Consider the following 288358-nt stretch of genomic DNA (forward strand, 5'->3'; position numbering starts at 1 on the left):
CTACCCCATGGCTTGTTTTAATTTTGCTCTTTTACTGTACTAATTTTGAAATATTTCCATAGTTGTAGGAAGAACTCATTTATTTACGAGAATTTGAAAGGTCTATCAATTATGGATATGGAATATCTCTCATGTGACATGTGATGCTACCTTTACATTATGCTCTTATGACATTTTCAAAAATTTACTTGTGAATCTAGACGGTTGTCTACATTCCTTGGTAAAGCAATAACATGCTAGGGGATATAGGCATTACTTGTCTACCCATTTGAAATGATGATATTCTAATACCTCATTTTTCTTGGATGGTGACAGGTAAGTAGACCCTGACCTCGGAGCCTAGACTACCTGGCAGATTCGACATCTTTGTACTAATTCTCTGCTTAAATTTTGCAAACTCAATATAAATAAAAATTATTTTGCTAATCCTCATATTTTCCTTTTACAAATAGTTTTGGATTGTAATATTGTCAAAGGTTAATTCAATTTAGTTTTATTTATTTATTTATTTTCCAAACCAATGCTTTTTATAATTATCCAAATGATTGAATTAATTGTATGGTTCATTTATTGATGGGATTATTAAATCTACACACACACAAACACACAGACACACACACAGGGCCAACACTCTACTTGTGGCCATAATGTGTGAGTAGCAAATTTGATATATACAAAATTTTCCCTACGAAACCAGAATCTAGACACACTATGGCACGAAGATGCTTGGTACAATCTAGATGGGTGGCTCATGCTTCCCCATGTAGAGTACTTAAGATATTTCTATTGCAGCACATAGCACCAAAACTCTCATGCCCAAAGTTATCCCTTTATCCGACAAATACAAGGGATGTCTCATAGACCTAATTTATAAACGATTCATGTTGTCTTAAATTACTACCTTGGGCACAAAATAAAAATGTAAATACAAAACCCATCCCATGTTCTTATAATGTGCATCATCTGAATCCTCAATTAGTATCTTGAAACTACTTCAATTCTCATATGTGTTCCATCACCTATACTCAAAACACACGTATTAGTAACAATTGATTGAACAAATTACCGAGTCAATCAATCCCAACATAGCTTACAATAATCAAACATAGTATCAATAATACTTAGCCACATTAGTATTAAGATGGAATCATTCACAATGCCAATAGCATGGCAAAGCACAAGCTTAGTTAGGCATTCCAAATAACCACACAAAGGATCCTCTAGAACCCCTATATCATCTGGTGTGATTCCATGGAGTATTTTGCCAAAGTCTCCCACTATGGGCCTCATATCATGCAACATTGTAAAAATAAGTGATGAAGAAGCATATTAAGGGGGGCTAGTCAATGGTCATTTTGGAGTAGAGGTTGCTACATAGAAATTACTATAGGTTGTCCTATTGGGAACCACATAACTTAAGGATACAAATTAGTACTACAACATTATTTTAAAAAATAAATCTCACCTATGCAACCACATGATGCAATAGCCAAGTTAGCCCTAGAAAGCATTTTAATGACATGGATTGAACTTTATGGGGCTTTTCAAACAATTGTCTGGACCCACCAAAAGTAAATACATGATTGTAACCATCACTTATGCTTCCAAGGGGATCAAGGCCAAATCCTTGAGAGACAAATCAACTTGGAGCATAGTAGGATTTGTATTTGAAAATGTTACATGTTGCTTTGAATTCTCCATCAAAATTGTGAGAAATAACACAGGCACACATTTCATAAATAAGGGCTTTTGGCATATTGAATCGAGACTTTATGATTCTAGAAAAACATTAATGAGTTATCCATTATCCAATGACAAGTTGAGGCCACAATTAAGATGTTCAAGTCGATTCTCACAAAGATAGTACTGACCATTGAATGAATTGAGACATTATAATATGCCCTAAAGAAAGAATAAGAAGAAAAAAGGAAATTCCACAAGGAGCAATGTCTATGTAACCATAGATTAATGTCACGGTAAAGGTTCCTCTTGCTCATTATTAGAGATTCATGTTCACCGATTGTATCGAGGTTGTCCTTTTTAATTATTATCCTATTGTGAGTTTCTTGATAAATAAGAAAAATGATAACTAGAGTATGGATATTTTAATTTTTCATATTTATATTATATTATATTATTACATCATGAAGCGCTTGAGTATTATCACCTATGTATATATTTTTATATTTTAATCTTCTTATCAATGTTGATAATCATTATGTCATCTGGTTGGCATGAAAGAACTATCTATACACTACTTAAGTTTGTCATTTAGGATGATACCTTTTAACAAATATTATTCAAAGATTAGGTATTGACATATTTGACATTGTGCATGGCATAACAATAAATCTTTCCTCAAGCTATTATAATATTTCTACACTTTTGATAACTTCATTTTACATCATGGATTCAGGATCTGCAAGAGCATGGTGAATTTGAAATTTTCCAATGTAAGCACATCTCATCTATTGTGTTTGTTTGTGCATTTGTGAGCCTTAATGCTTCTTGTAAAGTCTATTGTAACATTATAAGCTGAGAATTAAGGGTGAATCATCAACAACCCATAGCACATGCATATTATTCTATGCATCATCGACCACATAGTCTTTTAAAGACTGATGCAACCCCTTGCAAATGAAAATGATCTCCCCTAATCATTGCTTAGATGCTCATACATGTTTGGTACCCTTTGACTTTGTTCACATTGTGCATACTTTGTAATTGATTCAAAGACAAAACAATTATGTAGATAGTATGTACATCATTTCCATTTTCATATACCAATGCATCAACTGTTGGATTATAATTTCTCGTAACTCCTCAAATGTTAAATTAGTTTCTATCATAGATTTTATCATGTCGAATAAGTAGTGTCCTAGTGCATATGAGAAATTTGTGATACGATCTAGACGATTAAAAGACAAAACTTAATAAATTATGTGTTCCATTGTTGCTTTACCTTTTTTTTCATGGACCACATTAGGGGAATTTGGACTCAAAAAGGGCCCCTTGGATTAGGCCTTTAAGATTTGTGATTATCAAACTAGCCAATGGGAAGGCTTGGGCATTAAAAGAATGGAGGATTTCATATTGGCCTCTCATTGGTGGAGAGACCTCCCTTGGTCCCCACTAGGCTCCCACTTGCCTCCCTCTTGCCCCCACCACCTCTTGGGGCATTTACTCCCCCCCTAGACTTTTGGGCTGGTCCCCCAACCCTCCTCTCTCTATTGGTGGGCCCAAACATTTGTGAGTCTTTTTCCTTGCAAAAATTTTTGAAATTTTCCAAAAGTGTCCCCACTCTCCCAAACACCTCCCAGAAAACCCCCCAAACTATCCCCATTGACTCATGATCTTCCTCTCAGCCTCTACCTCCTCTTAACCTCCTCATAGCCTCCTCCTGCTCCTCTCAACCTTCTCTCAACCTCTTCCTCCCTCAACTTCCTCTCAACCTCTTCCTCCTTCCAACCTCTGAGGAGCCTCCTCCTTCCTCCTCTTAGCCTCCTCCTCTCAACCTCTTCCTCCTTCTAGCCTCTCTCTCTTTGCTTGCTCCCATTCCTTATACAATGGTGAAGCACTCTCCTTCCCCTAGACCAAAGCTATCAATTGAATCTTGTATGAGTCGCATTTTGAAGGATGGCAATGATGTTTGGATTCCTCAAGAGTTTAGGCTAATGTCCTGGGTGACAATGCAACCATGTTCAATAGGTCCATTCAAGGTTTCAAGGAAGGACAGAGCAAAGAAAGAGAAGCATTGGAGGGTCGCATTGTTGGGTTTTCGAATACAAAGAAAGGACTCAAGGTCAAGGTCCAGCACGGTTTAATCGCTCAAATTATATGTCTCTTTTACATGGTATTTTTTGCATTATGGTACTTCATATGTCCATTCTATGCAAATGTATGTGTGTTGAGAAAGGTTGTTGTGGAGAAAGTAGGGAGAGTAAGACATGGGGGGGGGACAAGAGAGAGAGAGTAGGGGGAGTAAGACACGGGGGGGGGGGAGAGAGACAAAGTAGGAGGAGTAAGATATGGGGGAGAGAGATATATAGATAAAGAGAGAGAGAGAGAGAGAGAGAGAGAGAGAGAGAGAGAGAGAGAGAGAGAGAGAGAGAGAGAGAGAGAGTGTGTGTGTGTAAGCAGAATGGAAGAGGGTGAGAGAGAGAGCAAGAGCCAAAAGAGAGCCACACAAGTTTTGGTGGGTGCAGAGCACCGTAATATTCAATGTCATCCATATATATATGTGTTTGAGTCTTGCACATAACTATAGTTAAGGCACAGTGGCCTTTAACCCCCACAACCTCCCACTCAAAGGCCAATGTGCCTTTGAGGGAGAACGACCAGTGGACCTACTATCCAATGCCCATCAATACATGACAATACTCGAACGCTGACTAGGTAGACTATTTGTCATCATATCTACAAGGTTATCATTTGTATGAACCTTGACAAGCTCTATGCGCTTATCCTCAAGTACCTCCCTGATGATATGGTACCTGACCTCAATGTGTTTGGCCTTTGCATGAAAAACCAGATTCCATGCTAGCTAAATAGCACTCATGGGATCACTCTGTAATGTCGGTACACCTGTATGAATCCCCAAATCTCCCACTAGCTGATCAAGCCATATAGCCTCCTTGCAACCCTCTGTGGCTGCTACAACATACTCGGCCTCTGTGGTAGACAAACCAGCACACTTCTATGCATGAGACATCCACGACACTGCACCACTTGCAAAGGTGAACACAACAACCAGAAATGGATCTCCAGCTATCCACATGCCCTACATAGTCTGAGTATGTGTACCCACATCTCTCCTCTGCCAAAGTAGATGCACATCTCCTTGGTACCATTCATGTACCTCATGATGAACTTAACTGCCTCCAAATGTCTCTTTCCTAGATTAGCCATATATCCGCTAACAACTCCCACTGCAAATGCAATGTCCGACCTAGTAGCTATCACATCATACATAAGACTTCCAACCACTGATGCATAAGGAACCTTGGCCATCATGGCTCTCTCTTCATCTAATTTGGGACTATCTTCTTGAATCAGTTTCACATATGGAGGCAATGGAGTACTTATTGTCTTCCCCCCCTCCATATTGAAATGGCAACACTTATGTAACATACTCCTTCTGTGAAGCCAAAGGAGTTTCCTACTCTGGATTTGCATGATGCGCATACCAAGAATATGACCTAAAAGTCCCAAATCCTTCATGTCAAAAGGCCTCATGCAACTTGGCCTTTAATGCATTCAGCTCATAAGTGTTCTTGCTAGCCAATAGCATATCATCCACATAAAGTGCCATGAGTATTAGGCTATTATCCTTAGCCCTTTTAGAGGCAGTGATCAATCTCACTTTTTTTGAAACCCTGGGACCAAATGAATGTATCAAACTTTTGATACCATTCTCTAGGTGCTTGCTTAAGACCATAGAGACTCTTTTTCACCTTGCAAACCAAATGCTCTTTGCCCTTTTCTTCAAATCCTTTTGGATATACCATATAAATTTCCTCATGCAAATCCCCATGCAAGAAAGTTGTCTTGACATTCATCTGCATAAGCTCCATATCCTCTACTGCCACAAGTCCAAGTACACATCTAAGTGTGGTCATCTTCATAACTGAATGCGTTTTTTGCCCAGGTGTTGGAACTCAAGTTTGGAGCAACCATTTGTAGATCTGTCAGTTCCAGTGGACTCAGGAGGTCCTAAAACTTCTATGTTGCTCATCATTCGCACTCCGGTGGAGTTTACAAACAGCTCTGTTTCCAAAAACGTTTTTCAGTCCGTGTGTTGGACCCAGTGACTGAGACCATGGTTTCCAAAACCGTCTGTCCCATTGCGTTCCGGACGCCCAGAAACCCCTACCTGTCAGTTCTTGCGCAATTTGATGGAGGATTTTCAGAGTTATAGATCTCTGTGTATTCGATTTCGTCTCTCTGTTATGCATTTTTCATTCTAAGGTTTTGAAACCTTAGATTTATGCCACATGGCAGTGGATAAGTGTTGACTCCCATTTCTCACTCATCGGTTGGGATTTTGGAGTTCTGGTAGAAAAAAGATATTTGCAAATTTTCTTGCTGAGTCCGATTATGCAATGGCGCCCATGTTTTGAGGCATCTCAAGTTCTATTTTCAGTAGCGGTCATTACCGTGGGACTATGATTTCTTGAGCATACCTTATGCAAATCACTCTGGTTGCAGTTTGAGCAGTGTGCGCTCATTCATGGTATGCATTGGGTTGCAGTGGATGATTTATAGGCCATTTGGATGCATTACGGTCCTTATTGGATGCGTTGATAGGCCCAAATTGCCTTGTGGGATGCTATTTTTTATGGACGCTTTGCACATGGATGCTATTTTATGTTGAGGGACAGCTTTGACACATTGCAGGTGATGCACTGATAGTGCTATGCTCTCTTGGATGAGATATTATTGATGCATATGCTAGTGGACAGTGATTATGCTTGAGTCATTTGGCACTTATTGGCATTTTCTTTTGGGCCAGATTTGCTCATATGGACACATAGTATATGCACATGAGTCAGATGCATCTTTTGATGCTTTGAGCTTTGAGTTTTGGTGATATTTCACTCTATTGTGGCATACACATTTGGGTGCACCTAGTATTTGGTGTGATTCTCTCTTGCAGGCACTAGCATTTGGGATTTTGTTTCATTTGCATCATGGCATCCTCTTCCATGTCTGAAAAGGAGTTTTTCAGCATTAAAAAGTTTGATGGGATAAACTTTTCTTTGTGGAAAGAACAAATAAGGGATGTGCTTATTCAAAAGAAGCAGATTAAACCCTTGGCAAGGATTGAAGCTAAGCCTACAAATATGTCTGAGGATGATTGGAATGAGTTGGATGCATTAGCAAAGTCTACTATTAGACTTCATCTTGCAGAGTCAGTTTATTTCACAGTAGTAAATGAGCATACTACAGAAGATTTGTGGAAGAAACTATGTGCCACTTATGAGAAGGAAACTGCCTCTAATAAAGTTTACCTCATGAAGAGGTTGTTTGAGCTACAAATGAAGGAAGGGGTCTCCATTGCTTCTCACTTGAATGAATTCAATATTATTTTCAGCCAGCTTCAGGCTCAGAAGATGAATTTTGATGCAGAGACTAAGGCAATATTTCTCTTATGTTCATTGCCATCCTCATGGGATACCTTCCGTACAGCTGTCAGTAACTCTGCACCTAGTGGAGTACTGAAATTTGATGATGTTTTGGCTAGCTTGTTGGCCGAGGAGATTAGATGGAAGTCTATGGATGGCAACAAGCAGGGTGCAGCCTTAAATGTGCAAAGGGGCAGATCATAGTTCAGGGGGAAGTCCCAAGAAAGAGAAAAGTCTCGTAGCAAATCCAGGGCACGGAACATTGAGTGTTACCATTGTGGCAAGATGGGCCATATGAAAAAGGATTGCTACAAGCTGAAAAGAGAGCAAAAGGATAAGAAAAAGAATGCAAATTGGGGTGCAAATCAAAAGGAAGAGAGTCCAAGGGGGGACAAAGGAAAAGTGAAGATCGAGGAGATCAATGCAGTCACACATGATAGTGACAATGACGTTCTCTTCATGTCTAGTTTATCTGCAGAGTTGCTTACCACTTCAGATGATGCATATTCCCAGGATTGGATTTTGGATTCTGGTGCTTCATTCCATGTTACTCCCCATAGGGAATGGTTCTCCACTTATGATAGTGGAAAGACAGGTTGTGTGCATCTTGGAAATGACTATGCATGTGACATAGTGGGAGCAGGTGACATAAAGTTTAGTTTTGCAAATGGTTCTGCATGTGTTTTAAAACATGTGAGACATGTGCCTAAGCTGACCAAGAGTCTTATTTCAGTGGGTCAACTAGATGATGCTGGTTTTCACACCACTTTTGGCTTTCAGAGTTGGAAAATTCAGAAGGGCTCTATGCTTTTGGCCAGGGGTGCCAAGTGTGGGACTTTGTATCCCTTACATGTATCAGGGGTATTTAATCATGTTGTTGCAATAACCGAGCAGCCAAGCACTTCTTTGTGGCATTGCAGGTTGGGGCACATGAGCCAGAATGGAATGAAACTCTTATGCCATTTGGGTTATGTACCGCATTTGAGTTTCTCTGATTTTGAATTTTATGAGCACTGTCTCTATGGGAAGCATACTAAATCAGCCCATAAAAGAAGGGGAAAGAAAGAGTTTGAAAAGCTTGATTTGGTGCATTCAAATGTATGTGGTCCCATGCCTACACGGTCATTAGGCGGGGCTGAATACTATGTGACATTCATTGATGATGCAACTAGGAAAGTGTGTGCTTATGCTATAGCTCGGAAGAGTGATGTATTCCAGGTATTTCAGAAATGGCTAGCCTTGGTTGAGAATCAGTCAGGTAGAATGCTTAAATGCCTACGGACTGACAATGGTGGAGAGTATCTCTCTCATGACTTTCAGCATTTCTGTGATACACGTGGGATTAAGAGGGAGCTCACATCCCCTCGTACTCCAGAGAAAAATTCAGTTGCAGAAAAGATGAACCGTAACATTCAAGAAAGGTTGCAATGCATGCTTTCCAATGCAAGTCTCTCTGGTGGTTTTTGGGCTGAGGCAATGAAGACTGCAGTGCATGTGATCAATAGATCACCTAGTAAGAGTTTGGATGGTGGTATTCCTGAAGAGGCATGGAGTGGCAAGAAGCCCTCTTACTCTCATTTGCGTATATTTGGGTGTGAGGCATATGCACATGTGCCAAAAGAGCTTCAAAAGAAGCTAGATCCTAAGTCTAGGAAATGCATCTTTCTGGGTTATGGTGAAAGTGGAGAGATGGGCTATCATCTGTGGGATCCAGAAGCAAAGAAGATCATATGCAGCCATGATGTGGTCTTCAATGAGAAGAAGATGCATAAGGCACCCATGAGGGATGTGGAAATGAGGAGAATCAATTTCCAGGATGTGAATCCACTTGCATATGTTGATAGACAGCAAGCTATCCATGCACCAAATATGCAAGAAATGGTACCACCAAGTACTCCCACAGGTATACAATCAAGGGTAGATGATGGATCATCTATTGGTGGAAATGATGAACCAAATGTGGCTGATATGCAGGTGGGACATCAAGCTGAAATGCCCTTGAGAAGATCTTCTAGAGTGTCTAGACCGCCTGATAAGTTTATTCCAGGGGTAGACTATGTGATGCTTACTGATTGCGGGGAGCCTTCTTGCTACAGAGAGGCTATGATGCATGAGGATCAACACAAGTGGGAGTATGCTATGCAATTAGAGATGAGTTCACTTATGAAGAATAAGACTTGGGACTTGGTTTCTTTGCCACATGGAAAGAAAGCATTGCCATGTAAATGGGTCTACAAAATGAAGGTCACAGGTGATGATGTGCCTAGGTACAAGGCCCGTTTGGTTGCTAAAGGGTTCAAGCAAGAGAAGGGTGTGGACTTTGATGAGATTCTTGCATGGGGATTTGCATGAGGAAATTTACATGGTGCAGTCGGAAAGCTTTGAAGAAAAGGGCAAAGAGCATTTAGTTTGCAAGCTGAAGAAGAGTCTCTATGGTCTTAAGCAAATGCCTAGAGAATGGTATCAGAAGTTTGATGCTTTCATTTGGGTCCAGGGTTTTAGAAGGAGTGAAATTGATCACTGCCTCTACACTAAAAGGGCTAAGGATAATAGCCTGATAATCTTGGCACTATATGTGGATGATATGCTATTGGCTAGCAAGAATACTTATGAGCTAGATGCATTAAAGGCCAAGTTGCATGAGGCCTTTGATATGAAGGATTTGGGACTTGCAGGTCATATTCTTGGTATGCGCATCACACGTGATCAGAGTAGGAAACTCCTTTGGCTTTCACAAAAAGAGTATATTACAAAAGTATTATAGCGTTTCAATATGGAGGGGGGGAAGGCAGTGAGTACTCCATTGCCTCCATATGTGAAACTGAGTCATACAGATAGTTCCAAATCAGATGAGGAAAGGGCCATGATGGCCAAGGTTCCTTATGCATCAGCGGTTGGGAGTCTTATGTATGCTATGATAGCTACTAGACCAGACATTGCATTTGCAGTGGGAGCTGTTAGCCGGTATGTAGCTAATCTAGGAAAGAGGCATTGGGAGGCAATTAAGTGCATCATGAGGTACATGAAGGGTACCAAGGAGATGTGCATCTGCTTTGGTAAAGGAGACATGCGTGTACTTGGGTACACAGATTCAGACTATGCAAGGCATGTGGATAGTAGGAGATCCACTTCTGGTTATGTGTTCACCTTTGCAGGTGGTGCAGTGTCGTGGATGTCTCGTGCACAAAAGTGCGTTGCTTTGTCTACCACAGAGGCTGAGTATGTTGCAATCACAGAGGGTTGTAAGGAGGCTATATGGCTTGATCGGCTAGTGGGAGATTTGGGGATTCATACAGGTGTACCGACATTGCATAGTGATTCCATGAGTGCTATTCGGCTAGCACGAAATCCGGTCTTTCATGCAAAGAACAAACACATTGAGGTCAGGTACCATTTCATCAGGGAGGTACTTGAGGACAAGCGCATAGAGCTTGTCAAGGTTCATACAGATGATAACCCTATAGATATGTTGACGAAGAGTCTACCTAGTCAGCGGTTTGAGTATTGTCGTGTATTGATGGGCATTGGATAGTATGCTCATTGGTTGTTCTCCCTTAAAGGCACATTGTCCTTTAAGTGGGAGGTTGTGGGGGTTAAAGGTCACTGTGCCTTTACCCCGGTTATGTACAATACTCAAACACATATATAAATGAATGAAAAAGAAGATTAGGGTGGTTCTGCACCCACCAAAACTTGTGTGGCTCTCTGTTTCTCTCTCTTCCTCTTCCATTCTTGCTTCCGTTGAGAGCACTCTCAATAGATAGAGTAGAATGGGTCAATCTCTTTTCAGAGTGTCGCAAAGCTGATCCAAGTTGCATAGAATTTGTAAAACCTTGAGTCCATAAAATTATAGAAAAATATCAAAGAATGTGGAGATGCATCTCCAAATGGGGCCTGTAGTAGGAACCTAATTGTATCCTTACCCTTATCAAATTGTATAATCATGCTAGACATGGAGGACACACCTACAACTCCATTCATACAGGAAGTACATACTCTTCTTGTAGCAGAGCAAGAACCAAATGTTGAAGGAAATCTAAATGTGATTGCCAAAGACAACCTCGGAGTGGTCCACAAAAACTCTAGAAAAAGGGAAGCACACTGCAAAGGTAGACACATTGTTTGGCATAGATCTAGCTATGGTTCAAGAAGTAGTTGGTACATCCTCCAAGGGATAGCCCGCCATGGCAGAAGGGGAAGAAGAGGAAGAAGCAGAGGAGGGTATGAAGGAAGAGGTTTCATTGCAAACCCTTCCGTATGTTTTGATTGAATACAAAGAATATTTATTTTCAATTGATATTCAGTATGTGAAGAAGCTAAGGGAGGATGAAGCATTAGGGGCACTCTCCAATTGGGAGAGTAGTATTGACCTGGGCTTTCCAAAGGAGGGGCTTGATAGGTGCACGAATTTGGCGACCGTGTGGACGATTATATATATAGTTTATTCATTATATGAAAGGAAAAAACAATAATATTTTTTTATAATGAAGAACATATTTCAATTATCAATGTAGGAATTATGCTTTTAAGAGATCATTTAAGCTATATGGTACCTTTTGTACAATTTGGATATGCAAGATAGTCATTTTTTAGTTAAAAATTAGAAATCAAGATTTGACTACAAATCAACAATCCATGTGATGCTAATTGAAGAAAACAGAGGGAGAAAAAATGGCTATTAAGAACATCATATTTTCAGTGAACAATGCTCACTATCTAGGGAACTATGAAACAAGAACCAGCAAGTATGGTGGGTGACTATACATCTAGCAAATCCTTGCTCTGTTAATACATAAAAGACACCTGTAGGCAAAGCCTTATAGAAACGTCCCTACCTCTTAATGCTTATTTGAGATCTTGATGTCCTATGCTCTTGTATAGCACACAAGGTGTAGATAATGTCTTGCAAAATGGTAATGAGGGTGGTTTCTAGGGGGACCTAGTGGCCCCCCATATCAATCTAATGTCTCTAATATACTGTTCAAAATAGGACGCTATCAAGGAGGACTTGCATCCAGTACCTTGATCCAGAAGACCCTTTGTCTTGGATCCTATAAGTAGGTGTAATCATGTGGTACATTAGCCATAAGTACATAAGTCATGGGTTAAGTGGGAAACCAGAGGGCTCAGCAATGCTTGCATCAATGGGATCTTAGAGGGTCAGGGTCTAGGGATTATCCTAAGCCTAGGCAATAATATGGAGTGCAATGTTAAGGCCAAAAGGGGAAAAGGGGTACTAAGGTCGATTATGGACACATGGCACTCAAGTAGGCTCCAAGTGACAAGTACTGGTGGGAATAGGTGGGAGGATTCCAAAATAGGAGCTCAAAGTGGAAGGAGGTAAAAAACTAGGATCTCACGTAAAGAATGAGGGAGGAGGTTACATCATGGACCAAATTCGTGGTTAGGTGCTAAAAGCATAGAAGCCCTCCATACTATGGTAGACGTCTCATTGGTATCAGAGCTAAGGAGAATGATTATCTTGAGGTGAAGAATAGTAGCGATGAAAGCATTGCAACTACATATTTTGGCATGATAGTGGTTGATAAAGGAGAGTCACCACCAATAGCAAACCCCAGATACAAATAGACAAGATAGAATATTGATCCACAAGACATGCAGCTATTGTTCTTTGGATCCAACAATTCAAAGAAATATTAATGCTAGTAAAAGTGGATTCTATAAGTTCGGGCAGGTTTTATTTCCCCGTGCCAATGTCGATGCTACCTATAAAGACATGCAACTATTGTTCTTTGGATCTAGCACTTCAAAGCAATCTTGATGCTAGTTCAAAAGTGGATTCTATAAGTTTGGGTAGGTTTCATTTCACCATGCTGATGCTATCTATAAATCATACCTTGTCAAAGAATACAACTTGCTACAGTACAACTTGCATAGCGACTTGCAAATAGGGTATTTGAAGCACCAGAAGAAAGATGTGCACCACCAATAGTCTAGAATTGTTGGAAGATTTTTGGGTTCTCTTTGATAAACTGTACCACTAGGCATGTCTTACATCTCCTCTATGGAGCACATCAGCTTCCAACATGAATAATATTTCTATCGTTACCTCAGACCAGAGAAAGTTGGTTGGTAATTCATAGAAAGGGACATAATCAGAGATTTCAAGACAATTGAGTACATGACTACCCCTTCATCATGCAACTACTAGCTATAGATAAGAGCATATTCTAGGAGAGTAGAGAATTAAAAAGAACAAAGAAGGGAATGCAGCATCTCACACAATCATCATTGGTGACTTTCATCAACTTGCACAAGGAGAAGAGACTCTACATCATTCTAAGGTTAAAAGACCTTAGGGAAAAAACCACCTCATCATTTCTTCAAAACCCCTCTCCAATCCATAGATCTTAAAGCCTCTTCTTTTTCCCCACTTGCCAAGGGTATCCTATTTCTCTCCAAGGCACCCCAAATCATTTTAGCCTCACCTATTTCAAGAAAAAGATCAAGTATTGAAATCGAGGGAATCCGGTGATGCATTTAAGTTGCAAAACGAAGAGCACGATCAAAAGAAAAAGTCGTGAAGAGATCGAATCGAATTCCAAATCCAATTCCAAGACCTCAAATAAATTTTAGGAAAGTGGGCATGACATTCTCTTTCTGTTATAAAGCTTTTTGCTTTATAATCCAAAAAATTCTAATTTTTAAAATGACAACTTAGGAAAATAGATGAAATGATTAGGGAGAGCAAGGAAAGGGCTAGAAAAGGAAATGTGATAGTAGAAGAGGAAACTCATGAGGATACTATGGAAATGGAGGATATTGATTATGGTGACTATGGAATTTCATATTTGGAAATCATTAAACTTGAAACTCGAATGAAAAATATAGAAACACAGTTATGGACTATTAATGGTACATTAAAATCTCTAACGGAAGCCATATCAGTAACTCCCATGGCTCACCGACTCCTCTTAGTCAAGCTAAGAGGTCTACCTCTCAAACCTCTAACATTGTTAAGGACTTGAATCTACCGATTTCCAATGGGGAAGAGAAAGGACGCAGCAAGGATGTGATAAATATGCTCTTGCAAAAATGGCAAGGCTCCCATCGACTCAGGAATACCCCTCCTGAAAATCAAGTCATGGAAGTGAGTCTTTCCCTTGGAAATAAGGCTTATAAATGGTGGATGAGCCTCAGGGAAAATTATAGAATCCGTAGGTATTGTCCTAAATTCAAGCAAGGTTTATGAAATGAGTTTTTACCTAAAAATGAGCCTGAAAGAGCTTAAGACAATTCTAGTACGGGTAAGAACACTTTAGTTTAGTACATAGAGAGCTATAGGGTGCCATTCCTTAAGTTGAATGGAATCAAGAAGTTCCAAAAGATAAGGGATTTTGTGAGAGGTTTGAAGAAACCTACAAGGCTTAAGTGAGAAGAAATTCTCCCAAGACCTTTAAAGAAGCAATTAAATATGCCCAAATATATGATGACACTACGAGGAAATCCAAAGCTGTACCTTTAGAGCAAACTGGTTTTGTTCCTAAGCTCAACAAATTTTCCACTCTAAAAAGAAAAGGGAACTTCAAGAAGGAGGTTTCTCAGGCACCGGTCCAAAAAACCTCAAACACAAAGATATCCTTTTTTGAAGAAAGAGGATTATGAAAAGGCCAAGCAAGAAAATCTTTACTTCAAATGTTTGGGCAAAGATCATGCTACTTGGAACTACCCTAGAAACAAATTGGTTGGAGCTAAAGCCCCACCTTAGAAAGGGCCAAATCCAACCTAGTAACTCAAAGCCAAGAGCTTGATTTTATGCACATGGCCACACAACACTAATCCTTTGCACATTGAAGTCTACAGAAAGCTATAGTATTCCTAGATGATATCCTCATCTATAGTAAAACAAGGAAAAAGCATTTGGAACATTTGAGGAAAGTGTTCCAATTGCTTAGACATAACCCTCCTTTTTTGTAAAAGAATCCAAATATGAAGTCTTTACAAAGGAAGTGAAGTACTTAGGACATGTTATATCCCAAGAAGGGATTCATATGGATCCCAAAAAGATAAGGACCATATTGGAATAGCAACATCCTACAAACCTACAAGAATTATAGCCATTCTTAGGCTTGTCTGGGTTTTATAAGAGATTCATCCAAGACTATGCTAAGATTATTGTTTCAATGAGATGGGGGCACGAATGTATCTTCATATGGGAACCTAGAATAGTTTTTAGAAGTTAAAAAAGTGGTTATAGCATTTGCTCCTGTCTTAAAGGTAGTAAATCCTAATGAACCATTTGTGTTTGAAATGGATACCAGTGACTTTGATGTTGGGGTAGTACTTTTACAAAAGATTTGATAAGTGGATTTTGAAAGTAAAATGTTAGACATGCCCAAAGGAATTACTTGGCATATGAAAAAGAACTGTATGATATAGTCTATGCTTTGAAAAAATGGAGGCACTAATTGTATGGTGCCAAATTTGAGATCATTTTTTATCAAGAAAACATTAAACCAATCAGAGCTTAAAGGTAGAAAAGCTAAGTGGGCTGAAATAATGCAGCAGTTTGAAATCCAATTGACATATCAGAAGGGGAAGTTCAATGTGGTAGCAGACTCCCTAAGCCAAATGGCAATTTTAAATGAATTGAGTTTTACATAATTCCAAAAGGATTTCCTAGAGTCCTTAAAAAGGGAAATGTGAGTTTGATCCTCACTTTTCTAAAATATGGAAAGCAATTATGATGAAGGATACAACTAATCAAGGAGCTTTCATTGAAGAGTCACATGGAAATGGTGACACACCACAGGTTGGTGATAAAGGACTCAAATGGAAAAAATATACTATTGAGGATGGCCACCTACTCTACAAGGGTAGAGTATGTGTCCCGGATAACAATGGCATTAGGCAACAAATTCTTTTCGAATGTCATGATAGTTCGAGTGCTGGACACACAGGAATTCAGAGCATGTATGCGCTTTTGAAGAGGCAATCATTTTGGCATGGAATAGATAAAGATGTCCAAGATTATGTATTGAATTGCCAAAAATGCTAGGTCAAGAAGGCTAAACGCCTTAAGGTAGGAGGTCTCGGACACAGAGGCAGCATGATTCTATGTGGGTAATTGTGGATTAGTTGACCAAGAAGGCTCACTTTATTCCAACCAATGAAGAGGTTAAAACTCCAGAACTAGCTAGGCTATTTGTAGAGCATATTTATAAAATTGTATGGGCTACCAGCTGGTATTGTTAGTGATCAGGATAGCAAATTTAACAGCCATTTTTGGAGAGTTGTATTTATGAGGTTGGAAACTTCTTTGAATATGAGCACCGTGGATCATCCATAGAGTGATGGTCAGACTGAAAGGTTCAATCAGGTCATTATTGAGGATATGCTTCGAGCATATGTAAGTTAGTGGCAAACTAATTGGGAACAATATTTGGCCATATTAAAATTTGCATATAACAATGCCAAACATTCAGCTATAGGTTTTAGTCCATTCATGATGATGTAAGGATTTCAACCTAGAGCCCCAGTTGCAGTGGGACTCAAAAAAGAGAAGGTTCACGTGGCCAAAGACTTTCTTCAGGATATGAATCAAATGCTTAAATTAGCTAAAGATAGCATCAGAAGGGCGAGCAAGAAGCTATGTAACCCCCCACCATAGAAGGTTGGAGTTTGAAGAAAACGAGAAAGTCTTTCTTATGGTATGTGAATCTTCAGAATCCCTAAAGACAGGTAAATGTCCAAATTTCTCCTAAGTATTGTGGACCATTCATAATACTTAAGAGAATTGGAGAACTTGCTTACAAATTAGCCTTACTAGAATGTAGAGTACATCTAGTTTTACATGTGAGTAGACTAAAAAGAAAGTTAGGAGATGATGACAATCTCATTGGAAATGAAGTCCTAGTTGAACTCATTGAATCTGGTGCAAAGGGTAAGCAATCTCTAGAGGATGTTTCCTAATTTTGTTTTCGAGGACGTAAACCATTCTTAAGGGGAAGGGAATGTTACGTCAGCCATAATTACGTAAGTCATGGCTTAGGCAAGAAACCAAGAGGGATCGATAGTGCTTGCATCAATGGGAGCTTAGAGGGTCATGGTCGAGGGATAATCCTAGGCCTAGGCAATAATATGGAGTACAATGTTAAGCCCAAAAGGGACAAAGAGCTACTAAGGTGCACATGACACTCAAGTAGGCTCCAAGTGTCAAGTACTAGGCTAGGTGCGAGGATTCTAAAATAGGAGCTCAAATTGGAAGGAGGTCAAGAATAAGGATCTCACGTAAAGAATGAGGGAGGACACGAGCTCATGGGTGGAATACGTGGCTGGTGGTAAAAGCACAGAAGCCCCTTGTGGTAGACATCTCATTATGTCAATGGAGAAGGCATAACACCCCTCCATTATCCAAGATTCCATGGCCCAGAAGAAGGTTCATTGCATTCTCTTCATCCTATGGGGGGCCCCTTGCCAAATCCTCTATGCTGCGCAGCCACTCCATAGATGGTGTGGGATCATGTCGAGATCATTGTCTGAGCATCGATGGAACCTCCCATCAATGGACATTTTCTCTAGCCATGGGCCAATGGGTACACCCCTATGGGCAACCATTCAAAAGAAATAAGTAATCTTCCTTGGCCGGTGGTGGCTCGCCCAAAAATGCGAGCAAAATTTGGAGATGACCTTCTACACATGCTATTGCTAAATCTTGCCACTTGTTCTTCTTATTTAGAATGACCATCAAGACTTGGAGTTGTCTATATTGACAGTAAATTTTCCATCGAATTCCTCACTTCTGTCTACAACCTTTATGAAAGGGCTTGACCTATAGTACAAGGGCCTATACTGTAGTATGTATTTTATGTATGTACTTTGTGCCAAGCAGCCTCCCTAAAGATACAATTTAGAAGGTCTCAATGGATCAAAGAGGTGTGCATGGCCTCCACTTGGATGATGGCAATAAAGCCGCTATCACAAATCCATAGAGATGGTGTCCTTCTTGCCTCTCTATGTGGCATTGTTGCAAATTTCCAACTTTATGTGAGTCTATCAATGTCGAGTTATCTCTCGATGTGGTGGGGGATGTGGTCTTTGTGTTCTTTGTGTGGATGGGTGCCAATGGTGACTCCTTGTGTTTGGTGGTCACCTGTGAGTGAAGTGCGATAGATTGAACCTCGATTGTACGTGCTTTGGTCCATGTCTACTTTGCTCTCAATCTCTGTAATCCTTGCTCCATCTCTCGTCATCTCCTCCTACTACTAATCCACTTTGCCCTCATTTCATCCACGTCTTCCTCCTCCCCTCCTTGTGCCTGGGTTTTGATCCATACTCAAAGAACCCTATGACATGCATTTGTATTTGACCATCCCTATCTCAAGTGTCATCATCTCCTCCTATAGTCTGACATGCCTCAATAGGGTGTCTCTATGCTCCGTAGCTCTATAAGAGGTATAGGACACACAACTAATCAGGGATTGAATCACCTAGGAAATGATCCCAAACCATGCCCCTCCTTAAAAGATTAGTGATATATCCCCATCTCATAGTATATCAAGCATCTATACATAGAGTGTTCCTCGATCTCCACCCTATGCGGATAGTCTACATATCCTATGCTCTCTAGGTATGCATGCCACCCTATGTGCATAGTCTACATATCCTCTGCTCTCTAGGTATGCATGTTTCCTTCCCTACCTCAACTCCCACCTAATGGGATGATACATGCAACTACACCCAATGGCAATCCTCAATGCATGTCAAACACCTTTATCCTCCAAGTATCTAGTCTGGGCAATCACACAATCTTTTGAAATTATTAGAAAGTAATCATGATAAATTTGGAGCTTGGTGGAGAATTCTTGATTTGTCCCTAGTCTGTGTCGTATGGAGCTAGAGTAGATCCAACTTTATGATACCATTGATCTTATCTTATGCTATCCCTCGTGGAGGGGGAGCCTCAAAACTCTACTGAAAAGGTGAGAGTCGATGTATCCTAATACCTTGTCTAGAACCATCGTGATACAGGTGCATACCAAGCCATACTAATGCTAGTCTGATAGACGACTCTTGAAGCCAATCACGATAGTCTCTAGATACACATAACTGATACCCAATACAAATATGCTCATTCGTAGCCTATGCAAAATGACTCGTACATTCCATGTTATAAATAGGGTGGACATGGTCGGCATGGGCAAAGTGAACTCGAGTGTGGATGGTGGTAGGGGGATCTAGACCTACGTCCAAGTGTGACAACAACGAAAAGAGAAAATGACAGGTATGAGGTGTATACGAAGGCTAAAGACCCCATCAAGTAGTCCACCATACTCGTTCCCCCTCCATGTGTAAAACAAGTAAGGTCCCTAATAACAGCCACCTCTAGAGACCATTATATATGATCAAACAATGTACCATCCCAAACTCTAAATTGCCACCATCTAACTACCTCACTATGCCAAGCTCTATTGGGTCCATATCTACTCTGATATGGTTTGATTCAAACTTGAGTAAACCCTCCATGTGCACATTGATTTCCCCTAGATGCCTTTGCCATGTGGCTACATCCAAATGTCAATGCCATGTGGCCACAGTCGAATGTCGATGCCATCTGAGGGAAGTAGCATATCGCACTAAATGTCGATGCCATGTGGCTACATCCAAATGAACTTGCATTGATGTGCCATGCATGCTTCCCCCTCCACCCCATTAATATGATGGATCACAATGTGATCGAAAGAGAGCTACCACTCCACCAGATCCTTGTACTTCATTGTATCACCTTAGCACCCTCCTAAAAGTAAAGTCTCATGTGTAGTCAATCACAACGAGTAGCCCTCTCTCTAGGCTCTTTTATCTCTTTGTGTAGAACATGAGATCTCTACCAATAAATGTCTCTAATTGGCCACCTAGGTCTCGACAGTAAAGTGTCATTGTTGTAGTTCCATAGGTAGCCTATGAGCACTTCTGTCCCATAGGCCTGGCTTGTAATGTGGTGAGTCTATACATATTCATAATTATCACTAATGATAATTAGGAATATTCCTAATGACCACTATTCCATCTCTTGAGGTAGCTCCTTTTCCCTCCTTCCTTGCTGCCATCACACAAACCATCCCTTCCGTCCTATATTCCTACTGTAACAATGTGAGATCATCATCGAGATAGGTTTTAGTTCCCTTAAAAAGCAACTCACTTCCCCATCCAAACCAATCTTATCACCATTGGCTTTTGTATGCATCAACCTTATCCAATCTCCAAGAAGCCTCAGAGGTCACGTCCACCCCCATAGTGCTTTAACATCCTCCATATCTTCCCTTCTTTGATTTGATGGAAAATCTATACGTGTCTATCAACCATTCCCTTTACCATTTCTACCATACTTCATGAGCTTCTCATTTTATGTTTTAATTCCTTCATTTCCTTGTACGTGTTTCAGGCATCTCCGAAAGACTCTTTTATCTTTATGTCCTATATTTCTCCCTCACGTTGATCATCTCCTTCCCCTATGCTTCCTTTTCTTCCTCCCTTTTGTGCTTTTTCCAATCTTCTTGCATTCTCCCTCCTTAACTCAACATTGTCAACATGACCTTTTTCTCCAATAAATGCCACATTCAAGGCTTCCAAGCTTTCAAGTTTTCCAACTAAAGCAAAACAAAGTTTTTGGAAGTGCATCAAAACATCATTGGTGGCCTTGCTTGGAATGGATTGCTCTATTTTACTCTCCTTTTATGACCCAATAGGCTTTATGGGACAAGATCCTTTTGTGACCCAATAGGCTTTATGGATCCCATGCATAAACTCTACACTACCCATCTAGGAAAGTGAATGTGTTGAATCTTAGTCTAGCCTTTCCATCTGTTGTCAACATTTCTAATATCCACGTTTATATGTCCAAAGATCCAAATCACATCTGATATGCCATACCTATAGCTCATCTTCCATCAATAAGTACAACCTTAAATATCGTTTATGGTAATTTTGTATTTCTAGCTCATGAGATCCTTAAAACATGAAAAGTTGTTTATGCATTTTATGCCATTTTAAGAATATATTTTTTCTTGAGACAACCATGAGATCCTTTAAAAATGAAGAGTTGTTCAAGCATTTTATGCCATCTTAAGAATACATTTTTTCTCGAGACACAACCGTAGTGTTAAATTCTTGCCAATACAAGATCCCTAAAGATTATTTATAGCCCCTATGCAGTGAGCTTATGGAGAACCATATTCTTTCCAATTAAGTTACTATATGGAATTTGTGGGGTTTTTTTTTTTGGCGAGTTTTTCATTTTTTTAAGAGCTTTTTTTGAGTTGTGAATGGAAAAGACATGAAAGGGAATATTAAAAACATACACCTTTGTGAGCTTAAGGGTTTTCTTGCTATCTTTATTTGAGCCTCAAAGTAAGAATTTTGTGCATGGATCACCAATTATGGATCACGTTCATGTCACCATGAACTTGTGTGATGGAGCCCCTAGACTCAACTAGGGATTGTGTTGGCATAGCCCTTGGCCAAGCTCTAGGAATTCTTTTTTAAATCTTTGTTGAAGATAATCTTCCCCTTCACATGAAGCTAATAAGGATGCCCTTTAAGTATCGTTGATTATGCTCTTGTTGAAATTATTCATCATTAATCACCACTAAGTATACATGTCCAAACTATTGATATACAATGATGGTTGGCAAAACATTATGTCCATGTGTAGCATGATAAGTTCAAGCTCTTATGAAACAAAGAATTTTCAACAAAAACTTTTTAAATATGTAAAACTTAGACACTATAACATAATAAATGAATTTGTTCATATTAAACCAATCGTTTTGACTACAAACATGACCATGTTTGGAGTCATATTGACCAAGTTATGGCCAAAATAAGACTGGCTGTCCGAGCCCCCCAAGCACCTCAACCACGTGCTTGGGGGGCTTGGACAGCCAGTCTTATTTTGGCCATAACTTGGTCAATATGACTCCAAACATGGTCATGTTTGTAGTCAAAACAATCGGTGTGATATGAGTAAAGCCATTTCTTGAGTTAGAGTGCCAAAATTCAATATAATTAAAAAAAATTATCTAACTTCTCTATTGAACACTTACAATTGGCAACTTTTAACTAGAAGTAGGAGGCCTTATTGGCATAAAGGCTAGCTTCTTGTTCATAGAGACCTCAAAGAATATCATTATAATTGTCTTTTGAAATTATTTAGAGAGCCCAAAGAGCTAGGTGGAGCTAGGACACCTGGTTAGCATAAAATCTTTCATAGAGCTTAAGAGACCCAAATAATATCTTCATGATTTTCTTGTGACATGGTTTGAGGATTACATATATTGTCATCAACACTGGTGATTAAAGAGACACGAAAGGTCTTCAAGATTAGGATCTATTACATTATTGGTGTGTGTGCCTTGGTTATAGTGCTTGCATGGAATGCAAGTTTGGAATGCTTGCCTTCAAATACGTGATGCTTTTTATGCATGACACAAAAGATGCTTTTAAGGCATGCTGCTAATTAGGCATTGCATTGGTTTGAAGATTTGAAGGTTTTTTTAAAAATGCAATCTTGAAATGATTACCTTCAAATAAAAAATGTATCCTTCCAATCATTGCATTGCTTTGAAGATATACATGCTCCCAATCAGTCAAATGCTCCCAATCACTACATTACTTCAAAGATTAATGCATGTTTAGAATACTCTTAATATGCAACCACACAATAATCTGTCATTTGCAACCCTTATCTTCTTTTCTTGAGCTCTCACACTCCTCTAAATCCATGTCCTAGAACCTTGACAAGTAATCTTCTTTCTGAAGTGATCACGATCAAGGGTTATGTTATAAGTGTTGCTCAACATATGTGAGTCTTATATCATGTGAAGTCCCCCAAGACTTGTGTTATATAATGTTATAAAAAATGACCAAAAAAATCGTCCCCCGAGCTCAGCCCAAAAAAAGCTCGCAAAAAATAAGCACCAGAATTTGTGAAATTGAACTTCCTTCTCATGACATTTTTATGCATTGATTCAAGCAATTTCCAGTATTTAGACGCAAGCTTTCCGATGTTTGTTTAGAATTGTTGCCTTTATTAGCAATTGAATTCCAGGCCCATAATTTATAAGAGAAGAATCTTTAGCAATATTCTATTGAAATTAAAGTCTCATTCCTTTTTTAGCTCTTATAATAGTGCATCTGCTTCCATCTTTAAAAGATTGCAGAAAACAATAACTGCATTCAAGAGTTTTCAAAAAATTACACACATAATACAACATATCAGAGCAGAATAAACACAAATACAATTTGGGCTCCCTTAACCCCTTACCAATCCTTCAAGCTAAGCTCGGTCAAGGTGATTTTAAACAGGCTGAGAAATTTGATTAGCCTTGGTTCTACCCAATGTTACTGTTTAAGCCTTGCTAGCTAGATGCACTAGTTTTAATATTATGTAGAAAAAACGCCTCAAAGAGCAGCATGAAATGTTAATGGCATGCATGCAAAGAGTCAGGCTTGCAGGAGACCCCTGTTATCATTTCTGTCTGATAAAAATGATGCATCTGAAAAGGCTGAACGGAACAGTGCTCGTTTAAGATAAGGTTTACTAATTGAGTTTGAAATCAGGCATTATTACACTTGATTATTGTAAACGCAAGGCATAGAACCTTCAACGCTGCAGGATTTCCACATCTCTTGATATTTATTTCGCTGTGCTCATGGTCCTAGAGATCATTCAAACTTTACTAAGAATGATGCTGCCATGACAAGGTATAATTACTGTTTGTACTATGAAAATAAAGCCAGACTTGCAGAGTCAATGTCCAAATAAGCATTTGCAAAGGACAAAAGTCCTCCAGGCAAAGATTCGCCAACCCAATGCCAAACAGAAACACAAGAATACTTAGCTGATGACTGCTACGGTTGAGTGATGATAGAGCCAAAAAATCAAATAAAGCAAAAATGCAATTAATTGAATACATTCCAGAGTTTATCGATCTTTTTAGCAGCCTTGCTAGACAGGGACATTGAGGAATTCTTCTTTGTGCAGACTATGCTCCCTCAATGGAGAAAAAATCTTGTGCTATATCCAGAAGGTGGGAAGGAAAACGATTTTGCAGCATGAATGCAGTCGAGAGGCTTACATTGCAATTAGCCTCTGCAGAATCTGTGCGAGTTGTGTTTGTAAGTTGATCAAGTGTAACTCCAAGTGGCATTCGCTTGTTTGAAAGTAGACCCGTACTAGGGTTGAAAACTTTAGAAGATTCAGAGCCAGAAGAAGAGCTTGATCCTTTACCTTTCCTCACTTCACACGGGCCATTTTCTAGACTAGCAGATATTAGAGTTCCCCTCGCATGATTTTTGCTAGGAGTGGATCTTCCCCCTGAGAATTCTTTAGCAGCATTTTCCCCCTCAGTCATAGCAGCAGTTTTGGAAGATCGAAGTCGCCTGCTTGGAGAAGGGATACAATCAGCAATAACTGACTTCCCAGCACTGGATCGCATGGCCACCTGTTGCCGATTACTGAAGTTTACCTCATTTTCTGAACTTATAGAATCTCCATTTGCTCGGATTCCTTCATCCTTTGCATGTTGGATATCATCATCTTGCACCTGCATTTCTTCCTCTGACTCTTCCAAAATAGCATCCATCTGAGATCCCTGGTTAGCAACAGCACTTGTCTGGAAATCTGCTTGAAAATCCTCTGAACAAGTTTTATCCTTTTGACTAATTGCTTCATTTCTCGAAAACTTCAACAAAGACAGTAGCATCTCCATGCTTAGTTCTTCTCGAATCACATCACGATTTTGTTCGCTCCCATAGCACACAGCCAATAAGGTCCCAACCAATACTGGTGTCAACAGTGGATCACTAAAGAAAGCAAAAGGAAGGTCACAAATCTGCAGGGAAAATAGCAGATAAAATTAACAATTGAAATATGTTTAACTGCACATAAATAACAAGCCACGATTAGATTGTTTGGGTTTAGCCAAATATATTAATGAAAACATTCATGTACATGCACACATGCGCGCACACTATAATATATGTGTGTGTGTGTGTGTGTGTGTGTGAATTTGTCTTGAAAATCATTATTATCCAAGCAGTATAAAGGTATTTAATGTCCATGGTTTCCAGGGATAACTGAAATTTATCTGACATGATCATCGTCATCACTACAGCATCTCAGTACAACAAAATTTTGACAGTGAAGACAACTCTCCAGTGGTCACAAACGAAGCCTAAAAACCTGTGATGCAAGACTTAACGTGAAGGAGGGTGCATGGAGCATCACCTTATGCAAAATGGTTGGACTTTTGCCCCACCGAAGAACTGCTTGGTTGCCTGGATGCAGTAATGCAAAATATCCTAGCAGTAACAGCGTTTCAAGTAGCAAAGAGGCAACCTATGCATCAAAATGTTTTTAAAGAAGTCAAAAGCCGAGTAGAAGAGGTCATTCGATTCTTTTATTCAAAATCAGATCAAGCTTGTAAAGATCATGCCTATACAAGCTTCAAAGAAAGAGGTTAATATACTGTCAAAATGAAAAGTCATGGTGTGGAGAACATACCTGATCTGCTGGGTTGCTCCATTTGCACGTACAGTGCGAAAGAAGGAAACTCACAAGATGAAAAAACTCCATTTGTAGATCTGGCATTGCCTGTTCAAAAGTAATACTATCAGCAACAAAATGAATCTCAGATCAGAATTGAATAATAAAGCATCATACATGCAAAGATTTTGGCTCTTTATTGATTTAAAGCAGAAGAGGGATGTAACCTTTCCAGATATGTCTCCCTGGTTATAACATGGCATAATGGTTGTTAAACAAGAGGTAAGCAGACCTTGCCCATGGGAAACGATAAAATTTATGACCAGTAGTCTCTCTCTACTTCTCGTATAATTATTCAAGTATGCCTCCAAAGCATGCCATGTATTTATTCCCTTCTGAAGCCAAAATAAAGGGGAGAAACTCCAGAGCATGGAAGTGCAGAGCCTGGCTGTGCTGAGGGGGGTTGCAGAGTCAAAGAATAGCTTGACGACCTCAGCTATAAAGAACCCCATGGAGGGAGTGTTCCTATGTCAGACCAAACCAATGCATTGGTACAGGTATTACCTGCCCCCAACCAGGTCAGCTGATCTGGTTCACTACATATATATATATATATATATATATATTGTTCTCTTCCCATTGGGTCCTCGTTACTGAGTGTTTCTTTTGCCGATATGATAGAAAGCCATACAGAATCATTTTCGGTGAAGTTACCCCTCTTTCTTGCAAATTTTCTGCATCTGAGCCCTCCGTTCAGTGTTTGGCAAGCAAGACAAATAAGCTTCCAAGATAATGAACCTCTAGTACTGCACTCTCAGGATAGTGGCTGCCATCTCTGCAAAGTCTCTCCATTTATTGTATCTTGCTATATTTTGATGTTCCAAGAATTAGATAGGACAACATAGGTATCTCTTTTAAAACAGCTAAATCTATGTGAGGCATTGAGGTGCATCAACAAATTCCAAACCACCTTCTTTCTTCTCTTTTATGCAAACTTCCCCTTCTAGCTTTTGGATTCTTCTTTGCTCTTCATCTCCTCCCTATATTACAGTGGGCTTCCATATGCTCCCAAAACGAGTGATTTTAATATTTCTTGGTATTCCAGTGGCATTTGAAGTTACAATGAAGGATAGATGCGAGTGTGTTAATAAAATCAAGAGAGGTGGTCAGGCCTGCAATCCTCTCTGGCCTGGAGAAAATTTGTGGTGGATCCCTTTTAATACCCCTCAATAATCCACTTTATCTTTTGCTGGAATCCCTCCAAATGGGATCAAGTAAATTGATCAGCATGTTAAGATCTTTTGTCTGATGTGAAGGGAGAAAGTGTTTCTCATTAAAAGGCGTCACCTTTTTGTGTCATCAGCAAACTGCCAGTTCACATCCCTATCTCTTAGTTGGATGCCCCTTACTCCTTCCTTTTTCAGCCTTATCTTGGATAAGACATCCAAGATACGTATCTCTCTCTCTCTCTCTCTCTCTCTCTCTCTAAGATATGTATCTTCCAGTTTCAACTAGGACACGGAGGAGTTGACCCACCAGAGGCCTAGGAGACCTTGTTGATGGAGGTACACAGCATCCGTGAGCATGAGATGGAGCTGACACGCTTCGCACAGGAGCATGTCCGGAGCAGGCTCGTGCCATTCGGGACCAGGCTGATCTCATTCTCAGGCAGGATATCTTGCAGATCCGGTAGGAGGTCACCGCCATACGCACAGTCTTAGGGAGCACTCTAGTTGTTGAGGCACAGATTGCGAGCATGCAATCTATAATTGAGGAGACTACCCTCGTGGAGTAGCAGCAAAAAGCTAGTAAGACTCAACATCAGAGTACGTGGGATCCCATGCACTGAGGCTACACCGATGACAAATGCGACGACCTTCATGACCACTACTTTGGGTGTAGCTGAGCACATGATCGAGAGGGCATCGCGGGTGGGGTGAGAGCCCATCTGAGAGCAGCCCCTAATCATACCATTCCATGACGCTCAGGCACAACTTTCGGCTTTACGACAAAATCAGTCCTACGAGATCAACCAGCGATCTCCAAGACCCCTATAGGTTGAGGAGAGACGCTCCCTATTGCAGCAACGGGATCAAGCCAGCAAGGATGGGAAGTGGGCAGTAGTACGAGATGGACGACTTCTTACAGGCCCTCGTCGGGCATCAGTCCCCCCTCCCACTTAGGGAGGCGGGGTCTATGAAGACTCAGATCTCTGAGACCCTATCCTGCACCATTTGGAACTGTAATGGTACCTTATGGTCAGAACCAGGGAACTTCTCGGAATCCTATACAGATCACGACATAGTCTTTTACACAGAGACACATCAGAGTCTAGAGCACCCACTACCATTAGTTAGCGGGTACACATGGGAGTCTGCTTACAGAGATGAGACTAGGGACACAGAGGGAGTACGAGAGTTAGAGGAGTAGCAATTCTTTACATATCCACCCTTTTGGGGACCATTTCAGTAGAGCAGAGAGATGCACATTCCAGGTTTCTTTGGATCCGGATCCGACACATGGACAGCCGGGATCTGTTTGTTGCAGTATGCTACTTCCCTCCCGAGACCTCCCACTTTGCTAGAGATATTCAAGATGAGGCTGAGACATCTCCATTTGAAGCTCTTTATCAATCCATTGTTGACTTCTTGAGCCACGGAGAAGTTCTCCTAGTTAGGGATTTCAACACGAGGACAAGCGCCCGTCAGATACCACTCCTCGACTTCAGGGATGATTCCATACTACTGCCATACATTGACCTTGAGGGAGCAAGTATGCTACGGGTTTCGGTTGATAGACGAGGTCCGGTCACATCTTATGGACATGCCCTATTGGACCTCGAGAGGATGCATAATCTCATTATTTATAATGGTCTTGATAGATGGCCCGCTTCAGGTGGTCTGACATGCTTTCCACATGGGGGAGGCTCTAGCGTTGTTGATTACATCATAGGACCCCCTGCCTTCACATCTCGCATCACTGCTTTTACTATAGCACCTCTTCCTCTAGGGGCCAATCACACCTAATTATTCTTTAGCATTTTCACTCCCCGTCGCACAGCGCCTTCCACCCCACTAATTTCTTACTTCACCTATCATGACATACGCTTCGACCTGACCACTCACCTATTTACTCAGGCCGTCTGTGCATACTGATCACTTATATTGACTTCATAACCCTATTAGAGGACCGCATTGCCTTGATCACCTGCTCACTACACGAGGCTATCCTTTACGCTTTCCCTCACACCACTCACTCCACCCGCCCACCACCACCTGGGACCGTACCATGTAATAGTTGGTATGATGATGAGTGTAAGGCTTTACGCTGTCAGCTTAGATTCGAAACCAAAAACAATCTTCCGAGCAGAGACGTTACATGAGTATCGTCGTCTGGTACGTAGAAAAAAACTAGATTTTATTCACCGGAACGACGAGAAACTACTGAACATTTTGTTTAGTAACAACTCTAAGGACTTTTGGCAGAGATTTCTAGAGTGACGGTCCCCCTCACCACTCACTGACACTCAGGTCTGGTATAACTATGCACACACACTATATGACATCCCAAATCAGCGAGTCCTTGACCTCTCACATATGCCACGCCCCACATCATGCACCCTCTTCACTAAGAGAGGAGTGAAGGATGCCGTAATGAAACTTCATAATGACCGAGCAAAGATGGGGCTATGCACTGAGTTCATTGCATATGGGATTAACCTCCTAGCCCCGATCTTAGCAAAGCTCTTTAAAGAAGCTGTTTGTTTGGGATTTCCATGCACCTGGACCATTAACACTATTTCACCCATCCACAAGGCAGGGGATCCCATGAGCCCAAAGAAATACACAACCATTATGATTGGACATGTCATGTCCAAGATTTATGCATCAGTGCTTGTCAGTCAATTTGCAAAGTGTCAAGGACTTAGAGCAGCACGATAGGCTGGATTCAAGTATGATCATAAAACCATGGATCGCATTCTCACGCTCAGGTGTATCATCGAGGAGGCGAGGGCACAAAAGCAGAGGGTTTACTGTTGCTATGTGGACTTCCGCAAAGCATTTGGTACGGTTCCGAGAGCCCGCCTCCTCCGACGCCTACAGGATTTGGGTTATGACCAAGAGATCATTTGGGCTATCATGGCACTTTACGAGAGAGTCTCAAGTAGAGTCCAGGCAAAGTCTGGGTGGACATACGAGATCATGAGCATTATTGGGGTCAAAGAAGGGTGTCCTTAATCACCTGCCCTGTTTGGCCTCTACATTGACAAGCTCGAGACAGTGATGCAAACACAAGGGAAGAATGGATGCTCTCTTACTGACACGTTGATCCGGACATTGTTGTATGCAGATGACGTGGCACTTTTGCCTTCTTCAGCGCAGAGGGGCTCCAGAGACACCTTGGCGCACTACAATTTTGTTTTGAGTCTCATGATTTGAAGGTCAACCTTGGTAAAACCAAGGTTATGATCTTCAATACATCTCGAGCCGTCATGCACCCCAGGAGCAGTTCATGTTTTGATGAGTCACCTGTTGAGATATTTTCATCATACACATATCTTGGTGTTGAAGTAGTCAGGCACCGCGACGAGAGGATACTTCGATCACGAAGACAGGAGCAGACATCTTCCTTGGCAGATCCCTCTCAGAGCTCTATCACGGAGGTCTTCCTGCTAGATCACATGCCCCATGAGACGAGGCCTCGACATGATCGTGACCCAGAGCTAGTGACTCGACAGCTCAGACAGAGGGTTGACGTGCAAATTGCACTTAGGGATATCCCCTCTCTATTCAGAGTCAGAGCCCCCGGCCAACAGGGGTTACTGTAGCCCTTGTTAGGTAGAGAACTATAACCAAGAGACCAATTTGAGAATGTGCTCCGACTTGAGTAGCCAATTATTATATATGCTCAACACATTAAACATGGGGGGGTAGTCCACACCCATCATTAATCGAAAAAATCATTCAAGGGGGGTTATCCACACCCTTAATAAAGGAAAATCGTTCCACACCCTTAATAAGTGAAACTAATTTGCATGAATTAATTTATTATTAAGGGGAGATATGAATAATTTAAATAAATCAAATGATTGATTTGAATTAATAAAGCTCCAAGGGGGTACATGGAGGGGGGAAATCAATTAGAAAATAAGGGAGCCTTCTAATAAATTTTAAATTGAAGGAAGAAGGAAGAGAATAAGGAACTAAGTAAAGTTATTTAATATATATATATATATATATATAGAGAGAGAGAGAGAGAGAGAGAGAGAGAGAGAGAGAGAGAAAATTGAGTGTAAAAAATGGGAAAAATAAACAAATGAAGGAAAATGAAAGAAACAAGAATGCAGCACCCTTATGGGGATGCGATCTTCCGAGGACAGATTGGAGGAGTTTTGAGCGGCTACACGTGATGATGGGGATGATACGATGTAAGCCCTCAGTCCCCCACGAGATAGTGCGGGCAGAGTTCGCCATGACACCTCTCTAGGTTGATGCCATCTTTCAGACAATGACTTTCATCCAAAGAGTCTGGGACTTACCTCACTCGAGACTTCCGAGGCTGGCCCTGGAGTCATCCAAACGACTAGCAAAGAGCAGGGCTGACACATGGTATGCACGCATATCTGCATGGCTTGCCAGGCATGATATTCAAATGGATAGGCTTCTATCACCAAATTGGTACTTCTCCCAAGACATAAAGAGGAATCTTTAATTAGATTGACTACATTCAAAGAAGATTTTGGCTAACCAGAATAAGCTTTGTTTTACTTTTGCTTTGCATTGGTAAAAGAGAACCGTGGGAACACCCACAAGGGACTAGGATTAGTCCAAGAACCAAAAACGCATGCATTTCACTAACCTCTAATGGGTTAAAGTGTTGCAACTTGTTTGTGCAATGTGTAGGATCTAAGAGAGTGCAAAAAGGAACCAAGAGTGGGGAGAAAAGTACAAAAAGTAAGTCCCACAAGGCCTTAAAGCATGGACAAGGGGGCGCCTCTTTAAAAAGAGGGCCATGAGATTAAAAAAGGCGCCAAAAGCACCAAATTTAAAAAGAAAGCCTAAAAAGCTTCGCTTTTATGTAAAAGTAGCTTTCAGAAAGCAGGCCCTAGCTTTTGGCTAGGCCTAATCTATAAAAGAAAGGCCCTAGGCCCCCCAAATGCATTGAAAAGTTGTACTCAGCTTCATGCTCTTCTCAGAGCCAGTTGTACAAAGTCTTTTCTATTGCAATAAAGACCTTCGGGGGTCCAACCCTTATTAATGGGACCTAGTGCCGTGTTCTCTCTCTTCTTCCCTCTAGTCACTCTCTCTCTTCATGGCGATTCATGTACCAACTTCAACGTTCAATTATGATTGCTGATTGGAGTTTCCAGATAGTATTAGAAATCGTTTTTGAAGTGCTAAGACTCAAATTTGCTGTGAATTGAATATTGAAGCTATGTCCTAGCTCCGGAACGGTTACAGTGGTATCAGAGCATAGGTTCTTTCTAGAGAGTGACGATCCAAGGTCACGAGACAAGGAGGCAATCCTAAGAAGAGATTGTTGTTGTGATCAGTGCTTATCCAGGCTGTCATTAAGGAGAAGAAGTGTCAAGATGCTCAGCTTATGAAAGAGAAAGTCTAGCGATTCAGAGCATCTCCAAGCACACCTTCTCATATGGGTGCTTAAGTTTCAGTAACTATCCAGGCAAAGTGACGATCTCAGCTTTACTTTCGCCAAGAGGAATCGTAGTAGGCATCAAGCCTTGCTAATCCAAGAAGAGGACCATCACTGCATATTGTGCTGATTGGCGTGGAGTGTGATTCAAGAGTAAGAAAGCTTTCGGCTGTTCAAGATCCCATGGTAAACCAACATAGCGTATGACTCATCTCATTACAAGTATGCTTCAATTTCCCCATCAGCCATAAACCAAGAAGTTGGGACAGCTAGACCAGATTTTCCATTGAGATCAAGACTCAGGTCGCATGATTGGATGGGCGTAACTAGGTCTCGCATCAAATGAAGTCCATAGGCTAAATTAAGCAAGGACCGCATGCAACGAGCTATCTACCTATTCCGTATACTACCCCATATTTGCGTCGACGATATCCAAAGCATGGCTTTATCAACTTCTATGTTAATGACGATCCCAAGCGCAAGTGACTTTTGGAAACCTGTTGCGAGAGAGAGAGAGAGTTTCAACAGATGCTTCAAGTGCTTGGAGAGCTAGTGTTCAAAGATCAAGCGCTCAAAATGTCTAGCATATACCCCAAGATTGGGCGCATAGCTTCCAGCATAGATATCCAACATATGCTCGCCGAATTCACCCAAAGACAGCCCTGGATGTGGCGAAACCCTCTGTGGGAAATTTGACATGTTCAAGATTTGGGAGAGCGGTGAAGTATTCTCAGCAAGTTTTCACTCCAGTTTCCAATTTGATCGCAAATCAACTCCTTTGATTAGATCGCTACAAATATTGGTAAGGAGACTAGCGATTCAACAAAAGAGGTAATTCAATCAACGAGAGATAGCTTCAAGTCACCACCACCTCTTAGTTGAAGCTTGTCCTTGGACAAAGTGGCTTCAGAGATGTTATGGGACATCTAAAGATAAGTATTTCTTTCATGTTTGTTAAGCTTTCCTTATTTTGATTTAAAGATCTAACCCTTGTATCTTGTCACAAGGAAAGAAGTGTGTTGTTTCCTTGATTGCTTCATGAATCAAAAGCCAAGGACACAAGAATGCTTATACATACATATGTGGTCCTAAAGTATTCCTTGATGGGACAAGCTAGTTATTCCGAGTTATAATTCAGTTTTGGAGGATTCCAAGTTATTGTACACGAGTGATATAGTCTCTATTATGGAACCAGTTTTTTGTGACCTAAGTGGTCATTATTTCTTTGGTCTCATCAAACTTTTGTATACATGGTACCATGACAAAAGAATCTCAAAGTTATTATATCCAGTTTATCTGGTTTGAGCAGCTTATACCAAAGAGGAGAAGTGTCAGAGACTACTTGTATATCTTTTAGTATGTTCAAAGTTGGTAAGTTGATAGTCATGCGCCTGATTTTATGACCTTCAATTAGGGAATTGAGTTCTGATAAATAGTCATGATAATCAGTTATGTTCTTATGGGGGATGAGATGATCAAGCATCAGATCCTTTGTGGTGGAATTCCATGTGGTCATTATTGACCAAGTATTTCAGTTCCAAGTTATATTATCTCAGTTCCAGAGGGGTTTCAGTTATGAAATTCAGTTTTGTTGTTTTCTTGTGGAGCATGGCATGCTCAAGTACCAGCTCTCTATATAACAGTAATGATTTTTATCATTCCACAATTCCCTTATTGGGAATTGTGTATAAAATAAACAGAAGTTCTTATGAGGCGCATGATATATTCAAGAACCAGTTTTTTAATGATGACAGGATTCTATTTGGTCACTATTGGCCTAGTATTTTCTTTCGGATTCTATTATCCAATAGTTTCTATTGGGATTTGTTTTATACAAGAACTCTTATGGTTTCTCATGGATTATTATGGCCAAAGCGACAGAGTTTTACAGTTCATCTGTCAGTTATATGTTCTTTGCGAACCCTCCGCGTTTACATCTGACCAGCACAGTAAGTGCTTGGTAGGAAGAAGACCTTAAGAATTGGGCGCTGGGAGCAGTTGTGCAGTGAATGGAATCTATTTCAGAATAATTCTTTCCCAAATCAATCCCAAGAAGAGGTTCACACTACTTGGGAACAGTAACAATATATCTGCAAATCACTCCATGAGAGAAGACTCGAGGGGTCCCTCAAGAAAAGAAGACAAAGAAAGGCTCCGGAAAATATATAAGGCTAAGCATCTCTTTCATGTTGACAAAGTTTGACTTATGAAGATCTAACCTTGTATGGCAATGCAGGGAGAATAGTGGATAGTTTTCTTGAATTTGTTTCAGGGAAACACTACTCATAAATGAGAAGTCTTTAGAGCCTGATGCGCTCAAGTATTGGTACAAGTGATCATTGGCCAAGTGTTTCTTTCTCTTATTTGGGAATTAAAGCAGCCAAAGAAGTCGAGGGGAATACAGATCCCTTAGAAGAAAAAGCCCGTCTTATTACGAAACTATTGAGGTTAGCTGCAAGGAAGATGATAAGTAGAGTATGGAAAAACTGATGGATTTCAATTATTAGAGTCTTATGACTGTTTTGGAGCACTTTCCTTCCACACCAGCATAAATGGCAAGAGTCAAGGCCTGTGAAAGGCAAGCTGTCACAAGGACGTGAAAAGTGATGTAAAGTATCTTAGTAACTCAACCTACGCTTAACCCAGGGTTAACCATGGTTAAGTGTTGTAATGGTTTGGCCGTGAGGGACTGGCTAGAGGAAGTGCACACTTCCTAGAAGTTCCTAAGGGCAAAGTCTAGGTGCACCACCAGGTCCTCGGGGCAAGGCAAAGGCTTTAAAAGAGGGGTCTAAAAGTTGGGCCCAAGGACAACCAATGTTGTCCTTGGTATGGGGGTTCGGACTTTAATGAAGGGACAAATGGTAAGGAGGAAGACCATTTGTCATGCATGGGTATGCATGCCCTTCCCCCACCTTCCATCTCTCTCCCCTCACTCCCCCAGAGGTGTTAAACGTTTTCAGTTGTTCTTGTGCAGTTTTTGAGCTATTTGAGCTGTTTCAAGCCTGTTTTAAGCCATTTTAAGCCGTTTTAAGCCATTTTGACTGTTCTAAGGCTCAGTACACACTTCTAGGAAGTGCCAGAAGTCATTTTTGAACTTTCTGAAAATTTTCATACAGATTGTACGGACGTCCGTGCGGGCGTGTTCAGCTGCCTCTAGCAGGTGCCCGGGGTTGTCTTTTGCTGTGTTGGACCTTTGTGCACATGTTTCTGGCTGCGTGGTGGCTTTGAGAGCTGCTCTGGAGCTGTTTTGGACCACTGCAGGCTGCAGGAGAAACTTTCCTTGCTGCTTTTGGAACCCTCTCTTGGGAGGACTCAAGCACAAATCCCAAGGCAATCATTTCGGGGCAGATCTGTGAACCATCTTTCCTCTACAGCTCTTTCTTGTTCACCCTCTGCTCTCTACCTTCATTTCTCTCTTTTCCTAATTGCTGGAAGACACTTGCACCCTACGGGGAGCCTAGACAAAGGATAGGTGCGAGGAAGGAGCTCGCCCCTCTGCCACAGACAGCGGAAGTTGGTTCCAGGTTTTGTTTTTCCTTGTTATTTCTTGCTTTGCAGCTTTTTGCAGTGCATGCGTGTTGTTTGTAGTCCTTTCAGGACTCCTACAGGTTCTAGCAAGCACCCAGAGGCAAGGGTGATCTTGTGAAAGGCCTAAGGACAGTCTGGATGCATCTGATATGATAGCCTTGAGCTCATTTTGCCAGTGGTTTGGATGCCTGAATGCCTCTAAGTTGTGTCAGATCAGAAGTGAATGCCTAAGTATGCCTTGCCAGTGGCCATTTATGAAGTTTTGACTGAGTACAGGAGATGATCACTGCCCTTTTGTTTATCGAAGGCCGGTTTCAGTGGTTCTGAGGCCGGTTTCAGTGGTTCTGTGCCTGAGTCCTCCTAAGAGAGGGTGCCAAAAGCAGCAGGGAAAGTTCCTCTTGCAACCTGCACTAGTCCAGAACAGCTCCAGAAGCCACCACACAGCCAGAAACATGTGTACAAAGCTCCAACACAGCAAAAGACAACCCCGGGCACCTGCTGGATGCAGCTGAACACCTCTGTACGAATTTCGTACAGTCGTATGGATGTCTGTGCAGTCCATACGAAAATTTTCATAAAGTTCAAAAATGACTTCTGGCACTTCTTAGAAGTGTGTACTAGCCTTGAAACAGTCAAAACAGGCTTAAAACGGCTTAAAATGGCTTAAAACGGCTTAAAATGGCTTAAAACGGCTGAAAACAGCCTTAAAGCAGCTCAAACAGCTCAAAAACTGCACAAGAACAACTGAAAACGTCTAACACCTCTGGGAGAGTGAGGGGAGAGAGATGGAAGATGGGGGAAGGGCATGCATACACATGCATGACAAATGGCACTACCTCCTTGCCATTTGCCCCTTCATTAAAGTCCTAACCCCCATACCAAGGACAACATTGATTGTCCTTGGGCCCAACTTTTAGACCCCTCTTTTAAAGCCTTTGCCTTGCTCCTAGGACCTAGTGGTGCACCTAGACTTTGCCCTTAGGAACTTCTAGGAAGTGTGCACTTCCTCTAGCCACTCCCTCACGGCCAAACCATTACAACACTTAACCATGGTTAACCCTGGGTTAAGGGTAGGTTGAGTTACGAAGATACTTTACATCACTTTTCACGTCCTCGTGACATACCGTCCTCTTAAAACAGCAAACTACCTAGGTTGCTGCTGCTGAAAAAGTACAAATAGGCAAAAATAGCCCATACTAGAATATACATCATCTGTAAGATACAACCTGCAATGATAATATGGGCTAGGAGAGCTCGAGAGTCCATCCATACATCAATGCATCACGAACACCCATCATGAAGACCTCACGGCAGAAATACTGTCAGCAAGCAACATCTTGGGTGAGACAATCGGTGCCACCAAGCGATCTTCAGATATATGAGCAGTCTCAATCAAGGAAGGGGAGGTGCTACCCTCCTCTTGAGCACCAGGCAATGCTCCAGATCTCTGCTCTGCTGAACCTGTAGGAGCCTGTACCGTAGTTGGCGCAAGCTGAAACGCATCGAGGTAGAGCTGCAAAATCTGAGGTGAGTCTGCCAGGTGACCCTCCTCCATCCACCTCGCATCCAGTGCAGGATAATTCCTGAACTTCACCAGGTAGCGACGGGAAACTCTACAGACTCACAGGATAAGGTAGATGAGGCAGAGGAGCTTGATCCCAATGCACTTTTTCAGCTACGAATGCAAAGTGTAGCGGGAGCCACTTTCGTGTTGGGGCTATTTTGGATACAAAGAATAAAACAATCACAATCACTCACCATGGCAAGACCCACGTTCTGGATGCTAAATTGAAGGGAGAATCCATCCCTGTTGTATCTGCTTCTGCCATCGGCAACGTAATGAAAAAGCATCTTTCAACGTACTTAGTGTTTGCATCTGAAAAGAAGTCAATAGAAGAAGAGTCTCATTTTTCTAAGCTGGAAAAACAGCGGACAGATTTTCTTTTTCAGTTTAGGGACTGTTTTTTTTACTCACTTCCACAGGAGTTGCCCCCTGAAAGGCTAGAAGACCACACGATAGATATATAAAAAAAGGGTCTGAATTTGCCAAGAAAAGAAGGGAGTATGGCTGCCTAGAGCTCTTAAAGAGCAAGAAACGCCAAGAAAAGGAAGGGCCTATGGCTGCCCAGTGCTCTCAAAGAGCAGGAAATGCCAAAGAAAAGTAAGAATCTTCGTGTGGAGTTCAAGTGTTTGATACAGAAAAAGGGGCGTGTGCCTGGCTAGTGCCTTGGAAGACCAGTCAGCCAGAAGGAGCAAAGAATGCCACAAGACCTCAACGATCTAAAGTTACCAAATTCCAAAATCCACTTTAGATGGAAGAGATGGAGGAGATCCTCTAGCAAACAGACTGCATACCGCACAGAGAAGAAAAGCACCCAGAGGTAAGTTTATCTCCAAGTATCTTGCCAAGTACCAGAACTATTAGGCAATTGATGCCAAGACAAGAGGTATCCTCAAGTTTTACAGCTGTATCAAGAATCTTTTCAGTTGAGGAAAACTGATTAGAAGCCGAGGGGATGTCACCAAATTGGTACTTCTCCCAAGACATAAAGAGGAATCTTTAATAAAATTGACTACATTCAAAGAAAGTTGATTTTGGTTAACTAGAATAAGCTTCATTTTACTTTTGCTTTGAATTGGTAAAAGAGAACTATGGGAACGCCCACAAGGGACTAGAATTGGTCCAAGAACTAGGAACACATGCATTTCGCTAACCTCTAATGGGTTAAATGTTGGAACTTATTTGTGCAATGTGTAGGACCTAAGAGAGTGCAAAAAAGAACCAAGAGTGGGGAGAAAAGTATAAAAAGCAAGTCCCACGATGCCTAAAGCATGGACAAGGGGGCGCCTCTTTAAAAGGAGGCCCACAAGATAGAAAAAGGCGCTAAAAGCACCAAATTTGTGAGAGTAGCTTTTAGAAAGCAGGCCCTAGCTTTTTGCTAGGCCTGGTCTATAAAAGAAAGGCCCTAGGCCTCCCAGATGCATTCAAAAGTTGTGCTCAGCTTCATGCTCCTCTCAGAGCCAGTTGTACAAAGTATATTCTATTGCAATAAAGACCTTTGGGAGGTCCAACCCTTATTAATGGGCCCTAGTGCAGTGTTCTCTCTCTTCTTTCCTCCCAGTCACTCTCTCTCTTCATGGCGATTCATGTCTTCAACGTTGAATTATGATTGCTGATTGGAGTTTCCAAATAGTATTAGAAATCATTTTTGAAGTGCTATGTCACCACAATGTAAATATCCTAAGTCAAAGTACAATTGACCATTTATCTGATCATAATTAAAGAGTTTTCATATGTGTTAATTATGGTCAAAGAGTTCTTTTAATTGGTCAAAGCAGTGACTACGGTCAAAGGTACTTGAATCTGATCAAGTAAGCCTGACTTCGGTCGGGGAGACTTGGTTTATTATTAAGAGGGTTAACTGCGGTTAACCAGAGAACGAGTATAGTTTCCAACAACTCAAGCAAGCACTCACTACCACCCCTGTTATGGTTATTGCTAACCCAAACCTTCCATTTGAGGTCATGACCGACGCTTTTGACATCACTACAGAAGCAGTCTTAATGCAAGAAGGCAGAGTTATTGCTTTTGATAGCCATAAACATTCCGATATCCAAACCACAGATACCCGGTTTATGATACGGAGTTTCTTGCCATTGTACATGCTTACCGCTCTTGGAAACATTATCTCATGGGAGCCGACTCGGTGGTAAAGACATACCATCACTCTCTAAAGTATATCTTTACTGAGCCAGTAATGAACGCTCGCCAAGCACGCTGGGTTGAGTTTCTGGCCAACTTTCACATGACCATTTAGTACATTCCAGGACTACGCAATGTAGTTGCAAATGCTCTCAGCAAGTTAACTCTAGCATCAGCTATGGTAATCTCTACATTATCTGTGGATGTTTCGAATTCATTCAAAGGGAAGTATCTCAATGATAAAGACTTCGGCACAGCAATACAAGTTCTTTCGAAAGATCAAACTTCTACTTCCGAACAGAAGCCTATTCTTATACAGATGACCTTCTATATTATCAAGATCGCGTCTGTGTACCACATGACAAGGATGTTCGACGTCTTTTGTTAAAAGAGCATCATGTAGTTCGTTATGCTGCCCATCCAGGCATCAACAAGACTTACAGGTTACTCAGTGCAACATACTACTGGCCTCAGATGAAAAGCGACGTCATCAAAATGGTTACATCTTGCTTATCTTGTCAACAAATGAAAGCAAGCCAATGATTTACAGCAATACTTTCAAAATTTACCATGATATTTTCTACACCAGCTCATTATCTCACCAGGGCTTATTTTGAGTGGGAGGGAATGTCACGATCTGTGACGTATTCCTTTCTCTATACCTTATGGATGGTTTGATGAATGGACTCTTGTGGAAAGGTATGCCCTTTCGACAAGACACTTCCTATGAGGCACAACCCTTCACAAGAGACACATTCTATTGAAGAGACACTACCATTGTAATGTACCCTCTCATCAAGGGTCACACCCTTCACAAGGGGTACACACCTCTTCATGCACATACACTTTGGAGTACACACCTTTTCACGTGTGACTCTTCACTCTCTATATAAGAGAGGCCCAACTGTATGGATGACACACTACAGACACTCAAGCAATACAAATATTTTTTGTTCTATGCTATTTCGGTCTCTTTTATGTTCCTTAGCACATTTCTAAATATAGTAAATCTAGGATTTCTTACATACCTAGGCTGCTGTGACAGCAAGCCATACTTTGTTCCTTGAAGAAGAAGTGGCTGGTTTGCAATCCTCTCATCAGGCTCTTCTGTCACCTCAGGGTCGAGGCCTCGACCCTGAGGTGGACATGCAGACGTAATGTTTATCTTTTTCTCAGCTGTATATAGCTGTACAAAACATCTGTAAATATGCTTGATGGATCATTGTTCAGTGTCTCGTCCAGGGTAAATACTTGAGTTTGCATCTGTTTATGCTCCTCAATCTTCTCGTCAAAGAGCCTTAATTTGGGAGGATATGCAATAGTATCCTTGGAGGCAACATGCATTTCTTTGTGGGGATTTTAATAATGCACCGCTTCAAGGGGATAATACCTTGGGTAATACTCACATGCTGGCATTAGAACGTCAACATTCGTCTCACTTGATCTCTCAGCTTGATCTTATAGATCTTTGGTCGGAGTTGACACCCATGTTTTCAGGATATACCTTTCAGCATAATGCTCACTCTGCATATCGGGCCGAATTGGGCCGTTGATACATGCTAAATGCATAGCCATATGATGCTTATACTTGTCAAATATGGGTGGATTATGCCTTCCCTCATTCTGACCATGCTCTGTTATGGCTAAGGATATCTTTCGTGGGACATCACATGACAGGCTGCCAAATAAAAGACTTCTTATAGTTAACAATAAAGAGTTCTTTAAAAGTTTACATTATAAAAAGCAGACTCAGAATATCTCTCGGGTTTTGACATCTAATGGTTTTTGGACTTCATCTCGGGCACAACATGCTCAAGCATGTGTCGATCCTTTTTGCCGACAGTTTGGGAGTCTCGAGTCCTCTTTGCAAGAGGTTTTGTTGGCAAGGACGACAGTTACTACATTATGTTTCTCCCATTATTGCTCCTGATCGGGCTCTTCAACTTGAGATACCTTTTACAGAAAGGGATCTTCTTGATGCTTTGAAGTCATGTTATAGATGGAAATCCCCGGGCTGGGGTGGTCTTACAATAGAGTTCTTTCTGGCCTACTAGGATTCCCTTAAGCATGTTTTGTTGCATATGACTAATACTGCCTGGCAGAATCAGCAAATGGCACATGCTTGGAAGAAAGGCCTAGTTAAACCGATTCCTATTATAGTCATGCCAGTCTTTTATAAATTGATTGCCAAAGTGGTGGTTGATAGATTAAAAGGTTTCCTGCATGATGGTCTACATCCTACCCAATATGGCTTTGTTCCTCGCAGAGACATCATTGATAATATTGCAAGTGCTTATGTCGGGAGAGAATATGCAAAGTACACCCAGCAGGATGTACTCTTGCTGCACCTTGCGTTGCTAAAGCATTGATACTGTGCAGTGGGATTTCATATGCAATCCTTGGGTTTGGGGCATCAAATGCAATATGTTATCTATTGGTTATACAGTGATAGTAAAGCCGCGTGCATCTTATCGGGAGATATTTCCGATGAATGGACTAAATATAAATTAGTGAGACAAGGATGCCCTCTTAGTGCTTTGCTTTATGCCATAGCTACTCATTCGATGCTCTGCTATATTGATCATCTTGTGGCTATAGATGTCTTGCATGGTGCACACACATGGAAGAAAGCCCATGATTGGGCATAAACACAAAATCTGATCTTTCGCAACTCATGAAGGCTTTATCCTTCTATGGAATAGCTGCTAGTTTGCAGGTGAACTTTCAAAAGTCTAAGCTTCTGCCCTTATATGCTAAGGATTGGCATAGATTATTCTGGCCGGGAAAAATTGTCTTGCCCAATCAGCTTGTTCAACATCTTGGCTATCCTTTGGGATGGAACATCACTCGCCCCCGTCAGCAAACAAATTGGGTGCTTGCAAAGCTTAGGAAGAAATTGGAATATTGGAAATTAGCCACTTGGCCTCTCCATGTTTGGCTTTGCATTGTGCAATCAATTTTGGTGGCTTATATTCAAATTTTCTTGCCTTTGATAATGTTAGATAAAAAAGACATTTCTTCTTTCATCACTATTAGGGAGACTTTCTGCTGCTCAAAACATGGCCATAAGAGTATCAGATTACTCTCTGTGCAGCATCTATGTTCCCCAAAATGCATGGTGGCTTGAGCATATTGAATATTCATATCCATATTAAGGCTCACAAGAGAACAATGATGATGCAGATTTTACAGGGTGATCAGCCTTGGGTTGCTATGATGTCTCATTTACTTTTGGAGTTGACTACTACTACTTTTTGGGCACTGGCATCCCCCTCTATGGGACTTCATTCTAGGTTATATTGATGGCACGGGTAAAAGGCTGTCCTTTTGTTTCTAAAATGCTATTGGCCTCAAAGGAGATTATTTCTCATCTCAAATGTAACGGTCGTGACTCTCTGCAACCCCTTTCTTTGCAGGAGCTTAGGCACTCGTATTTTGTTTCATCTAAGGGCATCACTATTGTTAGTGATGTACTTCATGATGATGGTACTTTATTGCCTTTTTCTTTGGTGGCCAGACAGTATAGCTTGGGCATGCATTATCGACCCCTCTGGCACTCTCTTTCTCAGATGCTTCATTCTTTTTAACCAATGCCCAGGTTGGAGCTTATGTATCGCCTAACTGATTGGTCCTTGCATCACCAGGATTCCTCCTGCCCGGCCCGTTACGCCTGGCTAATACTTCAGTGGCTCGTCTGTACAGGGTTTTGATGCCTCCACCTTGGATATCGCATCATGCAAATCAGCTTTGATCTTTGAATCGCAATGCCAAATGGTGGCACAAAAGATTGCAGCAGCTCTGATCCTGCAAACTACCACTTTGTTGTCAAGTTTTTCTATGGCGAGTGATGCTTGGTGTTACTCCCTTTGACCTTCTCTTGGCCCGTAGACATATTGCTCTTGCTTTATGCCACAGATGTTTGGCTCCCAGGAAATCCTTGCTCCATCTTTTTTTTATGTGTACTATCACTCATGACATCCTATTATTTCTTTAACAGCACCTCCAAGCTCGCTTTCCAACTGCTTCACTTGGCACGCTTTTTTGGATCTTTGGCATTCAATAACAGCGCATGGAGTATGATCTATTTTTCATGTGGGTTCGTTATTGGGCGCTCTGGACTCTATGGAAAGACAGGAACCATGGAGTCTTTCAAGAGCCTACTTCTTCCATGTTCTCCCTTTTCCGTATGTTACGCAGCCAATCCTTTTATGATTGCATATCTGTTCATCAGTTAGATTATATTGTCTACTTGTCCTACAATGAAATTTTTTGATCTTGTATTTGCCGATCTTCACTTTGGAGACAGCCCCTTTGTAATATAAAGACACATGAATTTCACACAAAAAAAAGTGTGTGGTAATAGTAAGTTCTCTCTTTGGAAACTGCTTCTTGTAATATAAACAAATATGGATTTTGGGGTGGGGGGTTGTGGGGGGGTTAAAGAACTATCATTAAGAAGAATGTACATTCGTAGCCATCCGAAAGTGAAACAGCTACTACTCATAAATTAGACGAAGGTGAAAAAGACAGTAATAGCTGCTTTAGTGAAGAGCGGCTAGTATAACAAAACTAAAAGTGGTGGATGAACACTTCTAGCTGGGCGGAAGGAAGGTCTCCCATGAAATGCGCATCCTCAGGGAGTGATGTAGAGAGCAACGGACGAAATAATAAATATCCACAGAGGAGTGTCCGTACATCTGAGAGCTACGAGCATGATATAAAGACCACAGTGCTCAATAACAACACCAACTGAAGAACTGAACATAGTTCGGTGTGGAGACATATCTCCCAGTGCATGTTTATCCTTGGATGCCCATGCAAGGTTACCAGAGTCTTATTTGGCGCATACCCCCACACACACATTTTTTTGTTAAAGAAAGTATGTATTAATAGAAAATGTACATTCAAAGTTGCTCCAAAAAGGAGCAACTTCTACAAACAACTAAAAGCAGTGAAAGAAAGCTTCTAGCTGGGCCGGAGGAAGATCTCCCTAGGCATACGCATCTTGGAGGGATTGATATGCAAGGAGGATCCGAAAAAACTTTAAAGATCCACAAATGAAAACCCATATAGGTGAGAGTTCCAGGGATGATATAACGACCATAAAGCCCGGTAACGACACCATGCAAACAGTAATTGCCACAAACACACACACTTCTTTTTATTTTGGTGAAAGAACCTTTCATTAAGAAGAATGTACATTGATAGTTGTCTCAAAGTGAGACAGCTACTACTCATATGCTAAAAAAGCTGAAAAGAAAACATATCACACACTTTTTTTTTGGGTGAAATCTTTGATTGATTATATTATATGAGTAGCAACCTCAAAATAAGGTGCTACAATTACATCAACTGAAAATTTCAGTATAAGCCAAAAAGACCTCATGATCTATGCAGTGGGTCTGCAAGCAATCAAAGAAAGATTGCTGCAGAGAACGCCTAAAAAAGCCAAACAGAGAGAAAGTAGGATCACCAAAGACTTTACAATTCCTATATGTCCATAAAGTCCATAGTGCCCAGTAGCGAACCCAAACGAAGAAAAGATGAAACTCCGGTCTGGATGGATGAAACCCAAATAGCCAGAAGAACTTCCCAAACGGAACAGATGGGAATCTCGCTCGTAGGCGCTGTCGAAGCAAATCAAAAAACTCACGAGAGCATGAACAATGCCAAAACAAGTGAGGCACAGTCCCTGAAGAAGCAGAAACATCTCTGGCAAAGTGCAAGAGCAATGTGTCGATGAGCTAATAGCTGTCCAGATGGAAACACTCCCAAAAGAACTCGCCAAAATAAAACCTATTACCAAAGCGATACTTTATAGGCCCAAAGTTGCTGTAATCTTTTCCTCCACCACTTGGTTGGGCGATGCATTCGCCAAACAGAATCACCTCTCTCTGAAACCCAAGGTTGAGGTAAAAGGATTTTATACAATGCAGGTACAGTAATCTGAGGTAGCCTCAAAGGACGAGAAAAAGACCCTGGAGAAGTCAAAGTCCAATCTTCCAGCCGGTCCTGGAGTTCTAGAGGAGGAATCGGAACGGTCTGGATGGATGAAACCCAAATAGCCAGAAGAGCTTCCCAAACGGAACAGATGGGATCTTGCTCGCAGGCGCTGTCGAAGCAAATCAAAAAACTCACGAGAGCACGAACTATGCCAAAACAAGTGAGGCACAGTCTCTGAAGAAGCAGAAACATCTCTGGCAAAGTGCAGGAGCAATGTGTCGATGAGCTAATAGCTGTCCAGATGGAAACACTCCCAAAAGAACTCGCCAAAAGAAAACCTATTGCCGAAGCGGTACTTTATAGGCCCAAAGTTGCTGTAATCATTTCCTCCACCACTTGGCTGGGCAATGCATTCGCCAAAGAGAATCACCTCTCTCTGAAACCCAAGGTTGAGGCAAAAGGATTTTATACAATGCAGGTACAGTAATATGAGATAGCCTCAAAGGACGAGAAAAGGACCCTGGAGAAGTCAAAGTCCAATCTTCCAGCCGGTCCTAGAGTTCCAGAGAAGGAATCGGAACAAAAGGCGAAAGCATAGAAGCAATTTGTCACCACAAAGAACGATAATGAGAGCCCAATCCATATGTAGTGGCTGCTAGAGAAAAGGGGAGCACAGTACCAGCATCATCTATAACATCAGCAACCAAGGTGATGCCTTTAAACGAGACAAAGTAGGAACGTCGAGGTTCCTGTAAAGCCAAGGGAGGCTAAAAGACTTTCGACCAGTGAATGCTTTCAGCTCTCAAAGAATTCCCAAGCAAAGATTGCCGTCCATTCCATTCCAGATGAGAAAGAACATGCTTCCAGTCAAGAAGCAAGCGGGAGACAAAAGGACAGCCAAGCAAAGTGCCATCAGTGCAGCCAAAAATCGAGTTGCCAATGACCAAACGCAGAAATACTGATGTGAGTTACCAGAGTCCTAATCATAAGAGCCCAAGGCTGATCACCTTGCACAAATTACAGTAACATTTTCCCCCTGTGGGCAAGAATATGCACGTGAATATCCGTGATGTTCAATCCACCATGCATCTTGGGAGAACAAATGTGATGCATCGAAAGCAGCCTGAGACTTTTTCTGCCATGTTTGGATCGCCAGAAGATTTCCATAAAGATAGACATGAAAGATGTAAGATCTGCCTTAGTGAACATGATCAATGGCAAGTAAAATTGAATATATGCCACAAGGATGGACTACACTATTCGAAGACGAACGTGCAAAGGCCAGGTTACCAGTTTCCAATACTCAAGCTTTTTCTGAAGCTTAGCCAAAACCCAATCAGTTTGTTGTCGGCGAGTGAGTTCCCACCCCAAAGGGTAAGCAAGATGACGAACAAACTGAGTGGGTGGAATGATATCCCCGGGCCATAATAGACTATGCCAGTCTTTGGAATGCAAAGGAAGCAGCTTAGACTTCTGAAAATTAACATGAAGACCAGCTACCAAACCATAAACAGAGAGGGCCTGCATCAAGGCACCAAGATCATGGGGCGTATTCTTCGGGGTAAAGAAAGAATCATCAGCATAAGCTTGAGCAACCATGCTGCGATTAGCATCTAATTCCAAGCCATGAAGTGATCCTGTAGCCACAAGATGATCAATATATTGCAGCATAGGATGAGTAGCAATGGCATACAGTAAAGCACTGAGAGGGCATCCCTGGCGGACCGAACAACGAAGAGTCCACTCATCAGAGGTTTCCCCAGAAAGAATGCAAGCCGCATTGCTATCTCTGTAAAGCCGCTGCATTTTTTGTCCAAACCCCAAAGCTCGCATAGTTTGCGAGATGAAATCCCATCGAACTATGTCAAAGGCTTTTGCAATATCTACCTGCAAGAGTAGAACATCCTGCTACGTGTATTTGGCATATTCAATCCCAATATAAGCATTGGCAATGTTATCTGTGATATGGCGAAGTGGAACAAAGCCATATTAGGAGGGATGCAACCCATCATGCAAATAACCTTTAATCCGATCAACCACCATTTTGGCAATGATCTTGTAAATGACTGGCATGAGCGTGATTGGCCTCCAATCACCAAGTGAATCACATAGCTACTTTTTTGGAATCAGCTTGAGAAGACCCTTTTTCCATGACACAGGCATCTGCTGATTTTGCCATGCTGTATTTACCATTTGCAGCAAGATGAATTTAAGAAGATCCCAGATGACACGTCCCGAAACCCCTGATCTGCAAAATAACCACACACAACATCAGAACTGAGCAGGCTGCTCACCACCCAACCGTGACATCTACGGGATGTGATCCCGAATCAGAAGATGTCCCCTCCGAGCCACGAGCTGAGCTACTGGCACGAACTCCCAATCAGATCCAAACCAGCCTGGTGTCCCATACCACCAGGTGGCGCTGTGAAGCCCTGGATCTGCCACTGGGCCTTGGGCTACGCTAAGATGCAGGCGCACGTCCGCGACACAATCCAAGATCAGACCTAGCACCTGGGAACGAGACTTGCTCCCAACTGCACATCCCAACTGCACACTGAGAACTGAACCCCCTGGGCCTCTTTTATAGACTCGGGCCCCGGCACCAAAAATAGCGAAGACCTATAAATAGTTCGTACCCTTGCCACTCAACCCGAGAATCAAGCCTGCCTAGCTCTAAGCCTCCCCAGGCTAACCTGAGCTAGTTCTGTGTACCTAGTACACGTCAGATACCAATCCGTGCACATGACATACTCCCCCTCCTCTAAGAACTCACTCCTGAGTTCGCTAAGAAATCGGGAAATGTTCTTTGGAGGTTTTGTAATGTCTCCCATGTTGCATCCTCCTCAACACGATCCTTCCACTTAATCTTGTATTCCGTGATAGTACGATTTTGAATCTGTCTTTCACGAAATTCAAGAATAGATTCAGGTTCGTGAGGAATAAAAGTCAAATCTGTAACTTCTATAATCTCATGAGGAGAAACAAGTTGATCATCTGCACCCAATACGTCTTTCAGTCTACTGACATGAAAGACTGGATGTACTTTAACATCAGGAGGCAATTCTAGTCGATATGCAACTGGTCCAATTCTTTTAATGACCTTGAATGGGCCACAGTATCTGGGGGATAATTTCAGAACCAAACCAGTACTTAGGTTCTTGGATTCCTTAGGAATTCTCAAATATACCATCGTTCCTTCAGAGAACTCTCTGGGTGAACGATGTCTATTAGCATAAAATCTGTCCCGATCTTGGGCACTTCTAATAGACTCCTTGGCAAACTGCAACATTTCCTGCATGTCTTGCAAGAAGTTCTTAGCAGCATCATTTTGAATTCCTTTTAATCCAACCATAACTGGTGACTTAGGTTGAAACCCGTACATAAGCATAAAAGGACTATAACCTGTACTAGAATGCTTTGCACTGTTGTAAGCAAATTCAATCATGGGTAGATAATCTTCCCATGAAGACTGTCTCTTAGATACATATGCCCAAAGCATGTCTTCAACCAACTGGTTAACCTTTTTTGTACTGCCATCGGATTGTGCATGATCCGAGGAACTCATACTTAGAGTAGTTTCTAACTTCTCAAATACAAGTGTCCAAAAGTTACTTGTAAACTTTGAGTCCCTGTCACTGACTATGTCAGATGGCAAACCATACAGCTTGAACAAGTGGTCCACAAACTCGTGAGCCAACTGAACAGCTGAAATAGTTGTTCTTGTAGGTAAGAATCTAGCCATTTTTGTCAAACGGTCGACTATGACCCAAATAGAGTCATGACCCTTGCACGTTCGAGGTAAACCAGTAATAAAATCCATGGAAATACTTTCCCATTTATTACCCGGAAGCTGTAATGGCTGAATAAGCCCGCGCTTCTAAGGCGTTCAGCCTTAGTAACCTGACAAACCCGGCAACCTACTACATAGTTCTCTATAAATGCACGCATCTTAGGCCAATAAAAGGTATGCTTCACAAGAGACAGAGTCCTATGTATACCTGGATGTCCCGCACTAGGAGCATCATGACACTCCCAGAGAATCTTGGATTTAAGGTCCAGAACATCAGGCACACAAATCTTTTCATTCCGGAACAGCAAGCCGTTCCTAATCATCCACTGACCTCCTGCCGCCTGTATCCTAGGTGGCACAATCCCTGAGTCCTGGTCAACCATGGAGCTCCCATCCTGGACTCTCTGCCAATAAGAACTGAAATGACTATCAGTTGCGTATAGCCCTCTCAAGGATTGAAATAGGTCTGAGGATATTTCCGTAAATGACAAAGCATTTACAAACTTAACTCGACTTAAGGCATCTGCCACACTATTCAACGAACCCTTACGATAACGTATTTCGAAATCAAAATCTTGCATTAGCTCTGCCCATCTAGCTTTCCTTCCTCTCAATTCTGATCCATCACACACATACTTAATTGACTGGTGATCAGTCAATACAAGGAACTTTGAACCATACAAGTAGTGTCTCCAAACCTTGAGAGCATACACTACAGCATAAAGTTCCTTCTCAAGTGTGGGCCAACGATACTGGGTGTCGTCTAGCTTCTTACTCTCAAAAGCTACAGGTCTGCCCTCTTGGAAGAGAGCTGCCCCAATCGCATAATCGCTCGCATCGGCCTCTAAAACATAAGGCCGGGTAGGATCGGGTAATGCAAGAACGGGTGCTTCCTTGATAGATAACTTCAAGGTTTCAAAATCCTTGTTCATTGCATCATTCCAAGGGATCGGCTGAGTAGACCTGCGTCCACGACCTTTCAATATGTTGGTCAAAGGTGCCGTGATATGTGAATAATCACGCACTGACTTCCGAAGAAATACCGTAAATCCTAGGAAAGAACGAAGTTGTTTCACAGTCTGAGGGATAGGCCATTCTAAAACCTTCTGGATACGATCCAGATCAATGCTAATACCTTCAGAGGAAATCTTGTGTCCTAAGTAAATGATCTCCTTCATAAAGAAGTCACATTTACTCATCTTGGCATAAAGCTTATGCTGTCTTAGAACAAGTAAGACAACCCGGAGGTGTCCTATATGATCCTCAAGCGTTTTACTATATACCAAGATATCATCTAAGAACACAACAACAAATTTGCCCAGAAAATCCCTGAACAAATCGTTCATCATCTGCTGAAAAGTAGCAGGAGCATTGGTCAAACCAAAAGGTAATACGAGGAACTCGTAATGACCATACCTAGTCCGGAATGCGGTCCTATCTATGTGTTTAGCATAGATACGGATTTGGTGATAACCCGTACGCAAATCAATCTTAGTGAAATACTTTGCTCCGGCCAAACGGTCTATCAAATCATCAGAACGAGGTAAAGGATAGCGGTTCTTAATTGTAACTTTATTTAATCGTTTATAATCTATACACATTCTCCAGGAAGAATCTTTCTTCTTTCTTTAGAGGACAGGTGCACCCCAAGGTGATTTACTTGGGCGGATATAGCCCATATTCAGGTAATCCTGAAGCTGGATAGCTAACTCATCCTCCTCTACCTGGCTCATCCTATAAGGTGGTACACTGATAGGTTGAGCCCCTGGGACTAAGTCTATGCGATGATCTACTGCCCGTTCTGGAGGTAAACCTTCCGGCAGTTGAGCTGGGAATACGTCTTTAAAATTATCTAACAACATTCTCAATTCCCGGTGTTCAAACACACTTAATTCATTTTTGTTAATGACCGAAACAACAAATGAAGAAAGTGGAATCAAAACACACTGATAGACATCATAATGAGAATTGTTTAATATATTCCGAAGCTGCATCGAAGATACAATAGGCCCCTGAGAAGGGGGAATCTTATCACACTCAATACAAAATTGGGTGTCCTTGTCTACAAAAGAAAGCGTATGCTCCGTCCATCCGATCTGGATATTGTGGGTTTTAAACCACTCTATCCCGATCAACAAGTCTACATGCTCTAGATGCATAACATAACATGTGAGAGCTCCTGTATAGGCTTGAATCCGGATGGGAAGCGCTTCAACCTTGCGATCCCAAAACTGCTTCCCAACTGGAAGCTGCACCTCGTAGGTGTGGTCGCTAGGTACTGTGGACAGCCCCATCTTCTGCACAAATTTGTAATTAACAAAATTGTGAGAGCTGCCCGGATCAAAGAGAATGTGAACCTGTTGGTCCCTAACTTCTCCATAAACTCGGAAAAGATCATGGGAACCAAACAACGAAGTATTAAAGGTACAATTACAAGAAAGGGGGCAGGTAATGACATTTACTGAAATACCTGTCATCGTGACTTGGTTGGCTCCCTTGGCTGCGGTACGTGGACCCGCCTGGAGCTTCGGTCCTAGCACCAATTTTTGGTTCTTCCGCTTAGGACACTCATTCTTAGTGTGGCCTCGCTCCTCGCAATAAAAACATCGGCCTTCTTTCTTGAGCCTGAGAGTGCGAAGGAAACGGGTCTTACCATTCTTCGCAGGAGTTAAGCTTTTCCTGGAGGCGTTGTCCGTAGACTTCGTCTCCCCAATACCAGTCGCATGCTGAAAGAACTTGCGTTTGTTCTTTCCGCTCGTCTCGGTAACTGTGGTTGCCGGCCATGGTATCATCATATATGCGTGCATATGTCATGGCCTCCTGCAATGTTGTGCACTTGTTATTCTTAATCTGTAACTTATAGGAGTCTGGCAAACCATCCACGAAAAAACCTAACAAGGTTACAGGATCCATTTTAGTGGCCCTGGTTTGCAGATCCCTAAATCTTTGAAGATAAACTTCAAAAGTTAAATTCAATTTTGACATATCGAGGGCCTTGAGCTTGCCGACGATATCGTAGTCATCTTCCTTCTTCAGGAACTCCTTCCTGAAGATGCCCTCAAAATCTGTCCAAGTATCAGGCTTAGGCTGGAGCTCTTTCCACCAAAGCAAGGCTTTACCTGACATAAACCCTGCTGCAAGCTGAATCTTTTTTTCATCTGGATAGGGATGAAATTGGAAGTATACTTGCCAGTTGTGCAACCAAGTGTCAACTACCTCCTTTGTTCTTGATTTTTGGTCACCTGGAAAGGGATCCGGAGTGATATTCGGACCTAGCACGGAAGCCATGGCATCCACATGCGTGAGTGCCTGAACCGTGCTAGCCAGAAGAGTCAGAGTTGCTTGTATCCCTTGGAGTTGCTGTGTCAACCCCGTTTGATTAGCGTTGACCTGCTCGAATTTGCCATCAAGAGCAGTCGTAAACTCACCGAAGGCTTTCTTAGTTATCAGGTCATCATAGAGACCCTGATCATCCTCTCCCACTGGAGTGTAATCTAAGTCCTGCTCTCCCATAGTGAACTCAGGATTTGGAGCATCAGACATGGCTGAAATCTGATTTGATTACGAACGGAGAGAAATAACTGACTGAAATGAAGCACAGAGGAAGATGGAGCAGAAGAAAACCGTCCCGAAAGAAGCTGACGGAAGGAGATGCTGAAATCTGGCAATTCGGAAGACCACGAGTCCTGGAGCCTCCCCGAACCCGCTAACCGGATGCGCAGGCTGCAGTAGAAGCTGTACGGACTGCTGACGTGGCCTGTACGGCTGCTGACGCAGGCCGTACGGTGGCTGCAGGTGATGGCGCAGCTGCTGTTCGGTACAGCAGCAGGTACAGAAACAGGCGGAACAGTCCATACAGGCTGTACGGCTGTCGCTGGAGCTGTACGGACTGGTACGGAAGCTGCGGGAGCTGTACAGAGCTGACGCAGGCAAGGACTGATGCAGGGGAGCTGATCGAAACAGGGCGCAGGCTGTAGGACGAGGCTGGTTGGGCACGAAACTCGAGGTAAGATCTCGAATCTTGGGGCTGCTTGTGGGTAGCCTAGCACCCAGCCCTCACCTATATAGGGTGCAGGGCTGCCTGATTTGGAAGCTGGGCTTCCAAAAAAGGCCAAGCCCCCTCCAGCTTTGGAGGGGTGCTTTTTCGAAAAAAGCACCTGAGCCCCTCCAACTTTGGAGGGGTGCTTTTTTCGGAAAAAGCACCTTTCTGCTGCGCAGGCTGCACGCAGCCCTAGGCGCAGGCTGTTCGCAGCCTGTTGCGCAGGCTGTTCGCAGCCTATTGCGCTGGCTGTGGACAGCCTATTACACAGGCTGTCCCGCCTCTACTGCTTCGCCTACTACGCCCCTTCCTAGGCTCCGCATCCCTTCCTCCCTTGCAGTCTTTCTCCTGCACAACACTCCTTCTTTCCTGCTCTCTTTCTCCTCCCTCTAAACTTCTCTCTGTAGCCTTCAGAAATTTCGATTCTATCTCACTTCTACACGGGAGGTACCATGTACCCTTGGCTAGGGCAAGGATTGCATGTCGAAGGAGGTAGTCCCTGGGAATCTATCTAAAACTTCATGTGCTAGTGGTCACAGCTCCTCTTCTTCTTCCTTTTCCAGATATTTCTTCACCCCTTCTACCCCAGGTAGTCAGCAAAAACGCAGCAGGAAATCTCGAATTTTAGGGCATACCTGGACGAGAAATCCGTCAAAATTCTCGCATCAAAAGTTCCTATACCAACTGACACGTCCCAGCACTCCTGAAACCTCTGATCTGCAAAATAACCACACACAACATCAGAACTGAGCAGGCTGCTCACCACCCAACCGTGACATCTACGGGATGTGATCCCGAATCAGAAGATGTCCCCTCCGAGCCACGAGCTGAGCTACTGGCACGAACTCCCAATCAGATCCAAACCAGCCTGGTGTCCCATACCACCAGGTGGCGCTGTGAAGCCCTGGATCTGCCACTGGGCCTTGGGCTACGCTAAGATGCAGGCGCGCGTCCGCGACACAATCCAGGATCAGACCTAGCACCTGGGAACGAGACTTACTCCCAACTGCACACTGAGAACTGAACCCCCTGGGCCTCTTTTATAGACTCGGGCCCCGGCGCCAAAAATAGCGAAGACCTATAAATAGTTCGTACCCTTGCCACTCAACCCGAGAATCAAGCCTGCCTAGCTCTAAGCCTCCCCAGGCTAACCTGAGCTAGTTCTGTGTACCTAGTACACGTCAGATACCAATCCGTACACATGACACCAGAATGCAAGAAAAAATTCAACAGTGAGACCATCCCATCCTGGAGATTTCCATCTGCCACAGAATCTCAGTGCATCAGACAATTTCCTTTCAGTGAAGGGATGTTCAAGTTCCAAAGCCTGAGCATCAGATAGAATTGGATGAATATGCTGCAAAAGAAGCTGACGTGCAGACACGACCCGAGGAGAAAGAGTATCCACATGCCCAAAATGAGTGGAGAAGTGCTGCACACATAAATCAGCAAGCTCTGAACGAGATGTTGACCAAGAGCCCTTAGGCATCCGGATCCGACAAATATTGGCAGCCTATCTTTTGTAGTGTAAACTCTTAAAAAATTGCTTGGAAGAGCAGCCTTTATCCAAAAATGCCCGTTGTCTCAATCGAGTTTCCCATTTAGCAAGCTTTTTGCGATCATTGGATTGAAGAGAGAATTGAGCCTGACATAAGAGCATGCTTTCCTCTGAAGACAAAGGGCGAAGATGAGCAAGCTCAGTCAAACTCTGACAAGTAAATTTGGCATGTGCTAGGCTTGCATATAGGATTTGCCATAATCTCGAATAAATGCTTGCATCCGAGCAACAAAAGCCTGCCAGGCATAATCCAAACCAATGTGTATCTGACGAGAGAGAGGCTGAATAGCATCAGAGACCAAGGCTTTAATGTCAGCATGCTCCAGATAACTATTATTAATCAGACAAAGCCTTCGGCAAGGCAATCTTTCAGTGGGAAATTCATGTAAGGAAAGCCTCAACCAAAGAGGAGCATGACCCGAATGTGTGAAAGCATGATCAACCCAAATTCGACAAATAAAGGCATCACAATGCTGTGGATCAATCTGATACCATCTATCCAAGCGTGCCCGATAAGAAGATTGAGCATTATGCTGAAAGGTATAGCCCGGAAGCATGGGCTGTAATTCCTTTCAGAGATCAACCAGGCACAACTGAAGCAAAAAATCAGACCATGCCTGTGTTTCAGAAGCCAACATATGAGTGTGGCCTGAGGTGTCATCCCCAGATTGAGGGGCATTATTAAAGTCACCACAAATGAAGGCATGTTGTCGCCATGGATAAGTATGCATGGCAGCCCAGATCAAAGCTCTATCACGAGAAGATTGGGGGGCATAAACCGATGCAAATTCAAAAATTTCCCCTTGAACAAGGCATTGAACAATAATCCATCTACCATGGCGAAAACATATCACACACACACACACACACACAGAGCATACTTTTTGGGCAATGGGCCATTGGTGCCTTTGCCAAACTGTGAGACGCTCTATTTCTTTCTTTATCTTTTATGATTGACTTGGTACGCATAGTGCCCACCTATTTGAGGATGAACCCGTCTCGGAGAAGCAAGCTCCTTAACTACGCCAGCTTTACCAGAGTTTTCTCTCTCCCCCTGTGTGTGCGTGCGCACGCGTGCAACCTTCTGAAATTGAATTAACATGTTGGCTATAACCTTATCCCTAGAGCGCCAACAAGGCCTTGATTGCTTTCTAAAATTCATATCCCAATCCCATAGCAGCCATTATCTACAAGATGAGCCCCTCTCCTTTTTTCCATATGCCTTATCAAAGTTCACCTTCACAAACCATGCCTTCCTAGTTTCTGAGATATACCCCCCTTCTATACTTCTTTAATCCACAAGCGTATTTTGTCCCTCGGTCAACTTGCCAATGGTTTGGCAAACACTTTTAACAAGTCTGTAACTGAGAGGTCTCCAATCTTCATCTCTTCTTTTGCCTCTCCCTTAGGGATTAACTTTATCTTACTCGTGTTATAGGTTAAGGAAACCCACCTAGAGGTTTCTTCCCATAGCAACATCAACTCACCCCCTAGGCTATCGCAGAAGGCAATATAAAACTGCATTGCTAGCCCATCTTTGTGTGTCTTTCCCTTGGCTAACCGCTATCTTCAGTCCCACTTGCTTGAGCTCTTTAACTGTTAAATGTTTTCTAGATGTGGAGACTTCCTAAATGTTCTACACCTCCTTCTGGCTCTCAGTTTGTCACATGAAATGAGTTCCTACTCTCAAAGAAGACTTCTGGTATATCTTAATCACTTGAAGGGTTTCCTTATCTGATATATTGAGACCTCTTCTCTAGGAAAGGAATCCTATCTTGTTGCATCTTGGTGGGTCTATTCCCTTGACCAGCCCACCACTCTCTGGAATATAGTATCTGATTCTAAAGTATATCCCCTTGTTTTAACTCCTCTTTAGTTCTGACATGTGCCACGTCTTGATTTAAAAATATGAGTTCTTGACACAACTCTAATCCATTCATTGCTTAAGATGGTAAAACCTCCCAAAGCAGCATCGCAATCTTAATCTTTGCTTTACGATAAGGAAGGTCAAAGAAGAATTGATCTACTTTCAAAGCAAGATGGTCTACACTCTAGTGGTTTATGGTCTGACAAAGGGAGATAATCGAAGTCCTTTAGTAGGCGTCAACTGTGCATACATGTATTTAGATTGGCTTCCCTATACAACTATCCCCGTTGATGATTGGACCGAGTCTGGGAAAAGTTGGATGACACATCCAAGAGCTTATGCCTCTTCTTAAAGGAATTCCAACCATCAAGCTCTATTCTCTTCTCCTTAGGGCACTGTTTGGACCTTCCAAGTGGCCACTTCTATATTCAACCATAATAGGATCCCCCATTAGAATCAGATTCAGGTTCTTGTCTCTTCTGAATCCCAAAGTAATCTTCTCCCTTGCATCGAATTTTGAGCATAGCTAGACAGTTCAACTTGCAAGCGTTGGATTGTGATTTCAATTCAAAATTCTTGTGTCCGAAGCCAAAGACCTATTAACTCGCTCCTTTCCTGGATCATGATCAATTATATACCATTGTTGTTTGTATCAAACTTCTCGAGTTGTTGACAGAGTTTTACACCCAACAACTTCACTTCCTATAGGGCTGAAGTCATAATATCCAAGGAACTGTCTAACCTACTTCTCATGTTTCAATTCATTTGACGATCCTCACACATCAATGCTAAGGTGGGTCTTCTTCCTCTGCTTCTAAATCAATGTCTGTCTACGAGGGTACGAAAAAAGTTCTTAACAATCCTTTGTCAATGCATTTGCAATCTCAGCATCTTAAATGTTTTGTATGACCCCTTCTTGCATGTTACTCCCTTCAAATGCTCATTGATTCTCAGTCTGCTAGTGATGTCTTGTTGCTAAGTGTGTCCATTGCTATGTCCCTCATTTTGACTTTGCATCGTTATGGCATCTTTTTCATAAGTAGAAGCTATGTCTTTTTGCATTCCAATGCTTTTGTCCAAGGGAGGTTCCTTTACTATTGTACTGAGCCATTTTTAGCAATTGCGTTTGCTTGTGTTGCACCAACTTCTTCATCTCCATGTATATATGCATCAATTTTGTTGGTGTCGCTTTTATTAGGCAAGCTATCTTGGTCTTACCCTCAAAAGCCCTCCTTCCTATTCCGCAAAGAAAACATGAGTTTTGCAGATTTTTAAAAATAGCTTTTGTAGTTTATACTAACTAGGATTTCTTTTTGACCAAATTCTATCTGCTAGGTCTTGAACTAGGCCCATCCTTATAGGAGCTTCGGATTGACCTCTAAGATTGATAAGATTCTCTTGCCTAGTCCTCAGAAAATCTAACCGAGGTTTTTAGATCTTACCCGATTGAGGGTAGAGTCCTAGTGGGAGATCGCAATTCAACCAAAATTGGAGTATTTGTGGGTTTTGGGTTCCCCAAGTATGTGCATTTCCCAAAATCTCAGGCTCATTAACCGCCTCACCATAGTTGCACGAAACGGCCGTTTCGTGGCAAGAAACGGAAACGGCGAAACGAAAACGGCGTTTCTTCGTTTTGTCAAACCTGTTTTTGCCCTAGACCCCCAAAATCGCAATTTCGCCGCCTGGCTCCTTTTTTCGCCGCCTCCCGCCCATTGCACTCCTTCTATGCATCCTTGCTGCTCTCTCCACCTTCTCTAAGCTCTCTCCATCCCTCCATCCTTTGCTCTTAGACTCTCCATCCCGTTTTCCTCGGACCTCCATCCTTCTCTCTCCATCCTCTTCATCCTCTTCATCCTTCTCTGCAGCATGATGCATCTTGATTCCTAGACTATGTTATTTCTTTTTTTATGATAGTAGATACAGTACTTACTACTAAGTATACTTTGGACCTTGGTGCCAGGTGGTAGCTGCTTTTTTTTATATCATCCATGGGTGCTTTTATTTTGAGTCTTGCATGACTCATGAGTCATGATCATGAAATTTGTGGATCATGAATCATGATCATCTATGGAGTCTGGACATTGGATGCTTTCAAGTTTCAAGTTTCAAACTTGTGTGCTAAGTTTAAAGTACTTCAAACTTCTAAATTTCAGATTCTTGTAATGCTAAACTTGTTAGTCATGATACATGTTGATTTCAGATTATTGAAGCATCATTCAAGAATTTAGAATCATAGAGGCATGAATGATGCATTAATGGTTGAAGCTTCAAGTATAGATAATTGTATTATGTATGATTTGCACTCTATTGATAATTATATTATGTATAAAAAATAAATTTTTATACATAAATTGTATCATATTGCCGTTTCTTCCGTTTCCATTTTGGCAGGGGCTGGAAACTCTATTTCTTCCGTTTCCGTTTCGGCTGGTAACTATGCGCCTCACAATTTGATGGCACTCTCTATGGAGGTAGCCCCATCTACCTAAACGACACAGTTTTGCTGAGTCAGTCTATACAATTCCCAACATGGAATGCTGCCAAAAAAAGATTGTATACATGTGCGCAATACTCTCTCTTTTGGTTTGTATATGGAGTTTGAGCTTCATGCATTCACAGTATCAGATGGCACGCTCTACAAACAATTGGAAAGCCTCATCTTTTAATGTTATATGAATCATAACCTTGACTAGGATGCAAGGTTCTTAAGCAAGTTTTTGCACGGGCCAACCTGGAACGCTACCAAAAGATCTCATATATGTGCACACACTCTTACTTTTGGTTTGCATATGCCAGAGATTGTGACTTTGAGCTGCATGGGTCCACAAACTCACATTGTTTGCGAGATGATGTTGACAAATGCTATAATCGCATTGACTCTAATTGTGTATAACATGCACTTCATTGCTTAACAAGAAATAGTTTAGGATCTCTTTCATCTAGTGAAGCTAAATGTAAAGCAACGAATGTAGACACTACGAAATGCAATTGGTTGAGGAGTTTATTGAATTATCTTCACCACTCGCATAAAAGTAGGTCAGCTCCACTCGAGAATGGATCCATTGATGCATCTATTGTCTGTTATGTAGCAAATATTTGTAAAAATGTCATTTGGGTGGATACATCTGTCCATCTTCGAGTAGGCTTAGGGATGAGAAATCGTACAACAATCTCAAGGCTGGTAATGAATGACAATTTTTGTTCGTGCTCCCCTAGTTAGGATGACCTCAACAGGTTGCTATGCACACATGGGATGAATTTGTGAAACCATGGCACATAGGTACTATTATCACAGTTCCATGGGCGCTTCAGCCATATTATTGGGCAGGAATCGAAGGATAGCATTTGTGGGCCTCAGCAATCTAGACTGTAAGATTTGTTGCTCAAAGGCAAAGAATTTTGTTAATCATGTTGATATTGACAACATAAACAGCTTTCAATGCATAATCACATACTAGAAGATGAAAAATTTATCCACTTATAGAACCAAAAACTCACCAATAAGTTTTGAACCAATCCCAAATCCAAACGGGCAAGATTGTTGAGAACCTTCAGAACACATGTTGCCACCTCTTCAAAATTAGATGGAAGTACAGCTGCAGCCTGTATGCAAAACGATCTTTCATTAATTTTAGATGCAAGCTTGGAATCGAAAAAAGTTTTATCCATTCCAAGAAGAATGTACGACCTACAGCGCTGCCAGAATGCAAACCTTTACTCAAACACAAAGAAATGAATGGAATACAAATAGTGTACAAAGATAGTTCTAAAAAGCAGAAGTTCACTGCCAGAAAAGCGAGGAGAGAAGCCTCTCTCTTGAGCTGCTCAAGCTCCTGCCTAGCTCCCCCCCCCCCCAACCTTTTCGTCATTGCTTCTTCCCCAGCCAGCTGCACCTTCTCTCCCTCGTATTCCGCCTCTTCTCCCCTTCACGTCGCCCCGCCTCTGCAGCTATCCCATCTCTAGCCACTTGGCTCATGTTTCCTGCAAGTATGCGCTTGAGCGCCCGGTATGTCCACCTAGGTTTCCTATCTCACGCATGCATTGGAAGCCGTGCACAGGCAGCAACCCCCGTGGCTCCTTTCTTGGTCACAGGTCTGCTTTTTCTGGTCCTTCCCCCTTTGTTCTTTTTCCACCCCTCAGCCTCCTTCCCCCTTGCTAACCGGTGTTCCCTTAGTTTGTTCTTCTGGGATTAAGCTTTCCTTGGGATGACCTCCCTTGGTCTGGCCAAAGGGGCTCTCATGCAGCTCCCTCGAATCCCATAGCTGTTCAGATCCTCTTTTCCCCAAAGACAAGCCGGAGTTGAAGATAGTAGTTGAGTCCCTCTAGGATAGAGCATTGTCGGCCCGTATCGTTGCCCTCATGCCCACGAGAGGCCAGGTTCGTGATTGGGTCAAGGCAAGCCTAGCCCCAGGCAGTGACCTTATCAAGATGTTAGGAACCACAACAGCCAAAGGGTATTCGTAGCAGAAGATTGATAGATAGCCGATGAATTCACACAGAAGTGTTTAACTATGGAATCCAAAACTTCTTTACTTTGTGTACTCAACATACATATGTGCAATGCTCCACAAGAGATATAGAACCAACAAAATATATTTCCGTCCGTAAGGACACAAAAGGAGTCTAGAGTCCCACCAAATTGTATTCCTCTGTCCATACCCCAAAGGGTGTTGTCCTACTACCTCGTGGCACTTCTAGATCCCTAAGGCGTGCTCCTCGTGGAGCTTCTATAGACTTTAGTCACTGTGCCTTGATCCCTGCACCTTGCTTCCCTGACTGTCAGCCTAGGTGTGCAGCCCCTTCCAAGCTATGTTTGCAGCTCTTCAGCCTCCTCTAGACCTCCTAGTTGTAGGCCCTATTGGTGCTGATATACTGCTCCAATCTGCTGGTGATCTGCTGCTCTAGTGGATGCCAAGGGCTCCCCTATACGGCGTTCAACTACCCCTCCGCGGGAGGGATTTCTTCCTGCTCCCCAGCTATAATGGCTGGGTTTTATACCAAACCAGCCACCCCAGTATGAGTAAAATGGGCAACCCAACCAGCTCCCTAAATCAACCCAGGAAGGCCCTGCTGGCTGACCTGGTTGGCTCTCTTTCTGAGGCCTATGCAGGCCCCGCCCGGCCACGTGGCGGGCTGCCAATGGCCCAGGCTCACCTCCAACCTGATCCAGGCCGTTTGCCTGGCCTATTGCCTGCTCCAAACAGGCGCAGATATTCAGCATACATCACTTCTGTTCAGACCTGTTCCAGCCCCTGGATCCTCTGCAAAACTTCTGTACAGTCTGTTGTAGACTCCCGTACCAGATTGCCTCTGCCCCGAGACTTTTCCAGCCATGCCACGAAGCCAGATCTGCTCATAATTAGCCATACAAATCCGTACTGCTTGCCCGGTCATCTGTACTGCTGACATCAGCATCCACACATCATTTCCTGTGCAGAACTGTCCCAGCCAGTCCCGGACTGACACATGGCAAATTCGTACATGATCCCCACCATGGTGGCTCCAAACTGCCAGGTAGGTCTCTGATTGTGCTGCCCACATGGAAGCCCATGTGGCAGCCCCATGTGCATTCTTTTGTTTGCTTGAATGCTCCCCACAAGGCAGCCAAAGTGCTGCCCATGTGGCAGCCATATCATATGTAGCTTCATACCCCCCCCAAATAGAGGCAATCAGCCTTCGTTTGCAGCCTCTACTTCTTGACTTGATACATGACACATAGATTGGCTTTGTGCATGGAGTCTGGACGCAACATTAATATGTTCTCATTTTGGGAGGTCTTGGAGTGGGCGTGATGAAGAGGCTAGGACCTTTTTTTTTTTTAAATCATGGGGTCCAAATACATGACATGAACATTGAAATGGCGATGCTTACAACTAGTATCTGAAGAAAAGACATCAAGACTAGCAATGTGAAGAGAATTAGGTGGAGTCATACTAGACTTAACCAAGTAGATAGTTGCTTGCCCTAAACTAATGGACAAGACCGTCATGTATGTTGATGATTTAATACATACTTGTAATAATTTGGATCTCTTAATCTAAGAGTTGCAGAGGAACTCCCAATACACCATCGAGAAATAGATGCAAGCTTGTTGCACTAACAGCAATATCCTGTAGGTCCGGACAGCATCAGTCTGCACTAGAGAATTGGTTTGAGGCTTCTTAGCAAGAGGCCCCACTGTCTACTTTGTTGAATTGACTTTGCAAGCTGGGCATTGCTGGCTCGATGGTTCTTATGTTCTTACGGTTGTTTTTATTCTTAGCCTTACCAATTTGACCGGCTATCGAAGGTTCTGCATCTTTGTGTGTCATCGCCAAATTTATGTCTTTTGTTTTGAGAGCCGGCTTTATATGCAGAGCCCAAAATTGTAATTGGCTTCCAATGTCTTATCAGCTGAGAAACACTTTCTTTCCAATGTGTAAGACCAGGACCCATCAAGAAAGACTCTAGTGCATGATATGAAAGCTCAGCTGTACTCTCCAAGAGAGTCTACCGGTGAGCCCTTGCTACGAAAGTGCTCATGGTCGGAAGGTCTTTTTTGTTCCTCCCTTTGCGAGGCTGCCAGCTGCTGATGAATGGCAACCTCCGTGTAAGGATATAGTGTCTTCTAGTCCTGGCAATGATAAGAATATTTGAGAAAGATGTCTATGAGTTCTTGGTGTTACCATCATGGTTGTAAGACACGTTAAGACACGACACGTTAGACACGCTTCAGACACGATTTATTTATTTTGTGTCTTGTTGTTCCTTGTGTGGGCTGCACATAAGTGCCTTGTGGTGGATGCAAAGAATCTTGATTGTCAACATCAGGTATATCAGGTTGTACCTTAAAATATGGCTGCCCAATTGGCTGCTCATCCCTCTTAACTTTCACACTCTGTTCCACGGGAGTGGCTGAAGCTTGCAATCTGCCATATAAAACGTCTTCGGGAGGGTGTCAACATATTTCCGCTGACTCATGAAGGTGTTGTCTGAATCTCTCCAGAACTTAATACCAAGAGAATAGTGCATAATCCAAGATCTTTCATGTTGAACTCTACAAATAAGTCTTGTTTCAACTTCTTGATAAAAATATCATCGCTTCCGATCACAATCAGATCATCTACGTACAAAAGTGCAATAATAATGTCTTCTCTATGAATTGTAGTAGAGAGTATGATCTGCATTGGATTTTATGAGCAAAATACTTGTCGATCCTACTGTACCAACTTATGGGTGCTTGCTTTAGGCCATAGAGACTTTTCTTGAGATGGCAAACGTGATTTTCTTTCCCTGGTTCAACATAACCTGTTGGTTGTTGCATGTAGACTTCCTCGTCTAGATAACCTTGAGAAACGCATTCTTGACATCAAGCTGGTACACATTCCTCTGCAAAGACATCTCTGCTGGTCATAGTCTTCCATGTGGCAAGGTTGTAGAGTCAGTATTATTCACTCTCATTGCTATACACGACAAATACACATTTCACCTGCTTATCATCCAGCCGGATTCTAAGTTACTATATGACCAAAGCATATGCCACTGAATCAAAATTCTGAAGTGACCAAAGGAGGTTTCGAGCCGTACCATGGCTGCTAAGGAGTCATATTCACCAATGCCTTTGTGGGGCACCTATTGGGGATCAGCTGAGACTATTTGTGAAAGACTTGTGCTTAAGCATGCTCCACACCATTTCCATGAACGTGCAATTATTTCTTCAGATACCCCATTTTGCTGTGGTGGTGTAGGACAATATCACTGATGAAGCATGCCACACCCTTTGCAAGATTACGTAAACTCAATGCTCTTCCCCATCATTTCCAAATGTTTCATTCTTGCGTCCATTCCCTGCTATAGCAAGAAAGTTATCTGAAACAAGAAACACATCTGGCTTGTCTTTGGTGAGGAACACCCATCTAAACAGTGAAAGAATATGACAAGTAGGATGCACCTCCTATTATTAGATTCACAGGGCCCATTGCGTCACTATGTACCATGCAAGACGAGACTTGGTTGGCACTGAAGTATCCTTCAAAGGAGCCCAATGTAACTTGCCAAGCATCATTCTCAAACACCTGAGATATGATGCTCAATGCAAGGCAAGTCCTTAACCATATCATTTTTCTTCATACTACTTTGTGGTAACTCACATGGCTCTACCTGGCATACCTAAGTGCACTAGCAGAAGTTGCAGACAGTGACAATACACTTACTATGATAGGCTACGCATCAAGCCTATATAATCTCGCATCCTCAAAATCTCTGGCAGCCACTGCACAGACTTCAGAGGGATCATTTGTCATTCCAAAGTCCCACGATCATTTCTTGCTTAGCAATGGCATTCAATGAGCAAATTGTTCTGCAAGTCTGGCACACGTCAAACATATTTTATGTGCTAAACTTAGCGATTTTGAAAGCAGTGGGAATATCCCAATACTGCAATATCATGTGTGGCCTGTTGGCACACAGAATATTCCTTCCCGTCAGGCTGTTATATATGATGAACTCCAGCAAACCACTCTTTCTTGTTGGCTACATGCTTTGAAGCACCATTGTCCAAGTACCACGAGTTTCTCGCAATGTCATGACCAGAAAATGAGGCATACTCTGATTTACAAGTACTTAGCAACAAGGTGTATAGAACCCACGTAGTCCAAACCCCACTTCTCAAAAGGTTATGTTTGTGACCATTTTGTTCAAGGGCATGTGGTCTTGACCAAGTGGAGCTGAAACTCTTTGTCATGCATCACATCTTGTGGAAAACGCACTTGCATCTTTGAACAACATTGGCCATCATAGCCCAGCTTGTAAAGCCTATGTGGCACTAGCATGTGTCCTTTAGCTCCACAATCTGCTTCAGTTGATCTCATCTTGATGCACATTTCTCCTCATGACATCATCTTTGTATTGGGTATAATGCTCCTGCAATAATCTGGTAGGAAGATGCCCTCTATATCAAAAAAATTCCCTCCAACTTGGACTTACTAGGTCTTGACTGCCCTTCTGTTGGAGTGGGAGGTCCATTGTCCCAACTGTAAGCCCGCATATAACGAGTGCAAGGGGAAATGGTGCCTGCATGGATCGGGGGGATTAACAGGTTGCTATGTGAGCATCAGATACGGATGCTACAAGCGCAGATCAGGATGGAGAAGAACATCCACAAGGCAGCCATATGGGCAGCTGCCATGTTGGGCTGCTACACAGTCCGGCAAATAGGGCCGGCAAAGGCCCTAGATTAGGGCAGGCACCTATAGAGGCCTTATATAGGCCAGGTAAAATTGGCAGAAGTCAGCAGACCTGGCTGCTGGTCGGTAGTCTGTGGAGGAGCTGGTCGGCAGGGGCCTGGTCAGCCAGATCTGACCCAATTCAGCCAAATGTGGAGGGGCATCCGGCAGGCCCCCTTTGGGGGCAGCAAGCCCTCAGCCACCACTTGGTGCAGACATACAGCCAGTAGGAGAGCACAACTGTGTGTAGGAGAGAGCAGCCTAAAGAGCTCACCCTAGAGCAAGCTAATGAAGCCTATCAAAGAGGAATGTGGTGATCTAGGATGAGTTCTACAGCAGCAGGAGCAGTGCACAAGGGAGTACGGTACGTGGCTGTACCAGACAGCAACTAGAGGCTTACTGAAGTGCAGGTTTGTACTTAATTCATCTATCTACACATGAGGATTTTCACTGTTCCACTGTGTGGAGTCACTAGCTAGGTATCTAATCAAGAAGGATACTAGGTTTCTGTAACACTTCAATCAAGAAATTTGAGATATCCTTACTGCGAGTAGGTAGGTTACCTAGCTTTAAGTGTAATGCATCATCTACTCCTATGGGAGGTTCAGCGCAAGTATGTAGGATCGAAGGTTTGCTATGTAATGCTATTTTTCCTTCCAATTCACAATCATAAAGTCAAATTCCCTCAAAATCATAATCCATCTTATAACCATACCTCTGTTGCAAGGCTTGTTCATTAAGCTAAAATGACAACCACTAACATCTCTACTTTCAGTGAAGTCATTTGGTGAATTCTTTGCAGTGTCCCCAAATTCAGACGAAGTCAGGGCTCGAGTACCTCGGATGTTAACATCATCTCTACTGAGCTAACATCAAGGGTGTTATCTCTTCCTCCTTGGACTATGCTAAATTGTGTTTTGCCCAATTGTGTACAAGACAGGCACCCTATATGCATGGCCTTCCAAGTAACACAACATAGGATTCTGGTGCTCTTGACATGTCAACAACAGTGTAAGTTGGCATGAGACAGAGTCACTCCCCCAAATCCTTCAAAATTCCAATTATTCTAAAGCATTCCAATTCAATCCAATGATGTGGTTAACACTTAACCATAGTACTAGACATACAATTTCTAGCTGATTTAAACAAATTGTAGATTTCTATATATCAAGATGATTTTCACTATTGCTAGCATTCAATGCAATTAAAAGATCTCCAATCTCCAAAACCATCGTGACCTATTGGGCAAAACTACCCTATGAAACATCAATCTTTACCAAATTGCATATTGTCAAATGTAATATTCTCAAACTATTGAGAATTTCATTAGATCTCCTAACCTAGATATTTTGCCATAAAAGACCAAAGAATATACTCATGTGGCCAAAATACTTGCTACCCTTGCATGGCTTCATTTGAAAATGATGAAAATAAAAATGATTTTCAAGAAACCTTACTGTTTCACCATCAAGTGTAATCTTTCTATGTGCATAAGCCATTATAAACCATTGCTGTGGCTTTGCCACAGGTCCAACCTCCACCCTTATGATAAATATACCCTCACAGGAAACACCCTCATAGATGGTGCCTACTAGCTCTCTAATTGAAGTAGTACTGCCATAACAGAAATTCATTATTATTCTTTTTTCCCTGTCTTTTGCAATTAGATTGATTTTACACAGATCGCAATTGTTTGGTCCACATACCCATGTTCATGGCTAACATTACATCAATAAAGTTAGCCTAGCTAAACAGCTTTTCAAGGAGCCCGACCTCAGTTCAAAGTAGCTATATTTGAAAACTGTTACTTGTACAAAAGAGAGACAAAAGCGAGCCGATCAGATCCGCAATTTCAAGACAAATGGGCTACGCCTCAACTTGTACTTTGAGCACACACTAAAAGTCATGAGCGACATTCCAATTTCACACATTTCTATCCAGAAAATTTTGAGAAGCTGGCAAGAAGGTAATCCACCATACAACGTGGGAAAACAGAAACAAGAGCACCTGATCTGGAGTTGATCGAGGGTTGGTTTGCAATAGAACTGCAGTCAGCAATGACGGAAGACCAACCAATCCAGTTTCAGCAATAGCAGACACCAGAAACCCTATGGACCGACGTATATGAACAGTGCCCTGTTGCACCTGTCCTTTTTCCACAGTGCCTTGTTGAGACAATCCTTTTTCATTTTTAATTTCTGTACTTTTCATTTCAACAGGGATGAAACCTGCAGAATCATGAACCACAATTTCTGTTTGGTCGCTCACCACCGTTTCCACTGTTTTAGAAGTTTCTGTGACAGAAATCCCTAGGTTATTCTCACCCAGGATATTACAAGGAATGTCTGTATTCAGCACGCCACTGGAGATTATTTCACTTTTGTGTTTAGCCTCCATTGCATCAGCCATGAGAATTGCCCCAGAAGCACAGGTTTTTTGTAGAGCTTCACATGTCTTTTCAATAACTTCACTCAACGGATCCTCCATCGTCTCAGGATGAGCAAGCACCTCTGTCTTTTTCTCCCCTCTTATGGTAACAGGTGGCTGAGGTTCCAGCTTACCAGCTTCATTCCTCAGAAATACAGAATCTCCAGCATTATCTTCGACAAAAGCAGTTGTCCTTCCAGGTTCTTGCAACTCAAACTTCATGTTGAGCTGAGCTTCATGAGCTATTCCGACCGACTTCCCTCTGGGACCTGTGAGAGCCTGTAGAAGATTCAAACCTAAAAGTACTGGAGCTGGGAAGGGAGCTCCTTCTATCTGTGGCCTATCAAATAGGGAGAACAAGTCACGCAGATGGTGGATGATTTCACAAGCCACAAGAAGCTCAGCTAAATCATCCTCCATCAAAAGCTGGCGTTCATCACTGCAGGCATGGCCCACAATTAAAGTCACACACTCCAAAAGGCCATCAAGAACTTCTCCAAAAGCATCCAATTTCTCATCACTGGGGATCTTATCTAGAGCACCATTAAGAGAGCTTGAGTGTGCAGCACTGGCCGCATTGGAAGAATCCAGGCTGCTGAAGTTTTCTAAAGCAGTTGATAGCATAGGAATCAAAGGAGGCAAGAGGTTTCTAGCTATAAAATAGCTCCTGTTAGCAGGTAAGGCCAGTAAAACCTTTAGTATACGAAGCAAAGAAAGAGTTAGCTGAGAAGCTTCTGGTTTTGAAGTATGAGAGGCAGGAAGTGCTGTGGCAACAAAATCCAGAAGACCTGCTTGTCGTGCTGCATGAAGCTCTGCTTCCTTTCCATCAAGATACTGCAGAAACCAACAAGCAGAATGATGAGAATATATCCAATCCAAAAATCTCAAGAGATAATACTGAAAAATAGTCCTAGGCTAGTCAAACAATATTGGGTGCACAAGCATGCCAGATTTCTAATGCTCTATCTTGCTTTACCACTTGAACAAAACTCTATACCACAACATTCTTTGAATCTGATGGCTTACAAAGATAAAGCCCAACTAGTGTTCATCCATATGATTTAGTTTCCTTCATGTTTCACTATCAAGTACAAACAAAAATCCCCAAAGGTCTTTTACTTGAGTTCTGTGAAGATTCTCCTCACCCTTCCCTCTGACTTAAATATTAGAGGCTACCAATTTTTAATCCATAAAATCTAAATCCACCCTAATTTGCAATCTAAATCTTAATCATATTTTCAAGGGCTCTTAATCAATAACTTCCTCTAGATCACTTACTCTTTTGTTAAATCGTATATTCTCTCTCTCTCTCTCTCTCTCTCTCTCACAGATGGAAAGAAATGGAAGAGGACAACAAGGAGAGAGGGGTCTAGAAAAGGACATCAAGAGATGCAGGAGAAATCACCCACATGTGGAGGAAACTCCTCAATCTCTGTGGATGTTGTGCACTAGCAAATATGCAATGGCACTTTATTTTTCAAAGACACAAAGGACTATACATGCAAAACCCCTCAAGTGTAATTGACTACATAATCATAAGCCAGGCAGCAAGAAACAAGAAAAAGACTTCTATTAAGTATGAAAAATACCAGCGTGAGCAAGCTCAAAGCGGAAATACATCATGTTGTGCATGAGGAAACCCCCTAAAATAGGGAACAGAAAACTCAAAATGAGCTGGAAAGAAACTAAGGTTGAGGCTGAAAACCCGGGAAGAACCCTGCAATTTCGCCCAACTGGCCATCAATGTGTGAACACTGTCAACCCAAATATTGGCCAGGGTGTGCGAGGGATGGACATGAGATTCATCTAAGGCCTCTGTGCATCTAGCCCTCCAAATATGCCAAGCACTGATGCCAGCCAGTATCTCCCAAGCGGTATCCCCATCAGCATGTATTGGTCTATAGCGGGAGATAGGCACATTTTTAAGAGAGCAAGTCTCAACTAGGTGACATTGAACCAAGAAGCATCCTACCACTCATAGAAGATCTTAGGCCTTGATAGGGAGAGCCAAGCCACTGATCCCCACGTCATGAAGAAACGAGGAGGAGCAAAAGTACTGAGGACCCTGGCAATTCCCATCCAAATGGCTCTCGCATGCCTGTAGTCCCATAGACAATGATGAATCGACTACGAGCACCTAGGACAATTGGGGTCTGCCCCAAATCTAGACCTCCACAGGTTCATTGCAATCCCTCCATGAATGGAAAGCCAAAAAAAAGAGTGATCTTTCTATTTCTTCGGGATCTCCAGAGCCTCATCCAGAAGACCCTCTGCAAATCAGCAGAAACCTGATAGCTCTCCCAATGAAGGGCCCTGGAAGGTCTCCAACCACTACAACTGATCTAGAACTTTTTGGCATTACTGACCGTGTAACCAAAAAAAGAAAGGCTCTTCTCTTGGTTCCCTGCAACAATCCATTCCCACTCTCCTGGGTCCCACTGAAGAAACATTATCAGGACTCCTCCAAAGAGCCACAACCTCCAAGAACCTGAAAGAGAAAGATGAGCGCTCGGATCATGTAGAGCCCTTGCCCTAATCCAAAAAGCCTATGATCCTAACAGGCTGAAAAGGCATGCTCAAAAGAATATCCTTTGAAGAAATAACCAGCCTGCCACCTGCCTGTACATCAAAAACCAAGGCATCCTCACGTGCTCCCAAAAAAGCTATAACTTGGAGAGCAATGCTTGTCCTCGAGAAAGCCCCCATCCACACGGAGCAAACAACAGGCCTATCATCTGTATCCAGCCAGTCATGGGGGAGGGCTGCATCAATCTGAAGTATCCTCCCTCCACATCCTCTAAGGTGATGTCTGAGGGGGGGGATTCCTAACACTTCCCAGAAGTATTACGAAAGGCCTAAGGACACTGGTGCGAGAAGCAAGTAAGACATGCCATGGGTGTCACTGATGGTGCATAGGCGAGTGCTAGTCGATGGTGTCAACAATGTGCGAGAGGTGCAAGTGCAGAAGTGATGTGAGCAAGAAGAAGACTAAAGCAGAACATCATCAAAGCCAACCCTCGACATAAACGGAGCAGAACTCCAACCACATGACACAGGGTCCGTTGTACTAAGTGAAGGGAGAGGAGGGGAGGAGAACACAACGGGAAGAGATCTTAGAGAAGCGAGCAGAGATGGAAAGTAGCATAGTTAATTAGAAGGAATGAATCATATACTCATGAAAGTTACTCCAGATGACTGATACACCAGGAGATGATACACACGAGGTGAGCTCTTGACTCTAGCCTCTTACTCATGCCCTCCACCTCTGCTAGAATGTCCCCCCTTTCCTCCCGTTTCTCCCTCTTCACCTTCTCCTCATCTGCTCCCCTTCATTGGAAATCCCCTTCCCTTCTTCCTATTGGATGTCTTCCTACATCCTTAGCCGTTCCGCCGTTTGTCGGCCACTACGTCCTTGATGGCTTCTGCAACTCTCCAGCTTGTTCTGAGTCAGTGAATCCAGTGCTCCATGTGTACTCCTGTCTATTTCATGTGCTCCTAACACTAGCTGGTTGCGAGGTTGGTGCATCACCTATACCTCTTAATTGCTGGAATGCTTCCTATATGCACCAACAGGTGTACTGCCTGTGCACCTGTGGACTCTCTTAACTGCTACGGTCCAGTGTGCCAGTACTTACTCTGATCAACTTTGACCATGGTCGGTCGAGGTTGAGGTTTGGTACTCTTCTGTCATGTACTACTCCCGTCATATCCAAGCCATGTCTAGGTCTTGTACAAGTCATGTACTGCCAAGTCATGTCCAAGTCATGTACTGTCAAGTCATGTCCAAGTCATGTATTGTCAAGTCATGTACTGTCAAGGCATGTCCAAGTTATGTACTGTCAAGTCATGTCCAAGTCGTGTTGTTCGCTCCAGAGTGACCAAGATGTGAACACATGTGAACACGGTGCGACTAGGTGTGACCAAGGTCTAACAACCTTAGCATGTTCAGGTGGCCATGATGTGACCCAGATGCGACTCTTGGTGGGAGTTCGCAACCGAGACCCAGAGTACAAGAGATCCCCCGCCACTATCATTCACCATCCCGGTGAATGACTGAGGTTTTGTGTGAGAAAACTTTAAGTATAAATTGTTCATAAGAAAGTGACCTTGAGTTTGACATCCCCAAAACTGAAAAAGAAATGGCTCATAGCCTTACAACTCCAAAACTAAAATAAAACTGGCTCATGGCCATACAACTCCAAAAGTGAAATAAAACTAGCTCATGGCCATACAACTCTAAAACTGAAATAAAACTGGCTCATGGCCATACAACTCCAAAACTCAAATAAAACTGGCTCATGGCCATACAACTCCAGAATTTCTTTATTTACATGAGAATTGCAGAATCCAAATGCACGAAGCTCGAAAAAAGAAATGCCGAAGTGAAAGATCTAGGAGCTACTACTTGCTGGATGAAAGTCGCAGAGGGGGAGGGTGTGGTGGGTGTGCGGATGTCTCGGGGTTGGTCTTCGCCTCCTCCTCAACTCTGTCTATGAGGTTCCGGATGTCTTCGTACTTGGATTTATATCAGTGGTACCAAGTCTTGTAATGATCATATTTAGATTTGAGTGCAGAATTTTCAGTTTGCAACCCATGGAAGTCGTCCTGCAACTTGGAATTTGAAACTTGGAGACGGTCCTCCTCCTCGAGAATCTGCTTCATCTGACTCTGCAACACCTCCACCTGTTGATCAACAGTATGCTTGTCCTCTGCCAGTGAGGTATATCTGTCTTGTAGGACTACAAGCTCCCTCGGGATCTCAACCTGCTGGGCTGAATGACTGTCCTCCAAAGCCTTCTTGTTGCCTGCCCACTTTGCCTCCTTCGCTCCAAGACACTGTTGAAGCTCGTCCTACTGAGCTTTCCACTCAGTCTCCCTTGCCTGTAGAGTTGTTCCCCACTCCACTTCTTTCACTTGTAATGTTGTATCCCATTCTTTATGCATGTTTGCTACCTTCTTTTCATGTTCCAAGAGGAGGTGTTGCTTCTATGACATTAGATTGCAAATCTGACCCGTAGTATTGAAGAGGGAGGCACCCATCTGAATGAAGCCGTCATCTATGATGCGCTGAGCCATATGAAGCGATCTTTTGGCCCATGCATGCCTGTCCCAATAGCTCATGCGGTCAGTCATGTCGATCAGTTCGCCATATTCCTCAAAAGCTCCTTTCATTCCTTCCTCCTCTAGGTCCTCGAGAGCTGCCACCGGAGCAAGTGTGTCGATGTCTAGATAACGACTCACAGCTTGGGAAGCTTTCTTGTTGGAAGCGAGTGTCTCTTGCAAGGGAAGTGTGAAAATTTGATCCAGGTCCTCCTCCTCCATGCAAACAGGAGACCGCTTCCGCTTTAGTGCATACAAAAGCCATTCGTGATCCTGGCTTTGTTCCTCTATCTGTGCCTCATGGGTGAAGAGCTCTCCTAAGAAGGATGCGAAGTATATATCTAACATATCAATCTGAGGCAATCAGCTTGAAATGGTAACTTTACCCCCAGCAAAAATAACTTCACCAAGTTGAGTTTCAAGCGGATCCTGTTCAGCAACCTCCACAGTCTGATCAGGTGTCAGTCGCCGAGACAACCGGGGTGGTGTCTTCGCGTCATCAGTGGTTCCCAGAGTAAGATTTAAGTTCAGTAACCTGTGTCGCTCTGATGCCTCTACAGCATTAGATCCCAAGGCAGAAGTCCCTGCTGCCATAACTACTGACGATTCATCCTGCACTGTGGGGGTGATGTGCGTATCTATGCAGCCTATTGACACGAATGTGATGATTGGGACGGGGCTGGTCATGGCTGCGGGGGAGTTAAGTGGTGATGTCATGCCGTGCATGAGACTTGAGGAGGGCAGAGGAGTGACCGGAAGAACATCGGGAAAATTGAATTCTGCCTCGAAGGGAACGGATGGAAAGGCAACTCCCACATAAGAAATGGATGACAAAGCTCCAGAGGCTAGCCCAAGAGGGGATGGCTTAGAAACATGTCCTGCAGATGTGGGTGTAGCAAGAGTGGGAGTGGAGACAGGAGAGGGAGAGGCAACAGAGATGGATGCAACAGAGACTGAAGATGATGGGGCTGAAGTAAGAGCCAGTGAAGCTAATCTCAAGTGGGGAACCATAGGACCGGAAGGTGGATGGTGAGGAGAAGAGGAAGTATGGGAAGGTGGTGGGAGAAGTCCAGGTGTTACAGCCCGCCACTGGTGCAAGAGGTAGGTGAGGTGAGGTCCAAAAGTACGTGTGTGTGTGCCTCTACATGTGCAATTTCGTACAGTGGCCCGAGATGTTGAATAAAATAATGCAAAATCATATTGAGTGATAGTGAAGAGAGCATTCAGAGCAGGACGGATACCTTTCGTGATGTAGTAATGCCAAGGAGCCTAGGAGGTGATAGCTAGAGGGGGAGCTGATGGCAAGGCAGTGGTGAGGTAGAGGGGGAGCTTATGACGAAGTAGTGAGACGTGATGGCAAGGTGGTGGTGAAGAAGAAGGGGAGCTGATGGAGAGGTGGTGGTGAAGTAGAAGGGGAGCTAATGGCGAGGTGGTGGTGAAATAGAAGGGGAGATGATGGAGAAAGGTGCTGGTGAAGTAGAAGGGGAGCTGATGGGAATAGGACGGGTGATCAGGAGAACGGGCAGATGAGGGCAAGGTGGTGCAACAACAGCAACCTCTGCAAGGTGGCGCAACAACTGAGGGCAGCTAAGTGATGATCCAAGCACAGTTTGAGGCTGCCCACGATGTGCAGCAGCTGCCCCAAGAGGAGATGGCAAGGAGGCGTGACTTGCAGCCGGCTGCCTAGGGAGAAGACGAGCAACTGGAAGAGGGGCTGCCGAGATGGAGTTGCGTTCCAAGGCAAGGGCTGCCAGGAGGAGAAGATGCATTCCAAGGCAAGATGGTGGAGCCGGGCTGCCGGGAGAGATGCGTGCAAGCAAGAGGGGCTGCTGAGATGGAGTTGTGATCCAAGGCAAGGGCTGCCAAGAGGAGAAGATGTGTTCCAAGGCAAGATGGTGGAGCGGGGCTGCCGGGAGAGATGCGTGCAAGCAAGAGGCACTGCTATCGCTGATGGAGGGAGCTGCTCCAGGAGAATTCACTGATGTGAGCAAGAAGAAGACTAAAGCAGAACAACATCATAAAAGCCAACCCTCGACTGAAAATTTCTGCGGACACTCAGGGATGCAAGTCAACACAGCCAAAACAGAAGTAATGGTGATTGGGAATCGTAATAAACAAACGGCCTTCAATTTCGAAGGGGATCCTTTGGACACAATCACCACCTACAAATATGTAGGGCTGGAATTTGAAACCAACTAAAGTGGGAATGCATGCATAGAAAGGAGAGTTTTGGGAGGGCTGAAAGCTCTATATGACTTCCAAAATAAATCAAGAATGGCACATCTATGGAACTGTGAGATGAGGAGGTTTCTATATACCATGCTTGTATAAACAATGATCTGCTACAGCTGTCCAGCCTGGGCACCCGCGCCTTCTAGAACTTATTGGAGAAGGATTTTAGCAGTACATAAACACTTTCTCATAAACAATGATCTACGGCTGTCCAGCCTGGGCACCCAGGCTTTCTACAGCTTATTGGAGAAGGATTTTAACATTACATAAACACTTTCTCATAGGAGTACTAGGGTCGAGGCTCAAAGACCCTATCCATCCTACTGGCTGAGATGGGTATGATACCTCTAGAAGGGGAAGCATTATGCCAATGTTTGCTCACACAGTAGGTGAGGTACGTCTCTAAATTCTCCCTCCCCCTTTTGTTTCCCTCTCCTACCCCCTCCCTCCCTTCTTCCTCTCCACTCCCACCCCCCCTTTTCCATTCTCCCCTCCCTCTCCATTCCCCCTCCCTCTCCATTCCCCCTCCCTTCTCCCTAGCTTTTTCTTGCCTCCCTTGTCCATTATACCCGTCCTCTCCATTCCCCCTCCCCTCCCCCTTGTTTGTTCCAACTTATTGCTCACATGATAGGTGAGGGGGTCCTCTAAATTCCCCCCCCCTTTCTCTCTTTTCCTCCATCAACCCCTTGTTCTCTTCTTCCTCTCTGTTCACACCCCTCCCCTCCATTCTCTCCTTCCGCTCCCTCGTTTCCCTCCAACTCACATTTTTCCACCTATTGCACAATAGGTTAGGGGAGCCTCTAAATGCCTGCTTTTTCCTCCCCTAATTCCTCCCTCTCTTCTTTCTCTCCATTCCTCCACCCTCTATGATTCCCACCTCCCCCCCCCCCCTCTTCTCCTTTCCGCACCCATTGTTCGTCCAATAAGAAAGAGAAAAAAAACAAAGGGAGAACAACCAAGGGACCAAAGAAATGAAATATGAATGAACTCGGCATTTCATGTAGGTTCAATAGAATGATTTTTTTAAATCCTCTTTTCACTTGCTTTTCACATATGGAAGGGTATCATAAAGGGTGTGTTAAACTCATGATAAATTTACAAATAGGGGATTTTACAAATGGGGCTTGAGTGCATGTGATTATAGGGTTTATACAAAGTGACCCCCCAAGTGAATGACTTGGTAAAGGCACTATTAACAGATTGGTTAACAATACACCACCGTTGGTTAAGTGATGTGATTTGATGGACAATGGCAAGTCCATAGAGCCACGATTGTGTCTTCGAGCTAGATGGGCCCAAGAGGATGGTCAAAGAATGAGAAGGGACAGTGGTATAAAGAGATTAGGGTTGGCCCTCCCTTCAAAAGATGACTTGTATAAAAGGCCAAATGGTTGACTTTGGTCTTCATTGTTGTTTGCACCAAGTTGAATACGAGCTCCCTCTTCTCTTCCAAAAGAGTGTTTTGGGTGTTCTCTCCACTACCTCGTCCACCTTGATGTCCTGCTGATGTCGATGATGATGATGATGATGATGATGATGAGATTGATATGTAGTCGACCATTGACATGACTACGTACTTAGTACTACCATTTTGCATTTTTGCATTCTCCATTGGTGTGGATGCTTTAGTAGCTCCACCCTCATAGCTCATTTGTACCAAGGTTTTCACAGTCTCATAGACCCATCGGTCTTCCGAAAACTTTAATAAACTCTCTCTCTCTCTCTCTCTCTCTCCCCGACGAGAAAGAAGAGAGTGAATTATGATGGTGTCGGGCCAAGGGGACACAAAGTGGACTGAGAATTGCAGTGTGGAATTGCAATGACACACTCTGGTCTGATCCAGGTGGTTTCTCGGAGACATACACTGACAAAGACATGGTCTTCTATATTGAGACACATAGAGCCCCGAGAGAGGACTAACTAGATATACATGGGAGTCATCTCATAGGAAGGAGACAAGGAGAGACACTGTTGTGCGGGGTTCGGGGGAAGTGGCTATCCTTTTTAGATCACACATGAGACCTCTCATATCAGTGACACGGAGAGAGGAGCATGCGCGATACATTTGGATACGAGTCCAGCTACCAGACACACGACCGATTCTTATAGCAGTGTGTTATTTTCCCCCAGATAATTCCTATGCACGTGAGGTCACCACAGAAGGACACAGCCCGTATGAGTTGATTCAGGATGATATCACTAAATTCTCCAAGTAAGGGGACATCCTCCTTCTTGGTGACTTCAATGCACGCACAGGGAACAGGCAGGTGGGCCTACTGGACTTTGCATCGGATTCCCTCATAGTACCAAAACTGTTAGAATTATTATTATATTCTAGGCAATGGCCAATGTAATGTAATAAGCGGGTTAGGGACACTTTTCCCTCTTAGAGGTTTTTCCCCCTAAGCACAGTCTAATCTCTAACTACAGTTAATGATTAGATAGGGTTTTGTCACTTAGACAAAACCCTCATCTCTTGTTTTGTACTTCACTTCATTCAGTACACTTTTGGGAGTGACCTACGTTCAGCTCACTCTCCATTTTGCTCACTCTTACTCTTGCTCTTGCTTCCGTTTTTCTCACATTTGGTATCAGAGCAGCTCTCCTTCCCGAACCTGCTCTTAGCTCACGCATTTCAGCTCCTGTCCGTACAGCTTCATTGTCAAGCCTGCAGCACATCGTCCATACAACGCTGTGACAATATTTGTCACTGTGGGCAGATTTTCTTTGGCAGATTTTACTTGTGCATTTTGCATCCCATAAAGGGATTTTACTTGGTCAGTTTGCTGTGGTTTTTGACTTTATATGGCAAAAATGGCTCAAAATAACCCCAATGAGGTGTTCGGAGTCCTCACACAGGAGGATAAGTTGGATGGCACCAACTACTCCTTGTGGAGTTTAATGGTTCGCAATATCTTGGTTGGCAGACATCTTTGGGATTATGTGAATGGAGATGAAGCAAGACCAGATACATTGGCCACACCTGTCACTCCTACAGCTGGAGGCAGGGGTAGAGATCAAAATGCAGCACAAGTAGTTGCAGTTGCCGCTCCACGAGCTCCCACAGCAGAGCACAAAAGATGGGATTCTAGAGATGCAAAAGCTCTATCAGTGATTTCTCTCTCTGTCAAGAGGTTCGTTATACCTCACAATCGGTCATGCAAGACATCAAAGGCAGCTTTGGGAGATACTAAAGAGTATGTTTGCAGCAAGAAATGATGCCAGAGTTTCCTTTCTGAAGTGAGAGCTTTCTCATACGCATATGGATGAGGGAGATTCCATGAACTCTCACCTCACAAAGCTTCAGGATTTGAGGGAGCAATTGATGAATATTGATGAAGTCGTTCCGGATTCAGAGATGATCACCATCACTCTAAATTCTCTTCCTGAGTCCTATCTTGGTTTCCACACCTCATTGAATTTGTCATTGAGGGGGGGCAGCAATCCTCTCTCCTTTCACGAGTTGGTAGGACTTCTGTTGCAGGAGGAGCAGACACAAAGAAATATGGCAACTCGGGCTGGTGAGCATGCCATGCTTTCCAAGTTCAAGCCCAACAGCAAAAGCAACATGCCAATCAGCCCGCACATCAGCATAAAGCTGATTCAGGACAGCCCTCTTATAAGGCTAAGGGTGATGCAAATAAGCAGAAAAAGAAGGGCATTTGTCACTATTGCAAGAAGCCACGTCATTATATTGGAGAATGCAAGAAGTGCATAGCTAAAGAGAAGAAAAGGGATTTAGGTATGGCTGTGTCTGATGCATCAGCTCCTCATTCACATGATGGGGGAGATGTTACAGGCAACTTTGTGGAAGAACACTGTGCCTTTCTGTCTTGCACTTCAAATTTTTCAGTGGGTAGTTCAGTTGCTATAGCCACTAATGATGATGACCCTTATGCTTTTTTTACTTGCAGCTATGATCCTTCAAAGAATGCATGCTGCCATGCTGTGACTTGGAGGAGTCAAATGGATTTACTGAATTTCAAGAGGGGAATTCGGAGCACAAGATGGTCGGAGATGTTCGCCAGAGCATAGTTGCATGCAGAACTATCACGAGGTGGATCGGGTACCTCCTCCACAAGTCTGGGTGTTGATGTATGTGTTAGGAGGGTTAGAGATGTGTCAATGTAGTAGGGATCATCGTGTTATAATTACACCTAGGGTTGTCCCAGTGTCAATGAGACACTGAATACATGGTATTTTGACAGTGGTGCTTCAAAGCACATCACTTCTAAGAAGGTGACTTGTGCAAATAATTCTTCTTATTCAGTGTTTGGAGTGGGACATTATTCTCACATCCAGTGATGGCACAGATTTAGGAATTTCAGATGTACTCTATGTGCCAGGCATAAAGAAGAATTTGCTTTCAGTGTCCTCTCTTAATAGAGGAGGATTTCAGGTTGTATTTGATGATGATAAGTGCGCACTCAGAGACAAAGAGAATGACTATGCTTTGATGTTGTCTGGCACTTTATATCGGGGTCCTTTTCTGCTTGATTTATATGAAAAAAGATCCGATCTTGCATTATTAGTGAGCACTCCCACTGCTGCGATGCAGAATGCGGAGTTATGGCATGCCAGGTATGGACACATGAGCTATAGCAGCTTAATGACACTTCAGAGACATGATATGGTTGATGCATTGCCTCCTTTAGAGTCACCTCCTCCTCATGCATGTGAGGGTTGCATCCTTGGCAAGATGCATAGATTTCCTTTCAAGAAGGATGGTGTAGTGAAAGCTACATGCAAATTACAGCTTATTCACAGTGATGTCTGCGGTCCCATGAGGACACCTGCTTTTGCGGGTTATCTTTATTATGTTACATTCATAGATGACTTCACCAACTACACTTGGGTCTATGGTCTTAAGGCAAAATCAGAAGTGTTTATGCATTTCAAGCACTTTGTGGCTATGGTTGAGAATGAGACAGGACTCAAGGTGCACACACTTCGCACAGATCGAGGGGGGGTCATGAGTTTGAGGCATTTTTGAAGGAGAAAGGCATCACGCATCAGCTTACTTTGACCATTCTTTTGGCATTTTCTGGTACCATCAAAGGTAATAAATTTGATGGATGTGCCTCCTTCTTTGAAGTCTTTTCATATTGTTCTGGTCTTCCTCCTTTTGCACCCATGAAAAGAACGCTCTCGGGATGAAGAGGAGGAAGAAGAAGAAGAAGAACTGGAAGAAGATGGGCTAGAGCTGGGAGATCTCCGTCAGTGCTTTCTGCTTCGTCTTCCATGAGGCTTTTGATGCAAAAATACCTTGGAGAAGACATATCCGTTTTCAAAAGGCATCTAATATGCAAAATGAGAACCGGCTCACATGACCTGGAAGTGGAGAAGGGAAGGTGGCCAAGACCGAGGGTCTGAAGAAAAGAAAGAATATACAAAATTTGCGACACGAGAGAGGTGAAAAATGAACAGCGTGTCTTTCTAAGATGCGGGGGTCCCACGCGTTCCGGATGAAGGAACGGGGTTCCCTGGTAACTATGATGCACACATTAGAGAAAGCTATGATGACAGCAGAGCCAGCCTTCAACATCTATTGGAGCAACCACCTACAAAGCTAGGAAGCTATCTAAAAGAGGTTTTAGAACACCAAAACAAAGTACTTGGGTCACACACAAACTAGCCAACAAGTACTAAGTATATAGCAGACTATAGTATTATATTTCACCAGATGTAAAAGATCACTATTTTTTTATAGAATCCCATAGATCTTGAAGGGTCTCAAGAGGACGTTGATACAATCACATCATCTCTCTCTCTCTCTCTCTCTCTCTCTCTCTCTCTCATCACTACAGCAGTAGCAGCGGTTGAGGAGCGTTTGACCTCCCTTCAGACAGAGGTCCAGAGAGCCACAGAGTGGGTGGATGTCGTCCGCCGTCAGCCATCACAGCCTCAGAGATCGATTGTATCAGCTACATTGGCCGAGTCACAGCAGAGGGCCACAAAGGCCCTCAACATTCGCATTCGTGGTATCTTGCCCTCAGCGACAGAGTCCACGATGACATAGGCTGTGACCTTTGTCTCTCAGACACTGGGAGTACAGGATCATGGCAGAGTAGGATCATATAGAGTCGGGAGGGATTGTACTAGAGAGCAGCCCCTCATTATCAGATTCAGAGATGCCCAGGCACGTCTAGTTGCCCTCAGGAGGAGAGGGACACTCAGAGACCACCCACAGATTTCCATGGACGAGGATCTGACTCAGATACAGGTTAAGGAGCGCAAGGCGCTCATGCCTCAGAGAGATGCAGCCCGAGCTCAGGGCAAGTGGGCAGTGATCAGGGATGGCAGACTCATCACAGGCACCTTGAGGCGTGCTCCCACAGTGCTTAGAGATGGCAGACCAGCAGATATAGCCCCACCTCCACCTCCTGCTACGACCGCTTGACGGGACAGGGCCCATGGGACACACCACCCGTCAGATAGTCTACGCATCGTTGTATGGAACTGCAATGGTTCTTTTACAGCACAGCCAGGCAATCTATGGGGGCATTCTTTGGGAGAGATATCATCTTTTTCACGGAGACACACGAGAGTCTAGAGAGACCTTTGCCACAAGTGACAGGGTATACATGGAGATCTGCCTTCAGGCAGCACACTCGGACATTTGGAGTGAGAGGATCTGGAGGAGTGGCCATTTTGTACAGAGTGCATCTCGATCGGATCATCACAGTGGAGAGAGCGGATTCACATGCCCGATTCTTGTGGGTACGCATCCGCCGCAGAGCCCCTCAGCGAGATCTTTTTATTGCAGTTTGCTACTTCCCCCCGGCGCAGTCGATCTATTCTTCCACTGGACCAGGCCAGTCCATATTTGAGGATCTCTCAGTGGACATTGCAGATTTTTCACATCGCGGAGAAGTCATCCTTTTAGGAGACTTCAACGCGAGGACCTCAGACAGACAGGCCCTCACTTATGACTTCATGGAGGATCCGGTCATACTCCCAGCATTTCACAATGATAGCCTCTGTCGGACTTCATCAGACTGCACAGTACAGGCCACAGATCAGGGACGTCAGTTACTGGAGCTCCTCACCTCGCACAGTATGGTCATTTATAACGGCTTGTCCAGGTGGCCACAGTCTTCCATGCCTACATTCTCTTCTGCTTCTGGGTGTGGTACTAGCGTTATCGACTACATCATAGGTCCCCCGACTCTAGTCCCTTCCATCCATAGCCTTACTGTTAGCCCCTTCATGCCCTCTGCCGACCATGCACTCTTCCACACTTTACTTTGACTCATGTCTCCCATGACCCACCCCCCACTCGTTATTATGACCGCCAACCCTATTACGAGGTTCATTTCGACCACCAGTTCGATGATGTATATAGCCAGAACCTCAGCCGCCTACTCCGTCCTCATCTATTAGATGCTCTACCATCCACGCAGGACCGGTGGGAACTTGTACATACTTCACTCGTTTCTGCCGCTCACATGTCGTTCCCTACCACATGTCATTCGTCTAGTCCCCCACCAGTTGGTCTTGTTCCTTGCAACGGTTGGTATGACGAGGAGTGTAAGGAACTCCGCAGGAAACTTCACCTTGAGACCAAGGAGAAGTCTCCCCTCCTTGCCGAAACCAAGAGACTACAAGTGGTTGGTTAGGCGCAAGAAACGCCAATTTCTAGCCCGGAATGAGGAGGAGCTAAGAAGCTTGCTTTTCAGCTGTGACTCCAAGGAATTCTGGAGAAAATTCCTCCGCTCGAAGTCTCAGAGCCCCCTCACGATCCACGTGTCTGGTCTGCATACACTTCAGCTCTATACGATGTTCCAGATCAGCCAGCCATCGATTTATCCCATTCCCCTAGGCCAGCTTCATCTAGTCTCTTCACACCAGAGAGTGTCCGTGCAGCAGTCCACCGATTGAAGAACGAGAGAGCTAAGGATCATGATGGATTGCAAGCGGAGTATGTAATCCATGGGATTGATGCCTTAGATTTTGTTCTTTCCCGTCTCTTCAATGAGTCTGTTTGTACAGGCCTACCACAGTCTTGGTTAGGCAATACTATAGTACCTATCCACAAGTCGGGGGACCCTATGGAGCCGTCGAATTACAGGACCATCATGATTGGCCACGTTATGGCCAAGATCTATGCATCAGTTTTGGAAAGTCGTATAAATGACCATGCCGAGACGACAGGACTCAGAGCCAGAGGGCAGGCTGGATTTCGCAGGGATCATTCGACACTTGACCACATCCTCACACTCAGGGCACTGGTAGAGGAGGCGAAGTCACGAAGGCAACGGCTTTATTGTTGCTTCGTGGACTTCAGGAAGGCATTTGATACAGTTCCGCGATTCAGATTGTTTCAGAGGATTCGCCAGATGGGCTTCAGTGGAGAGATACAGTGGGCTATCATGGCTTTGTATGAGAGGGTCACTGGTCGGGTTCGGACACGTGAGGGGCTCTCAGAGGAGGTATGCACCACGATTGGGGTGAAGCAGGGTTGCCCGCTCTCTCCTACTCTCTTTGGATTATATATTGATGAGCTAGAGATGTTTGTACAGATGACAGGCGGTGTGGGCTCTACTCTCTCAGGATCCTCCATTCCTATCCTCCTGTATGCGAACGATGTGATTCTCATTTCCTCTACTGCTCAGGGCCTCCAGGCACATATTGAGGCACTCCACAGGTTTTGCTAGGACAGGGGGTTGACCGTAAACCTTGGCAAGACCAAGGTTATGGTTTTCAACACCTCTAATCGTATTTACAGCACGGATGAGTTTTGCTTCACTTATGACGGACAGCCCATTGAGCTTGTTAGAGAGTACACTTATTTGGGGGCAGTTTTCAGGGGACCGGTTTTCACCATGACATATGCAGCACGAGATAGGATTAGTAAAGGGTATGCTTCGTTGGCTCATCTTGAGCGTCAGTGTTTTCAGTCCCACTTTCAGCATCCCGATACGAAATCCTTGCTTTTTGATACATTGGTGAGACCAGCTGCGATGTATGCAGCTCCTTTCTGGGCAGGAGACCTCGGCGCTGCAGATTGGAGACGAGTAGAGAGGTTACAGATCATCATGTTCTCTCGGCTCATTAGGGCCAAGTCTACAGTTCCGCACGAGATCATGCTAGCAGAGTTTGGAGCTACTCCCCTTGCATTGGATGCAGCGTTTCAGTCGGTCATGTATTTGCACAGGGTTAGGGAGTTTGGAGACTCAGCAGCAGGCAGAGCTCGGTTGCCATGGTTAGCACTTGCATCTTCTATGGAGTTGGCACGATCTGGGGCCCGATACTGCTAGTACTTCAAACTCACTAGGTGGCTCACATCTCTTGGACTAGACATGGATAGACTGCCTCCCTTCCGATACAGCATAGATGCCCCTCATCTCGAGTTGACTCGCCACGAGCTTAGCCAGGTCACAAGAGCAGACTTGCTGCAGCTTCATACGTATCGCACTTGGATATATCCCACGCAGCTTCCGACGAAGATGGCCACATATCGTGACCACTTTCTTCGGATCTCAGAGGATGGATTTGTCATTCCACCAGGCTATACAGGTATCCACATGTCCCACTCACTGAGGATTGCCCTTGGCCAGCTTAGAGTCTCTTCGCATCAGCTCGAGATAGAGGCTGGTAGGATGCGACGCATGGAGGATGGACGGCGACCAGGCCGAGAGACCAGGATCTGCCCTTGTTGCACCATGGGAGAGGTGGAGTCAGAGGAGCACTTCATTTGCAGATGCCCGCTATATTATGAGCTCAGAGGTAGATTCCACTGTCTCTTCACGGATGGCTTTGGACCTCTCTCACGAGTGATGGACTACGAGGATCAGCATTGCCTAGCTCTTTATGTCAGGGAGGCCACTATGCTTCGACGAGACTACCTCAGAGACCATCAGCACATACCGGGGCGTGATAGAGCCCAGCCTGATAGAGCTCAGGCACACGCTATACCAGAGGACAGAGACCAGGAGGAGCACGAGGAGGTCAGAGCTCACACAGGACACATGCCTCCACCCTGTGGATGTACATATGAGATGGTTTGTAGACGCCGCAGGATCTTGTTACATAGGGGACGTACTCGCCGCTTCATCTCCAGACGATCCAGGATGATGGCAGCTTTTCGGAGGAGACTTACTCATGGAGATCTCGCCCCACCAGCCGCTCACCTCACCTTTGCTCAGATTTGTACTCTCATAGCAGGAGGCAGAGTCGATGGACAAGATTTCCAGTATTATTTTGGTTCTCAGACTCCGTGACACCTGGACTTGTATCTTTGCATTGGCATATTGTACTCATCCCCCCATTTTGCACCCAGGGGCGGTTTCCGTGCATCTAGTTTACTTTGTATTTAGGCTCAGATTTGACATTATGTACTTTCACTTGCATTGTATTGCGTGGCACTTAGATGATATTCGACGATGCCTCTTCTTTGTGGCACGTTGATTTTGTGCTATCTTGTATGCAGAGTTCTTGATGTCCCATGGGCCCATTTTGGCCTTTAGTGGACAATAATACACTTTCTTTCTTTCTTTCTCTCTCTCTCTCTCTCTCTCTCTCTCTCTCTCTCTCTCTCTCTCTCTCACATTTCGCAGTCAGGGCATCCAAATGGATCATCTCCCACCCTTTGAGTATAGCTTAGATGCTCCAAATCACCTGATTCCACAGGATGAGATCAACCGTATCATATGGTTGGCAACTCCACACATCACGGACTTGGGGGAGGACCAAGAGTTCCCCACCAAGATCGTGATTCTACTGCGACCATTTCCTCAGAGTATCGGTGGATGGAGTCATTATCAAACCCCAGTACTTGGAGGATAGACGAGTCTCACATGCCTTGAGGATCGCCATAGGACAGATGCGGGTCTCGTCAGATCAGTTGAAGATTGAGACAGGGAGAGCCACAGGTACACCCAGAAAGCATCGGATCTATAGACTATGCACCCTAGTAGAGATGGACACAAAGAAACACGTCCTGTGTACTTGCCCTCTATACTACCAGATCCGAGGACAATACCATTTGCTTATTCTAGGAGGGACACAGGTTTGGGCTCTCTCTCGACTTATCCATTTCCCAGGTCTGCATCGGTCTCTCTTTGATGGAGATGCAACGACATAGAGAGAACCTTATGTACCGCATTAGAGAGCAGGATGAGACAGTGGCCCTTACGACCAAGGTGAAAGTTTTGGAGAGAGAGAGAGAGAGAGCAAGAGAGTGAGCTTGAGAGCTGAAAGCTTGATAGCTTGGTTGCAATAGAAGAGTGTAAGAAAGCACAACTGAAAGAGTGAGAGAGAAGGTTTTGTCCTAGTGACAAAACCTTAGTAGTCACTAACCATAGTTAGTGAACTAACTGCGGTTAGGGGAAAAAACCTCTTAAAGAGGGAAAAGTGCCCCTAACTAGCTTATTAAAATACATTGGTCACTGCTGAATTATATCTATAATTCTAACACCCCCTTGCAGTGCCAATGTCATGTACAAGGCTGATCAATCACCAAACGGATATAAGTTCAGGGCACTGCGAAATGCCTCAAACTTTTCACGTGGTAGTGCTTTGGTGAAAATATCTGCAACGTTGTCATGTGTGGACACAAAGATCATACTGATCTCTCCTGCATGCAACTTCTCTCTAACGTAGTGATAGTGAACCTCAATGTGCTTCGTGCGAGCAAAAAACACTGGATTCTTTGCCACTGCAATGGCACTCTGACTATCAGTGAGAATTGGAGAAGGACCCTCCAAAGACAGATGAAGATCAGCAAATAGACGTCGCAGCCAGACACATTCAGCTGTTGCTGTGAAAGCTGCCCTGTACTCAGCTTCACATGATGAGGTAGCCACTGTAGATTGTTTCTTGCTCAACCAGGAAATGCAAGATTTACCCAAAAGAAACAATTGCCACTAGTGGACTGCCTAGTGTCATAATCACCAGCCCAATCTGAATCACTGTAGGCATGCATCTGCAAGTCACCCCCCCTGGGAAATAACAAGCCAAAAGACTTCGTGCCCTGCAAATAACGGAAGATGCGCTTAACTGCCTGCCAATGCATAGTTTTTGGGCTGTGCATATACCTGCTCACCTGAGATACTGCAAACTGAATATCAGGTCTAGTGTTGCAGAGATATATGAGGCATCCAACAGCCTGACTGTAAGATGTGGCATCAACTGATTCTCCTGCATCATGCTTTGTGAGTTTCAGCCCCGGCTCCATGGGAGTGGCTATGGGCTTACACTCATGCATGTTAAATCTGTCCAAGAGTTTCTGCACATACTTGGACTGAGACATAACAGTGCCACATCTCTCTTGAGAGAACTGGATCCCCAAATAAAAGTGAAGCAGCCCCAAATCTGACATGTCAAAGGTGGTCTGCAAATCAACTTTGAAATCTGTAATATTATCTTCATTGGACCCTGTGAGCAGTAAGTCATCGACATAAAGAAGGATGACTAAAATTTCTTCCCCATCCATCATGATGTAGAGGGTGCTCTCAGTAGGACTATTGTGCAGCCCCTTGCTGGTCAAAAAGGCATGAATCTTGGCATTCCATGCAGGAGGGACCTGTTTCAGCCCATACAAAGCTTTGTTTAGCTTGCATACTTGAAATGCATTTGCTGTAATTTCAAAGCCTGGAGGTTGTTTGACATAAACCTCTTCCAGCAAGTCTCCATTTAAGAAGGCTGTTTTTATGTCCAACTGATGAACATTCCACCCAAAATGTGCAGTCATTGCAATAACAGATCGGATGGTGGTCATCCGGGATGTAGGAGCAAAAGTCTCCTCATAATCTATGCCCTTTTTCTGAGCATAGCCTTTAGCAACAAGCCTTGCCTTGTATCTATCAATGGAGCATCTGGCTTCCGTTTCACCTTGAAACCCATCGTGTACCAATGGCATGTTTACCTGGTGGCAAGTCTACGACACCCCAAGTCTGATTTTTCTTAATGGACTGCAACTCATCGTGCATGGCATTCATCCAATGCACATTGTCCTTTGCTTCTTCGAATGTTGCAGGCTCCTCTTCATCGAGAAGAGTACCTGCATATGCTGATTCCACTGAATTAGCACCTTCCATGTGCCTTGCTGCACTGCGAGTCCTGCCAGGTAATGGAGCATCAATCTTACTCTCCCTTTGAGTCTGTAACAGCCAGTTTGGGACTGTTTTTGCTGCATGTATGTCTGCAATTTCTTGCTGAACCAACTGTTCCACTGCCTGTGGAGGTGGCAAGACATCTTGTGGCTAAACTGGAGCATCGGGAGGTGGCTGTAAATTCTGATTTGCATCAGAAATATCAGTAGGGGAACCCAAAGCAATGGGTAGTAACCCCTCAAAAACATCCTCTGAAGAAGAAGGCATATGAAATTCAACCTGAGTGTGAGCTGAATTTTCTGCAAATATCATAATCTTGCGTGTAGCAGGATTGTAGAGACGGTACCCCTTGCTTTCTGCACTGTACCCAACAAATATGCACTTAATTGCCTAATCTGACAACTTGTGCCTAAATTCAACTGGCACATGAGCATATGCAAGGCATCCAAAGACTTGGAAATGATCCACTGAAGGCTTTCTCCCATTCCAGACCTTATAGGGAGTTTTTGTTTTCAAAGCCTTAGTTGGGAGCCCGATTTAAAATGTAGTTGGCACACATCAGACCTTCAAGCCAGAATTTGTGGGGCATGTGTTTGGTTTTCAACATACATCTGTCCATCTCCATAAGAGTTGTATTTTTCCTCTCAGCTTTGCCATTTTGCTGAGGGATCAGCCTGACTGTGAGCTGATGCACAATACCCTTGCCTTTCAGAAAAGCACCAAAATCTGCAGACAAGTATTCCCCACCTCGATCTGTGCGCAATGTCTGTATCTTGAGTCTGGTTTTATTTTCAACCATGGCTGAAAAGTGTTTAAACATCCTCAACACTTCTGATTTGCGCTTCAGCCCAAAGACCCAAGTGAAATTGGAGTAATCATCAATAAAAGTAACAAAGTAGAGATGGCCCCATCCTTTTTGAAGGGGAATCTATGCATCTTGCCTAAAATGCACCCTTCACAGGCATGTGGAGGAGGTATCTCAAGAGGTGGCAATGCATCAACCATAGAGTGCTTCTGAAGTGTCATCAAGCTGTTGTAATGCATGTGGCCATATCGAGCATGCCATAATTCTGCATTCTGCATGGCAGCAGTAGGAGTAGAAACTGCAAGAGGGCTGCTCTTTTCTCAAAAAGATCAAGCTGAAAAATCCCACGCAGCAGAGTACCAAATAATCTTAAGGCATAATCATTTTCCCTGTCTCGGACAGCACATTTGTCATCCTCAAAGATGACCTGAAATCTTAAGGCATAATCATTTTCCCTGTCTCGGACAGCACATTTGTCATCCTCAAAGATGACCTGAAATCCAGCCCTATTAAGAGTGGACACTGAAAGAAGATTCTTAGTGATACCAAGCACATATAAGACATCTAAAAGTCTGAAAACTGAGCCATCAATGGCAGTTAAGCTCAACTTCTCCTGTGCCACGTACTGAATATGACGAGTTATTGGCACAAGTGACTTTCTTATCAACGGGAGGTGGATGCAAGGAAGTAAAGAGACACTTCCTAGAAGTGATATGCTTGGATGCACCGCTGTCAAAATACCAAGTATTCAGTGTTTCATTGACACTGAAAGCAGATGCATCCGTATAAAAGTCATAACTTCAAGTCAAAAATGCATATGTATCATCATTACAAGTGGCTGTACTATCCCGAGCATCTGGAGCAGCCAGCCTAGAATCTGAAATGCAAGATAAAAAGGCATAATCCTGTCCAACAAAGTTGGCTGCAGCATCCCCACTGTCAGATGCATGAGGAGCTGAATCTGAAACAGCCATATCGGAGCTGTTTTTGTTCTCTTTTGCAAGCCTTTTCTTGCATTCTGCAATGTGATGACCTGGCTTTTTGCAGTAATGACAAAAACCCTTCTTCTTGGGCTTACTTGCATCATTTATAGCCTTTTTTGAAGGCTGTCCTGACCCACTCGAAGGCTGATTTACTGATGTCTTAGCCTGTCCCTTTGTTTTTGACTTGAACTTTGAGAGCATAGCTTGTTCACCGACACGTGAAGCCAAGTTTTTCCTGGTCTGCTCTTCCTGAAGCAGAAGTCCTATCAACTCATGAAAAGTGAGAGGATTTGCACCCCCCCTCAATGATAAGTTCAGCGAGGTATGAAAGCTGAGATAAGACTCAGGAAGAGAATTCAGAGTGGTGGTAATCATCTCTGAATCAGGAATAATCTCATCTATGTTCAATAATTGCTCTCTGAGATCCTGTAGTTTTGTGAGGTGGACTGACATGGAGTCACCCTCTTCCATATGTGTATTATTTAACCCTCTTTTCAAGAAAGATACCCTTGCATCATTCCGGGCTGCATACATGCTTTCTAAGATATCCCACGCTACCTTCGAGGTCTTACACGATCGGATATGTGGAATGATAAATCTTTTCACTGAAAGAGAGATGCATGACAAAAGCTAAGGCATCCCGTGAATCCCATCTCTTCTGCTTTGGAGTAGTGGCTATAGCTGCACCAACAACTTGTTTTGCAGCTGCACCCTGTGCACGACCTCTTCCACCTCCTTGCTGAGGAGGGGTATTAGGTGCCATACCTGCTGGTCGGATCTCACCCCCATTCACACAATCCCATAAATTGCGAGAAATCAGAATATTGCGTAGCATAAAACTCCAGAGGGAGTAGTTGGTACCATCCAACTTGTCTTCCTGTGAAAGACCACCGAACTGGAAATCATTCTGATTTTGCTGGGCCATATCTGAGAAAGAGATTTTAGCAGATACAAGACTGAATTCCCTTACTGGGAATGAAATGCACAACTCCCAAAAAACACAGCCAAGCACTGGCTGTAAATGCAACTCAGATTTCTGCACTTGCACTGTCAGAAATCTGTCCAAGCATCAAAAACTCTCCAGAATCTGCCAAAAGTGCTGCAAAACACTTCAAGAAAGGCAGTATGAACTGAAATCTCCAAAATTGCTCTCCCAACACAAAAGCCCCAAAATAGGCCCGAAATTGCAACCAGAAAGGGGCAAATTGATCAAAAGCCCCAAATGTTGCAAGAATTGTGCCCTGTCTGCAAAAGCCCCAAATTTCACTGCGAAATTGCAGTGTAATTACAAAATCCCCAAATTTCTTCAAGAAATTGTACTGCAGAATTGAAAGCCCCAAATTTCGAGCTTGAAATTGCAACCAGAAAGGGGCAAAAGCACAGAAAGCCCCAAATTTTGCAATTTCAGTAGAAAGCCCCAAATTTCAGACCAAATTTGCTAAGTTTGCTCCAAGTGCAGCCCCGAATTTCTTCAACAGCTGCAAATTGATTGCAATGTCTGCAACAAACAGGATGCCCCAAATGTGCTCCCAAAAACCAAGCCAAACAATGGCTGTCTGCAAAAATGTGCCTGCCAAAAATCACCTGCAAGTTTCACCTGCAAGGAAGAGCTTGTGCGCAAGTACAACCTGTACGGCCATATACACTTGGAGTAAGAACCATACAGCTGTACGGCCGATGGTGTACGGACACTCAACGCAGCGCAAGTAAGGCTCGTACGGATGCTGGTACGGATAGCGCAGGTAAGACTGGTACGACGCTGGCGCAGGTACAGTACGGGTAGGTACTGCAGGTACAAGCAGTACGACGGGTACGGCGGGTACAAGAAGTACGGCGAACTGATTGCAGGTGTGCTGGTACGTACGGCGATGACGCAACAGGTACAGCAGGGAAATCATACGATCGTCAGCGCAGGTACGTGCGTGCTGGACTTGCTGTACGGTCAGGTGCGAGCAGTATGGCGCTACAGCTAGCGAAATGTGCAGGGTACGATAGGTACGAACGAACTGCCAGCGGAAGGTACGTGCATGTACAAATTCCGTACAGTCGTACGAATTGTACGGACTGTCTTTGGATTGATTCGAGATGTACGGACGGGATGTAGCAGCAGGAGCGTGGGCTAGCGGCAAGAGCTCAACGAGGCTCTGATACCAAATGAAAGTTTTGGGGAGAGAGAGAGAGAGAGAGAGAGAGCAAGAGAGTGAGCTTGATAGCTTGGTTGCAATAGAAGAGTGTAAGAAAGTACAACTGAAAGAGTGAGAGATAAGGTTTTGTCCTAGTGACAAAACCTTAGACTCACTAACCATAGTTAGTGAACTAACTGCGGTTAGGGGGAAAAACCTCTTAAAGAGGGAAAAGTGCCCCTAACTAGCTTATTAAAATACATTGGTCACTGCTGAATTATATCTATAATTCTAACACAAGGTAGATGGATCCCAACGATAGGTTACAGATTTTTACACTTTTCAGTATGCCCCTAGACATAGCAGAGTTAAGGTGGAAGAGAGAGATGACATGAGGGCTAAGTGGGCTAGCGGGATGAGATGGCGATATGGAAAGGCGCAGCCAGAGATGTAGAGACAGACCACGGTGAGAGTGCTCTCAACGGAAGCAAGAACAGAAGAGGGAGAGAGAGCGAGAGAGAGAGACAGAGAGCCACACAAGTTTTGGTGGGTGCAGAACCACCCTAATCTTCTTTTTCATTCATTTATATATGTGTTTGAGTATTGTACATAACTGAGGTTAAGGCACAATGACCTTTAACCCCCACAACCTCCCACTTAAAGGACAATGTGCCTTTAAGGGAGAACAACCAGTGAGCATACTATCCAATGCCCATCAATACACGACAATACTCAAACCGCTGACTAGGTAGACTCTTCGTCAGCATATCTGCAGGGTTATCATCTGTATGAACCTTGACAAGCTCTATGCGCTTGTCCTCAAGTACCTCCCTGATGAAATGATACCTGACCTCAATGTGTTTGGTCTTTGCATGAAAGACCGGATTCCGTGCTAGCTGAATAGCACTCATGGAATCACTATGCAATGTCGGTACACCTGTATGAATCCCCAAATCTCCCACTGGCCGATCAAGCCATATAGCCTCCTTGCAACCCTCTGTGGCTGCAACATACTTAGCCTCTGTGGTAGACAAAGCAATGCACTTCTGTGCACGAGACATCCACGACACTGTACCACCTGCAAAGGTGAACACATAACCAGAAGTGGATCTCCTACTATCCACATGCCCTGCATAGTCTGAATCTGTGTAGCCAAGTACACGCATGTCTCCTTTACCAAAGCAAATGCACATCTCCTTGGTACCCTTCATGTAAATGCATACATAAGACTCCCAACTCCTTGGTACCCTTCATGTGCATTTGCTTTGACCCTGCATACATAAGACTCCCAACTGCTGATGCATAAGGAACCTTGGCCATCATGGCCCTCTCCTCATCTGATTTGGGACTATCTGTATGACTCAGTTTCACATATGGAGGCAATGGAGTACTCACTGCCTTCCCCCCCTCCATATTGAAACGCTGTAATACTTTTGTAACATACTCTTTTTGTGAAAGCCAAAGGAGTTTCCTACTCCGATCACGCATGATGCGCATACCAAGAATATGACCTGCAAGTCCCAAATCCTTCATATCAAAGGCCTCATGCAACTTGGCCTTTAAAGCATCTAGCTCATAAGTATTCTTGCTAGCCAATAGCATATCATCCACATATAGTGCCAGGATTATCAGGCTACTATCCTTAGCCCTTTTAGTGTAGAGGCAGTGATCAATTTCACTCCTTCTAAAACCCTGGGACCGAATGAAAGCATCAAACTTTTGATACCATTCTCTAGGTGCTTGCTTAAGACCATAGAGACTCTTCTTCAGCTTGCAAACTAAATGCTCTTTTCCCTTTTCTTCAAAGCCTTCCGGCTGCACCATGTAAATTTCCTCATGCAAATCCCCATGCAAGAAAGCTGTCTTGACATCCATCTGCATAAGCTCCATATCCTCTGATGCCACTAGTCCAAGCATGCATCTAAGTGTGGTCATCTTCACAACCGGAGAGAATATCTCATCAAAGTCCACACCCTTCTCTTGCTTGAACCCTTTAGCAACCAAACGGGCCTTGTACCTAGGAACATCATCACCTGTGACCTTAATTTTGTAGACCCATTTACATGGCAATGCTTTCTTTCCATGTGGCAAAGAAACCAAGTCCCAAGTCTTATTCTTCATAAGTGAACTCATCTCTGATTGCATAGCATACTCCCACTTGCGTTGATCCTCACGCATCATAGCCTCTCTATAGCAAGAAGGCTCCCCGCAATCAGTAAGCATCACATAGTCTACCCCTGGAACAAACCTATCAGGCGGTCTAGACACTCTAGATGATCTTCTCAAGGGCATTTCAGCTTGCTGTCCCACTTGCATATCAGCCACATTTGGCTCATCATTTCCACCAATAGATGATCCATCATCTACCCTTGATTGTATACCTGTGGGAGTACTTGGTTGTACCATTTCTTGCACATTTGGTGCATGGACAGCTTGCTGCCTATCAACATATGCAGGTGGATTCACATCCTGGAAAGTGATTCTCCTCATTTCCACATCCCTCATGGGTGCCTTATGCATCTTCTTCTCATTGAAGACCACATCATGGCTGCGTATGATCTTCTTTGCTTCTGGATCCCAGAGACGATAGCCCATCTCTCCACTTTCACCATAACCCAGAAAGATGCATTTCCTAGACTTAGGATCTAGCTTCTTTCGAAGCTCTTTTGGCACATGTGCATATGCCTCACACCCAAATATACGCAAATGAGAGTAAGAGGGCTTCTTGCCACTCCATGCCTCTTCAGGAATACCACCATCCAAACTCTTACTAGGTGATCTATTGATCACATGCACTGCAGTCTTCATTGCCTCAGCCCAAAAACCACCAGAAAGACTTGCATTGGAAAGCATGCATTGCAACCTTTCTTGAATGGTACGATTCATCTTTTCTGCAACTGGATTTTGCTCTGGAGTACGAGGGGATGTGAGCTCCCTCTTAATCCCACGTGTATCACAGAAATGCTGAAAGTCATGAGAGAGATACTCTCCACCATTGTCAGTCCGTAGGCATTTAAGCGTTCTAGCTGACTGAGTCTCAACCAAGGCCAGCCATTTCTGAAATACCTGGAACACATCACTCTTCCGAGCTATAGCATAAGCCCACACTTTCCTAGTTGCATCATCAATGAATGTCACATAGTATTCAGCCCCGCCTAATGACCGTGTAGGCATGGGACCACATACATCTAAATGCACCAAATCAAGCATTTCAAACTCTTTCTTTCCCCTTCTTTTATGGGCTGATTTAGTCTGCTTCCCATAGAGACAGTGCTCACAAAATTCAAAATCAGAGAAACTCAAATGCGGTACATAACCCAAACGGCATAAGAGTTTCATTCCATTCTGGCTCATGTGCCCCAACCTGCAATGCCACAAAGAAGTGCTTGCTGCTCGGTTATTGCAACAACATGATCAAATACCCCTGATACATGTAAGGGATACAAAGTCCCACACTTGGCACCCCTGGCCAAAAGCATAGAGCCCTTCTGAATTTTTCAACTCTGAAAGCCAAAAGTGGTGTGAAAACCAGCATCATCTAGCTGACCCACTGAAATAAGACTCTTGGTCAGCTTAGGCACATGTCTCACATGTTTCAAAACAAATGCAGACCCATTTGCAAAAGAAAACTTTATGTCACCTGCTCCCACTATGTCACCTGCATAGTCATTTCCAAGATGCACACAACCTGTCTTTCCACTATCATAAGTGGAGAACCATTCCCTATGGGGAGTAACATGGAATGAAGCACCAGAATCCAAAATCCAATCCTGGGAATATGCATCATCTGAAGTGGTAAGCAACTCTGCAGATAAACTAGACATGAAGAGAACATAATTGTCACTATCACGTGTGACTGCATTGATCTCCTCGATCTTCACTTTTCCTTTGTCCTCCCTTGGACTCTCTTCCTTTTGATTTGCACCCCAATTTGCATTCTTTTTCTTATCCTTTTGCTCTCTTTTCAGCTTGTAGCAATCCTTTTTCATATGGCCCTTCTTGCCACAATGGTAACACTCAATGTTCCATGCCTTGGATTTGCTACGAGACTTCCCTCTTTCTTGGGACTTCCCCCTGAACTGTGATCTGCCCCTTTGCACATTTAAGGCTGCATCCTGCTTGTTGCCATCCATAGACTTCCGTCTAATCTCCTCGGCCAACAAGCTACCCACAACATCATCAAATTTCAGTACTCCACCAGGTGCAGAGTTACTGACAGCTGTACGGAAGGTATCCCATGAGGATGGCAATGAACATAAGAGAAATATTGCCTTAGTCTCCGCATCAAAATTCATTTTCTGAGCCTGAAGCTGGCTGAAAATAATATTGAATTCATTCAAATGAGAAGCAATGGAGACCCCTTCCTTCATCTGCAGCTCAAACAACCTCTTCATGAGGTAAACTTTATTAGAGGCAGTTTCCTTCTCATAAGTGGCACACAGTTTCTTCCACAAATCTTCCGTAGTCTGCTCATTTACTACTGTGAAATGAACTGACTCTGCAAGATGAAGTCTAATAGTAGACTTTGCTAATGCATCCAACTCATTCCAATCATCCTCAGACATATCCACAGGCTTAGCTTCAATACCTGCCAAGGGTTTAATCTGCTTCTTTTGAATAAGCACATCCCTTATTTGTTCTTTCCACAAAGAAAAGTTTGTCCCATCAAACTTTTTAATGCTGAAAAACTCCTTTTTAGGCATGGAAGAGGATGCCATGATGCAAATAAAGCAAAATCCCAAATGCTAGTGCCTGCAAGAGAGAATCACACCAAATACCAGGTGCACCCAAATGTGTATGCCACAATAGAGTGAAATATCACCAAAACTCAAAGCTCAAAGCATCAAAAGATGCATCTGACTCATGTGCATATACTATGCATCCATATGAGCAAATCTGGCCCAAAAGAAAATGCCAATAAGTGCCAAATGACTCAAGCATAAACACTGTCCACTGGCATATGCATTAATAATGTCTCATCCAAGAGAGCATAGCACTATCAGTGCATCACCTGCAATGTTTCAAAGCTGTCCCTCAGCATAAAATAGCATCCATGTGCAAAGCGTCCATAAAAAATAGCATCCCACAAGGCAATTTGGGCCTATCAGCGCATCCAACAAGGACCGCAATGCATCCAAATGGCCTATAAATCATCCATTGCAACCCAATGCATACCACGAATGAGCGCACACTGCTCAAACTGCAACCAGAGTGATCTGCATAAGGTATGCTCAAGAAATCATAGTCCCACGGTAATGAGCGCTACTGAACATAGGACCTGAGATGCTTCAAAACATGGGCGCCATCGCATAATTGGACTCAGCAAGAAAATCTGCAAATATCTCTCTTCTGCCAGAACTCCAAAATCCCAACCGATGAGTGAGAAATGGGAGTCAATACTTATCCACTGCCATGTGGCATAAATCTAAGGTTTCAAAACCTGCAACATAGAAGTTTTAGGACCTCCTGAGTCCACCGGAACTGACAGATCTGCAAATGGTTGCTCCAAGCTTGAGTTCCAACACCCGGGCAAAAAACGCAGGAATTGACACAGTGAGTCAGAAATCCACTGAAATGATCTCAGATTCAAGAATGAAGGTGTTTCCAAGCTCCTGAAGTAATGTGGACACCAAAAGCAAGCAATAGTTGCCTCCACAAGTCAATACGGAGTCTCTGTCATCGAACGGAACAGGGAAAAGCTCAAAAAACGACTTTTTCTTTGAAAGCTCTTAACAGGCTCTCAAAACCACTTCGCAAAGCCAAAGTGACTTTTCCAAAGGTTCCTCCAAGGTCTCTGCACACTCGGATGCAAGTAAAGTCACCCACAAAGCTTCCCACAGAGCTTCTCCTTCCTCCCACAGAGCTGCTGAGCTTCAAGCATTCATGCACGCTCAGCTAGATCACCCGAGCTCTGATACCAGTTGAGAGTGCTCTCAACGGAAGCAAGAACGGAAGAGGGAGAGAGAGCGAGAGAGAGAGACAGAGAGCCACACAAGTTTTGGTGGGTGCAGAACCACCCTAATCTTCTTTTTCATTCATTTATATAGGTGTTTGAGTATTGTACATAACTGAGGTTAAGGCACAGTGACCTTTAACCCCCACACACAGCACGCACGATGGAGGTCCAGCCCATCGCAACTATACTCAGGTAAGATCGCCCGACCACATGGGTGTCACCACCAATATGGCCCGCCAGATACAGAGATCACGCGCCCCACCGCCAAGAGACACAACCCGACAGACACATATACAAGATATCTTTGCGGCTCATACGAAAGTCACCCCAACACCGGGCTATATATTTCGATCTTCTTGAGTCTGAGTACTAGATTCTTGTTATTTTTGTTTTAGCTTAACGCGTAGTACTCTGCAAAGGGCCTTAGCGAGCCCTTTGTTTCAGCCCACAGTGGCTTGTATGGGTTATTTCTTGTGATCCTACTTTGTCTCATGGGCACGCGAGGCCTCCTGAAAACATAAATACATCTCTCTCTCTCTCTCTCTCTCTCTCTCTCTCTCTCTCTCTCTCTCTCTCTCTCTCTCAGCCAGATCTCTTGCAGTTTAGACAAATCTCTTGCCTCAGCCCCCGTTTATCAGCTGCCTAGCTCTCTCCATCTGCTCAGTTCCCGCCCCTGTCCCCACCTATTAGCCGCCTAGTTCTCTCCCCGCCTAGTTCTCTCCCCGTCTAGCTCAGCCCTACAGTAGGTCGCCGTCAAGCAACCAATCGAAGACCAAGTCGCCGCCAACCAACAGAAGACCAGAAAAGGGGAAAACCAGGTCGCACCATCGGTAACTCTAGTTCGAAGTAGTCGCAGCCCAGTTCCAACACCAATTTGCTGTTCGAGTTCATTTCAAGGTATCATCAGCAGTCTCTCTCCTTCCCCTAACCCCAAGCTGGGTTGAAACCCCTAGGATTAGTCTCAGCCTAGGGTACTTTAGATATGGCCAGCCTAGTCTCTCTACAAAATCCCCCTCTACTCCAGAGCGACTCCAATGAGCAGACTTCGATACTCTACAATTGCAGTGAGGACACCCTCTCCATTTGCACAAACACTCTAAATCAAGCCATCCCGGGTGCACATGAACAGATTTTTTACTTACAGCAAGAGGTGAGAGAGTTAAAGATGATATGACAGCTAAGCTTCAGGTTCTTGAAGGAGTAGGCAGTAATAGATGAGGTAATGATGATAGTCACTCACAAGGTTGAAAACCATAAACTCCGACCAAGCTCCTGCGAGCTTCCCCTCCCCCCCTCGCCGTTAGCCCCTACCTCCCCCCTCGCTCCCCCCCCCTCGCCGCGACCACCTCCACCCCTCCCGTCCGCCCTCGACCCCCGTCCCCTCTCCTCCCCCCCCGCCGGCACCCCGCTACCCCTCGCCTCACCTCCGCTCCAGCCGCCCCTCGCTCCATCCCGCCCCCTCGCTCCATCCCGCCCCCTTACCTCCGCTCCATCCCGCCCCCTCGCTCCAACCCGCCCCTCGCCCCCGCTCCAACCCCCCCCTCGCCGCCGCTCCAACCGCCCCCTCCGCTCCATCCCGCCTCGCCTCGCCTCGTCCCCCCCCCCCCCTTCTCTCCAGCCCGCCTCGCCCTCGCCCCGCCTCCGCTCCATTCCGCCCCTCGCTGCTCCCTCGCCATCCACCCCGCTCCAACCCGCCCCCTCGCTGCTCCTTCACCCCCTCGCTTCACCCGCCTCCGCATCATTCCGCTCCCCCCGCCCCCCCGCTTCACCCCTCCACCCCCGCCATTCCAACTTCACCCCCCCCCCCGCCCTCCCGCCCCCTTCCGTACTCCCCGCATCCCGCAGCCTTCGCCCCGCCCTCCGCTTCGACCCCTCCGACCCTTCATTTCGCCTCGCCCGCCTCACCCCCAGGCTCCACCGCCGCTTCATCCCCTTCTTGGGTGGCAGCCTGTTTTTCTTCATCGGAAGCTTGCAGTTAGTCTTGGCGGTATGGCGGCCCCCAGCCCGGATCCGGAGGCCCAGTCGGACCCTCCCTCTCCAGATGCCTACCGCGTTATCCTGACAGAGCAACAATCATCCCGTGTTCAGGAGGTAGCCAGTGACTTTGCTCGTACCTCTGTTTACGGTAGAGTCATTGGACACTCCCCCTCCAGGTCTACCATCAGGGACTGGCTCCAATCCACTCTCTTGCTAGAGGATGGCCATATTGAGGAGGTGGCCCTTATGGGAAGGGGCATCTTCTGGCTCAAACTCTCCAGTGAGAAAGCTGCGAGCAATCTGATTGCCGGTTCCCCCACATCGGTGGATGGGAAGATCATCATGATAGTCCCGTGGTACCGTGGTTTCAGCGCAGCGGATTTCGATACTCGGTTCCGTATACCTCGCCACCCAGTGACACTAGTTTTTCCAGGGCTTGCTACTGAGCTGCGGCCGATTGTCAGGGACTTGGGCTCCCATTTCGGCTGGGTTATGCACGACACCTTTGCCGACGCGGTGACCACGGCAAGAGCTCCCCGAGTCCGTGTGGCTGTGGCGGATCCTGCGACTCTCCCTGCAGTGATCGAGATCGTGACAGGTGCCGGCAGTATCACCCAGAGCATGATAGTCACCGGACAGCCAGGTCAGTGCCTGCGGTGCCATGGCTTTGGGCACTTGGCGGCTGCTTGTCCACGCTTTGCCAGCTCGTCTCGACCCTCCCCGCCCCCGCCCCCTCCGCCCCCACCTCCCCCCCCGGACAGCCACGTCAGGAGGAGCCGAGGCAGTCGGAGCCTGGGCCAGAGGTAGTGGGCGGTTGGACCGAGGTTCGAAGGAAAAGAGGAAAGAATAAGAAGATTTCGGATAAAGGCAAGGAGGCAGAGGTCACCATTCCTGCAGCAGCACTCCAGAGACCTGACAGGCAGATGCCCCAGGGACCTGGGAGAGCTTCTTCTTCGACGGCAGCCCGCCCTCCACAGCCTCAGATCCTCCTCTCTCCCACCCCCCCGCCTTCTCCCCAGTTTCCCCCCCCTTCGCCCGCCCCGCAGTTTCAGCCCCCGCCTCCTTTTCCTCAGTCCCCTCCCCCTCCCCCTCCCCCTCAGCCCCAGTTCCAGATGCATCCCCATCCCCCTCCCCCCCCTGCTCCCCTCGCCCCTCCTACAGAGTTAGCTGCACCGTCGCCTTCCCAGCCGAGTGCAGCCTCCGCTCCACCTCCTCCACCTTCTCCGCCAGTCGCCTCCGTGGAGCCCAAGTCGCCTATCCCGCAGCCTCCTCCCCCTCCCCCCCCGCTTGTAGGACACCCGGAGTCTGTACCACCAGTGGAGCAGGTTTCCCTTCCCGCTAGCCCCTCAGTGGCAGACTCAGCTGGGTCTCAGCTCCAGGAGAGAGAGCTCCCTCGAGACTTTTACAGATCTGGCCCCTGGGACTACCTGGATGTGGCCGACCTTGGGACCTTCCCGGCTTGTCTCGACATTAGTATCTTCATGCTCCGCAAAGGGGCGGATGGGAAGATTGCTGCCTTGGCTCCCAGGGATGGCCCTAGCTTCGCCTTCACGTTCCTCAGCGATGGCACCGAGACCTGGACAGACGACTCGGTGTGGGAGGCTCTCAGAGAGCAGACACACGCCCAGATTTGCTCCTGGATAGGCCCGTCCGGTGGGCAGCTCCTCGAGACTCAGTGGTCCGAGGGCGATGTGCGCTTGCGGTGGCGTTGCGCTGCCAAACGTTTCCGGTTGATCGTGATCCTCAGACCCCCCCTGGCATGGCCTCTTCCCCAGGATGTCAGAGCTTGGTCCCAACAGAAACTCCGAACCTTCTACGGGATGACCACTTCAGAGATCTCGAGCTGGCTCGAGAAAGCATTTGCTCATGGCACTAGAGGCCTCTCGCCATTGCTGAAGGTGTTGAAGAACGGGCAGGACGACCCCGTCTCCCCCTCCAAACCTTCTCACAAGCGGCAGCGCCTCCACTCCGATATGTCTGATTCTTCTTCGACTTCGACTGCGAGCAGACAGTTGTTCGCAGCCCCCCATCCCTCTCCATGAGCCTACACCTCGTATCCTGGAATGTGAACGGGTTTCACTCTTCGAGCACCCGTGGTCCCAGGAAGCTCATTTTGCGTCAGGAACTTCAGCCTGCAGTGATTGGTCGATTGGATGTACTGCTGCTCCAGGAGCACAAGCTTTCTGCGGCTCATGCCCGTAGCTGCGGGAAGGTTCTCCCTGGACGCTCCTACACTTATTGGGAGCCTTCGATCGGCGCACAGGGGAGGAGCGGGGGGGTCTGTACCTCCGTGTGCGAGCAGTTAGCTCAGTTAGTTTTCGGTCACGGCACGTTGATCCCAGGCCGAGCCCTTTGGGTAGGCCTGAATTTGGAGGGATCCAAGATAGGAATCCTCAACATTTATGCTCCCACAGACCTCCGATGCAGAGCCACCTTCTAGAGGACACTTACAGGGATTCTTCCAGACATGGATTCCTGGATTGTTGGAGGAGACTTCAACAACCTGGAGACCTTGGAGGACCAGCAGGGTAGAGATCCGGAGTTCACAGGTATGGCTCAGGCAGAGCAGTCAGCTTGGGACTCTTTCATCTTCGCGACAGGAGGGAGGGACAGTTGGAGAGACCCGTCCTTCCGGCGTTGGCACGGGAGCCTGGACTTCTCTTGGGGCTTCCGCAGGGAAGGAGGCAGACTCCTGGAGCGGCTTGATAGGTTTTATGTCAGTGATTGGGCCATCAGCAGAGGTGGCCAGGCGGGCATTGTTCCAGGGACGACACTCTCCGACCATGCGCCTGTGCTCCTTTCATTAGATTCGGCAGCCCAGACTCTCCCCCCCGATCATGCAGGATTCCCGATTCCATCTTCTCGAGGGTGGACGTCCGTAGCAGCATTTGCAGTCTCTGGGACAGAGACTAGGGGGAGGGCGTGGATCTGGTAGACTCGGTCGCGCAGGCTCTGCAGGAGTCCAGCCAGATCTGCCAGCTCGCAGCCCTACAGGTTCGACAGGATTGGTGGGGCAGAGAGAGAGCTCTTCGGAGGGACCTCGCCTCCATTCAGCGACTTCAGCAGTCCTCCCCGGGCTCGGAGGAGCTTCGGATCCAGGCCCTTCGAGCCAGAGCCCTCTTGGAGGAGACCCTCCAGCGTCGCTCCGAGTTCTCCTATCACGCCTCTCTCCTTCTGGGCCCGGAAGGGTGACCGGATGTGCAGGGAGTTCTTCAGGACACACGGCCAGAGAGCTGCAGGTGATCAGCTACGGAGTCTCAGGACAGCGGATGGTCACATTGTTACGGACCCGGGGGAGGTCCTGGGGTTGGCCACTGACTTCTACAGGACCCTCTTCCAGCAGGAGCCACTTGCCCCTCGTGCTAGTCGTGACCGTGAGGAGGTGTGGAGGCACATTCCATCCCTGGTCCAGCCTAGCATGCAGGCGACGTTGTTGGCGCCGTTCACCTCGGATGAGATGTTGGAGGCCTTGATGGCTATTGATGGGCAGAAATGCCCAGGTGAGGATGGGCTATCCCGAGCTTTCTTCACCTCCTTCTGGGACCAGATCCATCAGCCCCTCCTTGCAGCTCTGCAGGGGATTTTCAGCAGCGGTCAGATGCCAGAGAGCCTTTCCTCGGGACTGATTTGCCTCATCCCGAAGGGAGGAGATAGACAAGAGATCCGCCAGTGGCGTCCGATCACTCTCCTTACCACTGCCTACAAAATCCTCGCCAAGATGATCAGTGCCAGAGTTCGACCTCTACTTCCAGACCTCGTCCATGACACTCAGACAGGCTTTGTCCAGGATCGCAGTATCCTGGATAATGTCTTCACCTTTTCAGAGGCGGCGGAGTGGGCTCAGTACAGCGGTTCACACCTTGCCATTTTACTTCTCAACTTCGAGAAGGCCTACGATCGCGTGGATTGGTCCTTTTTGGAGGGGACTCTGGAGCGGCTAGGTTTCCCGGCAGGTTGGATTCAGGGTATCTCAGCTTTGTACAGGACAGCGTCTAGCAGAGTCATCATTGGAGGCAGGATGGGTGAGCGATTCAGCTTGGAGAGATCAGTACGTCAGGGCTGTCCCTTGGCTCCTTATCTGTTTCTCTTCTTCGCCGAGGCCATGACTTACTACCTTCGGGCGAGGTCCACAGGGCTCAGGGGTGTTCGCCTTCCACTCCGGGAGGACACGGAGCTTCTGGACTCAAAGTACGCAGATGATACAACCCTTTATGTCCAGGACGATGAGAGGATGCTAGAGAGGGTGCGGATGGCCCTGGAGGTTTTCTGCTCGGCCGCTGGTGCGAAAATCAACTGGAACAAATCAGTTGGTTTTCTCACAGACCCGGGGGCGTGTTCTCAGTGGGGGCGATTTCTGGGCTTCAGATGGATTCCACGTGGACAGACAGCTAGATACCTTGGCTTCCAGGTTGGCCTAGACATTACGCCAGCTCAGCAGTTTCTCCCGGTGCTAGATTCCATCCGACGGAAGCTGGCTTTCTGGAGCAATGCTAAGCTGTCCCTTGCAGGTCGTGCTTTAGTAGTTAACCAGGTCCTTCTAGCCACGGCTTGGTATGTGGCTTCCTGTTGGTGCTTCTCGAGATCCAGCGTGGCACAGCTCAGGAGGTTGGTTCGGAACTTTCTTTGGTCTGGGGAGGATGGGCATAGAGATACCAGAGCCAGGGTTGCTTGGCAGACAGTCATTCTTCCGCAGGCTGAGGGTGGTCTGGGGGTCATTGATCCAGAGCTTCAGAGTCAGGCCTTGTTAGGCAAGCTTATCATCCGCGGTTTGACCCCAGGGGGGCAGACGTGGAAGATGCTACTTCAGCAGGGAGTCGGCTCTTGTGTCCCGCGCCGAGGTGGAGAGTGGCTACCGTCCTTCAGGTGGATCTTCACTTCTGCCCCGCTCACTCAACCCCGCTCCCCACTCGTTCGTAGCCTCCTCATGGTTTGGAGGCGGCTCCGTCTCAGTCTCATTCAGTCCCAGCCCAGCTGTCAGGAGGAGATCGATCGCCAGCCGCTCGTCTGGAATGGGCAGGTCAGAGACGCCGAGGGCCTTCAGTTGGGGGAGAGATCACATATCAGGTGGGACGGCTGGATGAGGGGGCCAGCCCGGTCCCTTCGAGTTTGGAGGGATACGTACAGACATCTGGAGATGGCCGATCTTGCAGACGCAGCTGGAGGTGCACGCGGAGTCCAGGCGAGACGCACGGAGATCGACGGTGCGATCCCAGCCGCTTGGTTGGCTCCACCTGAGCCTCAGGTCCTCATGCCTGGAGACACCCACTGGCTGGGACAGTTCACCCCCCGTGGCATCCCACTGGTGGTCGCAGGACGTTTGGATGACTCCTCTATCGCCTTCTTCGCGGTTTCAGGGGATGGACGACTCAGGAGAGAGGATGCGCTCATCGACCCCCTACTCCCGTGGCAGAGGGTTAGGGTCGTAGGCCTTCTGGGGAAGGTCTGGCATACCGACCCTAGTATCGAGCAGGACCAGTTGCAGCTTTGGCGGCTTTGGCTCTGGGAGGGGCGGGCCTTGTCAGAGGTTGAGTGGGACCCAGGAGAGTGGTGGTGGCCAGAGATTATGACAGGACAGGGGCCGACTTCCTTCTTCGCTTACAGCACGACTCTGGGCAGGCGAGTTCTCGGGAGGATGCAGAGCCGCCCCCCCACCCAGCGTCCTAGCTGGTACGCACAGGGTATTTCCAGGTTCTTTTTGCAGGCATTCTGGAAGGCCTTGTGGGAGAGCTGGCGGCCGCGGAAGATCTCATACTTCCTGTGGCTTCTTACCCACAAAGGTCTTCCAGTGGGGAGCTGGTTGAGGCAGATAGGCCAGGACGGTTGCTGTCAGATTTGCCATGCGGATGAGGAGTCACCAAAACACTGCCTGTGGAGCTGCACGCGCGCCCAGGAAGTGTGGAGGTGGACTTTCGGGCTTCTTACTCGTGCAGCACCAGAGCTAGGAGTGATCACTTGGGGCGCGTTCTGTTGGTGCAGCACCGCACCTGGTCTTCATCACTTGTTCGAGGCATGCCAGCAGGACCCGACTTTCCTTATCACACAGGGGACGTGGGGGCCGCTCGAGGGTATCCCACAGCACCTAGCAGAGGCTGATACAGGAGTTCGGGAGAGGCAGCCAGTCTGGGAGATTATCAGCAGCATTACAGGATGGCACATCTGGACCTCGCGCTGCGCGCAGATCCTCGGTGGCACCTCCTTATCGACTGCCCAGATCATGGCGGAGATTTGGAGTGAGATTATTCATACCCTCAGAGGCCAGTGGGACCAGATTCAGGGAGACTCCCGGGCTGGTCAGGAGAAGCGGAGACGCTTCCTCCAGGCTTGGGACACACAGAGCCTCTTCTTCGAGCAGACTACGCAGGGCCTTCGGTGGCACTACTCACCACCCCGATGGCTGTTCATTCACACTCAGCATATCCCTCCGTGAGAGTATGATTTATTATGCTACCTTTTGGGCTGCGTCCGGTTTGTGAACGCAGCCCGTCAGCTATAAGCTGACCTCTTGTATCTTGTTCTCGAAGTAATATAATTAGCACTGTTTTTTCGGCAAATAGATGAGGTAATGAAAGCTTGCAAAGCTTCTCCCCCTACCCCTCAGCTAGTCTCTACAATGAAATATCTCATTCACATTGAAGTACAAACAATTACTGTGAAGGTTGATAGAAAGGCAAATAAAACTGATACCCCAGGAGAGATCAAGGAGCACAAAGCCAAACGTGACAACGCACTGAAGATTAGAGTAGTAGGACTTCTAAAGGCTGGTAAAAAGAGGAGGGCTCTTTCATTAGAATTTTAGCCCATGTCAAAGCAGCCATGCCTAGCATGATGATGATGGAGGAACTAATATCTGACACTCCAAAGGACATGCTATCATTACGCTCAAACCACAAGATTTACAGATCAAGCTTCTTTGCCAATCCTACAAGTTGAAAGGTACTAAAGTATGGATAGCAGAGAAACTCACATGAGCCCAATTGAAGAATAACTTATAAGGCAATAGAACTAGACAAGGTCAAGGCTGCTAGGAATGATGGAAAATGGGCAGTATACCGTGAAGGCATAGCAATCATTAAAGAGTTTAAATCCAAACCAAGACTCTCAAACTGATGTATGGCTGATTATGTTTTGTCAGATTATTATGTAGGAACTCTAAATAAATGGAGTTGCTTTTAAAATCCTTGGGAGCTGCCATGTGCCCTCCATAAGCACATGTACTAGATGGTTCTTGTTGTCCCATAGACCTGTTGGTCTCCCTTGGCCTTTAATAGACTCTCTCTCTCTCTCTCTCTCTCTCTCTCTCTCTCTCTCTCTCGCGCACACATGCATGCGACAATCAATGCAGACGCAGTCATGTGAACAAGCGCAGATGAATGTGTGTGGCTCAATAGTGTGAACAAACTAACAGATTATAAAATGGTCTTTGTACCACTGGCAAAAGAAACAACCTTGATCATTTCACCAATTATAAAGCCTACACCTGAGCTTCCTGCCTTTCTGGCTTGCTGAAGTCTTTGTAGATCTTGCAGCCATCTACCTATTTTGGACCTGGCAGCACCGGCTACAGCTGCAGAACCGATCCCAATACTTTCCATTCCGATTGGAGGCTCAAGGAATTCATACTTTCTAGCCATCAGCCTTTGCCGTATTTTCTTCACTCTCTTCTTCAAAGCTTGGTGCTGCAAAACCGATACACCAGGCCCTACACTAGTGGCGCCTTTGCTTCCAACTGCTTGTTTGGAAGACACTATATCTTTGTCAGCAGAAGTATCACTCTCATTCGTTCCTTGATTGATACCTATTTTAACTTGCCCATCCCTGCTTGAAGGACGGCGAGTTGATGGAGAAGCCTGCTCTCTCGACTCCATGGCAGCCCTCTCACGTATTTGTTCTAAATAAACTTTACGACGAAGCTCACTTTCTCTAAGCTTTTCTGTTAGCTTTTGTGCTTGCAGTTCAGCTTCTTCTTGTTGTGCTTTAGCCCTCACTTCTTTCTTTCGGACTTGCTCCACAGCCCTTGCTTCACGAGCAGCACTTGCTGCTTTGCGTTCTTCCTCTCTTCTTGCTTTTGCTTCTTCCTTTTTCCTCTGTGTCTCCGCAATGCGTTGTAGCCTCTCTGCCTCTAAGAGTTTTCGGCGTTCTAGCACTGCCTCTTCTCGTGCCACATCCTCTTTCTGCTTTGTCTTTATGATCTGCAATCTCTCAGCTCTTCTCAACTCTGAATCTTGCAGCTTCTGTCTAAGCGAAAGCTTTTTATTTTCTTCGTTCAGGGATGTGATGAATCTTACTTCACTGACTTTGCTACTTTCATCACTAGCCCGTCTTGCAATTTCTGCCAAATGAGCTTCATGACGAGACTCCCCTCTTTGCTGGCGGGCATGCATACCTTCCCTTAACTTGTTGCTTCTGACAGCTTGCCATTCACTTACACGATTTAGTTTCTCCGTTGTCCGCTGCAAACGCTGAACACGTTCGTTTTCAAGCTCTCTCCTGATCCTTGTGGCGCGAGCCTGCTTTTCATCCACCTCCTTCTTCATCTCAAGAGGACTCTTCCTTTTTCTTTCAGGTGACATTAACTTATCATGCAGCACTTTGGCCCTTTCTGTACTTTTCTGCCCAGTAGATGGGGACCTTGTAGTTCCATTTGAAGTCTTGATAGGGGAAGAGAGAACATCTTCCCAATTCCTGTTCACCTTCCACGCATCAAAAGAACTCCTGGTCTTAGGCCACTTTCTTTCTCTATCCTTGTCAACGATAGACACACGCTTTTCTGAGCTTTTATTGCTTCTGTCTACATTTGCGGCATCCATTGAACCTCTCCCAGCTTTGAAAGTCAAAGGTGCTGCCTTTTCAGACACCCCTTCACCAACAACCATCCCTTCAGTAGTAGAACCAAGACTTTCAACAGTTTTGGCCATACTACCAGCTTTTTTGTTCAATGGTGCTTTCCAAAATGCAGATCCTGTACCATGCACGTTGAAATTTGATTTACAAACTTCTTTACTCCCTTTCAGAGCCTTAAACTTACTTTTTTCTCCGTCCACTGCAATTGGACAAAACAGGCTGTTGGAGCTCATTATGACATTTTGCTTTCCTTCTATATTTTGAACGGTCCCTGTAGTATTCAGAGTCATATCTGTGGGAGAGAGTATCTCAGAAGAAAAATCCCTGCAGCTTGTTTCCATGTCAAGCAGCCTTACAGCATCCCGTCGTTTAGGTTGGCGAGTTATATTCTTCTTAGCAGTTTCCTGCACTTTCTTGAAAGCCTCTAAAGAAGATGATAGAATTTCTGCACGATGTGGGGAACAAGCCATCCGACGAACCTGCCAAACCACACATTATTCAGGAAAAGGGAGTAAACCAATGCATTTCAGATCCTCTATCTTATTAGGAAAAACTGGAATGACAAAAAACCATGTTGTGATAAAACCACCATAACAACGTAGGTGGTAGCATAATGTATGAAAGAATGGATCACCTCCCAAGCAATAGCATGAGGCCGTCGATGCTCTACTTTTCCGGAGAACACACCTCCCAAGCTTCCAGAAAGAAGAGCCTGAGATGTAGTATGTTTTTTTACCTTCTCAAAACCTTCTACCCTAGACTTCAGCTCAGAGAAATCTAGACCTGCCTCTTTAAGCACAAGAAGGGCCTCTTGTATCTGTTCCATGTCGCATTCCAGCTCAGATAAGAAATAAAGCTCATCTATCGCCCGATTTAAGTTTTCAAATAGGTAACACCAAAGTCGTTGCCGGAATCTTTCTTTGCTTTCACCTGACTTTGTTTCTTCAAATTTTTCCATCAGCATGCTGGCTGCTAAACCAAAATCCATGCATCGATGATTTGCAAACTTCTCCCCCTCTATTTCTGCCTGAGAACCTTGAACAGAACCCTGCACTGCTTGCGGGCATTTGGCCAAATTTGAAGCATCTACTGCAAAAATCTTATGTGTTGCAAACTGCTCAGCTATCTCTGAAGAAGCTGTGGAAACCACGTTGCTGGGTGCCAATGGATGCATGCTTGGAGCAATCGAAACCTTATTACTAGTGGATGCCAATGGATGCGTGCATTTGTCTAGGGTAACTGGCTGCTTTATATCAACTTTGACAGGGCTTCCAACACGATCTTTTGATTGTTGTGTTGTCTCATCTGAACACAAAGGTTGAGTATCACTAATATCCCCAATTCGGTAAGATAGATCCTGAACCATCTCCTCAGGAATTTTTCCCGTAGTACTCTCTTTTCCTTGCACTACTCCAGGTTCCTTTGCAGTCAATTTTAAGGCAAGTGGTGGTGACATCCCTTGCATCATGCCTGGCATCTGGTGAAGCTCACCAAACGGCTGCCTTTTGTCTTCATTTCTCATGCAATTTAATTCTTTTTCTGAGCTCTGCTTTCCACCCTCAAGGAGTATAGTAGAGGCTCCAATACTGGCCAGTGTCCTGCAATGACATTCAGACGATGCTTCCACATCCTTTGTACCCACCGGCTGACTTTTTGTCAGATCTTCATCATCAAGATTCCCCCACTTGAACTTGGGAGCATGTACCAAGCTTGTACTTAACTGGTGTTCCACCACTTCTTGGCCACCCTATGCAAGTCACAAGCATCAAATGACATCAGTACACCCATAAACATGGCTTAAGATGGAAACATCCAAAGAAAACAGCAGAGTGGATAAGGGAGAGGTAGTAAATTTAGTGAAAGAGATTTAAATTTAGAAAACATGAAGTACACCAAAGCCACGATCACACGAGTCAAGTAACTTAAGATATTCCATATTCCCGAACGTTGTCCTTTACTGACACCCCATTCGAAGCTCAGACACTTCTTCCAGTTTTCATTTACAACTACTCAACTCAAGTACACAAAAAAGGAATAATAGAACATCTAGAAGACTCCCATCACAGAAAGCATCCATTTGTCGCAGCCTCAAAGGTCAAATCAGAAAATGGTCCTCATGAGCCTGACCATCTGGCACAGCCATATCATGAGCGCAACCTTACCTGAAAGAGGTTTCAGATAGTTGCTTTTCACTAGCTGATGAGGTTTGCTTTACATGCATATATGGTTTTCAGGTTTTTTGCTCTGGGGAGTTTATTTGGAGCAGTCGTTATGACTAAATTAGCATCTGCTCTGCAGGATCCCCATAATCTCCCCTATAACCTCAGACATAGCCTTCGGGGATGAGACGAGGGATACAGGAGGAGTTCGAGGATCAGGCAAGGTCGCAGTATTGTACAGGTCTTCCCTCGCTGGAGCCATCTCCATTGAGAGGAAGGAGACACACTCCCGATTCATGTGGATCCGGATCCAACGCACAGCCACTTGTGACCTTTTCATAGAAATATGCTACTTCCCGCCAGACACATCCCACTTCGCCAAAGTGGCACGAGAGGAGGGTGAGACATCGCCATATGCACCCTTACATCAGGATATCCCAGACCTTTCAGCCCGCGGGGAAGTTCTCCTTGTTGGGGACTTCAACGCCAGGACGAGCACACGCTAGGCACCACTCCTGGACTTCCAAGACGACTCTATCATGCTACCAGACATGGACCTAGACGGAGCAAGTATGACCAGGATCTCATCGGACCAACACGGGCCTGTTACACCATATGGACATGCACTCCTTGATCTGGGTAGGATGCATGATCTCATCATCTACAACGGGCTTGTGACTTGTGGCCCTCCACAGGTGGTTTTACTTGCTTCCCACACGGGGGGGGGGGGGGGGCACTAGTGTAGTAGATTACATCATGGGATCCCCTACCTTCACCTCATGTATCACCAACTTCACCGTAGCACCACTCCCTCCAGGAGCTGATCACACATACCTATGCTTCACTATCGCCACACCACACACACCACATAGGAAGCACGACACCTACTATGACATACACTTTGATCACAGCCTCTCCCCTGCCTACTCTGGACGCCTAAATAGACTCCTAACCTACATCGATCACATACCACTCATAGAGAACCGTGCTGCCCTGATTAGTCGCACACTCCACGAGGCTGCCCTCCAAATCTTTCCCCACACCACACGGTCCACTAGACCACCACCTCTTGGTCCTGTACCCTACAACAATTGGTACGATGCGGAGTGCTAGGCTTATCGCCGACAACTCCAACTTGATACCAGATGTCACCTCCTGAACACACCAAACATGGTACGCAAGTACCGACGTCTCGTACGTCGGAAGAAGCAGGCATTTCTTCGTCGAAATGAGGAGCAGCTGTTGAAAACATCTTGTACAGCAACAACTCTTAAGGATTTTTGGCAAAGATTCCTTGAGCGTAGGTCTCCATCACCCCTCACCGACATGAGAGTTTGGCACACGTATGCACGTCATCTTTATGATGTCCCACACCAGTCTACTCCAGGTCTCATATACACACCTCGCCCCACCACTTGCACGTTGTTCACCAGAGGGGGAGTCAAGGACGCGACATTGAAACTGCACAATGGCCGAGCTAAGGATCACGAGGGGCTATGCACTGAGTTTATCGCATATGGGATCGACACGTTAGCCCCGATCCTAGCAAAGCTATTCAATGACGCTGTTTGCCTTGGCTTCCCCCGCACTTGGACACTCAACACCATCACCCCCATCCACAAGGCAGGGGATCCCATGGACCCGAGTAACTACAAGACTATCATGATTGGACATGTGATGTACAAGATCTATGCAGCAATATTGGATGCATTGGTCAACCTGTTCGAAGAAATGAGAGGACTCAGAGCAGAGGGTCAGGCCGGTTTCAGGGGAGACCATGGGACTATGGATCACATACTCACACTCAAGAGTGTCATTGAGGAGGCCAGATCACAAAAGGAGAGGGTATATTGCTACTTTGTGGATTTCCATAAAGCCTTTGACACAGTACCCCGAGCTCGTCTCATCACACACCTACACACACTGGGATTTGATCAGGAGATCATCTGGGCAATCATGGCACTTTATGAGAGAGTCTCAGGCCGAGTTCAGACAGGCGCAGGTTGGACAGATGAGATCATGAGTACCATAGGAGTCAAACAGGGTTGTCCCTTATCACCAACCCTGTTTGGCCTCTACATCGATGAGCTTGAGACTTTCATTGGGGCTTCCAGAGGGACCGGTTGCTCACTTGCCGGGATCATCATTACGATTCTTCTTTATGCAGATGACGTGGCACTCTTGTCGTCCACACTCGAAGGGCTCCAGCAACACCTGGATGCACTGCACGCTTTTTGTTTATCCCATGATTTGGAGGTCAACCTTGGCAAGACCAAGCTCATGATCTTTAACACCTCTCAAGCAAACATGCAACGGAAGCAGTTCACTTTCGGTGGGTCACCAGTTGAGATCGTATCCTCATACACTACTTGGGGGTCATCTTCTCCGGCCCGATCTTCACGATGAGACCAGCGATGCAGGCTAAACTGAGTAGGGGATACCCCTCACTGGCTCGACTAGAGAGACACTGCTTCCACTCCCACTTCCAGGACCCTCGGACCAAGGCTCTTCTCTTCGATTCCTTGGTCCGACCAGCCGGTATGTATGGCAATCCTTGTTGGGGACCTGACATGTCAGAGATAGAGTGGACACGGGTGGAGCGCCTACAGATCCTCATGCTCTCACGGATGATCCGGGGGAAACCATCTGTACCACATCACATCATTCAGGCCGAGTTTGGTGCTTCTCCACTCCAGCTAGATGCAGCCTTTCAGACCATCACATATCTACACCGAGTTAGATCATATGGGGACTGCACATCAAGGAGACAGAGGTTGCCATGGTTGGCTCTCGATTTTTCCATGAGATTGGCAGCAGAGGGAGACGAGCGATGCTGGTATGCATGGACTCACATATGGTTTGTGAGACTGATAGGATACCTCCTTTTCAATATAGTTTAGATGCCCCTCCGGTACTCCCACCCACCATCCCGATTGGGCCACACACCAACCAGGTCATTCGAGAGGATCTCCTGCAACTACACACCTTTAGGACTTGGTTGGAGCCAAGGGAGCTTCCGGTGAAGCTGAGTTTCTACAGAGATTACTGTCTTCGTATTTCGGAGGAGGGATTCATCACACCACCGGGGTACACTGAGCTTCATATGCCTCACTCACTACGGATCTCCATCGGACAGTTTCGGGTATCATCACACCGCCTCCGCATAGAGAGCGGCAGAGCAGAGGGGATCCCTAGGGAGCATCGCATATGCATATTGTGCGACTGTCAGGAGGTTAAGTCGAAGGAGCATTTTATTTTCAGGTGCCCAGTGTACTACGAGATCCGAGGTCGCTACCACTGTCTCTTCAGAGACGGCTCCGGACTCCTTTCCAGATTCCTCGCCTACCCAGATCAGAGATGCCTCGTGGCCTTCATTCACGAGGGGGTCCGACACAGAGAGTACTTACTCAGGTGACGGGGCTTGGCCACACCATCAGACACCTCTCAAAGCAGGATCACAGAGTTCTTCCCATCGAGTGACATTGATCGTCCAGTCTCTAGCCGCAGACATGACAGAGACCCCGACCCGACGACCGCAGCACGACACATGAGACATCGAGGGGACACACAGATCACTCTGGGGGACCTCCCGTCATTGTTTAGACCCGGGATACGTCCCACGGGAGTCACGGTGGCTCTGGTCTTGCGTCGAGCCTCCTCCAGGAGACCGAGATGCACGGCACCCTTTGACGGATGCCAACGTTCCATCACCGGCTATGCACCAGCCAAGGCGACATGACATACGGAGAATTCCGCTCCGCTCCAATCTTTTTTCTTTTCATTGTCACACTCAGATGTATTTGATTATGTATGATCAGACTTAGGATTCAGCACGGGTGATGATGCTCGTTTTAGTAGCTCCACCCTTACTGTGATTTGTATCAGGTTTTCTTCCAGTCTCATAGACCCATCGGTCTTCCGAAGACTCTAATAAAATTTCTTTCTTTCTTTCTTTCTTTGTTCGAGCCAAAGCATGGAGGCATCTGCACTCCAAGGGCAATAGTTTATTCCGGACAGCTTCAAAACTTCTAATCCATACCAACTTGTCAAGAAGCAACACAAAAAAAAGCCACTAAAGGTGCCACAGCCATTTCCTCAGAAAAACATTTTGGCAGCCAGAATAGTAGATGACAGAAAGGGTGGAAACTGGTATGTGTAAAAAGAAGGGCACAGTTTACAATCCCAAATGTCATCCTTGGTCTCAACACACATGGACCCCATCTGCCAAACAATATAGCTCCTTCCACACTACCCCAAGGTGACCATCGTTGTACAGACAATGAGTAAACAGAAGAAAGCTTGTTTCTGAAAGGAACCTTCATTCAAGCTGCCGGCACAAAGAGGCAATGCCAAGTAGAGCAAGATGTTGAAACTAGGGCCATAACCTGGGGTTTTCCTAGAAGGCAAACCAGAAGCCTACCATCTTGCAAAGTAGATTCTATTTTGGACCTTTGTCCAAACATCTGAACCAATCATTTGATTAGAACGATGGGTTCCATAGATATTTAAACGATCACAAGCTTCAAACTGCATTTTCAATGTGGAGGACTATTCCTATGTTCAACTTAGAAAACATATTCAAACCGCATTTTCTATTGTGGTGGGCTACTCCCATATCTATTTAGAAGACATAACTATCTCCCGCAAGTACATGAGCTCCAATGACTTCTACATAAGAGGCAATCCACTACGTGGAAGATGCTTTATGGCTAAGGAGAACTTTAGTATTTCCCATGGCCATGCAAGTTTGTACACCGTAATTGGCCTTAGGCCTTATTACAGGATGCTTATATGCTCCACCGGAACATAGTCCTATCAAGGATATCAGCACTTTGGGGGAGGACAGTCGCTTAATTCATCTTATTTGAAGTTAACTGGTGACCAATGTCTTCCATCAGGTATATGACACCTGCTCAGGGTTAGGCTGGTATGCAGGTTCACAATATTTTCCAGACTGACAGTGGAATAGATTTACTAGATCTTCTACAGGACTTTGGCTGGCTCTGTTTTCTCTCTGTTTCCAGCCAAGGAATTTGCTGAATTAGAAGTCAAAGCTTGGCTTCCATTTACATTAGACAAGACAGAAACAGAGTTTTGCCTCTCCTCCTTTGAATGCAGCACATTATGTGTTCTTTAAAATCATCTGGGTATCTGCACTTACCACTTGAACAGTTGGTGATGACATCAATAACAAGCTGCCGACATCATTAGCAGAAATGGTACTCCCTACTTCGTCTTTCACATCATGAAAAGTGTCTTTAGACTTTAAACACTTCTGCTCAACTGGCTTAATTGAGGACTCATGCTCGCTTATGGATGATATAAATGGTTTGAGGTCTTCTCTACCATCATGTACTGAGTAAGTTTGCGCCTTTCCTGATGATTCCACCCATTTTTTACTGACTGTATTAGACTTGGTAGAAGACTTTGAACTTGACCTGTTTTTCTGCAAAATCGATGACAATGCCAAACAAAATAGTTGCACAATAAGAACCAACAAGATTAAAAGTCTACAATAATCATTCTTTTTCATGTATGTTTTTCCAAAATCTTACTTTCATGAAGCAAGAGAACAACTGTGTTCAGATCTTTAAAATGTACTATAAGCACCATATTTTCAGGTTAGAAAGCAGACCTAAAAATCCTTTTCACAATCATCCCTACACAGGAACCATACCAACATTCACTGACAAACCGTTATAGCAATTTATGAGAAGGAAAACACATTTGCAAGTCCAACTGCAATGTATACGAAAGTTTCATCCAAGCTAAATGCCATTAAAATTTCATGCTCCTTCCATTCAAGATCGAAACTGTCTTTTATGGTCAAGTCTCTAAGTGAACACATGGATGTTTTCTCAGGTTTCTGCTCAAGAGCTGCAAGGCAGACTTAAAGTAGTACCCAATACATGAAAATAGTGTGCAGGAGGACTGGCAATAGACACTTATGGGACTAAATTACTTGGCAGGTCTGAACACCATCTTTCACACCTCTTGTTCCCACCTCACAACATCATGCCCTCTGCATTCCCTTTTCACCCCTCATCAATTTTCGTTCCCTCCTGATTTCCCCTTAAGTATGCAAATGCCAGTCTGTCCTTCTCCTGCTTCTGCCTCTTATATGTGTACATTACTCCCCCCCACCCCCATCCCCCTTCTCTTTCTCTGCAAAATCAACAGAAATGCCAAAACACAACAGTAAAACGGTGAGGACCACAAGATTAGAAGTTTCACATTGAACCCTTCTTTTTCCTGTGTGCCTTCTCTTGTATCTGGACCTTATGAAGAAAGAGAAAGGAAGAAAGAAAGAAATTTTATTAGAGTCTTCGGAAGACCGATGGGTCTATGAGACTGAAAGAAAACCTAATACAAATCACAGTAAGGGTGGAGCTACTGAAACGAGCATCATCACCCGTGCTGAATCCTAAGTCTGATCATACATAATCAAATACATCTGGATGTAACAATGAAAAGAAAAGGACTGGAGCGGAGCGGAATCCTCCGTATGTCATGTCGCCTTGGCTGGTGCATAGCTGATGATGGAACGCTAGCGCCCGTCAAGGGGTGCTGTGCGTCTCGGTCTCCTAGACGAAATAGTAAACTGTACTGTAACACAGGTAGAAAGCAGACCTGAAAGTTCTTTTCACCATGACCAGTACAAAGGAGTTTGTTTAATAATGACAAATGGAACAGCATGTTGCAGGTTCAACTGAGTCTCATAAGGCAGTTTCATCAGCTAAATAACATTGAAATTTTCACATTGAAATAACCAGTCTCAAAGTGAATATTGGAAAGTGGGGGCGTAGCCTTTCAAGAGACTAAGCCCTATCTAGGCAATCAAACAGCTTCAGCACCTGCGTTAGCCTTGACGGTGCCCAAGCTCAAAGCAAAGGAAGTGGAAATTGTTAGAAATGTGACCTCTCACACAGAGCTATCCCGCAGCGGAAGACTGATAGTTAGCCAAGGAATTACATGCAGAAGTGCTTCACTATGGAATAAATGCTACATCAAGTGTTTGTACTTCTTAACATTCATGTGTATGTGCAGACTTGTCAATAGATTCTGCTCAGAGACAAATATAGAAGCAACACTTTATATTTCCGTCCGTCCACAAACTGGACAAGATACAATACCAGAAGGTTCTCCTCCTAAATGCCTGGCACCCCTAGATCTCTCAACCTCCGTGCTTGACTGAGCGTATGTAGACTCTCTGTCCAAAGGATCCCTCCACCTTGCTGTCCGGAACCTCAGCCTAGGTGGGCACCTCCTTCAAAGCTTAGTCTGCAGCTCTCCAGCCCTCTTCTCTCCTCCTGGATGAGGCCCAGAAGATGATGGTCTGCTGCTCCTTACTGCTCCTTGGAAGGCTGCTCCAGGTGATGCAAAATGAGGCCCAAGTCCCCTCCTTTTATAGGCCCCAGGCCTGTCCAAAGTAACCGACCAGGAGAAGGGGATATGGCCGAACCAATCAACCAATCCCTGGCCCACTTTGCTGCCACAAAACCACCCGCTCTGGGGTTCACAAAACCAGGGCCCCTGGCCCTTACTTTGATGCAGGGCTCAGCACACTTGGTCTGCCCTAATCTGACCTGGTTGGCTGGTTCCAACCAGTCCGTCCAGTCAGCCAATAGCCAACCCATGCTGCTGCTCTGCCCCACCAATACGCACCATCATTCAGGGCCTGTTGCAGGCCGTACATGCCCACAGTCCTCAGCCATGCTGCGCCATCTGCCATAGCATGTTGCAGGCCCTCAGCCCATCCACACACCTCGACAAGCTCCTTGCCACAAAGGCGCCTGTACCCTGGGATAACCACGCCATCTTGTTGCTCATCAATAGCCTCCTGACAGACCAGATCCAGGGCATGATGCCCCTGCCATCTCCCCTGCACCAAGGCACCATCTGATGCAGCCTCTGGAGCTCTAGGTACTTGATCTCTTTTCTTTATCTGAATGGTACATGAAGGCCCTGGAGGACTCAGGGTTGACACACATCCCTGAAGGAAGTTCAGATCGAGAGAAAAGACCGCAAAGGATCCAAAAATCTCTAAAATTGAACTGTGTGCTACTGGCTCAAATCAAGATGATCCATCAGCCAAAGACCTTACCCTACCTCACTAACGCTCGTCCTGACATTGCATTCTTAGGGCACTACTGTGCCAATTCTCATCAAAGCAAGAGAGAATCATTGGCAAGCTTGCTTGAATCTATCATGGTACCTAAAGGGTGCCATAGGATATGGGATCATGTACTACACAAGGATCGAGTTCTTTGGGTATTGTGATACTGATTAAGCCAGAGACGAGGACACTCTATAACAAAGGCTGATTTTACTTAGAAGTAATAAGTAGCTTTTTAATGGTGAAGCCAAATGTTGCTATGTGGCATCATAGGGGGCTATCCCATAAGCAAATGGTTCTTGAGTAGCCTAGGCCTATTCATATAAAAGGACCCATTGTATTTTGCCATCATAACTTTGAATGATCATTTATGCAATTCACTCCAGCTGAGTTTTCATTACTCTTGGCTGTCTAACTAGGATTGTCTCCTAGCCTAGGAAAGTCTTTTCCTAGCCCGTTCCTGTGCAGCCCATCACAAGCGCTTGTTCTCCCTATGATTCCAGGTACTTTGTACTTTGATGCTCATGGATTATGAAGTTTACATGCCATTTCATCATTCTGCATTTAGCTGCTGCTGTTTCTAAGCCCTAGTCATAGGAAATATAACTAGATTGTCAAACTAGTGGCTGATCTAGTTACATTGGTATCAGAGCACTTTTCATGGGAATTTGTGGGGAAAGTCTTGTCATTTCATTCTGAAATTTGGAGCAGCCAAAAGTTGCTCCAATCATCAGTTGGACATGTGGCAGCCCTAGACTAGGTCAAATTCCAAAGTGGTCAGATCAGCACGATTCTTACATCATTGTGCTCAAATTGATCAGCAGATCAACAGCCCTCAAGAAATTTCTGAAAATTCCATGGTTTGAGTCAGCATTACTCAGGTTTTATCAGCGCTGCCAGTTTTACTGATTTTTCTGGGAATTATGCACTAAGTTTGGTTTTTCCTGCATATTCAATTTCGCCCCAGCTACTACAAGCTTGGTATCAAGTTTCATTGGTATCAGAGGTCATTTGCCCTTCAGATACCTCGAAATTGGTTCCAGTAGGGGTAATTTTTTGTTAAGGTTTCTGTAAAATTTGGGGCTTTTGACTTTTTCCAGTTTATCTTACCTATTTTATCCCATTTACACCTAATCTGAACATTTGATTGGGGAATTGAGCTGCAAATTGCGCCAAATTGTGAACTGATCAGTCAAAGATTCACAGGTGGCAGTGAATCTGCTGCCCTGATCAGTGTTACTTCCTGATTAGATAGTAATTGCCACACAGGCTCCTATACAGGCCCTAAACAGTGCTTATAAGCTTCTATATTGGACAGACAGTGCTTGACAGCTTATATACCAGTTGAATATCAACCCCAGCAGTCTATTTTCTTTGGACAGTGAATCTACTAAGCCAATCCTCTATTGAATCTTGGAATTCCAGTGTCTATACATATCTTTTCCTGATATATTGGGGTTTGAACAGTGCTTTTATTTCCCTTCAATTTTTGGGCTCTATATACAGTGCTATTATTGAACATTGACCATTTCCAAGCTTTATACATTGCTACTATTGATCACTGATATTGAAATGGCTCCTAAAAGAGCTGCAGTACCAGCTAAAAAGCCATTGGTGGGAGATTTGGATCCTAATACTGAGAATGACATTGTAACTGATGCTATAAGGTCAGGTGGTATTGCTTTACTTGGCAGTGGCTCATCACTAGGGGATCTCCTCATACAGATACTGTTATATGCTGATGATATAGTCCTCATATCCTCTTCAACCGAGGGACTACAGAGAAATCTAGAGGCCTTAGAGGTGTTTTGCAGAGAGAGAGATCTGACGGTCAACCTTGGGAAAACTAAGGTTATGATCTTCAACACCTCACGAGCAGTGACTAACCGACTCACTTTCACCTATCGTGGTGAACTAGTGGAGATAGTGCAGTCATACACATATCTCGGAGCAGTCTTCACAGGACCCATCTTCACGATGAAACATGCAGCCCAAGCACGACTCACACGAGGGCGTAGTGCTTTGGCTAGACTAGAGCAGCAGTGTTTCCAGGTGCACTTCCAGGATCCACCAATGAAGGGCTGGCTTTTCGACACACTAGTGCGACCGGCTGTCACGTATGCAGCACCTTTCTGGGGGTGTGATCTTCCGAGGACAGATTGGAGGAGCTTCGAGCGGCTACAGGTGACGATGGGATCCAGGATGATCCGATGTAAGCCCTTAGTTCCACATGAGGTAGTACAGGTAGAGTTCGCCATGACACCTCTCCAAGTTGATGCCATCTTTCAGACAGTGACTTTCATCCACAGGGTGTGGGACTTACCCCATTGGAGACTTCCGAGATTGGCCTTAGAGTCACATCCAGACGACTCGCAGAGAGCGGGGCAAACACATGGTATGCATGCATATCTAGATGGTTTGCCAGGCACGGTATCCAGATGGATAGGCTTCCCCCCTTTCAGTACAGCATGGATGCACCTCCTGAGTTGATCCCGCAAGATGAGATCAACCATATTATACGGTTAGACCTCCTTCAGCTTCACACATCCTAGACTTGGGGGGAGGACCAGGAACTCCCCACCAAGACCCAGTTCTATCACAACCACTTCCTGCGAGTATCAGAGGAGGGATTCATTATCAGACCCCAGTATCTCGAGGATAGAGGAGTATCTCATGCACTGAGGATTGCCATTGGTCAATTGCGGGTTTCATCCCATCAGCTGAGGATTGAGGCACGGAGAGCAGCGGGTATACCTAGAGAGCAACGGATCTACACGCTATGTACGATGGGGGCGGTTGAGACAGAGGAGCATTTTCTTTGTGTTTGCCCAGCCTACCACTGTCTCTACCTAGAGGGGAATGGCTTCGGTCCTTTATCACGACTGATCCATTTTCATGACCAGGTCTGTATCGGACTCTATCTGATGGAAATGCGGCGACACTGGGAGGCGCTTCGACAACAGATCAAAGAGCAGCACGGGTTGGTCAAACCACTACAGGACATAGAGGGTGACCGGACACAACGGCACGTCACAGACTTCTATATGGAGGAAGAGGAGCTAGCCGATATGAGAGCAGTCTGGATGAGCAGCCGGCACAATACCGCCAAGAGAGGGACGCAGAGGCCACATGTGCGACAGAGAGCCCCCAGAGTACACTCTATTGAGGTCCGACCTATCACAGCTTTCCTCAGAGGAGACCGACAGAGACGAGGGATCACTCTAGACATAGCCCAGAGAGTCCAGAGAGCGAGGAGACTATGCGAGACAGCTCGACAGACGCAGATACGAGATATTTTCGCAGCCCCCACCAGAGAACCATCACTGTACCAGGCTTCGGTTTCGTCCCAGCGCCTGGATAGATTGATTGATATGATATGATTATGATTATGATTATGCTTATGATTATGATTCTGTTAGCATAGATTAGTACTCAGCAAGGGTCCTAGCGTACCCTTTGCTTCAGCCCACTGAGGCTTGTATGAGTTTGCTTTTCTGTACGCTTTGTCCCATAGGCCCGCGAGGTCTCCCATGGACGTTAATATATCTTTCTTTCTTTCTTTCTTTCTTTCTATGGAAGGAAACCAGGTTGAGGAACAGGACATAAATGATCAGCTTAATGATCAGGTCGAAATTCCTATTGGCTGTAGACGGTAATACGGAAGGACCTTCCCATTTGCATGCTAACAAGAGATTGGAGCTGCCTTGTATGGATCAGTTAGATCCTTTATTGCAGGCCCTTAGGGAGGTGACAAATGAAATTAAAGCTAATGGTGTAACAATGCAGAATTCATTTGCAACCCTCAGTAGGAAGTTGGATCAGATGAAGAGATCTCAGGTGGGTTGAGGAGGCAAAGGTTCCTTTCAAGCCTAGCCCTAAAGAGAATTCTAAGGAGAGAAAAGACAAGGTGGTGAAACAATTATCTCAAGGACGACCGGAAGAAAAAGAATCTGTGTTACCTTTGTGGACACCCAAGCATAAGGGTGTATGCAAGGCCAAGGTTGGTGCTAAGCTTAGTATGATCATTGAGATTGAAGACGATCCTATGTCAAATCACTTTCCTGCAAAAAAAAAATTCCATGACTGTGTTGGGGATGGCCAAATGATGTTAGGAAAAGACTTTCCTAGGCTAGGAGATACTCCTAGTTAGACAGCCAAGAGTAATGAAAACTCAGCTGAAGTGAATTGCATTAATGATCATTAAAAGTTATGACAGCAAAGTACAATGGGCCCTCTTATATGAATAGGCCTAGGCTAGTCAAGAACCATTTGCTTATGGGATAGCCCCCTATGATGCCACGTGGCAGCATTTGGCTTCACCATTAAAAAGCTACTTATCACTTAGCCATTAAAGGCCAAATAAAACCAAACTTCCAAGTAAAATTAGCCTTTGTTACAGTCCACCCTGCCCAAATGAAATTTGCCCTCAAATTTGCAAGGGTGAATGTATCAAGGGATAACAACCATGGAATGAAAAGGAAATGCATATCTGGTCATAACAGGTGGAAACAGTGAATCCAGCAGCCAATTGGCCTCCAACACAGAATGAACTGCAGCGGCGTCATGTATGGAATAGGGAGAACTCACTGCAACTCCATACACCAGAAATTTGATCATAACTGAACAAGGCATCTACTGAGTAAGTATGGGTGATCTATTATAGACGCTGGCTGCCAAGAGGATTCTTCATCTGGTAATCCTTGCCACTTGATGAAGTACTCAGTAAAGGACTTGTTCCTCAGAATACGGCCCTAAATCCAATGAATTTCTCGGGTATATACTGCATTTGACCATCCTTATCAATGGGTGGAAGCTCCTCCATAGCCTGGTCTAGGGGACCCAAATATTTCTTCATGAGGGAAAGAAAAACATTAGGAATTCTTGCTGAAGGAGGTAGTTCCAGCTTCTAGGCTACATTACCAACTTTCTGAAGCACCTTATAATGACCATAATAACGATGAGCCAATTTAATATTGGTGTTCCCCTTGAAGGAAGTATGTCTGGACTTTTGAAGCCTTAGGAAGACATAGTCTCCTTCAAATGACAGCTCCCTACAATGCTCATCTGCATTCCTTCATGCGTGCTTGTGCCTTGACCATGTTGTCCTTGTACTACTAGAGAATATCAGACATATGAGCTAAGTCATCAATGTTTGCTGACTAGTCATAGTGTGGGGGTTAAAGGTCACTGTGCCTTTACCCCGGTTATGTACAATACTCAAACACATATATAAATGAATGAAAAAGAAGATTAGGGTGGTTCTGCACCCACCAAAACTTGTGGCTCTCTATCTCTCTCTCTCCTTCCGTTCTTGCTTCCATTGAGAGCACTCTCAACTGGTATCAGAGCCCGGGTGATCTAGCTGAGCGTGTGTGAATGCTTGAAGCTCAGCAGCTCTGTGGGAGGAAGGAGAAGCTCTGTGGGAAGCTTTGTGGGTGACTTTACTTGCATCCGAGTGTGTAGAGACCTTGGAGAAACCTTTGGAAAAGTCACTTTGGCTTTGCGAAGTGGTTTTGAGAGCCTGTTAAGTGTTTTCAAAGAAAAAGTCGTTTTTTGAGCTTTTCATTGTTTCATTCGATGACAGAGACTCCATATTGACTTGTAGAGGCAACTATTGCTTGCTATTGGTATCCACTTCACTTCAGGAGCTTGGAAACACCTTCATTCTTGAATCTGGGATCATTTCATTGGATTTCTGACTCACTGTGTCAGATTATGCGTTTTTTGCCCGGGTGTTGGAACTCAAGTTTGGAGCAACCATTTGCAGATCTGTCAGTTCCGGTGGACTCAAGAGGTCCTAAAACCTCTATGTTGCTCATCATTCGCACTCCGGTGGAGTTTACAAACAGCTATGTTTCCAAAAACGTTTTTCAGTACGTGTATTCGACCCAGTGATTGAGACCACGGTTTCCAAAACCGTCTGTCCCATTGCGTTCCGGACACCCAAAAACCCCTACCTGTCAATTCTTGCGCAATTCGGTGGAGGATTTTCAGAGTTATAGATCTCTGTGTATTCGATTTCATCTCTCTGTTATGCATTTTTCATTCTAAGGTTTTGAAACCTTACATTTATGCCACATGGCAGTGGATAACTATTGACTCCCATTTCTCACTCATCGGTTGGGATTTTGGAGTTCTGGCAGATGAGAGATATTTGCAGATTTTCTTGCTGAGTCTGATTATGCAATGGCGCCCATGTTTTGAGGCATCTCAGGTTCTATTTTCAGTAGCGGTCATTACCGTGGGACTATGATTTCTTGAGCATACCTTATGCAGATCACTCTAGTTGCAGTTTGAGCAGTGTGCGCTCATTTGTGCGCTCATTCGTGGTATGCATTGGGTTGCACTGGATGATTTATAGGCCATTTGGATGCATTGCGGTCCTTATTGGATGCGTTGATAGGGCCAAATTGCCTTGTGGGATGCTATTTTTATGGACGTTTTGTACATGGATGCTATTTTATGCTGAGGGACAACTTTGACACATTGCAGGTGATGCATTGATAGTGCTATGCTCTCTTGGATGAGATATTATTAATGCATATGCCAGTGGACAGTGTTTATGCTTGAGTCATTTGGCACTTATTGGCATTTTGGATTGCCATTGCAGTTGGCATTTTCTTTTGGGCCAGATTTGCTCATATGGATGCATAGTATATGCACATGAGTCAGATGCATCTTTTGATGCTTTGAGCTTTGAGTTTTGGTGATATTTCACTCTATTGTGGCATACACATTTGGGTGCACCTGGTATTTGGTGTGATTCTCTCTTGCAGGCACTAGCATTTGGGATTTTGTTTCATTTGCATCATGGCATCCTCTTCCATGTCTGAAAAGGAGTTTTTTAGCATTAAAAAGTTTGATGGGACAAACTTTTCTGTATGGAAAGAACAAATAAGGGATGTACTTATTCAAAAGAAGCAGATTAAACCCTTGGCAAGGATTGAAGCTAAGCCTGCAAATATGTCTGAGGATGATTGGAATGAGTTAGATGCATTAGCAAAGTCTACTATTAGACTTCATCTTGCAGAGTCAGTTTATTTCACAGTAGTAAATGAGCAGACTACGGAAGATTTGTGAAAGAAACTATGTGCCACTTATGAGAAGGAAACTGCCTCTAATAAAGTTTACCTCATGAAGAGGTTGTTTGAGCTGCAGATGAAGGAAGGGGTCTCCATTGCTTCTCACTTGAATGAATTCAATATTATTTTCAACCAGCTTCAGGCTCAGAAGATGAATTTTGATGCGAAGACTAAGGCAATATTTCTCTTATGTTCATTGCCATCCTCATGGGATACCTTCCGTACAGCTGTCAGTAACTCTGCACCTGGTGGAGTACTGAAATTTGATGATGTTGTGGGTAGCTTATTGGCCGACGAGATTAGACGGAAGTCTATGGACGGCAACAAGCAGGATGCAGCCTTAAATGTGCAAAGGGGCAGATCACAGTTCAAGGGGAAGTTCCAAGAAAGAGGGAAGTCTCGTAGCAAATTTAGGGCACGGAACATTGAGTGTTACCATTGTGGCAAGAAGGGCCATATGAAATGAGAGTGCTCTCAACGGAAGCAAGAACGGAAGAGGAAGAGAGAGAGACAGAGAGCCACACAAGTTTGGTGGGTGCAGAACCATCCTAATCTTCTTTTTCATTCATTTATATATGTGTTTGAGTATTGTACATAACTGAGGTAAAGGCACAGTGACCTTTAACCCCCACAACCTCCCACTTAAAGGACAATGTGCCTTTAAGGGAGAACAACCAGTGAGCATACTATCCAATGCCCATCAATACACGACAATACTCAAACCGCTGACTAGGTAGACTCTTCGTCAGCATATCTGCAGGGTTATCATCTGTATGAACCTTGACAAGCTCTATGTGCTTGTCCTCAAGTACCTCCCTGATGAAATGGTACCTGACCTCAATGTGTTTGGTCTTTGCATGAAAGACCGGATTCCGTGTTAGCTGAATAGCACTCATGGAATCACTGTGCAATGTCGGTACACCTGTATGAATCCCCAAATCTCCCACTAGCCGATCAAGCCATATAGCCTCCTTGCAACCCTCTGTGGCTGCAACATACTCAGCCTCTGTGGTAGACAAAGCAACGCACTTCTGTGCGCGAGACATCCACGACACTGCACCACCTGCAAAGGTGAACACATAACCAGAAGTGGATCTCCTACTATCCACATGCCCTGCATAGTCTGAATCTGTGTACCCAAGTACACGCATGTCTCCTTTACCAAAGCAAATGCACATCTCCTTGGTACCCTTCATGTACCTCATGATGCACTTAACTGCCTCCCAATGCCTCTTTCCTGGATTAGCCATATACCGGCTAACAACTCCCACTGCAAATGCAATGTCTGGTCTAGTAGCTATCATAGCATACATAAGACTCCCAACCGCTGATGCATAAGGAACCTTGGCCATCATGGCCCTCTCCTCATCTGATTTGGGACTATCTGTATGACTTAGTTTCACATATGGAGGCAATGGAGTACTCACTACCTTCCCCCCCTCCATATTGAAACGCTGCAATACTTTTGTAACATACTCTTTTTGTGAAAGCTAAAGGAGTTTCCTACTCCGATCACGCGTGATGCGCATACCAAGAATATGACCTGCAAATCCCAAATCCTTCATATCAAAGGCCTCATGCAACTTGGCCTTTAATGCATCTAGCTCATAAGTATTCTTGCTAGCCAATAGCATATCATCCACATATAGTGCCAGGATTATCAGGCTATTATCCTTAGCCCTTTTAGTGTAGAGGCAGTGATCAATTTCACTCCTTCTAAAACCCTGGGACCGAATGAAAGCATCAAACTTCTGATACCATTCTCTAGGTGCTTGCTTAAGACCATAGAGACTCTTCTTCAGCTTGCAAACTAAATGCTCTTTGCCCTTTTCTTCAAAGCCTTCCGGCTGCACCATGTAAATTTCCTCATGCAAATCCCCATGCAAGAAAGCTGTCTTGACATCCATCTGCATAAGCTCTATATCCTCTAATGCCACTAGTCCAAGCATGCATCTAAGTGTGGTCATCTTCACAACAGGAGAGAATATCTCATCAAAGTCCACACCCTTCTCTTGCTTGAACCCTTTAGCAACCAACGGGCCTGGTACCTAGGCACATCATCACCTGTGACCTTCATTTTTTTGTAGACCCATTTACATGGCAATGCTTTCTTTCCATGTGGCAAAGAAACCAACTCCCAAGTCTTATTCTTCATAAGTGAACTCATCTCTGATTGCATAGCATACTCCCACTATGTCACATGCATAGTCATTTCCAAGATGCACACAACCTGTCTTTCCACTATCATAAGTGGAGAACCATTCCCTATGGGGAGTAACATGGAATGAAGCACCAAAATCCAAAATCCAATCCTGGGAATATGCATCATCTGAAGTGGTAAGCAACTCTGCAGATAAAGTAGACATGAAGAGAACATCATTGTCACTATCATGTGTGACTGCATTGATCTCCTCGATCTTCACTTTTCCTTTGTCCTCCCTTGGACTCTCTTCCTTTTGATTTGCACCCCAATTTGCATTCTTTTTCTTATCCTTTTGCTCTCTTTTCAGCTTGTAGCAATCCTTTTTCATATGGCCCTTCTTGCCACAGTGGTAACACTCAATGTTATGTGCCCTGGATTTGCTACGAGACTTCCCTCTTTCTTGGGACTTCCCCCTGAACTGTGATCTACCGCTTGTTGCCATCCATAGACTTCCGTCTAATCTCCTCAGCTAACAAGCTACCCACAACATCATCAAATTTCAGTACTCCACCAGGTGCAGAGTTACTGACAGCTGTACGGAAGGTATCCCATGAGGATGGCAATGAACATAAGAGAAATATTGCCTTAGTCTCCGCATCAAAATTCATTTTCTGAGCCTGAAGTTGGCTGAAAATAATATTGAATTCATTCAAGTGAGAAGCAATGGAGACCCCTTCCTTCATCTGCAGCTCAAACAACCTCTTCATGAGGTAAACTTTATTAGAGGCAGTTTCCTTCTCATAAGTGGCACACAGTTTCTTCCACAAATCTTCCGTAGTCTGCTCATTTACTACTGTGAAATAAACTGACTCTGCAAGATGAAGTCTAATAGTAGACTTTGCTAATGCATCCAACTCATTCCAATCATCCTCAGACATATCCGCAGGCTTAGCTTCAATACCTGCCAAGGGTTTAATCTGCTTCTTTTGAATAAGCACATCCCTTATTTGTTCTTTCCACAAAGAAAAGTTTGTCCCATCAAACTTTTTAATGTTGAAAAACTCGTTTTCAGACATGGAAGAGGATGCCATGATGCAAATAAAGCAATATCCCAAATGCTAGTGCCTCAAGAGAGAATCACACCAAATACCAGGTGCACCCAAATGTGTATGCCACAATAGAGTGAAATATCACCAAAACTCAAAGCTCAAAGCATCTGACTCATGTGCATATACTATGCATCCATATGAGCAAATCTGGCCCAAAAGAAAATGCCAATAAGTGCCAAATGACTCAAGCATAAACACTATCCACTGGCATATGCATCAATAATGTCTCATCCAAGAGAGCATAGCACTATCAGTGCATCACCTGCAATGTTTCAAAGCTGTCCCTCAGCATAAAATAGCATCCATCTGCAAAGCGTCCATAAAAAAATAGCATCCCACAAGGCAATTTGGGCCTATCAGCGCATCCAACAAGGACCGCAATGCATCCAAATGGCCTATAAATCATCCATTGCAACCCAATGCATACCACCAATGAGCGCACACTGCTCAAACTGCAACCAGAGTGATCTGCATAAGGTATGCTCAAGAAATCATAGTGCCACGGTAATGAGCGCTACTGAAAATAGAACCTGAGATGCTTCAAAACATGGGCGCCATTGGATAATCGGACTCGGCAAGAAAATCTGCAAATATCTCTCTTCTGCTAGAACTCCAAAATCCCAACCGATGAGTGAGAAATGGGAGTCAACACTTATCCACTGCCATGTGGCATAAATCTAAGGTTTCAAAACCTTTGAATGAAAAATGCATAACAGAGAGACGAAATCGAATACATAGATATCTATAACTCTGAAAATCCTCCACCGAATCGTGCAAGAACTGATAGGTAGGGGTTTTTGGGCGTCCGGAACGCAATGGGACAGACGGTTTTGGAAACCGTGGTCTCAATCACTGGGTCTAACACACGGACTGAAAAACGTTTTTGAAAACAGGAGCTGTTTATAAACTCCACCGGAGTGCGAATGATGAGCAACATAGAAGTTTTAGGACCTCTTGAGTCCACTAGAACTGACAGATCTGCAAATGGTTGCTCCAAACTTGAGTTCCAACACCCGGGCAAAAAACGCAGGAACTGACACCGTGAGTCAGAAATCCACTGAAATGATCCCAGATTCAAGAGAATGAAGGTGTTTCCAAGCTCCTGAAGTAATGTGGATACCAAAAGCAAGCAATAGTTGCCTCTACAAGTCAATATGGAGTCTCTGTCATCGAACGGAACAAGGAAAAGCTCAAAAAACGACTTTTTCTTTGAAAGCTCTTAACAAGCTCTCAAAACCACTTCGCAAAGCCAAAGTGACTTTTCCAAAGGTTCCTCCAAGGTCTCTGCACACTCAGATGCAAGTAAAGTCGCCCACAAAGCTTCCCACAAAGCTTCTCCTTCCTCTCACAGAGCTGCTGAGCTTCAAGCATTCACGCACGCTCAGCTAGATCACCCGGGCTCTGATACCAGTTGAGAGTGATCTCAACGGAAGCAAGAACGGAAGAGGGAGAGAGAGAGACAGAGAGCCACACAAGTTTGGTAGCCGCAGAACCACCCTAATCTTCTTTTTCATTCATTTATATATGTGTTTGAGTATTGTACATAACTGAGGTAAAGGCACAGTGACCTTTAACCCCCACAATGAAAAAGGATTGCTACAAGCTATAAAGAGAGCAAAAGGATAAGAAAAAGAATGCAAATTGGGGTGCAAATAAGAAGGAAGAGAGTCCAAGGGAGGACAAAGGAAAAGTGAAGATCGAGGAGATCAATGCACTCACACATGATAGTGACAATGACGTTCTCTTCATGTCTAGTTTATCCGCAAGGTTGCTTACCACTTCTGATGATGCATATTCCCAGGATTGGATTTTGGATTCTGGTGCTTCATTCCATGTTCCTCCCCATAGGGAATGGTTCTCCACTTATGACAGTGGAAAGACAGGTTGTGTGCATCTTGGAAATGACTATGCATGTGACATAGTGGGAGCAAGTGACATTAAGTTTTCTTTTGCAAATGGGTCTGCATTTGGTTTGAAACATGTGAGACATGTGCTTAAGCTGACCAAGAGTCTTATTTCAGTGGGTCAGCTAGATGATGCTGGTTTTCACACCACTTTTGGCTTTCAGAGTTAGAAAATTCAGAAGGGCTCTATGCTTTTGGCCAGGGGTGCCAAGTGTGGGACTTTGTATCCCTTACATGTATCAGGGGTATTTGATCATGTTGTTGCAATAACCGAGCAGCCAAGCACTTCTTTGTGGCATTGCAGGTTGGGGCACATAAGCCAGAATGGAATGAAACTCTTATGCCGTTTGGGTTATGTACCGCATTTGAGTTTCTCTGATTTTGAATTTTGTGACCACTGTCTCTATGGGAAGCAGACTAAATCAGCCCATAAAAGATGCCGTTTGGGTTATGTACCGCATTTGAGTTTCTCTGATTTTGAATTTTGTGACCACTGTCTCTATGGGAAGCAGACTAAATCAGCCCATAAAAGAAGGGGAAAGAAAGAGTTTGAAAATCTTGATTTGGTGCATTCAGACGTATGTGGTCCCATGCCTACACGGTCATTTGAATACTATGTGACATTCATTGATGATGCAACTAGGAAAGTGTGGGCTTATACTATAGCTCAGAAGAGTGATGTGTTCCAGGTATTTCAGAAATGGCTGGCCTTGGTTGGGAATCAGTCAGGTGAACGCTTAAATGCCTACGGACTGACAATGGTGGAGAGTATCTCTCTCATGACTTTCAGCATTTCTGTGATACACGTGGGATTAAGAGGGAGCTCACATCCCCTCTTACTCCAGAGCAAAATCCAGTTGCAGAAAAGATGAATCGTACCATTCAAAAAAGGTTGCAATGCATGCTTTCCAATGCAAGTCTTTCTGGTGGTTTTTGGGCTGAGGCAATGAAGACTGCAGTACATGTGATCAATAGATCACCCAGTAAGAGTTTGGATGGTGGTATTCCTGAAGAGGCATGGAGTGGCAAGAAGCCCTCTTACTCTCATTTGCGTATATTTGGGTGTGAGGCATATGCACATGTGCCAAAAGAGCTTCGAAAGAAGCTAGATCCTAAGTCTAGGAAATGCATCTTTCTGGGTTATGGTGAAAGTGGAGAGATGGGCTATCGTCTCTGGGATCCAGAAGCAAAGAAGATCATACGCAGCCATGATGTAGTCTTCAATGAGAAGAAGATGCATAAGGCACCCATGAGGGATGTGGAAATAAGGAGAATCACTTTCCAGGATGTGAATCCACCTGCATATGTTGAGAGACAGCAAGCTGTCCATGCACCAAATGTGCAAGAAATAGTACCACCAAATACTCCCACAGGTATACAATCAAGGGTAGATGATGGATCATCTATTGGTGGAAATGATGAGCCAAATGTGGCTGATATGCAAGTGGGACAGCAACCTGAAATGCCCTTGAGAAAATCTTCTAGAGTGTCCAGACCGCCTGATAAGTTTGTTCCAGGGGTAGACTATGTGATGCTTACTGATTGCGGGGAGCCTTCTTGCTACAAAGAGGCTATGATGCGCGAGGATCAACGCAAGTGGGAGTATGCTATGCAATCAGAGATGAGTTCACTTATGAAGAATAAGACTTGGGACTTGGTTTCTTTGCGACATGGAAAGAAAGCATTGCCATGTAAATGGGTCTACAAAATGAAGGTCACAGGTGATGATGTGCCTAGGTACAAGGCCCGTTTGGTCGCTAAAGGATTCAAGCAACAGAAGGGTGTGGACTTTGATGAGATATTCTCTCCGGTTGTGAAAATGACCACACTTAGATGCATGCTTGGACTAGTGGCAGCAGAGGATATGGAGCTTATGCAGATGGATGTCAAGACAGCTTTCTTGCATGGGGATTTGCATGAGGAAATTTACATGGTGCAGCCGGAAGGCTTTGAAGAAAAGGGCAAAGAGCATTTAGTTTGCAAGCTGAAGAAGAGTCTCTATGGTCTTAAGCAAGCGCCTAGAGAATGGTATCAGAAGTTTGATGCTTTCATTCGGTCCCAGGGTTTTAGAAGGAGTGAAATTGATCTATATGTGGATGATATGCTATTGGCTAGCAAGAATACTTATGAGCTAGATGCATTAAAGGCCAAGTTGCATGAGGCCTTTGATATGAAGGATTTGGGACTTGCAGGTCATATTCTTGGTATGCGCATCACACGTGATCGGAGTAGGAAACTCCTTTGGCTTTCACAAAAAGAGTATGTTACAAAAGTATTACAGCGTTTCAATATGGAGGGGGGGAAGGCAGTGAGAACTCCATTGCCTCCATATGTGAAACTGAGTCATACAGATAGTCCCAAATCAGATGAGGAAAGGGCCATGATTGCCAAGGTTCCTTATGCATCAGCGGTTGGGAGTCTTATGTATGCTATGATAGCTACTAGACCAGACATTGCATTTGCAGTGGGAGTTGTTAGCCGGTATATGGCTAATCCAGGAAAGAGGCATTGGGAGGCAGTTAAGTGCATCATGAGGTACATGAAGGGTACCAAGGAGATGTGTATCTGCTTTGGTAGAGGAGACATGCGTGTACTTGGATACACAGATTCAGACTATGCAGGGCATGTGGATAGTAGGAGATCCACTTCTGGTTATGCGTTCACCTTTGCAGGTGGTGCAGTGTCGTGGATGTCTCGCGCACAAAAGTGTGTTGCTTTGTCTACCACAGAGGCTGAGTATGTTGCAGCCACAGAGGGTTGCAAGAATGCTAGATGGCTTGATCAGCTAGTGGGAGATTTGGGGATTCATACAGGTGTACCGGCATTGCATAGTGATTCCATGAGTGCTATTCAGATAGCACAGAATCCAGTCTTTCATGCAAAGACCAAACACATTGAGGTCAGGTACCATTTCATCAGAGAGGTACTTGAGGACAAGCGCATAGAGCTTGTCAAGGTTCATACCGATGATAACCCTGCAGATATGCTGACGAAGAGTCTACCTAGTCAGCAGTTTGAGTATTGTCGTGTATTGATGGGCATTGGATAGTATGCTCGCTGGTTGTTCTCCCTTAAAGGCACATTGTCCTTTAAGTGGGAGGTTGTGGGGGTTAAAGGTCACTGTGCCTTTACCCCGGTTATGTACAATACTCAAACACATATATAAATGAATGAAAAAGAAGATTAGGGTGGTTCTGCACCCACCAAAACTTGTGGCTCTCTATCTCTCTCTCTCCTTCTTCGGTTCTTGCTTCCGTTGAGAGCACTCTCAATAGCTGCATCAAAAACATGCACCTTGTAACCATATAAAGCCTCAAATGGGCTCATCCCAATTAAAGAGTGTTTGGTGCTGTTATAGCAAAATTCAGCCAAATGTAACCATTTGTCCCATGTGGACTGAGTATTAAAAAAATAATATACCTTTGTAAGACTAGAATAAGTCCAATCATACAAATTTAGAATTTTTGTTGTTCTAAAGATCAAAAATCTACAAAGAAAATAAAAGAGAAAATGAAAGAGAAGAAAAAAGAGGTAAACAAAAACTTTTAAGAAAAGCAAAAGGAAGACATACTTAGCAAGCAAAGCAACACTTATGTCGTCATCAGTGCCCAAGCATAAGCAGCTATACTGGGTTTCTAAAGACCCGCGGAGTCTCTTGGGCAAACCCAGTGCTTACTAAAATACGTCAAATAAACAAAAGAGAATGCAAACAAAAAATAAAGACGAAACGAAGCAAGTGACTTAAGCAAAAATAAACAAGCAAGTCAAGAAACAAAAACTTCCAAAAAACTAGAAACAATCACATTTTTACACTTAGAGGGATCATTGAGGAGGCCAGACACAGGAGACAAAGAGTATATTGTTGCTTTGTGGATTTCCGCATTCGACACCGTTCCCCACGCCCGACTCGTCACACGCCTGCAGGAGTTAGGCTACGACTCGGAGGTTATTTAGGCAATAGTAGCTCTCTACGAGCGGGTGATGGGCCAGGTTAGGATTGGCACCAACTGGACCCCAGAGATCACGAGCACTATCGGAGTCAAACAAGGATGTCCCTTGTCACCGACTCTATTTGGCCTCAACATCGACGAGCTTGAGACCACCATCAGGACACTCGGAGGTGCAAGCTGCTCTCTTGCGGAGGCTGTCATCCAAATTCTCCTATACGCAGACGATGTAGTACTACTATCCTCTTCTGCTACTGGTCTTCAGCGACACCTGGATGGACTTCGGGTCTTCTGTGATACACATGACTTGAAGGTCAACCTTGGGAAAACCAAGGTGATGATCTTCAACACTTCCAGACCCGCTATGCACCGAGAGCAGTTCCTCTTCGCCGGCGACCCTGTTGAGATACTTGACTCTTACACATACTTGGGCGTTGTCTTCTCAGGCTCGATCTTCACGATGCGCCCGGCCATGCAGGCCAGGATCAACTGGGGCTACGCCGCTCTTGCCATGAACGACAGTGCTACCACTCCCACTTCCAGGACCCGCGGACCAAGTCTCTCCTTTTTTATTCTTTGGTCCGCCCAGCAGGCATGTACGATAGCCCGTGGTGGGGAGCCGACCTTTCAGACACAAAGTGGGCTCGAGTCGAGCGCCTACAGATACTGATGTTTGCTCGGATGATACAAATCATTCTAGCAGAGTTCGGCACCTCACCCCTACAGCTTGATGCGGCTTTCTAGGCTATCACTTATCTCCACAGAGTCAGGGATTTCAGCTCCTCCACCGACGGTTGCCTCCACCTACCTTGGCTAGCCCTATCCTCCTCTATGGCCTTATCTGTTAATGGGGACCAGCGATGCTGGTATAGTCGTCTTTCCAGTTGGTTCACTCGACTGGGCCTCGACTTAGACCGGTTGCCTCCTTTTCAGTACAGCCTCGACGCTCCACCATCTCCCCTCTCCCCCACTGACCAGGAGGTCAACCGGCTCATTCGAGCGGATCTGCTCCAGCTCCACACCTGGCGGACATGGTTTCTTCACTCCGAGTTTCCTGTGAAGCTCGACTTCTACCGCCGACACTGCCTCCAGATCTTACAGGAGGGCTTCATCACACCTCTGGGTTACACACAGCTTCATCTACCACATGCGCTCCGGATCTCCCTCAGTCAGTTTAGGGTTTTGTCACACCGATTACGGATCGAGAGCGGACGCGCAGAGGGTATCACACGAGAGGACCGCCTTTGCCCACTTTGCGACTTGCAGGAGATTTAGTCGAAGGAGCACTTTGCTTTCAGATGTCCTATCTATTATGCCATTCGAGGCCGGTACCACTGCCTCTTCCGCGACGGATTCGGCTCCCTCCCACACATGCTGTAGTTCCTGCATCAGCGATACCTAGCCGCTTTCTTACATGAGATGACTCGCCACCGAGATACCTCTCTCCGAGCATGGCAACACGCGCAGCACACACAGCGTGAGGACACCCAGCGGCCCATCACTGATTTCTTCCAATCACAGGATACCTCTCCTCAGTCTAGCCGACGACGCAGACGTGAGCGAGAGCCAGAGCCACGACAGCTGTGCCAGCGGACAGACTCACACATCCGGGTCCATGACATCTCGTCTCTACTCTCTGCCCGCCCCACCGGGGTTATCGTTGCCCTCATCCACAGGGCCACCCACCGCCCCCAACGATCAAGCTCGACTAGGCCGCATGACGTCAGAGGCCAATCATCTATCGCAGGGTTTTTTCGGGCCTCCCATTTGACGGCCCCTCTATGATTAGTCTCTGACGATCACCACCTGCACATATATATTGTATCTCCCCCCTCTGCCCCATTTTTTGTGAGAGAGTGGTGAGTGAGAGAGAGCAAGAAAGAAAGAAAGAAAGAAAGTGTATTATTGTCCACTAGAGGCCAAAATGGGCCCATGGGACATCAAGAACTCTGCATACAAGATAGCACAAAATCAACGTGCCCCAAATAAGAGGCATCGTCGAATATCATCTAAGTGCTACGCAATAAAATGCAAGTGGAAGTACATAATGTCAAATCTGAGCCTAAATACAGAGTAGACTAGATGCAAGGAAACCGCCCCCGGGTGCAAAATGGGGGGATGAGCACAATATGCCAATGCAAAGATACAAGTCCAGGTGTCACGGAGTCTGAGAACCAAAATAATACTGGAAATCCTGTCCATCGACTCTGCCTCCTGCTATGAGAGTACAAATCTAGGCAAAGATGAGGTGAGCGGCTGGTGGGGCGAGATCTCCATGAGTAAGTCTCCTCCGAAATGCTGCCATCATCCTGGATCGTCTGGAGATGAAGCGGCGAGTACGTCCCCTATGTAACAAGATCCTGCGGCGTCTACAAACCATCTCATATGTACATCCACATGGTGGAGGCATGTGTCCTGTGTGAGCTCTGCCGTCCTCGTGCTCCTCCTGGTCTCTGTCCTCTGGTATGGCGTGTGCCTGAGCTCTATGAGGCTGGGCTCTATCACGCTCCGGTCTGTGCTCTCTGAGGTAGTCTCGCCGAAGCATAGTGGCCTCCCTGACATAAAGGGCTAGGCAATGCTGATCCTCGTAGTCCATCACTCGTGAGAGAGGTCCAAAGCCATCCGTGAAGAGACAGTGGAATCTACCTCTGATCTCATAGTATAGCGGGCATCTGCAAATGAAGTGCTCCTCTGACTCCACCTCTCCCATGGTGCAACAAGGGCAGATCCTGGTCTCTCGTCCTGGTCGCCGTCCATCCTCCATGCGTCGCATCCTACCAGCCTCTATCTCGAGCTGATGCGAAGAGACTCTAAGCTGGCCGAGGGCAATCCTCAGTGAGTGGGACATGTGGATACCTGTATAGCCTGGTGGGATGACAAATCCATCCTCTGAGATCCGAAGGAAGTGGTCACGATATGTGGCCATCTTCACCGGAAGCTGCGTGGGATAAATCCAAGTGCGATACGTATGAAGCTGCAGCAAGTCTGCTCTCGTGACCTGGCTAAGCTCGTGGCGAGTCAACTCGAGATGAGGGGCATCTATGCTGTATCGGAACGGAGGTAGTCTATCCATGTCTAGTCCAAGGGATGTGAGCCACCTAGTGAGTCTGAAGTACCAGCAGTATCGGGTCCCTGATCGTGCCAACTCCATAGAAGATGCAAGTGCTAACCATGGCAACCGAGCTCTGCCTGCTGCTGAGTCTCCAAACTCCCTGACCCTGTGCAGATACATGACCGACTGAAATGCTGCATCCAATGCAAGGGGAGTAGCTCCAAACTCTGCTAGCATGATCTCGTGCGGAACTGTAGCCTTGGCCCTAATGAGCAGAGAGAACATGATGATCTGTAACCTCTCTACTCGTCTCCAATCTGCAGCGCCGAGGTCTCCTGCCCAGAGAGGAGCTGCATACATCGCAGCTGGTCTCACCAGTGTATCAAAAAGCAAGGATTTCGTACCGGGATGCTGAAAGTGGGACTGAAAACACTGACGCTCAAGATGAGCCAACGAAGCATACCCTTTACTAATCCTATCTCGTGCTGCATATGTCATGGTGAAGACCGGTCCCCTGAAAACTGCCCCCAAATAAGTGTACTCTCTAACAAGCTCAATGGGCTGTCCGTCATAAGTGAAGCAAAACTCATCCGTGCTGTAAATACGATCAGAGGTGTTGAAAACCATAACCTTGGTCTTGCCAAGGTTTACGGTCAACCCCCTGTCCTGGCAAAACCTGTGGAGTGCCTCAATATGTGCCTGGAGGCCCTGAGCAGTAGAGGAAATGAGAACCACATCGTCCGCATACAGGAGGATAGGAATGGAGGATCCTGAGAGAGTAGAGCCCACACCGCCTGTCATCTGTACAAACATCTCTAGCTCATCAATATATAATCCAAAGAGAGTAGGAGAGAGCGGGCAGCCCTGCTTCACCCCAATCGTGCTGCATACCTCCTCTGAGAGCCCCTCACGTGTCCGAGCCCGACCAGTGACCCTCTCATACAAAGCCATGATAGCCCACTGTATCTCTCCACTAAAGCCCATCTGGCGAATCCTCTGAAACAATCTGAATCGCGGAACTGTGTCAAATGCCTTCCTGAAGTCCACGAAGCAACAATAAAGCCGTTGCCTTCGTGACTTCGCCTCCTCCACCAGTGCCCTAAGTGTGAGGATGTGGTCAAGTGTCGAATGATCCCTACGGAATCCAGCCTGCCCTCTGGCTCTGAGTCCTGTCGTCTCGGCATGGTCATTTATACGGCTTTCCAAAACTGATGCAAAGATCTTGGCCATAACGTGGCCGATCATGATGGTCCTGTAATTCGACGGCTCCATAGGGTCCCCCGACTTGTGGATAGGTACTATGGTATTGCCTAACCAGGACTGTGGTAGGCCTGTACAAACAGACTCATTGAAGAGACGGGAAAGAACAGAATCTAAGGCATCAATCCCATGGATTACATACTCCGCTTGCAATCCATCATGATCCTTAGCTCTCCCGTTCTTCAATCGGTGGACTGCTGCACGGACACTCTCTGGTGTGAAAAGAATAGATGAAGCTGGCCTAGGGGAATGGGATAAATCGATGGCTGGCTGATCTGGAACATCGTATAGAGCTGAAGTATATGCCGACCAGACACGTGGATCTGTAAGGGGGCTCTGAGACTTCGAGCGGAGGAATTTTCTCCAGAATTCCTTGGAGTCACAGCTGAAAAGCAAGCTTCTCAGCTTCTCCTCATTCTGGGCTAGAAATTGGCGTTTCTTGCGCCTAACCAACCACTTGTAGTCTCTCTTGGTTTCGGTAAGGAGGGGAGACTTCTCCTTGGTCTCAAGGTGAAGTTTCCTGCGGAGTTCCTTACACTCCTCGTCATACCAACCGTTGCAAGGAACAAGACCAACCGGTGGGAGACTAGACGAATGACACGTGGCAGGGAAGGACATGTGGGCGGCAGAAACGAGTGAAGAATGTACAAGTTCCCACCGGTCCTGCGTGGATGGTAGAGCATCTAATAGATGAGGACGGAGTAGGCGGCTGAGGTTCTGGCTATATACATCATCGAACTGGTGGTCAAAATGAACCTCATAATAGGATTGGCGGTCGCGATGACGAAGGGGGGGTGGGTCATGGGAGACATGAGTCAAAGTAAAGTGAATGAGTGCATGGTCGGCAGAGGGCATGAAGGGGCTAACAGTAAGGCTATGGATGGACGGGACTAGAGTCGGGGGACCTATGATGTAGTCGATCACGCTAGTGCCACGCCCAGAAGCAGAAGAGAATGTAGGCATGGAAGACTGTGGCCACCTGGACAAGCCGTTATAAATGACCATACTGTGCGAGGTGAGGAGCTCCAGTAACTGACGTCCCTGATCTGTGGGCTGTACTGTGCAGTCTGATGAAGTCCGACAGAGGCTATCATTGTGAGATGCCGGAAGTATGACCGGATCCTCCATGAAGTCATAAGTGAGGGCCTGTCTGTTTGAGGTCCTGGCGTTGAAGTCTCCTAAGAGGATGACTTCTCCGCGATGTGAAAAATCTGCAATGTCCGCTGAGAGATCCTCAAATATGGACTGGCCTGGTCCAGTGGAAGAATAAAACGACTGCGCCGGGGGGAAGTAGCAAACTGCAATAAAGAGATCTCGCTGAGGGGCTCTGCGGTGTATGCGTACCCACAAGAATCGGGCATGTGAATCCGCTCTCTCCACTGTGATGATCCGGTCGAGATGCTCTCTGTACAAAATGGCGACTCCTCCAGATCCTCTCACTCCAAATGCTCGAGTGTGCTGTCTGAAGGCAGATCTCCATGTATATCCTGTCACTCGTGGCAAAGGTCTCTCTGGACTCTCGTGTGTCTCTGTGAAAAAGATGATATCTCTCCTAAAGAAAGCCCCCCGTAGATTGCCTGGCTGTGCTGTAAAAGAACCATTGCAGTTCCATACAGCGATGCGTAGACTATCTGACAGGTGGTGTGTCCCATGAGCCCTGTCCCGTCAGGCGGTCGGAGCAGGAGGTGGAGGTGGAGGTGGGGCCATATCTGCTGGTCTGTCATCCCTAGGCACTGTGGGAGCACGCCTCAAGGTGCCTGTGATGAGTCTGCCATCCCTGATCACTGCCCACTTGCCCTGAGCTCGGGCCGCGTCTCTCTGAGGCATGAGCGCCTTGCGCTCCTCAACCTGTATCTGAGTCAGATCCTCGTCCATGGAAATCTGTGGGTGGTCTCTGAGTGTCCCTCTCCTCCTGAGGGCAGCTAGACGTGCCTGGGCATCTCTGAATCTGATAATGAGGGGCTGCTCTCTAGTACGATCTCTCCCGACTCTATACGCTCCTACTATGCCATGATCCTGTACTCCCAATGTCTGAGAGACAAAGGTCACAGCCTGTGTCATCATGGACTCTGTCTCCGAGGGCAAGATACCACGAATGCGAATGTTGAGGGCCTTTGTGGCCCTCTGCTGTGACTCGGCCAATGTAGCTGATACAGTCGATCTCTGAGGCTGTGATGGCTGACGGCGGACGACATCTACCCACTCTGTGGCTCTCTGGACCTCTGTCTGAAGGGAGGTCAAACGCTCCTCAACCGCTGCTACTGCTGTAGTGGGAGATGTGTCTAAGTGCTGAACGCGAGTCTCAATCTGTTGCACTCGCTCTGTGTGTCCATGAATCTCTCCAGCAAGAGTCCTATGAGTCGCCTGTAAGACCTGAAGATCTGTTCTAATAGACAAGATCTCCCGGTCCTGCTGTGTCACTCGATCAGTAAGAGATGCAACCTGAGCTGTAAGTAGAGCAATGGTCTCGTCCTTCCTGTGAAGCATCTGAAGGGCATCTCGGAGGTGGGTCCGAAAGTGCTGGAGCTCTGGCAGGATGTGCTGGCAAGGACAAACAGTGCAAGGCATGGAAGGAGAAAGAGAGGGAGAAAGGGGGGAAACCGGTAAGGTGGGTAGCGGGGATGAGGGAGAAGGCTGGAGAGGGGGAGAGAAAGCGGGTACCGAGGATGGAGAGGAGGGGAAGGCTAAAGTTGGAGAAGGGGTAGAAGAAGAAGGGATCTGAGAGGGGAGGGGTGAAAAAAACTGCGGGTACAAGGTGGCTATGGGTGGAAGATGAGATAATGGGGCTGAAACCGGTGTACCTGTGACTGGGAGTGCGGCAAGTGCGGGCACTGCGCTGGGCGGAAGATGAGATAGTGGAGCTGAAACCGGTGTACCTGCGACTGGGAGTGCGGCAAGTGCGGGTACTGCTCTGTCCTTTGAAGAGGATGCAAGTCCTCTTCTACTATAGTGCAGCATGTCGGTCGTGGAGGCCACTGATGTTGCTGCTGTTGCTCCTTCTGTAACATGCTCGACGATGTCGGCCATGTTTAATTACGGGAAACGGGAAAGCGGCGGCATGCGGGAGATGGCGAGCGCTGCCAATGCGCGATGAGCGGGTGAGCGGACTGGGGGGCCTGAGCGGCTGAGCTGCGAGGGGGAGGGTCTGAGCGGGGTGAGCCGCTGCGAGGGGGAGGAACTGCGAAGGGCGAGGGGCTGGGAGAGGGGTAGGGGGGAGCTGCGAGGGGGGGGAGGAGCTGCGAGGGAAGGGGTGAGCTGCGAAGGGGGGGTAAGGGGCTGCGAGGGGGGGAGGGGTGAGCTGCGAGGGGGAGAGGGGAGCTGCGAGGGGGGGGTGTGAGGGGCTGCGAGGGGGGGAGAGGTGAGCTGCGAGGGGCTGCGAGGGGGGGAGAGGGGGCTGCGAGGGGAGCTGCGGGGGGGAGAGGGAGCTGCGAGGGGGGGCTGCGAGGGGGTGCGAGGGGGCTGCGAGGGGGTGCGAGGGGGCTGCGAGGGGAGCTGCTAGGGGGAGAGGGAGCTGCGAGGGGGAGCTGCGAGGGGGGGCTGCGAGAGAGAGAGAGAGAAAGAGAGAGTGAGAGCTGGAAGCTTGGAAGCTGAAAGCTGAGTTGCAATAGAAGAGTGTGAGAGTGTACAACTCAATGAGAGAGAGATAAGGTTTTGTCCTAGGACAAAACCATAGTAGTCACTAACCATAGTTAGTGAACTAACTGCGGTTAGGGGGAAAAACCTCTTAAAGAGAAAAAAGTGCCCCTAACTAGCTTATTATATTACATTGGTCACTGCTGAATTATATCTATAATTCTAACACCCCCCTGCAGTGCCAATGTCATGTACAAGGCTGATCAATCACCAAACGGATATAAGTTCAGGCACTGCGAAATGCCTCAAACTTTTCACATGGTAGTGCTTTGGTGAAAATATCTGCAACGTTGTCATGTGTGGACACAAAAATCATACTGATCTCTCCTGCATGCAACTTCTCTCTGACGTAGTGATAGTGAACCTCAATGTGCTTCGTGCGAGCATGAAACACTGGATTCTTTGCCACTGCAATGGCACTCTGACTATCAGTGAGAATTGGAGAAGGACCCTCCAAAGATAGATGAAGATCAGCAAATAGACATCGCAGCCAGACACATTCAACTGTTGCTATGAAAGCTGCCCTGTACTCAGCTTCACATGATGAGGTAGCCACTGTAGACTGTTTCTTGCTCAGCCAGGAAATGCAAGACTTACCCAAAAAGAAACAATTGCCACTAGTGGACTGCCTAGTGTCATAATCACCAGCCCAATCTGAATCACTGTAGGCATGCATCTGCAAGTCACCCCCCCTGGGAAATAGCAAGCCAAAAGACTTCGTGCCCTGCAAATAACGGAAGATGCGCTTAACTGCCTGCCAATGCATAGTTTTTGGGCTGTGCATGTACCTGCTCGCCTGAGATACTGCAAACTGAATATCAGATCTAGTGTTGCAGAGATATATGAGGCATCCAACAGCCTGACTGTAAAGTGTGGCATCAACTAATTCTCTTGCATCATGCATTGTGAGTTTCAGCCCCGGCTCCTTGGGAGTGGCTATGGGCTTACACTCATGCATGTTAAATCTGTCCAAGAGTTTCTGAACATACTTGGACTGAGACATAACAGTGCCACGTCTCTCATGAGAGAACTCGATCCCCAAATAAAAGTGAAGCAGCCCCAAATCTGACATGTCAAAGTTGGTCTGCAAATCAGCTTTGAAATTTGCAATTTTGTCTTCATTGGACCCTGTGAGCAGTAAGTCATCGACATAAAGAAGGATGACTAAAATTTCCCCCCCATCCATCATGATGTAGAGGGTGCTCTCAGTAGGACTATTGTGCAGCCCCTTGCTGGTCAAAAAGGAATGGATCTTCGCATACCATGCACGAGGGGCCTGTTTCAGCCCGTATAAAGCTTTGTTGAGCTTGCATACTTGAAGTGCATTTGCTGTAATTTCAAAGCCCGGAGGTTGCCTGACATACACCTCTTCCAGCAAGTCTCCATTTAAGAAAGCTGTTTTTATGTCCATCTGATGAACATTCCACTCAAAATGTGCAGCCATTGCAATAACTGATCGGATGACTGATCGGATGGTGGTCATCCGGGATGTAGGAGCGAATGTCTCCTCATAATATATGCCCTTTTTCTGAGCATAGCCTTTAGCAACCAGCCTTGCCTTATATCTGTCAATGGAGCCATCTGGCTTCCATTTGACCTTAAAAACCCATCGTGTGCCAATGGCATGTTTACCCTATGGCAAGTCTACAACATCCCAAGTCTGATTTTTTGCAATGGACTGCAACTCATCGTGCATGGCATTCATCCAATGCACATTATCCTTTGCCTCTTCGAATGTGGAGGCTCCTCCTCATCAAGGAGAGTACCTGCATATGCTGATTCCACTGAATTAGCACCTTCCATGTGCCTAGCTGCACTGCCAATCCTGCCAGATAACGGAGCATCAATTTTACTCTCCCTGAGAGTCTGTAACAGCCAGTTTGGGACTGTTTTTTCTGCATGTATGTCTGCAATTTCTTGCTGCACCACCTGTTCCACTGCCTGTGGAGGGGGCAACACATCCTGTGGCGGAACTGAAGCATCTGAGCATAGCCTTTAGCAACCAGCCTTGCCTTATATCTGTCAATGGAGCCATCTGGCTTCCGTTTGACCTTGAAAACCCATCGTGTGCCAATGGCATGTTTACCCTGTGGCAAGTCTACAACATCCCAAGTCTGATTTTTTGCAATGGACTGCAACTCATCGTGCATGGCATTCATCCAATGCACATTGTCCTTTGCCTCTTCGAATGTGGCAGGCTCCTCCTCATCAAGGAGAGTACCTGCATATGCTGATTCCACTGAATTAGCACCTTCCATGTGCCTTGCTGCACTGCGAGTCCTGCCAGGTAATGGAGCATCAATCTTACTCTCCATGAGAGTCTGTAACAGCCAGTTTGGGACTGTTTTTGCTGCATGTATGTCTGCAATTTCTTGCTGAACCAATTGTTCCACTGCCTGTGGAGGTGGCAAGACATCTTGTGGCTAAACTGGAGCATCGGGAGGTGGCTGTAAATTCTGATTTGCATCAGAAATATCAGCAGGGGAGCCCAAAGCAATGGGTAGTAACCCCTCAAAAACATCCTCTGAAGAAGAAGGCATATGAAATTCAACCTGAGTGTGAGCTGAATTTTCTGCAAATGTCACATCTCTACTGACAATGATCTTGCGTCTAGCAGGATTGTAGAGACGGTACCCCTTGCTTTCTGCACTGTACCCAACAAATATGCACTTAATTGCCTTATCTGACAACTTGTACCTAAATTCAACTGGCACATGAGCATATGCAAGGCATCCAAAGACTCGGAAATGATCCACTGAAGGCTTTCTCCCATTCCAGACCTCATAGGGAGTTTTTGTTTTTAAAGCCTTAGTGGGAGCCCGATTTAAAATGTAGTTGGCACACATCAGACCTTCAAGCCAGAATTTGTGAGGCTTGTGTTTGCTTTTCAGTATACATCTGTCCATCTCCATGAGAGTTCTATTTTTCCTCTCAGCTTTGCCATTTTGCTGAGGGGTCAGCCTGACTGTGAGCTGATGCACAATACCCTTCCCTTTCAGAAAAGCATCAAAATCTACAGACAAGTATTCCCCACCTCTATCTGTGCGCAATGTCTGTATCTTGAGTCTGGTTTCATTTTCAACCATGGCTGAAAAGTGTTTAAACACCGTGAACACTTTTTTGTATTTCAGCCCATAAACCCAAGTAAAATTGGAGTAATCATCAATAAATGTAACGAAGTAGAGATGACCACCCAACGATGGAGTCCTCATAGGACCACAGACATCACTATGTATAAGCTGTAATTTGCGGACAGCTTTAACTGAACCATCCTTCTTGAAGGGGAATCTATGCATCTTGCCTAAAATGCACCCTTCACAGGCATATGGAGGAGGTATCTCAAGAGGTGGCAATGCATCAACCATGGAATACTTCTGAAGTGTCATCAAGCTATTGTAATGCATGTGGCCATATCGGGCATGCCATAATTCTGCATTCTGCATGGCAGCTGTAGGGGTAGAAACTGCAAGAGCATGGGCTGCTCTTTTCTCAAAAATATCAAGCTGAAAAAGCCCACGCAGCAGAGTACCAGATAACCTTAAGGCATAGTCATCTTCCCTGTCTCGGACAGCACATTTGTCATCCTCAAAGATGACCTGAAATCCACCTCTGTTAAGAGTGGACACGGAAAGAAGATTTTTGGTTATGCCAGGCACATATAAGACATCTGAAAGTCTGAAAATTGAGCCATCAATGGCAGTGAGCTCAACACCTCCTGTGCCACGTACTGAATATGATGAGTTGTTGGCACAAGTGACTTTCTTACCAACGGGAGGTGGATGCAAGGAAGTAAAAAGACACTCCTAGAAGTGATGTGCTTGGATGCACCGCTGTCAAAATACCAAGTGTTCAGTGTTTCATTGACACTGAAAGCAAATACATCCGTAGAAGAGTCATAACTGCAAGTCAAAAATGCATATGTATCATCACTGCAAGTGGCTGTACTATCCCGAGCATCTGGAACAGCCAGCCTAGAATCTGAAATGCAAGATAAAAAGGCATAATCCTGTCCAACAAAGTTGGCTGCAGCATCCCCACTGTCAGATGCATGAGGAGCTGAATCTGAAACAGCCGTACCAGAGCTGTTTTTCTTTTCTTTTGCAAGCCTTTTCCTGCATTCTGCTATGTGATGACCTGGCTTTTTGCAGTAGTGACAAAAACCCTTCTTCTTGGGCTTACTTGCATCATTTTTAGCCTTTTGTGAAGGCTGTCCTGACCCATTGGAAGGCTGATTTACTGATGTCTTTGCCTGTCCCTTTGTTTTTTATTTAAATTTTGAGAGCATGGCTTGTTCACCTGCACGTGAAGCCAAATTTTTCCTGGTCTGCTCTTCCTGAAGCAGAAGTCCTATCAACTCATGAAAAGTGAGAGGATTTGCACCCCCCCTCAATGATAAGTTCAGCGAGGTATGAAAGCTGAGATAAGACTCATGAAGAGAATTCAGAGTGGTTGTAATCATCTCTGAATCAGGAATAATTTCATCTATGTTTAACAATTGCTCTCTGAGATCCTGTAGCTTTGTGAGGTGGACTGACATGGAGTCACCCCTTCCTTACTCAACTCGATTTTCAAGAAAGATACCCTTGCATCATTCCAATCTGCATACATGCTTTCCAGAATATCCCACGCTGCCCTGGAGGTCTTACACGACTCTGAGATCCTGTAGCTTCGTGAGGTGGACTGACATGGAGTCACCCTCTTCCATATGTGTATTACTCAACTCTCTTTTCAAGAAAGATACCCTTGCATCATTCCAATCTGCATACATGCTTTCCAAAATATCCCACGCTGCCCTGAAGGTCTTACACGACCGGATATGCGGAATGATAAATCTTTTCACTGAAAGAGAGATGCATGACAAAGCTAAGGCATCCCGTGAATAGACACATATTTTTTGTATCAGGACTAGACACATCGTCCTTCATAACCTCTTTTTTGTAGAAACGGTTGGCTGGCCCGTTTTGAGACCACCACCGTTATGCTCATTGTATCAGTTATCTTTAGTCTCATAGACCTTCACGGTCTCCCGAAGACTTTAATAAACTTTCTTCTTTCTTTCTCTCTCTCTCTTATTTAAAACATAAAAAGTTAAATGGCACTTTACACTTATGTCTCGTTTCTGCAAAGAGACAAAAATACATTTCTAACTTAGAAAGCACAAGTATACTCAAACAAACTCTCTTTTGAAACTAAAAGAAAAACGGGCTATTCAGCTCCCTACTTTTTGTTTTCAGCTTATGTTCAATCATTCTAAACAAACCTAAGGCCGAAACACCATAGATAAAAGACTTCATATCTAAGAATGTGCGAACTTATTTCATTATTTTCCTTGGATTATACCTCTTGTGTAATAGTAAAGTGATCAAATTACTACATTGAGTGATAAAAGACTCCTTAGTTGTACAAAGGCGGGAAAATCTATGGAATTGGGAAGAAATGACTCCATATTTTGCCAAATCAGAAATGTTTGAGTCAATGTGAGGCATTTTTATAATGTGTAAACCACTATATTCAGGTTGTTCACGTTTATCGTATATATCAACCTCTAATCCTATGGTAGATTGAGAAAGTCTAAGATCTAAGAAAACACAAGAATCCCCTCTTGAAGTGCAGTTCAGTTCACAAGAGTCACGAGGATAGATTCCCTCTCCAAAAGCTCTAGCGTCTTTGTACATAAAGTCTTGGAAGTTAGGAACATCTGGTACAAATAAATCATCTATAAAACGCCTAACTTGACTAAGCTTATGTAAAATGATAGGGCAGGTATTGATAGAAATAAGATGTTGCATAAACTCAACTTCATAAGTGAAAAGATAAAAGTTTGCTAAAAAGACGGCACAATTAGTGCCCATGGGGATTCCTATAACTTGTTGAAACAAAGAATCACCTATTGTGATGTAAAGATTATCTAAAAGAAAATCTATCCAAGAGCAAACATCTTCTACACTTACAACCTTTGTGTATTTTTTCTTTTTAGAACCTATGTCATGATCTTTATTTTTTAGCCACAAAAAGTCAAAGCATAAGGTTGTTTTCTCAACTTTTAGCACTTTGCATCTATCTTTGTCAAATCTCAGCTTGAAAACTTCAGCCACTAGCTTTTTAATTCTAAACTTCAGGTCTTCCAGCTCAATCTTTATGTAAAGCGTCGTAAAATCATAGGTTTGAAGGAGAATAGGAGACTCTTTTTCCTGAATGCTTCGAGAGTATTAAAAAAATAATGCCTGAGATACTCTTCTAGCCACCTGTTAACCCTCTCTGTTGTCCATCAGTTTGGGGGTGGTGTGCCGTACTAGGAGTGAGATGAGTCCACATCGCTGTGAATAGTTGCTGCCAAAACTGTCCCATGAATTTTGCATCACAGTCACTTACTATCTCCTGTGGCATTCCATGCAATTTAAACACTTGCTCCATAAACAGGGTAGCCACCAAGGGTGCTGAATACTATGTCTTGGTAGGAATGAAGTGAGCTGATTTAGTAAGTCTGTCCACCGCAACAAATATGCTGTTCCATCCCTTAGATGTGACAGGTAGGCCAGTTATGAAATCCATAGATATATGAGTCCACTTACCATCTGGTATAGGGAGAGGTTGAAGCAACCCTTCAGGCCTAAGATTCAACTCTCTGTTTTGTTGACAAGTCTTGCATCCTTGCACAAACTTGTATATGTCTTTCCATAGCCCTTTCCAAATAAAGCTTTGCTTTATCCTTTCATAGGTTTTAAACAGACCATGATGTCCAGCCAAGGGAGAAGAATGCATTTCCTGCATAACCAGCTGCTTATAAGTGGAGTTTCCCACAAGGTAGATTCTTCCCCCATTTCATGGTCATAAACATGAAAAGTAAGCTCCTTGTCATTCAATTTCCTGCTCTCAAAGGCAATTACTCCATGTGGTTGCTTCAAAACTGCACCTATACCCCTCCCACTAGCATCAGAGTCAATGGTGAAAGGTAGAGAGAAATCGGGGCATACCAATATGGGGGCTGAGGAGAGAGCATTCTTCAACTGCTGGAAGCTTTCCAGGATCTAATGCCCAAACAAAGGAATCCTTCTTTCGCATATCAGAATGAGGAGCAGCAATCTCGGCAAAGTGGCTAATGAATCTTCTATAAAAGGAGGCTAGGCCAAGAAAGCCCCTCAACTGAGTAACATTTGATGGTTGGGGCCACTCCACAATGCATTTCACCTTGTTAGAATCCACCCTGATTCCCTTGCTGCCCACAATGTAACCCAACTACTCCAGTTCATTTGCCATGAAAGAACATTTATTAGGCGTGGCATAGAGTTGATGAGCTCTTAATACTTCCAAAACGTGCTTAACGTGTGAAAGATGGCTTCCTTAGCCTTGCTGTAGATGAGTATATCATCAAAAAATACCAAAACAACTTTGTAGAGGTAAGGCTGCAAGATTTTGTTCATCCTGATCAGATGATAACCAGACCTGAGGTCTATCTTAGTGAAGAAGTTAGCCCTTTCAATTCATCTAAGAGATCATTGATCCTAGGAATTGGAAACCTGTTCTTTATAGTCATTTTATTGAGATCTCTATAATCAATACACATCCTGTAGGAACCATCTTTTTTCTTCACCAAAAGGACAAGTGAGGCAAATGGAGATTGGCTATGAGTAATTAAATCTTTATCCAGTAGCTCCTTCACTTGCCTAGCCACCTACTCCCTCTCCACTCTTGACAACCTCTAGGGGGCTTTGTTAACTGGTTTAGAACCTCGCTCTAGAGTGATAGAGTGCTCAATGTCCCTTTGAGGAGGAAGATGATGAGGAAGATCAGAAAACACATCTGAGTATTCTGTTACAACTCTTTCATGTCTTGGTCCTCAACCAAAACTTCCTTTGTGTCCTCAGATGTGGAAAGATGGAGGGAAAAGATTGCACAAACATTCTTGAGGTCGCTTACCAGCTTTCTTGAAGGAATAACAGCTAGCATAGGTGGTTCATGGCCCTTCAAAAGTATCTCCTTACCCCTATGAAAAAACCTCATGTACTTGTGATTGAACTCCATGGTAGCCTCCCCAAGGCCTCTCAGCCATTCACAGACTAGTACAATGTCTATAGGCCCCATATCCAAAGCAAATAAATCTCCTTGGAAGGTATAATCTTGTGACAGCTGTATTTGAGTAGCTTGGCAGCAGTACCTATTGATAGTATGTGTTGGGGAGTGGGAGAGAAGATGGACATCATGAAAGAGAGTGTGGGAACCAAGTGCAAAATGTTCCATTGATTTGAGAGGAAGTCCTCTCTTTAATAGAATGGGAGAGAGGGTGGCCTAGATCATAGGCACCCTCCTACATCAAAGGAAATCAATCCCTACATCATAGGGACTCCTAAATCTACGGCACCTCCCCATGGGGGCCTTTGCATTACATCCTCACATATGTCATGGTCTAGACACATCATAGCACTTAGTGTGCTACACACACACACACACACACATGATCATAGGACAAGCCCTTGATCACACAATTCCCAACATACCCCCCCTCAAGGGTTTGCCTCTTGCTATGTCAAGGATGCATCTAGGCACATAGTTTCACAGGTCATCTCATGGTGGTCAAGGATAAATCTATGGCTAGGATCTCATGCTAGCAAAGGTGCCCAAGGGTCAAGGTTCACAAAATGGGATAGACCCCCCCAAATGGTTCTCTCCCTTGCATGTACAAGGATTAATCTTAGGCCTTTGTGTGGACCTAGTACCATGGAAGCAAACACATATCACATGGCCTACATCATATGGTGACCAGAGGTGATTTATAAATGTTTTCTCATTGGAAAGAAATTCTTTGTCACCTCGAATGTATGTGTATATATACACATACATATACTTACATATGCATACATACATTCATACATACATATATATACTTATATATACATACATACATTTATACACATATATGTGTATATATGTACATACATATATGTATATACACATACATGCATACCCCCGCAGGCGCGCACACATACACACCCCCCCTCTCTCTCTCTCTCTCTATGTGATTAACAGGAGATTGAGTTGCTTCGCTTTCAAATGCCTGTATATTATGAGATCCAAGGTCTCTATCACTGTAACTATGTAGTTTCTTGTCCTACCCAGATTGGAGATGCCTAGCGACTTTCATTCATGAGGCTGTCCGACACAAGGATCATTTGCTTAGGACCCATAGGCAAGCCGCGAGATCAAGTATACAGCCAAACAATCAAGCCTAAGGCGGAGCCCTGACTATGTGCGAGATTGTGGGAGGAATAAAGCTTGTGATGGAGCGTTGGTGATGATCCGCCTCTATGGTCTTCTATGGTCTCCCAGCTATGGCCCGGCGCCAAACAGGTCTACTGTCGCCCCTGTCAGTCGTGCCTCGGATCTAGTGAGCATGGAGGGAAGGTCCCATAATCTGATATGTGTCTCAACCCGTTGACAAGTCAGCCATATCTCTTGCTCTGATCCTTGGATCTGCCATCTCCCTGGGGCCTGTATGTATGTGTATATGTACGTACGTACGTACGTACATGTGTGTATGTGTGTGTGTGTGTGTGTGTGTGTGTGTGTGTGTGTGTGTGTGTGTGGTATGTGTGAGACGATGGCTGATTGGCGGCCTATTTCCCTCATGCCTGTCATTTACAAACTCATTGCTAAAATGATTGTCCTCAGGGTTCGCTTCCTATTGCAAGCAGGACTTCATCCTAGGCAGTATGGGTTTGTCCCCAGGAGGCAGATCACTGACAATATCTCCAATGCCTTGCTTGCGATTGAATATGCTAAATATTCTAAACAAGATGTTCTCATTCTGCAAGTAGACATTGCGAAAGCTTTTGATACTGTCCATTGGGATTTCATCTCTCAAACTATGCAAAAATTGGGATTTGGCTCTCGACTTGTCCACATCATTTACTGGCTTTACTCTCATGCCACTGCACAGTGCTTGCTTGGTGGTGGGTTGTCAAGAACCTGGACTATGACTCGCTCAGTGAGACAGGGTTGCCCTTTCAGCTCCTTACTGTATGCCATTGCTACCCATCCGTTACTCTTGCATATGGACTATCTGTGGGAGACCTCCCATATTGTAAATTTATGAGCATATAAATACAATGGATTTTACCAAAAAAAAAAAAAAAAAAGTGTGTGTGTGTGTGTGTGTGTACGTATCTATGTATATATATATTAAGTATATACATGTATGTATGTATGTATATGTATGTATATGTAAGTATATGTATATATGTATGTCTGTATGTATGTATACACACACACAAGCTCTCTTTTTTGTGAAAGAAACTATCCATTAAGAAAATTGTACATTCATAGCTATCCTAGAGTGAAACAACTACTACAACAATTGGGCCAGAGGAAGGTCTCCAAGAAAAATGTGCATCCTAAAGACATTGAAGCAAAGATGAACGAAAGAAATGAGAGGCATCAACACGCCTCTCTCTCTCTCTCTCTCTCTCTCTCTCTCTGTCACCTGTGGCTGTCACCTGTGAGCTGCTGCTGCGTGGGGCTACTATTGCTACGTCACCTGTGGCTGCACCATCGACGCTCCCCTCCGTTGGGAACTGCCGTGGCTACGCTACGCCAACGTAACCCCTCTACCATCGACGCCCCCCCTCTGCCAGAAGAGTCTCTCTTCTCACCCTCTCGTCACCTGTGAGCTACTGCTGCGTGGGGCTACTATTGCTACGTCACCTGTGGCTGTCACCTGTGAGCTGCTGCTGCGTGGGGCTACTATTGCTACGTCACCTGTGGCTGCACCATCGACGCTCCCCTCCGTTGGGAACTGCCGTGGCTACGCTACGCCAACGTAACCCCTCTACCATCGACGCCCCCCCTCTCTCTCTCTCGTCGCTCACCCCTCCCGCTCACCCCTCCGCCCAACCCCCCCGCTCACCCCCCACAGCCCTCACAGCCCGCCCCCCCTCCGCTCAGTCCCCCGCCCACTCCTCCGCTCACCCCTCCGCTCACCCCCCCCGCTCAGCCCCCACAGCCCTCACAGCCCCTCGCTCAGCCCCCCCGCTCAGCCCCCCCCCCTCGCTCACCCCCCGCTCACCCCCTCGCACTTGCAGCCTCGACCCCCTTTTTTTTTTTTTGGGCGCAGCCCCAACCCCCTTTTTTTTTTTTTCTCTTCCCCCCCCCCCCTCTTGGGAGCAGCCCCAACCCCATCTTTTCTTTTTAATTTTAAAATCTCTCTCTCTCTCTCTCTCTCTCTCTCTCTCTCTCTCTCTCTCTCTCTCTCATCGCGCATTGGCAGCGCTCGCCATCTCCCGCTTATCAATGTTGCCGGCTTCCCGTAATTAAAAATGGCCGACACCGTCAAGCATGTTACAGAAGCAGCAACAGCAGCAACATCAATGGCCGCCACGACCGAGATGCTGCACTATAGTAGAAGAGGACTCGCATCTTCTACAAAGGACAGCGCACTGCCCGCACTTGCCGCACTCCCAGTCGCAGGTACACTGGTTTCAGCTCCATTGTCTCATCTTCCGCCCAGCGCAGTGCCCGCACTCCCAGTCGCAGGTTCACCGGTTTCAGCTCCATTATCTCATCTTCCGCCCATAGCTACTTTGTACCCGCAGTTTTTTTCACCCCTCCCCTCTCAGGTTCCTTCTTCTCCTACCCCTTCTCCACCCTTTTTTCTCTCCCTCTCACAGCCCTCTGTCACCTCTTCCCCTTTGTTGCCTATTTTACCTACTTTGCCAGAGGTTACCTCCTCCTCATCCTCTCTACAGACTTTACCCATCCCCTCCTCTCCTTCCCCGGTACCCGTTTTCTCTCCCCCTTTCCAGCCTTCTCCTTCATCCCCGCTACCCACCTTACCGGTTTCCCCCCTGTCTCCCTCTCTTTCTCCTTCCATGCCTTGCACTGTTTGTCCTTGCCGCCACATCTTGCCAGAGCTTCAGCACTTTGAGACCCATCTCCGAGCTGCACTTCAGATGCTTCACAGGAAGGACGAGACCATTTCTCTACTTACGGCTCAGGTTGCATCTCTTGCTGATCGAGTGACACAGTAGGATCGGGAGGTCTTATCTATTAGGACAGATCTTCAGGTCTTACAGGCGACCCATAGGACTCTTGCTGGAGAGATTCATGGACACACAGAGCGAGTGCAGCAGATCGAGACTCGCGTTCAGCACATGGATACATCTCCCACTACAGCAGTAGCAGCGGTTGAGGAGCGTTTGACCTCCCTTCAGACAGAGGTCCAGAGAGCCACAGAGTGGGTGGATGTCGTCCGTCGTCAGCCATCACAGCCTCAGAGATCTACTGTATCAGCTACATTGGTCGAGTCACAGCAGAGGGTCACAAAGGCCCTCAACATTCGCATTCGTGGTATCCTACCCTCGGCGACAGAGTCCACGATGACACAGGCTGTGACCTTTGTCTCTCAGACATTGGGAGTACAGGATCATGGCATTGTAGGAGCATATAGAGTCGGGAGGGATCCTACTAGAGAGCAGCCCCTCATTATCAGATTCAGAGATGCCCAGGCACATCTAGCTGCCCTCAGGAGGAGAGGGACACTCAGAGACCACCCACAGATTTCCATGGACGAGGATCTGACTCAGATACAGGTTGAGGAGCGCAAGGCGCTCATGCCTCAGAGAGATGCAGCCCGAGCTCAGGGCAAGTGGGCAGTGATTAGGGATGGCAGACTCATCACAGGCACCTTGAGGCGTGCTCCCACAGTGCTTAGAGATGGCAGACCAGCAGATACAGCCCCACCTCCACCTCCACCTCCTGCCCCGTCCGCTTGACGGGACAGGGCCCATGGGACACACCACCCGTCAGATAGTCTACGCATCGCTGTATGGAACTGCAATGGTTCTTTTACAGCACAACCAGGCAATCTACGGGGGGCATTCTTTGGGAGAGATATCATCTTTTTCACGGAGACACACGAGTCCAGAAAGACCTTTGCCACGAGTGACAGGGTATACATGGAGATCTGCCTTCAGGCAGCACGCCCGGACATTTGCAGTGAGAGGATCTGGAGGAGTGGCCATTTTGTACAGAGAGCATCTCGATCGGATCATCACAGTGGAGAGAGCAGATTCACATGCCCGATTCTTGTGGGTACGCATCTGCCGCAGGGCCCCTCAGCGAGATCTTTTTATTGCAGTTTGCTACTTCCCCCCGGCGCAGTCGATCTATTCTTCCACTGGACCAGGCCAGTCCATATTTGAGGATCTCTCAGCGGACATTGCAGATTTTTCACGTCGCGGAGAAGTCATCCTTTTAGGAGACTTCAACGCGAGGACCTCAGACAGACAGGCCCTCACTTATGACTTCATGGAGGATCCGGTCATACTCCCAGCATTTCACGATGATAGCCTCTGTCGGACTTCATCAGACTGCACAGTACAGCCCACAGATCAGGGACGTCAGCTACTGGAGCTCCTCACCTCGCACAGTATGGTCATTTATAACGGCTTGTCAAGGTGGCCACAGTCTTCCATGCCTACATTCTCTTCTGCTTCTGGGCGTGGTACTAGCGTGATCGACTACATCATAGGTCCCCCGACTCTAGTCCCTTCCATCCATAGCCTTACTGTTAGCCCCTTCATGCCCTCTACCGACCATGCACTCATCCACTTTACTTTGACTCATGTCTCCCATGACCCACCTCCCCCTCGTTATCACGACCGCCAACCCTACTATGAAGTTCATTTCGACCACCAGTTCGATGATGTATATAGCCAGAACCTCAGCCGCCTACTCCGTCCTCATCTATTAGATGCTCTACCATCCACGCGGGACCGGTGGGAACTTGTACATACTTCACTCGTTTCTACCGCTCACATGTCGTTCCCTACCACATGTCATTCGTCTAGTCCCCCACCGGTTGGTCTTGTTCCTTGCAACGGTTGGTATGACGAGGAGTGTAAGGAACTCCGCAGGAAACTTAACCTTGAGACCAAGGAGAAGTCTCCCCTCCTTGCCGAAACCAAGAGAGACTACAAGTGGTTGGTTAGGCGCAAGAAACGCCAATTTCTAGCACGGAATGAGGAGGAGCTGAGAAGCTTGCTTTTCAGCTGTGACTCCAAGGAATTCTGGAGAAAATTCCTCCGCTCGAAGTCTCAGAGCCCCCTCACTGATCCACGTGTCTGGTCTGCGTATACTTCAGCTCTATACGATGTTCCAGATCAGCCAGATATCGATTTATCCCACTCCCCTAGGCCAGCTTCATCTAGTCTCTTCACACCAGAGAGTGTCCGTGCAGCAGTCCACCGATTGAAGAACGGGAGAGCTAAGGATCATGATGGATTGCAAGCGGAGTATGTAATCCATGGGATTGATACCTTAGCTTTTGTTCTCTCCCATCTCTTCAATGAGTCTGTTTGTACAGGCCTACCACAGTCCTGGTTAGGCAATACCATAGTACCTATCCACAAGTCGGGGGACCCTATGGAGCCGTCGAATTACAGGACCATCATGATTGGCCACGTTATGGCCAAGATCTATGCATCAGTTTTGGAAAGCCGTATAAATGACCATGCCGAGACGACAGGACTCAGAGCCAGAGGGCAGGCTGGATTTCGCAGGGATCATTCGACGCTTGACCACATTCTCACACTCAGGGCACTAGTAGAGGAGGCGAAGTCACGAAAGCAACGGCTTTATTGTTGCTTCGTGGACTTCAGGAAGGCATTTGATACAGTTCCGCGATTCAGATTGTTTCAGAGGATTCGCGAGATGGGCTTCAGTGGAGAAACACAGTGGGCTATCATGGCTTTGTATGAGAGGGTCACTGGTCGGGTTCGGACACGTGAGGGGCTCTCAGAGGAGGTATGCAGCACGATTGGGGTGAAGCAGGGTTGCCCGCTCTCTCCTACTCTCTTTGGACTATATATTGATGAGCTAGAGATGTTCGTACAAATGACAGGCGGTGTGGGCTCTACTCTCTCAGGATCCTCCATTCCTATCCTCCTGTATGCGGACGATGTGGTTCTCATTTCCTCTACTGCTCAGGGCCTCCAGGCACATATTGAGGCACTCCACAGGTTTTGCCAGGACAGGGGATTGACCGTAAACCTTGGCAAGACCAAGGTTATGGTTTTCAACACCTCTGATCGTATCTACAGCACGGATGAGTTTTGCTTCACTTATGACGGACAGCCCATTGAGCTTGTTAGAGAGTACACTTATTTGGGGACAGTTTTCAGGGGACCGATCTTTACCATGACATATGCAGCACGAGATAGGATTAGTAAAGGGTATGCTTCGTTGGCTCATCTTGAGCGTCAGTGTTTTCAGTCCCACTTTCAGCATCCCGATACGAAATCCCTGCTATTTGACACATTGGTGAGACCAGCTGCGATGTATGCAGCTCCTTTCTGGGCAGGAGACCTTGGCGCTGCAGATTGGAGACGAGTAGAGAGGTTACAGATCATCATGTCTCTCGGCTCATTAGGGCCAAGGCTACAGTTCCGCACGAGATCATGCTAGCAGAGTTTAGAGCTACTCCCCTTGCATTGGATGCAGCGTTTCAGTCGGTCATGTATTTGCACAGGGTTAGGGAGTTTGGAGACTCAGCAGCAGGCAGGGCTCGGTTGCCATGGTTAGCACTTGCATCTTCTATGGAGTTGGCACGATCTGGGGCCCGATACTGCTGGTACTTCAGACTCACTAGGTGGCTCACATCTCTTGGACTAGACATGGATAGACTGCCTCCCTTCCGATACAGCATAGATGCCCCTCATCTCGAGTTGACTCGCCACGAGCTTAGTCAGGTCACGAGAGCAGACTTGCTGCAGCTTCATACGTACCGCACTTGGATTTATCCCACGCAGCTTCTGACGAAGATGGCCACATATCGTGACCACTTCCTTCGGATCTCAGAGGATGGATTTGTCATTCCACCAGGCTACACAGGTATCCACATGTCCCACTCACTGAGGATTGCCCTTGGCCAGCTTAGAGTCTCTTCGCATCAGCTCGAGATAGAGGCTGGTAGGATGCGACGCATGGAGGATGGACGGCGTCCAGGCCGAGAGACCAGGATCTGCCCTTGTTGCACCATGGGAGAGGTGGAGTCAGAGGAGCACTTCATTTGCAGATGCCCGCTATATTATGAGATCAGAGGGAGATTCCACTGTCTCTTCACGGATGGCTTTGGACCTCTCTCACGAGTGATGGATTATGAGGATCAGCATTGCCTAACTCTTTATGTCAGGGAGGCCACTATGCTTCGACGACACTACCTCAGAGACCATCAACACAGACCGGAGCGTGATAGAGCCCAGCCCGATAGAGCTCAGACACACGCTATACCAGATGACAGGTATCAGGAGGAGCACGAGGAGGTCAGAGCTCACACAAGACACATGCCTCCATCCTGTGGATGTACATATGAGATGGTTTGTAGACGCCGCAGGATCTTGTTACATAGGGGACGTACTCGCCGCTTCATCTCCAGACGATCCAGGATGATGGCAGCTTTTCGGAGGAGACTTACTCATGGAGATCTCGCCCCACCAGCCGCTCACCTCACTTTTGCTCAGATTTGTACTCTCATAGCAGGAGGCAGAGTCGATGGATAGGATTTCCAGTATTATTTTGGTTCTCAGACTCCGTGATACATGGACTTGTATCTTTGCATTGACATATTGTACTCATCCCCCCATTTTGCACCCACCAGGGGCGGTTTCCTTGCATCTAGCTTACTTTGTATTTAGGCTCGGATTTGACAGTATGTACTTTCACTTGCATTGTATTGCGTAGCACTTAGATGATATTCGACGATGCCTCTTCTTTGTGGCACGTTGATTTTGTGCTATCTTGTACGCAGAGTTCTTGATGTCCCATGGGCCCATTTTGGCCTTTAGTGGACAATAATACACTTTCTTTCTTTCTTTCTTTCTCTCTCTCTCTCTCCTGCCAGACATTGACCTTGAGGGTACAGGTATGCTACGGGTTTCGGCTGACAGATGAGGTCCGATCACATCTTATGGGCGGGCCCTATTAGACCTCGGTAGGAAGCGTGATCTCATTATTTGTAATGGTCTTGACAGATGGCCCGCCTCAGGTGGTTTCACGTGCTTTCCACATGGAGGAGGCTCCACCGTTGTTAATTACACCATGGGATCCCCTGCCTTCACATCTCGCATCACTGATTTTACCGTAGCACCTCTCCCTCGAGGGGCTGATCATACCTATCTTTTCTTTAGCATTTCCACTCCCCGTCGCACATCACCTTCCACCCCACTGAGTTCTTACTCCACCTATCATGATATATGCTTTGACCACGATCACTCACCTACTTACTCTGCCGTCTGTATATACTTCTTGCTTATATTGACTTCATACTCCTATTAGAGAATCGTGCTGCCCTGGTCACCCGCTCACTACACGAGGCTTCCCTTCACGCTTTCCCTCACACCGCTCCACCTGCCCACCACCCCCTGGGACTGTACCCTGTAATAGATGGTACGATGATGAGTGTAAGCTTTATGCCGTCAACTCAAATTCAAAACCAGAAACAGTCTTCCGAGTGAACCAGAGACGCTACGCAAGTATCGTCGACTAGTACGCAGAAAGAAACTAGACTTCGTTTGATGAAAAGAGGAGGAGCTACTAAACATTTTACTTAGTAACAACTCTAAGGACTTTTGGCGGAGATTTCGAGAGGGGCCGTCCCCCTCACCACTCACTGACACTCAGGTCTGGTATGATTATGCACGCACACTTTATGACATCCCAAATCAGCCAATCCCTAACCTCTCACATATGCCACGTCCCACATCGTGCACCCTCTTCACTAGTGGGGGGTAAAGGATGCTGTAATGAAACTTCATAATGGCCGAGCGAAGGATCATGAGGGACTATGCACTGAGTTCATTGCATATGGGATTAACCTCCTAGCCCTGATCTTAGCAAAGCTCTTTAATGAAGCTGTTTGTTTGGGGTTTCCACGCACCTAGACCATTAACACTATCTCATCTATCCATAAGGCAGGGGATCCCATGAGCCCAGAGAACTACAGGACCATTATGATTGGACATGTCATGTCCAAGATTTATGCATCAGTACTTGATTCCGAGGTCAACAGATTTGCGGAGTGTTGAGGACTAAGGGTAGTAGGACAGGCCGGATTCTGACGTGATCATGGAACCATGGACCACATTCTCATGCTCAGATGTATCATCGAGGAGGCGAGGGCATGAAAGCAGAGGATTTATTATTGCTTTGTGGATTTCTGCAAGGCATTCAACACGGTTCCGAGAGCCCGGCTCATGTTATCACAGATGATTCATGGTAAGCCATCCATTCCTCACCAGATCATTCAAGCTTAGTCATGTCGGTGGTCGACTATATATCAATCTCATCATCATCATCATCATCATCATCATCATCATCATCAGGATATCAAGGTGGATGAGGCAATTGGGGAATGAAATCGGCGATAGAGTGTTGTCGGCCACTCAAAGGTGCAACCCTGGCACGTCTCCTGGTCATAGGTCTTCGTCTAACCAGGGCTACTGTGATCCCTGTCGGTCGGGCTCCGACTCTAAGGGGATGTCCCCAAGTATGATCTGTGTGTCAACCCTTTGTCTGAGTTGTCGGGTCACTAGGTCTGGGTCACGGTCATGTCAAGGCATCGTCTCGTGGAGGTCCATGTGATCTGGCTGAAAAAACTCCGTGATAGAGCTCTGACTCTGAGAGGGATCAGCCAAGGAAAAAGTCTGCTCCTGTCTCCGTGCTTGAAGGATCCTCTAGCGGTGTTTGAGTACCTCATGAAGGAAACCTGCCAAACATCGCTGGTCTGGGTAGAAGAGGAATCGGGCCAAAATCCCATAGCTATCTCTGAAGAGGCAGTAGAAACGCCCTTGGGTCTCATAGCAAACAGGACACCTGAACATGAACTGCTCCTCTGTCTCAACCTCCTACATGTCACATAATGTGCACCTTGGGTAGTCACTCTGCTCTGCCGCTCTCAATACGAAGTCTATGTAAAGAGACCCAAAACTGCCCAATAGAGATCCTTAGTGAGTGGGGTAAGTAGATTTGCGTGTATCCTGGGGCGGTCAATGAAACCCTCTGCTGTAATATGTAAGAAGTGATCTCTGTAGAAGCTACGCTTCACTGGGAGTTCACTCGGTCCCAACCAGGTCCGAAATGTATGTAGCTGTAAGAGATCCTCACGGATAACCTCGTTGACCTCGTGTGATAGGAGGGGAGAGAACGGAGCAACCATGCTGTACTGGAAGGGAGGTAGTCTATCCATGTGGAGCCCCAGTCGCTCAAACCATCTCTTTGTGCGTGTATACGAGTACCTCTCGTCCCCTCCTGCCGCCGCAAGTGCCATAGAAGAGGACACTGCTAGCCATGGTAGCCTGCTACGCCCAGAGGTGTAATCCCCACCCTGAGTCGGTCCAGATATGTGATGACCTGAAATGCAACATCTAGCTGTAATGGGGGTGACTTAGTACTACCATTCTGCATTTTGCATTGGTGTGGATGCTCGTTTAGTAGCTCCACCACCATAGCTCGTTTGTACTAGGTTTTTCACAGTCTCAGACCCATTGGTCTTCCGAAGACTTTAATAAACTCTCTCTCTCTCTCTCTCTCTCTCTCTCTCTCAGGGACGATCAGGGACCCGATACTGCTGGTACTTCAGACTCACTAGGTGGCTCACATCCCTTGGACTAGACATGGATAGACTGCCTCCGTTCCGATACAGCATAGATGCCCCTCATCTTGAGTTGACTCGCCACGAGCTTAGCCAGGTCACGAGAGCAGACTTGCTGCAGCTTCATACGTATCGCACTTGGGTTTATCCCACGCAGCTTCCGGTGAAGATGGCCACATATCGTGACCACTTCCTTCGGATCTCAGAGGATGGATTTGTCATCCCACCAGGCTATACAGGTACCCACATGTCCCACTCACTGAGGATTGCCCTCGGCCAGCTTAGAGTCTCTTCGCATCAGCTCGAGATAGAGGCTGGTAGGATGCGACGCATGGAGGATGGACGGCGACCAGGCCGAGAGACCAGGATCTGCCCTTGTTGCACCATGGGAGAGGTGGAGTCAGAGGAGCACTTCATTTGCAGATGCCCGCTATATTACGAGATCAGAGGTAGATTCCACTGTCTCTTCACGGATGGCTTTGGACCTCTCTCACGAGTGATGGATTACGAGGATCAGCATTGCCTAGCCCTTTATGTCAGGGAGGCCACTATGCTTCGGCGAGACTACCTCAGAGAGCACAGACCGGAGCGTGATAGAGCCCAGCCTCATAGAGCTCAGACACACGCCATACCAGAGGACAGAGACCAGGAGGAGCACGAGGACGGCAGAGCCCACACAGATCACGTGCCTCCACCATGTGGATGTACATATGAGATGGTTTGTAGACGCCGCAGGATCTTGTTACATAGGGGACGTACTCGCCGCTTCATCTCCAGACGATCCAGGATGATGGCAGCATTTCGGAGGAGACTTACTCATGGAGATCTCGCCCCACCAGCCGCTCACCTCACCTTTGCCCAGATTTGTACTCTCATAGCAGGAGGCAGAGTCGATGGACAGGATTTCCAGTATTATTTTGGTTCTCAGACTCATTGACACCTGGACTTGTATCTTTGCATTGGCATATTGTGCTCATCCCCCCCATTTTGCATCCGGGGGCGGTTTCCGTGCATCTAGTTTACTCTGTATTTAGGCTCAGACTTGACATTATGTGCTTTCACTAGCATTATATTGCGTAGCACTTAGATGATATTCGACGATGCCTCTTCTTTGGGGCACGTTGATTTTGTGCTATCTTGTATGCAGAGTTCTTGATGTCCCATGGGCCCATTTTGGCCTCTAGTGGACAATAATACACTTTCTTTCTTTCTTTCTTTCTTTCTCTCTCTCTCTCTATCTATCTATCTATCTATAGATAGATAGATAGATAGATAGATAGATAGGTAGATCGATCGATCTATATAGATAGATAGATGCATACTTCTATATATAGATACACATGTCACACACATACGTGTGCGTGCATTTTTTTTGGGTGAAATCCATGTAAATTTATATTACAAGAGGCAGCTCCCACAGAGGGAGCTTGCAATTACAACATTAGAAGATCTCAATATAGGACACATAAACAATGGCTCTCTCTCTCTCTCTCTCATACATACACACTGATCGATCTAGCTATATACATGTATCTATATATAGATAAATAGATAGATTGATAGATAGAGATATATAGATATACACATCTATATATAGATACACACACACACACACACACATTCACACACAAAAATAGACATAGTTTCTTATACACATGCACACGTGCACGCACACACACACACATGTACATATACATATATACATACATATATGTACGTTGCATATCCGTACATATATGTGTGTGTGTGCGCGCGCGTGTGTGCATATGTACGTACGTATGCTCTTCTAGAAATAATATTTCTTGCCCTAATCCATGTTTGGGATTTTCTTATTGCGAATTTACAACTTGATTGTGCTTGCATATGGTGGAGGAATCAAGAGTGGATATGTTTGCACGTGCATGCCATAAGGTTTGGGGTTGCACAATGTTTGGAAGTAGATGCCATCTTGTCTGGGTTGTACCAGCAAGTGATGAACGGCTTTTCTAGTTCTCAACGTGACTTCATTTCTCAAATTGAAGCCTTATATGAAACATACCTTCTTCACTTCACACCAGCCTGAATTCTCAACATCTTGCCCTTCTTTCCGCACATCTCCATCACAAAGAAAGTCGACTGTCACACTGGATATATTCAAATTACAGCAGTCTGATTAGAGTAATTCCCAGCGGCAGCATTGCTGGCAGAAATAGCGAAATATGAAAATGTGAATACAAGTGCACCTGCTCTCTCAACCAAATTATACTCATTACCAAAGCAATCAAAAATACAACCATACAAGACATTGCATTATATGGAATGAGCAAACATAATAAACATGCAACCCAAAAGGAGCAGAAATCAGTACTTCACAATTGAGATACATCCTTTATTTGGTTCACCTTTGGATAAATCAACGTAAAAAGGAAAGAAAAAGGCAAAGCAAAGAGTAAAGGACAGAATTTTAAATGATAGCCCTTTGGAAAAAGTTTGTTCTCGGTGTTATGGCTCCAATAATTACACTGAGGAGCTCATGGGCTGAGGGGATAATCCACCCCAAAAACTTCCATCCAAGGGCAGGTAGTTCTCTGGATCCAAAACAAACATATAATGACAATCCACTATTCTACACGCAGCCAGAGTTGAAACAATACACATCATAAAAATAGGTTAACAGATGATATTTTTGACATCTCTGAGATTTACTAAAGCTATTTTTAGCAGTGACCATGGAAGTCAATCAAGCTCAAAACGAGTTCATTGAGAAGAACTCAAGCAGAGGAGTAAATCTAAGAGATGTCAAATCAGATGATATTTTTGACGCTATTGCATATGAAAATGCTCAACTTGAATTAAGAAAATATTATTCAAGTTGGAAAAAATTTCCCATATGTGTAGCTACCAGATACTCTGCTTCGGTGTTTGGTACATAGATTCACAAAAATATGTGCACATGAGAATCATAAACAATTGGATCAAGTCAATCAAGCCATTGGAGACATCTACCTTGTGATGCTACTGATTAGATATCTAGGTGAATCTCATTGATGGTTTATAAGGAGATATCTGTGACATAATGAATGTAATAGGACTTGCGAAGAACTTGCTATTCAAGTCAAGAATTATCGACCAAATCATCACAGTTCTAACAATAAGTTGCAAGCTGAGCAAAACAATTAAGTATATTCTTAACAACTGCTCACCAACATGTGCACTCAAATATATGTTGTTACACATATGAAACAGGGGCATTCAAGTTGTACTATTTGACAAGGTTAACCAACTTGACATTAAAAGACCAAACAGCTCGAGAGCTTTGAGGAGCTGAAACAAAATCCCAGAAAGTTTTTTCAAAAACTACATGGCAACAAACCTCAAGAGGAGAAAGCACAATGGGAAGACATGATACAATTTGTCAAAAGCCTCTATGAAAGAGAAGGGGAAGAAAAGATCAACCACAACTATACTGTCAAAGCAACATGTGAAATCATAACCGAAGAAGACATGGGAAATGGTCTGAAAAAGCTAGCTAATAGGAAAGCTCCAGATACATAAGGGCTAGTAGCAGAGATGTTAACATGGGGAGGGGTGAAAACAAAGAAAATGCTTACGAGGCTTATAAACATGTCTCTAGAGGAAGGGTTCCCACTAGATTGGCAGCAAGATAGCAAAGAATTATTGGACAATCATGGTAAGCAGCCTAATGCCAAAGTTATATGGCATGATCCTTGAGCAGAAAATCAGCAAATGGTCGGAAGAACAAGGAGCGAGGGTGCCATCCCACCGCCCCAAGCACTCAACGGTAGATCATCTCGTTGCCATACGAGCCGCAACTGAAGGAGTCAAAGGTAGGAAAGAAGTTGTGTATTGTTGCTTCATAGATTTCAAGAAAGCCTTCGACACAGTGCCGTGAAAGAGGCTATGGGAAAGATTGGAAAAGCTTAAAGTCCCTCGAGAACTCAGAGAAGCCACATACCAACAACTCTATGAGAAGGTTCTAGCTGAGTTAGCACAGCCGCTAGTAAATGGATCATGCTCCAAGGCAAAAGCTGTAAATAGGGGTGAAACAAGGCTGCCCCCTATCACCAACACTATTCGGTCTTTTAATCGATGAATTGGAAGAGTGGATGAGAATACACAGCAAAGAAGGTGTTCAAATTGCGGGGTACGTTTTGTTAATGCTTATCTATGCAAATGATGTGGTATTCTTTGTGAAGAACAAGGAGAGCCTGCAAGCACATCTAGATGCACTAAGAGCGTTTTGCAAACACTCAAAAATGCAGGTCAATATAGACAAGTCAAAGGTAATGGTCATCGGGACACGTAACAAACAAGTGGATGTCACATTTGGGAGGGAACCCCTGGAAGTAGTCAATTCATATAAATATCTAGGGTTGGATGTCACTAACAACTGCAAATAGAATGCATGCTTCCAAAATAAATGTAGGAAGTCGCACCTGTGGAATTGGGAAATGAGAAAGTTTCTATACACCATGCTTGCGCAGACAGTAATCCTTTACGGATGCCCCGCTGGGCACCTAGGCTGTCTAGGATTCACTGGGAAAGAATAGAAACTTTACATAAACGATTCCTAATAAGGGAGTTGGGGATTAAGGCACAGACACCCTACCCCATCCTGCTGGCCGAAACAGGTATGATACCTCTAGAAGGGGAAGCATTGTGTCAATTCATGGCTTACCTCAATAAAGTTGAGAAGAGGGACGCCGACAGGATACCACGCAAAGCAATGGAAGCTACAAAAATCACAGGTTGATATAGAGAGGGGTTGAAGTGGATGGAATCATGGGGTATAACAACCGCTGATATACTAGAAGATGTTAGAAATCAACCAACAAAGGGTACGCATAGCGGAAGACTGATAGAATAGCCCAAGAGCCCACACAATGTGTGGGGGGTGTGGAATCACAAACTTCTTAACTTAATGTGCATCACATAGATGTGCAAACTCATCAATAGACAATGAACCAGCCAAATATAAAACCCCCAAAATAATATATTTCCGTCCAAAGCTATGGACACACAAAAAAAAAAAAAAAGATCCAGAGTCCCACCAATGGTGTGGTCCTTTGATCTTACCACAAGGTACTTACTATCTGCCGGCTATCTCTAGACTCGAGCCCGCGTGCTCCACCTCAAGCATTTGTAGACTTTCTGTCCAGAATGATCTTCTCCACCTTACTGCCTGTGAATCAGCCTAGGTGGGCAGAACCTTGCTGAGCTAGGTCTGCAACCTTCCAACTCTTCTTGGTCCTCCAGAATAGGCTCCAAGGGTGCTGGTCTTTGCTGCTCCAGATGGTGATGAAGGAGGGCTTGGAGGCCCTCATTTTATAGCCCCCAGAGGCTGCTGCAAAAACCGACCAGTCAGCTTCATGCTAGCCGACCAGTCTGCTACTCCCTATAAGGGCTCTCAAACCGAGGCCCTTTGGCCCACACTTCTAGGGCTTTGGCCCTCTAATCAAGGCAAGGGCACAGCACTATATAAGGCATATCACTGCCCACTAGCAGCCCCCTTTGCTGCTCCACCTGGCCTCCATGTGTCCGACCCAATCTGCTGGTCTGCCCCGCCCTTCTACGCCATTTCCTCTGCCAGAGAGCCTGCCACACAGGCACCTCCAGCCTGCTCATGCCGCCACATGTGCGCCTCTTTTGCAGGCCCATGGATCCTGCTTTGACAGCTGCCCACATGGCAGCCTGTGTGCTGCCCATGTGCCAGCCTCTGCCTTTTCTGTGTGCTGCCCACATGACAGCTCATGTGCTGCCCTTGTGGCAGCCCCAATATCCCCATGCTCTCCTCATTTGGGGGCTTACAGATGGGGAGGTGACCTTTCCAACACCCCCTCTCACCGACACATCTTGGCCCAATGCCAACACGTCAATGACGATGCTCCAGTAACTCCCTAGTCGTAGTCCTCTGGCACAATGCTCTGAGGGTCTGTTTCAACCCGTCCTTCCTTTAGCAAGGTCCGCAACAAAAGAATATCTCCAAATAACCTAGACCACGAACTCTCACTGAGCTCTCAAGCAGGTACTCTTATGGCTTCAGTACACCTTGTCCTTCACCTTCTAGCATTCTGTGTCCGAGATTTGAAGAAGCACCCACACTTCCCCTTTTGCCTTCAAACAAGGCCCATTCCTTCCAATCTTGCATTACCTGAGACATATGAAGAGCAAATTCTCTCCACAGCATGCTATAAAGGCTCAAATTAAAAACATCAAGTACATACCAGATCGTCGTACTGCATGTGTGCTTGCTCTGCACCTCATCAAGGCACATACCAAAAGCATGTGTAATCCTATACTGTCCCCTTCTAAAGTACAACATCCATCTGAACATGAAACCCTAGGGCACTCCATGGAATCCCACCTCGTGGTGTCAATATCAACAGCCATGCACCTGAAGATACCAAGCACTCCATGCTGTCCTTCACCTTCACAAAGGTTTTCGACTCCTCGTCAACCCACATCTCAATATCAAACATCATCACTATGGTTTCTAAATCGGCATATCTGACCTCAGTAGCAAACGGAGATGTCACCAAGAACAACTATTAGATTACCACGTTAGCTTTGGCTTTTGTGTTGCCCTCTGAATTTGAGTCGGACTCCCTCTTGTTTTTTTTATCTGCCGCCTTCTTTTTGCAATCCTTCGTAAAATGGCCTGGCGTGTCACAATAGAAGCACTTCTTCTACATCCTCTTATGTGAAGTATCCTCGTCATCAGAGTCATCCTTCTTGGACTTGCCACTGTTAGGCTTGCCCTTTCCTTTGCCAGCGTAATCCTTCACTAGCAACGCCTTGTCATCTTTGTCGTCGTTGTAGAGCTTCTCCCTAGCTTCTTCCTATAGCAGTAATGGACCCAACTCCTCAAAAATCAAAGGTTTGGTCCTCTGTACTGGTGTCACAGTCGTAACAAAGCTTTTGAAACTCCAAGGTAGCCTCCTCAGTACCATCAAGGCCAAATGGCACGAGTCCACCTTCTGACCAACTGATGCCAGTTGAACCCTCACCACCTTGACCTTCGTCAAGTGGTCATGTACCGAATCTCCCTCATCCATATCCACGTTGTAGAGTTGATGCTGAAGAAGCAAGATCCAAGATGTGTTATCTGTCTCATACAAATCCTTCAAAATGGCCCACACCTCTACTAACGTGTCAACCATCTGGATGTGAGGAAGCACAAAGTCCGCCGTAATCCCTATGATCAATGCCAGGGCATGGGCATCTCTGTCTTCCCAAGCTTCGAGCTCCTCTCCATCTACTAGTATGACTATCTTCCCATGTTTGTCCACCATATCTTCCAGCTTCGCCTCCACTCCCGTTGTCAGTTTCCACAGTTTTCGAGCCACTAAATGACTCCAGATCGGGTAATTTGTCCCATCTAGTTTCCCATACTCTCCAAAGTTAGGGATGGTGAAAGAAACAAATCTGGGCGAGAAGAAAGGGAAAGCAAGGGCTGAAGATGCTTCTGAGATCGACATCTCTGTTGCTAAACCACCTAGCAAAGTCGAACAAACTCAATCTTCTATAGACCAGAACTCTGTATGCACCTGCCTGAACCTGAGTCACCCTCCTTCTCGCAACGGCACTGTCCTCCAGTCGTGTAAGTCGATTCCCAATCGTGGAAGTCATGGAAGTTGACCAGTCTGCTGCTGGTCCAGCCCTATAAGGGCTCTCAAACCAGGGCCTTTTGGCCCACACTTCTAGGGCTTTGACCCTCTAATCAAGGCAAGGACCCAGCCCTATATAAGGCATATCACTGCCCACTAGCAGCCCCCTTTGCTGCTCCACCTGGCCTCCATGTGGCCAACCCAATCTACTGGTCTGCCCCACCCTTCTGCGCCATTTCCTCTGCCAGATAGCCCGCCACACAGGCGCCTCCAGCCTGCTCATGCCGCCACCTATGCGCCTCTTTTGCAGGCCCATGGATCCTGCTTTGACAGCTTCCCACATGGCAGCCTGTGTGCTGCCCATGTGGCAGCCTCTGCCTTTTCTGTGTGCTGCCCACATGGCAGCTCATGTGCTGCCCATGTGGAAGCCCCAATATCCCCTGGTCTACCTCCCCGATGCTCTCCTCATTTGGGGGCTTACAGATGGGGAGGTGACCTTTCCAACAAAAGATGCATGTGAAATAAGAGAGATTGTGACACAGAAAATGATACAAAAACTATGGCAAAACCTAGGAACAAAAATGCAGTTTTATAAGCAAGAAGTTAACTCAATGGACAGCTATGGAATGCAGAAATATCTCGAGGAAGACATATCAACGTCTAAAAGACATCTAATCTGCAAATCAGAACTATTTCACATGATCTCGAGGTAGGGAGGGATAGATGGGCAAGACCCAAGGTCCCCAGAGAGGAGAGAATCTGCAAAATCTGCCCCACAGGAGAGGTAGAAAATGAGCAGCATGTTCTCATGAGATGTAGAGCATATGCACATATCAGAGAAGTAAGCAGAGATCTAAAAAACCTGCTGGAACAGCCAGCCAAAAAGCTAGGAAGCTACTTAAAAGAGATTTTCGAACATTGCAACAAGGTATTGATTCTAGCTCTCGAGCTAGCCCAACAAGTACTCACTACATTACAAGTCTATAAGATTTTTCTCTCACTGGATGTAAGGGATCACTATTAGTTAATAGTGATCGCCAGTCCCATAGATCCTGAAGGGTCTCATCTCACGTGGACTTTAATACTATCATATCATATCATCTCCCTCAGCACATCCCGTCACCCCTAGCACCTACCTACAACCTAGCACCTAGACTAGACCCACCCCACCAACCTAACGCCTAACCGCCTAGTCTCCTATGTAAGAGATTACAAAGATATGGTGTTGTAGGCATAAAGTCAACCCTATGGTTGACCAGTAGTACTTGGGTACTATATATACCAAGTACTTGTATTGTTTCATTTGAACATTTCTATTGGAGCTTTCTTGTGTGTGCACTCTTGCTCACTTGTGTTCACAACCTGTCCACTTTGTTCCTACATTTGGTATCAGAGCGCTTCCGTCTTTAGAGCCCATTCCCGCGCTTGCTTACAGACTCCCGCAAGCTTGGTGCTCCAGTGCGCGTTCCTGGTTCTCACATTCAGCTCTCCAGCTTTTGTTAGAGGTAGCTCCAACAGTCCAACGGCTGTTTTTTGACCTTTTGAAGTCCGATTTGAAATTTCTTAGCTGCCCGCATACAAACAGACCTGTCCCGCACCATTTCAGGCGAGGGAGGGGGGGGAAACAAAACAAAACAAAACAAAAACCCAAAAAAAAAAACCCCAAAAAAGGAAAAAAAAAAAACATTTTTTGTCCGTACAATTGTACGAACGTACGGACCTGTCCGTACAATTGCGCGACAGTGCCGCGAGTCTGTACGACTTGTCGGAACCTGATTTTGAGTCCGTACAACTTGTTAGAAGGCGATTCGAGCAATTTTCGGCGTTTTTGCTCAAATCTGGACCCTTTTCAGCCCTAGCCTCTCCCGGGTGTGTTCCAGTAGCTCCAAGCGTCTCCATACTTCTCCAAGCTCTTCTCTACACGTGTATTGTGTTCAGAAGTACTCCCGACAACTTCATTCAGCTCCAAGCAGCTCACTTCAGCTCCTTTGTCATCTCCAGCTTGCCCACACAGTCAGTGGACTGTTTTGCAGGTGTTTCGGGCCAAGGTGCACTTTCAGTAAGTGTTTTGAGCTGTGTATTTCGCTTCGGGATTGTTTTTGCAGCCCATACTCTTGCACTCTCAAGTGCATTTGCAGATACTCTACATTGTTGGGTGCATTTGCAGTTACTTTACAGTTGTGGATGCATTTGAGCACTCGTGGGTGTGCTATTTCAGATTTGAGTTGTGCATTTTCACTTTGGGATTGCACTTCAGATTGCAGCAGAGTGCAGTGATTGGTTTATGCCATTTTTGCAGTGATTGCATTGTGCAGTTAGTGGCATTTCAGAGTAGCCAATCGTACTTTGCATTTGCAAAAAGCATTTGTTTGGAATTTGCAGGTACAGCTTGTGGGTATCCCATTTTGCATCATGTCGACTCTTTCCGACAGTTTTGGCAATTTGTCCGAGGGTGACAAGCTGGATGGACCAAACTATGCCTTCTGGTCATTCATGCTTAAGAACATCTTGGTTGGTAAGGGCTTGTGGGATATTGTTAGTGGGGATGAGGTGAGGCCAACAGGCTCATCTACATCCAGCACAGCTTCTTCCGGTCAGACTACAGGCAGACAGCAGACTGCTACAACCCCTCCTACTAGTCCCATAGCATCGATGGAGGAGCAGAAGAAGTTTGACCGCCGCAGTGCCCAAGCGATATTTTTGATTGCCACAAATGTGAAGAGGCACATTATGACGACTATCAAGTCGTGCAAGGATGCAAAGGCAGCATGGGAAAGATTGGCAAACATGTATCATAAGAACGAGGCAAGGGCCATTGCCTTGACAAATCAGCTTAAGAATCTTGAGATGCAGAAAGGCCAGGCCATCACTGATCATTTTGCCACGATCACTGATCCACGTGACCAGCTCGTAAGTATTGATGAGGAAATAGAAGACAAGAAGCTCGTCTCTATTACTCTCAATAGCTTGGCGCCGTCATATGGCACATTCGTCACTTCATTGACCATTGTTCTCAGGGCAGCCCCACTCTCGTTCAATGAGTTAGTTGGGCTTTTGTTGCAGGAAGAGGAGATATGCTCAATTTTTGCCAAAGCCTCTCGTCAAGGTGAGCAAGCGCTTGCCATGGGTGGAAAAGGGCAAATTTCAGAAAAAGTTTGAGCCAAAACACAGCCATACAACTCAGCCCAAGGAGGGGAATGCAAGCAGTTCAAGCAAAAATCAGAAAAATGGCAAATGCAAGAAGCCAGGGCATTACATCGCAGAGTGTCAGAAAAGGATTGCTAATGAAAAGAAGAGGCAAAGGGATAGCTCTAGCAGTAATTTTATTGCCCCCAATGAAACTCATGCTTCAGATGCACATGGTGAAGCTCATCTTGCCCAAGGTGATAGAGATTTTGTGTTTGCTGCATTTAATGAGAAGATGGATGCTAGGGGGGATTTGAATGCTGAAAATCAATCAGGGGATGCTTCCCTTGTTGCAAGTGAGACATGGTATATCGACAGTGGTGCTACTAAGCACATGACTCCTCGTCAGGAGTGGTTTGAGAGCATCACACATGTTCATGGCAGACAGGTTACATGTGCCAATGATGCTTCTCAAGACATCATCGGAGTTGGGCATATTTCCATTCAGTTTGATAATGTGAAAGTTAAGTATATCCGAGATGTTTGGTATGTTCTAGATTTGAGGCAAAATCTGATTTCAGTTTCAAGCATTGCCCATGATCAACATATGTTGGTCAAATTTCAGGATAACCAATGCAGGATCAAGGATCCAAAGAAAGAGTATGAGGTTGTAGCAACAGGCACATATGATAGAGGCTTATACAAGCTTGATGCTCAGCCTTATGATCAGAAGGTATTGGCTGTAGCGAACACTTCCCAGGCTGATTTATGGCATGCCAGGTTTGGACATGTCCATCACAGAGCATTATCCTACTTGTACAACAATAATATGACTTCGGGAATGCCAAAATTGTAGCAACCAGAAAATGAAGTGTGTGAGGGGTGTGCACTTGGCAAATTGCATCACTTGCCATTCAGTAAACAAGGCAAGAATTGGGTCAAGGCAACCAGAGTGTTGCAGATAGTGCACAGTGATGTATGTGGCCCCATGACTATTCCCACGCATAGAGGAGCAAGGTACTTTGTGACCTTTATAGATGACTTCTCCAAGTTCACATGGCTTTTTCTCATGAAGGAAAAATCTGAGATGTTCTATTGGTTTCAGGAGTTCAAAGCTATGGCTGAGAACCAAACCAATTCTAGAATTGGAACACTCAACTCAAATAGAGGGGAAGAGTACATGTCACATGCATTCCAGTGATTTGAAGCAACATGGGATTAAACATCACTTGACATGCCCTTACACACCACAACAAAATCCACTCCCTGAGAGGAAGAATCGTACTCTCATGGAGATGACGAGATGCATGCTGAAATTCAAGAGAGTCTCAAAGGCTTTTTGGGGAGAAGTAGTTGTGACAGCCACCTATATTCAGAACAGATGCCCTACCAAAGCTTTGGTTAATGTGACTCCATTTGAGGCTTTGTATGGCTTTAAGCCAAAGGTTAGTCATTTCAGAGTTTTTGGCTCAGTGGCATATGCTTTGGTTCCAAATGCACATCGGACAAAGCTTGATGACAAAAGTGTCAAATGCATTTTCGTGGGGTATAGCACTGAACGCAGGGGATTTAGGCTTTATAATCCCGCTACCAGGAAGGTAATAATCAGCAGAGATGTTCTCTTTGCTGAGAATGAGTGCATGCAGCCCGCTAGTGCAAACTTGCCACCATACGATGACACCCCTTTGGACATCATCCAGTTTGAGGATGATGAGATAACTTTGTCTGTGACAGAGAAATCCCATCACGGGTCTGCCAAAACTCAATGCCATTTATAAATTTTGTCTATGGGGACTGGTGTAGAGCTGGTGTATGAATGAGTATGCAATTAGATCGTACACCAGGAATTGTTTCATCCATTGCATGAAATATTAAAGACAAACAATATGTGACTATGTCATAATGAGAACTCGTACATTGCTGCTCCTCTCCCCGTGAGCTACTGCCCCCCCCCCCTCTCCCTCTCCCTCTCTCAGCCAGCCCCCTCTCCGTCTCCCTCACCCTCGCTGCCCCCCCTCTCCCTCCCCTCGCTGCTCCTCCTCTCCCTCTCTTCTTGCCAGCCCCCTCTCCCTCCTCCCTCACCCTCCCTCTCCCCCACCCGCCAGCCCCCTGTCCCCCTCCTCCACCCCCCCCTCCCTCCTTCTCCCTCACCCTCTCGCTCCCCTTCCTCCTCCCCGCCCTCCCTCTCCCCAACCCAACAGCCCCCCCGCCCCCCTCCTTCACCCCCGGCTCCTCCCTCCTTCTCCCTCCCCGCCCTCCCTCTCCCCCACCCGCCAGCCCCCCCGCCCACTCCTCCACCCCCGCCCCCTCCCCCGCCCTCCCTCTCCCCCTCCCGCTGCCCCCTACCAGCCCTCTCACCCGCTCTCCCCCCCCTGCCCCCTCCCTTTCTAACCCGCCCCCTCCTTTCCTCTCCCCCGCCCACCCTCTCCCTCCCCGCCAGCCCCCTCCCTCCCTCCTAACCCGGCCCCTCCCTCCCTCCTAACCCACTCCCTCCTTTCCTCTCCACCACCCACCCTCTCCCTCCCCGCCAGGCCCCTCCCCCTCCCCCGCCCCCTCCCTTCCTAACCCTCAGCTCCCCTACGCCTCCTTTCCTCCTGTTCTCCCTTCCTCACCCTCAGCTCCCCTACGCCTCCTTTCCTCCTCTTCCCCTCTCTCCTACCCTCTCCTGTTCTCCTTCTTCCTGCGCCCGTGTTCCAGGGCGTCTTAGGCAGTACGGACGGAGCTTTTTCAGTGTTTGAATCGGCCTTTTCACATCGATTGGCGAATGGATCCCAATCTCCGTCCACTTCCACCAGCCGCGGGAATCGTCATTTTCTCAAAAGACGAGTTGCAGCAGCTCAAGAAAGATGTGGAATTAGAGGGCTCCACATCACTTTTCACCTGCATCTTTGGGTCACACCCTTCCAGATCACAGGCTAGAGACTGGATGCTGGCGGCGTTACCAGGAGATGTCGCCCCACACCTCAGGGATATTCGACTTTTGGGACGTGGATTCTTCCAAGTGGTTTTCGACTCCCACGAGTCCACAGCCCTTGTTCTCAAAGCTAATCCCCTGGCTTTGGGTTCGAGGAGGATCTTTCTTTTACCCTACACCTTGGGCTTCGATCCGGTCGAGGAGGACAGATAGGTCACATCACTGTTCATTAGATTTTCTGGTCTTCCTCAGGTCTACCATCGACTGCTTGCCAATATCGAAGCCACATTCGGAGTGGTCACTGAGATCCCCCCCCTTCCTGGCATGCCTTCTTCCTCGACAGAGGCAGTCAGAGCAAACGCGGTGCCTCGAGTTAGGGTCATTGTCTCTGCCCTAACATCTCAGATGACCACATCATGCTTCAGCATCCAAATGGCTCTCTCTTTCGACAGAGAGTCGAGATTGCAAGTAGACAGGACCAGTGCAAGATTTGCAGGACCCTTGGGCACTTTGCAGAGACTACCCAAGGAAGAGAACAAGACCCAATAGGTCTTCTGGTGCGGCTCCTTTATGTACTACCCCGACTGCACCTCCCCACCGCCCTGTACCACGCACTCCAGGACCACCAGGAGCAGCAAGGCGCCTTGCTTCACGCACCCCAGGACCACGAGGGATAGCAGGGCACCCAATGCCCGTAGCACACCCAGTACCACGATGGAGAGCTATCAGAGCAGCTCCCTTACCTCAGGAGGAGACCTTTGATCCTATTCAGACAGACGCCTTCCAGACTCCAGAGGTGGATGTTGCTGCAGCCCCAGACACTACAGTTCCACATCAGGAGGGGCCTTTAGATGCACCAGCCCCAGTCACCTTGGTTTCTGACCACGATGGGGCTACAGATACTTCTTCCCCACAAACTGTTCCTGCCACAATCAGGACGACCGAGAAAGTGCATGCACAGATGAGGACTCCAGATTCCTCTTCAGCCCAGCCACAGGCCTCCTCAGTCCCCAGCTCCAGTTCTGCTGATAGAGGCCTGGCAGGTCCTCCTCCATCTTCCACGAGTGCAGGTCTTCTTCGCACTCCTTGGCCAGACTTGCTTATCAAGAACTCTTTTTCGACACTGGCACATTCGGCGACTTTCATGGGTGAGGAGTTGTTTGTGCCCTCCACCTTAAGGGTCCCGGTCATTGGGATTCCTTTTGATAGAGCCTCCCCCTCAGCAAGTGTGGGGATCCTTTCACCTGTTGAGTTTCCTGCCCTCAACAGGAGTGTTTCGGCCCAGGGTAAGCTGGTCTCCTCTACTAGGTCGGGTAAGCCTTTCCATCTGGCATCCTCCTGTCGATGAGGATAGTCAGCTAGAACATACAGGGCCTAGGCGGAGTTCCACACCATTGCCGTAGGCAGCTGATCCGGAATCAGCTTCATCCAGGTGTCACTGGAGGTGCTATTGATTACCTTTTTATCCAGGAACACAAGTTGGATGCCAATGATTGCTCTAAGTCTGGCAAACTGCTTTCAGGACATACCTTCTGGTCGCCTGCTATGGGCACAAGGGGAGGTACTTGCATTTCGGTCTCTCCTTCTATTCTCCCCTTGGTTGCTGGTCATGGTATTATCTCCCCCTCTGGAGCTCAACGGATCATTATTTTGATTGGAGGGCGTAAGATCGGTCTTCTCAATCTTTATGCTCCCAACAACAGAGGGGAGCGGATCTCCTTTTGGAAGGAGTTACTCTCTTGGGCCCCCATTGCAGATTCTTGGATCATTGGTGGCGAGTTCAACATGGTGGAGTTACCATCAAACAAAAAGGGAGGCACACAGGGTGGAATTCATTCTTTGGAGAGGGCAGCCTGGGACACTTGGTTGGATGATGCCTTTCATGTTATGCCACAACCACTCCTGTACTCTTGATCGAACAAGAGAATACACATGCCCATCCATGCATGTGTTGACAGATTTTATGTAGACGATTGGGCACTTGACAGAGGCGGATCTCTATGCATCTCTACTGGGGTTTCCACCTCAGATCATTTTCCAATGGTGTTGCAGATTCTTGAGCCTCATCGGAGAGGATGCTCTGCCAATGTCACGATTCCGGATGCTTTTTATGCAGAGGAGAGCCTCACGGAGGATATTTTACAGATTTGGGTTTCTCACATACAGGGTGGAGCTGTCCACCCATCTCAGGTAGCTGCAACCTTATCTGAAATTAGTGACTATTATCGTACACTCGCTGATTCCAGGAGACGTGAGATTGGTATACGCCAACAATTAGCATCCCTTCAGAGGGAAGAGAAGAAGAGGCCCACAGATGCTTGGATTCAAGAGCGCCTTGCTGTAGCAAGGGCTCATATGCAGACATTGTTGGATCAGAGAGCAGAGTATGCCTTTCATGCACGGGAATCCTTTTAGATTCAGATGGGTGGCAGGGTCAACAAACACTTTTTCTCTACTCATGGGCCCAGACATAGTAGAGATAGTGTCTCGCAACTTGTTGACTCAGACGGGGTGTTACAGTCAGATCCTAATGCCGTCATGCGTGTAGCTTCAGATTTTTTTGCATCCCTTCTTACTGCAGATCTGGGCACAGGCCAAAGATGATGCCAAAGAGGTTATTTGGCAGTGTATCCCTATATTGGTGAAGGATGAGATGTATATTTCTCTTAATGCACCTTTCACCAATGCAGAATTCAAGACTGCATTACTTGCCCTTCACAAGGGCAAGTGCCCAGGTTCGGATGGACTTACCCCTTCTTTTTTTATTACTTTTTGGAAGCAGATTGGTGATCACATTACATCAGCCCTACAAGGCGTGTGGGACTCTGGTGAGATGCCTGACTCACTTACAGATGGTCTCATTCATCTCATTCCAAAGGGGGGTAATAGGAATCTAGTGTCTCAATGGAGACCCATCACTCTATTGGGCACTTTTTAAAAAAAGTCTCCTCATAATCTATCCCCTCCTCTTGTGCATACCCCTTGTCAACCAAACGGGCTTTGTATTTCTCAACTATGCCATATGAATGGTATTTCACCTTATAAATCCATTTCGTGCCAACCACATTTTTCCCAATGGGCGCATCAACCAAGTCCCATGTGGCATTCTTCTCAATGGATTTAATCTCAGCTTCCATAGCTTTCTGCCATGCCGGATTATGCTGAGCATCCTTGAAGCTCTAAGGCTCATTTTCAGCTTCCATCACTGAGGTCATCAAAGCAAAATTGACCTTTTTCTGATTTTTCTGAGTGCTGGCCCTCGTTTTCCCCAAAGTAGGCTGATCCTTAGCATCTTGAATGGTCAACCTTGCCCAACGTGGAATAGATTTCTCTGCTATACCACTCGGGGCTGCATCAACATCTTTAGTGGCCTCACGACGTTGATAATGCCTCCAAACATGAGGCAGTCTATTCTCATTAATTGGTTGCAAATCTAAACCATTTGAGGGAGAGCCATCCTCAACATGTGGCAAGCCATCTGAACTATGAGAAGTAGAAGGGGAAGCATCAAGAGAAAAGTTTGATGGCACTTCGTACATGCAATTGGTTGGCAGTTTGATATATCTATGCTCCACACGGCCTGATATTGCCTACGCCACAGGGCTTTTGACCCAGTTCATGCATTGTCCCACGATCACACATTGGAATGCAGCAAAGAGGGTTCTTAGATATGTCCATGGCACTCTCTCTCTTGGCTTGCATTATGCTTCAGATTGTGATCTAGAGCTGAGTGGTTTCACCGACTCAGATTGGTCACGGGACATTGACAACAGACGATCCACTACTGGCTATTGCTTCTCATTGGGTTCAGCCTGTATCTCATGGCTCAGTAAGAAGCAAGAGTAAGTCTCTCTTTCCTCTAGTGAAGCAGAGTACAAAGCTGCAAATTCAGCCACTACGGAGTTAATGTGGTTAAGGAAGCTTTTGCATGACTTGAATCATGCACAGGATGGCGAAGCAAACTCTATCTTCTGTGACACCCAGAGTTGCATTGCCATAGCCAACAATCCTGTCTTTCATGCTCGCATGAAACACATTGAAATTCATTATCATTATGTACGGGATTGTATTTCTGATGGCTTCACTGATCTCATCTATTGTCCATCTGAGGACAATGTGGCGGATATCTTCACCAAAGCCCTGTCAGCAGATCTTTTCTTACGACATCGACATGGCTTGGGGATCAAAGACATTCTTACAATGTCAAGGGGGGTTGTGAAGTGATTCACAATGACATTGTTTTCATGTACTCCCATAGGTTGCATATCCATCTGGATGAATTTGTGCAACCATGGTACTTTAGGTACTACAAGGTATACCTGAGACGTTTCCAGGGTACTTTCAGCCATATCTTTGAGGGGGGATTTGTAAGAGATTACAAAGATATGGTGTTGTAGGCATAAAGTCAACCCTATGGTTGACCAGTAGTACTTGGGTACTATATATACCAAGTACTTGTATTGTTTCATTTGAACATTTCTATTGGAGCTTTCTTGTGTATGCACTCTTGCTCACTTGTGTTCACAACCTGTCTCCACTTTGTTCCTACATCCTAGCCCTGCTCAACAACTGCGTGGGAGCCCTACTGTGCGCCACGAAGCCTTACGGAGGCTGATGGGTGTTGCGCCTCCACATCGACCTGCCTAGCTATCCTTGGCTGCTCCAAGAAAGTGCCTCAGGATGCAAGAAACAAGAAAAAGAAAGCTTCAGCAACATTACAATGCAGCTATGAAAGAGGAAATGTGAAGGAAGGGTAGAGAAGGACTACCAACATGCTTGGAGATCAGCCACACACAGTCCATGTAAGCCAATAGTTACTACACTATCATTTAATTGGCTGAAACACCATGCCTACAAGAGTGGGAGTAGAAGACACATGGGGCAAACTAGCTTTGTGGCAGCCCTCTCTACAGGGACAGCTCACAAAGGCACTGCAGTGTTACTCACATGCCTCAACAAAATCTGCCTCGTGCTGATAGAAAAAATAGACAGCTTGGAGGCCACCAATGTGGCCCTATTGGCTGAGAAAGCGCATGTCAACAAAACACTAGCTGAGATTAGGAAACAAGGTGGGAAGATACAAGAAGAATGGAGGAAGGAGAAGGCCAAGAAAGAAGAATGGGAGAAGGAGAGAGCAAAATGGGAAAATGAGAAGACCAAGCTACAAGACAAAGTACACACATTGGGGACTCAGCTACAACAGAAGAAGGGCAAGCAAATAACATCAGATGGAGGCAACAAAGTTATGGATGAGCTCAAAGCAGAAAATGGAGCACTTAAAAAAGAGATGGAGGCCATGCATACTACCATGAATGGTAAACATGCCGAGTTCGCACAACAGCTCAACAAGGGGAAAGAAGTGATGCTTGAATGGACAGAAGTTGTTAAAAAGGGATCAGCAGCTCCCAAAAAAGAGCTCATTTCTGAGACACTAGAGGAAGAGAAAAGACGGGCCAGTAAAGCAATGAATGTCCTAGTTAGAGGCTTCATAGTCGGAGACACCCCAATGGCAGATGCTCAAGCCTTATTTGCCAAGATGGGAGTCAACCTTACATGCGAGGCAGCTTGGAGAGTAGGGAAGACGGAGATACCAACAAGACCCTTAGTGCTGAAACTCCGAACTGCAATACATAGGTCCAACCTCATGAGCATGCGAGCATCCTTGAAGGGGACCAAAATCTACTTGGATGATAACCTCACCCTTCTACAGCAGGAACATAGAAGGGAAGGCATGACACGGGTAATGGCAGCAAGGGAAACAAGGAAATGGGCTGCCTACAAGGATGGCAAAGTGATTATCCAGGAAAGAGCCGACAAAGGTGATAAGGGAGAACGGGAGAAGGAAGAAGGGGAACTATAACGGTGTCAAATCCGGGAGGGGTGTGCACAAAACAAGCTGAGTATGGCTGTATGGAACTGTAACGGTACCCTTTGGTCCAATCCACGTGGCTTCTCGAAGACATACACAGACAGAGACATCATCTTCTACATTGAGACACATGAGAGCCCACAGAGAGGGCTGCCCACAATGACAGGATAAACTTGGGAGTCAGCTCATAGGAGAGAACTGAGGAGAGATAGTGGAGTACGAGGCTCTGGAGGCGTAGCTGTCCTTTTCAAGACACACTTGAGACCACTCATATCTGTGGTACGAAGAGAGGAACATGCACATCATATGTGGATACGAGTCCAGCTGCTAGATGCTCGACCAATCTTCATTGCAGTATGCTACTTCCCTCCAGACACGTCATCATATGCTCATGATGTCACTACAGAGGGACACAACCCTTATGAGACGATACATGATGATATCATAGAGTTCTCCAGACATGGAGACACCCTCCTTCTGGGGGATTTCAATGCAAGGACAAGGGATAGGAAAGTGGACTTACTTGAATTCACATATGAGAGAGACCCCCACATGATGCCAGAGTTAGATGCAGTAGAGCTCATTCTGCACATACCTCACATGTGACAGCATACGGGCGACACCTTCTTGAGCTGGGAGTTGTTCACGATCTCATCATCTACAATGGCCTTCAGAGATGGCCATCATCTAGGGGATTCACATGTTTCCCACATGAAGGCACGACTAGCATAGTGGACTACCTATTGGGCTCATTGGCTTTTGTCTCACGGATACATGACCTCACTGTACCCCCCCCCCCTTCACTCGGAGCCGACCACTCATATTTGGCCTTCGGTGTTCTTGCTACTACACCAATCATAGGGAGAGTTCCTACCGCAGCCCGTACCCAAAACCACTTTGACCGTGACCTTGATTCAATGTATGTGTGTCACTTAGCCAAAGAGCCTCCCGCCCTACTGGAGGGTGATTTAGACCTCGCCCACGGTTCAGCCACCCTTGTCACATTGATACAGGATGCTGCCACCAGATCCTTTCCTACGACCCCCGATCTGCATGGGTACGAGATGGGAAGATGCCTCAAAACCCTTGGTTTGATGATGAGTGCAGAGATATGCGAGCCCACCTCATACGGGAGCGAACCTTGCTTGCGTAGATGTTTAACCTTGCAGTTTGTCATGGCTTCCCACCACCATGGAGCACCACCGCTATCGTACCAATACAGAAAGCAAGAGACCTCATGGACGATAGGAACTATCGCACCCTCATGATTGGCCACACATTGGCCAAGATCTATGGATCGGTACTAGAGAGGAAGATCAGCAGTCATACAGATGTACAAGGGCAACGAGCACTAGGGCAGGTAGGATTCAGGAGGCAGCACTCTACTCTAGACCACATTTTCACTCTGAGGGCTGTCATACTCGTGCGACCGACTGCCATGTATGCAGCACCCTTCTGGGGATGCGATCTCCCAAGGACACACTGGAGGAGCTTCGAGCGGCTACAGGTGACGATGGGGTCCAGGATGATCCGATGTAAGCCCTCAGTTCCACATGAGATAGTACAGGCAGAGTTTGCCATTACACCTCTCCACATTTATGCCATCTTTTAGACAATGACTTTCATCCACAGACTCTGGGACTTACCCACCGGAGACTTCCGAGGTTGGCCCTAGAGTCATCCAGACGGCTAGCAGAGAGCGGGGCAGATACATGGTATGCACACATATCTACATGACTTGCTAGGCACGGTATCTAGATGGACATACTTCCTGCCTTTCAGGTACAGTATGGATGTGCCTCCTGAGTCGAACCCACGAGATAAGATCAACCGTATCATACGGTTAGGCCTCCTCCAGCTTCATACATCCTGGACTTGGGGGGGGACCAAGAGCTCCCCACCAAGACCCAGTTCTACCGCTACCACTTCTTAAGAGTATCAGAGGAGGGATTCATCATCAGACCCCAGTATCTCGAGGAGAGAGGAGTTTCCCATGTAATAAGGATTGCCATTGGTTAGATGCGGGTTTCGTCCCATCAGTTGAGGATCGAGGCTGGGAGAGCAGCAAGTATACCCAGAGAGCAGTGGGTCTGCACGCTATGTATGCTGAAGGTGGTTGAGATAGAGGAGCATTTTCTTTGTGTTTGCCCAGCCTACTACGAGATCCGGGGGGCATTACCACTGTCTCTACCTGGAGGGGAGTGGCTTCGGCCCTCTATCACGACTAATCCATTTCCATGACCAGGTCTATCTCGAGCTCTATCTGATGGAGATGCATCGACACAAGGAGACACTACTGCGATGAATCAAAGAGCAAGAGGGGATGGCCAGACCACCACAGGACATAGAGGATGACCGGGCACAGCGACACGTCCCAGACTTCTATACATTTGCGTCAGCCCCAGGACACAGTGGAGTGGAGGACGAGCTAGTCGACATGAGAGCAGTCTAGATTAGCAACTGACACGGTACCACCGAGAGAGGGACGCAGAGACCACATGTGCGACAGAGAGTCCCTAGAGTACACTCTATTGAGGTCCGACCTATCACAGCTTTTCTCAAAGGGGACCAACAGAGATGAGGAGTCACTTTAGACATAGCTCAGAGAGTTCAGACAACGAGGAGATCGCGTCCCCCACCGCAAAAAGAGACAGCTCGACAAACACAGATACGAGATATCTTCGCAGTCCACCAGAGAGCCATCACTGTACCAGGCTTCGGTTTCTGATTTTGTTTTTGAGTCCCAGTGCCGAGACTGACTTGTTTTTCAGTTTGTATCCTAATACTAGATAGATTGATCCGGTCCACTATGCAGTTCTAGTCATGATTTTGGGGGTGATGATTTGTGTACTAGTCAATTAGAGTCCTGTCAGATTGAGTCGAGAGCATAATAGGAGTGAAACAGGGATGTCCCCTCTCACTGACACTATTTGGGCTCTAATCACAACATTCATTGATGAGATCACGCCTAGGAGGTGAGGGATCATTGCTGGCCGATTTGATGATACAAATATTGTTGTATGTAGATGACATAGTCCTCTATCCTCTTCAGCATCAGGCTTACAGAGACACCTAGAGGCCCTAAAGGTGTTCTACAGAGAGAGAGAGAGAGACCTGATAGTCAACTTGGCAAAACCAAGGTTATGATTTTCAACACCTAGCAGGCAATACTTCATTGACACAACTTCACTTATCGAGGGGAGCCACTGGAGATTGTCTAGTCACACACTATCTCGGGATAGTCTTTGTAGGGCTAGTCTTCACGATGACCCATGCAGCCAAGGCATGACTTACACGAAGACAAGGAGCTCTAGCTCGGCTAGTACAACTGTGCTTTCAAGCACAATTCTAACAAAGGATGGCTATTTGACACACTAGTGAGACCGACAACCATGTACATAGCATCCTTATGGGGGAGTGACATGTCAACGACTGAGCGGCGGCGTTTCGAGAGGCTACAATTGATTATGGGATCCAGGATGATTCGGAAGCCCTCAGTCCCCCACCAAATCCTACAGGCAGAGTTCGCCATGACACGACTCCAGATTGATGCCATCTTCTAAGGTCTGGGCCTTACCTAGAGGGAGACTACCGAGGTTGGCACTAGAGTCATCTATATGACTAGCTAAGAGTTAGCATGGCTTGGTACGCACGCATATCCACATGATTTCGGAGTCAGGGTATTCATATGGATCTCGCCTTCAGCTTGGATGCCCCTGATCCGTTGCTCCCACGGGCTGAGATCAACCGTATTATATGCTTGGACCTACTCCAGCTCTATACATCACGGACTTGGGAGGGGGGGGGGAGGGGGACCAAGAGTTCCCCACCAAGATCTAGTTCTACCGTGATCACTTCTTGAGAGTATCTTAGGATGGAGTGATTATCAAACCCCAATATCTAGAGGACATGCAAGTCTCACGCGGCTCGAGAATTGCCATCAGATAAATGCAATGTTTGTCACATCATCTGAGGATTGAAGCAGAGAGAGCCACAAGTACGCCTAGAGAACAATGAATCTACAGACTATGCACACTAGGGAGTGGAGACAAAGGAGCACTTCATGTGCACTTGCCCAATTTACTATGAGATTCGAGAACGATACCACTGTCTCTTTTAGAAGGGGCACGGTTTTGGGCCGGGGTCTCTCTCCTAGCTGATACACTTCTAGGACCAGGTCTATGTTGGTCTCTATATAATACAGATGCAACAACACAGAGAGACCCTATTGCATCAAATCAGATAGCAAGAGGGGACAATACCACAGGAGACAAAGATGGATCGAGCTCAGAGACACGTCACAGGTTTCTATGCATTTGAGTCTGCCCACATGGCAGAGTAGAGGAGGAGGAGATATCTGATATGAGGGCAGCATGGGTCAGTGGGATGAGATGACGACGAGGAGGGATGCAACTAGAGATGTAAGGACCACACACGATATAGAGACGGACCACGATGCACGATGAGGTTCAGCCCATCACATCTCTACTTGGAGGGGATTGCCCGAGCAGAGGCGTCACTCTCGACATGGCCCACTGGATACATGGATCACGGAGACCACGCCCCCCCGCCATGAAGCGAGACGACCCGGTAGACAAATACAAAATTTTCGCAGCTCACAAGAGAGCCACCATGGCACCTAGTTGTGAATTTTGACTCTAAGATTGAGTACTAATTTTGATCTTTGAGATTTGAGCTTAGTTTAGTATAGTACTCAACAAAGAGGCCTTAGCGTTTTGAAACACACATTGAGGATTGCCATCTGACAGATGCGGGTCTCATCCCATCAGCTGAGGATCAAGGCAGAGAGAGCCATAGGCACGCTTAGAGAGGAGCGGATCTACAAGTTAAGCATGCTGGCAGAGGTGGAGACAAAGGAGCATTGCCTATGTACATGTCCAGTCTACTGTGAGATCCGAATACTGTACCACTCTCTCTTTCAAGGGGGACATGGTTTTAGACCACTCTCCCAACTAATTCACTTTCATGAGCAAGTCTGTGTTGGTCTCTATCTGATGGAGGCACGGCGACACAGAGAGACCCTATTGAGTCAAATCACACAGACAGAGGTGATAGTGCCACGCGAAACAGAGGTGGAACAAGCTTCGCAACGTGCCACAGAATTCTACGCATTCGAGTCTACAGTGTGGAGTAGAGGAGGAGATAGTTGACATGAGGGCAGAATGGATCAAAGAAGAGACGACAAGATACGATGGAGCCGGAGATATAGGGACCATGCACAAATGCAAAGGCTGACCAAAGCACGCACGATGGAGGTTGAGTCCATCCCAGCTCTACTCAAAGGGGACCACCAGAGTCAACGTGTCAGTCTTGATATGGCCCACCAGATACAGAGATCACGAAGACCACGCCTTGCTCCCACAATGCGGGACGGCCTGATAGACACAGATATGAGATATCTTTAGGAAAGCCACCATGACACCAAGCTATGTATTTTGATTTTGAGTTTGAGTACTAGTTTTGAGTTTTGAGTTTAGCACAGCACTCAGCAAGGGCCCTAGAGCGCTTTGCTTTAATCCACAGTGGCTTGTATGAGTTCACTTTGGATTGGGTAAAGTTTAATGTTGTGGCTTAGAACTAGCGAGCTCCTTGCTCCTCCCCTTCGCGTGCCACTCCCCCCGTGCTTCCTACTCACCCTTGCTCCCGCCTCCCGTTCTGTTCACGCCCCCATCAGCCGCTCCTTTGATAGGCATTTCCGCCTCTCTTGGTGTCGCCCCCAACCCATGAGCTGCTAGAAGCAGCCCAAGCTGCTCGCAGCACCTCTACTTAAGCTTAAAGCAGCCCTCTGCTATCTTGGAGTTTTCTTGGTGTTTTTTGCCAGCCCCCTCCGGCTATCTTGGAGTTTTCTTGGCGTTTTTTGGCCAGCCCCCTCAAGCTTAAAGAAGCCCTCTGCTTAAGCTCTGGGCAGTCCTTTTGCCCCCCTTTTCCCGCCTGCTTTTCTCTCCACTGTTGGGTTTCTTGTTCGTGCTTTGGAGAAAGAAGTTTGGTGGTGACTCTTGTCTGGCAAGCAGGGTTTTGATGGCAGCACCTTTAACTTCCCAACTGTCAAGGTTTTGCTTCCTTCCCAGGACAAACAAAAGGTGAAGTTAACAGTTCAGTCTCTCAAGGATAAGGCGCTGGTGGGTAGCATTGTGGGGCTCACGCCCTTAAGGAAACGATCCGGGATTTGTTACACGCGAGCCTGGCACTAGAAGGGCACCACATTTATGAGGTCACCATCTATGGAAGAGGGGTTTTCCTTCTCCAATGGAGCTCACCCGATACCACCCTGGCACTAGTGGAGCAAATCCCCATATACTTTGTGGATATCTATGCTATAGCAATGTACGATGGGAGAGTATTCGTCTATATTTTTTGGAAGATGGACAAAGGACATAATTTGCACGTAGAAGTCAAGCAAGTTTCCTCCCTATGGCCAACCTTGGTTAGCTGTACATTGATTAACTATCTCATAAAATCTTGGAACAACAACCAAAACAGCTCCTTTGTCACCAAATCGGCTGTTGGTTCTTTCTCTTGGATGGTCCTCCTTCTGTTGATCAGCCTCCTTCAATCTGCAATCCTTTGCTATGTGTATAGGCTTGTCACAGTAGAAACATTTCCGTTGTTTCTTCTTGCACCCACTCCCTGAAGAGTCACATGCCTCTTTTGAAGAGTCGCTATCAGCCTTGTGCTTACATTGTCCATGTTTTCCCTTGTCGCTCACCTTTCCTTAGCTTGAAACAAGAAGAGCCTCGTTGTCCTCACTGTTATCCCTGGCATTCCTTCTTACTGTCTTCCTCTTGCATGAGTAGTAGTTAATGTCGTAACCAAAACCCTGAAGCTCTCAGGAAGCATATTCAGCACTATGTTGCAAGGTGTGTTGGGGACTGGTTTTTCATTCCCTCTTCAAAAAGCAAAAGTGTTGAGAGGATTGAGCACATTCATTATGACCATCTGAGCCTTCAGCCATGAACTGAACATTCTCAAGTAAATCCCTCCAGCCTTCCATCAGTTGTACTTCCTGAAACCAGCCTCAACAACGTAAAGGGTAGTTAGGATCCACTTAATTACAGCATACACAATACATTGACAAGTAAATATGCACCACAGAACAAATCACAGGGGAGCTAGAACGCTCCTACTCAGAAACAAGGACACCGATTGGCCCCAAACGTTGGCACCCCTTGCGGTATTTATTTAACATTCATTTGAAGCCAAGCGGCTGATTCCAAAGGTCTCTGGGAAGCTGCACCACAGGCAAACCAACGCCCACAAACTCCCCGTCCAGCCCACCTTGTAATTCCCTACTCAACTTCAAACGGTGAATGGCATCCAATCACTAGACAATCCTGTATCCTCAGCCAACCAAAGCATGCAGCAGGGACCCCAATAGCATCCACTGTCTGAGCCACACTTGCAATCGCACAACCAAGTGCCCAACCAGCCAGACACGGTTGAACAACGGCAAGACAAAGCTCTCAACAGCCAAACTCTAGTGCAATCAATCGACCAAACACTTCCAAACAGGTTGCCTCCATCTATAGCCTCTCTGGCCACTGCCCAACAGCAAGAATCAACCTTTCTCAAGGAAAGAAACCCAAACGCAATAACTAGCCAACAACCAATCAGGGAATGGCAAAAGTAGGCAAAGACAAGCCTTCTTCTACCCAATATCCACAGAAGAAAGGTCACCCGGGCTGGAAAACCCTAGATCCTGCAGAGAAAAGCTGATTCTGCTTTGGCATAGCCCCAAAAGCAGCTTAGAAGCGAACACCCACACCTAGAAAGTTACCAAAATCAGCAACAACACCGGAAGTCTCCAGAAATCAAATCGCAATCTTTCATGCACAGCCTGGTAGCAAATCGCAATTTTCCTGGGACAACCTGGATAGCCTGGACAGCCTGGAAACACCTGGAAACAAATCGCAATTTCTTATAGCAACCTGGAAACACCTAGAAACAGATCGCAGTTTCCTGTAGCAACCTAGAAACACACCCAGAACAGGATGCAGTCACCTGGCACAGCCCGGAGGACCTGGAAGAGAAATCGTAATCTACAAAGGACACCCTGGCTGAAATCGCAATCTGCAACAGTCTCCTGGATCAGGTGCGATTTCCTCTGGCAGGCCCTGGATGCACTGGAACTGGCACAACGGAGGAAAACGAGATGTTGTAATAGATTTCTGCAAAAACTGAAGTGTGGAGGCTCAAGGGAGAGCCAACATAACAAAACCCTAGGGCTAACTGCCTTAACTTGACTAAGTGTCCTAACTGACCTAGATGATACATAAACTAACTGTACCAATAGTCCTAACTGACTATAACTAGGCCTACAAGGCTCATACCAAGGTATAAGTGGCATCTATGGATAGCCAATGAGATAGCCTACAAACCCCAGTCCATGGTATAGGCTGAAGTATCCTAGATATGGCTCAGGATACCTAAATAGCTAGTGTCATGGTTGCACATGTTTGTCCCGTAGGATATAGCAACCTATGACTGTACGGAGTACAACAGATCAAGTTACAAAAAGTACTAAGTTTGAAGCTTGCCGAAAAGCCTCAAACTTAGGTCGAGGTAGAGCCTTCATAAAAAGATCTGCCAAGTTGTCTTCAGTGGGAACAAAAGACAACTCAATATCACCTGCTGATAATCGCTCTCTGACATAGTGATAGTGAACCTCAATGTGCTCTGTGCGAGCATGGAAAACTGGATTCTGTGCAACAGCCAAAGCACTCTAACTATCAATGAGAAGATGACAGTAGGAGCAGGCTGACATGCACAAAGATCTGCAAGTAGCTTCCGAAGCCAAACACACTCCACTGTAGCTGTAAAAGCTGCTCTGTACTCAGCTTCACATCTAGAAGTAGCAAATGTACTTTGCTTCTTGCTGAACCAAGAAACACATGAAGTACCAAGCATAAAACAGTTGCCACTATGTGACACACGAGTGTCAGAACAACCAGCCCAATCACTATCAGTGAATCCATGCATGACAAGTAAAGTATCAGCCCCATAAAGAAGGCCTAAATGCTGAGTGCCTTTAAGATATCTAAAAACACACTTCACGGCATGCCAATGGTGCATAGATGGGCTGTGTATATATCTGCTCAACTGTGAGACAGCATACTGTAGATCAAGTCTCGTATGGCATAGGTAAATCAAACAACCAACTGCCTGCTGATAGAGAGTGACATCACATGTACCGCTGCCATCCTCAGAAGAGAAGTGAAAACCGATCGCTTATGGTGTGGATACTAGCTTGCAATCCTCAAACTGAAAACGCTGCAAAAGCTGTCCAAGGTACTTGAATTGTGACATCAAAATGCCCCCTCTCACTGCTAGCAAATTGAATGCCCAAATAGCAGTGCAGAAGACCAAGATCAGACATAGCAAATGTCTGCTGCAAATCAATTTTAAAATTTGCAATTTGCTGAGCATGTGTCCCAGTTACAAGCATGTCATCCACATAAAGGACTAAAATCAGCAAATCTGTCCCACGCTTGCGGATGTAAAGAGTAGCCTCTGTAGGGCTGTTCTGAAAGCCAAGTGTGAGCAAATGATAATGAATTCTCGAATACCAAGCCCGAGGTGCCTGCTTCAATCCATAGAGGGCCTTTTTCAAGCGGCATACCTTGCTTTCAGAACCTTCAACCTCAAAGTCAGGAGGTTGGGAAACATAGACCTCTTCTTGCAAATGCCCATGAAGGAAAGCTGTCTTAATATCAAGCTGATGTATCTGCCAATGAAAGTGGGCAGCAAAGGCAATAACAATGCGAATGGTAGTGATCCTCGAAGTGGGAGCAAAAGTCTCCTCAAAGTCAATGGCATGCTGCTGAGCATAGCCCTTAGCAACAAGACGGGCTTTGTAACGGTCCACTGAACCATCAGCTTTCCGTTTGATCTTGTAAACCCACTTAGTTCCCATGGCATTCTTCCCATAAGGCAAATCACACAACTCCCAAGTGTCATTCTGATGGATAGAACCCAATTCAGCTTGCATGGCCTTCATCCAACAATCATTCTGAAAAGCATCTTGATGACATAATGGCTCTTCATTGCATGCTGTAGCAACCAAAGCATAAGCAACAAAACTAGCATGCTCTTTCCGGACAGCTGCTCTCGTACGGGCTGGTAGAGGAGTGTCTTGTTTGCTGTCTTTTAATGTGTCAAGGAGCCAACAGGGTACCTTTTTAGACTCCTGAATTTCTGCAAGAATTCCTATTGGAGCAACTTTTGAAATTTTGGAGAGGCAATCCTCCATACATTTTGAAACCCAAACTTCTCCAAGAGTCTTTCAAGAGGCCTACGGTGAATTTGCTAAAGAATTTAAAGAGGTTTAATTGCACCTAGAACAATTGGATTTATAGCTATTGCCGTTCACAAGAACCAAGTGGAGTAGCGGAAGGCAAACACTCATTACCCTCAAGATGAGGTGGGAAGGAATCAAGAAATAGCTTGCTCATGTTTAAGGTGAAGACTGCAACTGTGACAACTATAATACTTAAAATAAAAAGAATGCCCTCCTCTAATGGGGGGTCATATGTGCATAGTCTGTTGTGAGATTTTCAAGTCATGTAGAGACCAACTATGCCTGCTTGCTGAAACTATCCACCCAAAGACAACGGAGAAAAACGAGATGCTATGATAGATTTCTGCAAAAACTGAAGTGTGGAGGCTCAAGGGAGAGCCAACATAACAAGACCCTAGGGCTAACTGTCCTAAGTGTCCTAACTGACCTAGATGGTACATAAACTAACTATACCAATAGTCCTAACTAACTATAACTAGGCCTACAATGCTCATACCAAGGTATAAGTGGCATCTATGGATAGCCCATGAGATAGCCTACAAACTGATGATCTGGCTCCTTCTAGAACTGATTTGGCCTTCTAAACCTAAAAGAAGAGCTCTGGGCTCTTTTTGGAGTCATGTGCTAAAATTAGCAATTTTTAATTGCACCACTCTTTCGGCCCCCCTGTTGCACACTTTGGCCCTAGGAATTAATTGCCTAGTAACTGGGTGCACATTCACTATTTCCAAGGGCCCACTAGGGAATCTTAATTCCCCAAGTCTCGCCCCATGGCCGGACCCTCGTGCCCCAAAGGTTCAAGGCAGTCACACACAAATTACGGAAGTCACAAATCAAAAGTCCCATAATTCCACATCCTCCTGACACTTCCTCTCTAGTTGCCTTTTATTTTCACCTCATTTTGCTTCCTTGGAAGTAGATGGCACAATAAGCTATGTATTTATTGGAACTAATTTCATAGGTACATCCAATTTCATTCATGAAAGTTTAGGTTATGGTAGCGAGGCTTCATGTCAAAGACACACTACGGTTCTCAACAACATTTGCACTCGCTAGTCTAAGTGGCGAGACTTCCTGTCACACACACATAGACACCATCCTCACCTTCAAAAACATGTTGGTTTTTCCATACAAGTACCAAGTACATAAGGGAATTCACATAAATGCTTATCTAATGTGATTAAAACAGGTGAATATATAGAGGGGAATTTCAAATTCGGTGAAATAAGCCCACTCAAATGAGGGGACACAACTAATACTTAATTTGTATCACTCACTCTTCTAGACACTGGCTATTGTCAGGCCTGCTGAAATGAAGCATGTACCTTACCCCACGTCCATCTTTTAAAGACACTATTAGGGTTTCACATCGATAGGATACCTCCTTTTCAATACAATTTAGATGCCCCTCCGGTACTCCCATCCACCATCCCGATCGGGCCACACACCAACCAAGTCATTCAAGAGAATCTCCTGCAGCTACACACCTTTAGGACCTGGTTGGAGCCGAGGGAGCTTCCAGTGAAGCTGAGTTTCTACTGAGATTACTGTCTTCGTATTTTGGAGGAGGGATTCATCACACCACTGGGGTACACTGAGAGTCATATGCCTCACTCACTATGGATCTCCATTGGACAGTTTCGGGTATCATCACACCGCCTCCGCATAGAGAGCGGCAGAGCAAAGGGGATCCCTAGGGAGCATCACATATGCATATTGTGCGACTATCAGGAGGTTGAGTCGGAGGAGCATTTTATTTTCAAGTGCCCAGTGTACTACGAGATCCGAGGTCGTTACCACTGTCTCTTCAGAGACGGCTCCAGGCTCCTTTCCAGATTCCTCACCTACCCAGATCAGAGATGCCTCGCGGCCTTCATTCACGAGGGGGTCTGACACAGAGAGTACTTACTCAAGCGACGGGGCTTGGCCACACCATCAGACACCTCTTAGAGCAGGATCACAGAGTTCTTCCAATCGCGTGACATTGATCGTCTAGTCTCTAGCCGCAGACGTGACAGAGACCCTGACCCGAGGATTGCAGCACGACACACAAGACATCGAGGGGACACACAGATCACTCTAGGGGACCTCCTGTCATTGTTTAGACCCGGGATATGCCCCACGGGAGTCATGGTGGCTCTGGTCTTGTGTCGAGCCTCCTCCAGGAGACCGAGATGCACGGCACCCCTTGACGGACGCCAGCGTCCCATCACCAGCTATGCACCAACCAGGGCGACATGACATACGGAGGATTCCGCTCCGCTCCAGTCTTTTTTCTTTTCATTGTCACACTCAGATGTATTTGATTATGTATGATTAGACTTAGGATTCAGCACGGGTGATGATGCTCGTTTTAGTAGCTCCACCCTTACTCTGATTTGTATCAGGTTTTCTTCCAGTCTCATAGACCCATCGGTCTTCCGAAGACACTAATAAAATTTCTTCTTTCTATTGTTGCATCGCAAAAGGCAAGTCAAAGCTTTTACTGGTGTCCAGTTCAAAGTCAGCACACAGCTCTATTAATTGTTTACTCATACTCCAAACTTCTCTACCATTGCCCAAGCCACATCTCAGCTTTCTACTCATGTGCAGAAATTGTTGCTTTCATTTTCTGAGTTTTGCCAAGTTTTGATAATGGCTGGTACAAGCCAGTGTAACAAAGACTGCCAATAATGACAATAGTAACTGTTCCTAAATAAGAGGAGCATAGACAGATGGATCTTGCTTGCATGAGAATTTATGAACCAATAGTTGATGCTACAACTGAATTTAGGGACTTCAAACAGACAACAAGGTTTACGTAACCAAAAAGATTATCGCTTCTAGGTAAGGAGATTGAAAAGGCATCAATAATGATGAAAAGGCAACTATCAACATAGAACGAAAAAGACATACCCTCCACTTGAGGATTCAATTGGCTGCATTGTATGTGCCTTCGTCTTCAACTTGTCCTGCAAAAAAGGCACCAAGAAGCAAAAGTAAATGAACCATTATATTGACAATATCTGTAGAGAACAAAAGGGATTAGGCTAGCATACCATTCAGGTACAAAACATTATCCAATCAAGATCATCATACAAAAAATAACTGAGAGTTCGTTACCAAGGAGGTGCAAGTTCTATTTAGTGAATTATTGCATTCCATAGCCAATCTTTCTGGCACAGACAAAGGCGAGGATAACAATTAAAGGCAAAAATACCAGCCCCATGATATACAAGAGGGGAAGAAAACTACCAACTACATGATAGGAGAGAGGGAAAGACAAAGATCACAATTCTTTTTAAAACTCCAAAAGATCAAAGATAAGAGTGCTATCTTGTTGTCTAATTTCTTGGTTTGAATTCAAAGACAGCATCTAACTCCATAACCAAGGGGCCCTGTATATTGGGTTCCCCTGATACTCATTAAACATAATGTCTCAGTCAGTGGACCAAAAGGGAACCAAGTACAACCCTACTGTCATGTCCTCCTGCTGCATTAAACATTGTTGCCATCCATCCATCTACCACCACTACACAGTTAGCTTTTGGTTTAGGCTATGGCTAGATAAAACACAAGTCTCATAAGTAATCAGGGGACCTCATAAATGCTATACTTTGTATCCTGGCTATGGTAAGACGTTGTATCCTGGCTGTGGTTAGACTTCATATCCTGGCTATGGCAAGCCTCTGTATCATGATTACCCCTGAAGGCTTGCCATCTCCCTCCTAGGTGTTCGAACGTATCCTTTTCCATCAATTCCAACATTATAGATGTGGGAGGTAGAAATCTGGCCAACAGGGTTTCTTCTTGGTTCCACTTCTGCTATACAATCTCAACTTTGAGAGGCTTATCTTCTGCATTTGGTCGCAATACTCCAAGTGTGAAGCCTCCATCTGAAACCAGCAAGTAATCAATCACACTCCCACCTTTGTTGCTGTCAAAAGTAAAAGCCCCATCTCTCTCATATAGGCAGTATTATGGAAGTAGGTGCACTCGAGGTAGCTCCTCAAACAATCCTCACCACGGCCCTCGTGCATGTTCAGTGAAGTGTGCAGCCCCCCGCCCCCCCCGAGATGACTTTTCAGCTCAACCCGGCCTCCCTCTCGTACATGCTCCCAGCCCCATTTCTCCCACTTTCACATGCATGCAAGAGTTTCCAACTGAAGGCACAATGGGACACCAAATACCAAAAGAGAACTGGAACTTTCGAAAAAACGTACAAGCTGAGGAGCCTCGAGAGCAGCTACTCGCATATACTATCGATTTGCAAAAGGCATTATTCTAGTACCACAGGGTCTAAAAAACATTCCATCTAGCAGAGAGAGTCGGACATCCTGGTGGTGCTACTGCGCATGACACTCATGCTTCGCATTCGTATGAGATTCTGCCCACTGGTGGCATGAGAAGCCGTAGGCCCACAGTCTTTTCTGTGGAGCATCAAGATGTGATACCTTTTTATGCACGTGAAGATGCAGGCAGTAATGCTCCTGTGAACGAGGAGGAGGTTTATTGGGATGCCCAGCCAACACTTTATACTATTTCCATGCATGCCCTGATGGGTGCCAAAAGTGCTGATACTATCAGATTAACAGGGATGATTAATGGCAGGATTGTGCATGTGTTTGTGGACAGCCGTAGCACCCACAGTTTTGCTAACTGCAAGACCTTACAGAGGGTGGGACTGGTTGCTACTGAGATAGACCATGGGCTGAGAGTAGAAGTGGCCAATGGACAGCATATGGGCCCAATAGATGTTGTCCTGGGCTGTGATTGGTTGCAATCACTAGGCAAAATGAGCATGGATTTCAATGCCTTAACACTCAGCTTTGTCCACAGGGATGGATCAGTTACATTGCATGGTATTGCAGCTCCTAAATTGCAGGTCATTTCAGCAAGGCAGTTGGCCAGAGAGCTCAAGAGGGGCAGCGCCATATATGCATTAAATGTGTCAGTAACTAAGGAGGGTGGCACTCCCCGTGTTGATGATTGTGATATGCAGAGATTGCTCTCAGAGTTTGCAGATGTGTTGCTGATTTGCCATCTCAATTGCCTCCGAGAAGAGATGTAGATCATGCCATAGTCCTGGAACCTGGCAATAAGCCAATCAATAAGGCCCCATACCGACTCTCTAAGGTAGAACGGGAGGAAGTGGCAACTCAAGTGAGGGACTTACTTCAGAAGAGTTTCATCACTCATAGCACTTCTCCTTTTGCATCCCCTGTGCTCCTAGTGAAGAAGAAGGATGGTTCTTACCGTATGTGCATTGACTACAGAGACTTGAATCAGGTCACCATCAAGAACAGGTTTACAATCCCCAAGATAGGTGACCTGTTGGATGAACTCAAGGGTGCTCAGTTTTTCACTAAGATTGATTTGAGGTCCAGCTATCATCAGATTAGAATGAAAGCTGGGCATGAGCACAAGACAGCCTTTCGCACAGAGAGGGGACAGTTTTTCACTAAGATTGATTTGAGGTCCAGCTATCATCAGATTAGAATGAAAGCTGGGCATGAGCACAAGACAGCCTTTCGCACAGAGAGGGGACTGTATGAGACAAGGTGATGCCTTTTGGATTGACCAATGCACCAGCTACCTTCCAGGCACTCATGAACAAGATTTTGCAGCCTCTCCTTTTCAAATATGTGCTGGTATTTTTTGATGACATCCTCATTTACAGCAAGGATAAGCAGGAGCACATCAGACATGTCAAGCAAGTGCTGGAAATTTTGAGGTTGCATTAGCTTTATGCTAAAGCCAGAAAACGCACTTTTATGGCACAAGAGGTTGAGAATCTTAGCGGCATCTAATCCTTTCCTTTATAGCACTCTAATGGACTAGTGCTATGCACATATGATCACATGATGTTGAGATGGTCTCTCAACACCTTCCCTCAAGATCAACATCATGAAGTAGGCCTTCCCTCAAGATGATGATTCTGGGGAATCGAAGAAGGACTAAGCATTACATTCCATCACATCCCTTTATTGGGAATTTCCTTCCTCTGAGTCAAACCAAGAGCTTGTCGGTGCTTCTCGAAAAGCTCTTTGCCAAGTGATTTGGTAAAGATGTATGCAACATTCTCTTTGCCATCACAATGCTGCAGTGTAATGTTACCAAGTAACACTCTTTCTCTGATGAAGTGCTCTGTGATATCAATATTATGTCTCCTGGAGTGATATATTGGATTCTTGGGCAATGCTTGAGCCGATTGATTATCACAGTATATTGTTTTTTGCTTTGATTCATCAAAGTAGTCTGTTTCTAACAATAGTCTTCTGAGCCATATAGCCTCACATGTACTTGTAGTGAGTGCTCTATATTCTGCTTCTGTTAAAAACAAAGAAACAGTTGGCTCTTTGTTTGACAACCATGATATAGCACCTTGACCAAGGAAAAATGCATATCCCTGTGTGGATCTCCTGGTCTCATGATGTCTTGCTTCCTTCTACAGGCGCTTTATTCGCAAGTTTGCCAAGAGGGCAGCCCCTCTGACAGGCCTTTTGAAGAAGGATGCTTTTATGTGGTCTACAGATGCACCGCGCAGCTTTGAAGACCTGAAATTCGCCCTCACTCATGCTCTTGTGTTGGTATGCCCTAAATTTTCACGTACTTTCATTGTGGAGGCAGATGCTAGTGGCAAAGGATTAGGGGCTGTGCTAAGACAAGAACACGGGGTAATTGCTTTTGAAAGCAGAAAATTGGATGCCAAGGAAATAGATTATCATGTGTATGATCAGGAAATGTTGGCTATCCTCCATGCTTTCGAAAAATGGCACCACTACCTGTATAGTAGCAAAATCAAGGTTAAGACAGATCACAGGACACTCAGGTATTTCCTTACGCATCCCAACTTGTCAATGAAGCAAAAGAGGTGGCTGGCTAAGGTTCAGTCTTATGATTTCAACATCGAGTACAGGAAAGGGAAAGAAAACGTGGTTGCAGATGCCTTATCCCGTATGTGGGCTTGCAGTTTGTCTGCCATTTCTACCATCTACCAGGAGTGGATTCATGGTATTCAGGAAGAATACATGCAGGATTCTAAGGCAGCTTCCATATTTGTGGAGTCACAGAGGCCATCGAGCCAGGGGCATGCTGAATTTAAGCTGCATAATGGGTTGTTGTGGTGCAAGGACAGAATTTATTGTACTGACTGCTGGTCTTACAGGAAATGTACTCATCTCCTATGGCAGGACATGCGGGTATTACTAAGACATATGAAAAGGTCAAACTGAGCTTTATCTGGGATGGCTTGTGGCAGGATGTAGTTAAATTTGTCAGTGAATGTTTGCCCTGCCAGAAAAAAAAAGTGGACAGCCGGTTACCCACGGGTCTCTTGCAGCCATTACCTATTCCAGAAGGCAAATGGACTCACATTGCTATGGATTTCATCACAGCGTTGCCTTCCACAGAGTGGGGATGGGATAGCATTTTTGTGGTGGTTGACAGAATGACAAAGCAGGCCCATTTCATACCCACTAAGACCCGTTCTTCAGCATCACAAGTTGCTTGGCAGTTCATCGAGCATGTTTTTAAGCATCATGGTTTCCCTCGGGAGATTGTCAGCGACAGAGATGCAAATTTTATGGGTCACTTTTGGCAGGAATTATTTACAGCAATGGGTACTTCTCTTATACCTAGCATTGCTTACCACCCTGAGACGGATGGACAGTCAGAAAGGGTGAACAAATGGCTGGAGGAGTATTTGAGGCATTTCTGTCATAACACATAGAAGTCTTGGGATAAGTGGTTGGCAGTTGCTGAATTTTGTTACAACAGTACCAAGCACATCTCTATTGGCATGAGCCCGTTCAAGGCTATGTATGGATGCACAGTGGGTATGCCATCTTTAGTTGCAGACATGGCTGTGAAAAATCAGCAAGCAAGAAATGACTTGGAGAGTATGGATGCCCTTCTGCAACTAGCTAAAAAGAATATGCAGGATGCCCAAGCCAAGCAGCAGAAGTACGCGGATGAACACAGGAGGTATCTGTCTTTTGAAGAAGGGGATTATGTGCACTTACGCCTCCATAAGAGCCGTTATGCATCGTTGAAGGGTAACTCAACACGAAGCTTGCTCACAGGTATTACGGTCCCTGCAGGATCATCCGCAAAGTTGGCGAGGTGGCGTATGAGTTGGAGCTACCCAAGACCTCCAAGATTCATAATGTTTTCCATGTGTCCTTGCTGAAGCCACATGTCAGACAGCATGTCCAAGTCCTTCCTGAGCTACCACCTATGGATGAGGATACTCTATGTTCCAGAGCACATCATGGGTTTCAGGGATCACGCACTCCGAAACAAAGTCTACACCGAGTATCTTATCAAGTGGCAGGGACTCCCTGAGGATGAGAACTCATGGCAGCCAGAGAGCATTGTCCAAGACAACCCCTATCTCCTACCGGGCTGATTATTATTTTCTGTTTGCTGCACCTATTTAACAGCCCGCATATGAAATTTTGAGGGCGAAATTCTATGGGAAGGGATGGCTGTAATGAAGGAGAAAAAGAGGGCAAGTTAGAGGCCCTTTAGGTGGAAAATGTGGAGGGACTATGTAAGTCTCCATCCACCCACTACTATGTACCTTTTTGATGTGACATCTAATCCTATCTACTCTCCCTCCTCCTTCCTGCTTCCTGCTGCCTACACTCACACTCTCTCTCTCCTCCCTCTCTCTATCTCTCCATCCCCTCATCCTTCTCTCTCTTCCTCTCTCTTTCACCTTCCCCTCTCTTCTCCTCCCTTCCTTCTGCTATTCTATCCCCATCTCCAAATCTGCCCCTTTCCCCTTCATTACAATTGCTAGCATAGTTTGAATGAGGGAAAACAAGGTAGATATAGAGAAATAAGGTTTACTTAAAGCTAGAACGAAGGAAACCTAGAAAACTAAAACAATGAGTAAAACAAGAAAGTTGGTTTTTAATAAAAAGCTGATCCAATATTTGAATATTTAAACAATTAATTACACATTAAGCCTAGAATAAATCAGTGCCCTAGGCTAATTTGCCAAAAAAAACTGGAATATGCTCAAAGGATGATCAATTCCAGAAATCTCACCCACCTCTCAAGTCGGACACTAATTGATCCCAATCTGTCCTCATTCGGCTAAGCATCATTACCTAACACGACAAGACTCACCCCAAGGCCCACTGAAGGTGTTAGGTAATCTCGAGTAAGTACTAAGGGTCTAAGAACTTTTTAACCATGGTATGGATAAGCGGCAGTCCACTTGGTTGAGTCTAGTAAGACTCCACATAATCATCTTGACATTGCAAGTTTTTTCTTCTGATTCGAGTTGTGAACATTGCCACTTCAATGTTACAGTGTTTGGAGCCCATGATATAATCCGCATCATGGGTTGGATCAATGGGCACCCTGTTCATGTTTTATTTTGATGGGAATACTCGTAACTTTACTCAAGCCTCTCTTATGTAGACTCTAGAGAGCCACTGCCACGTTGTCAATCTCGCACATGGTGGTTCAGAAACCTAGGACAACATGGTCCCGGATCTTCATGTGGAGATCCAGTACTGCTCGGAGGAGCTGTCACTCTATGTTATGAGAATGGATAGGGTCATTTTGTCAGGGATGCAGTGGTTCTATAGCAAGAGCCCTCCTGTAAATGTTGACCATCTTAACCATATAATTAACTTTCAAAATAATAAAAGCTCAATGGTAAAAATGGTCTCTCAGATTGATGTGAACTCGTGTTCAAACTGAGCAACATTTTTGTTTTGCTTTGGAGACGTTTCATTTATTGCAAACGTGAGTGAATGGATGCTTTCTAGTGTGTTTTAAAACCCGAATTGTATTTCAATAATGATTTGTCACAATATCCAGATAAACACCTGTATGAAGCAATTCTCTCATACAATAATGATGAAAGGGTGATTGCTGTCCTAAAAATCAGCAACAGAGCTAAGTTTTCTGATGTTGACTTCTTTGATAATAATGCTTCGTCCATGGCTATGGCTGCCCACATTGATCCTTCAATGTTGGGTGAGCAGTGTGCCAATCGACTACCACTGCTTAGTATCATTAGGAAGACAAACTCACTGGAACTTATACTCAGGTCAATGAGGTAGCTGACTCAGTTAGTCGGAACACTTGGAGTGATGATGCACCCAAGGATCAACTAATTCGATAGATTATGTCAAAGTATTCTAACGTGTTTCCAAAGGAACTTCTGTGTAGCCTCCCTCCTAAGAGGTGTTGACCATAAGATCGAACTTGCGCTTGGTTCGCAAATGCAGTTTTACAGTGTATAGGAATACCTCCGGCTAGGTCAAGTGAGACCTAGTACGTCATCTTGGGGTGCAACAGTGCTTCTAGTGAAAAAAGACACGTCTATGCGCTGGTGTGTAGACTATAAGGGTCTGAACGGGCTCACAAGTATGGTTTGCCGAGAATGGATGATCTCATCGATTGGCTCTGTGGAGCCAAGTATTTCACAAAGATCGATTTGAGAAAGGGCCGTCATCAAATAAGGGTATTTGATAAATATTTTTATTACACCGCATTTCGTGCAGGATTCGGTCATCATGAGTTTTTGGAGCATCCATTTAAACTCACTAATACGCCAGCAACTTTCCAGCAAATGATAAACTATCTGTTTCATCCATATCTGAAAAAATTTGTTGCAGTCTTTCTAGATGGAATCTTGATTTACAGCAAGACTGTTAGAGCATGGACACCGTCTACAAATAGTGATGTCCACACTTCAAAAAGAGCAGCTCTTTGCAAAAGAGAGCAAATATGAATTCTTGAAACAAGAACTCACATACCTTGAACACGTCACTTTCATTGACAATGTGTATATTGACTATGAGAAAGAAAAGTATATGATCGAAGCTTATGCAAGAATTTGACTTCAACAATTGTTATCAAAAAGGATCTACCGACAAGGTAGCCGATGCCTTGAGTAGAATTGAAAGTGTGAATCACCATGCTTTACAGAGATCCATTCTGACATGTACGACTCTCTTATGGGCCTTTCTCCCAAATATGATTTCTTCAAACGTTTCTGGGATGCAGTACAAGCTCGGAATGCCCATCTTGGTAGCAAAATTAGAGAGTGTTCCAGGTTCTATCACTAGTGTGATGCCGGGGACCTTGAGACTATGATAGCTCACTGCCAATGGCTTAGAGGATCTGGTTGTATTCCCTTGAGATGGTGGCCAGGACACGACACACCCGACTATGATTTCACATGGGACATGGCAGCTTGGTTGACAGAGGGATGACATGCTTTCCCCATTGAGACGGTCTTTCCATTGTCACTCGTTTGGATATTTATGAATCGGTCCCTCAGAGATCTGATTTCTCTTCAGAGGATGGTGTCTTGTTAGCATCGTAGTCTGGAATATCAGGTGGCTTACTGATGGGGAGAGGGAGACTCGACCTACACTCATCCTCGCCAACATCTGGCAAGATATCATCTTGGGAATAATAGGGCACGAAGGGAAGACAGTTGAACAGCGGAGTGTTTCTGCAAGGCATCACCTGCACACATTTCTTACACTCACAGATTAAAGAATCCATGGCTATATAGCACTCCACCCTCCTGTTTCCAGGATACTCTAGGCGGTGAGCTAGGATCCTAAGCACAGCAGGTTACATATTTCATTTTCTTTTTTTCTTATATTTTTTAAGAACTTCAATTCGTCAATGCAAATGCACTATACAGTTTCCAAGCATGACTTCTACTCCAAGTGGCTTTCACTAGTTCAAACTTATTACTTGTCTTCCCAGCTGGCTGCTGCAGCTGTGGATGTAGAATCTTACATTCCTTCCCATCCGAGACGTGATTTGGACTTTGTTTCTTTGAGCTCATGTTCCTTTGGTAATCTATTAAGTGCACTCTACTTTTGGCACGCCAGCTATCATTTCAATATTGTGAAGGCCCCATTTAGCAGCTCTTCTACATCATTAGTACCGCTACTGCCGCAACCTTATTCGCCCAAGATCTCATCCTCTGGTTGGATTCCTATGCTCCTATTGTGAGTCGTTATGCAATCAGCTGGCCATCGTGTCCTGCCTAAGTTACACAATAGTAGCAATTTCCACATGGCCGTGACAAATCCCCAACATTGACTTTAGTCATTGTACAATTGTAGGACATGCCAGCGTAGAAATCCTGCCTTTAACCTGGACGTAGTAAGGGGTGTTGTATTTTCAGCACTGTTCTTAGGGCTTACCTTCAAACTTTCAAATTTCCATTTTATGGCATTCGATGACGCTTTGCTGACAGTTTCTGCTTCTAGAAGTGCCGGCTGATATTTCTTTCCATTCATAAACTTTCTCCGTGAAAAACAGAATTGCTCTGCCGATAAGGAGGGTATACATGGCACCAAAGATCTATCATAGGTTCTGAATCTCAATTTCATGCTGATCCCCTCGAATGGAGAGAATCTTTGGCCTACCTCCCGCACCCCCCTCTCTCTCAGACACGAAGTCCATGTATACAATACTATTTGAATACAATTATAAGCAGATTTGGCTTGAAACAAAAGGGAGATATGTAGGGGGCGTACATGCTCACGTAAAGAATTGGACTATGTGTAACTCCGTCGCTCTTCTTCGTCGTCTCCTTTTTCCTCGTTGTCTGAGAATCTAAACGTTGCAGCAGCAGGAGCAAAATCATCAATCTTCCGTTCCATCAAAAACCCCTTTCTGAATATACACCATTGACAACGCCCTGTGCCCACCTTCGTGTCCAATGTGCGTTGCACATGTGGACATCGAAACCTCCATGCAGTAGCAACCGAGCGAGAAGAAGGCACAATTGGAGTTACTATAATCCATCTTTCTGACCATGATGGGCGCAGCCTTTGCACATCAAACACAATAAAAAGGCAATATGGCTTCCGACAGTACTGAAGCAAGCCTGCAGTTTTCCACAGCCCGCCAAGCAAGCCCCATTAATTCCTTATCAGCAGATCAAGTATATAGCATAGGATCGTCCTTTGGCACAAGCTACGAGGTGATGACTAATTGCAGCGCCAATATAATTAGACGAACTCGGAATGTGCTCACAGGACATGCTAATCCTCCTCGTTCCATGTAATCCATTCCCGGATTTCGGTGCGTCATAAAGCTAAATTTGCTCGACCCAACGTTTATCAACCCAAGATGGCGCCCGCGAAGGGCATTGATTGAGGACCCAAATCGAGTCGTTAATCAAAAAGACGGATCCCAAACGGAAGGGGCATTTTGTAGTTTCGACCAAGAACTCCCTCTTCCATTTCCGCTTCCGTTTGCTGTGTCTCTTTTGATTTGAATTGACGAAGTACTTGGCGATCTCTTGCCATGCACCGCTCAACTTGTCTGTAAGGTTTGAACGCGTACCGACAGTTTAGGCGGAAACTCTCTAACGGAGGTTTGAAGGCCTACTTGGACGGCATTTGTAGGACTTAAGTTATGAAAGCTAAAATTATTTTTGGTTATTATTCTCTTTGTGGAACACTAATTGTAGGCCAGTTCATTTTTGGTTATCCATCACAACTCCCCAATGCATTTAAGCCAACCTGCCCAAGATGGTGCACTGAAACGAGGGCGAATTGCAAGATGAGAGAGAGAGAGAGAGGAAGAAGAAGACGCCACAAAGAGAGTGGGGGGGAATGGAGGATTTCAAGGGATGAAGAAGAAGAAGAAGAGAGAGAGAGAGAGAGAAAGGAATCAAATGCATGCCAAACAAAAGTGAACCTAAAAAATAAGTAAATACTTGATTTTTGGCCTGCCCCGGGTTGGCCTTATTAACCAAATTGTTTTTAAGAAGCAAATTCGCGTGTCGCTCTTCCGTTGGTTGCATTGATTTAGGACACGTTCCTAATTTGAAGGAGCTTTGGGTCCTATTTTTGTGATTATGTACTTACCCAATGTCGTGGCTCCACGCGTCCTTTCTCGCATGCGTTTGTAGGTGGTGCTTCTCCTTCTCCCCGGCTGCATTTTTCCGTCCATCGCCTGCATGACGATGCAAGAATGCACAGGCACTGCTTCGGCGACGCTTTGGAGCAGGTGTTCATCCAAGCATGCACTTCTTCATTCCTCCGTATGTGGATTTGCTCATCTCCCACCTCCGGTAGCGCAAGTTTTGCGCGCTTTACCTCCATTATGGCGGCTCCCAGGGATTTATACTCCTGCTCCTCGCATCTTCCTTTGTACTTCTCAGTCTTCCTTTTTCTTGACCTTTCCCCCCTTGATCTTTTTGCGCGCTCCTTAGCTTCAGTTTTTGCCATGGAACGCCACCTTTTGCCCCTCCAGAATCACCGTCTAAGCATCCGGCGCTCTCAGTCTGTCCCTGATTCGAAATTTTCTGTTGCCAAGAAGGTGCTGGATTGGATGGCGGACGCCAGTGCAGAGCAGAGACAACCTGGTGTTACCATCGCCAATAAATTTTGGGTGCAAATAGAAAAGGAACGTGCTGAAATTCAGGTTGAATTGTTATTTGTTGCCCTGCTATGCGTGTTGACACCGGAAGTTCTACTTTTCAGAGAGGTTTTCCGATGTTCTTCTTCTTATTATAATTCTTATTCCATTCCCTTTATTCATTTTTTGTTCGTTTTTGGTGGTTGATAATGTGTTTTTGTTGTTGTAGAATTGCTGAAGTTTGTTGAGAAGAAGCCAGAGTTGGTTGATGACGCGACATCTACATTAGATGCGCGTGTAGACCGTGAGAAGACGGGTATCGATGGCAAAACCTTGATGCAAGAAGTTATTGTAGTGAAAGAGTCAAAAGGAAAGGGTAAAGAACCCATTGAGGAAGATAGAAATTCAATTCGTAAGTTCATCCTTCTATCCTTAGCCTGTAGTCTCTCTGCAGTACCTTAAACTTGTGCTTTTGTGACGACTCGAAAGCTTGTGTGTACGCAATCTGTCCTCGCATATCTCCTCTTCCATACACAATCTTTTTCATTACACCCTCTGCCTTGGTCACCGTCCTCGCATATCTCCTCTTCCATACACAATCTTTTTCATTACACCCTCTGCCTTGGTCACCGTCCCTGTTCCATTCCTGTTTACAGATTTCATTTGAATCTATGTGTCCAATTGTCTTCTCTCTGCAACCACATTCATTAACACCTGTAGCCAGATGATGTGCTCTATCACATGCGATTGGTGTTTACTCACCTTGGCAAGGTCGATATCACATGGAAATGAGATACACAATCTTTCTCCTTAAAGTCTACGTCACTTCCAACAGCTCCCCTGTCCTCAATTTTCTCGTCAATTGTAGCTGCTTCTTTGATGCAACTTTACCGGCTCAGGTGATGCAGATTTTCGCTCCCTGTCACCTACAGCTGCTTTCGAAGCAAATAATGTTTATAATTTGTGTTATGGAATAGATCCAGGTGCTTCCAGCGAACATCACGTTGTAGCTGCTTCTGCAACTTGCTGCATTAGAACAACGAATCTTGAAAGGAAATTGTCTTTTCCTGCACATATGGTGGACAAGGCTTCACGCGAGAAGGATATGTCTTCAAACAAGCGTCTAGTTATGGGAGAGTCATCCAAGCCGTCATTGAAGAGAGCATTTGAGGCTATAGCATGTGAAGCTTATGGAGAGGGTGAGTGGAGTGTTACTATCCGAATATAAATCTCGTTTTGTTTGTGTTCTTGATATTTATTTAACCACCTTTCCATTACTGTTTTCCAGTCCATAAAATATTACGTGAACGAAAGAAGGTAGGAGAAATATCAGTGTAGTTTACATTGTCTATCGGCCCTGACACTCATACGCAGAAGAAAAATTAGATGCATTGATGTCCTGCACTGTGGACACTGCTGAACTAGAACTTAGATTGAGTATGATTAGTTTGATATGATTTTGTATTCTGTTTAAACAAACAGAAAAAAATTTGGTAGATCTACAGAACTTTTGTAATAGCTTTTCTGGTTCAATTTCCTTTGAGGAACCTTCTTTTGTATGAATGTGGAAGTTGTTTTTTGATCTAATAAATGATTTCATATCATTAAATTGTGGATGAATTTGTGTGGATATTTGCTAGAAAATTTTCTATTTAAATCTTTTGATATTGAGTTATATTTTGTCCATACCGAAAGTAATCAATATTCTTTCAATGCACACAAGTGAGACACTGAACAATTCAACAGCTTATAATAATGTCATAGAGGGTTCTAGAACATCGGTTCCAGCCAACTTTAGAACCTCAAATCCAAATGCACTTCCCATTCTTCGAATTGAGAATTTGTGCGAGTATATAAGTTATTGCTTTGCATTTGAGGGAAAGGTTCTTTGCAAGTATGGTACATTCAGGGCCAATAATGTATCATACGCCGTTTACATGAGAGTGGACCTTATGGATATTGATCACTGCTGTCAAACGATAACACTCCATGTCCCACACACATATGTGGCACAGCTAAAGGATATTATAGAAGTTGACATTTTGTATAGAATAGAAGGCCCTACTATCAGCAAGAAAGGTCCTTGCCAGGGAGGCACTTGTAACGTGTCTTTGTGTATAGACGCAACAACTTCTGTTATAAAAAGAGAACCGCTCGATGGTGAAGTTTGTTTCAATCCAGATACATCCATTAGTGCTTATGTACTATGGGCAGCAAATCAAATGTAATCTGCAGGTTCCAGCTTCACCTCTATTATGGACACAATTGCCTTCGTTGTGGTAAAAGTGGACTTTGATGGACCTTGCTCCGATCAACTTATTGTAGCTGATGGACCAAATCCAGAAGATTGTGCCACGGTATGGAGATAATATGAATACATACAATGCAATATATTTCAAAACAGTAGACATCTAACATATTTTGTGCTCTGCAGTTGTCTTTTGTTGCTGATTGCAGAAGTACTCTTTCACGATTGATCCAAAAATTTATTGATGACGGGGTCGTCATGTATGTCGCAAAGAATATATCTTTTATGCGTGGTCATCATTCATTAGGTGTCTTTGATTTTACAATCCTAGCTGTTGTTCCTGAGGGTAGTTTGTGCCAGTCTTTGCAAGAAGCCTTCAACCGTCAAGTTGCATATCTTGGATATGGGCAGAAGGTAATAATACTATCTACTCTGTCATTCTTCCCACTGTTCAAAAACAGTAATAATATTTTCTGCATCTGTTACAGGTTACTGGTGTGCTTCAATTCACAAATTTGAACGCACCTTTACCAGTGTCGTGCTTGTGAAAGTACTCGAGTAACACGTGATCCAGTGAAGCCTTTCTGCTTAGTTGTTCAACTATACAAGAAATATCTATTGCACCATCACTGAAGGGAAGAGTTCTCGTGCGAGACGGATCACAGGTGGAGATCCAAGTTCGAGGCAGCCACGTTGATGATCTTCTGGGCCTTCATTGCAGGTTCATTGATTTCCACATGTGCGGTATTGTGGCAACACGTAATCTACTGATGGAAACGAGGCCTTCAAGAGAATTTACTGTCAACAGTTCCAGATTTATGACTCACTTTGAGCATTCCCATTAAATGCAGCAGCAGTCGCATCTACTTTTTCTTTTCCCCAGTAATTAGGACAGCAAAACTAGCATTAGTACTTTTCTTTCATGAGTACATTTTGGTTTGGATACAACTGCTGTGTATATGTTCTAGAATTTTAATATGATATCCCTCACTAGATGGGAGATACACTCTTTATTTGTCATTACCTATTTTGAAGTTCAGCAACTTCAATTTTGGATGCTATAGTACATCATATCAAAAATTTTGGTTTGTGATCATCATTTGATTTCATGTTATGAAAGTTTATTTTTGGATCTTATAGTACATGGGATAAACAGTGTTTGTTGTTTATCATTTCATTTGTGCATATTTTGAAATGAAACTATTATGAATCATGATTGAATTGGTGGGTTTATACTGTTCACAGTTGCATTTTATTACTCTATGATTTTATCTTCAAAAAATCTATGACGGATTGTTCAAGTGACAATTTCCATTTCAGAAATATCATAAATAGACTGTTCTGCTATGTTGACTCTATTTATTTTCTCATGATAAATGGTATGAGATATATATTCTATATATCCAATTTGATTGACATAATATTTAATACTGGACTCTAAGGAATGCAGTAATTCATTAGAACCTCCAATCGATTGCTTTTATAGTCTGCTGACATCTTCAACACATATTATGCTCACTTGGAATATCTTAAACGATGCTGTATATGTGTGATCTTTTGTGAGTCATATTGCATTGCTGTTATTGAGCATCCAAACTCGGTGTTGTCTAATGATATCATAGAGAAGACATCAACATTGAATTTGATGATTTCATTTCTCCATTTTAAAAAATCTAGTGTGTTTAGAGTCGTTCTTTCTTGACTTCGAGTTCGATTTTCTTATCATTAATCTCAATGTGGAACAGCAGTAAGCACAAAACAGATAGTGATGGAGACTATAATGGAAGATCCTAATCTCCATGTTAACACATAATTTAACAATCGATGGCCAAATAATACTGATATACTAAGATGTTTAATAGAGTTTTACCCTAAACTCAACTATACATCTATGCTTCAAATTCTTTATAGTCATATTTTGCAGTCCATGGAAACAACAATAACATCATGGCAATTATAATTCCAGAGAAGAGTGTTGACTGAAAAAGAAATCCTTCTTCTCATAGAAAAAGCCTCCACCTCACATGCATTAATTGTGGATTGCTTAGAAAGGTTTTCAAATATATTTCAGGAAGAGTTTACACTTTTAGTAAGTGAAGGACAACAATTGTATGAATCAAAAATTCGATCACAAGGAAATGAACATAATAATGCACACTGTCTTACTATCTAAACGAACAACTCCATACACAATCATACCTTTGACACCATGTGAGTCAAAGCGTAAGTACATAATGTGATCCATAGAAAAACAAAGACTATGTGAATTAATTTGAAAGGGTTGTCAACAAAAGCATTAGCTGCAATGTATCTTGACAAACATCCTAATCCTTGATAGCAATCTCAAATAAGATATATAAATTGAGAGCAAATGCAGTAAAGACAAACAAAACTACTATTCTTCCTCTTCCATTCAATGGGCAAACATTGACAAATCAAACAATCGGAGAATCAGCAAACATTGAAGGTTCTAATAACAATCTGAACAAGCATGTGTCACATAAGAGAAAACGTAGTGTATCATCACCACGAAATATATATTTGAAGGTCATAAGTGACAGTCCAAAATTCAACTGTTTGTGCTGCAAAATATTAACATTCAATATGAAGCTACACTTAGTAAAGGGACATATTGCTTCATTCTTGTGTGAACATGATTTGTTGACCATAAATGATCCAAACAACAAACTGAGGCTATGTGGTACGTGCTACAGTGCAATAAAAGCCAGCAAAGAACCCATTTTTCAGTTCAAAGAATGCATCCATGACTGCACCGACCAAACATGTTAGTCGACTAAACAAAGTCGCAAACGATTAATCTCTATCAGAATTCCATTTGCACAAATCGAGTTAACATATGAGGGTCACTATGGCCTTCATGGTAGTATAATAAATGTGTTTGCAAATGTTCAAAGAGCACAAAATTTATTGCCCCGATTCATAGAGTGATTGTATGAATCAAGAGAAAACTGGAGTACAATTGCAACTACATTAGCGGCACAGTAAGACCCACTCTAACTATGTGTGGACTTCAAGAGCTCTTGCAAACACCATTATACAAAGAAAACAATGTCCGGATCAATGCAGCTTGGATTGAACATATAGCAACAATGCAAAGGTTCAAGTCAAATGACAATGAATTCAATGATCTTGAAAAATGAAAACAAAGAAGAGGAGGACATACCTACGAACACTCTTGTCCATGGAATTTATAGTACACAACAAGTTGTGCACTTTGATGATAAACCAATAGAGATTGCTCCATCAGAAGGATACTAAGCTTATTCAAAGACAAATTTTGTGAGGAACTAGCATTCCCAAAACTATTCTACAGACACACAAGGAAATATAACATACCATCAACAATGAACTATCAAAGTATTGTTAAGTGGGAGTTAAAAAATATTGATAGGATATTTGCAATGAATGTAGAGAACATATTCTTCAAAACAATGAAGGTTTCTAGTCAAACAAGTTCTTTCTTCAACATGGGTTAGGCTACAAAAAGGACAACTTACTGGCTATCTCTTACAAGCGAAAGATGTTATGCAAGACACAAATATTGAACAAATGCTACAATCACAAATAGGATACAGAGATTTCACATGTCTTAGAACATCTATTGATTACAAGGAAAAACTCAAGAAGAATGCATTTGCAATGATGAGATAACTAGGCGCGCCAACTTTTTTCATTATTTTTTCAGCAGCAAAAAAGCTTTGGTTGCCATTAATGACATGCTTAGGTGAGCTAGAAGATAGACATACATCAAATGGAACAAAAATAATAACAACAAGCAATCGTGATTTGATTCGTTCATATCCAGTCACAATAGCACAATATTATGTTCATAGGTTTCAAGCAATCAAGAATTTGTTGAATCATGATCCTACAATTCTAGGTGAGGTGGAAGACTTCTTCTTCCTTACAGAGTTTCAAAATAGAGGTAGTCAACATGACCATGGTTTGTTATGGATAAAAGATGCACCCATTTATGGACAATCTACAAAAGAAGAAATTGCTTGCTACATCGACAAATACATCACTGTTGATAGCGGTCAATTGCCAGATCAACAACAACAAATACAAACACAAACATCGAAAAACATGTACTAAAAAGAGCAAGGCTTGCAGGTTCGGTTTCCCCAAACCACCCATGAGACAAACTATGCTATTAAAACCAACAGCCAATCCAGATGACCACAAACATTACAAAAAATTATATAAAGATATAAGTGCGCTTCTATATATCAGACCCATCAACATTACAACTATTGATTGATGAGTTCTTTGGGAAAATATCAATGACAGAAGAAAACTACATTGAAGCTATCCGGAACAAACCTAGTGTAGCCGACCATATTCCTTCGTAGGAAACCACATGATATATACACAAACAATTTCAATGCAACGATATCCACGTTCTGGGGAGCAAATACAGACATACAATACATTGTAAAACCTCATGGAGTTGCAGCATATTGCACATCATACATAACTAAAATAGACAAAGAAACTAACAATGCTGTCCAAAAGGCAATTAAAGAAAGCATCAACACTAGAGCACCAGCCACAACTCGAATTAGAAATGTGGGGAACGCAATATTGAACACACAACATATAAGCGTGCAACAAACTGTATACCTAACTCTATCACTTCCACTCAACAACACAACACATATACATAAACACCAACATAGCTAAACAACGTGCACATTTACTTAAGAGACGCCATCAATTGGAGATGATGGAACCCACAAATAATGAGATCTTCTTCGACGACATTATATGCAAGTACAAAAAAGAGAAAAAGAGCCAAGGGGAATTTGCCTAGCAAACTATGCAAGCAAATATGTTTTCGAAAAAAAACCCAACTACATTGAGAAAAAAAGAAAGAATACTATGATTCAATAACTACAAAATAAACAAAGATCCGAAAAACCACTGCAGAGAATTATGCTTTCTATATCTTCCATTTAAAGAAAATGAACACACATTAAATGAACAAATGCAAACTTGGCATGATTGGTATGTAGCAAACAAAGACATAATAATAACGAACAGCAAAGGCTACAATAAAATACTATCATGCAAAATATTAGAAACAAATAGCAACTCTATCTCAACATCCAAATCTAGCGAAAATATTTGTGACAAGATGAAAGAGACATATGACCTGGGACTTAATATAAATACTCAACAAAGGAAAACACAAAACAACAATGCTATATAGTCAAAACTCCAACTCATTGAAAATAAGCAATTCTATGAAAGAATAAGACATCTAAATGATGAGCAACGTAATATATTCGATGACATATTGCTACGAAAAAGATTGCAACCACACACCAGATTATACCTATTCGTTTCAGGAAACGCTGGGGCACAGGAAAAAACATCCACACTGTTGTTAATTATCCAAGCACTTTTACAAAATTACTTGCATGGACCAACAATAGACAAAGAAAAACCAAGAATCTTACTACTAGCATACACCGACAAAGCGGCATACCAAATTGGGGGCACAACCATTCATGCAGCATTACATCTACCTTTAGTGACATCAACATATACTAGTCTTTTTAGCATAAAAATTGCAAGAGTTGTCTATGCAATATAAAGATGTAGAACTTATTGTACTAGTAGTGATTGCTGAAAAACAATCAAGTTTTGTGAGGCACTCGAGTATAGATATTGATAGAGCTCTTTGGTTGAAGGACGTTCTATGAATGTTGAGTAGCAAAGCACTTACACAAAGACTTAGCAAGCAATGAACTAAATAAGAAACTGGTCAGTAAAGGATGCACTAAATAAAAACTAGCTTAATATATGTGAAGCATCATTGGCTTTTACTTTTGCAAAAGTAGCATGAAACCACAAGTGTTGAAGTGCTAAACTCTTGTTTTCACTGATGACCTAATAGAAATCAAAATTTTCTTTCATATGATAGATACCTTTTGTCCAAGTGATTTTCTCAATCAACTTTCAAGTCTGTTGAACGTATATAATTATCACTGCAAAAGCATGTAGATTGGGCTACCTTACTCTTAACGACAAGATTGAGACTCTACTTGGCATCAATTAGATAAGATCTTGATCCCTAAAAATTGACTACGCTTACAACAATGATCTTGCACTCTTGGTTTTTATGCATATGATCGATGGGTGTTAGATCTACATTTTTATGGAGTCCTAGCTAGGTCTCCTCTTCATCTAAATTTTTATGGAGTCCTATAGCTAAAGAAGTAGATTGCTTTATGTGATTGAGCATCTTATTTCTTCATGTGGGAATGTAAAAGCATGATATGCCAGTGTGCTAAATCCAAGGGAACACAAATATTGAGTGCAAGATGGTGTGATAAACTGGTGGAGACTGAAAGCAGGAGGGCGACACCGTATCAGGAAGCTGCTTATTATTAAGTTTTTTTTTTCATTGCTTTTGCTTTTGCTTCAAATATTGTTGATTCTATGAAAGTATGAACCTTTTCCATCCTCATGTCCTAGATCAAGTCTTCTCTGTGGTGAGTGTTCATCTTCCTGTCCAAACACTCTTCTACCAGTTTATTGCTACCAGTTTATTGACAGCAAGCAACAAAAAGAAATAACCATAACTTTATTACCTGAAATCGGAATATAGTGATCCAGCCAGTCAAAATAGCCGGCGCATATGCTTAGAACAAGCCCACGAGTGCCGTTTTCATCAATCATGACCATAACGCTGATTTGCAATGCATCTTTAATAACTTCTGCATATCAACTCAAAACCTAGCGATCGAGTAGTTGAAATGATCAGAAAGAATATTTTGTGAATGATCATGTTGCCAGATTGACAAAAAAAAGCCACCCGGTTTCCAGCCTCTGGTGATACATGTCAGAAGAATTGGATATCCCAAAAAATTGCAACATGGCCTAAAATGCTACAGGCCAAAAATGAGCCAAAGGGCATGCTATCGGGTTTGATGCCTTGTATGTTGGATTTATTCAAAGATCTTTGCACATGCACGAATTGCACATTTTTAACTTCTTTCATTTTAGAGTGAATCTAGACTGGCTATCAATGTTTCAATACCACCATGCAGTAGTCCCACTAATTTAGATTCCAAATTTTCAATCCGTTTTGGATTTCAACAAATCAAAAAAATTTATGGAGCGTGCCCTCAAATGGGTGTGCATCACTTTAGCATAACATTGGAGACCCATTGACCCATACCTAATGTTCTCATTTAGGTGTGTCCTTGGGTTGAGGAGAAGCTCACGGAGTGTACTTTTGAATGATTACTTGGTTGCATGTATGTACATAACAAAATTTTGATGTCAAAATGGCTACACCTAAGCAAACAATGACCCTCAAAGCAAGAAGAAGAAGTAAAAAAATGTCCTTGACATTGCTTTTTTCTTGTGCATGAAAGTGTGAGGATTGGTATTTTGAAATGCCATCAATAACATGGAAATTTATTCAGCTTTCATTTTGTTTGGAATTGATATTGACCAGTCGTATATGCATGAAATTATGGGTGGTGGCCAGCCACCATCTGGACAATCTCTCTTTTCCCTCCTCTCCATTCAACTCATTCAAACTACTCAGTTTGGGACGTGTACTTCAATTCCACATCCCTTGAATAAAGCTCAAATAGAGGTTCTTGTAAAAGATAACTTTTGCATGATTTTTTACACAATGTTGTTGCTAATAATTCTTCTATCTTGGTACCCCTCTCTCTCCATACATACATACATACATATATATCCTTCACAGTTTCCGTGTGGATCACTCTTTCTATCAGTATCTTGCTCTTCTTGTTTGGATATTCTGTCTTTACCATGTGGCAGTTGAAAATAACCACGTGGCATATAATATACTGCACAATAAATACAAATATTGTGCACTAGTTTTTCCATGTTACTAAGTGGTGTGCGGTTATACTATGCGGTAATCCGTTGCAATTGGTCCTGATTAAAAATCATTGATAGACCAATTTAAATCACTCCACAATGGAAAAAAATGTTTTACACGTTTCAAATCACCATTTTAAAACATCCATGTTAAATCCCTCCCAAATCCTTGAGAAGAAATCATGTGACTATCCTGCCTCCTGAAACATACAAAAAAAGTGCCACACACAACATTCACAAAATATGCAATGGGAAGAGGATGAGCATCAACCTGTGTCTCTAACAAGAATTTTGCCTTACTTCTCTAACATAAACAAAAACCACGGGCAAGAAATGTTCACAACATGTTCATAAGGTAATTTCACTAGTAGGCCTAAGTACATTCATAGCAGCAGATATGTGAATGCGTGAAATAAAAGGAAACCATCTACAACCATTCAGTGGATTTGATGTAATTTTATGTGGAGAAATTTGCCAAGCAAGCCCAACAAATGATGCATGGATATTTTATGAACAAACAAGAGCATCGGGGATGACATCAACATTCTGGAGAAAATATATAAAACACTATGAGTTGCAAAAACCAATGAGACAAGAAAACATAGAATATTTGGAAATACTAAATAAAATAAGAATCGGAGAACAAAGCAACACAGAAATACATATGCTAAATAAAAAGTACTTAAGAGAGCCACTACAAAAGCACACAATACCTCATCTTTTCTACACGAATGCGTTAAAGGACATTCATAATAACTATGTCTTCAACAAACTAAGCACAACACCACATATATAAAAAGCCATTGATATTAAGCATAAAACGTGTAGCAAAAATATATTAATACCAACAGACCCAAAGGCAACAGCTGGTTTGCATTGCGAATTAAAATTGAAACCAGGCATGATAGTTGAAGTTTGCTTGGGCAAAACTTGATCATACCCGATGGTATAGTCAATGGAGTGGATGGAATCTTTAAAGACTCAAATATGGAAACAGAGCCATATATTGCTTGGATAGAATTTTCAGATAAAAAAGTCAGAGCACGCACACGATCAGAATATAGGCAACTATATGAAAAACAACCACAAAAACAATGGACACCTATTCTACAAATTACTCGAGAATTCCAAATAGGGAAAAACCATTTGAACATAATCACTAGAAAACAATTCCCCATTCAACCCGCAGTTGTTGCAAGAACAATACATCGGGCTCAAGGTTTAATAATGGAAGCACTAGCTTTTGATCCCACAAAAATAAAAAACCATGGGTTAGTTTATACATCAATATCAGAGTATGAAACCCAGAAAAACTTTACTTGCTCTCACCAATCGAAGCTAAAAACATAAGAGTGGACCAAAAAGTAATACATGAAAGAATGAGATTAAAAAATGAATGTCCATGGGAGTTGCTACATAAGCAATTCAATACACATGACAAAACATTCTTGAACATACAAAGCCTAAACACAAGATCAACAAAGGGACATGCAGAAGATATATTATCTTCAACACACTTACTACAAGCAACAATTCTTTGCCTGCAAGAAACATACCATTAAAATCCTGACCAATTTCAAATACCATCATTTAAATGCATAGCAGCTACAGCAGGAGTGGGAATAATTACATACTACAAAGAGAACATACAAATACTAAACAGTGAAGAACATTACACGGAAGGATTCCAATGCATAGTTGTCAGGTTTAAAACAGAGAGGAAAACATAAGAGCCCTTTGACGTGGCCTAGCTTGGGCACAAACTTTCATGGATGAATTCATCTACCAAATCCATTGTAAGCATCCATAGTTTGATGGTCAAGGTTTTGTTATCAGTCTTACATTGTGAGACTTCCACAATCAAATGACATTGATGATTCAAACCGTCCATAGGCAATTACGTCACATGTCCATTTTCCATAGGCAACTACGTCACATGTTGATTTCTTAACAATCAACTTCTTTTAATATGCATGGGGAGAGAGAGAGAGAGAGAGAGAGAGAGAGAGAGGGGGGGGGGGGGGGGGGAGGGAGGGAGGGAGGGAGAGAGAGAGAGGGGGAGAGAGAGAGAGAGAGAGAGAGAGAGAGAGAGAGAGAGAGGAGAGAGAGAGAGAGAGAGAGTTGTGACTAAGTGTTATGTATTATGCAAGGAATTCAAGTGTGATCCTCGCCTTGAGATCTCGATGTCCCACATTGCTCGAAAATTTATAAAAAATTCCTATTGACTTTTCTTAAAATTAAGCAAATTGTCAAAATGCTTATACAAAATGCAAAGTGCTATGCACTAAATGCAAAGTGAAATGTGCCCAAAGAGAGGAAGCATGCTAAATCTGCCCACACAAATTTGTGGTTATGTTCTAAGTGCAAAGTTCTATGTGCCAAGGAAGTGCATTTCCTTGGGCATATAACTATTTTGTTGTACTTAAGTAGAATGGTGTTATGAGAACCTCTCTTTTGATGCATGCTCTTTATGGTGAGGGTGCACTAGGGAATTGAAAAAGATGACCTTCATTGATGCCAAATTGAAAATTCAATAGGAAAGAAAACTTTACCTTCGAGCTATGTGGAACGTCGAGATCTCAAGGCGAGGATCACACTTGAATTCCCTGCATAATAGATAACACTTAGTCACAAGTCTCTCTCTCTCTCTCTCTCTCTCTCTCTCTCTCTCTCTCTCTCTCTCTCTCTTTCTATAAAATAATGGATCATGGTTCACCATGCATAATTCATAAACCCTTGCATCATGAAGAGGGATATGAATGATGGTGAACACCGATCACATATCATCATATCACGTCAAGCACTTCCATAGAAATTCCTTCACTAACAACGTGCCATAGGGTCATAGTCCCCTCATACAAGTTCAAGTTATCAACTTTTGATAGTAGAGAGCTTGATACATAAATTGATAAATATTCATATTATGCGCTTGTCACAAGTTCAAGTTCTTTAGAGGTGATTCTCCCATAGAAGCAAGGTTCCTTGTAGTTGTTGGAACTACATGGGAGGCAAGGTAAGACATGAAAGACTATACTAGATAGCAAACATAATGGAAAGGGAATGGAAATGAAATGCTAGAAAGAAATGAATAAACAAAGGAAAGTACTTACATAATGAAAAGAGGCTTGAGGTTTGATTGATTTGACAAGTGAAAGTACAATGCCTTTATAGGATAGGCACACACACACACTAAGTACCAAATGTATATGGGAGAACTCTCAATATGACACGTGGCACTCCTAGATGCCTAGCACTATAAAACGCACAGTAGGACTCACTAGAACAAACCAAAACTGACTCAACTTGACTCCATTTCCTAGCACCCTCCCATGTGAGCGACTACTAGAATGGAACCAAGAACAGAACATGACAATGACGATCGTCAGATGGTGAAATTATGGTCTAGAACTAGACATGGCTCCCATGCTAACTCAGAGGCAAGTGAGCATGGCTTAGAGGCTAGTGAGCATGGTATAGACTCAGAGGCTCACCTAGCATGGCTTTGAGGCTCATCATGCATGGATGCATGACCAACTCAGAGGTCTAGGAGACCAATGCGCCATCATCCTGGAACTCACATGCTAGGCCTGATAAATAGACCTATCAAAGCCAATACATGGCTAGAGACCTTTTACACCAATAATTAGGATGAATACCATCCCATTAGTAGTTTCTCTTGCATTAATATGGGTTTACGCTTGCATGTAGTCTGGGGTACACTTTCTTTTTCAAGAGAAAATAAGTTCTATCAATGCTTGAAAAAATGGCCATACAAATTAGCAATCTAGAAGGCAAGTTTATCCTCAATCACAAGACTGTAGTAGGCAAACTAGATGCTATCTCCAAACACTATCCTCTAGTGAAGGAAAAGGGTGTGGGTGAGAAGGAGATGTTGCATCTTATACCCCAATCCTAAAAACTCATTGGCCTTGAATCCTATAGGGTGAAGATACTAGATCAGTGGAGAAGGCGTGAACCCCCTCCACAAGCCATGCCATCTCCCGAGTGAAGTCACACTGCATCCTTTGCATACTAGCCACAATCTTAAGTGGTGCTAATCAAATCCTTTGCATTATTGGGCATCCCTAAAGACAACATAGCATTGTTTCCAATACTACATCTGCATAATAGTGGCAACTACCATCTGCCTGCATCTGCTCCAACTAGGGGCCAATGGGCAAGTCTCCATGCACCACCATCCAAAAGAATTAAGAGATCATTTGTGGCCTACTATTGGCGTGACCAAAAGTGGGCAATAACATACATGGGAACCTGCTACTCAATCTGATGATGCTCTCTTGAGGAGGTCCAGGTTGCAGCCTCGAGTTGAATGTATCAGCCTATGTGGGGCATTTATGAGAAGAATGGCACCTCATCCACCCTATCCGAGTGCCCTACAAGAAGGGGCAAAAACCACTCACATTGAATCCTAGTGAATCTCTTGAAGATGCCAGCCTTCCCTTAGTCAAAGATGCCACCTGGCCCCCTCTTGTCCTACCAAGACTAGAACTAGGTCATTGATCTTGACCTTGCCTTGCAGCCCACTATCTTTACTTTTTTCCACTCAAGCATGTCCAAAAATGCATCAACCTCATGGTCCCTTCGTGTCTCGGGGTATAGCATTCCCTCAGACCCCACTCTTTAGAGTCAATTATAGGATCCAAGTGACTGCCATAGGAATTAGCTCCTAAGAGGCACCTCGGTCCTAAAAAATAGTTCGTTCTAATGATGGGGGCCAAGGTTGCAACCCCTCTCACCTCGCCTCAAGGATCATTGTGTCAAGCTCTATCATCTAGGTGTCTACCTCGTTTGGATGAGAGAGTGCTTGTGCCCATGACTCTACCTTCATAAAAAGGTGGCTCTAGGTCCCTAGAGACTTTGCTAAGGCACAGTCCCATTATGCCCAACTAGTGCTTCCACCACCTGAGCATGAATCCCTCTTGATCCCAAGCCTCTAGATTCCTAGCGAGTGGTTGCCTCTCAAAAATCCTCCCGACATGTGGGACTCACTCAAATGAGTTTGTTAGACCTCAAATGAAGGATGCTCATAAACAAGAGCCCTTTCCTATAAGGGAGCCTCTGAAAAAATCCACATATGGGACTTTTGCCATTGCCCACTTGTAGGGGATTTTTTAAATGAGAATCCCTCGAGCAAGAGCTTCCAAGGTTCAGAGCTTGGGATGAGACCTTGTACCACCAACTTGCCCAAAAGGGCTCTACTTTGGCCATGGACATTGGCAAATAAGAAGGCATGTTCTAACATCATATTACACTATGGAGACACACAAAATCCAACTAGTTCACACCCTCAAATCAGTAAAGATCATATGGCATAAGTTGAAGATAACTTATGACCATGTGGACATTGCCACATGGGTCATGCCCACAGAAAGCTCCTTTGTTCTACTATACATGGGTGCAATGCTTGTTTAGCTGATAGATAGTGATTTATCGATGAAATGATTGCAAGTCACATGGTGAAGAATTTGGGGTGCAAATTTGCATGCATCTATGCCGAAACATTTATTAGTTTCATCAAGGAGATACTTTAAGATTCAATGATGATCATTTGTACACAACTCATAGTTTTGACATGCAAACCTTAACTAAGATATGACATGATTGTCACATCTCTAGCAAATAGAAAAAGTTTTATGAAACCAACATGCTCAAAATTGAATATGTGATATTGAGATTAATATTCACGGGTACTCACATGATGTACTAATAGTTCTTCAATATGATTACTACATCTCTAGCAAATGAAATAGGTGTAAGACACCACAAAAGTTATGCATGTTCAATACTAGGGCATCACAAGCAAAATGAATTGCTTGAAGGGAAAAACTCATGTCAAATCACTAGACTCAATCTTCTTTACTGATGTCATCGACATAGATATTGCGATGATGCCTTCTCTCTTTGATGGGGGCATTGAATGCAATGTCATTACACATCATCTCAGCCATAGCACCTGCATAAGAAGGCAAAAAGCTAAAATAGATCAATCAATATCAATGCCTCATTGATAATAATATTCTCCAACAAATAGGTTTAAAAAGATAAAACATGAGAGTAACATACTTACTAGTCATCTGGAAGATTAACAACCATTTCCACATCTTCGGAATCATTTAGAGTCCCATAGTTGCTTAACACATTTCCCTTTCCTTTCTATCCATCCAAAAATGGTTGCAATATAGAATTGCAAATGTCAGGATCATTCTCAATAGATAAGCATGCTCTCCTAGAATGCATGCATGCTTTTTGCATAGAACCAGTCCCAGCACCTAAGTCCACCACATGTCCAGAAATTGGACACAACTCCAAGAAGTACAACATCATGCATGGAGCCTTCTCCAATGCACCTCTCCATGGAATACTCTCTTCATGTTTTATAGTCTGCTCACTTGTTGGTAAATAATGATGAAACAAACTACTTCCAAAAGCAATGCCCAATTTGGTACCAACAATAGAAGCATTTCCAGGATTACAAACACAAGACATACGAGCCTGATGAAGAAGGCATAAAACCACAACATCCACCTAAAGACAAGAAAAGAATTAAACTTATGCTTAGTACAAGCCATTTCATTATACAATAAATTCTTTCAACAGGTCATTGTAAGACAATTGTCTCACCTTATGATCAATACCACCAACTTTGATTGTACAATATGCATCCAAGCATTGCATGTACATTCGACATGCAAACTCCAATCTATTGATCCTAGCATAACGCTCAACCAAATGAAGAACATGAGGAGCACACATAACTAGGATCCAGACAGAATCTAAAACAACTATGGCCGCTACTAGCAAGGAGTAGCGTACATGGTCCTCTGTTAATAAATTCCAAGATGGAGATGTGGAATCCTCTACTCCAAGAGCTTCTAGCTGTGTAGGCAGATTAAGAATGACAAAATCTGCCGCCCAAGCAACACTCTTACCATTTCTTGTTTTTTTTTCACCTCCAAGACCCACAAAGTATTCCTTCATGTCTATATAGACTTGTGTGAAGTTTGAGACAGACAATTGCTTCCCAAACTCGACATAATCATAGCACCAAACCTTGCAATATGAAGCATCATGTGTGCCACTTCGATAGAGGTCAATGGAATGTACAAAAAGCGGATAGACCTATCTTTCCATTTACATCCTTTCAAAATGGGTGTAGACTGTAGTACCTGCACATCTATATCCACACCACATATGTAAAGACACAAAGTGATAACAACATATGTTATACAAACAAATAATAGCTTGAAAAAAGATCAAGAGAACTTACCATTATTAGTACCAGGATTTTTTGGTGGCCTACCACCCTTCTTTAGTTCCATACTTGAATCCTTGTCCTTTTTAGTCATCTTCTTAAGTGTTTTTTGAACCTCAATGACTGCATCATCCTCGTGGACTGAATTTGAGCTTGATGAACTCATCTCTCCCTTTTTATGCTGTGTGTACAGCTCTACCTCCTCCTCGATGGAACATCCTTTTTCATATCGAGCCACCATGGGCAGTTCTTTCTCTCCCACTCAGAGAGCACTTGCTTCCCTTCTTTTTCTATCATGTTTGGAGAGTACATACAGAATTTTAAGTTTTGAATTTTTGTCCATACTCGACATATGGGCAATAATTTTTCAATCTTACCAACAGCTTTTAAGGATTGCAAGAATCTGCATACAATAAGAGTCTTAGTACAAAAGCGAAATACTTAAGGATGGATTTTTAATTGAAAAGGAAAAAACATGTATTGCTTACCTAAATACCAATCGTTGAGATGCCCTCATCATCTCCATTTGTCCTGTTGCAGCTGTAGCAACAGTCATTGAATCCTTTAAATCTTCATAAAGTTCAAGTCTGTTCATTGCTTGTATTTCCCCAAAATACTCTCTCAACGTAGGATCTTGAGGAAGCACAAAGCTAGCTTGTTGACTAGCAACCAAGACTTGAGAGAGTAACCTCTCAGATTCACAAAGCAATTGATCCATCCATGCCTCTTTCACCATCCACTTTATGAATTCTCTATCAGCTTTTGGCATCCCATAAATTGTTCTCAAATTTGAATCTGACCCTAAGATTTTGAGGGTTGCTAGTTGTGTCTCCTTTGAGACTTTTGCAATGGAGATGGTATACAACTTTTCCAATGTGACAATGGATGATTTATCATCAAATGGGAGGCTCCACAAGATATTAAACCAATCTTCACCATTTGTTGGTTTGACAATAGATAGAGTCTACATATAAACAATACATGCAATCGTCACACTCAACTGTATTTTCTGATTATAGAATACATGCATATCCCATACCTTGATCATTTTCTGAACAAACATCATATTTACATCCTTTTTTAATATTATGAGTTCTTTCTCAATCTCAAAAAACACTTGAACACTTTAAAAAATCAACTTTATGTTAAGAATCATTAAATTAACCATACCTTGATCATTTTTCGACCATACTTGAGATTCACATCCTTTCGAATACTTTTAAGTGCTTTATCCATATCAGCAACACTCAAATTTGGTTGAAGTTCCTTTAGCTTTGCCTCATAATCTTGCTTGTATAGTGGCTAAAATTTATTCCAAAGAAATGAATGAGTACAATGAATTAGTTAGTTCTAATTCAAAAGATATCCACGACAAATGGTATGAAACTTACTGCAAAAACCATTCTCTCTAGCATTAGAGATGTCAAAGGATACCAAGTACTTGATCCTTTACTGCTTTCATTTGCCCTATGCTTTTCAAGTGTCTTTTTTTCTTCCTAAAAAAAAAGTGATAAGTACTCATTCTCATCACACGAACACATTGTCTTCGTGTTGTATAAATAATCCTTGAGATTTGTTTTAATAATTACTATTTCATTAAGGTTGAAAAATAAAAAATATATAGCTTCAAACATATTAAGAATTGTTCACAAAACCCTTAAAAGCTCGAAAAAAGGTAACACATATAAGCAAGAACTCGCACTTACAAATTGAACCTTTGAAGAGCAGCTATTAGCTTCATTTCTGTTTCTTTCTCTGGAGTAATAAAACTTGCTAAAACTCGAATATGCCATGCCTTTGATGTCTTGAATTTCTCTTCAATTAGAGACATCCATGCAATAGTACGGTGATTCCCCTCCCACACAAAAAACATCTTTCGAGACAAAAATGACCAATCAGCATCATCAACAATCTGTGCCTCAAATTCTACATTTACATCCCTCCAACAAGAATCCCATGATTGTTCAATCTATCACCTCTTGTGAAACACCATCTGGAAGTGTTGTAGATAAAATAAACATTCCTTTCTGTTGAATATATTTTTCTACCCCTAGAGTTGTGATGTTAATAGGAACCATGACTTATAATGATTATCATATGAATTTGATTGCTAATGAGAATGCAGCAATGATGAGTGATCATTTAATTTAACATCATTACTGTGTGAGGTTTATAATTTTTCATAATTTTTTTTGAAAATTATAAAAAATAGAGCCCAATAGATCCCTTTTATCAACATATAATTAAATATCTTTTTGATTAATATTTAATTAATGATAGAGGCCAATAGACCCCCTTTGGAGAAAATAATTTTTATTTATTGTTAATGGAAGATAGAGGCCAATAGACCCCTTTTGGAGAAAATAATTAAATATAGAGGCCAATAGACCCCTTTCATCAACAAAAGGGGTCTATTAGCCTCTATATTTAATTAATGGTTCATGAAAGATAGAGGCCCATAGACCCCTTTTGTCGACGAAAGGGGTCTATTGGCCTCTACCTTTCATTAATAATTGATGAAAGATAGAGTCCAATAGACCCCTTTCATTGATGAAATAGTCTTTTGACGAAAGGGGTCTATGGGCCTCTATCTTTCATTAATAATTGATGAAAGATAGAGTCCAATAGACCCCTTTCATCGATGAAATAGTCTTTTGGCATATTCTTAACATCATACTTTATATTTAAAAGGTTAGAGATGTGCTGACCAACCATTTCTTGTTCACCACAATTATAATTTATATCTATCTATCAACTTTAAAATACTTATATCAAATTTTTGGTATGAATATGTAGCAATTATGAAATGTCATTGCTAGCGAGAATGGCTTGCAATAACTCCCATACGTGTCAAAGAAAGGTTGGGGATTAAAAGGTCTAAGAGTCCATGGTATTATAGTATTGTTGTTAACAAATGATGGCTAAAATTTACATCATGATTCAGTACCATTGTCACGCTTGTGCCGACTTTCACAAGACCTATCTTACAAAGCTATGAGTATAAACAATGGGCAGTGTGTGCAAAGCATTTGTGAGCAACTTTTCTTGCGACAGACTCTTGTTTCAAATGAGTTCTTGAAATGAACACTCTGCTCTTGATCTCACCCTTTGGACTTCATCTCATTGAGTTGCATAACTCAACCATTCCGTTCTAATGGAATCTGTCACAATTCAGAATGAGGATAGATCTTTGCATATGTTTGTTCGCACTTCCGTAGGTAGAGGAGTGTTGTCAGAGATGGTGCTTGCTAGCCATTTTCAATTCACACTTGGGTCCATATCTGTCCATCAACACTTTGGTGATAATGGGTTTGATTTGACAATGGAACTGCAATACGAAGTCCATGACGATGGATACAAAATGTTTCACCTTGATGCGTAGTTTGGTGATATTTTCACCTTGAAGGGAGAAAGATTCAAGCTTGATGACAATGAACTTCAGAAGACTCTAGTGCACGAAAACAAAAAAGATTTCTACTCTGTTTGCAACAAAAATGATGAGGCAAGGAAACATGATTCAGCTAGCAACATTGAGAATGACAAACAATATAGTGTCATTGAGATTATTATGCAACTACCTATAAAGAACAGATTGCGTGAGGCCTATGAGAAGGTTGAAATGCACGTCACTGTGGATGAGTTGCCTTCTACTTATGATGGTGATGTTTTCCTTGAGTTACCAGCTACTTCAATGAAACATCGCACAAAAGGTACGGAGTCAAAATTTGATGGTCATGTTTGGAGTGATTCTATTACAACAAATATAGTATTTCCTAGTGTGGTTCGTAGAAAGGAATGTGGAGGTCACCTCCATTGTATAAATGCAACTTGTGGTTATAAAAAAAGAATTGGGATAGAGAATGACACACAATGGGATGGGAGATTGATTAGAGTGGCCCCAGAAAATGTGTCAATTGAATCATATGGCTCCTTATCATGTATACATTGTGGTCATCCACCAATTTGCTTGGAGAGATGTTACTGTGAAATGTTACTTTGCATGCCAAAAGGTAGAGATGGTGTGAATCTTACTCATGCAGTCATACACCATGGCCATCATAATCATCCCGTTGGAGATGGTTTGACTAGGAGAACAAAGGATGCCATTAAAACCAAAGTTTCTAAAATGGTGAGGGCTGGTGGTGCTGTATGCCCTAAAGGGATACAAAATATAGTTGTCCAAGACATTATTATGGAAACTTTATTGTCTAAAAATTGCAAGATGGGATTAAGATGTCGGATGTTGAGCTACAAGATTTGCTAAAACAATGTGAACCTTTGCTCGATAAAAGAAGGTAATTACCATAATATTTGTTATTGCATTGGTTTATTAAATTATGTTATTGACAATGAATATTGACCAACTTTATGTCTATGTATAGATTATCAAGATGGATTGAGGAGGGTCGACGTGACTCTCGACCTGTGTCAGATGGGCTAGATGGAATTTTATACTTGAAAAGACATTATAGATATAATTATTTCCAAAGTGTAGTGTTTCCTAGACAATTGCAACATAGTTCATTTAGCAGTTGTCATGTATTTAAAATGTCTACCCAAGGTTCTGGTTCAGGGGCTAATTTGGTAAATAAATGAGACCTGGAGGAGAACTAGGTTATTGTTGGGTGTTGTTTGATTTTGTGAAGCACATGAAAGATTGGACTACCATGGCTTAGAGTTGCAAACAATTGCAACTTGTGACTTCAAGGTGGAAGATACTGATGCACAAATTCTATTTTGGGATACTCTAAACAAAGTAATGGTTTCAAAAGCGTTTGACCATGCTGAATTCAAAGGGTTCATGGCAGATGAGGCCCAAGCCAACTGGAGAGCTGTACGTGCCACTTTCAATGGTGGCCCTGATAATATAATGGAAGGGAAAGAGCGTTCTTGCCTTTTCCATTGGGAGCAAAGTCTTCATTCCCATGCAAAGGCATGTATAAAAGTTGGCAGCCAAGAGGAATTTAAAATCCGATGTAGACGTTGGAAGGATGCCTCTATAGAGCAAGCTGCAGAAGTCAAAATGAGAAGCCTAAGGGCATGGTGGAATGCAGGCCATGCAAGTGATTTAGACTTGCCATGGCTTGAAACTTGGTTTGCATGGTGGCATGCTAGGATTTCCCATTGGGGCCACTACATTATAGAGGTTGGCTTTGTATTTCTCTTGAATTTTTTTTAATCATGTTTATAATGTAATTTTGCCATTACAATATCTCTGCAATGCTTGGTTTGCAGAGTATGTTAGATAACGAGAAGTACTTAATACCTTGAACAAATCTAGCAGAGTCTATTCATGGTAGTTGGAGGGCTAGATTGAACCATGTCAAATATGTTGGTCTCTACAATGCCTCTAGTAGTGACCTCTCAAATGCAATTTTACAAAGCTCTAGATACACATCTTTTTTGAAGGGCCAATTCATCGGAAGTGGGCCGAGTCCAGAGACCTTAAAAAAAAGATCTTCAAAATCTCGGATTGACATTAGTGCCAAAACAATTGTTGATCTAACAAGTAATGTTGCCATTACAATATCTCTGCAATGCTTGGTTTGCAGAGTATGTTAGATAACGAGAAGTACTTAATACCTTGAACAAATCTAGCAGAGTCTATTCATGGTAGTTGGAGGGCTAGATTGAACCATGTCAAATATGTTGGTCTCTACAATGCCTCTAGTAGTGACCTCTCAAATGCAATTTTACAAAGCTCTAGATACACATCTTTTTTGAAGGGCCAATTCATCGGAAGTGGGCCGAGTCTAGAGACCTTAAAAAAAAGATCTTCAAAATCTCGGATTGACATTAGTGCCAAAACAATTGTTGATCTAACAAGTAATGTTGCAAAGGAAATGGGTGTTGTATCTAAAGTATGTTTTAATGATGGAGATGACAAGACTGTGTGAAGGAAAAGGCCAAAGTCAATGCCTTCAAATATATGTGAGGATGATAGTCACCGCCCTGAGTACAGTTATGCAAATAAGAAAAGATACTCCATGTCTCCAAAATCTAGTACTAAATTTGCAACAGAGAGTTTTGAGGATGATGATTCCAAGAGTGTACAAGAATATGAAGTGCATGATGCAAATTGGGCATTACGAAGAGTTCTTGTAACAAGCCAAGTCCGTTGCCAAGTTTGGCTTGGACAATGAGGAAAATGTAACAAGCTTGTCAATATAAAGGATCGTGAAAATCGACGTGGAGTTGTTGCACCATCGTTCTTTGGGAGGATTCAAACACCAATTAGAGTGCACTCCCAAATGATTTGGTTTTGTGGAAATGATGTAACCCACACATGGAAGCCATCAACTAGCATTATAGGTATTCTAGGACCATCACCAGGAAGGTGGAAGGTTTAATCAGGAACATCCTTGACAAGTGTAGAGATTGCCAGGTTGACAAGCTCAGGGTTTGTCATATTAGGAGTGTCAACTCCGATAGTGGGTGCAAGTTGTGCTTCACCAATTTAAGCCCATGATGAAACAATAGTATTGCATGAAGATCGACCTCGGCGTCGAGATGGCAAAGCAATCAGATGGTGAAACAAAATCTCCAAAGAAATGGAAAATAGAATTCAGAGGTCATTGGTCATGAAATGCATTGTTAAGGACGCAACAGTCGTGAAGGCCATGGAGCATGCTGAGTTCATTGTTTCTACAGAAGGATCAATGCAAAAAGGTATTGAATACAAGGTTGACATTTCTCCATTTCCTTCTTGCAATTGTGAAGACTTCATTGGACGATCATGCAAATTGGATGCCTATATTCCATGCAAACATATTTATTACATCTTCCTTTCATACCTTGGATTGGATAGCAGAAATAATATGTTTGTTCACCAAGCCACCTTGAGTAAAAAAGAGATATTCCAGGCATTGTCCCACATGCCTTGAGGTTTAGTTTTTGGAGACTGTACTTTCATGATGGTCAACAGAAAATGGAAGGGTTTTTCCATGAGGATTTTGAACCACAAAAATAGTAATTTTTTGAAGACTGAATCTTCATGATGTTGAATACAAAATGAAAAGATATTTATAATAATCCTTTTTTCCATGAAGATTTTAAACCATAAGAACAATGTTTTTGGAGCCTTTTGCATTTCTCCTTGTGTACATTTTTGGTTTGTTTCTCTACTAATTTTGGCAGGACGCTTTGTAGGATGATTCTGCAATCACAAAACTTTCAATATGCCTTTTATGTGATAAATCATGTCTTCATTTATAGTGATGTAGGTTGGAAACTTATTTGAAATAACATGAACTCAACACAACTAGTAGCAAAATACCAAACTATGAGTGTAAAATATTGACTTAAAATTTGGCTATATTTGTTACATTTCCTTTTGTACCTTGGATTGGATATAAGAAATCCTTTTTTCCATAAGTAATTTGAACCACAAGGATAGTGTGCTAATTATTCTCCACTTGATAATTGTTGGTAGGACATTTTGAAGGATGATTTTACATCACAAAAGTTTGAACATGTCTTCTATGTGATAAATCATGTCTTCATTTTCATTTGCATAGGTTGAAAACTTATTTGAAATAATATGAACATGTATTGGAATATACAACAAATAACAAAATAGAAAATATTGTGAGTGTATTTGACTTAAAATTGGGCTATATTATTTACATATTACTTCTATCGATAGAAAAGATAATATTTTTGGTCACCAAGCTAACTTGAGTACAAAAGAGATCTTCACAGCATTATCTTGCATGCCTCAAGGCCTGGTTTTTGCAGATTGCACACCTTCATGATGTTGAACAAAATTTGAAAGGACTATTATAATAATACTTTTTACCATGGAGATTTTGAACCACTAAAATAATGTTTTGGAGTCTTTTTCATTACTCCTTATGGAAACTTTGGGCTATTTCTATACTTCATACTTGATAATTGTGATAATTGTGATGGGACGCCTTGTAGGATGATTTTACAATCACAAAACTTTGAACGCGTCTTTTACGTGATAAATCATATCTTCATTTGTAGTGATGTAGGTTGGAAACATATTAAAATTGTCAATATAGAATAATTAGAAAACTATGAGTGGAAAATATTTTGACTTAAAATTAAGCTAGTGTAACAAAGATGCAGAATACTGGATTTTGCTAAGGTCGAACGTAATCTTTTTTTTTTTTTTTGGACTATACATCCCTTTTAATCAAAAAAGGGGTCTAGCAACTTCAAGATTTGTTTTTTGGTTATTGGTTGGTGGGGTTTATTAGTTTACAAGGATAACCACTTCTTTTATTGAGCAATATGGACCCTTCATTTACAAAACAGTTTCATAATCATGGCCTCATTTCATGAACTTCAAGAGTTAGAAAACTTGTTTAGTCAGAAATGAGGATATTCATTTCTTTTATTAAGCAATATGACCCCTTTATTCACAAAAGGGGTCCATACATTTGGATTGTTTTCATAAACTTTGACAAAAAAAAACTACATTCTGATCCAATTTGCTCAAATGCTTATATGGTTTTGCTCAAAAATTGGAAATCCCCGTGGCTTGCCACCATTTGTGCATGCATGGACTCTATTTGGTTTTTTAAAATTGTGCTAGGCCTACTTGGCAGTGTGGTGATAAGTGCTAAAGCTTTCTTCAATTTTTGTGCAGTAGCATCCCAAGGTATTTGCATGAACATTTTTAGAGGCAAGTTCTATCTCTAAGTAAGCAAGCCATTCCTTGAGCTCAATGGCTTTGTTTTGGTCAATTTGGGCTCTTCGGGCCAACTCTTGTCATCCACCGCTTGGAGAGAAATACTCCAGCCCCTCTCAGTGTTCATGTCCTGTATGAAAGCTTCGTGAGAACAAGGTCAGCTTGAGCTCTTTGGGCCAACTCGTCACCCACTACTTGGAGATAAATACTCCATACCCTCTCAGTTTTCAGGTCCTATATGAGTTGGTTCTATTGAAGCTTCATGAGAATGAGGTCGATGGAGGTGATCACTTGAGTCTCTTGGTGTCTTTTAAGGATGTTTAATGCAGTTTGAGTAAAGCCGACCACGTACTCTATGAACTTCCCCTCCATTATCTCTGCCTTTTGGGGTTCTTGAGAATAAAGTTGCCTATACTCCTTTGATGAAAGGTAGCTCAAAGAGGAGCAGTGACCCGAGGCTTTGAAGAGCTCAATCCAATTGGGACTGACAAGGGTGTCTTGTGCTTTAAGAGGATCTTTCCCTTTAGGGTAGCCAACGATGTTACCACTTGCTGTGTAGGTGAGCTCAAAGGATGAGTATCTAGGGTGGGAGGATCATTGATCTCAATTATATCATATGAGTTTGGCTAATCATCATTATTAGGGCCCTCTCAAATGTGGTTATTGTTGTGTAGGATTTTCTTGCAACAAAAGGGGTTGTTGGAGTAGGTTGTTGTTGTCCCATATGCCTTGCATCATGCCCTATCTAGCAGTAGTTGCTACATTCTCTTTGATGGTCATGCTCTATCTAGCAGTAGTTGCTGCATTCTCTTTGATGTAAATTGACTACTCACCCCATCCTTGATTCTAGGCTGTAGTACTTATGGAAGGGCTGTGGAAGTACTGGAAGGTCGAAGGCTTGACATATAGCATTGATGTTGAGGCGGAAGTGGATTGTTTGGGGCTGCTCATTCTCAAGGTGCATGATGTTGGTGGTGTTGTTTTAGTCATCAATGAATCGGGTCACTATCTTGAGGTCTAAGTAGCAGGGAACTTGTGTGCTACTGCCCAAAGACCATGGGCTTCAAGGTGAGGTGCCATCTTGTGATCTTGAAGGGCTTTGTAGCACACGGTATTGTAGTAGAAGAGCTTGAAATATTCATTGGGCTTATATCAAAACTAGGGATGCACCACAACGCCACTTAGGGAGTCTATCAATTGCTAGCCCAAAGGAGAGATATGGGACAAATTGATCAAGTGTTATGTATAGAACGCAATGGCCATGGAAGATTCCATTTGTCTTCTCTTTGAGGGGTGAGTGGTCGCTATTGAGGTGATAGATGGAGTATGGGATGAGGAGGGGGCAGCAGAGGTAGATGGAGCTACAGAGCAATGGATGGGGTAATGGAAGCAGAGTTGGAAGTAGATAGCCCGGTGTCAATATTAAACGAGGGGTTAGATTCCATAAAATTGAGTTCTCATAATAGACTATCGAGGGAGTCAAAAATATCCGAGGACATATGGGCTATGTTGATGAAGATTTTTGTAGGTTGGAGGCTAAAGATGAAGGCTAACAAAAAACTTAGGTAAATTTTGGAAGAACTTTATCCTTTTTACTAATTCAGTGTTGGACAAGGTGGCTTGTTTATATAGATTTTGACAATTCAGCATGTCATTGAATTAGCTTGTAATTTAGTGCACTGAATTGCAAAACCAGTGCTGAATTAGTTCTATCCTTGTGTGCACTGAATTATTCACAAAACCTTACGTGCACGAATTGGATCCGATCTTATGCACTGAGTTACATTGACCTTGCGCTCTAAATTAGCACTAATTCAATGCTTTTGATACAATTAGCTAGTTTGATTTTTGAGCTGCACTTAGTTGGTTGATTTGGACTGACCTTGGTTGATGATATGGCTTGCAAAGGACCACTTAAATGACTAATGTATAAGGTCTCTCCACTCTTGAAGGACCCGATGGTCCTAATTTACACGATGTGTAGACTTGAGGTTGGACGTATGACTCGCTTATGCATCTTTGAAGGATTCCAAGTGTAACTACATGTCTGATACTTGTTCAATTAACTCTTTCCTGGAGCATAGTATCATTAGAGAAGAAGCCATGTGAAATGTTGTGAATGGAGTGAGTACTCTAGTATTGTTAGAGAAGAAGCCATATGAAATGTTGCGAAGGGGGTGAGTAATCAACTTTGTATAATGCATCAAAAGCTTCAAGACATTTTGTGCACTATATTACATGTGAAATTCTAATTCTATCTATCCATTTCTTAGCACCTGTGCTATTAAATCTGCTTTGTAAATCTTGTGATTTTATCACTTGAATGCCACTTTATACAAGGTCACAAGTGTACATGCTACTTGGCATTGATGTCCGTCTAATCGTTTGTAAATGAATGAGGCAACTAACACTTGTCCAATAATATACTCACAATGCGTGATGAACTCATCCAAGCTTGAGAATAATGCATATGATTACTACTAATGAAACCTTGAAAATGGCAAGTCAATAAGTTTGAATCAAATCAATCAAAAAAACCAAATGAATGAGATTCATTAGGCCTACCAAGAATAAATTATAACTTGTGAAGGCCAAGCTCTTTGAACTAAGTCGAAGGTACGATGGAGGACATTCTCTTCTGTTTGCATGCAGATCTTGATTGGAATCTTGGCAACAAGTGCTTTCGAGCTGACTTCGATGTGCGGTTGAAGAAGCCAGGGACGGAGTTCACTTGACCCGAAACTTCTAGGGAGAGGGGTAGCAGAAGTATTTACTGGTTCTCTAGGGAAATATGTTAGTTTAACATAAACCACTAAGCTAAGGGATTTCAACAATCTTGAGCTCCAAAAGGGTAGATTTTAGACACTTGAATCTCATATAGGAATACAACAACCAAGTAGTTAGGGAAGCTTCAAGCAAGTAAATATGTCAAGCTACAATAGTTGTGAAGAAGCCTAGGTTATGGGAGTGGGTTCCTCCACCACTTAGTGATATGGTGGGCTTTTATTATGAGCATTCATTCAACACCCCAAATTAGTTTCCATGCATGCTAAGCCATTAAAAAATCCACAAAATTGAATTTTGTTTCGAAGGACTCGCACCTTCACTTAGACCTACCCTTACAAGGGCGGGCCAACTAGTGCATCTTTAACTATGTGGACATTAGAGGAGCTTAATATTTGCATCTTCTAAGGGACAAAATATAGCCAACTTTGAAGCCATATGTTGAGCTAAGTCATGTTAAATATGTTAAACCTTTATTGATATTTTAGTCAATTGAGCATGAGGAAAAGTTACTTGAAAAGCGACCATAACTTACCTAGGAAAATTGAATGATGATGCAAAGATCGATGTTAACAAAATTAGGGTGCAAAGTGCATGGGAAAACGTTGATATCTTATTCAATTAAGAGTGGAAAGCAAATGGAACTTACCTCGGGATAATTGAATGATGATGCAGAGAGCATCATTCAACTTGAACAAAATCAGGGTGAATTCTGTGGGGGTTAAACACCACAGTACCTTAATCCCAGTTATGTAAAATACTCAAACACATATATATATGGATGACATAGAATATTAGGGTGTTCTGCACCCATCGAAACTTGTGTGGCTCTCTCTTCTGGCTCTCTCTCCCTCCCACCTTCTTCTGTTTTGCTTCCGTTGTTGAGGTCTCTCAACTGGTATCAGAGCGCGGGTGTTCTAGCTAAGCTCTAAGCTTGGAGCCTGAAGTCTGCTACTGCAGCTCTGTGGGAGGAAGGAGAAGCTCCATTGGGTGACTTTATCTGCATCTTGGTGTTCAGAGACCTTGCACAAACCTTTAGAAAGTTCTTTGAGTGGCTTTTTGCAAGCATGCAAGTGGTTTTGGAGGAAAAAGATGTTTTTTGATGATTCCCCTGTTCCTTTCGACGACTAAGAGTCCGTAATGACTTGCAAAGGCATCCATTGCTTGCTTTTGGTGTCCATTGCACTTTGGGAGCTCAAAACCTCCTTCATTCTTGAATTTGGGATTATTTCATTGGATTTCTGACTCACTGTCTCTACTTCAACGTTTTTTTGCCAGTGTGTTAGAACTCAAGTTTGAAGCAACCATTCGCAGATCTGTCAATTCCGGTGGACTTAGGAGGTCCTAAAAGTTGTGTTGATCATGATTCGCACTCCGGTGATGTTTAAGAATAGGTATGTTTGCAAAAACGTTTTTTGGTCTGTGTGTTGGACCCGGTGATTGGGACCACAATTTTCAAAACCGTCTTGTTCCATTGCGTTCCGGAGGCCCAAAAACCCCTACTTGCCAGCTCTTGCACGATTCCGTGGAGATTTGAAGAAGTTCTGTCTCTCTGAGGCGCCGAATCGTATGTTTCTCTATCAAAAATCCATTCAAAGGTTCAAACCTTTGATTTTTGGATTATAGGTCAATTGCAAGGGTTGACTCCTCGTTTCCCATTCATCGGTTGGGATTTTGGAGTTCTAGAAGAAGAGATATATTTGCAGATTGTCTTGTTGAGTCCAATTATGCAATGATGCCCATGTTTTGAGGCATCTCATGTTCTATTTTCACTAGCGTCATTGCCATGCGGTCGTGATTTTTGGATATACCTTATGCAAATCACTCTGGCTGCAGTCTGAGTTGCGCGTGCTCATTCGTGGTTTGCATTGGGTTGTAGTGGATGCTTTGCAGGCCATTTGGATGCATTGCGATCCTTGTTGGATGCACTGATAGGCCCAGATTGCCTTATGGGATGTTGTATCGATGGACGTTTAGCACATAGATGCTATTTTATGTTGAGGGATAGCTTTGACATATTGCAGTGGATGCACAGGTCATGCTATGATCTCCTGGATGAGATTTTGTTGATGTATATGCTCATGGACAACATTTATGCTTGAGGCATTTTGGCACTTATTGGCATTGGGATTGCCATTGCAGTTGGCATTTTCTTTTGGGCTAGATTTGCTCATATGGATGCATAGTATATGCACATGAGTCAGATGCATTTTGATGCTTTGAGCCTTTGAGGTTTGGTGATATTACCTTCTATTTTTGCATACACATTTGGGTCAACCTAGTATTTGGTGTGATTTCTCTCTTGCAGGTACTAGCATTTGGGATTTTGTTTCATTTGCATCGTGGCATCCTCTTCCATGTCTAAAAAGGAGTTTTTTAGCATTAAAAAGTTTGATGGGACAAAACTTTCATTTGTGGAAAGAACAGATAAGGAATGTGCTTATTCAAAAGAAGCAGATTAAACCCTTGGCAGGGATTGGAGCTAAGCCGGAGCTGAGCCTGTAGATATGTCTGAGGATGATTGGAATGAGTTGGATGCATTTGCAAAGTCTACTGTTAGACTTCATCTTGCAGAGGCAGTTTATTTCACAGTAGTAAATGAGCAGGCTACGGAAGATTTGTGGAAGAAATTATGTGCCACTTATGAGAAGGAAACTGCCTCTAATAAAGTTTACCTCATGAAGAGGTTGTTTGAGTTGCAGATGAAGGAAGGGGTCTCCATTGCTTCTCACTTGAATGAATTCAATATTATTTTCAGCTAGATTCAAGCTCAGAAGATGAATTTTGATGTGAAGACTAAGGTAATATTCCTCTTATGTTCATTGGGATACCTTCCGTATAGCTGTCGGTAACTCTTCACTTAGTGGAGTACTAAAGTTTGATGATGTTGTGGGTAGCTTGTTGGTTGAGGCGAAAGTCTATGGATGGCAACAAGCAGGATGCAGCCTTAAATGTGCAAAGCTCCCTCTCTCTCACGTTCTTCCATTCCGCTTCTGTTGTTGAGATCTCTCAAATTCTAGCACACCTTCCATTCCGCTTCTGTTGTTGAGATCTCTCAAATTCTAGCACACCTTGAGGAAAAGTTGCAAAAAGGAGTCGAAGTTCATGTGTGGCACAAACATACTAAATAAATTAAAAAAGAACTCACCAACCCACCACGAATGCACCCTTTTTGGCACTATCGGGGGGCAACTGCGTGGGGTGGTGCCTTGTGAGTAGGTAGGTGGTGGCAGCAGCAGCGGCGACAGCCACGTGGCACAAATATAAATGAAAAATGCAAAAAAGGGAACCCTAGGGTTAGAAAGTAAGCAAACAACAACAACAACAACAAGAACGACAAAAAGGTTGGAGAAGGGTTTAGAAGGATATAAGTGCGGGAAGGGTTTTAGGCTGTGAAGGTGCTCTGCCGCAGGCACCGCAGCAGCCAACAAAATGCAAAGCCCTTCATTTGCGAATTAGACACAATTCATTCAAAGGTTCCCAGATTAGGGCTTCCAACACAAGGAGACTCTCATCACTCTTGAATGATCCTTCGCTGCATCGCTTTGAATCCGTAGCCATGAGTCGCCTCTCCACCCTGCGAACTTCCCAACGTGCTGCCTTTTCCCACCGCTCCCGCAGTCGTCTCCCGGTACCCTTCCTTCCCATTTCACCCTCCCTTGTCCCATATTCCCGACTTTCTGCCCTAACTTGACTTCCTTCTGTGCAGGACAATCGGCAATTTTCGTCTGCATATATAGCCAATGGCAACGAATCCCGTTTCTCAGGTATTACAACTTCTCAGGGTGGAATTTCGCTCAGGCTGGATTCGCACAAGCGACATTTTGGTGTAGGCTAATCATGGCTGTTACGAGCGGTGAAATATCGACCAGCAAATTCCTCCACTATCGCCTGTAGAGCGACTTGAGCATCCGTGTTTTTATCTGAAAAATGTATAGACGAATCATGGGTGCTTACTTTTTTTGCAACCTTTAGGGTTCCTACGGCAGTAGGTGACGAGTTAGGAAGAGTTCAGCAGAGTCTGCCATATGCTGCAGAGTATCTGTCAAGGATTCACGAGTTTAATTGATGTCCTGGTGTCTTTCAGGGGGTCCAATACACCGTCGTTGTCTTTCAGTCCATGATAATGACTGGGATCGGTTCATGTCTCCACACAAGAAAAGATTCTTTCATGCCACAGGTATTCCTTGACATGTGAGTTGACCATCCATCCTTAATGTGATTTGCCGCGCGGTTGCGTTTATCAGTCGGTGTAGAAGGAAAGTTGAGGACGTTTTCTGCCTTGGTCTTGCAGGGATGCAGGGGATGGCCAAACGGGATTTCTACGAGACTTTGGGTGTCAGCAAGAACGCTAGTCAATCTGAAATCAAGAAGGCATACTATGCGGTACAGAATTGCTAATTTGATCTCTGTTTCTAGGTGCAAATCGTAGACACATGATCATTACCATGCGGTTGCTGCTTGTTTGATAGTCGCGTGTGTTCAATGTGCAGCTAGCCAAGAAACATCATCCAGACATGAATAAGGACAATCCAGATGCGGAGAAAAAGTTCCAGGAGATCCAGTATGCGTATGAGGTGAATATTGCTAGTATGTCCTATGATTTGGGAGGGCGGCATTATTCTCTGCTGAAACTGATCTCTATTCTATCATCTGAGTGCAGGTCCTGAAGGATGATGAAAAGCGTTCTATGTATGATAAGGTATGCACACCTTTAACCTTTTTTGTAATCTACATTGTAGAAGTCTCTCTCTCTCGTGCACTCTCTCTCTTTCTTTTGCCATGCACATTTCTTAGTCCCCCTATGATATCGTGTGCTTGTCTCTATGTATAATTTATCTAGCAACTTGATGTAGCTGCGTTGAACCGGTCTTTCTTTTTGACTTTTGGGTGTAGCTTTTTCAAGTGGGTTTTGGATATGTGATTTTGTCTCTCAAGCTACCTTGTTATGCAGGTAGGTCGAGAGGCATTCGAGAACATGGGTTCTGGAGGTGGTGGGTCAGGATTTGGAGGCGGCTTTGGTGGTTTTGGAGGTTTTCCTGGCTTTGGAGGATTTGGTGGAGGAATGTTTGGAAACATGGAAGAGGTGAGGCTAACCACCAGAGAAATAATATTCTTGTTCATTTTCAACCCGACTTTCTCTCAGTGTTCAAGTAAAATGTTTTTTTGATATGATTTTCTGTTCCTTAACATAATGATTACTTCTTGGATATGACATTCTACTCTCTTCCACTGTTGTATCTTCCTAAGGGTTGTATCCTTTCTGCTGTTCTGGTCTTGATTCTGAACAATACGGATTTGGATATGACTTTCTATTGTAACGTTTTGTGCACATTTTTGTGAACAATTTTAGGGCTGGAATAAAAGATTGCGTGTGTTTATGCATGATTACAACAAAACGGCATCCTTTCATACCAATGGAAGTTGGTAGTCAAATGCATGAACTGGATATTAAGGCAGATGGTGTGTCTTGAAGTTATGGATTTCCCGCTCCCTGCATGATGCAATCATTTTGTGCAAATCCGTTTTGTAACCATATGGGCATGAAATGTATGTTTCATGTACATATTAGTCCAGCTCTTGTTTGACTGCTTCTTGAATATCCAACAAAATTTTTGAACGTGACATCTGGAAGACTATTAATATGTGCTTGACTATCATATAGTGAACCTCTGCTATTCACATTGGGCAATGTATAAAAAATACTAGGACAAGGCTGACTGACAAGTTATGGGTACCAGTAGAAGCCAGGAATTGAATTTTGAGAAAAGAGTCTAATGCTATTAGGTTCTGTGGGTATGATCTGAGGTTTTTGTCTGGATTATCACATAGACAAGCTTTTCTATGTGTTTACAGATCAGGGAACTAAAAGTTTAGCTTCTTGCGCATGGTTAGAAGATAAACTACAAGTATTTTGGAGAAACTGTCTTTAATAATGTGATTGTTCGAGGTGCATCCTGATTGAAATGATATCAAAAAAATCGCGGAGTGTGGAAGTTCAGGTAGTGACCAGTTTATCTTGTTGCTTTAAGAAAAGATTGAGATGGGCAATGTTTGTGTTGAAATGCGCCCCCCCCCCCCCCCCCCCGCCCCCCCCCCCCCCCCAACTATGTGTTGGAAATATAGTCCTTAGGGCCTTGGTGGGGCCCAAGCCCCTTGTGGCACCTATGTGATTAATTGAAAATAAAGGGGCTAATGGCCTCATTTGATGCATGTAGGACACATGTCATTAGTGAGATTTATCCCATATACAATGTGTAATTGAGTGGATCTTATATAAATGAAAGGTGAAGACCCTAATCAATCATCCCAGCTAAATTTAATTGTCTAAAAATGAACAAAGAGAGAGTAATAGGAAGTAAGTGTATGCCGTATTCATACAGTCAAACCTTAGGGTAGAGCAACTGCAGAGTAAAACATCACCATAGCCTTGCCAAAGAATGCTTTTAAGTTATTAAAGATAATGAAGGGAACACATGTAAGTCTAAAAGTCTGCATAGACTCTAGAGCTTAATTTGCTTGACCTATTGGCCTGCCATATCCAGTTCTACTGTGGTGTCCCAAAATTTATCAGGTATACAGTGTGTGCTCTTCATTTTATATTTGGCCCGTCAATTTCTTGCCTCCCTTGAGATTCTTGGTCTAATCCATCTGCCTTGTTTCCAACCTCTAGATCGTATTCCGTTGTTATGTGCCTTTGAACATTGAGATACCTTCCCAAAGGCTTGCATTTCATGCCTGTCCATTGGATTGATCTCTTGCTAATAGAGCTCCATTTTGTTCCCGAGTGATGCGATAATTTTCTGTAACATTTTTTGCACGACTAGCTCTATGATTTCCCCTTCACCCTTTGGGATATCCATAGCATCCCCATCTCTTCATCCGCTAGAGCCCTTCTTGGTGCTATCCTATATCTTTTGTTGCCTCCATGGCTTTGTGTGGAAGTTTGCTTGCATCCATCTTCTTTACCTTGTGAGGTATTTTATGTGTTGACATAGAATTTCCCGTTCAAGGGGCATCAATCTTGTCTTTGCGAGCATGATTGGGTTCACACTTTGACCCTCACCTCTCTAATGAGAAACCTTTTGTGAAGTGTTTTTACTCTTTTTAAGTATTCTATGGAGTGTCCAAGTGCGCAATCTTGGCAGCCATATAGTACCACCATTAGAACACGCATTGTGTACATAAACTTCCTTATTTTCCAGCTCCATAGGTGTGCTTTCTTGTAGTCGTTTTGGAAGCTGTATAATGCTTTCAAGCCTATGACTCCTTTTTCCACGCATGCATTCTTGTTGTAGTTCTCAAACTCAAGCCCGAGAGCAAGCTTAACACGGGTATACATCGTGCAAGCATGAAAAAGAACATTCTAGAAGGGGCCAATAAAAAGGTCCTTAGAGCGAACAAGAAATATACCAAGGCTGAGATTGGAAGTGCCACCCCAACACTGTAGAGTTGATACCGACAAAAACGGGGAGCCCCTCCATTCCCTAAGAAATGGAGCCCTCCTGGTTGAAGTTGTTGATGAGGTCCCTTGCATGCTTGTCCAAATGGCCATAAGTGTATGAATGATATCTGTCCAAATAATGGCCAAAGTGTGAGAAGGATGGGCTGCTTGAGCAATTCTAGCTAGAAAAATCTAAAAAGTCAATATTTTCAAATCTTATTTGCCTAGAATCCTTAGAACTTAGAGAAGCTTAGAAATATATAAGATTACATCTCGGAGTGCTACAATTGAAAAATAAAATTTTGAACGCTAATCCCAAGTATACTGCTTTCATTCCAATGATGCTAGGTTTCAATTCCACTAGTGAAGGACATAACCCTAGATGGGTCTAGAAATGCTATAATATAGTATTACAATGATCTTTTCTATGCGGAGGAGATACATTTTGTACCTTTCTTCGCTTGGATATTTGTAAAACGGCTAGTGGCAACATTTTGGATATTTTACTTCTCGTATTTCATATTCCTCAATAGTGTCGACAATAATTGTTTTGTGTTTTTAGAGGATGAGTTTGGGCATGTTCCTGGAATTGGAGAAAATCGAGATTTCTTGCTTTTGGGAAAGAAGCCACGGGAAACCAAGATAATGAGCACTGAAGGAAGGAGGTGTAGAATCTTGAGGTGGAGGATCGATTTCCAAGGGCATGGAAAGTTGATTGATAGAAATCAATAACATTTTGGTAGGGGAGAGGGATATCTAAAATGAAATCATTTAGACTTCACAAGCAGTTGTAGCCTTCGGAGTGTCGACAGAAACTCAGTACGAAGACTTTGTATAAATGGATGCTCAAGTATGTGTGGGTGTGTGGATTTGTATGGGTGAGAGCATATCTTTATACTATGGTCTACACCCACTATTGGGCGTTGATGACGTCAGTGGGGTGGTCATACTAGCTAGTCCCTGCTATGCGTGACGGAGTTCATGGTTTTCAACCTTATGAGTGACTATCATGAGAATGAAACTGCACTATGTTATCTTTTAAGAGGATGAGTTTGGGAATGTTCTTGGATTCATCTAGGTATATAACATTTTGTTAGGGGAGAGGGATATCTTTGAAATGAGTGAGAAGAAAGAACATACACGTGATTGCATCGATACATGGTTTAACGATGGCAAGTACAATTTTCATTCCATCTCTTTTCTGATGCGCTCAAGATTCAAATGCTTTGGGGATGTTGAAGGGAAAGGCATTGACTTGTTGGCAAGAGTTAAAGAAAAACCAAAAACCTGGCTTGAGTTTGAAGAAGTGATTAAAGAGGACTTCCTTCAACCTGAGGAGGAGTTTGCTCTTGTCTATAAGTCTCCCACACTAAGCATGGCAAGCTTGTCATTTGATGGCTATGTACCACAGTTTAGAGAATTGCAATCAAAGGCCACATACATGGACCCAACTACCTTACGGCTTGGCGAAAGGCATAAGTTGCAAGTGAGAAATACTAGTAGTAAAAACCTCAAGAAGTGTTATTAGATAAGTAAATTTTTTTGATGACACTATGGCCATAGGAGCTTCTTTAGGAAAGCTCACGCTACTACAGGTACCACGCAAAAGAATTTTAGGAGGAAGAGACGATCATAAGGACTATGCAAAGTCAAGCCCCGAGCCCTTCATAAACTCCAATCGAAGCAACTGCAAAGCATGCAAAGAAAAAGTAGCAAATCCTTGTCCGAAGTCAAAGATCAATTCAAATAATGCAACTTTGACGGCAAAGAAAAAGTAGCAAGTCCTTGACCGAAGTCAAAGATCAATTCAAAGAATGCAACTTTGACGGAAATTGGGGGTACGAACACAGCTGAGTGACCATGCATAGGAGGTGGACATGGCAATCAAGAATAAGTTTGGGATCGACATGCGACACAGATCCTTGTTACTATAGTACATAGAGGATCTAGATTCATGTTGATGAATTTAGATAGAGTGGATGTAATTTTGGGGAAAGAATGGTTGCATAAGCTAAATGTCCAAACTGATTGGCAGAGTCATACATTAACTTTTGTTAAAGTGTACTTATGTAGTACATGGTGATTTTGATGTCCCACCTTGTACTTTTGTAAACTTGTTGGAAGTAGTTAATACGATTGCAAGTAGAGAGTATCAAGTGTATCAATGTATGTTGTCTAATGTTTCATTTGAAGGGGCTTGTAAGCCGGCATTTGCAAAGACTATAATGAAAATTGTGGATGTTTTTCCTTTGAAGTTGCCACATGGCTTGCCACTAGTTAGGTCAGTAGAACATTGGATAGAATTAGCTCTAGGACCTGAGGGGGTAACATAAGTATGGCACTTGGTAGAATTAGTCAAATGAAACAAGATGATGTACCTTGACCAAATAAGTACACATGGGATAGATTAGGAAAAACAAATCTCCTTGAGGTGCACCGGTGCTTAGATGTGAAAGGTGGTGCCACTGGTACACTCCCAAGCCCATAACTGTGGCTTGCAACACTGCAGTCGTTTTGGTTTGGGTCTTGAGGCGTGCTTCTTGGTCCTTTAATTCCTTCAGCTGTGTTTCGAGATATGTCTTAAGCTCAACGTGTTGTTCTTTGAATTATCTTCACCAATATCCATGTTGTCTCCCTCTTTCTCTCACGTGGAGGCATCCCGGCTGCAGCTTCTCCATGTGTTTGACTCTGTTCTACTTATGGGCAATAGAACAAGAAAGGAGTGTTGAGGTGAGAAGAGAGGGAAGGAGGAGAACTGCGAGTAGGTGAGTAGTGGGGTGAGTGTAGAGCTAGAGGCCTGTACATCAAAAGAGCAGAGTGCTAAGAAGATGAGCTGAAAGAGGTTTAGTTCACTACTGTTAAAATGTCAGTGGGGATGTCATAGTAGCTAGTCCCTGCTATGCATGATGGAGTTTATGGTTTTCAACCTTGTGAGTGACTATCATGAGATTGAAACTGCACTATGTTGTGTTTTTAGAGGATGAGTTTGGGAATGTTCCTGGATTCATCTAGGTATATGCTTCTGTCGTATTAGCGGACATGCAAATTTCACCTTGTGAAGTTTTCGTCCAAGTTGCGGTCTGCTGGTATTGTGATAATTCTTTCTATCTTAAATGGTGCGTTGCCCTATCAGCTAGATTTAGATTTAGATGCTCATTGGGGAGAGACTAAAATGAAAATGTTTAGACTTCACAAGCAGTTGTAGCTTGAATGAAGAGATTTTGGACTACCTTTTGATTAGCCTTCTCCTTTAGTGCTAGCCTTCGTCATGGCTGAGTCTGCCCTTCACCTCCGGAGTGCCGACATAAACTCAGTACGAAGACTTTGTATAAATGGATGCTCAAGTATGTGTGGGTGTGTGGATTTGTATGTGTGAGAGCATATTTTTATACTATGGTCTACACCCACTGTTGGGCGCTGATGACGTCAGTGGGGATGTGCTATGCATGATGGAGTTTATGGTTTTCAACCTTGTGAGTGACTATCATGAGATTGAAACTGCACTATGTTGTGTTTTTAGAGGATGAGTTTCGGAATGTTCCTGGATTCATCTAGGTATATACACTACTCTTAAAATGTGTTGCACAGGAGTGATGGTCCTTAAAGATCGGCTCTTTGTTCTAGAAAGCAAACCCAAAAGCAGAGAAAATCAGTGTGACTTGGAGAGCCTTCCCCAAAGCCTTTAAAAGCTAGCTATTTTAGCTTTCGAAGACCCACAGCCTAGCGTAGGCCCTCCCAAAAGAATCAGCCTTGAAGAGCGAGCAATCGCGATTAGCAGCAGCCTCCCATATGGTGTGCTTGTTGACGAATTCGACCCTCCGTGCCCCTGGTTGTTCAGCCCTGAATGACTACTGCTGTAGCTGCGATTAGGAGCATAATACCCTAACCGGTTGCACAATCCTGCCCAGATCTTGCACCTCACAACAGCCCATATGCTCTCAACTGACAGGCAGCCGCACCCCGATCAAATCTATCCTACACCACTCCTGATCTTTTGGCACATGGGTCTGCAACATGTGTGCATCACTACAGCAACCGTTCACAGCTTATCCAGGCGTGTTTTGCAACATCAATTCCAGTACAATGATCTGCCCAACACCCCTATACTAATTCACAATCAATGTGAGCTGGTCTCTACTTCAGCGAATTGCACATAAAAATAATCTGTCTCAGCTTATCCAGGCGTGTTTTGCAACATCAATTCCAGTACAATGATTTGCCCAACACCCCTATACTAATTCACAATTAATGTGAGCTGGTCTCTACTTCAGCGAATTGCACATAAAAATAATCTGTCTCACTTGACAACCCCCCCACATGGGTATGTGAACTGGGTCCAGCCAGTCACTGTCCTTAAGAGGTTCAACGCTCTGTTCCTATAGTGGTTCTCCCTGGCTAACGAACAATCCAGCACAAAGAAATCACTCTCTAGAATAACTCGGAGTGCATCCTCTTTGCTACACCTTTGGGGTTTTCACACAACATTACTGCACCTAGCTCCATGAATTGAACCAGTGTTTGCTAGACACACGACAGCAACTCGCAAAAGCACCTTCAATCTATGAAACACATACTTGGTAGCTCGCAATTGCATACCTCGCAATGATGATTCAGAGTTCTTAAGATACCAATTGTAAAATCCCCTCTAGGGTCCAAGTCTAAACACAGTCTAAACCAGCAAAGAGCAAAACAATAAGATTATCAGCAGGTGATTCACCTTCCAGCCACCCTTGAGCATGTGGGCCAGAGACCAGACTCCAAGCCCATACCTATAGCTCTAGGGTCCCATACCCACCGGAACCCATTCCCAAAGGACCATTGGCACAACATCTCGTGAGTCTAGGTTCATGATGTAGACCAGACCATCCAGTGGTGTGTTTTTTTCTCTCTCTAGATTGCATTTGTGAGGCTGCTCCTTGGACGTATGGAATCCTCTCTTGCTACCCGTGAGCATCTTCACACATTTCGAGGCTGGCTGCATGCATTTCAAGGCTGTCCAGATTTCCTTCACGCATCCCAAGGTGCATTCATTGCTGTATGGGCTGTACAGATCATTTTGGCATGCCATTGGAGGCTGTTGGGTAGCTGTAAGGACCTGCTGCACATCATTCGAGGGTGTTTGCTAGCTGTACAGCCTGCTAGCACACATCTTGAGGCTGTTGTACGGCCTTTTTTGCACGCATTTCGCCGAGAGGAGTGTGTGGCTTATGGGCATGCATCTTGAGATCCATTGTTGGCAGTACAGCCCTTGATCACACATTTTGAGGATCTTGCTCCTTTCCTATCTCTTGCACGCTCCCTGAGTCAAGCTTTTGGCTGCATGGATTTCTCTCTCCTGCTTGTGACCATTCTGCTCTTTGATTCCAGCATGTTCTCTCTCTCTCTCTCTCTCTCTCTCTCTCTCCCCCCCTAGCACCCCATTCCTCTTGCTGGCCCCTTGCTTTGTGGATTTTCTGCCTCTTGGAGGTGTTCTAGATTGGCACCGAGTACCTGGGACTTAGTTTGATGGCCGTGGAGGGATCGAACTGTGGAAGGCTGATTCGATCCCATTTACTGCTGTTCCTTCGACTGAGGGTCTTCTGTGCATTGTTGGGGATAGGTGCGAAGCTAGAGCTTGCCCCTCTTATTTGGACAGCGGGTACAGTAGTTCTGACCTTACATTTGGATTCCATTTTTCATTTTCGAAGCTTGTTGTTCGAAGTTACCTCTTGGCCATTCAAGCTATGGACATACACCCAGACAAAGGGGTGTGCCTAAATTGGTGCCAGAGGGTTAGTGTTGAGAATTTCTTCCTACCTTGAGGTCACTTGTGCATTTTGGGATCTGTGTTGTTGCATTGTCGCCGCGAGAGGCTGGACATTCATTTGTGAGACTGCCAAACACTGGAATACATTGTCAGCTGTCAGTTGGACACATACATTGGGAAATGCCTTAGCCTTGCCTTGGCAGTTGGGTGCTAGTGTGTGCTTAGAGTTGGATGCCTATTGAAGTCAGGAATTGGCTTGGACAGTGGAATTGGTAGGGAGGCAAAGTGGAACGGTGAGCCCTTGTTGTAAAAGCATATTCCATTGCAAGAAGAAATAAATAAATATTGAAAGGAGCGCCAAAGCATTTGGGGCCAATCTGTGTCTCGTGTGTATGGTTCATGAATAGGGCAATCTAGCCTCCCTTCCAATGTTCTTAAAGTTTATTTCCCAGTGTTAATTAACAAAAGGAAGTGGCTGAAAGTGCTACATTGTGGCTGTGATAAATGTGGATGTCAAGTTAGTCACGGATTACTGCTTGCTAGTGGCCGGTTTCAAGGTTTGTTATTTTTATAATTGTTTTTCTATATAGGAGATTGCGGAGGCAATAAAGAGCAAACTGCCTTCTCTATAGTATCATTCGTACCATGATTTCTAGCCACATGTATTGTTTGTGTGGGTCTTCTTAAACTGAGTTCTCACATTGTTTGTTAATGTAGCGTGCTATCCTCTCAAGCCCTCGTCTCCCTATGTATTTTGTGTGTTCCATATTGACTTTTTTGAGAAACCTAGCATTTTTTGGGATCTCAGTGCCCTCATGCTGCGATGTTTCCTATGAGCATTTTATTCTATGATATCTTCTCTTCCATTGCTAGGTTCTTGTCTAGTGACCATCGTCCACATTCCATATTTTGATTGTGAGGGACGCCAGTACCTGCATTGTTATCCCTCCTCTTTCCTTTTTTTAATGACTATGCTACCGTTCTTTATGTATGTCTTTTTGCCTTCTTTTCTTGCATTTTGGCTTCTCTTTATCTCCTTGAGTTTTGGAGAGTATGGGCTTGGCATGAGGTCTAGTGCCCCTTGAGATCATAGAAAAACATGGGGTAGCTGCTTGCTACATGGTAGCCCTAATTCTACCCTTTTTCTCCTATCCTGTATTGTAGGTCATCGGCCCCCACGTCCTTGTATGGGCTCGCAAGTGGGGAGGTGACCCTAGTATTCCAATAGAGATGGTGCTTGTGGTTAGGTACTTTTGAGTTTGGATTGTGCATTCTTTGAAAAAACAAAAGATGCCTTGTCTATCCCCTAACTTCGTAGAACCTACCCTAAAGCCATCTTGCCAAGTTGCGGTCTGCTGGTATTGCGATAATTCTTTCTATCTTAAATGGTGCGTTGCGCTATCAGCTAGATTTAGGTTGTGTTTTTAGAGGATGAGTTTGGGAATGTTCCTGGATTTATCTAGGTATATGCTTCTGCCATATTAGCGGACATGCAAATTTCACCTTGTGAAGTTTTCGTCCAAGTTGCAGCTTGCTGGTATTGCGATAATTCTTTCTATCTTAAATGGTGCGTTGCCCTATCAGCTAGATTTTGGTTGTGTTTTTAGACGATGAGTTGGGGAATGTTCATGGATTCATCTAGGTATATGCTTTTGCCGTATTAGCGGACATGCAAATTTCACCTTGTGAAGTTTTCGTCCAAGTTGCGGCCTGCTGGTATTGCGATAATTCTTTCTATCTTAAATGGTGCGTTGCCCTAGCAGCTAGATTTAGGTTGTGTTTTCAGAGGATGAGTTTGGGAATGTTCCTGGATTCATCTAGGTATATTGGATTGCAGAAATGTGCATTGTTATTTAGACATTGTTGAGGGTTTTTTTCCTCGCTCACTCCACTACTTCTATTTGGAGATTCGAAGTGTGCTCTTATTGTTCTTTCAGAGATCTTTCATTTTATTGTTTGCCAAGTCATCTAGGGTGGTGATGATGTCCTAGTGCTTAGTAATCTATGTGTCGTGGTGCATTATACTTCATGGTTGGGCTATCTATACATGATATTGTTCTCTGCTAACTAAGGAAACTTTGGATGGCAGTTCTTACGAATGATGAGAAAGGGTGCTGGTGGAATGGACGGAGGTGGGGAAGATGTCAAGGTTGGTGATTGTTGCTTATTGCCTGCTCTTGACCACAATGCTTCAGATTTGGCTGTACACCTACTGCCAACTGGTTGCATCTTGTGCCAATTGAAGGCCTTAGGGTTGACGGTTTCTCACTTCTGCAGGTTACTCTGCCTCTCTCTTTTAGAGAGGCTGTCCATGGCTGCTCAAAAAATGTTTCTTTTCAAACATCAGTTCGCTGTGATGCTTGCAGTACGTCAAACAACCTTATCTCTTCAACCAATCCTTTTAAATAATGGATGGATGCACACTTTCTTTTTGGTAATGAGTCTTTTGACACATGAATCTTTGGGTGTCATGCAGAGGGTAGCGGCATGCCTCCCGGGGTCAAGCCTCAAACGTGTAGAGCTTGCAATGGATCTGGCATGGTAAGTTGGCTAGAGTTTTGAATGGCCTTGTGCTGAGGCAGATAGATCCTAGCTGCTGATCTCTTATTAAATGGTGTACATGTTTGGTCCATTGCAGACAATATCACGGCAGCCAGGTTTCATGTTCCAATCAACTTGCATGCAATGTGGTGGTTCGGGTGAGGTCGTAAAGGTAATTCCCAATTAAGAGCACTAGCAAGAAGCTCCATTTTTTTGGTTGAATTGAGCTGAATTAAGATGCATTCAGGAGAAATGTGCAAAATGTAATGGGAAGGGTTCCATTAAGACCAAGAAGACAGTGACTGTGGATATTCCTCCAGGTCAGTGCTTTTTGGTGCTTTTAAGATTTTGCTCATCTGCAACCTGTCCTTTGTATGTGGTGATTAAAGCTACTTCATGGAAATTATTTCGGTAGGTGTTGATACTGGGACAACTGTGAGGGTATCTGGAGAAGGAGGCTGGACATCTCAGTCGAGTCATCAAGGAGATGTTTTTGTCAATTTAAAGGTTATCATCCAGCACTAAGGCGGGGGTTTTGCATTGACATTTTTATTTGTTGAGTGGTCTTTAAAACAGGAGAATAGAGAGGACGGTTCGGGCCTTTCTCTGTTAAGGAAGAAGGAGAGCCTCATAGATTGCCTTTGTGTTGTAGGTCTCAGATGATCCCGTGTTTAAGAGAGAGGGAGCCAATATCCATGTTGATGCACCCATCAGTTTCACAACTGTAAGCTTGCTTACAACTTAGGGTTCACTTTTTAACAACTACAATTGAAGAATGAATTCTGATTGGCATAAATGGTTTTCAGGCTATTCTTGGAGGAAAAGCACAAGTACCTACTTTGAGTGGGGACGTTGTACTCAAGGTAAGCGTTTTTGATACTGAGCTTGAGGTGAAGTTTAGGAAACTTTATATTATGACAGTAATTGCTAATGCAATTAAAGTTTTAAATTGTGTATAAACTTAGATCATGTGTTTCTGATTGAGGCCTTTGCTGCTGGATAATGGTCTTTGGATTTCTAGGGTAGAAAGTTCCAGGAGACTCTAGTCTTACACTAGTTGTATGCAGGTGCGTCCAGGGACACAGCATGGACACAAGGATGTATTAAGAGGCAAAGGTATGTGACCTTCCTTTGGATAAAGATCTTCCAGTTTTATAATTTAGTGTGGTCATATTTACAAAGATTAAAGTGTGGTCAAATTAGAGTGTGGTCAAATTAGGCAAATATTTATGATGTGCTTGTCATATTTTGTAAATATAAAAGACTAAAGTAACATTCATCAATCATATTTCCGCAGGGGTGAAAATGTTAAATTCCCCTCTATACGGAGATCAATATGTTCAATTTCAAGTCAACATTCCTACGTAAGTAACAGCCTTGTGGCAAATGGAAGCCCAAGGGTTTCATTCTTTGTTCAGATTGTTTGTTTACATTATGTTCATTCTGGACTATTGAATTGTATGGGCTGATACACCAGGAGCTTAAGCCAACGGCAGCGTGCACTCATTGAAGAGTATGTTAAGGAAGAGATAAAGGACAGTGATGAAAATTCAGCAGCTGCTGGAGGGAGTCTATGAACTTCACTCACATTGCGACTTGTCAGTTCCTCTCACCAATCTAGTGATATATGGAGAAATATGATTCGCTGAGGAAGTATGTTTCCTGATCAGTGAAAGCTCCCTGGTTTAGGGTCATGAGGAGCTGGCATTTCTATCTTGATCCTCTGTCATGTGGGAGCTTGCTATCGTAGTCAGAGGCTATATTATGATAGGGCTGGATAGAGTGCCGATCCGATTTTGTTAGGTACACAGATGCCTGGGTTTCCTTCGGAGGATCAGATCTTCTGTATCTGATACAAGTTAAAGAGGACTCAATTAATTTATTTCTTACTCTGTAAGAAGCAGTGAGCCAGGGGGAAGGATATAAGCGTAGCAATATTCTGATGATTGTATTTTCTGGGTTCAAACAAAGCTGACGCTATTGGTTTACAGTAGGTCATGGAACTGTATGGTCGCATAGTCAATCAAGACTACGTTTGATCACTCTGCTGTATATATGCTCATGACAAATCTACAACGGACTGTTTCTTAATGCACTTAAGACTCTATTTCTTGGTAGATGATTTTTGCCACCCTGTATGTTTTAGTTGTGGACTCGGGTTTTGGGAGTCTCTTCTCATGTATTGATGGCTTGCCATGATTTATCGACTTATGATTTAGGTCAAGTTCAAAAGCTTGAATGCTGATCTTTGAAAGCTATTTTCACTTTACTGGAACGTGGAAGTGGGATATATAGAAGAAACATTGATATGCAGGTTGGAGTGAAATCAACCAAAGCCGTTTCAGGATACCTACAAAGCGAGTTTGGAGAGAGCGTGTTAGTTAATGCCACACCTACAAATTTTCCATCTCTGAAAAATGTTGAAGCCTCTGGATGGAAGATGCATCTGGCTGAAGTAGAAAGTTCTTTTGACCCGTGGGATAGAGCTGTTCAGAAGTCTCACGCAAGCCATGCATTATTTAATGAAGCTTCATGGTTAAAAGGATCTTGGTACAGAGTGGCAATTAGGGTGATGGCTTAATGAGTTATCCAAACCTTGGAAATAATAACGTGGCGATAAGTTTGAACTGATCAAGGGGGATTATAGATGCTTGCTTAGGAGTCTGCCTGTTTGTGGGGAACCTTGCAGGAGGTCTGAGTTTTTTTTTTGCCATTAAAATTAAAGTTGTAGAACACCTGAGTTTTTTTTGCCATTACAATTAAGTTGTAGAACACCTTAATTATCCAGACACTTTGAAAGTGTTGAGATAATCTTGTACATAGATACATAGCATCGGAGCACCTAGTGTGCTCAATGGCAACGAGTGGCTTGATCCGTTTATGACTGGTTACGAATTGATCATCATGAGATCGTGCTCCTCCCATTTGCTCTCTTTTTTTCTTCATCGCCCTCCACCATCAACACCTCGTGGCAGTTGGGAGTTGCTGTTGCTGCTTCTTTTCCTTCCACTTTGAATAATGGCCTAAATCTCCATCGTAGATATCTTGCTATATGCATTTTCCCATTATGTTTGTATTTCCATCAACACTCTCGATCCTAACACTTGCGATAACTTGCATTATTTAGTCGCATTTATCTCAAAGCAACCATTGAATTACTCTTATTTGCTTACATAGAACTACCATTTTCGAGACTACACTCATACATGGGATGGAAATTGGAAAAATAGATAATCTTGTACGTATATTGAAAAATGGATAATCTTGTACATAGATACATAGCAAAGGAGCACCTAGTGCTCAATGGCAACGAGTGGCTTGATCCGTTTATGACGGGTTACGAACTGATCATCATGAGATCGTGCTCCTCCCATTTGCTCTCTTCTTTTCTTCATCGCCCTCCACCATCAACACCTCTGGCAGTTGGGAGTTGCTGTTGTTGCTTCTTTTCCTTCCACTTCGAATAATGGCCTAAATCTCCATCGTAGATATCTTGTCATATACATTTTCCCATTATGTTTGTATTTCCATCAACACTCTCGATCCTAACACTTGCGATAACTTGCATTACTTAGTCGCATTTATTTCAAAGCAACCATTGAATTACTCTGATTTGCTTACATAAAACCACCATTTTCGAGACTACACTCATACAAGGAATGGAAATTGGAAACGTGCCCACCATGTCCTAACAAAAATTTCCTATCGCAAGAAAGAGAGAGAGAGAGAATTTTTCTATCACGGGGGGGGGATCCTTCTTCCTTTGCATAGCCTTCGAAGATGACTCAATTGTGGAAGAACGCATATCCATTTTTACCTTGGATGGAGATTGACTTGATTGAAAAATAGATTTACTATGTTTTGTGCTCAAAGAGTGTAAATGACTTGGTGTAAGAACCATTCAAGACATTTGGTATTGCACTAGAGACTATTACGCGTCGAGTCGCGCATCCATCATCCAAGGTAATAGGAGATATTTGCAAGCAGTCAATGTGTCAATGTTATGTATGCTTGGGTTGGGCATATTTATAGAACTCGAGTTCTCTTTATGAATGTAAAGCAGGAAAAGGTTGAACTTCACGAAAACTCGCCAACACATTAGTGCTAAATTCAAGACTTGAGGTTTAGGTGCATCGTGCACAAAGCTGGGGGTTACGAGTGCCACCTCAACGTTGGAAGAGATTACCCAACAAAGGACATTTTCCTATGTTGCGCAGTGGGTATTGAAACAAAGAGACTCAAGATTCTCATCGTGATATGCCAAAATTACTATAGCAAAGTGCTATAGCCATCATTTCACGAGCGTTGTACATAATGTAAATGATAATTTTTGCAGAGGAGAGCTGTTACTGGTTTCACCATTCATGTGTCACGATGAAACCACACAGGCTAACATGCTTTGCTTAATGTAAGCATGCTCAATGTGTTGTTCCTCTTTTACAACTCCCTTGTGCGCAACCCTTCGGACTCTAAGTGGCAAAGAAGGGATGGGCTTATAAACAACCATTGGCAAGAAGCAACAGTTAGCGGTGAGAGAAGAAGACACAGTTGTGAGCATACATTTGCTGAGGTTGGGCTGTACTGTGATAGAATGACTACATGGAGCACTAGGGGAGGGTCTACCAATAAAATAGAGAGGCTGGCTATAGAAGCTACACATATGTTAAGGAGATTGGAAGTACCATCTGTTACTGCGAGCTACTAGATGATTTCTTCATGAGACCACTCACCTTGCCACTATTTGCTTGGATGAGAGGGACCACAGTTCTGGTAGGAACAGCTCTAGCTGCAGGATAAGTGAGCATTTGGAGCTTGAGAGCAAGAGAGGGGCATAGTTATGGGCAACAAAGAGAGTGGGCCCTTGACAGAGAAGATCTGGAGATGGCAAGGAGCTAGAGGGATGAAGGAGGAAGTTGGGGAATGGAGGACGACGTTGGGGTGGGCTTTGGTATGGTTGTAGTAGGGGGCAGCAAGGTGCAAGGGGAGGTAGGTTGGAGCTTGTTGAGCAAGGTGCTAATTTTTTGTGCAGGGACTCAGTGAGGCCATGCGGATTTTGAGTCGTGCATCGTTCTGTTGGAAAATGCCAAGGAGAGAGAAGGCAAAGAGAGCCACCCTTTGATGACACATGGCATACACTTTGAGTGGCATATAGCACTTTCAAAATAAGTATATAGATAGATGGTGCAAACTTTGGTAAGGTCATGATTTACCCTACCTACCACAAAATCTTTGCGATAAAAGGCATTACTAAGCTTTGCTGTGGTTATCTTTAACAAAATTCAGATTCTAGTGACTCATTTTATTGTGGAAAGAATATATCAAAGTTTTCAATGTTAATAATCTTTCTTGACCTTTAGATATTTAACAAGGGCTTATCTCCATATTTTTATTTGATCGCCCAAGATTATTTCGTGTTGTACTTTTAACATGTGAAATGAAGCAAGCCTTTCATTTCATCCATGTCAAGTGCATTTTTTTGTAAGAACAAATCTAGTTTCTTTGAATGGATTACAACATATGGATCACCGCATAGATAATCATCATCCTTTTGATGAGCTTTTAATGGTGATCTTTTTCAAGGCTCCTCAAAATTTTGGTGAGGTTTCTCAAGCACAAACCATGATGCCAAGAAATTACTCAAGTACTTTTAACATTTTTCTTATTCAACTTCTAGGTTTTTTCTTTGAGAAAATGTGATTGGAATTCTAGATTATGGACCAACAAAATATGAACCAACAAATTTTGGTTAGGGATTTCATCCAAAACATATAAAGTTGTATAATTTGTGGCTTTGGTACCCCAATTCTACTACACCATAAGTTAACCTAAAAGAGTTAGTAATAATTAAAAAAATTATGATGCCAAGGAATTTTGGAAGTACTTTCAAGTTTTCAATATTTAATTTACAAAGTACAATTCGACATAGAAATTATAGAAATCTACAAGTTTTGTGCCTTTGCTTTTGTGGCCGTGCTCTTTAAAGTGGTTATGAGGGGTGACCTTATGCATTGGAACAACATTGTGATTCAATCTTAGACTCAAATAGATATTTTTGTTGCATGCTAAAAAATACATATAGTTATTGCAAGGAAGTGACAGATTTGAGCTATCCTTTTAATCATCTCAAATTTTCCAAGTGCTTCCCTGTAGAGAATTTTACAAGCAGAAGTAAATTGTTGTTGATCGAGTAGGCTCAAATCTCTCAAATTCTATCCCTATAAGATTCCTTGCTTGAAAGGTGAGATTGCGAATTATAGCTCAAAATTTGTAGGCCCGCCAAACATGATTGCATTGTCAAAACTATTTTCTCTTTCCTCTATAAGCATGATAGGATAAAGCACTACATTTCATCCACTAAAGACTCGAATGTATAAAACATATCGAGCATCCTGCTATTAGTGAAGATGTTTGGTGTCCTTACATCACTAGTACTAATAGGATTGGAAATTTTCGGCTTTTGTCCCCTGATATATTCTTTTTCATTATCTATGGTTGCCTGATTAAGTGGGATATTTATTATTTTCATTGCATTTCATCTCATCATTCCCTCTTCATCTCATTGTTCTCCTCATGTCATCATTCACTTCTCATCAGTCTCTTCTTTGCTCACGTGCACTCAATGCTTGTTCTTGTCCTTTTGAACTTGAGTTGCCCTTGTAGCATATCCTATGTCCTCAAACTATCTTTGAAAGCATATGATTTGCCTCCAAAGTGAAAAATTTGCTCCATACATATTGAAGAGTGTCTAATGTGAGCATCAATACTTGAAAGTGCGATGGATCTGATGGTGGCATCACTAAGTGTTTAGCATCTTGGTTTGACACAAGAAGTCTCAAACCTCCAAGTGTAGGATTATGACACTTTATGAAAATGTTCATTAAAGTGTTGCCTTATTCCATGGTTATTCCACTATAATGCCACCATTCATAATATTTCTCTTCAAGAATGGCTTATCATTTTCATCAAAACATTTCTTTAACAATAATAGAAAGAGATTGCTTTTCTTTTTTAACAGAAACCATGCTTTCCTACCCATGTGATGTATAGTCCAAAACTTGATGGCATTTATTAGACACTCTTTGCCACCATTGTGAGCCAGCTAGTAGTCTCATTAAATAGTATAAGTCAAATTAAGTAAGTCACGCTAAATGATATAGATCAAATTTTATAAATAAAATAGGTTTAAAAAACATAAAGATGAAAATTTTAAGTTATTATCTCTTTAGTATATTAATATTTACATTATTTGTAAATAATATAGAAATTGAATTTCATTATATAGAGAATTCATTTAAAAAATAAAATATATAATTTACTGTATTATAAACAATATAATATCTTCATTTATTTATGAAGAATAATTTTTAAATAGAGTAGCCTAAAAAATCTCACTCAATATCACACCTTTACACATGACCATCCTCAGATCTTGTGCACCTACTTGGGAAATGGGCACAAAAGTTGAAGTCTTATCTCATGTTAACAAGTCAAGAAAAATCAAATTCTTGATTTCTTGTAAGCTAAAACTACTCGTACATCGACCCTACATAAGAGAGTCTTACCACCTATTAATCGATTGGGAAAAAGTTCAAATACCCACCTTCCTATCGTGTTCAAATATTTTCCATTGACTTCAAATAAATAAATTACAAACCTATTTTAAATTTCAAGGAAAAAAGTGCGAGAAGATTGAAAGTGTAAGCATATTCAAGCTTACGTCTTTGAATTATAAACAAATCAAATCATCTTCTTCTTTGAGGAAAGGTATTATTTTCTTTGAGTTTGAAGAGAAAAAGGCAATATGTTTCTTTTTTAGATTGGAGAAGAAAAGACAATATGTTTAATTTTTAGATTAGGAAAAGAAAAGACAATACGTTTCTTGTAAGTCTCTCTCTTTCTCCACCTTTCAATCTATTCCTTTATTAGTTGTCTCTTGGTCTTTTCCTCTTCAAGCATATCTTTCTACTTCTCTATCACTTAGATAATCAATCCATACGTCCTTTCAAATCTTCATCTTTTCTTGAGCCACTCATGGGGAGAATAAAAAGCAATATGTTTTCTTTTTAAGGTAGGAGGAGAAAAGACCATTCATTTCTTTTCTAGAGTAGGAGAAGAAAATAAAATAAGTTTCTTGTAAGTTGCTACCTTCTCAACCTTTCAATCAATTCTTTTATCAAATAGAAATGTCACTTAGTCTTGTACAATTTTTGTTCTTGAAGCTTATCATTCTCTTCCTTTGGTAGTTAGATAGTCAATCCTTACATTCCTTCCAATCTTCATCCTTTCTTGACTCACTCAGGACTATCTATTACCTATGTTTCTGATGTTTTTCCTTTTTTGACTCCCTCATGACTATCCATTACCTATTGCCTCTCTTTTGATCCTCTCTTAGCTACTTCCATGCATCCTCTCTCCTTTACCTTTCTTGACTCCTCTTTTTAGTTGTCAATACCTTCCCTTTATTGTCTCTTTTAGTAGGACTACTTTCATGAAGTCTATTCTCTTAAAATCATTCTGTTATCTTCCCTTTGTTTTCTATTTTAATCCTTATTCCTTGGACACATCTGTCTATTAACTATCCCTTTTAATCTCACTCAAAATCATTCCACTATCTTCCCTTTATCAAGTATAACCTCCTTCCTCAAAATCTTTGCCTCTCTAAGACCCTCCATTTTCTATTCAACTGTGTCTCCTCTCTCTCCATCATTTGATTGTCATGTTACCTCTCCTTTTCCATTTATTAGTTTACTTTTTACAAAAAATCAACCTCTATAGAAAAGTTATAGCCATCCCTCTATAAGGGAAGAAGTAAATCAAGATTTTACAATCGTGTCGGCTATAGCTAGCCCTCCATAAGGGGTGACTCTAAGACTACCCATGTGGTGGGGCATTTAGATAGGTTTTTGATTTGACAAATTTTATAGAGGGACATCTAAACCCTAACAAATTAATTCGATACGTTTTGGTAAGAGAGAGCCTTTGTAACATCTTTAAGCTCCCTTATACTATTGTTGTTGCTGTGAGAGGGGCGAGAGGGAACACCTACAGAAGGGCATGATGTGGAGGAATGGAGGGAGAGGTACAAGGAGGGGCTAAGGGGGAAGGTATGGGGAAGGGAGAGGGAGGGCAAGGGGGAGAGAGAGGGGATGAAATGAGACTGAGGGGTGAAAGGGAGGCTAGGAGGGGACAGAGAGGGGGAAAGGCAGGGGAAGAGAGAGAGAACATAGGCAGAGGGGCATGAAGGAAGGCTAGGAGGGATGAGGAGGAATGAAAAGGAGGGCGAGTGAAAGAAAAAGGGGAGGACAAGCAAGAGGCTAGGAGGGGCTAAGGGGAATGGCAGGGGCAAGTAGAAGCAAAAGGAGAGGATGAGAAGGAGGCTAGGAGGGACTACGGTGAATAGCAAGGTGAACAAAAAAAAAAGGGGAGGACGAGAAGGAGGCTAGGAGGGGCTAAGGGGGATGCCAAGGGCAAGCAGAAGCATATGCGGAGGATGGGAAGTGAAGGCAAGGGGCTAGGAGTCATGGGAGGATAAAAGAAGGAGGGAAGGGGGAGGGCGGGCAAGGCGAGGTGAAGCGAAGAGAAGGGTTTGGGAGGTAGATGAGAGGCAAGGTTGAGGGAGGAGATTATAGAGGGATAGCTGTAGCTCACGTGGTCATGACCACACTTGTTATAGCTAGACCTCGATAAGGGGATTGCTTAGATTAGAGGAAAGTTCATAGAAGGAGAAAGACTAGAGTTTGAATCCTAGAGCATCTCAATCATAAAATTGTGAGAAGATAGAGAATCAATTAAAAATATGATGCATGAGAGAGAGTTTGGAGGAAGAATTTACTTCTAAGATGGTTGTATTTAGCTCGTGTGGTTGTGGCTATACCTAGGTCACTCCAACTCTTAAATCCTTCTTATGCCTTTATTTGGAGCATTCTTATTTGCAATCCAAGTGAAATAGTTTTTCAACCAAGACACTTTAATCCAACGCCAAGTATGGCTTCACTTAAGTTATGCTAATATCTCATTAGAGGCTTAGCAAACCATGGTTAAGTCTACTAAATGCTTATAATTCTTTATTAACTGATCTAGTACGTTAACTCATTTAAATTCTACTTAATAGTTTAGTTACTCAAGCTTATTTTACTTGCGTGTTATTGAAGGATAATTGATGGAATATTTTAATAATTTAAAGCTCATACATGCATAAAGTTAAGGTCAAATTTAAGCCAAGAATTGTTGGAGATCGAGGATACTATTGGTTTTCAAGCACATATCAAAATTTTACTAGTGCAATGTGCAAAACACTATTCGATCATTATCAATTATTGTTATTATACTGATTTAAAGATATTTTAAAATTTCCTTAACCAGTGAACACATAGATGTATGGTATAAGCATACCAATGCATAATCTTTGGCTGTATTGCACCATCCATGGTTGAAAATGGAAAATGTGCAAGTCCCACCATATAAATGATGTCTGAACCTTATGAAACTTTGAAAGTATTAGAAAAACGTCCATAATTTTTTAGCACTTATGCACCATGCACGCTAAAAAATTAGACAATCTAGATGTCCCACTATGCAAATGATGTCTGATCCTTAGGAAAACTTGTGAGTATAAGGGATTTACTCATTGAAATTTGTTTTGCAAATTTTCATGACTATACCATACATACATGTATGGTATAAGCATGAAATTCATGATTACTTGACAATTGTGCACAATGCATCGTCAAAAATGAGAAAATGTCGACATGGACATGCACATTTTCTCATTTTTGACCAAGAATGGCACTTATGCACCATTCTTAGTAAAAAAAGAGAAAATTGTGCATGTCCCACCATACAAATGATGTCCTTATCTTATGAAATTTGAAATTATAAATTCACTTCTCAATAAAATGTGTCTACAAAGTTTCACGACCATCTGCAAATTGTATAAGCTTACCGATGCACAATTTTTACAACGTCCATGGTTGAAAATGAGAAAATGTGAATGTCCTAACCATACCATACCATTGATGTCTAGTCCTCATAAAACTTCACAAGTATAAGAGAATTATTCATTTAAAGGTGTTTTCAAAGTCTCATGCCCATGCCATACATATATGTATGGTATAGCATGCCATTTAAACGTATTTTCATAGTTTCATGACCATAGCATACATACATATATGGTATAAGCATGCCGATTCACAATTTCTTAACAATTGTGCATAATATATTTTTGAGAATGGGACAATGTAAGTGTCCCACCATGCAAATGATGTCCCACCTTATGAAACCTTGAAAGTATAAGGAAAATTCTCATTTAAAGGTTTCTATAAATTTGCATGATCATCTAACAAATACATGTATCATATAAGTGTAGCGATGGAAACTGTTTTGGCTGTAGTGTACCACCCATGGTAAAAAGTGAGAAAGTGTGCATGTGCCGCCATACAAACAATGTCCAAACCTTATGAAACTTTGCAAGCATATAGGAATTACTCATTCAAAGGTCTTTTAAAGATGTCAAATCGTTATGAAAATTTATGAGCATAAGGAAATTAATTAGCCAAATTCTTTTCAAAGTTTCATTACTACTAGACAGATACAAGTATGGTATAAGAACAACCCCATTAGAACTCCACAGTTAAGCATGCTTGGGCAAAAATAGTACTGGGATGGGTGACCTCTTGGGTAGTCCTGGTGTTGCACCCTTTTTGTAGGTGTTGTTAGCAAGCATGCCAATTGCCTTGGTTTCCCTGACCATTCGCTCAAGGAGGGTCATGCATGCTCACAAGGTGGGGTTGCATCATGCACACAAACGTGGAGGGGTGAGGCAATACACAAATGTGGAGGGGTGAGGCAATACACAATGTATTGGCAGCAGTAATGTATGATACATTGTTAAAAAATGAGAAAATGTGCATGGATTAAGCTTATGAAATTTTGAAAGTATGTGGGATTTGATCGTTCAAAGGATTTATAAAGCTTCATGATCATATGGTATAAGCATACCTATGCACTTGTTTTTGGCACTTAAGAATTGTCCATGGTCTAGCATGATCAAGCATGCATACCCACCCATAGAGACTATGTATAGTAAAACAATTTATGTGAGTATATACACCAAGGAGTATGTGCAAACCAAGCGGTATGTAAAGAAAAAAAATTTATGAGAATATACTCAAACCAAGGGGTATGTGCAAAGTTTTATGACAATTAGACACCTACACCTATGATATAACACAATTTTTTAGCACTCATGCACCGTGCATGCTAAAAAATTAGAATATGTGCATGTCCACTTAAAAAATGGTGCATTATCCTTGTGGAACTTTGAAAGTATAAGATGACTGCTCATTGAAACATCTTTTTAAAGTTTTGTAATCATAGCATACATGCATGTATTGTATAAGCATGTCGATTCACAATTTCTTGAAAAGTGTGCAAAATGCGTGGTTGAAACTGAGAAAATGCCAGCATAAAATGATGTAAGATCATTATGGATATTTTTCAAGTATAAGTCACTTTTTCAATTAAAGGTCATTTCAAAGTTTTATGATCAATGAACACATAGAGGTATAATGTAAGCATAATTTTTTAGTAGTTATGCACCATCTGTGGTTGACAAAATGAGAAGATGTGCATGTCCCACCATACAGATGGTGTTTAGTACTTATTAAACATCCTAATTACAAGGGAATTACTCATTTATAGGTCTTTTCAAAGTTTCATGGACATACCATACATAGCTTCTTGTCAATTGTGCACAAGGATTGGTTGAAAATGAGAAAGTGTGCACATATCACCATATAAAGAATGTACCATACTTATAAATATTTGAAGGACAAATTGATGTAATGGGATCTAGAGTCCTAAGGTCTAAGGTTGTGAGTGTGTGAACACATGGTGTGCCTAGATATCAGTAGGTGTGATTGAGTGAATCTAGGTGTGTGGTGTGTGATTGAGAGAATCATGGAATTGATTGAGAGATTTGTGGATCTAGATGCTCTACTAAGCTCACATGTGATGTCACTACTGGATGTAACTAGAGCCTATATATTGGGCCTGTCTCTCTTGAATAAACTCTCCCTCTTTTGCCATATTTGCTGAATCCTTCTTGCAACTCCAACATGTGGTATCAGAGCCTTGGTTCACTATCCTTGAGACCTCCTTGAGTGCCATGTCATCATCTTCTTCCTCACACTCTCTTCTTCTCCATTTTTTCCTCTTTTGAGCAAAATTTCCAAGCGCTTGTTCTCCCAATGTAGGCGACCATTCTCCAAACTGTTTCAGCCATAGATTCCCCTCATATAGTCGCACTTCTACTGTAGAGGGTTTCTGGAAATCATCCTTCAATTGTAAGTATAAGGGTATTTATTATTTAAATGTATTTCAAAAGATTCATGCTCATAAAACACATATAGGTTGCTATAAGCATATTGATGCATTTTGTTTGGGTAGTAATGTACTAGCCATGGTAAAAAAAGAGAAAAGGTGCATGTTCCACCATACAAATGATGCCTAGACCTTATGAAACTTTTCAAGTGTATATGAATTAACCTATGTATGGATGCTATGTGGTAACATCTGGTAGTGACTGGCCTATTTTCTAATAGGGCTCATTAAAAGGACTTTAGAAAGTTTCATGAGACCATCATACACATAGAAGTATGGTATAAGGATACCAATGCATTGGTTCACCATGTTGATCCTCATAAAAGTTTATGAGTATAATAGAATTACTCATGAATGATAATGAGATAGTGTGTATGTACCAAAATAAAAACGATGTTGATCCTTATAAAAGTTTGTGAGTATAATGTAATTACTCATTGAAAGGTCTTTGAAACGTTTCATGACCATATCATAAATACATCTATAGCATAAGAATGCTGATCCATAAATTCTTGTCGTTTGTGCACAAGGCATGGTCCAAAATGAGAAAATGTGCACATCCCACCATAAAAATGATGTTACTCAAGAATCCTTGTGAGTATAAGGGTATTACTCATTTAAAAGTATTTGCAAAGTTTAATGACGATGAATCTCATATAGGTATGGTACAATGCATAATCTTTTGTGGTAATAATGCGCCATCCATGGTAAAACATGAGAAAATGTGCATGCCTTGAAAGAAAATTATATGTGGATAACAAAGAAGTGCTTGTACACAATAGAAAATGAGAGAGAATAAAAATTCCAATGTACCAAAACTATTGAGGTAACCATTGAGAAATGCATTCTTGACATCGAGTTGATACACATTCCATTTGCTGAGTGTCGCTAGTGATATCAAGAGCCATATGGAATCCATCTTTGGTAATGGAGCATAAGTCTCATCATAGTCCTGACCATATTGTTGTGCAAATCCTTTTGCAACTAGTCTGGCTTTGTATCTTTGAATACTCCCATCTGGATTGTACTTCACTTTGTATACCCATTTGTTTGCTATGGCCTTCTTTCCTGGTGGAAGGTTGCATAATTCCCAAGTATTATTCTTATACAAAGCATCCATTTCTTCATTCATAGCAGTTTGCCATTCTAGCTTGTCTACTACATCTTCGAAGTACACTGGCTCTTCTGTAGCCATGATGGTAGTCATAAGAGCATAGTTGGTGGTTTCCACCTGAATTGCTTTGCCTTTCTGAGCATATGTCAATCTAGCTGGAGGTCTGCTTTCCCTAGTAGACCGTTTGAGCTGCTATGGCTCTACTTGGGGTGTTGCTGGCAATTCTTGCTCTTCTTCATTAACTTGTTCTGTAGATAACTGTGGTTGATGGGATCATACAATTTGTATGCTTTGCTTTCTTCACTGTAGCCAACCATGATGCATTTGCGTGACTTTGCATCCAATTTCCTGTGATGATCATCATGTATGTGGGCATATGCTATGCAACCAAATATGCGGAGATGCCCAATGTGTGGCTTGTGTCCAGTGAATGCTTCATTTGGAGTCATACCCTGTATTGGTTCGGTAGGAAGCCGATTAAGCAAGTAGTTTGCTATAGCTATTGCTTCTGCCCAATACTGATTCCGAAGATGCTTTTTACTAAGCATTGCTCTAGCACTGTTTGCTAAAGTCCCATTCTTCCTTTTAACTCTTGCATTCTGCTGAGGAGTATTTGCACATGTGAATTGTCTTCGAATGCCATGATTTTTGCAAAAGTTCATGAATGCTGAAGACATGTATTCACCTCCTCTATCTGATCTCATGACCTTGATCTTTCTGCGTGTTTGGTTTTCTACCATGGCTTTGAATTCTTGAAATCTGGAAAACACTTCAGATTTCTCTTTCAGAAAGTAGACCCAAAAATATCTGCTGTACTCGTCAATGAAGTCAAGTAGTAAAGTGAACCATTGATGCGGCGGGTCTAGGCATAACCCCATACATCTGTATGTATCAAATCAAGAATACCTCGTGCACGAGAGGTACTTCTGACAAAGTTGGTTCGCTTTTGTTTGCTGAAGCAGCATGCTTCGCAAACTTTTTCAAGAAACTCTAGCTTCGGAATCCCAATTGCCATATTCTGCTTCCTGAGATCTAATAAGTACTTAAAGTTGACATGACCATATCTCTTGTGCCATTTTGTAGATAGTGGCATCTGTTGCGGTTGAGCTGACATGGCATGCTTATCTGGTACTGTAGCTAGCATTCTGTATAAGCGTCCTTCCTTGACACCTTTTGCTACTAGCTGACATCTTTTGGATTTATCTCTGATAGTGCATGGATTGCTGTTGGTAGCGGTTGAGGGCTCTGTTGGTGGGTGGTTGATGAAGGAGCCGGTCGTTGGAGGTTGCTTGCATGGAATCTTGGAGCGATGAAGAGCGGTTGGAAGCATAATAGGAGCTACTTGTAGGACCCGTCAACCAGTCGTGTGCAATCGTGTAGAGGAGAGGTCGCTGTTTGGAAGCTAGAGGCTTTGGAGCACTATGCTCACTGGGAGCGTGGATGAGCAGTGTAGAGTTGATGATGCAAGAGTTATTTCCATCACCCGTATAGCTGCTATCACTATAGGACCTTGGAGCAGCCTTGGATTTGAGGACCCGAGCTGGCACTGCAAATGGCTGCTCACCTTTATTGCATGAAGGCTGGGGGCGTCGAAGCCCATAGGATTGCTTTGGGTGGTGAGGCTTGTCGATGGAGTTCAGGAGCCAGGCGGAAGGCTGCAATTGCCTTGCTAGAGGCCGTTGGAGCGAGGCTGCTGTCGGAGCTATTGGAGGCGTGAGGCTAGCTACGGAGCTCTAGGTCATTGGTGGTTGCACTGTGCATGATCTTCGGAAGAGGAGACAGCCGTGTGCAGAACAAGGATTCAAGTGATGGTGAGGACTCTACTACCTCCATCAAGTCTCCCAAGAAGTGGATCAATCTAAGCAGCAAGTGAGACAGTTTTGACAAGGTTGTGAGTTTAATGCTACATTAGATGCTACTTTAGCATTTTTGATGTTTTAAAGTGTTGAATAGCATTAATATAATTGTGGCTACAACTTTGCTTAAAGTTGCTATACCTGGATTTGTTTGGAATGCTTTTATTTAGCCACTTCTATGAAGCATGGAAGATGAAGCATCATTTCCATTATGATTTTCAGTAAGCAATTTGGTCACAAAATGCTTATACTTTGAAGCTTTTCAGCTTTTTTTTCTAGCCTTGTAAGAGAGTAGACACTACCCATTCTGGGCTAGACCCTCTCATGGCTACCATCTTGAATATGGATAAGTTCAATGGTAAAGGCTTTCACACATGGCAGATGAAGGTTAAGTTTGCATTGATGAGGGAAAACCTCTGGGGGCTTGTCAAACCGGCTTCAACTTCTTCTTCAACAGCCTCTAATGCTGGAGAATCCTCAGCTCCGTCACACTCAGCAAGAGATCCTGCTAAAGAGGAGAAAGCCTATGGCATCATTGCTCTTGCCTTAGGAGATGACTATATTCATCACATCTCTGACTTAGAGTCTCCTTCAGAAGCTTGACAAAAGCTTGACATTATTTTTGGTGCTAGCTCTCACATCTCAAAATTGTCACTTAAGATTGCTTTCTTTGAATTGAAGATGGTTACTGGCACTCCTCTGGCTGCCCATGTCAATCTTATGCAGAGTCTCATGACTCAACTTGCTTCTATCAACTCTCCAATCACTACAGATGATGCAATGGCAGTATTGCTCAAAAGTATGCTTGAAGATTATGATCATGTTGTTACCACTTTGAAAAATCTTCCTAATCCTAATCTTGAAGGTCTTATTTCTGCTCTTCAAGAAGAAGAAAGGCACATGGAACTCCAGAGAGGCAATGACACAGCATACCAGAGAGGCAATGACACAGCCTATGCCATGAAATTTCAAAAGGGCAAGTTTTCACCTTGCAAACATTGTGGGAAGACTAATCACCTCTCAAAAGATTGCTTCAAGATCAATCCATGCAAACACTGTGGCAAAAACAATCACCATGAAAAGTATTGTAGAGCAAAAAAGGAAGCAACTACAAAGTTAGAAACTACCAATCTACTTTCATTTGATGAGTCTCCACATGATGAAGATTATGCTTTTTGAACCATCTCCATATATGCTCCAGATCTCTCTTTTTAGGTTGAGTCAAGGTACTCAGCCTAGATAGTCCTCCAAAATGAATGAAATAAACTATTGTGTTCTTTGTAAACACCTCTAGTCACCATATGATGTAGGCCATGTGTATGTGTTTTGCTCCATGGTACCTTCTACAGACATTGTGTGCATGTACATGCAGGGGAGATAACCATTGGAAGGTCATATGTATCCCTTTTGTTTACCTCACACCTTGGGAACCCCTTGCTAGCATGAGATCCTAGCCATAGATTAATCCTTGACCACCATGAGATGGCATGAGAAACTATGAGACTAGATGAATCCTTGACATAGCCTGAGGCATTCCCTTGAGGGGGGGGTTTGTTGGGATATCTCAAGGTGTATGCCCCAGGCACACCTTGGTCTCTATGTGTGTGTGCTAGAGGCACAGTTAGGTGCCCATAAGCACTGTTAGGTGGTAGATGCCAAATAGGATGATTGAGAGATTCTAGGAGCCGATTGAGGAGATGATTGTGGAGCTCAGAGGTCATCAGTGATGTCAGTGATCATGTAAGAGGTGCCTACATATGGACCTCACCTATTCCATAATCAAGCATTCTCATTTTGTGTTCACTTCATGCTTTCTCTTTAGTTCCTCAACACCCTTCAAGATCCCCATGACATGTGAGTCATTGCCATGGACCAGAGAGAGAGAGAGAGAGAGAGAGAGAGAGAGAGAGAGAGAGAGAGAGAGGGGGGGGCAGGGGGAGGGAGGGACGGAGAGAGAGAGAGAGAGAGAGAGAGAGAGAGAGAGAGAGAGAGAGAGAGAGAGAGAGAGAGAGAGAGAGAGAGACCAAACGATCAATGGCATGGAGAAGGCATAAATTTATAGCCTCTGTGAAGGAGAGGCCAAATGTCAAGTGGCATGGAGAAGGCATAAATTAATAGCCTCTGTGAAGGAGAGGCCAAAGCTCAAGTGGCATGCATAAGGCATAAATTTATAGCCTTTGTGAAGCAGAGTCGGAGCATTCAAGGTGTTGTGATTTTGAGTGAGCACATGAGATCCACACCGTCCCTTCATAATTGCAGCTGGTGGTTGTCGTATATTCTAGCAAGGTGAAAAATATTAAAGCTCCTTGATAGTAGCTATATGTAATTAAGGTTAGGGTTTGGTGTGATATGTCATTTTGACTTATTTTAGTGTTTGCATCACCATTCAAATGTCTTGTCGAGGTAACAATTGAGTGTAAGCTAGGAGAGAAGCTTATCCAATTGGGGCCCCCAAAAAGATAGTTATCACTGTGTCTAGGATAGGTCGTAACATGATATGAGAGACTTGTTGCTAAAATTTCTCATAGTCTACATCAATGTTAATCGGAAGGAGTCCCTCCCATATTGAGAAATCTCTTTGTTTACTTATCAATTATAGCTTGCCAACTTAACAAGTTTACCTCAAGATGGCGAGTTGACTGCCCATCTCCAACTTCTGAGAAACTAGAAAGCTTAACGGGGTCTAACTATCCACTATGGACAATGAAGGTCCTAAGTCAATGGTTGTTAGAGGAGTTTGGGAAACCACATTACTAAAATAAAATTGAGTACAAGGCATAAAAAACATCATTGTAGTGGTGACCACTATTGCAAATATGTTGTAGCTAGCATGTACTAAAACATATAGTGGTAAGGAGACTTCTAAAATGAGATTCCCATATGTTGTTTCATATAAACTTGCTCTATCAATGTCAAGTGGTGGCTTAGAAGATGTGGACTATGAATGTGATTTGAGGGCTGATTATGCTGATAAGTGATGATCTAAAGGTAAGTGATGGCTTGGAAAATGTGTAGGCACTAGAAACTTAAGGGTGAAATTCTAAGAGAGGTCTTTTCTGAAAATCAAGATGGTGGGTGGCATAGTCATGAGGCTTCTTACTTTTTGTGAAGGTTGGCCTCAAGCCTTTCATTGATGTCTAAGGTTTGGAAAAGGATAACCTCCTAAAGCTGACTAGCCAACAATATTTATATGTCAAAAAGGGATTACAAGGTCTCTTTCTATTTTAAAAAGAGATCTAGAAGCCTCTTCTTGTGATCAAAAGCGACCAAAAAGGAAAATTCTTAAGATGGTAACATGAGAAATAATGTGGTGGATACACACCTCTTCGTGTTTGCCTATGTGAGAGAAGGTGCGAGCGGTGTGTGGTTACTAAGGGGACATCACAGAAAGTAACAATGACAAAGCAAGCATGATCAACCACTTGGTTATGCTTTCTATTGGTGGGTGTAGGGTTCTAATCCCTTTGTCGAATGAGATTACACATGAGCGGGGGATAGGCAAGCGGCTAAGGCTACCCAAGCTCATGGGTGCTCCCTATTTTATGTAACTAATCAATTGGGTAGACTTTGTTGTCACTTAAAGGCACACCTCGTTCTCTCACACTTCTCAGTGTTTTGTATGACCAATTTTTTCAGTTGGCTGAGACATGTTTTTTGGCATTGTCTCTCCCTTTGTATTCATTAAAAAGGTGGTTTCTATTTCCATTTGGATATTATATCATTGGTTTCCATGGCTTTCAACCTTCTCCTCAATCCATGTTAGACTAGCTAGGTTGTGAAGAGAAACAAGGAATCACGTAAAGCTTCATGATAGGAATCAAAAGTTGCACATGTTCGAGGAGAGCTTGAGGGGCACGAAGAGCATGGGGGCAAATGTCCCTAAAAGGGATAGCAGATAGCTGCATGGATGGAAAGAAGTCAAGATAGATAAGGCAATGATTTTTTTAAAAAAGATGGATTAGAAATTCTAAAAGAGATAAGTCACAGATGCCAAGAGCTTTGAATTATTGGAGCACGACAAAGAATGTTCTACACGGGTTAAGTGATAGGGCAGGACATGGGATGTGCACTGTGTACTTTATTTAGGATTTATCAGTGTAGGAGAAGTGAAATTTTGAATGCAAAGGAGACAATTTCAAAAATTAAAAAAAATCAATGTTTGTATTTTATAGCCTTTGGTTGTATATGTCACCAACTTGCCTCCTAAACGAGTGCAAATCTAGGCTCAAAATGGTTGAAAAAAGCAAAAGACAAAATGGCTCACTAGTGTTTCATGCTATGGATTAAAGAATGGAACTACCTTTGACATACTTATGGGCCTCATTGCAAAGTAGGGTCTCAAAAAGCTACCAATTCACAATGATAAATAATGTTAGATTTATTTAAAGATCATTACACATGTATGAATCTAGTTTTTTCTCATGCATCCATTTATATTGCAAATATCCCCAATTACTATCAAAGATATAATACCACCATGTAGTAGCTCCATAGCTATGGACTGTACCTTTCCACTCAAATTAGAAAAAGTTATTGAGTGTGCCCTCAAATGTATGCTCAAAAGTTATTAAGTGTGCCTTGAAATTTGTGCTCAAAATTCTAGGGGAAGATTGAACACACACTAAACCAAATCAAAGGTTCTCAATTGGTTACTTTCTTTGATTTGTGGGAAGCTCAAGCAATGCACTTCCAAATGAAAACTTTCTTCCGATATGTGTGTACAACAATTATAAAACATTTTGGAAATCCTATACAACCCACAATACATTCTTCGTAAGCATGATAGTGTTTGCAATAGTTTGATCGAATCTAATTTAAGATGCCAAACCCTTTAATGTTTGATACCCAACAACTTTTTTAAGATAACCGTTAGATGTCAAACCACATACCAAATATTACCTTGCACCATTGCAAAAAGATAGAATTATTTTTATTTCAAACTCTACTTCTGGTTACCAAGGGTTCTATTATTTCTAGTTCTCTTGACTTATTAATATTTACCCTTTTGGTCTCATAAGAGGGAAGCACCTTCTAGAAAGATGTAAAGTCAAGGGAGGGGAAGGGGGAGTCAAAAGGGGCTTGGCAAACTATGAAAGAGAAGGGGGAGACTTACTAATTTGATGAAGAGAGGTAAGAAATGTGTAGTCTAGTGCTCGATGGGGGTAAAATATGAGTTCCACTTTGCTTGTAATTGTGTTATTAAAGTGTCTGACTATATGAAGCAAACACCCAAGTCTTCCCAAAATAAACTTGGAAGGTTGAGTAAAGCCCTAGTAATGACATGGTGGGAAAATGGACTTAATGAGAAAAACCATTTCCCAATGTTAAATAACATAAAGTCTTTAGCAAAAATGTGGATGTTATGTCACTTTCAACCCTCAAATGCTTCTTACATGAAGAGAAAGGATGACTAAATCCCTAATAGTGCCCAAAGGTTCACAAGAAAGGATGCTCATCGTCAACACTAGCAATTGGTCCTCCACTGGATATGACATGGTGCGAAACAGGTTTTTATGAGAAAAACCAATTCCCAAGCTACTTCCTCATATTAAATGTCATAATATGTGGATCTTATGTCATTTTTGGTCCCCTCCAATGCTCAATAAATGCTTCACAAAGTCTTTTCTGCCACAAAACCATGATTAAAGTTCTAAATTTGCACAATGTCACAAGTCCTTTAGTAAGGCCTTTTCAAAGCTTTTAAAGGTGGACTATCTCTTTTAAAAAATAGTTGCCATTTCTTATTGATCCTTTGAATTTCATGGTAATGGAGAGTATTCTTGCATTGCTCTCTACTTGTCACACAAGAGAAGAAGAGTACACATTCAACAAGGACAAGAGGACCACACATGTGCTTAATAAAGTTGGAAAGGGGGAGTGTTTATTTGGTCGGTTGGGTGGTGGTGGTGTAGGGCAGGAGGGAGGTAGTCGATAGAGCGAGCGAGAAAAAGCGAGCGGGCCCAAAAAAGCGAGCGATCTTTTCCATAATCCCTTATAGAGGTAGCCAACATGGCTCTGTGAAATCCACTATTTGGGAAGAATCTCCAAAATGAAACTTAACCTACTTTCCATATTTGGGAGAGTAAAGCAAGTTGATAATATATTATAATTATCTTGATAATGTAACTTGGACTTGGTAGCACAGGAGAGACTAAAGCAACTAAGACTTTTCCAAGAACTCAATTCTCATATACTTTAGTGAGTCTATTGACGATGACTTGCAAAATTTATTGATATTTCATAGTCCCTCATATGGCTGCAAGTTGTATATTCATGCCTATGACTCTCACTTTATATGCATGTCAAAAGCTTTTATTGATTTGCTTTCTCTTCATCAAGATCCTAGGTATTCATTTGCCTCATATAAAGTTGCAAACATATCTCACACCTTTTTTAATGTTTTCATTGTATTTAACTATCCAAGCACAACATCTTGTACATTTTGCTTTCTCAAATGGTAATTGTATTTGTCCTTCCTATCCCATTTAAATTGTGCATGTGAAATACATTGTGTCTATGAAATACATGTTTCTTGAAGTTGACATGATTTGGGTGTCAAATGACCTGTGTACAAACCCGAGGTCAAAAAGTGATGTTTTGGACTAATAGTACAAGAAAAGATACAAAATTGATTAGAATTATCTCAATAATGTAACTTCTAATATGTGTCATTAGTAATCAAAAGAAAGTGAAGTGTCACTTCAAAAACGTGGGATTGCATCACATACACAACAATTCTTCTGCATTCAAAATGGGTTTTATTTTCCTACAATCAAAACATCCACATTGCTTAAAATTATACTTAATAATATGTGGGAGAACCCAAGTATCATTTAAAAGCATAGGATTGCATAACACATAGAGAAATATTACCACATTACTGTTAGCTCACCCCAAAGAGCAATATTACCATATTCAAAATGGGACTTCTTCTCACAAGTATCACCAAGCTCTCATCAAAATGGTCTTTTAAATCATATTCTACTCCTCTTGACACTCATCATCAACAAAGTAAATGCGAGCTCGTGGCCTATCTGAATGCCTCTCATCATATCTTCTTTCAGTTCACATGAATCTTGCCATTTCTTCTGCATAGCATGGTAACAAACTACAATCAAACATACATTTGAAACCATAGTAAGTCAAAACATTAAAGACACAATAACAACAATCTAAAAATATCCAAATGTCATCAAAGAAAGATCTAAGTTCAGTACCATACTAATCATCATATGGATTTGTGATGGGGTCCACTCTATCTTCATCCCCATCGCCATCATGCTCTGACCTCACCCGTTTCCCAAAATGGTCTGCTATAAGTGGCTCAACAATGGTAGCCATAAGACTGCTATCTGAATCAAAAGAAAAACAAGGTCTACCAGTAGCCTGCTGACAAGCATGCATGAGAGGAGCTGTGCCACAACCCATCTCTAAAACCAATCCTCCTGGAACACATAAGAGAGACAAAAGGCACCCAACAAAGTAGCAACATCACTCAAGTCCACCTCGAGCCATCTGAGAAGACATAGGCACTATTGTCCTCTCACTGAGAGGCACATAGTGAGTCCATAAATCAGATAGCAGATCAATGGAAAGGTTTTGAAATAGTGGAACACTCTCTCCCAAATAAATTGATGGAGTCTTCTTAGCTCTACGTACTAGAGCCAACATAGATGACTGCATCTGTGAATCATGCATAGAGAACCACATACCAAAGAATGACCTTAGCCAACAAGTATCATAGCATGAAAGACTACATGTGACCACACATATGGAACACAAATGAAATATATGATTTTACCATCAAAACCTAGCATGCATACTACATGTAACATGGCATCTATCAATCCCACATAAAGAAACACATTAAAAAGTTCATGAATGTAGCATTACAACACACCATGCATGGAATTGTAGCATACCTTAAGAGTTATACCATGGTATTTATAGTATCCATGTGGAAGCTTATCATGAATGACTACACGTCTGACAACTTCCAAGCCTTGAACAAATGCAAAGCACTCCATCCACGAAATACAGTGTCCTACAATCAAATGACACTATCTCATACAAGAAAAATGAGAATAGAGGACATATAACAACAATAGTGCTAGATATTAAACCTCACCTACCATAGGACATATAACTGCCAGCCAACCACTATCTGATAATGAAGCTGCTGCAACGGCAAGCCCATAATGCACATGGTCCTCTAATAAGAGGTTCCAAACTGGGATGGGTTCTCTCTCATCTAGTGGAAATCCAGTGGGAAAGTCAACCAATATAAAATCCACAGCCCACTTAATCTTCTTACCCAACCGCATGTAGTCTCGATCAGGGCTAACTACATTCATGAAAAATTCATGCAAAATAGTATACTTTTCATTTTTCTTGGACTATGAAAAGTCCATGCCCATGGTTATGTAATCACCCACCATACAAGCATATAATGGAGTGATACCTCGAGTCAATAGACTATCCGGTGATTGTGCCTTATGAAATACATAATGTTGTACTAACTTTGTGATAGATTGTGAACCTACATGGAAAATTTATATCAAACACAACCAAAGGAAATTTTGAAACACCAATAGCAAGAACAAAAATAAACTAGAACCTTACTTGCATGCTCCATTTGATCCTTATCTTGCCTTGGTGGACTAGATGGCTCCTCATCTAAATGGATAGGAAAGAATAACATTAGTATACTATTCCAAACCCTCATCATAAACAACATTAGAAACTCAACATGTATGTATATTTCTTACCTTTCTTTTGAGCTTGTTCTTGTTTTTGTGCTTGTGTTTTTGTTTTTCTAGAGCTTCCGCCCATTTTATCCCTACTTTCTTCAATGTCCTTAGATGAGGCATATTTCTTGTGAAAGTCTCTCTCACGCACCAAGACTTGTCCCTTGGGGAAGTCTATCCACCAAGGACAATTTGCAAGTTCCCATTGAGAGTGATTGTGCATGCCAGGAGGATACATACAAGCAGCATGACCAATTTCCACCCAACTCTTGCACAAATTTGGAATCTCTAAGATCTTTCTCTCTCTTGCCAAATGAGCAAGATACCTACAAATCAACAATCACTAATTATTTGGACCTCCTATATAAAGAAAGGTTCACAAAAAAATTGAGACAAATAAAAATGATTGTCAAGTTCAATGTTGTTATAAGCTTCACAAAACAAATAGAAACGCACCATCATTAAAACTAAAAGGGACCAACCTGTAGACAACCCTGTGAGCGGCTATGTCCAACTCAGAGAGACGATCTGCTTTCTTTCCTCCCTTACTCTCAATCTTTGAATCCTTTGATCGTAGAGCTAAGAACAAATGCTTTCTTCCTTCTAATTTTATGTCCTCCATGTACTGTTGCATTGTGTAATCTTTTGGTGTCTCTAAAGGAACGCCCATTGTTGTTACAATCCTCAAGTCATCAAGAACTTTTAAAGCCTGGGTCTCTACTTTCTCAAGAAATATCTCTCTATTAATCCATCTACACAAGTGAAAAACAAAGTATTCACACAATTAAGACTTATGGCACTTCTATAATACATACAAACACTGCAAAATAAGTTTATTTATGAAAGGAACAACTCACCCTCTATACTCCACATCCCCCACAGGCATGAAATACATATCCCTCATTGGTTTGATAGCCTCCAACAAGGAAAGAAAAATGATTTTTTTCTTCAATCTCAAATCAGAATTTGCTATGAGTTGTAGCTTCTCCAAAGTTACACAAGAGTCCAGACCATCAAATCGCAAGGCAAATAACTTTTCCAACCAGGCCTCACCTAAGCCTGGATCTATGCAATTCAAAACCTATCCAAGCATTGCATGTTAGATGCATAAAATGATTAAAAAATGTAACAACAAGAAGAATTAAACTCTCACCTTTCCCATCCTGTCAGCAATTCTCTTTTGAATTAGGACGCGTTGCTTTCCTTCAACTTCTGTTCTTTGGTCTATAGGCATCTTTGTGGATATCTTATCAATTGCTTTTTTAAGCTTTGTATTGTACTCAACCTACACAAAAGATTTCCTTTTATAGAAAGAAAAGGAATGAGAGAGAATAAGCACCAAGAGAAGTGTAGCATTAAACCTGAAAGACCAATCTTGCAAGATAGCCTCTTGTCAATGGAAACCAGGGCCTTTTTCCTTTACTCTCATGAGCCCTCCAGTTCTCTATGGATTTCACTTCATTAGGAGACAATGATTTCATAAATATCGTAGGATCACACTCACAAATGTTGTGTGCATTTATAAGTGTGTCTTGGAGGCTAGGTTTGACGATGGCATGCTCATTCATACTACAAGATACATCAAAAGATTAGTTTGTTTGTACAAAATAAAAATAATGAAGATAAAGAATTATACAAGACAAAATAATGAAAGAAAAAAAGGTATCAAAGTACTTATGAATTCATGCGCTGTAGGCCAGCCAATAGAGCAATCTCACTTATTTTTCTAGGATCAATTATTGTGCAAACCACTCTTATGTGTCGTTTTTTGTTTGTAGGAAAGATATCCTTTATAACACTCATCCAAGCAATAGTCCTATGATTTCCCTCCCAAACAAAAAACATCCTTCTTGACATAAATTTAAATTCATGACTTGATAGCAAGTCATTCTCAAACTCTTCATCAACATCTCTCCAAGTGGGAGACCACCTCTCCATCATATCATCTGTCACTACTACCTCCTCTCCATCACTTTTGCAAATGGACACTATGAAAGATCCTTTCTCTGGAAGGTAGCCCTCCACTTGGAATGCGCTTTTTAATGAAGACACATCATCACGCAGTCCTCGTACTCGTGCATAGGGGATCAATCTACATAATGGAATGCGAGGACAATGATCTGAATCAAGCATCCTGCATTTTCCAATCACATCACCTCCTCCTTCCACTTGCATTTCAGTGTCATCCAATTCAACCTCCTCCAATCTTGGTCCTTCATCTTTTGGAGCAGAGGATGTATCAGGCTCAGAACCTACTGCACTCCCTAGTTCGTTTGTCCCACCTATTGATGGTTGGGCAGGGGGATCTATTTTCTTTCCTCTTGCTAACTTTGGAGGCAGAGCCTCTTGAGGCTTTTTACCTTTCCTTCCAGTCATCCTGAAATGAAATACAAAAATAACACCTTTTCATACACTGGTTACATATGAAATGAGATTGCAAGACAATGAAAATCTAATCCAAGAGCAAATATAGTATAGCAAACTATAGAAAAAATCTATTGTTCACGGCACATGCTATTCTTCTCCAAAACATTCTATGAAGATCAAGAGTTCAATGTGAGCACAACTGTTAAATTTTTTAAACACTAACCAGATACATGTTTACACTATCATTTTGAACACATGCATTTAGGGTCTAGTTTATCTTAGAGCCAACAGTCAAACTCCTATACTATTTTAGATACATAGAGCTAACAGTCAAACTAATATACTATTATTGATACATAGAGCTAAGATTCAAACTCCTATACATAGATGTGTATAAAGGAATATCTAAACATATTTATTTATCTTTATACACATGTCTTTATTTATCTTTAAACACATCTATTTTCACATATTTATGCATATGTATTCATATCCTTTTCTATGTACAAATAAAAAAACACATGTAAATAGTTTTACGTATGCATGTATAAACTTATCTATGTATGAATTTATATCTGCATATATATACATAACCTCTCAAACTCTCAACCCCATATAGCACTCATTTGCTAATGGAAGAGACTGCATCTTCCATGCATATGTTTACATTTACAACAGACTTCCATATATACATCTTGACATTTTCATACATGACATATGGACACAAATAAATATACAATAAATGTATAACACATATACATGTATATGAATACTTAAGCATGTCTATTTATATACATGTATTGTGTAATACATGTACATGTGGCGATCTTTTGGGGGATTTCTCCCAATATTCCACAAACTCTCACCCCCTTCCATAGAGGACTTTCCTCAATCAAGGAGTTCCTCCTTTAACTTGAGGCATAATTCAAGAATGTAGATTAAAAGCAAAAGCATACAATGTGTTGGCATCATCATCCTTGTGGTCAAAATAACTTGCAAAATTGAAAGCTACATAGATGACATTTATGTCGACCTTATATCTACTTCACTCTTCCTCTTTGAGATGTTATATCCAATGAGCATTCATATTTAATAAAAACCTTAAAATGTATAGGTTGAATTCAACTGTGAAAGAACACATTAGTAGTGTGCATTTTAGTGCTATTTCTACCAAAATGGACAGCGCGTCAACACATTGTCCATTTTGGTGAAAAGGGCATATAAAATGCTACCCCAATACAAGGCCACTATTGAGCAAGACTTGACACAAGATGGCTTGACATAGTAACTCAGGGATCTGGAAGCTATTTTTATTTTCAAGTCACCATGCAGGTCAAGTGTGGGAGCATTCTTGATCCCAATAACCAATCTTATTGTAGGAAGACTGTTGCAAGTGTGAGAGCATGTCAGTGTCCTAAATTGTAAAGCTCTTTCTACCAAAAAAGACAGCGCGCATTTTGAAGCAAAAGACATCTAAATGCCACCCCACTGAAATTCTATTATGAAGCATAAAAGAGGCCAATTTTGATGCTTGGGATATCGAAATAGACAACGCGTTGACACGCTATCCATTTTGGTATCACAAGCATCAAAATTTCCTTCTTTACTCAAATATGAAGGTGGTACATGAAAGATACAATGGAGGATTTTAGATGTCCTTTTCCATTGAAATGGACAGCGTGTCAACGCGCTGTCCATTTCAATGGAAAGGGTATCCAAAATGCTCCTCTTCCAAATGCTTAAGGACTCACTAGAGAGGTCTTGGAAGATTGAAAAATTGGAGGATGAGGATGTGAGGAGAAGAAGGATTCACAATTTCGAAATCAATTTGAGGTGTATAGATAAAAATTGATGAAAGTTTTTTAAGTTTTTAGTATACCTCCTTTGACATGATTTTGGTCTACTTTCCATGAGAAAGGGCAGCGCGTCAATGCGTTGCCCTTTCTCATGGAAAGTAGATAAAAAAAAGGATGTGTGTAGCTTGGCTTATTCTTTATACGAAGCTTGGAATTCCCAAAAACAAAAGCATGGGAGAGGGAGCGTGTACCTTGGCAGAGGAGATGGAGAAGATGGGAGTGCACGAGACCTTTCGTGAGGGAGGTGAGTTGAGCGTGGAAGGTGGAGGCAACATTGGAAGGAAGGTGGAGCATGGAAGGAGAAGGCGGCTACTCCAACTACCACACTGGGAGGAAGGTGGAGCATGGAAAGAGAAGGTGGAGCATGGAAGGAGAAGAGAGGAGGCCAAAGAAAGCTTGAGGAGGGCCGAGGAAGCAAAGAGGGAGTGTGGGTCGTGGAGGAGGAGGAAGAGGCGATGAGGAGGGAGAGGCGGGTCGTGGAAGAGGAGGGAGAAGCGAAGAGGGAGTGCAGGTCATGGAAGAGGAGGCGAGATCGTGGAAGAGGAGGCGGGTCGTGGAAGAAGAGAAGCGATGGCGAAGGAGTGAGCGATGGCGAAGGCGAGGAGGGAGACTCACAAACTTAGAAGGCAGAAGGCAGAAGGCTATAGCGAGCGATGGCGAAGGCAGAAGGCAGAAGGCTATAGTAAGCGATGGTTTGTAGATGGGAGAAGAGAAGGCGAGGAGGTTAGCCAAGCGAGAAGGTTAGCCAAGCGAGGAGGGTGATGGCGAAGAGACTGATTTTGGCAGAGATTGATAGAGATCGGAGAGCAAGTACGTCACCAAGTTTCTGGCGACGGCCTCTGTAGTTGCAATCACAATACCTGGCGTGAGTGATGGACGGAGCACGACTAGCATGAGTGATGGGAAGATATGTTTTGCTATAGGAAGATATGTTCTGCTATAGGAAGATATGCTACAGGAACAAATCGAATACTGAAACTACTCTGAAACTACTTTGTGCTTCCGCATGAATTTAGATGATCTTCTCAGAAAAGTACCGAGCGATGGTTAGCCAAGCGATGGTTAGCCAAGCGAGAAGAGAAGCTCTATGAATCTCAAAACTAGACGTTCTTCGAAACTAGACGCAATTTGAATCTCCAGCAAGTGCCATTCTTCGAAATATTTATTAATCGGCTTGGTAGGCGGCATCTTTCCCTTGTTATATGCATTTAACAAAAATCAGCATCGTAAGCACCAGATCGTAAGCTTTTTCAATTGTGCCAGAGGTCCGATTCGTAAGCTTCAGCTTGTTGGTCTTTCTTTCAATCAGTTGTCTGGTGAGTTCCACTTAACGATTTCTTCGTCTATCTTCATGCACATTGACGATTTCACCGTCTATCTTCATGCACAATTGACGATCATGATTAATCTTTTTTTTGTTAGGGAGCATCCCAAGTTCAATCGGAAATCTTGTAAACCTCGTCAATAATCTCCTACAAGGTCCAATCCCAAGTTCCATCAGGAATCTGAAGAGCCTGCAGGTTTTAGCGCTCGAAGGCAACAAGCTCATCGGAAACATTCTGAGGAGTTTGGGGGGACTCGTTAACGTCTGGGGGAAGACGATAATGAAGAGGAACATGCTAATTCGGAGAGAGTCCAAGAGGTGGATGGCGAGAGAGTGTTAACGAGTTTCAAATTTTTGAGTGAAGAAGATGAAGATTTATAACGAGTTTCAAAATTTTGAATGGATATGATGAAGATTTCTTGCGAGTTTCAAAGTTTTGAATGAAGAAGATGAAGATTTTTTGAATGAAGAAGATGAAGATTTCTTGCATGAAGAAGAGGAACACACTTGGGAGAAAGCTAATTAAGAAGAGGAACACGCTTGGGAGAAAACTTGGGGGAAGACGATATGGTGGAGTAATTAAGAATTACTCCTGCAGGAAGTAATTAAGAAAACTTGGGGGAAAGCTCGTTAACCTGTAGGAAGTAATTAAGAAGCCACTCTATGCCAACGACATGGTGGAGGATTGATGGAGAGCCTATCATTTCCTTGCGTCCATTTCCCTGCTGCCATTTCCCTGCGTCCATTTCCCTGCTCGTCTCTCCTTTCACCTCTGTATCTTCACCCTCCTTCATTTAGATTCACCTCTGTATCTTCAAGTACATACTCATCCACCTTTCTTGCTGGGATTTCAAACTCAGCTTCATGTCTTCCTGTACATATACTACGTTCTGTGCTGGAGGTGCACCTCTCCATTGGCAAGCTCAACCTCCATAGCGTCCAGTACAGGACGGGCAAAAAAAGCTAATTACTACAGAGTCTCGAGTCTCCATTAATGCTTGATCCAAGAGACTCCATTAATGCTTGGAACGGATGTTTTCGACTAGCCTGGTAGTACAGGAAATTGGCCGAGACCTCGCAAAGATGCCACACTCCTGGCATAGCCAAAGATACGTCGATGCAGCTACTTGTCTTGGCTGAGTCTCCTCGTGATAGCGATGTAAATGGTGTTTTATGAGCAATTCTTTGGATGCTCAGCTTAGCCCTATGGAGGGTTGAAGCGTTACACATGGCACAGGTCATCGCCATGCCTCTCAAAGATTGGCACTCCTTCGCTATGCATTCATGGAAGCATAAATGCTTCTCCAACTTCCCTCCTCTGCTTTGCCATCAGATTAGGTCGAGGACGACGTTGTGTGTGTGTGGCTTCTGCTGTCCATGCCTTGTTTGCTTTCATTCGTTGTTCTTCCCTTAGATTGTTTCACCTTCTGCGCCCAACCTTCAGTCGCCCCGCTTCCAGATTTAGCTATTGAGTCAAGGAAGGATTTATTACTAAATCTTCACTAAATCTTGACTATACTTGATTCTGTTCATATTCACAGAAGGTAACAGTTCATATTGATTCTGTTCTTAAACATATCCTCTTACCAGATTCGTGTTTGCAAGTTATGGAGCCTTTAATGTTCAGATTACCATCTTGTGAAATGATTACCATTTTCATGGATATTATGAACCATGTCATGGAGCCTACGGCGTCATCTAACTCGCCACCTTTCAAAGACATAGATTTTTCACATCTTCTCTTCTTTTGTCATCTCGTCCTTCTATCAACATCTTCTCTTCCGCTACCATGTCCTCTTCTATCAACCTCTTTTCTTCTATTTCCATCTCTTGTGCTTCCGTTTGCTCTTCTGATGCCACCTCTTCTCTGGCAATGTCATTTTTAATCACACTCTTCTACTGGCTACATCTTCTTTTGTAAATGAAGAGCCGCTAGCTATTCTAGAGCTCCGTCTTCTTTTGCGCTTGCAAATTGATGAAATTGTTCTCGTAGTGGGTGGTGCCAATCCTTTAGTGTTCATTTGTGCATCTAAAACATGCCTGCATCTGTGTTCATTCACTTTGGAGAATAAAAAACATTGTCCATTCGTTACGACACTCCTTTATTGGAGGTCTCCCTAGTAGATCTCAAGGAACACTTTCACCTTGCGGATGAGGAGATTAGTCTACATCAAGAAATCGGAGTGGATGACATTGCCATAGTGCTTCCCTTGGTGGACTTGGAGGACGGTCAAAAAGGGTGCAAGATCAATGGAAAACAACATTCAGCCTTCAGAGTTGAGGTGATAAGAAGGAAAGATTCTCATAGTGACTTTCAAAATGCTAAAGAAATAGTGTTATTTCACTTATAGAGAAGATGCCTTTGAATAGTTCTTTGCATGTTGCATTAACTTCTGCAGTTAGAGTTGAGAAGGTTGTTGAACTGCCTAAAACTTATGATGGGTATATTGTCTTTGAACTCCCCCCTTTGCCTGATGGATCTCCAATGTCTGGAATGGAACAAAATGTCGATGGTCATGTATGGACAAAATATTCAACATGTTCACAAGACTTTTTCAATGGAATTGTAAGGATGAGTAGATGTTCTGGATACTTGAGATGCTGTAACATTCATTGTCCTTACCTTGAACGAATGGGAGTTCTGAATGATACACAATGGAAGGGAAAGCTCAGGAAGCCACCTATGCCTAGTCCAATTGATCCAACCTTGGGCTCAATTGTCTGCAAGCATTGTTTAGAAATCCCAGAGTGTGTTTATCAATGCAGTGCTATCATATATTATTGCTTGCCTCATGAAAGAGCGAAGATGACAAGATGTGCTGTGCATGTTGGGTTCCATGACCATCTTGTTGAGAAAGGAAAAAGTCGTGCAAAGGAATTGCAAGTGGATGATCTTGTTTCAATGCGTGCTAGGCTAAATGCAAATTCATCTTGCAAAAACATTGAGGTCTCAGTTACACAAGACCTTATGATGGATATGTTGCTTGCAAAGGAGGGGGTTGCTATGGAACCTCTAGATTACCAACAATTTGAAGAGGTTTTGGATACAATCACACCAATGACACAAAGGAGAAGGCTTCAGAGAATAGTGCAGAGTGCAAGATGTGATGCTAGAGGAGATGGTGAAATGGATTCAATACTGGGTTTGAAAAAGAGATGCAGATATCCATATGTGCAAAGTATCTTGTTTCTTGGGCAGTTGCAAGATGAACAACAACCACATATTTTCAAAATGTCGACCATTGGTCCAGGATCAGGGGTTGATTTGGTGAATCGAATGCGGCCAGGAGGTAGCCTTGGATCACAATGGGTGCATTTTGACCACATCCATCGAGTAAAAGGATGGTCAACTATGGGTGCTCATGTGTATGACCCTTACATAAGGGAACTCTTAACAATAGCTATATGTGAATTCAAGGTGGAAGATACCCATGCACAAGTGCAATTCTGGAAGCTTTTGAATAGTCAGATGGAGAAGAATGGTTTTGAACCACCTCAATTCCGAGGATTCATGGCAGATGGAGCAGGAGCAAATTGGCTTGCTATCCGCACAGTTTACAATGGTGGGCCTGAAAATGTAATGGAGGGTAAAGAAAGGACTTGTGGTTTTCACTGGGAGATGAGCATGGTTGAGCATACCAAAAGATGCATTAAGCCACAATTTCAGGAGGAGCATAAGGTTCTATGTAGGAAATGGAGGGAGGCAACGACAGCTGCTTCTGCAGATCAATGCAAGAGAACATTGACCTTGTATTGGTCTCCATTACATGTGAAAGAGGGTGAGTTGCCAGCACTCCACACATGGTTGGCTTGGTGGGATGTTAGAGTCAACCAATGGGGGGGAATGTTTTTGCCGCAAGAGAAAAATTCTGGGTTTGTTCCTACAGTAAATCTTTTAGAGACAAAACACTCTAGCATGAGAGCAGCACATGGGTATGCAAGACACATAACATTGTATGAAGCTTGTGCTGTAGATCTTGCAATGAGTGTCCTTCAGAGTGCTCACTATAATGCCTTTTTGAATGGAAAACACTTGGGTACAGGTCCAAATTTGGATGTTCTACGACAAAGAATACTTGATGGTGGTGGATCTAGTAAAGGAGATAGAAATAGGCTTGTTGATTTGTCACACACTGTGATTGAAGAGGCTGGGTTACACTCTCCAGAGATGGATAGACCGATGACAGAACCGATAAGTATGAGAAGAAAGAGGAGTTCTACATGTTCAACTGTGGTCCATGCACTTGATAGTCATCGCCCTGAATACATCACTGTCACTACAAAGAGAGTGATTGGAAAAAGACGACAACTTGATTTTTTAAATCCTACAAACCAGGTAGTTTGTAGAGAGGCAAACATTCATGATGCCAATTGGGCAATTAGGAGAACTGAAGCACATAGTGTTGTCACATGCTTGACAAAAAGTCAGAGATGGTGTGGGGCAATGATCAATGCGCTTGGTAGAAGTGCAAGCAATGGTGTGCCAACACCTTGCTTTAAGGGAAGAAGGCAACATTCTAATGGATTGATAGAACAATTTGTTTGGTTTTGCAATAGTACTTTGACCCATACATGGAAGGTGGATAATTCCATTCAAGGTGTTCCTGGAAACTCTCCAGGTGTGTGGAAGGTTGCATGTGGGACGTCAATTACTGTGGATGAGAGGGAGACCCTGGTAAGGGCAGGATTTGTATTTGAGACTGATGATGCTATTGGTGTCATGAGCTTCCCATCTCGTATGCAAAAAATCCATACACCAAGCCATGTGCGCCCATCTCATCGTGATGGAAATCTTGTATCATGGAGAACTAGGTTGAATAAAGAATTCGAAGAAAGGATAAGCAAGGCGGTTGCAAAGAATGGGGAGGTTGTAAGAGAGAGCACTATTATTCCAAATTAGGTGTATCCTCGGGGGGGTCACTATGTATAAACCCTCTATATCACGTGCGTTCAAGGCCTATATTTAAAATCCCTTATCTGTAAATTTTTTCATTAATAAAATATACCCCTTTTCTATACAAATCTGTAAATTTTTTCCAAAACTATTTTAAATAGTCCCTTATGTATATTTATTTCTGTAAATTTTAGGAATAAAAAATATCCTTCTTTTGAACTCACGTGATAGGGTTACATATGATGAGTGACCCCCCCGAGGGTGTATCTTTTCCACATTCATACGTCAGGTTCAATTTCCAAGGGGTTAACATACTGTGTCTCAATTTCAAAATTCCCATGTTGTACATGTCTTGATTTCACTCAAAGGGAGACAAGTAAACCTCCTTATATGCCTTGCAAGCACATATACTTTGTGTTCATTGTAGTGCTAAGATTGAGTGATACAGTGCATCAGTTTATGCATCAAGCAGCGTTGACTAAGATTGAGTTGTTTCAAGCACTGGCTGGAAAAAGAAATCCATCTCCATGGACTAGATGATGTGAAAGACATTCTGTTGTTCTTTACTGAACATGCGGATTATAGAGGTAGGGATCCT

General features: G+C 43.7%; 3 protein-coding genes across 5 annotated transcripts; 2 read left to right on the forward strand and 1 right to left on the reverse strand.

Annotated features, from left to right (window-relative positions):
• Positions 1–23885: 23885 nt before the first annotated feature.
• On the reverse strand, positions 23886–205512 carry LOC147895821 (uncharacterized). Its single transcript, XM_087382402.1, has 11 exons — positions 205468–205512; positions 196187–196242; positions 165499–165583; positions 116737–117021; positions 110051–111163; positions 108021–109895; positions 67925–69178; positions 60213–60317; positions 25648–25737; positions 25372–25482; positions 23886–24976 (listed from the first exon to the last, which is right to left on the reverse strand). Exons 2-11 carry the CDS (start codon positions 196213–196215, stop codon positions 24128–24130), a joined length of 5796 nt encoding a protein of 1931 aa, XP_087238528.1. The 5' UTR covers positions 196216–196242; positions 205468–205512; the 3' UTR covers positions 23886–24127.
• A 1673-nt stretch (positions 205513–207185) lies between these two features.
• Positions 207186–210880, forward strand: LOC147895822 (uncharacterized). Of its 2 annotated transcripts, XM_087383236.1 has the most exons (4): positions 207200–208049; positions 208615–209994; positions 210072–210299; positions 210374–210880. In XM_087383236.1, exons 2-4 carry the CDS (start codon positions 209893–209895, stop codon positions 210431–210433), a joined length of 390 nt encoding a protein of 129 aa, XP_087239362.1. In that variant the 5' UTR covers positions 207200–208049; positions 208615–209892; the 3' UTR covers positions 210434–210880. The 2 variants fall into 2 exon arrangements, 1 of the variants encoding a protein (XP_087239362.1); XR_015541930.1 differs by lacking the exon at positions 210374–210880 and having other exon boundaries at positions 207186–207703; positions 207867–208049; positions 208615–210209.
• A 28953-nt stretch (positions 210881–239833) lies between these two features.
• Positions 239834–254353, forward strand: LOC147895823 (chaperone protein dnaJ GFA2, mitochondrial-like). Of its 2 annotated transcripts, XM_087382531.1 has the most exons (19): positions 239834–240122; positions 240201–240258; positions 240579–240671; positions 240786–240877; positions 240985–241068; positions 241155–241193; positions 241446–241577; positions 251771–251830; positions 251959–252046; positions 252158–252222; positions 252320–252394; positions 252470–252542; positions 252638–252729; positions 252875–252946; positions 253029–253085; positions 253290–253338; positions 253520–253586; positions 253700–253820; positions 253912–254353. In XM_087382531.1, the coding sequence occupies exons 1-18, from the start codon at positions 240051–240053 to the stop codon at positions 253797–253799; spliced, it is 1368 nt and encodes a 455-aa protein (XP_087238657.1). In that variant the 5' UTR covers positions 239834–240050; the 3' UTR covers positions 253800–253820; positions 253912–254353. The 2 variants fall into 2 exon arrangements, with proteins under 2 accessions (XP_087238657.1, XP_087238656.1); XM_087382530.1 differs by having other exon boundaries at positions 253700–254353.
• The last annotated feature ends 34005 nt before the right edge of the window (positions 254354–288358 follow it).

This window comes from Dipteris shenzhenensis, chromosome 12 (assembly GCF_047967505.1).
Source record: "Dipteris shenzhenensis isolate YYH24624 ecotype China chromosome 12, Dip_SZ_1.0, whole genome shotgun sequence".
Lineage (NCBI taxonomy): Eukaryota > Viridiplantae > Streptophyta > Polypodiopsida > Gleicheniales > Dipteridaceae > Dipteris > Dipteris shenzhenensis.

Excerpts from the sequence above, each read along its gene's own strand:
- LOC147895822 (XM_087383236.1), top strand. The coding sequence starts at position 209,893 with ATGGACACAATTGCCTTCGTTGTGGTAAAAGTGGACTTTGATGGACCT. Across the intron at positions 209,995-210,071 it reads ATCCAGAAGATTGTGCCACG|TTGTCTTTTGTTGCTGATTG; the intron begins GTATGGAGATAA and ends TGTGCTCTGCAG. Across the intron at positions 210,300-210,373 it reads ATCTTGGATATGGGCAGAAG|GTTACTGGTGTGCTTCAATT; the intron begins GTAATAATACTA and ends CATCTGTTACAG.
- LOC147895823 (XM_087382530.1), top strand. The coding sequence starts at position 240,051 with ATGAGTCGCCTCTCCACCCTGCGAACTTCCCAACGTGCTGCCTTTTCC. Across the intron at positions 251,831-251,958 it reads GAGGTGGGGAAGATGTCAAG|GTTACTCTGCCTCTCTCTTT; the intron begins GTTGGTGATTGT and ends TCACTTCTGCAG. Across the intron at positions 253,587-253,699 it reads TTTCAAGTCAACATTCCTAC|GAGCTTAAGCCAACGGCAGC; the intron begins GTAAGTAACAGC and ends CTGATACACCAG.
- LOC147895821 (XM_087382402.1), bottom strand. The coding sequence starts at position 196,215 with ATGCAGCCAATTGAATCCTCAAGTGGAGG. Across the intron at positions 25,738-60,212 it reads GATTGGTTCAAAACTTATTG|GCAATGCCAGATCTACAAAT; the intron begins GTGAGTTTTTGG and ends ACTTTTGAACAG. Across the intron at positions 24,977-25,371 it reads GTCCAACCATTTTGCATAAG|ATTTGTGACCTTCCTTTTGC; the intron begins GTGATGCTCCAT and ends TTTTCCCTGCAG.